The sequence below is a fragment of the Daphnia pulex genome, chromosome 9 (assembly GCF_021134715.1).
Source record: "Daphnia pulex isolate KAP4 chromosome 9, ASM2113471v1".
In the NCBI taxonomy this organism is placed as follows: Eukaryota; Metazoa; Arthropoda; class Branchiopoda; order Diplostraca; family Daphniidae; genus Daphnia; species Daphnia pulex.
Genome location: NC_060025.1, coordinates 4310835 through 4582939, shown reverse-complemented (window position 1 = coordinate 4582939; position 272105 = coordinate 4310835). Strand labels below are relative to the sequence as shown.

General features: G+C 39.6%; 21 protein-coding genes, 7 long non-coding RNA genes and 23 other non-coding genes across 70 annotated transcripts in view; 30 read left to right on the top strand and 21 right to left on the bottom strand.

Moving 5' to 3' along the window:
- Positions 1–872: 872 nt before the first annotated feature.
- Positions 873–3150, bottom strand: LOC124203294 (lithostathine-1-like). 3 transcript variants are annotated; one of them, XM_046600012.1, is made up of 6 exons: positions 2768–2934; positions 2596–2685; positions 2447–2532; positions 2247–2364; positions 1955–2168; positions 873–1055 (listed from the first exon to the last, which is right to left on the bottom strand). In XM_046600012.1, the coding sequence occupies exons 1-6, from the start codon at positions 2775–2777 to the stop codon at positions 1025–1027; spliced, it is 549 nt and encodes a 182-aa protein (XP_046455968.1). In that variant the 5' UTR covers positions 2778–2934; the 3' UTR covers positions 873–1024. The 3 variants fall into 3 exon arrangements, 2 of the variants coding, with proteins under 2 accessions (XP_046455968.1, XP_046455967.1); XM_046600011.1 differs by having other exon boundaries at positions 2596–2934; XR_006878496.1 differs by lacking the exons at positions 873–1055; positions 2768–2934 and adding an exon at positions 3023–3150 and having other exon boundaries at positions 1957–2168.
- Positions 3151–3395: 245 nt separating this feature from the next.
- LOC124203293 lies at positions 3396–7201 on the top strand. Of its 2 annotated transcripts, none has more exons than XM_046600009.1 (9): positions 3396–3621; positions 3691–3926; positions 3992–4387; positions 4445–4585; positions 4657–4794; positions 4864–5448; positions 5546–5623; positions 5697–5944; positions 6009–7201. In XM_046600009.1, the coding sequence occupies exons 2-9, from the start codon at positions 3695–3697 to the stop codon at positions 6726–6728; spliced, it is 2538 nt and encodes an 845-aa protein (XP_046455965.1). In that variant the 5' UTR covers positions 3396–3621; positions 3691–3694; the 3' UTR covers positions 6729–7201. The 2 variants fall into 2 exon arrangements, with proteins under 2 accessions (XP_046455965.1, XP_046455966.1); XM_046600010.1 differs by having other exon boundaries at positions 3458–3586.
- Positions 7202–57611: 50410 nt separating this feature from the next.
- LOC124202488 lies at positions 57612–58619 on the top strand. The gene is made up of 3 exons (XR_006878184.1): positions 57612–57874; positions 57945–58345; positions 58405–58619. It is a non-coding gene; the product is annotated as an uncharacterized LOC124202488 (long non-coding RNA).
- A 206-nt stretch (positions 58620–58825) lies between these two features.
- On the top strand, positions 58826–59666 carry LOC124202606. The gene is made up of 2 exons (XR_006878253.1): positions 58826–59059; positions 59130–59666. It is a non-coding gene; the product is annotated as an uncharacterized LOC124202606 (long non-coding RNA).
- A 4258-nt stretch (positions 59667–63924) lies between these two features.
- Positions 63925–63997, top strand: Trnak-uuu. The gene has a single exon. It is a non-coding gene; the product is annotated as a tRNA-Lys (tRNA).
- A 129-nt stretch (positions 63998–64126) lies between these two features.
- Trnas-gcu lies at positions 64127–64208 on the top strand. The gene has a single exon. It is a non-coding gene; the product is annotated as a tRNA-Ser (tRNA).
- Positions 64209–79953: 15745 nt separating this feature from the next.
- Trnat-cgu lies at positions 79954–80026 on the bottom strand. The gene has a single exon. It is a non-coding gene; the product is annotated as a tRNA-Thr (tRNA).
- A 510-nt stretch (positions 80027–80536) lies between these two features.
- Trnas-gcu lies at positions 80537–80618 on the top strand. Its single transcript has one exon. It is a non-coding gene; the product is annotated as a tRNA-Ser (tRNA).
- A 119-nt stretch (positions 80619–80737) lies between these two features.
- Trnaq-cug lies at positions 80738–80809 on the top strand. Its single transcript has one exon. It is a non-coding gene; the product is annotated as a tRNA-Gln (tRNA).
- Positions 80810–81269: 460 nt separating this feature from the next.
- On the bottom strand, positions 81270–81342 carry Trnam-cau. The gene has a single exon. It is a non-coding gene; the product is annotated as a tRNA-Met (tRNA).
- Positions 81343–81860: 518 nt separating this feature from the next.
- Trnas-gcu lies at positions 81861–81942 on the top strand. The gene has a single exon. It is a non-coding gene; the product is annotated as a tRNA-Ser (tRNA).
- Positions 81943–82061: 119 nt separating this feature from the next.
- On the top strand, positions 82062–82133 carry Trnaq-cug. Its single transcript has one exon. It is a non-coding gene; the product is annotated as a tRNA-Gln (tRNA).
- Positions 82134–82593: 460 nt separating this feature from the next.
- On the bottom strand, positions 82594–82666 carry Trnam-cau. Its single transcript has one exon. It is a non-coding gene; the product is annotated as a tRNA-Met (tRNA).
- A 518-nt stretch (positions 82667–83184) lies between these two features.
- Positions 83185–83266, top strand: Trnas-gcu. Its single transcript has one exon. It is a non-coding gene; the product is annotated as a tRNA-Ser (tRNA).
- A 119-nt stretch (positions 83267–83385) lies between these two features.
- On the top strand, positions 83386–83457 carry Trnaq-cug. The gene has a single exon. It is a non-coding gene; the product is annotated as a tRNA-Gln (tRNA).
- Positions 83458–83917: 460 nt separating this feature from the next.
- Trnam-cau lies at positions 83918–83990 on the bottom strand. The gene has a single exon. It is a non-coding gene; the product is annotated as a tRNA-Met (tRNA).
- Positions 83991–84508: 518 nt separating this feature from the next.
- On the top strand, positions 84509–84590 carry Trnas-gcu. The gene has a single exon. It is a non-coding gene; the product is annotated as a tRNA-Ser (tRNA).
- Positions 84591–84709: 119 nt separating this feature from the next.
- On the top strand, positions 84710–84781 carry Trnaq-cug. Its single transcript has one exon. It is a non-coding gene; the product is annotated as a tRNA-Gln (tRNA).
- A 460-nt stretch (positions 84782–85241) lies between these two features.
- On the bottom strand, positions 85242–85314 carry Trnam-cau. Its single transcript has one exon. It is a non-coding gene; the product is annotated as a tRNA-Met (tRNA).
- A 317-nt stretch (positions 85315–85631) lies between these two features.
- Positions 85632–85704, top strand: Trnak-uuu. Its single transcript has one exon. It is a non-coding gene; the product is annotated as a tRNA-Lys (tRNA).
- Positions 85705–85832: 128 nt separating this feature from the next.
- Trnas-gcu lies at positions 85833–85914 on the top strand. Its single transcript has one exon. It is a non-coding gene; the product is annotated as a tRNA-Ser (tRNA).
- Positions 85915–86032: 118 nt separating this feature from the next.
- Positions 86033–86104, top strand: Trnaq-cug. The gene has a single exon. It is a non-coding gene; the product is annotated as a tRNA-Gln (tRNA).
- A 460-nt stretch (positions 86105–86564) lies between these two features.
- Trnam-cau lies at positions 86565–86637 on the bottom strand. Its single transcript has one exon. It is a non-coding gene; the product is annotated as a tRNA-Met (tRNA).
- A 64-nt stretch (positions 86638–86701) lies between these two features.
- Positions 86702–86774, bottom strand: Trnah-aug. The gene has a single exon. It is a non-coding gene; the product is annotated as a tRNA-His (tRNA).
- A 671-nt stretch (positions 86775–87445) lies between these two features.
- Trnam-cau lies at positions 87446–87518 on the bottom strand. The gene has a single exon. It is a non-coding gene; the product is annotated as a tRNA-Met (tRNA).
- Positions 87519–87684: 166 nt separating this feature from the next.
- On the top strand, positions 87685–87757 carry Trnak-uuu. Its single transcript has one exon. It is a non-coding gene; the product is annotated as a tRNA-Lys (tRNA).
- A 129-nt stretch (positions 87758–87886) lies between these two features.
- Positions 87887–87968, top strand: Trnas-gcu. The gene has a single exon. It is a non-coding gene; the product is annotated as a tRNA-Ser (tRNA).
- Positions 87969–110852: 22884 nt separating this feature from the next.
- On the bottom strand, positions 110853–113778 carry LOC124203306 (orcokinin peptides type A-like). Of its 2 annotated transcripts, XR_006878507.1 has the most exons (5): positions 113503–113755; positions 112592–112709; positions 111350–111440; positions 111053–111269; positions 110853–110957 (listed from the first exon to the last, which is right to left on the bottom strand). XR_006878507.1 is itself a non-coding variant. In XM_046600043.1 (4 exons), the coding sequence occupies exons 1-4, from the start codon at positions 113575–113577 to the stop codon at positions 111104–111106; spliced, it is 450 nt and encodes a 149-aa protein (XP_046455999.1). In that variant the 5' UTR covers positions 113578–113778; the 3' UTR covers positions 110853–111103. The 2 variants fall into 2 exon arrangements, 1 of the variants encoding a protein (XP_046455999.1); XM_046600043.1 differs by having other exon boundaries at positions 110853–111269; positions 113503–113778.
- Positions 113779–116521: 2743 nt separating this feature from the next.
- Positions 116522–129133, bottom strand: LOC124201619 (low-density lipoprotein receptor-related protein 4-like). Of its 5 annotated transcripts, none has more exons than XM_046597789.1 (18): positions 128578–129133; positions 126543–126838; positions 125297–125401; positions 125032–125215; positions 124056–124428; positions 123869–123967; positions 123278–123431; positions 122955–123186; positions 121945–122848; positions 121525–121856; positions 121221–121328; positions 119701–120975; positions 119420–119604; positions 118797–119350; positions 118227–118729; positions 117878–118129; positions 117636–117811; positions 116522–117556 (listed from the first exon to the last, which is right to left on the bottom strand). In XM_046597789.1, exons 1-18 carry the CDS (start codon positions 128687–128689, stop codon positions 117383–117385), a joined length of 6018 nt encoding a protein of 2005 aa, XP_046453745.1. In that variant the 5' UTR covers positions 128690–129133; the 3' UTR covers positions 116522–117382. The 5 variants fall into 5 exon arrangements, with proteins under 5 accessions (XP_046453745.1, XP_046453748.1, XP_046453746.1 ...); XM_046597792.1 differs by having other exon boundaries at positions 117636–117793; XM_046597790.1 differs by having other exon boundaries at positions 125297–125398.
- Positions 129134–131703: 2570 nt separating this feature from the next.
- On the top strand, positions 131704–136468 carry LOC124201630 (kinesin-like protein KIF2A). 2 transcript variants are annotated; one of them, XM_046597798.1, is made up of 17 exons: positions 131704–132032; positions 132252–132346; positions 132448–132543; positions 132610–132748; positions 132815–132937; positions 133006–133145; positions 133211–133239; positions 133422–133602; positions 133672–133869; positions 133952–134089; positions 134161–134337; positions 134407–134539; positions 134619–134773; positions 134842–135045; positions 135110–135284; positions 135353–135548; positions 135932–136468. In XM_046597798.1, exons 1-16 carry the CDS (start codon positions 131972–131974, stop codon positions 135511–135513), a joined length of 2205 nt encoding a protein of 734 aa, XP_046453754.1. In that variant the 5' UTR covers positions 131704–131971; the 3' UTR covers positions 135514–135548; positions 135932–136468. The 2 variants fall into 2 exon arrangements, with proteins under 2 accessions (XP_046453754.1, XP_046453755.1); XM_046597799.1 differs by having other exon boundaries at positions 131716–132032; positions 133955–134089.
- Positions 136469–136603: 135 nt separating this feature from the next.
- LOC124201631 (fibroblast growth factor receptor 1-like) lies at positions 136604–140130 on the top strand. Its single transcript, XM_046597800.1, has 8 exons — positions 136604–137745; positions 137849–138017; positions 138104–138474; positions 138549–138743; positions 138838–139037; positions 139369–139501; positions 139594–139723; positions 139785–140130. The coding sequence occupies exons 1-8, from the start codon at positions 137637–137639 to the stop codon at positions 139798–139800; spliced, it is 1323 nt and encodes a 440-aa protein (XP_046453756.1). The 5' UTR covers positions 136604–137636; the 3' UTR covers positions 139801–140130.
- Positions 140131–140911: 781 nt separating this feature from the next.
- On the bottom strand, positions 140912–142792 carry LOC124201633 (immunoglobulin domain-containing protein oig-4-like). The gene is made up of 4 exons (XM_046597801.1): positions 142551–142792; positions 141975–142108; positions 141739–141888; positions 140912–141594 (listed from the first exon to the last, which is right to left on the bottom strand). The coding sequence occupies exons 1-4, from the start codon at positions 142663–142665 to the stop codon at positions 141436–141438; spliced, it is 558 nt and encodes a 185-aa protein (XP_046453757.1). The 5' UTR covers positions 142666–142792; the 3' UTR covers positions 140912–141435.
- Positions 142793–143648: 856 nt separating this feature from the next.
- On the bottom strand, positions 143649–148648 carry LOC124201862. Its single transcript, XM_046598113.1, has 11 exons — positions 147619–148648; positions 147376–147532; positions 146968–147302; positions 146399–146909; positions 146208–146336; positions 146012–146139; positions 145744–145947; positions 145574–145680; positions 145344–145511; positions 145165–145272; positions 143649–145083 (listed from the first exon to the last, which is right to left on the bottom strand). The coding sequence occupies exons 1-11, from the start codon at positions 148515–148517 to the stop codon at positions 143744–143746; spliced, it is 4086 nt and encodes a 1361-aa protein (XP_046454069.1). The 5' UTR covers positions 148518–148648; the 3' UTR covers positions 143649–143743.
- Positions 148649–149191: 543 nt separating this feature from the next.
- On the top strand, positions 149192–152369 carry LOC124202630 (ATP synthase subunit alpha, mitochondrial-like). Its single transcript, XM_046598976.1, has 9 exons — positions 149192–149366; positions 149834–149956; positions 150008–150121; positions 150183–150379; positions 150436–150579; positions 150752–150990; positions 151056–151285; positions 151448–151757; positions 151933–152369. The coding sequence occupies exons 1-9, from the start codon at positions 149307–149309 to the stop codon at positions 152163–152165; spliced, it is 1650 nt and encodes a 549-aa protein (XP_046454932.1). The 5' UTR covers positions 149192–149306; the 3' UTR covers positions 152166–152369.
- A 3123-nt stretch (positions 152370–155492) lies between these two features.
- On the top strand, positions 155493–159612 carry LOC124202629 (integrin beta-PS-like). The gene is made up of 20 exons (XM_046598975.1): positions 155493–155695; positions 155754–155943; positions 156023–156163; positions 156235–156291; positions 156357–156375; positions 156482–156578; positions 156670–156840; positions 156936–157202; positions 157282–157434; positions 157509–157640; positions 157755–157850; positions 157931–158019; positions 158096–158141; positions 158216–158318; positions 158383–158448; positions 158519–158613; positions 158694–158832; positions 158898–159053; positions 159121–159248; positions 159306–159612. The coding sequence occupies exons 1-20, from the start codon at positions 155543–155545 to the stop codon at positions 159366–159368; spliced, it is 2361 nt and encodes a 786-aa protein (XP_046454931.1). The 5' UTR covers positions 155493–155542; the 3' UTR covers positions 159369–159612.
- LOC124202631 (troponin C, isoallergen Bla g 6.0101-like) lies at positions 159501–161172 on the bottom strand. Its single transcript, XM_046598978.1, has 6 exons — positions 160784–161172; positions 160668–160695; positions 160455–160598; positions 160158–160277; positions 159938–160069; positions 159501–159861 (listed from the first exon to the last, which is right to left on the bottom strand). Exons 1-6 carry the CDS (start codon positions 160784–160786, stop codon positions 159833–159835), a joined length of 456 nt encoding a protein of 151 aa, XP_046454934.1. The 5' UTR covers positions 160787–161172; the 3' UTR covers positions 159501–159832.
- A 1765-nt stretch (positions 161173–162937) lies between these two features.
- LOC124202353 (serine/threonine-protein phosphatase PGAM5, mitochondrial-like) lies at positions 162938–164404 on the bottom strand. 2 transcript variants are annotated; one of them, XM_046598694.1, is made up of 5 exons: positions 164101–164404; positions 163876–164039; positions 163607–163821; positions 163405–163538; positions 162938–163332 (listed from the first exon to the last, which is right to left on the bottom strand). In XM_046598694.1, the coding sequence occupies exons 1-5, from the start codon at positions 164274–164276 to the stop codon at positions 163182–163184; spliced, it is 840 nt and encodes a 279-aa protein (XP_046454650.1). In that variant the 5' UTR covers positions 164277–164404; the 3' UTR covers positions 162938–163181. The 2 variants fall into 2 exon arrangements, with proteins under 2 accessions (XP_046454650.1, XP_046454651.1); XM_046598695.1 differs by having other exon boundaries at positions 163405–163535.
- Positions 164405–167487: 3083 nt separating this feature from the next.
- Positions 167488–171438, bottom strand: LOC124202352 (protein ABHD15-like). Its single transcript, XM_046598693.1, has 2 exons — positions 170946–171438; positions 167488–169155 (listed from the first exon to the last, which is right to left on the bottom strand). Exon 2 carries the CDS (start codon positions 169070–169072, stop codon positions 167828–167830), a length of 1245 nt encoding a protein of 414 aa, XP_046454649.1. The 5' UTR covers positions 169073–169155; positions 170946–171438; the 3' UTR covers positions 167488–167827.
- Positions 171439–186528: 15090 nt separating this feature from the next.
- LOC124202772 lies at positions 186529–189506 on the top strand. Its single transcript, XM_046599193.1, has 5 exons — positions 186529–186913; positions 187100–187395; positions 187489–187637; positions 187732–187879; positions 188356–189506. The coding sequence occupies exons 2-5, from the start codon at positions 187133–187135 to the stop codon at positions 188474–188476; spliced, it is 681 nt and encodes a 226-aa protein (XP_046455149.1). The 5' UTR covers positions 186529–186913; positions 187100–187132; the 3' UTR covers positions 188477–189506.
- A 2223-nt stretch (positions 189507–191729) lies between these two features.
- Positions 191730–198745, bottom strand: LOC124202770 (protein tramtrack, beta isoform-like). Of its 6 annotated transcripts, none has more exons than XM_046599190.1 (7): positions 198621–198720; positions 198504–198538; positions 198095–198298; positions 197392–198013; positions 197225–197317; positions 192917–193083; positions 191730–192729 (listed from the first exon to the last, which is right to left on the bottom strand). In XM_046599190.1, exons 3-7 carry the CDS (start codon positions 198275–198277, stop codon positions 192550–192552), a joined length of 1245 nt encoding a protein of 414 aa, XP_046455146.1. In that variant the 5' UTR covers positions 198278–198298; positions 198504–198538; positions 198621–198720; the 3' UTR covers positions 191730–192549. The 6 variants fall into 6 exon arrangements, with proteins under 6 accessions (XP_046455146.1, XP_046455145.1, XP_046455144.1 ...); XM_046599188.1 differs by lacking the exons at positions 191730–192729; positions 192917–193083 and adding exons at positions 193260–194532; positions 195115–195274 and having other exon boundaries at positions 198621–198713; XM_046599189.1 differs by having other exon boundaries at positions 198504–198745.
- A 711-nt stretch (positions 198746–199456) lies between these two features.
- On the top strand, positions 199457–201372 carry LOC124202336 (flavin-containing monooxygenase FMO GS-OX1-like). 3 transcript variants are annotated; one of them, XM_046598671.1, is made up of 4 exons: positions 199458–199657; positions 199729–199744; positions 199811–200026; positions 200100–201372. In XM_046598671.1, the coding sequence occupies exons 3-4, from the start codon at positions 199830–199832 to the stop codon at positions 201253–201255; spliced, it is 1353 nt and encodes a 450-aa protein (XP_046454627.1). In that variant the 5' UTR covers positions 199458–199657; positions 199729–199744; positions 199811–199829; the 3' UTR covers positions 201256–201372. The 3 variants fall into 3 exon arrangements, with proteins under 3 accessions (XP_046454628.1, XP_046454627.1, XP_046454629.1); XM_046598672.1 differs by having other exon boundaries at positions 199457–199657; positions 199729–200026; XM_046598673.1 differs by lacking the exon at positions 199458–199657 and having other exon boundaries at positions 199712–200026.
- Positions 201373–201381: 9 nt separating this feature from the next.
- LOC124202337 (oocyte zinc finger protein XlCOF6.1-like) lies at positions 201382–203697 on the bottom strand. The gene is made up of 9 exons (XM_046598674.1): positions 203475–203697; positions 203291–203361; positions 202686–203214; positions 202558–202626; positions 202349–202463; positions 202064–202272; positions 201926–201968; positions 201753–201862; positions 201382–201677 (listed from the first exon to the last, which is right to left on the bottom strand). The coding sequence occupies exons 2-9, from the start codon at positions 203348–203350 to the stop codon at positions 201586–201588; spliced, it is 1227 nt and encodes a 408-aa protein (XP_046454630.1). The 5' UTR covers positions 203351–203361; positions 203475–203697; the 3' UTR covers positions 201382–201585.
- A 112-nt stretch (positions 203698–203809) lies between these two features.
- Positions 203810–204402, top strand: LOC124202611. The gene is made up of 2 exons (XR_006878257.1): positions 203810–203987; positions 204070–204402. It is a non-coding gene; the product is annotated as an uncharacterized LOC124202611 (long non-coding RNA).
- LOC124202610 lies at positions 204342–205346 on the bottom strand. The gene is made up of 4 exons (XR_006878256.1): positions 205169–205346; positions 204888–205100; positions 204689–204790; positions 204342–204609 (listed from the first exon to the last, which is right to left on the bottom strand). It is a non-coding gene; the product is annotated as an uncharacterized LOC124202610 (long non-coding RNA).
- Positions 205347–213250: 7904 nt separating this feature from the next.
- LOC124202947 (H/ACA ribonucleoprotein complex subunit 1-like) lies at positions 213251–219757 on the top strand. Its single transcript, XM_046599469.1, has 4 exons — positions 213251–213697; positions 218939–218992; positions 219183–219398; positions 219461–219757. Exons 1-4 carry the CDS (start codon positions 213251–213253, stop codon positions 219755–219757), a joined length of 1014 nt encoding a protein of 337 aa, XP_046455425.1.
- Positions 219751–221849, bottom strand: LOC124202400 (methyltransferase-like protein 17, mitochondrial). Its single transcript, XM_046598747.1, has 8 exons — positions 221352–221849; positions 221026–221287; positions 220732–220945; positions 220533–220676; positions 220386–220469; positions 220197–220326; positions 219998–220136; positions 219751–219927 (listed from the first exon to the last, which is right to left on the bottom strand). Exons 1-8 carry the CDS (start codon positions 221731–221733, stop codon positions 219813–219815), a joined length of 1470 nt encoding a protein of 489 aa, XP_046454703.1. The 5' UTR covers positions 221734–221849; the 3' UTR covers positions 219751–219812.
- Positions 221850–223055: 1206 nt separating this feature from the next.
- Positions 223056–224074, top strand: LOC124202370. Its single transcript, XR_006878060.1, has 2 exons — positions 223056–223410; positions 223498–224074. It is a non-coding gene; the product is annotated as an uncharacterized LOC124202370 (long non-coding RNA).
- An 882-nt stretch (positions 224075–224956) lies between these two features.
- Positions 224957–227023, top strand: LOC124202368. Of its 3 annotated transcripts, XR_006878058.1 has the most exons (7): positions 224973–225012; positions 225063–225124; positions 225204–225367; positions 225469–225578; positions 225648–225904; positions 225964–226330; positions 226393–226883. It is a non-coding gene; the product is annotated as an uncharacterized LOC124202368 (long non-coding RNA). The 3 variants fall into 3 exon arrangements; XR_006878057.1 differs by having other exon boundaries at positions 224957–225124; positions 226393–227023; XR_006878056.1 differs by having other exon boundaries at positions 224981–225124; positions 225448–225578.
- A 38-nt stretch (positions 227024–227061) lies between these two features.
- On the bottom strand, positions 227062–227977 carry LOC124202369. The gene is made up of 3 exons (XR_006878059.1): positions 227702–227977; positions 227437–227633; positions 227062–227375 (listed from the first exon to the last, which is right to left on the bottom strand). It is a non-coding gene; the product is annotated as an uncharacterized LOC124202369 (long non-coding RNA).
- A 1782-nt stretch (positions 227978–229759) lies between these two features.
- On the top strand, positions 229760–234706 carry LOC124202946. Its single transcript, XM_046599468.1, has 3 exons — positions 229760–230009; positions 230070–232096; positions 232166–234706. Exons 1-3 carry the CDS (start codon positions 229760–229762, stop codon positions 234371–234373), a joined length of 4485 nt encoding a protein of 1494 aa, XP_046455424.1. The 3' UTR covers positions 234374–234706.
- Positions 234707–271723: 37017 nt separating this feature from the next.
- The window catches only part of LOC124202944, a 2157-nt gene continuing 1775 nt past the window's right edge, over positions 271724–272105 (top strand). The window contains exon 1 of the mRNA XM_046599467.1: positions 271724–272105. This exon is cut by the window's right edge and continues 1775 nt beyond it. Within this exon, the coding sequence (XP_046455423.1) occupies positions 271724–272105 (382 nt within the window).

Below are 272105 nucleotides of genomic sequence, written 5' to 3'. Positions count from 1 at the left end.
CCCCCCCATTTTGGTACCGTTAAAAAGCAATGAGCGGATGAAAAATTTTAAATATTCTTAAACCTGCGATACCATATGTGGTGGCTTTAAGCGATTGTTTACATGATTCACTGCGTAGGAACGAGATGCTGACAAATTTGAATGATAAGTCTGCATTTTAAATGGGTTCGGCCTGATTTTCTTCTGCTGATCCTATAATATAAACATTGATGAAATGACATGAATTTTTGCGAGATGGGTAATAGTGGCTGCAAAATCCAGCACGAAATCTCTACCGGATCAAGTACGAAGTTCATTAAAACGTTGTTATTGTCTGGAAAAAAAAGAGAAAACATGACCTGAAGGCACAGACAATATCAGTTTCGTACTTGTTGCACTCCGTGGACAAAGAGATTATTCAATATCGAAAAATGAAAACCCCCACAAATTTTCAGCCATCGACATCTTTGCAAAAAAAAAGCCATAGATAATAAACGCGCGCTTGAAATGCCTGGAGAAGGGGATTTTGTATCTAGAATAAATTAGCTTGAATTTTAATTCAATAAGCGAAAAATCGTGTGATATTCGGGTGTCATCATATGTTTATTACTAAAATCTAAAAAAAGGATTTGCAGACGGCATCATCGATTTTTCGCTAAACTCTACAAATCGGTGTATGCATTTTGCTTCTCTTTATCACACACACACTCCGCAAAAAAACAAAATCATCCTAATCTGCTGACTGAGTTGTGAACTCGTTAAATAGAATAATCTTTAAAGTGCAAATAAACAATAATAAAAAAAAACATCAACTGCGCATTCGTCATGTAGACGAAATAAGGTCAGTGCAGTGTAAAATTGGGCATCAAATGAAATTTTTTAAATAATCACAATTTCTGGTTCAAAAATATATTTGAACTATTTATTTTACAACGCAAATGCGCCCATCAACCTTGAATCCGAAATTAATGAACTATCGCTACACTATTTATGTATGGTCACACATTGCATTGCTTGACTGCGCTTTTCATTTTTCAAAGATCAATTAAATAAAAGTTGAATTTCCTTCGCATATACAGTACCCACCAAACTATTAGGTACACCCCCCTATTTTCAATGCATTCTTATGGCACTACGTGTCCTAGAAAAAATGCAATAACTCTTGAACCGCTTGGGCTAGATTTTTTTCCTTTTGGCCCTGAGTAGATCTAATGATGATCTACATTTTTTCTACACATGAAGTTGTCGTAGGATTAACCCCCACGGCGCTACGGTATCGTTCAGTTTATTAGGTACACCCGTTTTCCCCCCATATGCGCCGTGTTAAATACGGCGTTTTCCAAAATTTACAAAAAATACTAAAAATCAAGCTAAAATCTTTTTCTTTGTGCCAAAAGATGCAGAATTCTTCACTCTATACGAATATAAAGAATAATTTACAATCAAACCAACTCAGAGAACCCTTCCCTATACCTCAAAGTTTTCCACTTCAAAATTTGTACTTTTTTCAACAAACTTGCACTTTCGCCAGCAGAGGGCGCCCAATTTCGCCAAATTTTGAAGTGGAAAACTTTGAGGTATAGGGAAGGGTTCTCTGAGTTGGTTTGATTGTAAATTATTCTTTATATTCGCATAGAGTGAAGAATTCTGCATCTTTTGGCACAAAGAAAAAGATTTTAGCTTGATTTTTTGTATTTTTTGTAAATTTTGGAAAACGCCGTATTTAACACGGCGCATATGGGGGGAAAACGGGTGTACCTAATAAACTGAACGATACCGTAGCGCCGTGGGGGTTAATCCTACGACAACTTCATGTGTAGAAAAAATGTAGATCATCATTAGATCTACTCAGGGCCAAAAGGAAAAAAATCTAGCCCAAGCGGTTCAAGAGTTATTGCATTTTTCTAGGACACGTAGTGCCATAAGAATGCATTGAAAATAGGGGGGTGTACCTAATAGTTTGGTGGGTACTGTAAAATAATTTGTAAAATCGCAAGGAAAGTCCACCCATGCACCTTGAAAAGTGCTGTAATTGATTTCAGTGCAGTAACCATTCATGTTGTAAATTGGCCTTGTTGAGGCCCAATTTGAATAACTAAAAGGTTCACCAGGAAGGGGGCTTGTAGACCATTTCCACTGATCCTCACTGTATGTTCCTGAAGTCCAAAACCATGGCAGCTCGGAAAGTACTATAATATGTCATTTTTCAAACAAGCGGGTAATTATAATCACGAAAATCATTAGAAAAAATTTAAATCACAAAATACATTCGGTGGTTTCGATATGTTGATGTATCAGATCATCTTCCGCTTTTGTCTCCAGACTTATCAAAGTATAATTGTTAAGTCGACAATAATATTTAGCGTCATTCCACGCCATCAGAAACTATAACAGCAAATAAATGATATGATTTTTTTATTTTATGGCGGTGAGTTATTGAAGAAAATTTTTTGATTTTTTGTCCTACCATTTGTGTTGAGAAACAATAGCATTTTTCACCCAAGAAAAAGCAAGGAACACGGACGTCATTGCGATAATATTCCGGGCAGCTTTCTAATAAAATTTTAGTTATAAAGAAGAATCTTCGTCAGTTTACAAAATATCTTTATAAGTTACTTGTTGACCCGGAAAAAAATCCATCAGCGTTGTCTCCTGTTGACAGGGCGGTTGTTGTCAAAACGAAAAAGAGGGATAGCAAAAAACAATCTGAAAATAAAATGTTTTTTAATATTGGCATTTTTCTACCAAACCAAGTCTCGTTTTTATTATAAATATTCAAACAGATTACACAAATTCATGACTGAGCTAGTTACAGTCTGTGCCAGAAACCCGTCAATATTCTTATCTTATTATCAGATAAAGAAATTTAATATCACATGATCAATGACATGAACTATAAACAAGTGTTTGTTTCAAATACAGTCTGTGTATTACATTCAAGCATAGTTTTAAATGCCCTATACTTGCCAAAATACAGATCTGCCAGTTCAAACAGGACACAGAAAACTATCCTAATTAAAAATACTATACGCTAGATTTTTACATAAATAAGTTAACGCTTTGGAAACCAAAGTAAGAAACGCAAAACTATCTGATGTCAACTATATTTTTCGTGCGCCTAAGGTATGCGAATGCGTGAAGAAATAAAAAAAGCACTGTTATTCTACTTTCGGACACCTTGAACGGCTTCTATGAATATGAGGACACGTGACGACGACGAAACGAAGTAAACAAAGGAACGCAACCTACTCTATACGAGTCGTACTCAGTCTACTAAAAGAGGTTAGTCATCGATTGGATAGTTTCTGCTCATGCCAAATAAAAGACAGCAGTTGAATAGCAGATAGTAAATTTCCCTAGAGAAGGGACAATAGCCGTTGCGTTTTCTGCGTGTTTCAGAGTCTAGGCCGCAGAGGTCACCCTCGCCCATCCACTACAAAATCCTTGCGTCATTTCTCGCGCGTTCCCTCAGATGTTTAAATGAGTATGACCAGGGTACGACTGTTTTGGTTTGCTGCGTAAATATTAGAAAGTAAACGTGATCAGACGTTGTTGGGGATACCAGTGGGATTGTTTTGTTTGCAGCACTCCTCTCAGCTGATTGCTGGTAACACATAGAATTCTTTTGAATTAGGATTAAAGGTGATATACTGTAGTATAGTTGCAGTTTTAATGTAATCCATATTATCTAACATTTATAATATTCTTTAGAACAATGGAAGAAGACATCAGTAAGTCTCTGAAAAGTGCATTAGAAGATGTGCTAACTGAAGATGAAGCAATAGAGAATAACTGGACATTTGTCCTCACTGAAAATGTTTCTCTTACGAAGAATAATGGTGCAGACATGTCTGACAACTACAGTGAACAAGGGAGTGATTCAGGCAGCTCAATTGTAGTTATTGATTCCCCAGTCCTGCCTTCCTGCGATTTACATCCAGTTTTGGGTACAGTTTATATATGTTGCTATGCATCTAATAACTGTTGTTACTATAGTACAACATTTTTTCAGGTGACACAGTCAATCAACAGTTATTAAAAAATGTTGAGGGGCAATCAGAAGGTTTTGATTTGTCTGATAACATCTCCTGCTCTTCCCATCAATCAAGTAACAATGGATTTTTAAAAGAATGCAGCCCCTATGAAGAAATGGAACAGCCAGATACTTGGGACTGTGACCATGAAGCTGATCAGCCTGATGGTGAAGAATCTAAAACATCAAACAATTCATTAGCAAATAGTCAGTTGCTTGTTGAAGACATAGAAGCCCTTGTGGTCCCAACTGAAAATGATGTGGAAACAAACACAAATCTTGAATTTGTTCAAAATGAGAAAACCATATTAAAAGAATTTCTTGTTGCTGAGAATTCACCATTAACAAATGATGTCACCTGTCAAGAAGATCAAAGTATTTTTGCACAATATTTAGTATTTATTACAAATCATTATATTTTACATTTTATAGGCGTTTCTGAGATTGAATCCGGCGATAGTTTCGTATGTGGCATCGTCCTTGAAATAATTCAAACAGAAGAAATTAGAGTGAAAGATTTTGCTGATCACCAACAGATAGACAATTTAATCGCATGTGTAGAAAAACAGCAAAGTATATTTTTCTCTATAAAAAATATTTATTTTCAGTTTTGTTTTAATAATTAATATTAATTTTGAATTTAGTTCTTTCTGAACCGGAAGTTAGTGGTTTAGAAAATGACGCCAATCCTGAAGTATCTCGAAATGAAGATGCTGTAATATTGAGTGACTCCTCTAAGAGCGAAAGAGATGATGAAATCGCTTGCGTCGGTGAGCAACAAGGTAAATTTATTTACACTGCCGTAAAATTTCAAAATTTACATTTAACTTTATTTACTTGGGTTTTTTAAGTGGAAGTTAGTTTTAATACCGATCTAACTGATTCGGTCGCCTATATTGAAGACAATATAAACTCCACTGAAACGCCAGAAGATACCAAAGCAGCTCAATCTATTGATGCGCCTGTTTCTGAAAGAAAAGTCGATTTCGACGAGGATACCGAATCTTCCAATCATGATCCTACTCAACCTGATGATCAGTCCAGCTATTCTGTGGACGATGAATCAGAGGATGAAACTTGGGATTTAAGTTTAGAAGCGGTAGTGAACGCTAATTCACTGGCTTCGTCCGTTTCGAGTCTTGTACAGCCTCCATTTTCTCCATCGCCCATGGTGATTCCAGCAGACGGGTATCAACGAAGTCATACGATGTTGAAACCTGATCTCTTGGAAGAAGCAAATCGAATTGAAGAACTAGACCTAATGGACTATTCTGCTGTGACTAATCCAGACCTTCCAGCTGATATAGTTGTAGCTAACATCGTTCCAGATCGACACTATGTGCACCGTCCCAATCAGCGTCTCAACGAAAAGCTAAGTTTCGTTATGGCTTTCGCATTGGCTGCAGTTTTCGGATTCGCCATAGGCCATTTAATAGGTATGCGAGGGTTTATAAAACTATGTAATCGATAAGATTTACCAAAACCAGCCAAATGCTATAATCGTTGCTTTATTTTATTTTATTTTTCTTTCAGGACTATCGGATAACTTTCCCTCTCGTTGCAGCCTACGAGAGGAGCAGATGAAGCACGACGGCTCTCGTTCATATGAAGGTTTGCATGCAATATATATTTATAAATATAAACGAAATACAAAGTAAACTAAAAATATCTACATTAAATTAAGGATGGACTGAAGAAGATTGGCTAGTTGAAGTCAAGCGTCTGGCATCTTATAATGAAGAGTTAAGCCGGACACTGAAGGAACTCTCTGGCCAGGACTCGACAAGTTGTCGCTTTGATTTTCAAGTTAACGAACTAATGACAGAAAACTGGGACCTAAAGCAGTCTATTGGACGAATTCGCTATGGCAAACCTACTCGATCAGTAGAAGACCGTGACACTATCAACCGTCTTCAAACAGAAAATCAAGATGTAATCCACTTAACAAGTTTTATTGTAGTAAAACAAAATTTTAAATAATGTGAAAACTTTATAGCTCCGCGCTATCGTCGGTAAATTACGCTATCGCTGTGGTGTGCAACCCATTTCGAGTCCAGAGCCACAGGATCAAGCGATCTCAACTCCATCAGAGACCTTCGTTCCGCGGCCGTCTGCAGCCGAACCACTCTGGAATACGTTTGGAGTCAATCTGACAAGCAATTGGAATCGTTTGATCAACAATGGCCACAATCGTTCTATAGAGGATCAGCTAAATGCAGTGAAGGAATCTGCTATAGATTTTATTCGTTTAATTGGGCTGCGACAAGATGAGTTGATTAATCTAACTAGAGAGAACAACAATAAGGTCACAGAAAAAATGGAAGCCAGATTTAAAAAATCTGTAAAGAAAACGGCCGATTTGTTAGAACGCGTGAATAAAGAACACGAATCTTTCACCTCCTTATTGGAAGAAGTCGAAAATCGTTTGGAGAAACTTCGCTCCAAGTTGGAATTCCATTGGTCAAATCTATTACAATCCTATTCCGGTGCTGGCAATAGATTTGTGACTTCAGAAAATACCAAGCCTTTGAATTCCGACTGGTTCCTTTCGATGGGGAAACAACGTGACAAAATGCGACGCAGCGAGAAGCAAAGCGAGTGGATGTTCGATCGAGCCAAAAACCGCGAACTAGAACGCAGATCCCGAAAATTCCAAACAAAACAAAAGAAGCAGAAAACCTTCCAGGGAAATTCCTGGAACCATTATTCGTCTTGAGCCCTTATTTTTAATTTTATTCTTCAATTGGAAGTGTGTTAATTGTAAATGTAATGTGAGCCTTTCGAATTAGGCAATTTTATTTTTATTTGATAACGTTCAAAATTAACTATCTTTCCTTATTCGAAATAATCGTTCAATATTATTTTTCTGTCTTTCCCTACCCGCTGTTAGTTCAAGTTTCTTCTACCAGTGCTCGATCAGTTTTCAGTGACTGCAATATAAAGCTTTAGTTGGGGATAATTCGCCATTCTGGTTTGAAAACTTCGCAATCGAAGAGTTCCCGTAAATCATAGAAGTGGCGGACGGGTCCATCTTCCGTTGCTGGGACCTTTGATGTCTGATTCTGATCCAAATTCTATATTTTTTTTCTTTGCATTAGAACTCTCAATTGTGAATGTAATAACGATATTTAGGGAAATAAATAAAGTGTGTACGCGGATTGAAAAAAAAAATATAAACGTAGTTTATAAGCTTTTTTTTTTTTAATTTTGCGTATCGGGTTACACTTCAGTTTAATGATGTCCTACTGACGATAGTGCCATTAGTATGATTAAAATAGCAAATTTTGGACTAAATTTCTAGTAAGTAATGTTCACCAGAAATGCAACTAAGAGGGGAAAAGACGACGCAACCTGCTATTTTCACTCGATCCGGGCCCACTCCCACTCAAAACGTTCCTCCCTGCCACCCTCTGCTCTACGGTGTCGCCCCTACCGACCACTGCCCGCAACATTTTCGGCCACGGCGACTGCCGTTGAATTGCAGCGCCTATAGAGTCTTTCACAATTTTTATCGAATGAGTAGAATTGGGACAGAAGTGCAACATGGTCTCACCACTTACCGTACGGTCGTACCACTTAGTCCATAATCACGGCTCAACATGGTCTCACTCCATATGTACCACCAGGGGAATGGAGAGGTGGTTCTCAATGACAGTGTTAAATTTCCCATAACGGGAAGCTACTTTTTCCTAGTGAGTTTGTATGGAGCTGATAGGGAGTTTGTAGTGAGTAAGATCTAGGCTGTTGCGACATATAGACATTCCACTACAACCTTATAGTAAAATGAGCAGATGACCCCTTACGGGAAATTTAACATGGAGACTGGCAACCACCTCTACAGAGCCATTTACTATGGTTACGCGTCTCTTATGGCGGAAGATTCTCTCGGAGATGGCGACGTCTTGATTGGTCCTCTACGGGCATACCTCCTTCAAACTCAGTTCCGCCCCCTCGAATTCCTATCAACTGGTCCCGCCACTAGCGGCGATAGTCTCCACTTATTTCAGAAAACGGCAAAATCATCAAAATCTTACGAACCATTGTAGCAAAATGCTTTCAATTTCAATAGGAAGTAGCACAGTGGTAAGAGCCACAAGGAACGGAGTCAAAGATCATAGGTTCGGTTCTAGCGAAGGCCAAAACGTTTTTTTTTGTAATTTTACCTAAATTCAATTAGCTTGCAAAATATTGAGAGGAAACCAATTAAGACAATAAGCCAAACCTATAAAGACTAAGTAGTAAAGCAATAGTTTCCCAAAACGTATTGTTAGAACTTAGAAATTTCAAATGGTAGTAACGTGGCACCTGGCACTATTCTAATTACATCAATCGGTTGTCACAGTGGTTAGAGTCTCGAGCTACGATATTAAGATATGAACTTTCAAAATCCAGTTTCGGCAATTCCTTTTTTTTTTAAATTTTTTTGGTCTATTAATTTTTAAAATAATTAAAGCTGGAAAAATAATACTTAATTACTGTCATTGACTAATTTTTTACGCTTTTATAGCTTTATAAGTACACAAGCAATGTGCAATCGGACTTAGAAAATTTTCAAACCGTTGAGAACTCTTAGTTCACCCAATTGTCCACCAGGCAGCGCTGATCATAGACCACCACTGGCTTCGGCCGAGAAAGCCGATTCCAACAATAAGTTCCCCCACCATACTAATACACCATGCCACGCTGCATAGGCAACTTTACCAAGTGCGAACATATTTTTTTACGTTTATTTATATGTTTTTGGCAACACTGTAATATTAGAGAGTCAATCAGAATGCTGGGAACACTGGTGAAAGTGTAGCCGCGATTATGGTACATTATTGAGATTTCCCTCCAGTTGGGACATTCTTGACACCATCAGAAACCTTGTTGTGTCCAAAATTAAATTTTACTTTTTCCGTGTCTCACGAAAAAAATGAACCCTTCTGAGTATTTAAGAACGGGGAAAGGGAAAAGAGAAATGATCTAAAACAAGGAATTGCGTTAATAAAAAACAAACAGAGTTAAGTTGCTTCAAGTTTTACCCGAGAACTTCTTCTATTTCCTTGGAGGTTGCAGAATCGTCTAGACGAATGTCAAGTGATCCTAACCCCATCTCATCTAACAACACCATCTCTCGTTCATCTTGAAGTTCGATATCTTTTTGAACTTCCTTTCTGAGACAAACAAATTCTCTGGTGAGGCTTTATCGTTTCTTGATCTTAGTTTTCCAATCTAAAAAGAAATTCATGTCACTTAAAGTTAAAATTAATTTAAAAACTATTTATAAAAAAACTATCTAGCTGAATAAGGCTTGAAACACGATTTAACTTCTGTTTTTGATGAGGTTAGTTTCCTCCGCATTTTACTCAGTAAAAATACAATTAGATTTAGATGAGGAGCTTCTACGGTGTCTTTTATCGCGAGATTGGAATTCTTTGATTCGCCCGAATACTATCTCTCTTATTGTGGAACTGGACGATCGTCTACCAATTTTTGTCTTGAAGGGCGATAGCACTTTTTGTTCCATCTTCCATTTGACGTTGAACGACTACGATCTCTTTCTTGAGAGCTGGAATATTTCTAATAAGTCTCTGATCTTTTTTCGAGAGATGGTCGGTTTCTCCTTCCAGACTTCTCTGTTTCTTGTGTCACAACTGTATTGCCTTGAAATAGGTCTTTCCGTCTTAGGAACTGGTGATCGAGATCCACGGTTTCTCCTTCCACCAGACTTTGAGCGACTCCTTCTGTCTCTTTTGTCACAACTGGAGGGCTGTGTACTAATAGTTCTTGCTCTTTTACAAATTAGTGATTCAGATTCTATGTAGATAATAGAATTATAGATTGTAGATATCAATAATCCAAATTGTACATGCAAAACTACCTTTGTTGCATGAGGAGTGATCTTGGTGTTGGTAGAGCGACTCAGACCCATCAAGTCTTTCATGGTATCAAAACATGACTATGAATTTGGCTGTACCATAGGATACATTGAGGACTTTGCAGATAAAGCATATCGTAAAGCCTGCAACGAAAAAAGTGATATAGTTTGTCAAATATTGAAATCAAGAAATTTACCTCAGCATTTACCTTTGCAAATGCTTGTAAAAATCATTAATATGTCTCTCCATGTGGATGAAAACTTCGTCAAGTTTCTAAATAAATAAATATTTGAACATACTAATAGAGCACAATGAGTTAAATGGTTATAAAGTTACTTCTCGTAAACCGCCATCACAAAACGAACTCAACACGAGCTATGAAATAAATGTTCTACTGATCAGGTGGTGATAAGCAGGAATGGCCAAAAGTCTAATAGCCTACACCAATAACAATAAATAAATACGCAGACAAATATAATAATTACAGCTACATAAATTAGTAAAAAACTCTAACAATTATTCCAGTTATTAAAAGTGATATTTTAAGTCATCGAAAATAGGCGGGGCCCGACATACGCCCCCTTTTTTTATGCGACACAAGGACCTAAAAAAAGACGACACACGGGCCTAAAGGAGCTTTGCCGTCATTGGTATTTTCTCAGCCTCGTCTTCTATCTTGAGGATGAAAGTGACGAGACTGATAGATGAAGGCCCTAGAATAAAAATTATAATGAGAAAAAAGATAATGGGATATAAATGCCAGCCCTATTAATTTGATGTGCCGATAAAAGGACTAGGTCAAATGGAAGGAGCAGCCCACTTGCTTGACCACAGGAAATACTTCCTTGCATGCCTATACAAGAATAGTTTAAAGAATAATAGTTACAAGATGCAAGAAAAATAAACGAAATAATTTGCATACTTCTTCATCGCTTTCTCCTTGATGTGCCAGACAGGCTCATCATAATCGGATGACTCGAGATCATCATCTCTATTATCGACATTCTGGATGATTAACTCTCTTGTTTCCAGAATGAAAAAAGTGTACTTGGACGCAATTCACTGTTATCTAAACAGTCCTGGTTGCGAAAGGAGTCGAACTCAAGACAACCGAGTGAGAATAAACTACCGACTGACCCAAGTGATGTTTAAACAATATTTGTATTTATGTTCGATATTGAAAAATACACATAAATATGAATAAAAAAAACTTGTGCCCGTATTCGAAGGGTGAGAGACAACTAATGAAACTTTGGTTTGATTTCGGCGAGTTTTGCTATTCGCACTTCTTGCCCTCAACTGCTCTGAAAATGAAAACACTGCAGTTTAATTGAAAAACATTTCACTGGTTTAACCGTTGCTGCTCAATGCAAAAGAACCGCTTGCGTCAGAATGTACAGTATCTTTAATAAAATTCCGAATGCTTCCGTCACTATTTTTATTTTTAAAAAATATTTTGGCATTTTATGCTTAATTTTAAAACATGAACTTTGTAAAGTAATCCATTCTACACATTATGTAAAATTTTGGAAGTTAAAAAAAATAATTAACATTAAATTAAGCTATTTGAAAAAAATCGTTTTCGGATTTTTTTTAAAGATACTGTACGTAGTTTGTGGCTGGTAACAACAGTCCGTTCACCCCTTTTGGTGGCGTCTCCAACCATGATTTTACCCTAAAAATGTGAAGGGGGCAAACTTTGGTGTACAAGGAAGGGTTATTCCACTGTAGGTTTGATTGAATAAGCCAAAACGTCGGAGCATTTAACCGTAATATTAGCTCGTCAACAAGTTAAGCTAAAGTGACGTCTTTATCATTTCAGAGCGGGGGGGGGGATCAAAGGGGAGCGATGTGGCCAAGTTTGAATAGAGGAGGTGGTGGCGTTACTAAATCACAACAGCTACTATCTTCTAATATTGGTATTATAATTAGATTTTTGTTTTATAACTATGGCCCAACAGTTCATGACCATGCACTTTCACCAAGTTTGCCTATCAGAGACGAAATTTCAACGGCAGTATAGAGATACGTAGGGGAAACTGGAGTATGCCGGGACACCGGGTCAAGAGGGACAGTGAGGGTAAAAATCGAAAATATCAATTAATTTGAAATTTGTTTTAGTGTAACATGTAAAAACATGTTATCTAATCGGGGTTGAAGTTTGGTGTGATTTTGTCAATAACTGTGGGAGTTATTGACAAAATAAAAAAAACGGCTTTTTGATGGAAACATTTTTCGCCGCCATAAAAGGTATTACGGAAAAAATACAAAAAAAAATTCAGAATATATTTATATGGGAAGAAACTTTGTTCATTTCTTTATCGTTTAAGAAAAAAATTGGAATTTTAGGCCCATTATTTTAGGAAATATGGACATTTTAAAAAAAGAGAGATTACCGGGAATTTGGGACAGCAAATTTTACTGCAGTTGAGATAGGCAGGGAGCTTCGCCCTCAAATCGGGCGTAGCTAACCTTTTTTTTTTCATAAAATGTAAATCTCAATTTACACGATAATTCATCAATTTTTTTACAGAGATATAGAATTGATATAGGGAAACACGATTTCATTTTTTTTTTATTTTTAACAAATTTTAAGGCTTATAAATCAAATGTCCCACCCCGCCCACCCTAGTGTCCTCATTTACCCCCCAAAATAGGCACCTCCCACAAATTTTTGAAAACTTTAGTCGTTTCCTACCGGTAAACGGTTTACTCTAAAATTAAATAAAAAATATGGGGGGTACCTCTACATGTTAAATATATAAAAATGTAAAAAAAAATAAAATAGGGTGATTATATTGGGAGATATGGGGGGAAAACGAAAACCGTCCCGGATTACTCCAGTCTCCCCTACAGAAAACCAGATTGGGCTTTCTTCATTAAAGATTTGTATTTTGAAATGGCCCTTGCGTTGAATTACAATTTCAGAAATTGTTCAAAACGTTGTGTTATCTTTAACGTAGATTCAACAGCCCATGCTCATGCAGCTTCATCAAGTATACGTCATAGACCAACTTTCAACAGCAGGTTCGAGTTGTGTGAAAAAACTTGAATGTGAAAATCAGATAACTTCTATTACATTAAGGGGCAATCCAAGGATTGCATTGCCAGAAGAAATAGTCCACAATGGGTCCCAATTCATGCAAAGACACAATTAACTGTTCAAACTTTTTCGATTAAGGTACCGTTCAATTCGAATGAAAAAAAAACAATGAATATATTGAAGAAAAACTACCCAAACTTCCATTTCTATCAATGGAAAACATCATGTCTTTGGAAAAAGAATACAAAAAAACTTCTAAGCTAATTTTATAAGATTAAGTATATTTTTTTTATTAATTGATTTATCTTATTATTTGATTTTTATAAGGTTCGCTACCTTAGTTCGTTAGGCGGTGTTGCAGACGGTCCGTCTCCTCACCCCCATCTATGTATGAGTATTTGTGTTCTCTGATGGCCTGTGTAGTTGCGGCCGAGTGAGGGCGTGACGGCCGTAAGCTGGCCAGCTAACGAACATGCGTGTCAGTTGTCTCACGGTTGTCTTCTTGTCGTGTCCTGTCTTGTCTACTGTGTGAGACGTACGTATTTGTGTGTGTAACACACTGTAAGACTCTTACGTTCATTTGAGTAGTCTAAGAAAGGGTTGTGGCGTTTGCCTGGCCACTTCCGCGTAGTTTTAATATATGTGAGTAAACCCCTATGTGTTATTTTCGTTTAATTATTTATTTGTTAAGTTCAAGTGTTCAGCCGAATCCGCTCGCCGGTTGAACACATTGTAACATTTGGTGTCAGAAGTCGGACACGGGCCATCCCCCACCAGTAGCGCCACCAGGAGCTCCACCAGTAGCTCCGCCAGTAGCTCCGCCAGCAGTTACACCCGGAACAAAGACTTCACCTCCTGTTCCTGATTTAAACGCCACTCTTGCAGCATTCGGCAACCAGCTGGTTAATCAACTGACTGCACAGTTCAACAAGATGGCGATTGGAAGTCGTGGTGCCGGAAGCGGAGGAGGCGGAGGTGATCGTGGTGGAGGAGGCGGAGGTGATCGTGGTGGAAGAAGCGGAGGTGATCGCGGCGGAGGAGGATGGATCGACCCTAGAAAACGAAAATGCTACAACTGTGGAGTGATTGGCCACATCTCCCGTCATTGTCCAACGAAAACGGAAAAAGGTCCAACCGGAAGTTAGGAGCAAGGCCTATGCTCACCGGTCATGCATATCTCCCTTGCCGTATCCCGCTCCCGTTTTTTAAGGTATTTATAGAGAATGTAGGTGAAGTGGTCGGACTGGTTGACACAGGTGCTAGTGTGTCGGCCATAATACTTAGTGTTGTAAGAAAAATTCTCAATCCTAGTTTTGTAAAATCTTTGTTAAAATTAACGGGTGTAGATGGTAACAAAGTAATAGTAGACTCTTTTTGTTCATTAAACGTAAAGTAGGAAAATCAAATAGTGGAATTAGAAAATGTAGCCGTAGTAAAATCTTGTCCGTTTGGATTGATTCTTGGAGCAGATTGGATTGTAAAAAGTAATACAAATTTGATTGTTGAGGATGATAAAATTATTGTAAAATTAAAAGAACCGAGCAAGCCAAAAGTAAAGAAAGTCCGGTTTGCTGGTATTGATGATGAAATTGTTAGTGGTGAGGTGTGTAATGAGTGTCCTTTGATAGTGAAAGATGAATTGATTGAGGCACTCGAGAAAGATGGAGCAAAGAGACGCAATTCTACTTGCGGTATGGAAGTGAAAATAGTAGAGTCAACCGTTATACCAGCCGAATCTCTGTGTTTTATTAAAGCTAAAATATCTAAAAATTTTCTGGTAATGTAGTGGTGAGACCAAACATGTGTTCTCATCTGGGTTTAGAGTGGATTATTCCATCCTGTATAGTTAAGGTGACAGCAGGAAAACTTAAAATTCCTGTTTTGAATATGAAGGAATCGGTGCTTAATTTACGTCGTAAAGATTTATTAGCTTTTGTAGACCCTGATTTTGATCACAGCGTGGTTATCGTTGGCCACGAAGACCAGCCAGATAATCCAGCCTGCCCGCTCATCAGTGAAAGTGAACAACCGAGCTAGAACGCTTTAGAAGACGCTCGGATTGGTGAAAATTTATCTACGGAAGAGAGGAGCGCAGTGCTGGCCCTGTTAAGAAGGCGTTTTTGATGTTTCCCGACAGCAGACGGAAATTTGTGACACACGAACATGGCTGAACATGCCATCGGCACGGAAAGCGCACATCCAATCAGCTGCGTCCCCTATCGAGTATCTGCTCCCGAAAGAAGAATTATCATGGAGAAAATTGCTGAAATGTTGCGGCAAGGCATCATCCGTCCGTCAGTTAGCCCCTGAGCTTCACCGGTAGTTTTAGTTAAGAAAAAATCTGGTGATTATCGTTTTTGCATTGATTACAGGCGGCTGAATGCCGTAACGAAAAGAGATGTGTATCCGTTGCCGCGTATGGATGATGTTTTTGATCGAATTTCTGGCGCAAAATTCTTTTCAAGCCTGGATTTAATGAGTGGATACTGGCAGGTACCCGCTGCTGAAGCTGATAGGAGCAAGACAGCTTTTATCACGCCCGACGGTTTGTACGAGTTTCTGAGATTGCCTTTTGGTTTAACAAGCGATCCACGAATCAAGTAGACCAAAATCCCGGAGCGGCTTTCCAGATCTAAATCCGGAAACGCCCTTAAAAATATATAAAAAATATAGTCATGTTCGTCTCTGCACGCCGGATTTACCTGCGTTTGCAGAAAGACGAAATTCCCGTCCGTTCACGAGATATTAAGCGTTAAAGTGTGGGTTTTTTGAATTTTGTCAGAAATGGGGGGTGCTTTTACATCGCTTTTCGGAAAAGCGGGGGAGCTAGAGTAAAAACTAATTTTATAGAAAGGTTTATTGCTATGTCAACCACCAAAATCCAAAAGGAATTTTCTTTCCGGATTTTATTGGTTGAGTTATGACTAATTTCCTGAGAGGCTCATTTTTCCCTTTTCCCTCTCTGTCTGGCAGCCATTTTTTTGTACTCTCCGCCGCGCTCCTCGCGGAAGCAAGCAGAAGGTTTTATCTGTTGGCCTTCATTTTAGACCCATAGAAGTCATATCGGCCTTCATATTTAGTGGAACCAAGCTGGCTTCCGCAAGGGGCGCGGAGGAGAGTACAATAAAAATGGCTGCCAGACAGAGAGGGAAAAGGGAAAAATGAGCCTCTCAGGAAATTAGTCATAACTCAACCAATAAAATCCGGAAAGAAAATTCCTTTTGGATTTTGGTGGTTGACATAGCAATAAACCTTTCTATAAAATTAGTTTTTACTCTAGCTCCCCCGCTTTTCCGAAAAGCGATGTAAAAGCACCCCCCATTTCTGACAAAATTCAAAAAACCCACACTTAAACGCTTAATACCTCGTAAACGGGCGGGAATTTCGTCTTTCTGCAAACGCAGGTAAATCCGGCGTGCAGAGACGAACATGACTATATTTTTTATATATTTTTAAGGGCGTTTCCGGATTTAGATCTGGAAAGCCGCTCCGGGATTTCGGTCTACTTGAATCGTGGATCGCTTGTTAAATAACACGCCGTCTACGTTTCAAAGATTGATGGATATAGTACTGACCCGTCTCAAGTGGCAAATGTGTCTAGTTTATCTGGATGACGTGCTAGTCTTTGGAAAGACATTTGAAGAGCATCAAAAGAAACTTAAATGTGTGTTGATTGCTTTGGAGAAGGCCGGTTTGACGCTGAATGTATCTAAATGTATTTTTGCGACCAATAGAATCTTTCATCTAGGTCACATCATCGATGAGAATGGAATTCGGCCCGACCCAGAAAAGATCAGCGCCCTTGTTAATTTTAAGATTAATAACAATTGGTTAAGTCTCTGAGAGGCTTCCTTGGCCTCGCTTCTTTCTATCGTCGTTTCGTCCCAGATTTTGCCGCAGTAGCTCATCCATTACATGCCTTGTTAAAGAAGAATTCCGCATGGAGTTGGAAGGAAGATCAAGATTTAGCCAAAACTTAACTTGTCAACCGCTTGGTGTCGGCTCCCGTGCTGGCTCACTTTGATGAAAATATTGATGTATGTGTACAAACAGACGCTGGCCAAGTAGGCATTGGAGCCGTTTTAAATCAAGATTCCGGCGAATGACCTCGTCCAATTGCGTACATCAGCCGAAGGTTAACTGAAACAGAGAGTAAGTACCAGGCAAATGAGTTAGAGTGTTTAGCGATCGTGTGGGCCTTGAGAAAATTACGAAATTATGTGGGTGGTCGACGTTTTCCAATTTGTACCGACAGTTCTGCTGTTCGGTGGCTATGGTCAAAGAAAGAAGTAACTGGCAAATTTGCCAGGTGGATTTTGTCTCTTCAAGAATTTGATTTTTAAATTCGCCACGTTAAAGGTGTAAATAATTGTGTGGCTGATGCCCTATCGCGTAACCCTGATACATCCTGTATTGGACCCAGTGGCTCCGCGATCGGTCATGTAGTTTGTGTTTTTGATAGTAGAAGGCCAGTAGGCATGAGTAACGCAGAGTTGGCATTTCAACAGCAAATGGCATTTCAACAGCAGTTGGATGGCCAATTGCGACCAATCATCATTACCTCTTTGAATTCCGTAGTGCCGGGAAAATTTTCTGAAGAATTTAAAATTCATGGGAAAGTTTTATATAGAAGGAATCCCTCCCAGGGTCGTAAATTTTTGTTGTGTGCCCCATCAATTTTAAGAAGAAAAATAATTGCGTTTTGTCATGATGATCCCTCCTCTAGCTATATGGGAATAGATAAAATGGTTGCACGGGCCTCTGAACGATATTAGTGGCCAAAGTTTCGGGCCAGCGTTCGAAAATATGTATCTTCTTGTAGTTATTGCCAATTCATAAATGTATTCCTGGTTTCCCCGCTAGCTAACTTCAACCAATTCCACCCCCTGATCGTCCGTTTCACACCATTGGTATGGATCATCTTGGCCCATTCAAAGTAACATCCGACGTTCCGTCGGATGATAATCAAGCACATCTTGATGGCGATCGATTATTTGACAAAGTATGTCGAAGCAGTGGCGGTGAAAGACACTTCAAGCGCGTTAGTAGCTGAATTCGTCAAAGATCAAATCAACTTTCGTCATGGTGGCACGACTAGAATCATCAGTGACCAAGGTACGGCGTTCTCATCCCATCTGATGGGAGCTGCGGTAAAATGAGAGAAATTCGAATAGGTACGAATATTAGGGTTTGTGACTGTCAGTTTATTTAAAAAAAAAAAAAAAAAACATAAACAAAAACGAATAGAAGTCTAAAAAAATCTTCAAAATCACATTTAAATTCAGGTTTGATTGCTGTATATGATCTGTGGAATGCACATAAATCAGCTATTAATATTATTACGCCATCTGTTCCTTTAGCCAACTTATAGTTTACAGTGTTTGGATCAGTTTTGACAGGAATAGGTAGAGAGATCTCTATAGGGCCCTGAGGTTTTCTATCTATGTGTTGTGTATTTTTCTCTAGTTCCAATTTAAGGGCTATGATCATGGGATGTTCGACTGTCATAGTTTTTTTGGAAATAGCAGATGCAAATAAACCTTGTATGTCAAACATAACTTGAGGCCAGGTGTACGTAATGGTAGCAAACGTCGTTGCGGGCCCAGTGGCATCAAGAGTGAAGCGGATATCAGTGACAACACTAGGAAGCGTGACACAGATAGAGATTATCTCGGCTAAAGACTGATCCTTATAAACTGCTATCAGGACCGACTGGTTCTGGTGAATTAACCTGCTATCCAAATCTTCTATTTCCTCGTTTAAGTCAGACTCTTGATATTCACGGAGGGGTTTGCGAGAAACGACAAGAGAGCTGGTACTACTAGAGTTGGCCGAGTCCTCCAAACGTTTCAGAGCAGACGATGAGTTTTTTTCGGAAATTTTTACTTTTACAAAATATCTGAAAATATAATAATTGCTAAACGAATAGAGAATTATAAAATGTACATACATTCGAGGCAATGCAATTGCTTAAGCTGCTTGAAGTTGTTGTAAAAGACAGGCTTGTTAAACTTGGAAAATTCTGGGTGAAACGAGAAAGCGGCTTTTGCAGTGGTTGCTGGATCAATTTTTCCGTTTTCGAACATTTGACTACGAATAGTGTGGGCTTTACACGGAGGATTGTGTGTCCACTTCGGCATTTTTTGCTCATATTAAGCTTGAAATTTGCTTTTGAAGAAATGAACACTGAGTGTGGAAAATGACGTGACTTTCTTAAGCAAAAATTATCGTCTGCTTTGTCGTGACAAGGTTGAACGATTTGTATTATTGAGAAATTTTTTAAAGTTTTAAAACGGTTTAATTAATAAATAATGGTTGTCGAAATTTTTTTTTATTCAATATGTAATTGACTTCGTGAAATTAGCTTTAAATTAAGTGTTCATATGGAATAACTTTGAAAAAAGGAAGTTGAGCGGGACATTTGAAAAGTTTAAAAGATTAAAAAAGTTGAGATTTTCGGGATCTTTAAGATGCTAATTTGTCTTCAATACTGTTAAATGAGTAGACATTTCTTCTTAAAGCTGTTTTTAGACCTGAATCTGCGGCTATGTGCCGTGAAAAAAACTAATAAACCTTCTTTGGGGTGAAAAAATGAGTGGATTGAATGTTCGCAGATTTGAAGAAAAGCTCAAATATTTGAACCCGCTAAACTGTACCTGTCTCTTTGTGCCCTTTCCCCCCAGTTTTGACTATGGTTATCTGTCAGACACAAAACGTAATTAACTGTAAATTGAGAAACATATAAGCATCATCGACACGCTACTTGCACTGTGGCCGTGATTGTTTACTTTAGAAAGGAGAAAGGAAAAACAACAGTCATAAAAGAAATGAGAGAGAACGAGACACATTGACTCGAGTCAACCAAATTCTGCCCTACGAGCTACGACAAGTATTTAGACGAATTTATTAAGGTTTTTTTCTTTGCCCTTTCCCCGTTTTTCCCGCCCAACCAGACTTTTGGAAAAGGACAGACTACAGAAAATAGGAAAAGACAAAAGACTACAAGGTAAAGGCGTACTGGCTCGCTTGTATCTTCCGCAGACCATCTTGTCTCTACGCGTAGCTTGTCTCTTCCAAAATTCTAGTTCCAATTCCCGAATATGGTCGGTTTCTGTGTTGAAAAAACCAACACAAGCCGGTTGTGACAATTGTTAATTTGTTACGTATCAAATTTTAATTAGCTTCATTTCTATATTCTTGTGATTCATTTTTAATAATTGAAATTATTCATTTATAAATCTTGGTCTGTCATATAGATGGACTTTGCGTTATAAAAGATCGAATTAACCGATTAACCTGTGTCAGTGTCACGTTTATAAAATAAAATCTGGTTATATCTGCTGCACTTGTTTAACAAATATATAAACTACGCTTACGATTAGTGATGGAAGATTTAGTGACTTATTATCAGAAAATTGCAGTGCTTTAATTTGTTGGAATTTGAAAGATAAATATTGGTGGTTGCACAACCCCAGCGTTGGCGTTCCCAACAGTTGTCTGCTAGGAGAACATATTCTCCCGCCGAATAGGAGTGGCTGCGTGTTGATGATGGCTCCATAGAGGGGACGTCTGATTTTATGCGCCAGTACGATGGTAGACATAGACCTTATTGTGGTGGGAGACTGGTTACTTTAACACTTTGGACATCACACTGGACAGGGCTGGATATTATATTTATTGGGGATGTCTGGTTTGGGTACAAGCTTTCTACACCTACTCAAGTTACTACCTGTTATACAGATTTTTCGGAAAATCAAATCGAAAAATTCTTGGCTTCCGTTCGGCGTCCACCATCCCTCCTTCTCCATTTTGCACATATACACAACAGCCCCGGCTCCTAGTCGTCATTCTCTCTCTTGACGTCACACGCGCACATAAATACACGACGGCCTCATTAGTTTGTTGAGACAGCGAGATATTCTTCTTGTACACAAACTGGGAGGGGGGGGAGGTGCGAGAGGGATCAAGTGGGGTTTTTCTTTCGTTTGAGTATGCATATAAGAAGATGAGGATTTTTGGACCTTTCTCGTTTTTCTCTCGGGCTGGTGGCAGATATGGCAAGCAGGTTTTTTAATTTATCTTTTTTCGTTTTTTTTTCGGGAAGGATTCTTCCGCTTCAAACTTCCGGAAGTAGCTTTCATCTTCCGGTCTGTCTCCCAATTTATCCCAATATTTCAACAATATCAAGTGAGGGGTGGCTGAGTAAGGAGAAAAGGACCAATAGTTAAAAAAAGGAAGAAGAAACAGACTGTGCCACTTTTGCTTTAAGCCCCGGAATAAAAATGGTTCACCCCCCCCCCCCCCTCCGGCTGGACCAGACTTATCCGTATTACATATGAAAGTAGCCTAGTCTACTACTATGTAGAACTAAGTAAGCTACTACTGTTGCAACTTCTTTACCGGTTGGTGTAAAAATTGAGATTTATTGCATTTTAAACCGATAATTTTCAATGCGCTGTGCATTCACTAACGTATGATGTAACTAATAAAACATGGATATAGACGTGATGGAAGATTAATTCGACAGTAGCGTTGACCTGGGGAAACGCGATGTCGCCCGACCAATAGAGATGACCACACTTTGAAATTACGAATTATTATTACGATCAATCTGTTGCGGTAATAAAACATCAAAAATAAATAAATAATCCAACCCGGAATTGTTTGTCTATGCATGTAACTTTACGGCTTGCTAAGTCTAGTCAACCTCTAGTTTCTCTAATTCTTCTCTATTTATGAAGTGCACACAATCTGTTGGTCACTTAAAACAATTTTTATTCACTTTTTTTTCAACTTCACAGTGTCGCATAGCCTTGGCAACAAATATGTCATTAGCCTATAACTTAAAAATAATTGTTATGCTTGTTTGAACCAATGGAGTTTTTCGCTGCATTGCTAATCGGCGCGTTAGTAGTGGAGCATTTTTTAGTTGGTTTCGCTGGTTGAAGTGTGCTGCTACAAGCTGGACGAGAAATATGATCTCAACGATAAGACCAATCATCATCATTTTTTTCGACTTCCATCCTTTCTCGTTGTGTTCTTGGTTGCAACGCAATTCCAATTTTTAAAATTCTACCTGTAATTTTGCCTAAAAATCAATCCAAATTATTAGAATGAATTAAAATTTTTTTTTAAATTTTACCTTCATTATGAGATTTAGCATTCCTTGAAATTTCTCTAGCCCAATCATGTCATGTGAAACATTATTCGAAGCTTTTCGGAAGTTTCGGTCGTTCATCTCGGTTGCCATATATCATGTGGAAATTCTAAATAATATTATTCATAAAATTATATTCATTAGTTCTTATATTCTTATATTCTTCTAGTCGCAGAATTCCCCATGTGACCCCTGAAAAAGAATGATGCATCTATGTTCAAGGGCACTCGCTGTCCGGATTACTAGTGCGCGACAATCAATCAGTAGTTGATAAGCTGAGCGTTTCCTTTTTCTACTATTACCATTCTTTTCGCAATGTCAAATCGTTCCCATTTCTCTGCCCAAGGTGACTTCGTCATTAGATTATTAGGTAATTTATTATTTTTTCATCTGACACCGTCTCTCAGAGCAGGGATATTTCCGGAGCATCGGCTGGTCTGAGCTTGTGTGATTGCCGGTCCGGTTGGGGAAGAGTGCTGCCTCGGCGGACTGAGTCCACATGATATCCTGTGGTGACGTCGAGGAGTGACGTCAGGCGGTGCCGTGGGTGTGACGTCAGGGAGTGACGTCCACGGCGGCGGCCATTCTCAGAGGGCGGGGCTACCACGGGGCATTACATTGGGCCGTTGGGTAACTGCCCCTTTGTCTTCGAGCGAAACGAATGCCACCATGATGTCTTGGCCTCAGTGCTAGTTCAAGCTTGAAGGGACTTAGATGATTCTGGGCGATTGGAATCAATCCGATCAGCAGATTTTCTGGAAATTTTCTGTGCTTTTGCTTCGTCTCGTTGATGGATCTTTTGCAAGTCTTCACTATCAGGCTGGCGGCGATAACGGCTGGACAAATTTCACATTCACATATACTTAACGAATTTGATTCAAGAGATAAATTGAGGCAATAGTGTGGGGAGATAGGATAGCGCGTATTGTGATAAAAGACCCCGGCCAATACTATAATTTTGCCTGGCTTTTAGTTTTAGTTTGGGTTTACGGGCCAAAATTATTTTATAAGTTCAAATTTAAAGTTCGAAGGACCATGTTTGGAATAGTTATCGTGTCAAGATTAACGTACATAATTTGATGTAGAATGATGAAGATGACACAAGTTTAAGATGATTGTGGCTCGATTGTATTATACGTCTGGAGAGTATAAATCAGTTCAACGTACATGTAAAGATTAACGGCTCGCCAACCCCCAAAGATCTTAGGTTAACATAGGGGAAGGGGGAAACAAAGAGATAGAAAAAATCAATCGGTTATTACAAGGGGCTACCTATCGGGGCCCCGGAGTCATATTCCTGAGCAGGGAGGCTGGTGATACGGCCAGATCTCGTCGTCGGCCGTTAGGAACGGGTTTCGTTTCTAACAAGGTATGCGATGCAAGGCAAGATATGAAGAAGAATAAATTCTTAAAGTGAGAAACAAATGAAGACTAATATCAAGCTAGCAAAAAAGAAATCTCTCAAATGACCTCCTTATAATTCAAAAAGATCTCAAGATGGAATACAGTATTTCCAAATACGTCAGTGACATCAAAACTGTTAGGTATCCTTTAATTTATCTGAAAAGACAAATACGTTGAAAAAAATGTCAAACGAGGAGTAAGCCTAAACTGAAGAACGGAATATTAATTTCTGATAACGCTGTTTTTGGTAAAAATCAGAAAATAAGTTGTATTGTTAACCTCCCCTAAGATTACTATTTTAGAACTAGCTCGAAGTAATAAGATAGACTTCCTGTTACTAAAGAAACACTCCACAACCGATTGTCAGCGCTATCAAAAAATATTTAGTAACAAAAGTGGTCGCCCAACAAAACACCCCAAAACGTCAGAGGTATATTAAGTTCAACGATTTTAAATACGATCATTTAGTTTCAATTGGAAATTTTCACTGGAATTTTACTTGCCATAAGTACAGAAAGCAAGAAATTTAACTCGGCCTTCTATAAAGTACTATTCCTGATTTTTATTAGTTGCAATCGATTTATACAAGCAATAAGTTGATGACTTTTTTATGTGTGTCACTGTCTCTAGATGGCTGTGAACTGAAATTCACCATACTGACTTTTTTTCAGAATAATTGTCACTGAATAAATGTGAATAAAGTTTTTTATAGTGTGGTTATTTAAGAATATAAAATATTGTAATATGGTTATGTAACTAAATAGTATAGTGCACTTAAAGTGACCGGCCTTTACCTTTCTGATATGTATTATTATGTTCGATTATGTATTACGCTCGACTGCAGCTGACATCTTTTTGGGAGTCAATGTCACAGGATGATTAAGCACAGTAGTACATTATAGTTGTGAAACATAAAATAAAGTAATATGATTACCCTGAGCCTGTACATGTTTCGGTACAGTTTTTTGGTTTTCCAGTACCAAAAAAGGGTTTTTAAATCGGGATTTTACCGCGGCATTATTTTTTGGTGGATAGGAAACGGTGGTAAGAGTATAATTTATGTTTTCCGGCAGATAAATAACCGGAATACCTGAGATCAGATGGCCCGTCTGCATCGTAGAAGGTTCCGTCGGCCGACCTGAAGCTCAAAATGTTCTGCCAGCTGTTGTCCTCCTAGCGGTTTTTTTGTGAGATTGGGGCATTGGGAGATGCCATGGAGTCATAATAACTGGTGGACTCGTAAAGATCTTGGCTCTCAGTTATTGATTACATTGATTGCCACTTACGTTTGGGCACAGGAATGCGCAAAGGGTAAGGAGATACACGCGATGTTTCTGTAGATGTTGATGGGCTTGTGTCAATGATGACAGTTGGAGCAACCATTCGTGTTGACATATCTGATGAGAGGGGAGTGTGTGATGTTTTAAGTTGGACAGTTACATCGAATTCCACTTCAGCCTGAGGCATTACACCTCTTTCTTCGTGGTTGTTAGAGAACTGGCTTTTTCTTCATGGTCGAAATAAAATTCCCAAAGGACTAGCTTTTTCATGATTGGATAGGATAGTTGGAACGTGGTGAAGCTGTTCCTCAAAGATGACGTCTTGGTTTATCTTGATCCTTCTGCTAACAGGATCACAAAATCTGTATTCCTTTTGGGTGAGAGAATACCCAACGAAAAAAGATTTAAGGTTTTTTAAGTCCAACTTCCTCCTCTCAGATTTCGAAACATGAATGAAATATATGGCCCCAAAGAACCGCAGGTGCGAAACTTTGGCTTTTCATGATGAGTCATAGATGAAATTCTGTTTTCGAGACGGATTAACCTGTAAACTGCATTGGCTACTGCTTCTCCCCAAAGCTCAAGGGGGAGATGTTTTGCATCTAAGAGACACCTACCTGCTTCGACGACAGTCCGATTGGCCTTTTTAGACAGACAAATTTGTTTCAGCGTGTGTGGGGCAGAAGACTCAAGACGAATTTCTTTGCTGAAGAGCCAATTCTTGAATGAGTGGCTGGTGAACTCTCCCTCATTGTCGGACCTCAGAGTGTGGATCAGGTGGCCAGTTTCACTGCGGAGCATGCCCATGTATTCCTTGAAGATCTCTGCTACCCCAGACTTTTGCTTAAGAAAGTAGACGCAGCGCCATCCGCTGTAGTCGTCGGTGAAGAGTACGAAGAATCGCGATCCCCTTGGTATTAATACGTGCATCGGGCCACATCCGAATGAATCAGCTGTTTGATTTCATTGGCCCTTGTCCGACCGACTTGAAAAGGAGATCGCTGTATCTTTCTGCTCACACATCCGAGGCATGGTTGTATTGTTGTGGTTTCGTCTTTGGGAAGAGTGAGGCCACCTACCACGCGTTTCCTGAACATTTTGGAGATGGTCTTGTGGCTGGTGTGTGCCAAACGCTGATGCCGGCCAGCAATTGATGGAGCTGATGGTATCACCAGGCATGCCAAATCCTTAATTGAGTTGACAGCAGAAAGCCTTGGGTGAATTGCCAGATGATATAGGCTCTATCCTATACGCTCACCAACCATGATGACAGCTTGACCCTTTGCAAAGGTAGCTCGCGTTTCTATAAAATGAACTGATAGGCCAACATTAGTAACAGCCGCGATCAATATTAAGTTTTTTCCTAAACCAGGTACGTATAGGACTCTTTCCTATACAGTCCCCTCACAAAGTTTGGAAACACGGCGAGTGTTTCCGCGCTTCTAACACGGCGGCTTACGGGCCAAAGTGTCTCCCTTTTTTTGCGATAACTCACGTTTGAGTTATTGCAAAGCAAATTAAAAAAAATCATCTTGGTGAGGAAAGAATTTCCTTTCACCATGATTTTTTTCAGATTTTAGTAAATTGAAGTTTATCCCCAAAGTGCTAGACATAAAGTTTTGAAACATCGGCGCGCTCGCCATATGTTTCCACGCTAAAGTATGTGCTAGTTAAAAAATTATAAAAAATTTAAATTAATCAATTTTTACTTGAAACTTGCACCAACGGTAGACGACAGGTTCGTCTACATTTGGACAAAGTTTCAAATTTTTTAAATGAAAAGCTGATTTTTGCCGATTTTTTTATTAAATGTTGATTTTTCTTCTCACGTCGCGTGGTGCGTATCCTGCCCCGAGGGAAGAATAGAAGAGGGAAAACCACCGGACCCCTTTGTTCTCTCAAAATTAATCGGCATTTTTTCAGGCCCACTTTTATTGGGCCTGAACTTCGCAATAATTGGGCTTGAAAGACGGACTTGAATGTCATTTAGGCCCAATATAATTTTTTATATTTTTCACAGTTGAATGACACACAGTTAAATATGGAAATACTTTTCATACCTCTTTCTCAAGCAGACAGGTAAAAGCTGTTTTACACTAAGAAGGAGGAGGGAGTTGACAATTTTTTGAAAGGGAAAGGAAAAAAAGTGAAAAGGCTGTTAGCACGAATTGTTTCGTTTTCTTTTGTGTTCAGGGGGTGCCACCTTCCAATAAGTTTTATCTTCGAGTTTTGAAAGATCATTATAAATAATTTTTTTTTAATTATTCTAGCTTTTAAATATTATTTTTAGATTTAATGCTTCAGTTACGGCCACGGAGCACAGATTCCTTCTGTGTCTGTGCAGAACATGGAATTGAAATCCGCAATCCACAATGCTTTTCACCTAGTTAGGATTGCCGCTGGCAGCTTAGAGTGTGTGGGTGGTTCGACTCATTTTAGGACACAGAGGGAATCTGTGCTCCTTGGCCGTAACTGAAGAAGGCGTTTTTTTTAAAAACTTACATGATGGAATACGATGAAACATTCATCGAAAGAAATGTCCATCTCAAAGGCCACTCCACTGTTGGTTACTTCAGGGTTGTTTAAGGTTACATTTCTTCCCCTAAAGCAAGAAGTGACATCCATCCTCTCTCTAAATTCTGCTTTCAGCTTAGGGTCAGCCAACCTTTCACGATAAATTTTCCAGAGTGAAGGGCGGGTGGGGCCGTGATCTTCTTCCCAACCAGGATCCGTCAACACCAGAGTTAGAACCTAATATTATGGGGAGGTTAGGTTGGAATGGATGGAATGGACGAAAACGTAGAAACTTACCTATTTGTATTTCTCCAGATTATGAATCACATCGCAGCAGAAAGCATACTGGGGCGATTCTCTCATGCCCAACTCTCTGAGAAGATCTCTGTCAACATCACATTGTTGCACTAGTCCAGATGAATTGCGTATTGGAAAGAGTTCCCAAACCCTTGGGCTTGATTTTTTTCAACATACTCCACGATAACTTTCCATTGTTTTTGTGTTAACGCCATGTTTCATTGGACTAAAGCTAGATAATAAAGATCACTGTATAAGGTTACTGTAAATTTCCTAGCTGAAAGCAAGATAAGGGGACTTTCAAAATAACATTCAAATACTTGTTTTCCCAGTTCATTTCGATCATCCTTACCCAAATATTTTTGCTTATTTTTGTTTAAAACAATATTTGTGGATATTACTTATCAATTTGACGTTAATTTAACTTCTTTCAAAAGAAATATCGATCTACAAGCTCACTACATTAATTTCTCTGTTTTTACTGCTTCATCCAACTCAAACTGGACCAATCTTGTACGTTAAGAAAACACTGGGTCTATTTGGATTTTGTACTCCTGGTTTAGCTTAGTCCAGTAATCTTAATCAATATATATATATATATCAACACAGAGTCAGTTGGGCCATAGTGTTAATCCTAACCGTGATCCTTTCAAACTAGATGTAAAGCCTAAAAAGATAGGTTAGGTTTGACCAGGTAATTCATTTTACTAAAGAAACATACCTGCGTATACTTCTCCAGGTTGTGATTGTTGGACGCCGAGAAAGAAAATCAACGGAAAGTCAAGTCAAAGTATATGGAAAATATTAAAATAATTTAAACCTGATTTATTTGGAACATTTCACTATCCAACATTCAACAAATTTCTAGTTGAAATAGTTCTATCGGTTGGAGATTTGCACTCTTCACTAGAACACGGACGTCACATTCCGTGTAATATACATTTACTTCGTGCCATTTGGAATTAAAATCAACTAACCTAAATTTTCGATGACAAGATTCTAACGGGACAATAGGATTGAACGAATCTTGTTCACAGAAGATAGCAGTACCTTTATTCCGTGGGTGCATCCCATCCAACAACTACAATCAACTTTGGTACTTGGTAAACAATCAAACAAATGAACAGGCGAAATAATATTTTTTTAAAATGAAATTTATTGAAATCAACTGAATACGCCAGCATGATAGAATCCGTGATCTGATGTATCCGGTCTGAAATCACCGCGATATGACGAGTGTTTTGATTGATTGCCGAATTTCTCTTTCACGCTTCTCACGATTCATTTTCTTTTCTCGTTCTTCAAAATTTTTTGACATTTCGGAATCAAAATATTCGCCAACCTTTCTTCGTGCAAGCTTGTTTGCCGTTTGCTGGCCAAATTTGCGCCACACTTGCAATACGAAAGGGCGATGGCGCATGGACTCCTCAGATTTCCGTAACTCGGCTAAAATACCTCCGGCTTCTCCTGTTATGGGATCAGAAGGGAGTTTGGAAATAAGAGCCGCAGATGCCAGAATTCATTTTTTGAGGGGCAATAGAGCCTTTTGTGTAGCTTCCAATTGTTAGAAAGAAACAATCGATACAATTTACTGTAATCTTTCGTTTAAGCGATTAAACAACTAGATTATACTGAAAACTATGCTCATGACTGGAAACATTCAGCAAAAAATAAGGAATGATGTAATGGTCATAGTCATAGCCTATGACTGTTTATACATGCGGTCGAACCCTGACTCATGTATGGTTACATGCAGCAGAACTTTCTAAGAAGAATCTGATGGAAAAATACACCATCTGAGAGATTGTTTTCTAAAACCATGGTTGTGCACATGCGGTCGGATCCTTACTCGTGTCTGGTTACATGCAGTCCAGTTTTGTGAACTAAGTTGGTGTAAACACAATTTTGGTTGTTAATTTCCACAAATACAAGTAAACGATTAACAACTAGATTATACTGAAAACCATGCTCATGTCTGGTTACATGCAGCTTAGTTCGGATGTAATTTAAATTAATGCATGTTCAAAAGTTATTTCACTAGATTTTCGTGAAATGTAGTTAAATGGCTGGCTGTAGCTCATGGCTGGTTACATTTTTTTTTAAATGAGGTGTGTATTCGACGAAGGCGAATGTTACCAACTGGATGGTTACATGTAGCTAAAAATAAGGGGTGAAGTGGATGAGAAAAAACACCGTAAAAAGTTTTTTGCTACTTTCCTAACTCATTACTGTTTATACATGCGGTTGGATCCTGACTCATGTCTGGTTACATGCAGTTCAGGTTTGTGAACGAAATTGGTGTAAACACAATCAATTTTGGTTGTAGATTTCCACAAGTTTACGTATTTGCATTTATGACGGTTATCACTATCTTAATAACAGATGGGAGGAGTTCACAAGATTTTGTGATTTTGCCTTAAATTCGTATGCATCCGCGCGTGGTGATAAAATATGCCCGATCCTGTTCATCAACCTCGACTTGCCAATATCCTACCAGCAAATCCAATATGGAAAAGTAACGCCATCCATCGATTCCACTAATACCGTCGTCAATTCCTGGAAAAGGTAAACGTCTTTTGATGTTATTGTTTTTAATCAGCTGTAGTCGACGCAATATCGCCATTTCCCATCCTTTTTTCTTGAATAATACAACCGGCGAAGACCACGAGCTGTTGGAGGGAACAATAAAGTTTTCTCTCAGCATAGTTTTAGTTTGATGATGATAGATTATGTTGATTATTGATGATATGATAATTTTAGCTTGATTTGATGATTCGCCTACTCGTTTGCCACGCACTCTCGGGGGACTGATGGAAAGGAGACTGATGGAGAGGTAAATAGTCCCGGAATCGTTTTTGTGTCAACCGAATTCGAGAGACCCAACTCATGAGATGATGTAGCGATAGCGTAATGGTTCTTTCTTGGTACTCATCCACTATATCTTTCTTGATCCAACTCCCAAATGACAACGGGGTATCGGTGGTGAAGGCTGGATCACCGTCAGGGATATCGTCTAACACCTGTCAAACAAGGAGAATCTTTCCAAAGAACGTTGGAAAAAATTGAGCTGACGAAATGAAATTAGTCAGGAGAAGACGGTGCGTTTCACTAGCTACAGTCGGTGGTAATAGAAGCTACCCCATCAAATACCCCTTTATTCCCGCCTTTATCGATGACGGCTCTACAATGTGATACGTTGTTAACAATGTGTCCCAATTTTCCTCGTGGAATCTCCTCGTTGGTCATGGTCACATTTGAGAACGATTCTACTGCAACTTCATTATAATGGACTGAAAAACACCTCAACTGAGACAATGCATAATTTTCAAACCAAAGAGCAAACCCATTTATTTCACTAATCGCCTCACAACCCAAACCAAACGCCTTTTTAGGGGAGAGTGCGGTAAATTGAGACAAGTTTTGTTTTTCTTCTTTAGGTTTCTCCCAAACAAATGAACAAATTGAATTTTGTTTGTGATTTTATTATTTCTGTGTCCTTCATTATTCAATATTATCAAAATGGTCAAGCTGTTAATGCCAATATTTATCAGCTCACATAAATTACCCTAAATGAAGGTAGGCTTTGTGTTTTAAATTGTGTATAAATTAATTGCAAACCTTTGCGCTTTGGCTACCTGACTTCACTTTATTTTTCCAACTTTACTCTTCAAAATTAAAGATGAGGTTTTCATTAAATATTTTAAAGACTAATGCTTAAGAATATATATATTAATACATATTTATAGGTGGCCCGTTGTCATGTGACGAAAAGAAGTTTACCACAAACATGTGAAGAAATCTTTGAAAAGGCACTAAGTGATGTTCTTCCTGGTGTTCATTTAATAAAAAAGGCTGCACAGAGGATTACAGGCTCAGTACGGATTGGGCATATCTACTGTTGGAAGATACATCATGGATGTGGACGTTTAGTTCCACCAACAGTGAAATCAGTAAAGTAGGCTACTTAAGGACAATATTACCCGCCAATGCGGAACTAGAGTTGGTTAGTTATATGAGAAGCTGCGCATTACTTAACCATGGTCCTACAACCAATGAAACTCACCAGCTTGCTTTCTCATTCGTGACTACGAATGGTATCAATTCCATCAAATTGGAAGCAGGGAAAAAAAGCTTCAATAAAATGGTTGCATTCTTTTATGAAACGACACAAAACCCTTTCAATTCGAAAAGTTGAGCCCACTAGCCTGGCCTGAGAAGTTGCATTCAACAAGCCAGTTTTTGTTTTAAGTCGTAAGTTAAGATAATAATTTAAGCCCAATCAAGTCTACAAATTTAGGTGAAACAAGCAATCCCACAGTTGTGCTACTATCCAAAATGTTATTGCACAAAAAGGGACGAAGCAGATAATAAATTGTTTGTGTCCTCTTTAAAAATATGCCATACATAAGTTTATTAACTTAATTATTTCAGGTCCAGCAGACGGTTTCAGGTGAAATACGGGATAATGTTTCAATGTTCGCCTTCATATGTGCCGACGGATAATCACTTCCGCCTATATTCATCTACCCTCGAAAAAGGAAGAAGCCCGAATTTTATGATAAGGGACCAATTGGATGCTTAGGATTCGGCAATAACACAGGTAACACTTTGTAAAGTTTGAATCTTCTTTCTATTGACTGCAATATTTAATTATTCATTTCTGGATAACTAGGGGGAATTTTTTGAGTCCTAACAACACTTTCATGGTGATGTCAAATCTACAGTTAATAATCCTTAACAATGGATAATCTCGCAACTCACCTCTTTTGTCCAGCCTTTAAGTTTGCAAAGAAAAAAAGGAATAATTTTGTTATCATTTTTTCCACATTGTTCTTCTGAATTTTTCCCTTTTCCATAATATGGATAGTGTACATTGATCGGAAGCTTCGCAGGGAAATGTTTCTCATCGATCAAATTACGAACCCTTTTTGTGATTGATGGTTCTATCAAATCACCGCTCAGTTTTCGTTGATCGATCAGGTGATTGGAGCAGATATTGAGCGTGTCCTGTTCAACCTTGCGCTGAACCAGCGGTGGAGCCACAGAATCCACGATCGGAAAGCGCCGAACCTAGTGACCTAGCAAGGAGTCATTTTTTGGTTTGTCATATTACAGCTGACCTAACTACGAATGTGACCTTCGCAGTGCACAATGGGAAAGCAATAACACAACGCGCGAAATTTAGTAAGAAAACACAAAAAAATATAGGCCTAGGAGAAACAAAAGTGCAAATTGCCAGTTTGAAGTATGAGGTACATTCTATCAGGGGGAGGGGGGTAGCCAAACGACATCAGAGTAATCAATGGACTTCGAAGATTAAAAAATTTCAGCAAGGAGTGAAAGTGAAGCTTACCCTTAAATTGTGTGGCAGGTATACGAGCTGGAAAAAAGGGGATGCGGGGTAGAATGGGGCGAATCATTCAATAACCAAATACGTTCTAGACAAGTAACGGTATAGAGCAAACCAACAACTTGTACCCAAGCTACGGCATCAACCCTCTCGTCGGGCATATTTGGGATCGCGTCATTTTTGTACTGTGTTTATTTCATTGGGGTTTTCGAGGGTTTCTTTTAGATCATAGCCTGTAGTTTTATTCCAGTTCGTAATAGAAAAAACTGTTAAGGTAATAAAAAAGTATTTGAACGGGTGTTTTTATAAATATAAATTATGTGTTAAAATAAAATAATACGAAGTTTCTCTGTTTTATTTGCGTATAACAAACGGTTACTTTTTTTCTAAATCAATTTTTATTGTATGATTTTTGGTTTATTTGTCTTTTGTAGTAATCTATATTTTTTATTTTTATTATTTTTTATATTATTTTTTTTTTATTTAGGGGGAATTCCTTTTAAGAATGTTACTCCACACGGGTTTTAACATAGGACACCCATATAGCCCCTCTGCTCCATATAGCCCCACAAATATTACCAACCTACATCTTTACTGCATTTATTTTTTTAAAAGCTAAACTTCTGTTATCGTCCCAACCGATTATAATCAATTCAGGAAAGGTAACAATGCTTCTTTACAAAAAATGTTTCCTTTAAGCCCTAGTTGCCAAGTTTTCAAAATTATGAGACTCGAGACTTTTCAAGTCAGCCAATGACACATGCCACAGTTGTAACTTGAAAACTAGTAGCTAGCTGATTCGGCTGTTTTATAGTACACAAAAGCTAGTTACCCTAACTTTCTTCTGCTAAGGCCGTGACCGAGTGCAACACATTTTGAAAATTAGACATAGGAAGGGTAAATTGAGGAGGCGCGACTTACCGTCCGTTTTCCCTATCACTGACGATGGATTTTTTTCTCTCGAAACGTTCCGTCTGGTGGTTGGTTGGAACTAGTGATTTTGATTTAAGCCATGTTCACGCCCGCTCAGTAGACCCTTTTCAAAGTTTCTACTGTTTCACAGATTTTTATGTGCTTTTTATACTAGCCTGTTGATCTGCTGAGCTAGTTGGAGCCACTTGTAGTGCGTGGTAAGCAACGCAAGCAGGGCACTTGGTGTCTACGTTGAACCAAATTCTCGCTTACAATCCCAGTTACCATGCCGCTACAATGCGCATTAGTTGAGAAGCCGCACGACTTTTGGCTCTGCGGAGCCGTAGAAACTTCAAAGGGACTAAAATGAAAAAAGGCGACGTTGCCGAATGAGAATATAAGTGGCAAGTTTTGAAATTTATAATTGGCGATGGCATTGCTGTATTTCCTGCTGCATTTCAGTTAATGGGACGACACTGTCGTCATTAGATAGAGCTAACTGTTAATAAAATAATATGAAAAATTATAAAGAATTCAAAAATATCGGGTAACTTTAGTAGTAGAACCTAAATATAGGGAAGAATTTTGTATATTTCTCAAATGTCTCCAAATGTTACTGAATGAGAAATGTTTATACAGTATTACATATTTGAAAATGTTACACATTTTCGATCATCTACAAGTGATTTCTTATTCTTTGTGAATAAAAAATTTGTTTTTACACTTTCTTTTTATCTTCAATCATTTATCTCGCCTAGTCCGTGGGCTCTTAAAGAAATTATCCGAAAGATATGTCTTCATTGCCCAAAGAAGAATTCTGCCCAAGCCTACTCGCAAGACTAAGCTGCGCATTAAGTTGAAGTGTCCCTTCTGGTGTGTTTCAGTTGTGTTCTCCAATATAATTCTTGATTCTAAATATCATTTTTTCCAACTGTACTTTGACAACTGTGCATGATTCAATCCTTTAAGATTTGGTCAACCCTGCTGAGATTGTTGACAAGAGAACTCGCATCAGGTTGGATGCTACACGCTTGATCAAGGTCCATACGGACAAGAATCAGCAGACCAACATTGAACACAAAGATGAGACATTTGCTGCTATCGAAAATAAGGTGAGAAATTTTGAATTTTCTGAAGCCTATCTGTTAAAATTTATTGGCTTCTTCCGTAGCTATGAATATTTTCGTCTCATTCCAAATCTTAATCATCTCAATTTTTAAATTGAATTGTCCGCGAAGTACTAAAAGTGAAGGCCACTGATTTGTCTCTGCCTGCGTTGTGTTGGCCAGCATTCCCGTAGCTTTTATCAACATGTACATACACTTCTGTTACTAAACCTAACCTGGTAATGAGTTTTTGAATGCTGATCTGAATATAGTAGATGTTTAATTCTTGTTTAATGCGAAGAGTGCTTAAGAAACAAGGAAAATGACAATTCAAACAAAACATGAAAGAAAAGAACAAAGAGAGAAAGAGAAAAGAAAAAAAGGAGACGAGAAAAAAAGACATTCATTTTGATTTTGAGGGGAAGAAAGTTGGGCAACTTAGTTCCGAGGAGCAAAACAGATTTTTTCCCTGATCATGGACCCGGTCACCCCAGAAAAAAATTTATCAATTGACGTAAAGAGAATTAAAATTGTGGCAAGGGGTAGACATTTCTTTTGGTGTTTCTGCACATCAATGTCAATCAAGGTGCTGTAGGCACAGATCCCCATCTGAAACAGCAAGAAAGAGCAATGAAAGATGCTGATGCCCAGCCCCCAGCCAGTCAGTCCCCGGATTATGTTGAGAATAGCATAAGTCAAAGCCTCGCATGACTTGCCAAAGGCAGCTACAGCCATCATGCTTTAGGCTGTATTGTAGCTCCGTGGAGATTCAGGATTGTTCTATTGATAAAAATAAAAGTAACTCACCACTCTCTCGAGGTCAGTTCTGGCAGGGGGAGATGGTCCAGTATTAGAAGAATCAGAAGCCTAAATAAAAAAAAATTAAGAATTATCCTTTCTAATTTTGTACAGATTGTCTTTAACTTACAAATAGCTTGTCTTCCTTGGTTTCAGTACCACCTGCCATGATGAAAACGGATACGAAAGTATAAGTGTCATGTAAGACTACGAAATCGTGCCGCTCGTGCGAGACTCGTGCACAGCAAAATGCTCGAGCGCGTAGTAGCAGATGCTCCACACACGTGCTGAAAAACAAAAGACTGCTGTGAGGTGTACCCTTATCCCCGGCCGAGCCCTATGATTGGCTAGTTGTCTGTTAATAGCAGATTGGCTTTGACTGGCTAGTTGTCTGCACGGGAATATTTATTAAACAAAATTTTTCTTTGTAAGGTTACGGAAATCGTGATGGTATCGAAGCTTACCAAACGGGTTTCATGTTAGCCCAAACAACAATCCGGCGCGAATCGAGGTGCTTTGCTGCCAAAGTGTTTTTGCGTCCCGCGCAAATGCGAGAAAACCTTCACATCGTAATGCATTCACACGTCACGCAAATTCTTATCGATTCTCGGACTCGTAAGCCTACGCTGTCAAATTCAAAAGCAAACGAAAAATCTACATAATCCAGGCTACAAAAGAAATTGTTTTATCTGCTGGTTTCACACCCCGCAACTTCTCATGTTAAGTGGAATTGGCCAGGCTGAACACTTGAAAGGGTTAAATTTTCCCGTCATCGCGGACTTGCGTATCGGAGACAATCTACAAGATTACATTGTCGCTGCCGGCATGGTCTTCACCTTGGAACAGCCCGTTCTATGGTTCAGATTCACTTCAAAAACCTGACCAGCATTTTACGCTGCGGCTTGTTCTATTCGGGTCCGTTGACGGTTTCGGGTGGTGTCGAGGGACTTGCTTGGGCCAACACTAAATACGCCCCCGTTCCCGCGTTCACAGACGTTTTCTCCGATAAAAAGAAAAGATTATAAAAACCCATGCATTGTTGTACGACGACTTTTTAAAAATAAATTTCCCTTGCGCGTGATTTAGTTTTCGTCCGAAAAGGTTAAAAATAACAGAGCGTATAGATATTATAGTTACCTAGCAGATGTGAAGAGAGCAATAAAAAATATCCCAGGGAAGTGGCTCTATGAATTAAAATCACGAAAAATTCACGATTTTTCATGTTTTTTTTCGATGCGCGTTATCTAAATATTTTTTAAACTAATTCTAAATTTCAGGATATTTTTTAAATACGAAATCGCATCCAAAAAAAAGTCGAAAAATTAAACAGACTAGGCTACCTACATTCAGTCATGCATTCCCGTTTTGCTGCGTACCAGAAACATTCCACTATAAAAATGAAGCAGGACAAGTTTTGAGTCAGCCTACAGTAACCTGGAGCCCATGTAATATCCAGCAACCTTAAATTCAAGTCCAAACAGGTATTAACACATCTGACCAGTGGAAAACAGGAATAGAGGATATTTCTCCAGGAACAGAGGGAGAAATATAGTCATGTTGTGTGAAGCTGAAGAAGGGGATGGCATGTCTGAAATTTTCCATTATAATTTCCACACAACTTACAATAAAAAACTTCCACATTCAAAATTAATTTTATGACGTTTATTTCCAGATCCAAAACAGCATCAAGCTACTTATTGTCTAATAGAACACTCGTCAGATGCATCATATGGCTTAAAGCTTTGAATCAGAAGCTGTATGTAGATAATTTAGCTTATCTACTTTGGGACATTTATGGCATTGAAAACAAAATTGTACAACACAGGGTAACAAATGTTTTTATTCACGTTTCAGGCAATTTCTTTACTTAAAGTTTACATAGGAATTGGAAGAGCCAGAAGCTAAGGCTGATGTAGATGATACTGGGTCAGTATTGGAAGACTGTGATCCAGAAGACGACGATGAATGTGGTGGGGAATGCGTTATTTGCATGTCCGAACCGCGAGATACCCTCATTCTTCCTTATCGACACTTGTGCCTTTGTCAACTATGCGCCGACAGTCTGCGGTATCAATCCAAAAACTATTTGTCGTGCCCCATTTCGTGCACTCTTGCAAATTAGAGCCTTGCGCAAGGTTCAGGGACCACCTAAGGAAGTGGTAGGGCTTGCACAGAGCCTGGTCTGGCTTGAATGGCAGCCAGTCCAGCCTAGAAGAGCGCTGACCCAGCAATCCCAACAATATATAAACCATCGTTCCCTCTCCCTTATGTCTTTCTCGCCCGGCACTCCCTATCTTGTACTCCTCTCTAACTGTCATTGCAGTAGTTAAGACACCCACTGCATTTGGTGAACGTGCCTACCGACACCTGGTGTGGGCAGTACCTAGGATCTCCCGGTAAGACGGATTATTCCAATTTAAAAGAATTTGTAAATTGGTACATATGTAAGATGGATCGATTTTTACAATCGAACATGCGCCTCAACTTAATATTGGTAAAAAATATACAGTAATGTAGTACCGTTAAAGTTATCAACAAGTAATACATATTTTTTGTCAATTTTTGCTATTTTTCTTTTTGATCAATTCGATTATATATGTTGCTCATGCGTTTCAAAGAAGACTTTCCATTAGTGCTACGCAGGATTATTTCTGTATTAGATTGAAATTAGAGGTAAACCTGCAATAAAATGGACTAGCAAGATAATTGGATTATAATAGGATAGTAACGATATTCTTCGTAGTAAATGCGGCGTCAATATGATGTATTGGATTTAATTATGAGATTAATAAGGAATGTCAGAATTTGTTAATATATATACATAGATTTGAAATACCAGTAGGTCTATTGGCTTAACAAAACAATTTTTTTTCCTTTCTAAAACTTAACTCATTTAGCACATTAGGCATCGATTTCAGTACTAAAAAGGTGCTTGTCCTGAATAAAAACCCGTCGAACATCTTATACAATTTAAGTTAACAATGTTTAATTAAAGAAAATGTTCGGAGACAGTGACTACCTTGTAAAAGAATAACGACGTCATATCGTAGACAATGTACGTCATATTTTTTTTTATTATTTTTCATGTAGATTAAAAATCCATAGTGGTAGACCAGGAATTCTCGTTACACCTTGTCCAAGTTATTATTTTTACTAACACAAATTCACTAGTTTTTCATCCCCCACGCCGTGTTTTCAAACACCGACAAAAATTAAAACTGTTTTCAATTTACAATTGACAACATTTCAAAAATCTGAAAACGAATATTTTTGATCAGCTTATGAAGATTAATCATTTCAGAGTTTCCCACGTTGTCCTACCTTAACTTTTTCTGTAGTTATCTCCCTTCAAAGTACCCTAATTTGCATATAGCTCTACGGAGTGTTCCCAAACTTAGAGCTTGATGAAAAACTTACATTTCAACTGATCAGAAAAATTTAAAAAACAATTAACTTGTCCTAACCATGATGGCTACGGCCAAAAAAAACGTCTCTTTTCGACGAAAATTGGATTTCGGGAACTCCGAGAAAAACGCCTTTCTCTCGCGCGTTTCTAAACTTTAGGTAGCTACTGTATCCGAAAGAAAGATCATAGCACTTAATTTAGTGACGAATGGAGCGTAAAAAGATTAGATGGCTACAAGTCTTTGGCAGATAAATAATCCTAGTAATCTTCAATTTAATTGAAAAAGGAATAAGAAAAACATGATCAAATTTTAAGAGCTATCTCAACGTTTCAGAAATTCAGAAAGCAGTCTCGGTGACTCAAGAGTTGTAAAAGTGCAACCTGAAAGACAAAGAGAAATCAGAAAATAGAACGGAATAGAATAAAAGATAAAAAGTAATACCTGGGAAGGCACGACTAAAACATGGGTTGCCGGCCACCACCACCCAGACCGATGATTACACAAAAGACAACAGAAAATGACGAGTATAATATGTTTCACAATAAACAGAATAAATAATTACCAAGTGAGATGGACAGTCTACAGCAGTGAATACACCGGATCCGACAAGAAAGATATCAGTAAAACTCGGAGTCAAAGTAAAAAAGGAGTCCTCTTGATGAGAGCTCAAATCAATCTTGATCAAGCTCAAGTACAGTCCCTTCTGTCCCAATCGCTAGCGGATCAACAGGTGGTTCGGCAAAGATATCCGCAGGCCGAAGAATTGAAAATCTATTCAATGAATCAGGCAAAGACGACGTCTCAGGCCTACGACAGTTGATTACAGTGAAACCGGAGCTACGTCAGGACTCAGGAAATTGAAGCGTTACTTTATTCAAAGAAGTTCAAGGAAGTAGTCGAAGAAGCAATTGGACTTGTAAGTGAAGATTTCAGATTATCTAATTGGAAAACATTATTAAATAGTACCAAAAAAATTGTAATTATGACGATAGTTATTACGATGTTGATACCAGTAATTTGGCTAAACAAAATATTAATTTTTAATAGTATTGATAAAATTAAATTTTTTCAAGATGTAAAATCAATAATGGATAAAAATCTGTTATTAACAATCTTTGGTGTTATGGGACATCAAATGCTGGAAAATGTTTGGTCACCAATAGCATTGTGTAAACAGCTAGATTCTATTGTAATATTGTGGACTTCGACGAACGAACCTCTTTCCCATAAAATGATGCTCCGGGTAAACGGGTTATTGTAATAATTAACGAGCCAGATATTAGAGATAGACGAATTGAACTAGTTGAAAACATAATGGAAGGGCAAGATGCAGCTATAAATGTTCAAAATCAACGAGGAGTAACTTTACCGCGTACTCCATTAATCTTTTGTTCGAATAAATTATCGCATCATTTTTGAATGCAAGAAGCTGCTACAATCTAAATACTTTGCTATTACAAATTTAGACTTAACTAGTAAACCCTTTGATACTGTGCATTTGTCTGTTAAACCATCTTGTGAATTGTGTGAACTTTCAGAGAAAATTATTCAACTGTATGATCCAGTCGGTGATGCAAGTAAATGTATATCTTGTGGTTTTCCAACACAATATGTATTTTGTACACAATGCATAGATCAAATACACAATTAAGCATCACTATGAGAAACAGTACTAAGAATAATGTGGTCTTTGTCACCGTATACTTTAAAAATTGCAGGTATCCAAGTAGTAGTGGTAACATTTTCTTCGGTAGTAGTTGACTTTTCAGCTTTATCCAATAAATCAGCTTTAATGTATTGTCCTACACCAGCAATCCATTGTACTCTATTCTGAGAAAAATTTTTTAGACCATATCCATCAAAGAGACAAGCTCGAGCATCAACACAATCATCCCAAATTTCACCGAGTGCTCCTGATGCCGTTTGTTTTTGAACGTCCTTAGGGCATGTAAAATTCATTTCAAATGTACCTCTAACAACTACATCACAAGCAATTGCAGAACAATTAGATTTTCCATCATATAAGGGTAATGGAGGAACGTGAATCATAGCACAATGAGAAGAAGTATTGGGGTCTGCTTTAGAATATGCTGCAACACTGTGCTTATATGGAGCAGAATGCATAAGCCAAAATTTTGATGCTGATGTCCAATTTTCTCCACTTAATTTCGATTCTCTTAATTCATGATTTAATACCCATACTTCTTTCATGGTAGGGTAGTTGAGTCCTAAAAAATATATATCTGCAACTTCTTCTGCGGCATAATTTGCTGTTTTTGGTGTACATAAATCATTAAATGCAATGTCTCTTGTAGAATTTCTTACATAATACGGCCATCCCATCATAGGAAATTCAAGGGGACCCGAACTCAATGCATGATGACTCATAGATTCATACCATCCTTCTCCGTTTATTGATCCTATTCCATTTTCTCCTATATCTGTAGTCAATTTGCAGAATTGAGGAAAGAATTTTTTCAAGCCATTCTTATTCCAAGCTGTAATAACTTATCCCAAACGAATTTTACGTCTGTCTTCTGTTTTCTCAGTTAAAAGGTCAGCATTATAGTCATCTCAATTAAATCGCTACCAGCTTGTAAATCAGTAATTGGAGTAGTGGTAGCTATGGATGTTATGGAGTTGCTTCGTAAATCCAATTATAGTCTCTTTATCTATCATGGCTAAATTTTACACGTAATTTTTCTGTCAACATTATTCATACGAGGATCACCATCAGTATATGCAAGTCGTGATTGATTAACTAATTGATTCTCTTTGTGTCTCATAGCATGAACTGCTAAATTTCCTCCTAAGAACTTATTTTTTCCCAAGGCATATTTGCTAAATCATATCTAGCTCTATGATTCAAACACATAAAAGGAATATCAAGTGGGATACATTGTGCAGCTACTCTTTTCCCTTTCGTAAATCCATGCAATACAATTTTCCCAGCTCCACTTGTCGCATTATAAGTAATTGGAGTTCGATCCACCCAACCTCCTTCAAAAACTGATGAACCGCATGCATAATCCAATAAATGAAAGTCTCGTATATAATAACATCGCAAGTGAATGTTTGTCTCTTAAGACTAATCAATGATCGTGGTGGTCATAAATTCATGGAAACTCCACCAACGAGTTGCCCAGACTCTGTTGTATTTTTATTTGGCATTTCTTCTGTTAAATTCAATTCAGTACCATCTGGTAGTACAACTATTTCTTTTTTAACTTCAGTTACAGTTTCCTGTTTAACTTCAAATGTTTCAGGCTTTGTTTCAACAAACTCTTCTTTGTCTATTATAATTTTTTTTTATTCAGCCTCGTCCAATTCTTCTATTAATGAAACTTCTGCAAGATGTTTTATACTTTCTGTATTGTCTTCTGGAACAACAACTGGTGACTGACCCAATTCCTTGGCTAAATAAGCTTGATATTCTGTATTCTCCTTAAATATCTCAAATATGTACATTTTGACCGGTGAAATCATCATGTATAGCCCAAAATTTATGAATAGGTTTTAAATTTACATTTGCTAATATTCCAGTTCCTGGTTTTTGAAAGAGCCGTCAGGTTGTAATCCACGATCTTCTTCTTGATATTTAATAGATTCTATATTTCATTTAATATAATTTGGAATAAAAACCTGTTCTCTTCCAATATTTACATATGTTATAATTTGTGAATTTGCTGATGACAATAGGAAAACGAGCTGATGTGTCACTAGAGTGATCTTCTGTTAAAATAATTGGATATATTCTATCTTCTTCTCCAACGTATCCCCAAACGAAATAACCAAACCCTTCTAACTTCGGATCTGGTATATATTGGAATCTTGACAAACCAAACTCCTAGTTTTGTGTTTTGTTAATTGATAGTGGACTATTAAACCATTGAGATCTAGATTCTGGATGTCTTCCATTTTGAGCTCTAAACTCTCTTTCTAATTCAGTCAAATCTTTACTTGATTGTTTTGATGCATTATGTTCTGCAAATTGACTACTCAGAACTTATTCTCGAACATATTTCTGAATAGCTTCGATTTGTTTAGCTGCTTCGTATCTTGAATAACGCATCAATTTATGATGAATTTCGTCGTTTGTAAATAAAGGATTCTTATATCCTGATACTATTTTTTTACTATTCATGGAGTCAACATTCTGTTCCAAAGGTTTTTTTTCAGTGAAATGATGAGTCCTGTCTTTAGTTGTCATTAGTCCTTATAGTGTAGGTATTAAGAAATATTTTTCATAATGAGTTGGACCACTCCATCCATCACCAGCTGATGCTTTTCCCCATTCTGTCCACATTGTTAACAATTGTCTAACATCGTAATGTTCTGAAGTTAAAGTTCGTAGACCATATGAATAGTCATGCATTTGTGAAACGGCATCAACAAATGATACTGGTATAATATCCAAAGTAAGTTCGTTTCCGAGACCTACAAAGTTATATCCCGGCCATAACACTCACCCAGTAACGTCGGATAAACCTCGTTTTTTATGTCTGTGTTTATATTTTCTTTCCAATTGTATTTTTAATTCATTCCACTTAGTATCTCCTGGATTAATATTCGACGAAAAAGAATTAAACTAATTTAATATATAATAAATTGCCCAATCGACATCTGCCGCTTCATATTCCTTCCGGTAAGTAATAAATTTCCATTCAGAATTTCCACTCGGCAATTTTGCTGAAATCATACGTATTTCATCTCGTTCTCCAAATACAAATTTGGTTAATTAAATTTTTTTTTATATGTCAGAGTCATGAGGTATCTTTCAAATGTAATTCCAGGAGGTAAAACTGTTAAGTGTTTTAAATTTTTATGAATTAATGGTGATGCTTCTTGAGGTTTTGCCCCAAAAATTGCACAAATGAATTTGATTTGAGCATTTTTTGGGTCGAACTAATCTGGCCTTTCGTAATAAGGTTAAGGTAATTTGTCCTCGGGTTTCGATTTTACTGCAGGTACAATTTGCAATTCTGGACCATATGACATCTCAAGGGTGAATTCTGAAGGTCAACGTGACGGTTGAAAAGGGATATAGCTCTTTCTTTGTGTTGGTTTTTAAAGTAAGGAAATATTAGTTAGATCAATTACGGATACAATTGTCACATTAACGAACCTGATAGTAACAGAGGACAGAATTACGGTGTTCGTTTCGTGAGAGCACAATTTCAACTAGCGTGGTTTGCACAAAAAACAGAAGAAGAGTAGAAGACGAAATGATGCATTCATTCATTACATAATTCGGTGTTCCTTTGCGGAAAAAATTTTACAGGTAATTGCTCTTTCCCGTATGTTTACCAGATTGTTTTAATAAAATCTTTATTTCCAAACAACTCACACCTTCCCATTTCTAAATCTTGTTTTGATGAAACTAAAAACGAATTAAAAAAATCACATTGCATTTTTTAAAATGGACAAATTCGACAACTTCCAATCGAACTATGTCGTCGTACCCTGCAAACTAATAATCTACGACAATCCAATCTGTTTGTAATGGGACAGAAAGACCAGACAAAGTGATTGAAGTTGTACCACCCAACATCACAATGACTGTGAGTGAGCACCATTTGATGATTTCTCAGAATTCCCCTCGCTGCGTAAAAATACTCACATTCACACTGATGCCTAAATGTTTAAAATTGTACTTATACTGGAACACAACATTCAATGTGTTTGTGTTTTAAATCATTGCGATTGTGATGCCATTCTATAATATCTGGCAATAAGGAATTATTGCCTCGTCGCAGCAGTAAGGAATGACAGAGGAAACACAATGATACACAACATTCACAATGATAATTGTAAGTGTTGAAGAAAAACCACAAATACTGCCCAAATGTATGCCCTACAAAATTTGAAATCTTGCTGGAGAACTTTCCTATAATACTTTTACCTTAATATTAATGTTAAACTCTTGACTTTGCTTTAAAGATATTCATTTTCATCAACAATATTTTTATCACTATCTCACGAACTCGCTCTCTCATCCTCTGTCATTCCTTATTGCAGTGACGTGTCATTCCGCATTGCTCCTACCCTAGGTTCATTTATGGAGATCTAACCAAATCTCTTTTTGCACTTGCAATGCTGAGAAATTTGGATTTTAATATAAAAATCTGATTTTCTATTGAAATCGTTTGCTTTGTGTTTTTGTTCTCGTTAATCAGCGTCGCATCAACACTTAACGTGGAAGACATCATTAAAGTTTATGATGCATTTTTCATTTTGTCAAATGTATCAGTTTAAAAAGTAATTTAGCATATCAACCAAAAGAACCGAAGGCCATTTAAATGAACGAAAAACAGGAATTAATGGTACAACTTGTGTTGTAATCACGTATTATTATAATAAACTAATTATAATAAAAAATATTTAATGTCAATGAGGAATGAATGCTTATTTGCAGTTTCTAAACTTTGGCTGAATTTTTCAGATATAACAAATTTAAATTAAGTAGAAGTTTTTTGCTGTTGTCATTCATGCATTATTCATACTTTAAGTTTTTTCTTTAAGATGTACGCAGCTTATATGAATCTTGAAGTTTCCCGTACGAAAATTTTAGCTTAAATTTCGAACTGTTAGCTAATAACCGCTGATAACAGCTCACGCGGTGCTAGGCTAAAAAATCCAACCTTGTATCATGCTGCAATTACCTAAAATTTTTTCACCTCAACATAATTCCACTATTTTGCAGCGGGTATCAGCTTTTATTTTCCAAGCTAGGGTTTTTCTTATCTTGCTTGAAAAACTTAACCTTAAAACCAGCTTGAATTTTTACCCCTAAATATATTTCCTAACTGTAAGCTAATTCCAGTATGGAAGTTTCAATCTAGGGTTTCGCTCCACTTTTTTTAGCATGATATCAGCTTTTATTTTCCAAGCTACGAAGCATCAGAAAACGCCCTAGTTTTCTGATCTAGATTGAAATAGTTAAGCTTAAAATCAGCTCGAATTCTTCCCCCTTTTTATATTTCCTAACTGTTTCAGCTAATTCTAGTATGGAATTTTTAATCTAGGGTTTCGCTTTAATTTGATCGCGAAATAAATCGTGATATACAAATAGGTTTAAAAAAAATCGGCATATGGGGTGATCCTAGACACAAAATAGGCCTACAGATTTTTCTATGTATAACCACCATATTATAACCTACAAATAGTATAATAGGTATGGGCAATAGGTAAAATTTAGAAAATATATTTTTTAAAATTGTTTATTTTAATTATTTTATATAAGTTTTCAATAGTTTTATAATTAGAACTAGTTTTTGTGAAGAATTTCCTCACAAGTATAATAGGATCAAATATTTATTAAAAATATATAAAACAGAAGATGCCAGAGCCGGAGAACAAGCGACCATAACTAAGTAAGTGCAGCAAATATGTCTTGAGAAGTTGTGGATGGGTGACCCTGCAAACTATGGGAGAGCGCGCGTAGAAAATCTTTTCCTGCTCCATCCATCCTGCTGTAGCGAGAAAATTTCAAGCTACCTTCAATCTAAGATTTCTAGCTAGAAAAATAAAGCTAAAACTAACCCTAAATTCCCAATATGGAATTTAAAAATTTTAGACTGAAAATTACTAGCTATATACCCCTAACTTCGTAGCTATTTCTAGTAAAGAACTAGCTAAAAGTTTCGTACGGGTTTTCAAAGTGATGATCGCCATTAATGAAAGTTCAGCATATTTTCTTATCAACTTCAAAGTCTGTAGAAGAAGAATTTTCAAACGAAACATACTTTGTACGTCTAGGTATTGTTCCATTAAAACAACAAAAATATTTAGACCATATCATTGAGTTTTTACTTATGAAAACTATTTCATTAGTTATACGTTTTATCTTATTTTTAAAACGACGTTTGACCCTACCGCAACGGGATTAATATGAAAAAAGCGCGAAAAAACACACTTAACCTAACTATTATATAATTTAATGTAGTAAACGTATTTTCCCCTTAACTAATTTGCCCTCGGAAAGAAAATGTTTTACTTACGAAATTTTTTAATCAATTTGTTACGTTACTTTTGTTGTTAACGAAATAATACTTTTGCTAAATATTAAATAAATAATTTTCTCAATAGCAAGTAAATCTTATTTCAGGCAAGCATTTTCCAAACCCTTTTCTTTTCCCTAAAACTCTTAAGCTTCCTAAAAGATAATAAGATTAAATATATAAGTAATTGGAATTCTACTGAGAATACATACAAATTAGACTGGAATAAAATATTTTCATCTGCAACTGGCAAGTGGGGAAAAAATTGGAACTGCCATTTCCATTCACGATTGTCATCATCTCCGTCGATTGCAGGTTATTGTGACATTTTTTAAGTACTCTGAAAATTTCTTGGATGAAAAAATCACCTGTACCAAAAAATAAACCCAAATACAGACTGCAAAGATGATGGGGATTCACAAGGGAGACAGAGGGAGACAACAGAGGGAGTAAAGAAAACTATAGGGAAAAGGGAATAACCGGCCCGCGTAACACAAAACGAGGATCGTGAGGATGGTGGGGGGGAAGATTTATTTTTCATTAGATCATCAACAATTTACCTTTTCTATCTTTCTGTATTTTAGATGCACTCACCGCTGCTTGGAAATCACTTTTCAACCTTTTTTATGTGACAGTTACTGTATTTTTACTCATTTCAAAGCTAAAACCTTTTTATGAAATTCCAGTTTCCGTGAACGCAGGAGAATCATGACTAATAACCCCAGAGTGAAGGCAGCAACCTGTACCCATAAACCTTATAATAATAGACTGATGTGTTGGTGAATATATTTTCAGACTCCATCTGCTAATTGTTTGGGACGTAGACCTCTGACATTCAAAAGTGATTGCTGAATAGACACGTAATTTTTCTCTCATCATATAATAATGTAAAAGGCAAGCGAAATGAACAAGTTTTCAATTCATAAAAGAAATGATTTCAGATTTTGTCTGAGTACGAGATAAACTTTGAAATCGGGAAAGAATTCAATGTTCTTTGTCATCCCATTTTGGGAGTCGACTGTGATACAAATCTAACGGTAAGTGTTTAGAGAGAAAAACGTGATTGATCACTTTATTCTGTACGAAAGGGACAACTGAGCCTGAAAAGTACGTAATTATACACAAAGTAACACCCCCACTGCTTTTTAAAAGAAATAAGACACTGCTGAAAGCTACAATAAGGGCAAAGTAATAGGCCTAAATGAATTCGTTAAGCGCTAAAAGAGCCCCAAGACTATCTAGAGAATGAATCTTAAGATGTGCTACAGGCAGAGAAGAGAATGACGTCACAAGTACACCTTGTCACGCTGTGCCGAATGTACTACCGTAGCGTTTCTCACACACGCATTGCACACTAAAATGGTGTAGTTGCTTCGTCAACTAAAATTGTCAAACGAAATATTTCCTTATTCATTTTTCAATGGAAATAAAAAGCTCTTTCAGACTTCCTCCGGTATCATGTGGATCTGTCTAGGAATGTTTTTAAAATAAAAAGTAAATTGAAACTAATTATCCGCGTTTCAACTGTTAATCTAGTACTAAAATTTGTACTAGAATGTGGAAACGTATATACTTGGAGAGAAGTGAATCAGAGACACTCAATCCGAAGTGATTTTGTCCAGACCGTCCTTAATTTGGTCGAACAGGAAATTGAGCTCAAAAACTGATATGAAGGATGGTAGAGCGACGCTGTATCCCCCGATATTACATTTCCTACGTGGGTCAACGTTATATCCTCCCCATTTACAACACGAGACATCATTCCATTCCATTCACACCAAACTAAAACAGGGTAGACACGACACGTCGAAAACGAAGATTTGTAAGCTACTATAAAATTTCCACAATTCTGGCTTCTTTCACTTTCCCTTCTTTATTTCCTTAAAGATGGGAATCCTATGTGGGTATTTTTATGGTATTGCCATTTGTTTCATATAATTACATACATCATTACATAGGGAAATATAATCGTGGAAAAAGAGTTGATGGTGTATGGGTTTTTGGTGGAGTGGAAAGAGGAACTGGAAGGTGTTTTCTATTGGTTGTTCAAAATCGCACTGCAACCACTTTGCTAGCTTTCATTAAAGAATGGATTAAGCCTGGAACCACCATAATTTCAGACTGTTGGAAGTCATATGACATGACAACATCAAGTAATTTTTATTTATTTTATAATTGATCTTAATCATGTTTTGAACTATATTAATTTATACTATGCTAAATTATACTATAATAATACTTTACTTTACTTACTAGGGATCATAATGACTACAAACACCTCACAGTAAATCATAGCATTAATTTTAAGGACCCAATTACTGGTACTCATACGAATCAAATAGAGGGTATTATCATTATTAATTTCGTAATAGAAAATAAATTAAGCCATTTTCCATTAGGACTATGGAATTTAGCAAAGAAAGGTTTTCTGGTTATCTGGCCTCATTCATGTTGCACAGTAAGTGGAAAAAGGGGATAGATATTCCTTGTTTATGAAATACGTAGCAAAACTATACTCCAAAGATGAAGAAGATGTTATTGAAGGTAGTAGGACAATGGCTTAACGTGCAAAAACACTGTAATATATTCTAATAACATGTATGCTTCGATAATATTGTTTGTTAATATTGTTAATATTACTTTACTTCACTTAACTTCAGTAATGTAAACTTCAGCAATGTTTCTTTTGATTGGCCGAGTCAAAAGTTGATTGTGTTGTGCTGCTTATATAAAGTGTTGTATGCTTATGTAAACTATTGGACTCGTAAACAGGCATAGAAGCTAGACACAGAGTTATGGCGTCTGGAGGGTTTTTACGGCTTACACCACTTCATGGACAACCAGAAGTAATCGCGGAAAAGCATATAATCAGGTGCAACCCATCCAATCGCAAGTTTTTCTATATTATTTCTTTTGCTGATTTGAAGATGTAGTTTCCAATACATTTATTATAAACTTTTGCAATTAAAACATTTTTATTATTTGTGAGTAATGAAATCAAAAGATTCTTGTCACCTTTCATACCCCGGAAATTCCATCACCAGAAAACCCGTTTCCTTCCATTAATTCCATCCCCCGTCCCGGAGGATGTGGGATGAAATTGCCATATAATTGAAAAGAAAAATTTGATTATTATTTTATAATTTTTCCCTTTGCAATTATCAAATGGGAATTTTATCTTTCCTAACCACGATCAAGTCAAGCTTTAAAAAAAACAGAGGGACGAAAAGCGTGACTGCTCGGTGGCGCAGAAAAAAAAAGATACCGAGAGAAAACCCCCAGAAAAGAGGGGTTTTCTGGGCTTGTTCGAGAACAAAGGATTAGAGTGGAAGCCAGTAACAAAACTTGCACCCTGTAGTGTGAGGGAGGGTTTGAGACATTGACAGGTCTAGAGGGCGTCAAAATTCAGCTTAAGCTTTGCTTATGCGGCGTTGCCTGGCACACGAAAACGTTACTTGCGCAGTTTCACCTAATTCTCAGTTTGACACCTAGCGAACTTCTAGTGTTGTTTACCAGTTGTCTAAATGTTAAAAAAGAAAGAAATAGCGGTTCTAATGAGGATTTTTATGCCAAAGCCTACATACAAGCACATTATTTAAACAGCAATTACAATAAACTCACAACAAACGCACGACAGAGAAAGCCGAATACAGACTTTCGTATGTTAGGCAACGTAAATTTTTACCGTTGACGGTAGCCATTCGGTCTTCACCCTTCTCCTCACTAAAGGCTAAGTACGATAAATGGGACAACATTATAGAAAGGAATATATTATATTGGTGATAAATATATATATTTCCCAACTCTTATGACTGTCGTTTACATTTACAAACATGAAGTATACATGAGCCCGTCGAACTTCTAAACTAGTGATGAGCAATTTTCTTCTTCACACGTGAAATTATTCTGGCTTTACAATCATTTGAAAGAAGATCCCCCCCCCCTCCAGTTAAAAATTTTAGGCGTAGTTTATGTGGTGTTTTACATGTATTACTACATAATTAAAACAAATACATGTAATACATAAAGCTACATGTTCACGTGATATGCAGCACTGTATCTAACAAAAAATGATTGTTCACCCATCTGATTACTGATATTTGTGTGTGAAACTGCGCCATTTGACAATTACGCTTCAATTATTATGTAAATAACGCCACTGCAAGGCCTGCCTTCCGTATTTATGAGGGAGTTTGTAAATTCGTATTATTAGTGTCTTTTGGGTTGTATTTCCATTGAATTGTTAGCAAGCTATTCGTGTATGTCGTTGTCTGTTTTAGGTACCTTTTCTCTCGCGAGACATTTAATTATCTAACGAGTTCTTAATTTTTGGGTCACTGATATTTCCGTTGTTTTGTCGAGAGCAAATCTGACAAGCTCTTCTGTATCATTGTGTGTTATTTGAAGAATGATGATCTATTTTTTTAATGCTTTTTTCGGAAATCACTAAAGTTGAATAGGTTTGGTTGCTGTTTTTTGTTGGTTAGAGCTGGCAGTGTCCAGAATTCTAGACCCTTTCCCTGTTTTGTTGGGGTTTTCCTAGGGATTTCCCAAGTCCCACAACGCGAATTATTCCTACCGACTGCTAAATGTCACTCCCCCTTTCGCGACCGATCGTTTTCTTCACCCGCTTGATTAGTCTAATCCCTACTAGCACACTTACATAATTAGAATGTAACATGTGTGTACATGAATGGATGTGCGACATAGATTTCTTACGTTTTCTTAACATTACAGAAACATCCAATTTACCCCTCCGTTAGATGTGGGCTGCGTACGTTCTATGTATGTAGTAAGAAGAACTAAGATTATATGGATAAATTGGCCATAAACGTACGTCAATGTACATCGGATTCCTATATGAATGGGATGTACATTGAATCAAACGGAACATACCCTTTGGATCCAAAGGGTATGTACCGTTTTACATACCAGGTATATACAGATTGGGATTCAAAATAAATATTGGATTTTTAGGATATTCGGATGTAATTTTATGCTTCAATATTGGTGCACACGGTGCATCAAATGTGTATGTAATATTGATACCGAAATTGCTTTAGAAATAAAAAATCCAAACGCTGATTAAATCTGGTTAAAAAACTTTATTGTTTAAGAACCGACACACGTGAAACATATAAAGTTAAACTAGGGGTTTCGGGATGGCACGGCACGACACACCGGCGCGCAAACTTGACATGAGTTTGTTCTCTGGACATAGAAGTATGTCTAGACTCTTGGTTTGGATTTCAAATAATCCATGAGAAGGAGTAATTCTTGATTTAACAATGTTTAAATTTAATTGGAGCACGAGGCCAAAGGCATGATTGTCCTTCACACATCAACTACATCGACATTATTCAATCCAAAACACCAGTGGGACGTCCAGGGGTGCTTGCTGAGCGCTTTCTCTTAATGCGAACTTTTTCAGGAGCAGGAAGGAACAGTTTTTTAGTCTCAAATTCAAACACCGCATCTGTGAGATTTTTGTAGGTACGTTCATTTTGATTCCCTCTGTAACGATAAACAAAATGAATATAAAAAAGCGAAAAAGTGTATAACAACGCTTACTGAAAACGGCATCCGTGACTGATGATAGTTCGAGTCCATGTTTTTGGTGATTCCCTCTTTTTACACCCTTTCAGTTACAGGCTGTGATTGGCAAAAAGGACTTTTGGGTTACGACAAACCTACTGAAACAAACATGTAGAAAACATAACAAAAATGAATCTGTACAAGGTTTTACCAGTATTGGAAAAGATGCTATATCGCTTTAATATTTCCACACTGCCTGCTGTACTGATTGGCCAAAAGCACAAACTTTTTTGTTATAACAAACCTACTGAAACACAAATTTAGAAAACATAACAAGAAATGAATCTGCACAAGGGTTTACCAGTAATGGAAAAGATGCTGTGTCGCTTTAATATTTCCACACTGCCTGCTGTACTGATTGGCCAAAAGCACTAACTTTTTGGTTACGACAAACCTACTGAAACAAACATTTAATAAACTTTACAAAAACTATCAAAACTACATACTGATGTGTATGTACACTAAATATTCGATCCCTGTCCTAAACAGGATTAAGGCTTTCATGTTGCTGTTTCGGCACTGGTCGTTCGATCAAACTCCCTTCTTGATTGTGGACAGAAGAAAGGACAATTAATATTTCGTGAAAAGGTTATTAAATTCTGTAGGTAGAATTTTGAGAAATCAACTTCAATCGGAAGGATTTTCACTGATTTCTAATCTCGCGTGTCTGTGGGCCTGCTCTCGCTAGACCCAGATGAAAAACTGTCGAAATAAATTGACTAGACAGTCGAGGGTTAGGAGAAACGGAACAAGAGAAGGTGGCATGTGCTTTCGAGCATTTACGACAGACAACAGTTGTTGGCCTACAGAAGTGATGTATGTGACCATACTTTTGACACCTCGAGCAATTTCGACCTGTTTGAGTCTGATTCAACAATCCTGTGAGTTTAGGTGCCGACTAAAAGGATTCTTCCTTCTTTCATCAGTTTGTCAGAGTTGATCAGAAATGCATTTTTGGCTTTGTTCTTGTCAAAAAGGTCTTGTGCTTATCACGTGAGGCAATAACATCTAAAAAGGACAGAAAAACTTTCTCATAAAGTTTTTGACACTTTGCACAACGGGTCCTTCTCCATCAAGGTCGAAAATTTTGACGAATTTTCATTCGTGATTTAATTCATAGGTATATATGTTTCCCCCTACGTGTTCTATCAGTACTTGTCTCATTTGTGCATCAGATCACAACTTCGGGGATAGAGGGGCAGAAAAAAATTTGAAGAGGGAGGAACCAAGAACGATTTGTTAGCAGACTTTGTGGAATTTTGCAGCTAAAAAAGCCGAATGTCATTGCCTACTAGTGAATAGTGAAAGTTTGGCGATTACGAGATATGTTTTGGCAAACTACAGATCAATAGGGAGAATGATTCTATTTGCAATGTCTTTTTCTATCTTGTAAATTTTCTCAGTAATGAGTGCCTTTTCAACTTTGAAGGAGATTGCATTTTCCTCGAATTTAGCAAAGAACGTCTTCAATTTACTAATTAGGGATGGGTGATCATTTCGAAGTGTTCATCGATCGCTATCCGCAACAGTTCACCATTTTGGTAGAGAGCAATCAACAAATTCTTGAACCTGTTGTGTTGGCTTGGATTGTTGAGTTCATTACACAATTTTTCAGGTGTGAAAACCAAGAATTTTACACCTATAAAAAGTACTGCAATCAGAAATCTTTATTGCAATAAACATTTATAACTTGACTGGAGAATTACCAATATCGCGACGAGTGTTGTTCATAAAGGATTCCATCACTAAACCTTCATTTTAAAAAGGTTCACAAGTTGCTTTAATCTTAAAAATAATAAGCAATATTGGAAACTACATTAATTGAATTAGATACACTATTTAAATTACTCCAAGTGAAACCAAAGAATTGATTTGATCGGCAATCAATGCATTCAAAGGATAAAACACGATTGTAACTCCGCTTTGTAGTAGACCCAGAATGAAATAACTCGCGGATTTTCCGCCGCCGGTACGCATGACTGCAAGGCAATCTTTGCCAAGTAATACAGCATCAATCACTTTCGCCAGTGTGGCTTCACATTTCTAAATCACCAATAACCAAGGCTAGGAAGTTAATGTGATCACATATTTTTTTGAAATATTTTTTTTATCCAATCGAGCTGAAACTTTGGTTCTCAACGTTTCGTCGATGGTGGAAGCAAAATCCGTTGAGTTTTTTTTAGATAAACACATATATGACTTTAAAATGGGTTTTTTGAAAAATAAACACATCAACCCGATTTTTCGCGGTTTTCGAAAAAATTTCGGACAAAATTCGACACCAACAAAGAAAATCTTCACCACACTCCCAAATTTTTGAGTTCCAAAGTCAACCTTGACTTTGAAAAAAACTCAGTTGTCTGGACTTGCCTCGACCAAATTCACTTTTTATTTCATTCTTGTTACCCGGTTGTTAGTTGTTTTGCTCCAGTTCATATTTTTAGCTTAAAAATGCCAAAAGTAACTAAAACTAAGGCAAAACTAAATCAGGAATACATTTCTGAGTTTGGAAGTGAAATGTTTCAGACTGATGGTCCGGTGCTACGCTGTATTCCGTGTGATTCACCCGCACAAACTAATCAGCCTTCACAAGTGACTTAACATCTTGCCACGAAGATGCACGCTAAAAACATTGAAGTACAACAGAAACGCGTCCAACAGCTTTTCATCACGGCGTCGTTTGAAAATCAAGGAAAACTGAGTCAACGTTCACTCGAAATGTGTGCAGCTTTTAACGCTGCAGACATTCCTTTGTCTAAGCTTGCAAATCCTGTTTTTCGCGCTTGGCTAGAGAGAGAAACAAATCATTCCGCCCCGCACAAATCTACTCTGCGCAAACAGTATCTCAATATTGTCTAAGAAAACACCATGTCAGTCATTCGTGAAACTGTTAAGAATTGCAAAATCTGGATCAGCATTGACGAGACCATTGATGCAACTGGAATAAAAGTCGCCAACGTTATCGTCGGAATTCTCCTGCTTGATAGACCTGGAGAGAAATTTTTGCTAACCAGTGAAGAACTCTTAAAGTGTGCCACAGAATCAATAGCTCGTTTTTTCCACGATTCATTTAAACTGCTTGGCGAAGACTTCAACTCGGATTCCGTCCTTTTGTTGGTGACTGACGGAGTTGCCTACATGGTGAAAGCTGGTAACTTAACTACATGGTTCACTGCAATAGTTATACAAATTAATACTGTTCGCTTTTAATTTTAATTTTAGGAATGGCATTGAAATTGATCTTTCGGGAAATGATTCACATCACTTGTACTGCTCATGGAGAGCATCGTGTGGCAGAAACTGTGCGGTCATTTTATCCAAACATTGACGGACTTATTGCCAATGGAAAGAAAAGTCAACGGCGTCTTTGAAGACGCCGCAGACTCTTGCGGTCGTGAAATAGCACTGCCTCCAAAACCATGCACTACTCGTTGGGGTACTCGGTTAGAAGCTGTTCGCTACTACACTATCAATCTGCCATTCTTTGATGAAGTAATCACCTTGACGACACCGACGCTGCTTCTATTAAAGCCTTTCAAAAGGTACTGGAAGAGTACGATGATCTGGAGGCCGATCTTATATATTTGGATTCTAATTTCGTGGGTTTGAAGTTCGCAATCAAATCTTTAGAAAAAGATGGTCTTCCTCCGATTGATGCTTTGAAATGCATTGACGAAGCCAAAGACAATCTTCCATTTGGAACTCCTGGATATGCTGCAATGAAAATCTACTCTAGAAGTCGTATGAACTGGAGAAAAACGAGGGTCTCTAGACTCTCCGTGCTGTTTCAATCGTTTTGACTACTGACAACACAGAAGATCGTGTCGCAGCTTGAGCTCTAAACAAAGAACCCCTTTCAAGCGAAGAATTGACTTATTTTAAATTTGCTCCTCCAACCTCTTGTTCGGTGGAACGTTTTTTTTCCGTCTACAAAACGTTGTTGAACCCCAATAGGCAGAGTTTTGAGTTTCACAACATGAGGAAAGTATTTGTTGCACGGTGCAACGCTAAATTAATTTTCTTTTTGAGGCAGGCAGTTTAATACAATATATGATTTGAGCATATTTTTAACCACTTTTTGTCCCATATTTAAAATTTTAGACCACATAAAATACATTTTTTAGCACATATTTAGGGTTTTTAAGCATATATTTTCATTATTTATGTGTCATATTCTAGTGGTTTCAACCACATAAACTTCCTAGCCTTGCCAATAACATATGTAAATCTCAATTCACAAATCATAATTAAGATTAATTGATGTGTCAAACAATTACCTGTACCCAAAAAGTTCAAGTAGTGTTGCCAAAGTATAATGTGGCTCGGGTTACTTCTCGTTGAAATACAAGAGACATTCCTCTACTGAAAGCAACTCTTCTTCGAAACACCATTATAAAAACATCTAGCATTTAAAATGAAGTTACTATTCAGTACATGTTTTGTATGAGCAATGAAATTAGGCAGCAAATTCACCCACTGTCGTCGTTTTAATTTTAATGGTTGCATCTCTTACGTTCATTCGCTTCTGCATCAACTGGTTCAGCAAAATAGCAGCTGGTTCGTGTTTATCCAATTTCGAAGGACAAAGTGGATAAATTGAAATCATCACTGCATCATCCAACATGGTCTCCACGTTCGTACGGGCATGTCCGTACCAAAAAACAGTCGCATTTCTAGCCTTCTCATTGGCTCACAGGCTTCAGAGGGACGGGCAATTGTTTTTTTTTTGTTTTGTTTTTCTTTCTCGGTTTTTAATGGCCGCCTGCTTTCATTAAAAATGGATGGAAACGTCATTTTTTAAAAGGGGCCTACTGCTCGCGAGTTAAGAAGAAATGCACGCAGAAGAGAAACAACTAAAAAAAGAAAGGAAGATAAAGACAAAGACAAAGCCGTGAAAGCCCAGGGTGAACCCTCGTCAAGACCTCGTTGTTTGGGTGCTTTGCGTTCACCAGAAAAAAGTGAATCTACAAAAAGAAAGAAAACAGCTTAATCATTAGCTACAAAGAAACCTTGCATGGGTAATCCTAATAATAGTGTTAGTTCTCCTTCTGCAAATGTGTTTTCAACTGCATTGGAAAGTGATATTACCCAACTTGATGATAGGTTTGATGTTTCCCGTCAAGAAAAGCTTGCACAAAGTGAGTTTTAAGTTATCTGATTTGTTATCCCTCGTATTCTTTTTAAATTTGTTTTTATTCTTGTGCACAGGTGGTGAACAGTTGTTGAAAATGATTGTTGATGTAGCAACTATTTTTAATGATATTCCTCAAGCTGCTACCCAGAAAATGAAAACGCAAAGGGTGCTTCTTGGGCAGAAAGAATGGAAAACATGGATTCTTTGTGGGAGGGAGTCAGAGAATCTGTTCACATCAATTTTCTTTCAAAGCAGGCTTATCCATTGGTCATTCAGTGTGATAACTGCTCGCAGTCACTTTCTGGAGGGAGAGCTATCAGGTGTTTGACATTCAAAAAACATTATTGTGGGGACTGTGATTTTTCCTTTCATGCCCAGAAACCATTTCATAATCGATGGTTAGTTTCCAGCAATAGTTGGTACTCCTTGAAAACAATGGAATTTGTGGATTACACTGGGAAACTCGTAGAGAAAGGTACAACAGTATTTTCTCATCTTATTGCTTTTAAATTATTATTTATTATTTTGTTTCAGATGTTCCAGTCCCCTGTTTTGACTATGCAAGATTTTGAACGAGGTTATTTTCCTTGGCTTCTTGTAGAAGGTAAACTTGACATGTATATACATTGCGCAATATTGTATTAATGTGTAAATGTATTTCTTGTACGTTAAAGGTTCGTGGCGGGAAGAGATTTCTTTCTATGAAAGTAGGTTACAAGACAGTATTTTTGAATAAGTTTTCTTTTTAATGTCACCATCGTAAATCCATCTAGGCTTTAGAGTTTCCGATGATTTACCACTCTTTTTGGCTCAAGAGCATTTGAACAAAGTCTCTCTGGTTTGTCGTTGATTGACTGAGAAAATCGAAAGATCTACAAGTAACTATTTTTAAACTTAAATTTCGGTTGTTTCCTCTCAAATAACGCTCTTTAAACATCTATTAATGTAGGGAGAACAATTGCAGCCGATGGCGACTCATTTGAAAAGGTCAGGGAATCGATAAGTGTAGATGTTGACACTGTGGTGCGCAATAATGAGAATAACGAGAAACAAGATGAATATCAGGAGAGTTTGAAGACCATGAACAAAGCAAGTGAAATATTACTTGGCTTTATTAACAACCGCTCAGCATTAACTCTCACCCATGCTGACGTGTTAGTAGGAATCTTCCCTTGGAATAAGCCAGAAAGTATAACAAACACAAATCCTGACATTCGTGCATTTATTTTGACTTCATCAATTTTATTTTCAATCTCAAGTTAGTTTCATGGAGAAATTCAATATTGTTGACACATGGAAGCTCTGGCAGCGGTCCCAGGAGGAAAAAGTGCAGTCGGAAAAAGAAATGACGCAATTTATGAAATCGTTGTACGACATGCGAATCAAATAGCAAGAGGATCGACAGATGTATCTTCAAGCTTTGTCTGGATCATCATTGCAACAACTTGAATTACAGTCAAAAGCCAATATTGTCTTATTGAAGATTAATCGTCTTGCTAATACTTTGGAGAATGCCATTTCCTCTTTCAGAAGAGAGTCTAGCTTATCTGTAATAATCGATGCCTGTGCGGATCTTGAAAATGACAAAGAATCAGTAATTCAATACAATGAGTTAGAAGAAGAAGACGACGAATCTGATTATGAGTCTTCATCAGTAGATGAGGACGATTAATTTTGTATGTTGTCATTGTAAACCCAATAAATTACTTGAAGAGTCATTTTTTTGTTATTTCTATATATTTGGATAATTTGTAAAATACAAATCTTCATGAGGTGCACAATACACTAAATATCAAACTATTGCTGATGATTATTCACTACGAAGTTTAATGACTTCGGTTTATAATAATTTAAATTCTCGCGCTGGTGAAGGTGTTGGTATTTAAGGAGACAAGACTTATCCGGGCGAATGGATGGAAAATTCATTTTCGCATAAGGCACCTATAGTTTTAAGCGATATAGACTAGTTTTCAGCCGAAAGAAATGTGTTTTATTTTATGACAGTAATTTACTCCCTTGTACGGAACTGTCTATTTTTGTAAATGATTTATTTGAAGCTATAATACATCTAAAAATGCGTAAAACATCGCGAAATTTGATAGTTCTTAAGGAGATCTATCTAAATATATAATATTTATTTAAAAAATGTAAAAAGTATAAGTTTCTCACACAAAAGTTCCTCCTCTTCTGTCTACAGAGTCGCCTACAGAACTGGGTCGCTATAAAAGTATTAGTAAAAAATCAGTTTTAAGGGGATTTCGATATTATTGACATTTTTAAATAAATTTTATATGAATAGATAGATCTCATCAAGAGCTATCGAATTATGTAAAGTTTTAGGCTTTTTGAGATATATTTAAGCTGTAAATAAATTTTTGAAAAAGACAGTTCCGTACTAGTGAGTAATTTACTACCATAACTTAAAATTTTAATTTACAACTTATGAAATTGATTTACCCATTATATATTCACAGAAAAATACGTATCCGATTAAGAGCTTTCATAGGATATAAATTTCAATTGAATCAAAGCTGTTAAAACTTTGAACCCAACTGATTTGATGCCAGAAGTTGAAGCCGGTTTCTTGAACGCAAATATATTAATTTCTGGTGTATCAGGCTGATCGGAACCTTCGCTTTCATTCATTTTTAAATAAATTAAAACAATAACCTAATCTCGCCTAATCTCTTTTTGCAGTGCAGGAAATTAATATCCGATGCAGACGAATGTAAAACAAATCTGTGTTAAGTAGACCAAGACACGTGTTATAAACGTGAATAAACAAATATTTCACAGTTGATTCTGGAAAAATTATTATATGTTTGCGATGCAATGAAATAAAGTTAATGTAAGCTGGCTACAATCGTAAAAATGAAAATTAAACTGTGTAAGAGTTTACGCCGCTACTGCCTAGTGCCTAGTGCCTACAGCACAATAACCTTTACAACAATACGTCAATACCTAAGTTGAAATACCCTAAAATGGATGGTGGATGTTTATGCTTTGCCAAAAGGACATCAATAACAGCACTTGGATGCATTAAATAGTTGACACCGAGTATGAAATAGTGACATAATAGTACACTTGCACGCAAAAAAGCTTTTCCGAAGACATTTTATTTAATGGCAATCAGCACATCGAAAGAAGCGGCTCAAAACTCCGACAAAAATGTAATGGTACTTAAATGTGGATATTAACAGACAAGACGATATGAAATGAAGCACCCTGCAGTTTCACTAGGTCGAATTATTTCCACAACCTGTAAGGTAACTTTTTCTGTAATGGTAGAATTCATTAAATTTGTCGTTTCTTTGTACAAACCTCACTTGTACGTGTTTTTCAAGGCACGATATTCAGTGCTTAGCTTAACCTTAATTGCATTTCTAACGGGACAGTTTTTTTTCTGGAAGAACGTCGCCGTAAATCTCTTCCCAAGTATTCTTAACAAACCTTGGAACAAATTTGAACCATATTTAATAAGACACGCCATTGAACAAGTAGATTAAAAGATTAAAGTCAATGCTTACGAATAATATCATCCAGGTCATTTTTGGGAAGACCTGGCTTGACCGTCTGATTTGGATGGGTAGACATTTTTTTCTTGGCAGCAACAACCAACACTTCTTCCAGCTCCGATTTCTCGATTTCCACAGTCGATGCGTGTAGTAAAGGAACCTTGAAATTTACATGAATGAAAATAGGAAAATAAATGTTTGACAACTATCTTACCAATAAATGACTTGTTCTTGGTCTCTTAGCATTCACTTTATTGTAATCTGCAATCTTCTTTTCCATATCGTAAATTTTTCTGTAAAGGGACCTGTTTTCAATCTCCAACACTTGAATTCTTCTTCAAAGAAATGCAACCTGAAAAATCAAACAAACATATATAATCAAATCATGTCACTGTTTGTAATAGGTTACTTCATTGTCTTCGAAATCTTCACTCGTCTAATTTGAAGAACATGAGTTGGCAAAACCATCGGCCAATGATGAGCCTTCTTCATCCGAGACTTTATATCAAGAGGGAGAGGGTAGATTATTAATCACTATTAAAAAACATAACACGCGGACATAACAATCTATTACCTGTTGCATTAAACATATCAGGGGACATTGGGAAATACTCTTTGCATAATTTCAGACGGGATTTTGAAGCACTTTGTTGTGGAGTACATTCCATGAGAGGAGATTAAATTTGAGGTGAGAATTGCAATTTGAGAATTGCAATTTGAGAATTGTAATGTGAGAATTGAAATTTGAGAATTGAAATGTGAGAATTTGAATTTGAATTTAAATTGTAATTATCATAAATTTCTAGTATTTTGACACCTGACAGTTGCTCTTGAATAAACAGGAATGATACTAAAAAGCAACTGTGTGTGCCAGAGCGAAGCGGCCATTAAAAACCGAGAAAGAAAACAAAACAAAAAAACAATTGCCCGTCACTCTGAAGCCTGTGAGCCAATGAGAAGGCTAGAAATGCGACGGTTTTTTGGTACGGACATGCCCGTACGTACGTGGAGACCATGTTGGCATCATCGGTATGTATGGGCATACATGGCATCCATCCGTATCTGCCGACCTAGAGATCTACGATGGAAAGGCCCTCAACTGGTTTTCATGGATCGACGTGTTTAAGGTGCTCGTTCATGACACAACAAAATCTCCCTGTGAGAAGCTCGCGCTTTTGACGCGGTATTTACATGGTGACTTGTCTTGATGTCATCTACAGCCTAGGAGGAGGAGAATCCGCCTACGTGGAAGCACTGGTCCGACTCAAGCAAACTTTTCGACGCCAGGACGTCATGCGTGCTGCACACATTACTGTCATCGTTCAAGAGATTTGCAGAATGAATCCGTACACAATTCTTCCATCTCAACAAAATAGGCGAGTATTCGGCAGCAGACTTAATCGAAAGAGTTTTTCAAAGGTAGTCACTACATGATTGGATCACCTGGAATGAAGGCAATTGGGGTCAATTGGAACATCGCAGACTTAATGACTTCGACAGCTGGCTTTGTCAACGCGCCTCAGCCTATCAAAACGCGCACAGTATTGCAGCAGAACTGACAGAGGCAACCACGAAGACAGTTAGCTTCAATCAGCGACGTTCCGCCCGAACTAATCAAGACGAACACTTGGGATTCCAGTACGCAACACCTAACGTTCTGCTTCAAATGTGAAGGAGACCACCGTTTGACGGACTGCTACCAGTTTAAGGAGCTGTCCATTGGGGAGAGAGTGACCTTTTGTGTTCGTCACCGTTCATTCTGCTTCTTCTGTTTCAGCTCGAGACAATCGGTCCAGAATTGTGCAAGTAAGAAGTCGTGCAAGCAGAAGGACTACCATTATTCCCATAATGAACTTCTTCAAGACTTCGCAAAGCTTCCAATGACGAAGGTGAAGCTGGTCGACAACGATTATGATGCGTCTTGAAATTAAATCCGCCAACGGCAGATCGTCTGTTCAAGTTAATCTGTTTATTGATGAAGGGAGTGATTCTACTCTCATATCCAGCTCTTGTGCGTAAAGATTGAAGCTGTGCGGAGATTAAAAATAGACGGCGTCGGTGGGGAAATTCGGCGACAAGCGTCGAAGAGAGTTAAGTTCATGCTGCGTTCAGAGTTTGAAGAGCTGCTTCCAATTGAGGCGTCAACGATGAAGAAAGTGGCTAATCGGGCTGCCGTCGTCGACTGCGTTGCTTCGACTGCCTTACAGTTGTAGGATATTTAACAAGATTCTATGACGTTATGATTAGCATTTCCGAACCAACTGTCTTCCTTGAAACGCAAGTAAATCCAGCTTGCCAGGAGTCGAACCTGGAATCTCCTGATCCGTAGTCAGGCGCGTTATCCATTGCGCCACAAACCCACGTTAAACGACGAACATTACTAAATTTAATAAATAACTATTTGTTTTGGACAGAAAGTGATCAGGTTTGAATCGTGTCTTTACTAGTGAAGTCATGTTTTTGAGCCTTTAATATGAATTGGATTTATTATTACTGTTCATACGATTTTCAGTGAATTGTTGATAAGGAGAATAAAACAGCCCGGTTAGCTCAGATGGTAGAGCGCGGGACTTTTAATCCTGAGGTCGAGGGTTCAAGTCCCTCATCGGGCGTGAAACGTAGGTTGTGTACTAGATATGTGGTTATGTTCGATACGGTATAATTATCCTGTAATTAGATGGAGCAGATAAACTGAGATAATCTGACTTTACATGATAAACGTTAACAGGGAAAAAATTTCCGAAGAGTTGACCGAGCGGTTAAGGTGATGGACTGCTAATCCATTGTTCATTGCACGCATGGGTTCGAATCCCATCCTCTTCGAAAGGAGTAGTTAGGGATATTGGCAACGGTAACGCACTCCAATTGCTATGCATAATCAGGGGTTTCGGCATATCAATGTAGAAACTTAGTGTTCAAGCCACGGTAGGATATTTATCAAGGTTCTATGGTGTAATGGTTAGCACTTCAGACTCTGACTCTGACAATCTGAGTTCAAATCTCAGGAGCACCTCTTTTAACAGATAGCGAGATCGTTGCAACAAAGGCCACTCAAGACTTTTTCCCACAGTGCAACCCTTTCTTTTAGAGTTTATGCATTGCGTTGCTGATGGATTAGGGTACTTGGTTATGATGAGTTTTTCTACAACAGTACATTATTACGCCAGGCTGTCGGAAGGTGCTGTACATGTTCGTGGCAAATCGTTATTTCTTCAAGTCATCGCCATTGCCACTTCAAAGTATGTCTGTTTGCATCCATCCCCAAATACATCCGAAGGACACTATATCTTGCAAACAGCCTACAATTAGATAACAACAATTTCGTAGTGGCGAGCACAACCCCATCGAAGTAAAAACCATAATCGACGTAAACACAGCAACCCTTTCTATCGTTTTCAAAACGAAGCACAGTTTAGTAGTTTGCTCCGTCTAAAGTCTGACTTGAATTTTTACAAGAGGTAAAATGACATAAATGCCCCGAGTGAGGTTCGAACTCACGAACTCGAGATTATGAGACTCGCGCGCTGCCTACGAATAGAGAAGAAAGGGAAGAGAATAGGGGAGAACAAAGGGGTCCGGCGGTTTTCCCTCTTCTATTCTTCCCCCGGGCTAGGATTTCGTCCCTGCGCCACCAAAATTAATCGGAATTGTTTTTTAAAAAATCGGGAAAAATCAGAGTTTCATTAGAAAAATTTGAAACTTTGTCCAAATGTAGACGACTATGTCGTCTACCGTTGGTAAAAGTTTCAAGTAAAAATTGATTAATTTTAATTTTTTATGATTTTTTAACTAGCATACACTTTAGCTTGGAAACATATGGCGAGCGCGCCGATGTTTCCAAACTTTATGTCTAGCTTTTTGGGGATAAAGTTCAATTTACTAAAATCTGAAAAAAATCATGGTGAAAGAAAATTCTTTCCTCACCAAGAAGATTTTTTAAAATTTGCTTTGCGATAACTCAAACGTGAGTTAAAGCGAAAAAAGGGAGACACATTGGCCCGTAAGCCGCCATGTTAGAAGCGCGGAAACACTCGCCGTGTTTCCAAACTTTGTGAGGGTACTGTATATAGTGTCATAAAAGATAAAAGTACGCCTAAAGTTAATATAGCGAAAAGGGAAAGGGAATAGTAAAAAGGGAAAGGGATTGGGCGAGTTGGCGGCAGAGATGGGGCGAGTTGGCGGCAGATTCAAATGGTAGCAGCCTCCTCTGGTATGAGATGGAGAATAGCGGAAGCGACATCTAGTAGTCGACGTTAGAAATTGTCTTGTAGAAAGGGAAAGTAACAAGGGAAAGGGTTGGGGCAAGTTGGCGGCAAAGATGGGGCGAGTTGGCGGCAGATTCAAATGGTAGCAGCCTCCTCTGGTATGAGATGAAGTATAGCGAAAGCGACATCTAGTAGTCGAAGTTAGAGATTGTCTTGTAGAAAGGGAAAGTAACAGAAAACGGGAGTCGACCGAGCGTTCTGTTACATCGCTCCCGGCCCTATGAGATTACGTCACGGAATCTAAACAGCAGACGGATCGTATTTGGAATGATTCTGATCATCATCCAAATAGTAAGATCCTTTGAAGTGGTCAAATTTTTCTCTTAAATATTGCAGCAGTCTCGAGGCTCCACAACAATTTGTAGCGATGCAAATGGCCACGCCGAAAATAAGGGCACAAATTAGAGTGACGAATCGTCACTCTAATTTGTGCCCTTATTATCGTCACTCTAATTATTGTGCCTTCTTATCGTCAGACGATAAGAAGGAAGAGACGGAAATTCCCAAAAGCTGTGTTGGTTTTTTCAATCGCCGTAACAATGATGTTGGATGCACCAATGGTAGTATCTTGTGTTGTGGTAGTATCTGTTTGTGTATCTTGTTTTGCAGAATGTTCGTTAATTGAGACCGTCAGGTCGGCTATGATATCCATTGGGCTGGTCTGTGAGTCAGCATACGCAGGATTTGAACGTTGATGATATTCGAAGAAAGTAACATCAGTATAGCGAAAAGCGTCTGCCAAATCACGTTGAGGAACGACGAGAGAAGTCTCAACCGGCTCCCAAGTATTATTGCGGAAGACGTGGAGACGATCATTAAAATTCACGGTCCCGCTAGTCCAATAGCAGGGAGTGAAATTTGTCAGTTCCCATCCGGTCCGGCTGACAGTGAAATTTTTGTAGCGAGGCTGTGCGCCACAAATAGTGATTTCAGAAGTAAAGTTGACAGGAATGGGTGTGCACTGAATAGCCGAGACACTATTTCCAGCAGCTGTTAATTTAATGCATTCACGTAGGCCGAGTTGTGATGCGGCCAACCATCCATTATATTGTGCTGTTGATACAGCTTGCGCATGTTTTATGCGGCGTTGCTCACATTGTACACTTTGGATGATACGAATTAATTCGTTTTCGTGACGAACAGCTGAGTCGGTTAAGAATTGAATTGCAAAATTTTGATGGTCGTTCATGAGTTCTGCGTTTATCCAATAGTTCTTTGAAGAATAATATGTCGGCTTTGGTGGTGCGGTTGGGGCTGGGCCAATCAACGATTTAATGATAAACAGATGAGCGTTGCTTACTACCGTCCAAGTGGGAATTGTCTTGTCGCATTTCACATTCTGACACCGGGGGAGTAGTTGCACATGAAAGTCTAATTGGTTTTCATTGTCTTGAAGGATCCAGGTGCCCTTGGTAGATGATTCATACCAGCTTCCAACACCTTTCTCCAGTTCACGTAAAACAATATCTGTTGGTTTAGCGTACGTGTCAATCCAAAATAAGGTCATATGGTTGTGTGAAATAAATCGTTGAGTAATGTTGGCTTTGCCAAGTGGGGTGATAATAAAATCGCTTTCGTCTTCGTGAGCGATACTTATTTCTTCGAACAGACAATTCACTTTTTCGACTGTCACTGTCCGGAGCCAATATCCAACAGCTTCGGGCTCCTCGATGTAAGTCCATTTGTTGTCGGATTTGATCATTGGGTCATCTCCGCATCGCAGAGATTGTCTCATGATGTCGCATTGAATCTGGGAAGTGTCCAATGCAATGCGTTCAAGAACAACAATTATTTGTCCGAAAAAATCTTTTGTGACGTGTTTAGTATTTCGCCAACGCGAACATAAAAATCCAGGAAAATTGTAGGCTGCTTTCCGGTCAGTCATGACCTGGTAGTTCACCCGTGTTTTTCCTATTTTTGTGGCCGGCTCGCAAATGCCGTCGGAAAAGGTCAGTAGGCCTATTCCTGTCGGTTTGGAGCAGTCACAAATAGTTGTCTCGAAACTATGAGCTGTCGAGACGACCAGGCTGATGAAGATGAAGAGCAGCATTATCTGGAAGTATTTGTATACATGTACATGAAATATATGGTACAAGATTCCTTCTGTAACGTCCTTCGGTAATTTTTTTAAACGTTAAAGAGACAGAAAATCAAGGTTATAGTAGATTAATATATACTATAACGTTTGGAAAATTCTGTTTCCCTTTTTTATCTTCCATAATTGATTCTTTATAACTAATTGAAAAATAATCTGTAATATTATGAGTGGTGCGAATTATGAATGGCGGAGGATTCGCCCCGCCACCCCACGTCGCACTTCATGTTTAGATTAAGTTATAGCAATATTTATTACTATAGTAACATGGAATTAGAAAAATTATTAGTTACATATTAACTACAAAGAAATGGATGTGCTCTTATAGCAGTTAGATTAAACCACCGCTGAAAAAATCTTTATAATTAAGGCATATAACCTAAGTGTTTTACGACCGGTTCCGAAATCGATACCGATGGTAGCGTCGCTAGCGATATTACCATTGCTTTACTTCGACTTTTGTTACATTATTTGGTGTACTCACCAACCGGGCCAAGCATTCCCTTATATAAAAATGTCAATGTTGGTCTAATGGTTAGCAACTCGGGCTGCCACTCGTATTGTTTAGGGTTAGAATCTCGATCTCGAAAAATAAATTTGTAATTTTTGAAAAATTACACTTAAAAAGCTTTCGGAGGTAAATGGAAGTGGAAGATCGGTGGTAACTCTTCACGACCACCAGAAGATCTGGATGACTGTGAAGAGGACAAGGGAAGAAGTGAGAGATGACCCAGAGCTTCAAAATGAGTATAATCAAACATTTTTAAATGTTCCTCAACTTCTTGGTTGATGACTAACTGTTAAAAAAAGGAGGAATAGAAATTTTACTTGATCAAAAAATTTATTAAAATCAAGACAAAAAACAGTAAAGAAAAAGAGGTGATAATAAAACAAAATATTTAAAAAAGTAATAATGGGAAAATACAAAGTAAAAAGAAGAATAAAGACGAAATCGAAATCGAACATAAAAACAAAATCAAATAATAAATACTCTCCACTCCCGTAGCAGAAAACTTGTCTTGCTAGGGAAGATCCAAACTTTTTTTTGTTTTTGTTTACACTGCTGAGCATGCACTGACAGTTGGAAGGTTACGCAAAAAAAGCGAATTCACTGCCTAGGATTCGGCAACCAGCTAGGTAACAAGTACGCAAATTAAATTTTTAAAACAGTAATGAAAACAAATGAAAACCCCGTTACGCCATGTATCAAATTTTGACAGAATTATGTACAAATTTGGTGACGATTGGTCATTCAGGGAAGAAACGTATAAAGGAACACTAAATAGACATTAAACCCTCTGAATTTCACTACTAGCTACTACTACCCTACCCCCTATACCCCACACCCTATATTGTTAAGGACCTTCGTATATAAATATACCTCAGGGATTAAATATAATAAATCTATGCTTAACATATGTAGCATAAACAAATGTATTTTAAGTATAGAAATAAGTAAAAAAGTAAGTTAATAATAAATAAGAGGAAGGGGAAAAAGAGAGAGACGGCGAAAAAGAGAGAGGCGGCGAAACGAACAAGGCGACAAGAAACGGACATATTTCATCATAGGGAAAAAGTGAGAGGTATAATTAACACTATGTGGAGGGCATCTGGCTGTTTCCTTTCCCCTAAAAATTTTTTCACCAAAATACGGAGGAGAAAAATAGAGAAGGTAGAAAGGCGAAGTGTCTGGGGAGTTGAACATTTTTTACCGCGAACTTATCGGTGGAAGGGAGGGTGAAGGAAGTAAACAATAGAACGATGGGACATATCGAATTCAGTAGCTTTTCAGCTTTCGACGAGCGGAGGAGTGTGCCGAGAGATGTGGAAAAAGGTGCATATGCATATATATATATCCGCCCAAAAGATTACAAAGGGGAAAATGTTTCCAAGTTCATTGACGGGATTTGTGTGAAATAGATATGTGAATATATGTGATTGCATGGATAGTAGGGTTTTTTTGTGACAGGTATCGTTATGCATTTGTTTGTAAATGTCAAGAATGCATTTATATTTTTTTGTTGCTATACTTATTTTTTTTTCTTTTCTCCTTTTTTGTTATGATCAATACCATTTTGTTTTGTTTTGTTTTGTTTGTTTTTTTGTTTTTTCTTTAATAATTTTTTTTTTCTACTGTTTCCTTTTTTGTTTGTTTGTTTGTTTTGTTTTCTTTTTTTTATAATTGAAGGTTTAAAACATGTATGCATATAAAGAACAGTTTTTTTTTCATTTATTTCATACTAGTATTTTTTTTCAATAAACAGTACAAAATGTAGTGATTTCTTTAGTAGTGCTCCTCTCCATAACGAGCATTGACGTCCCACACCTTTTGGAAGTATCGTACGCGCAGATCCTCCTGGTCGATCACGTATCGTTGCAGCAGTTCGAGCTGCTCCAGTGCGAGGGCTGGGCAGTCCAATACTGATGGCCGCAATCGGTTTTGATTGGCCGTCAGGACGGGACGCGGAGCCGGGGCAGCGGCGGCCAATTGCTCCAAGGGTGTTTGTCCGGCGGTTGCAGCGGGTCTTGGTACCAGCGGCCGGACGGAAGGGGATACCGCCATCACTCTGCCGTTAGATTGAACGACAGAGGTGCGGGAAGGACGCGGGGTCGGCAGATTTTCTGTGTCCAATGGGTAGACGGCGTTTTGTTGTCGGGGTAGAGGCCATAAGACAACACGGCCAACCACTGGTGGGGGGTTGGGGTCGAATTCCTCGTTGGTGGAGTCGGTTGTAAGGAGAAGTCTGCCTCGACCAGCCATGATGACAGAAATGGGATGAATGGGAAGGTAAAGGAGCAATTGGGAGTAAATGTTTTTTTTTTTTTGTTGAAATGTTCTTTATTTTTTATTTTCGAATGATTTTTTTTTTTTTTTGTGGGTGGAGCCCAGTTAACACTTTTTTTTCTAGTGGCTGTGAATACCCGAAACTACAGGAGCAAACATTTTTTTTTTCTAGGGTTTGTTTTTTTTTGCTCAGATTTTTTTTTAAATTTAACGTTTGTGGGCAACCCAGTTGTCCATTGTGTTTAGACATTTTATGCTTAGGTAAGCGAGAAAACATAATAAAAAGATGACGGTAAACATTAGAAAATATTCGCCCTTGTCGCGAACTGGAGCCCGAACTGAGTCAACTTCCACCATGTCGGCTGTAGGAACCGGTGTGTTCCATTGGCGCCGGGAGTAGCGAGGATGAGCTGGTGGTTGAGGAGAGTATATGCGCCCGTCGACTCCTCCTGGCAGCTGCAGATCACGAATGTATTGAGAAACGCTTACTACATTTCTCCAGTTGACGTCGTCCATGCTGCTGTGGGTCAGTTCCGGGTGGCTGCCTGCGTCAATAAAAAGTTCGTCTAAGGTATCGTCCGATATAAGTTGGAGATCCAATGTCGATGCTCGGGATGCTATGCGGGACGGACTGTCTAACAGGAGTGTTTCGTCGTCCGTTTGGTCATCCATCACGATCGGTTCGGGAGTCGGTTGGTTTGTGAAAAGGATGTCGTTAGTAAATACGTCCTCCATCCTACCCCAGTCAGTGGCAGAGAAATAGATGCGGTGGTTTGGAAGTGTCATGTTACTGTTTTGACGGATGAAGTGGGAATGGTAGAGAAGTATATTTTTTCTGATGCTTATATACTTCTTTTTAAGTTTTTGCATGTGCAATTTATTAATTTTGCACCATTTCCGGGTCACTTGTCGATTGGGAAAAAAAATGTTGAACTGGCACAATGCTCACGGTGGCCGTTTCAGAATACACCGTTTTTCTTATCGCTCAAAGTTAACGGCGGGAGTATATAGTCACAGCTGGCACAATTGTCTTCGAGAAAAACACATTTTTTTTTCTGCACTTTGATTTCCGTCGGCTAGGATTTGCGCGCAATATACGATTTCGACATTTGATTCCGCCTTTCATGCGTGCCTGTAGAATTTTTCTTATCGTTACCGAAATTTTTGTTTTGTTTTGTGCACGTATATATTTTTCAAAATTTTAGTTTCACTTTTATTTATTATTTTTATTGTTGGTGTAGGCTAAAGACATCTGGTCTCGCGCTGAATGTAAATTGCTTGATTGTGTTTTTTTTTCACTTCATACTTTCAAAGTATGCATATTGATTTAAATTTTTTGTGGAGGAAATATACTGAACACATCTTTCTAATAAACTTTTTTTTCTAAACTTCCGCAATTAAACGCGATTTCGGCTTGATAGCCGACCTCGGTCGTAAACGCGGACGTTCAATAGGGTTTGGAATATTTTCGTTATTCTTAATAATTGTGACGATGGGAGATAAGGGACGGGGGTGAGGTATGTTTACGGGTGGGTTATCAAATTCTATTTCGTCCTGATTGAAAAGAGGAATATCTACGTCGTCGTTTAGCTCGACTGAAATATCATTACTAGGTATATTAATTACAGGGGGATTGAAATCAAGAGCAGGTTCAGTCTCTACTGGATCAACAGAATTATTTTCCTCAATACTTTCAATATCAGATTCATCATGGGAATCCCAATCAGTCTGAGTTGCTATTTGTTTACGAAAACGTTCTCTCGGTTCGACTGTTGACTCCATGTCAGGCATGGGTTCATCAGTCCATAACATCGTTTCGAACAAAGGTTTAAGTCTATTGCTATGCGCAAGTATAATTTGAAATGAACTATCAGCTATTTCGACTGTATGATTATTATTTACTTTGATAACTCTATACGGGCCCTTAAACTTGGAAGTAAATTTTTTATTATCGCCTTTTTTTACTTCCCTTATATCTAGTAAAACTCTATCGCCCGGTTTGTAATTATGAAGTAAAGCCCGTTTATTGTACTGCTCTCTTTGTCGTTCCCGCGCTTTTAAATTATATTCATGCGCCCTTTGAAAACTGTAGCGGAGTCTTTCCAAAAGGGAATCGACGTAATTAGAGGAGGGGACTGGTTCTGGGACCGCCCCTAAAATTTTATTAATGGGGAAGTTGACATCGCGACCAAAACACATGTAATACGGGCTCTCATTTGTAGAAGAATGTATTGATGAACGGTATGCAAAGCATACTTCACCCAACACATCCTCCCAATTTTCATGCTGCCCGTCAACTAATTCTTTTCGTAACATTGTCGTCATAGTACGATTAAAACGCTCGGTTTCCCCATTACTAGCTGGGTTATAAGATGTAGTAAAACGTTGTTCAATATTTAACTTTTGACAAAAATATTTCATTAATTTAGAAGTGAAATTTGGGCCTCGATCGGATACAAGCGCCAGAGGCGGTCCGTGCATTAAAACAATATTTTTATATATACATTCCGCAGTTGTGCGAGCCGTTTGATCAGGCAAAGCGACTGCCGTCACGAATTTAGTAAAATAATCAGTCATTACACATATACAGTTATTGCCGTTTGGCGAGATGGGGGAAATTGGGCCTAAAAAGTCTATACCAATTATCTGAAATGGAGCTTTAGCTAGCTCGTGAGGAAAAAGATAAGCTCGCAGCTTAGATTTTGAGTTGGCTATACACGTTTCGCAAGTTCTACAATATTCTTTTACATCAGGCAAAATTGTCGGCCAATAATAACTAGTTTTAATTTTTAAATAAGTGCGTAAAAATGCTAGATGACCTCCTGAAAGTGGGCTATCATGCATTTCTTTTAAAATAGTAGGCCTAAGAATGAGGGGAAGAACGACCTGTTGGCAAGGAATATTTCGCCTACTTTTTTCCGTCGGCTCATCGATCCGATAGAGTATGCGATTTTTTACAAAATATAGCTCAATTTCTTTCGCCCATATAGGCCGTTTCTTGTCGTCTTTTTCCGAGAGAAATCCATTCTCAAGATAATTATTTATTGCTTGACAAAGAGGGTCAGCTGCTTGGCTAGCCCAAATATCAATTTCTGAATTTTCTTTTCGAACATGAGAAACGCGAAGGCGTGAAAGGCAATCCGCATTTTGGTGAATACGGCCAGGCCTATACTTTATTTTGTAATTAGTGCCCGCAAGCAAAATAGCCCATCTTCCCAATCTCCCATTATTTTCTTTTTGATTTTCTAGCCACTGCAAGGGTCGATGGTCACTAATGACGGTAAAAGGTTTGTCAAGCAGGTAGTGACGAAAATGTTTAATAGAAAATACGACGGCTAAAGCTTCTTTTTCTACTGTAGCATATTTTTTATCCGACGGCTTTAGCTGTCTACTAGCATAAGCGATCGGTTTCTCAACGCCATCTTGTATTTGTGAAAGAACTGAGCCGATTCCATAATCGCATACATCAGTAAATAATAGAAATTCAAGGTTGAAATCAGGATATGCCAAAACGGGAGGCGTGACGAGACAAGTACGCAGCGTGTCAAACGCCTTTTGGTCAATATCCTCCCAAATAAAAGAATTTTTTAACGCATCTTTATGGGTTTTTGCCGTTAAAGGTTGTGCTATTGTGCCAAAATTTGGAATAAAGCGCCTATAATAACCAGCAAGCCCTAAAAACGATCGTACTTCGTCGGCTGATACCGGCGTTTTATAATTAGCTATCTTTTCTATTTTTTCTGGATCTGGGCCTATTCCATCTCGTGAAATAATGTGACCCAAATATTTAACAGATTTTTTTATAAATTGACATTTCTTTAATTTTAATTTTAATCCCGCATTTTGTATTAATGTAAAAACTTCTCTAATATCTTCAATATGGCTTTCGAACGTATCCGAGTAAATAATGCCGTCATCCAAATAGACTAAAGCTTTAACTCCCGAGACGTCTCTCAGAATATAATTCATTACTCTTTGAAAGGTTGCTGGCGCATTACAAAGCCCGAAAGGCATTCTAATAAATTCATAACGGTTGTTTTCTACGATAAAAGCAGTTTTTTCTTTCGACGGGTCATCTAACTCAATCTGCCAATACCCTGAGGCAAGGTCAAGTGTAGTGAAAAAATTTTTCCCATAAAGTCTATCCAACGTACTGTCGATGCGCGGAAGAGGAAAAGAATCTTTTTTGGTTAAGCTATTTAATTTACGATAATCCATGCAAAATCTAAGTTCTCCACTTTTATTTTCAACTAAAATAACTGGCGCCGCCCACGGAGAGGTGGAGTGTTGAATAACATTCGTAGCCATCATTTCTTTAATTTGTCTCTCTAGCTCCTCCTTCTGTTTCCTCCCCGTCCGATAGGGACGAAGTCGAATAGGCCCTTTCCCTTGGGTGTCAATTGAATGTTTTATCAACCCAGTACTACCAAGTTCAGAATTTTCAGTCGCAAAAAGTTTCGGAAAATCGCGCAATAATTCAGCAATAGGTTCTTTAAATTCAGCATCTACATCTGGATCAGTCTTTGATTCTTTAATTTTAAGATCATTCTCTTGCTCGGCATCAGCTGATTGCCAGCTGGTGGAGACTTTCCCCACCATTAGACAAGAGAACTCGATAGTTCCAAGAATAAATTTCCTTGGCAATAGAATCGATCGATTATTTTTATTTTCCAGCTCTATGAGGTATTTCCCGTCTATACTAACATTATTAACGAAATTTTTGATACAAATTCCCTCCGGCAACTGTGCATTCGGAGAGAATAAAAAGATTGAGAGGGGAGCTATCACATCGGATTGCCCTTGAATCTCAGCCTCCACCACCTAAGAGGTGAGGGGGGCTATCCTAACATTTCCGACCGAGGTCATTAATGTCTCGAATATTTCTTTTTCAACAGATACACAAGCCCCTTGATTAACAATCAAATGATCCTCTGATTTATCGCGGGCTAAAAATATTGTCTTTGAGCGGCCATCGAACACAAATTCGTGATTAATGGCGGCATCCGACCGATTACACATAACTCAGAAATACCGTTCGTGACGATAAATTCCTGATTTAATACATGATTATCATATACGATTGGTAAAGTAATAACCCCTTTTGTTAATAAGGGCTTATTATTGATATCGAACAAATCGACATCTGATTCGGAGCAAATTAATTGTTGGGGCGACATCGCACCTGATTCAGAGCAATTAATTTGGTCCGAAACAATTTTATTGAATACATTTATGTGGAGCAGACTTCTTTCTGCGCCCATGTCAAACAAGGCTTTAAACGGATAATTAAAAATTTTCATAGAAATACGGGGTGCTGAATTTTTGCTGAAAGCGGTAACTTGTGCCATTAGTCTAGGTTTTTGGGGAAATTGTGGCCTAATTTCGACTGCCCTATTACAGTCGGCCCTTACGCGTTTCCCTTTGTCTGTAAAAACCCAGGCGGCGCCGGTCGAATAATATTTGGTCTATTCGGACATCCATTAGCCCTGTGGCCAGTATTCTTACAATAAAAGCAAACGTTTGCATCCAAGGCCTGCCGTTGATTACGGTAGCATGTTTCTATGTTATGATTTGTCAACCCGCAGTTTGTACATTTCATTCCACTTTGCTGTGGGCGAATTGGTTGCTGAAACGTTGGTTGGGGGGCTGAAAAGGACGGGGCAGTTGCTGAAACCGTTGATTCGTTTGCTGGGTTGGCTGCTGAATAGCCTGAGGGAAAGTGCGGAGAGGCTGCGGAAATTGCGGAACAGGGGGTTGGAGGGAAAAGTCTAACGGTGGAAAATTTGGATTTGGATAATGGGAAGGCTGACTGTCAAAAAGATATGTTTCCCTCCCGACGGGTTGTTGAAATCTAGTGTTTGGCCGTTGCTTATTAAAATTATTTCTGGGAGCGGAGGTTTGATGATTTTGCTGATTAGATTGCCCAACGCTATTCTGATTAAGAGAATTATTTGTTTCCATGATTGCTTGCATTAGGCCTCGAAGGTCAATGATCGATTCAGTTAATCGGTCCAATCGATTATCAACATTTGAATTTTGGGCCGAATTATTATATACATTTGCCTCAGCAGGCTTATTTCCCATTTTAAGACTGGTTGCAATGGCACAAATTGTTTCGTTTTGTTTTTCTATTGCCTGAACTATGAGAGAATCTTTCTGATCGTTAGCTGCTACTGCGTTGACAAATACTTTTTGGTCTTTGCTGTGCTGGTCTAACTGTACTCTTTTCGCATATTTCTGAATTACTGCTACAAGTTCCTCAAAAGAAAAGACTTTTTTGTAGCGTACAATATGTTGTAGCTCATGCTCTAGGCCTAAAAAACGTAGCTGAATCGCTTTTTCTTCCGCTGACTCAAGTTTGTTTGAAGGATAAGCGCGCTGATATATTGTTTTTAAATGAAACGCGTAGTTTAAAATATTTTCTTTAGGCTTTATTTGTATTTCATCGAATTTAGTCTGATATGTAATAAAATGATGTAATAGAATGATATGATATAGTCGGAATCTTCGTCGCCATGAAAGTTTTCTTGGAAATAGGATTTTATAATACTATATTCTTGGGTGCCACTTTCCATTATATTCTGTAATAGGTCGTATGCTTCTCCTGACATTTTAGTCGATAGCATATTGACTATATCTGCGTCATTCCAATTTGACATTGCGACTACGTTGTCAAATAATTTAATCCAACGATCAAAACAAACAGCTGGACTTCCAGTATAATTTTGAATCTGATTCAACATGGTCATAGCTCCTCTTCCTTTATGAGTATCCGAAAAATTTTGGCTTGGTCTATTGGGACTACTAGCTTTTTTGGGAGAAGGGCTTCTTATTGAAGAAGAATTATTATTGCCTTTTGGTTTGAGGCTTTTAATAGTGTCACGAGATGGCTGATATTCAACGAAGAAGGTTGATTCGTCGGTATCTGATGATTGTGTGTCAGACTCTCTTGGTCTATAATCATTACTTCCTCTACCTGCCCATCCGCTGGGATTTCTTTCGTCGCTTCTTCTTTCATAGTCTCCTTCCTTTCTAGCCCTACGGGGAGGTTCATCGACTGTTCGATGTTGCTCGAAAAAGCTGGGTTTTGGGCGAGTGGAATCGGCAGCCATTTTCTCCTGGTTATATTTCCCTTTATCGATTCTTTCTTTCCCCCCGTAACTTGTATTTTTGATACTAGTTTTACTGGGCTCTGTTGGTCTATTTGATTGCTATTTCGGCCGTCTTCGTTTCCATGGGAAATGGTTTTTTTAATGGGAAATTCGATAATATCCTCAACTGATTCTTCCTCTCCCCCTACAGCGATACTATGCTTTCCCAGTTCACTTATAACGTTATCGAAATTAATATACGGTGTGTAAGTTATCGGGTTATGAATGGCCTCGATAGTCGAATTATTAAACGCTACTGGCGTAGGCAAAACTGTGGGGGGAAGATTGCGTATTAATCCACCAATACGATTAAGAATGTCAAAAAGAGTATCTTCTTCTTCAACAGCTGATTGACAATCGATGCCGTTGGCAGTCGTGATTAAATTGTGATTAGTTACTGAAATCTCCGCGTTATTTTGAATAAAAATTGTCTTATTTTCAGTATTTTTAACAGGCAAACTTGAAATTTCGTTTACAGTTAGATCTTCTGGTATTTCAATAATAGTATCGGTTGTGCCAGAAGATTTTTTAATTATACTAATTTGCCCCACACTAGTATGGTTAGACTGAACGGTCCCTGGTGATTCAATTACTGAAGGAACAGAAATAATCGGCTCAATTTCTTTTGGAGAAATGGAACGGTCAAACGCAAGCTTTTTAATCGGAGAAATAGTCGCTTCAACTTTAGATTTTTTCGGTGACGGGGAAAAAAACTAACGAATTTTTCCGCAAAAGATTTTGAAGTTCCCTTATTTACGTTTCGTTTAAACAAATATTCAGGATCGGGAATACTTTTTAGTTGGACATAATTCTTATTTGATCGAGTAGGTCTATTAATAACACGAGTGTCTATTGTTTGGCGCTTCTGAACGGTAGATGCGAGCGGAGTGGAAGTAATTGGGACAGAAAGAGGAAGTTTAGTTGGGAGAATCGGTACAGTTTTATCAGTAGAAATATCGTTTGAATCTTCCAAGTTTTTACGAAAAATACTTTTAGTCTTAGGCCTAGCACCGTACGATGACATTGTAAGTGAGTTCGAAAATCGCTGCCACCAGATGTAAAGGTCGACACAACGGAATCATTGTGTCACCAATACGAAGAACTTAAATACTATGAGGCGACTTTACTCACAATGTCAAAGTGAAGTGTCTAAGAACGACGGGAATAATTAAGGCTAAACAATGTATTGATAACGGACAGATCATACAATAAGGTGAACTAATAATATTAAATAGTGAGACGATAAATAAGTGAGACAATACTACTTGCATGGAGAAAATGTGGTAGCGGGCTGAGCGGTTAGGCTTGTCGAGAAACGGCAAGTTTCGAGGTACAGTTGGAAATGGCACTTAGCTTAAATAACAGGCACAAAGCACAAGGGAAAAATATAACTAATACAATACCAAAAGGAGAGTGCGACTGGAACACAATGGTAGTGTGAATGCCGTGGGAGAATGCAGTACAGAATAACATTTACATACAGTTTTTATACTAATTCTGGCTGCACGGTTAGCATAGGCCTAGAGAGGAAGTATAGGGAGCAGACTTGTTTAGGCCTATAGAGGATAGTATAGGGAAACGTGAGCAGACACGTTAAGACATGGCAAGAGCGGAGACGGACGAAAAGGGAGTTTGTTATTGAAAAGCGTTGAAGGAAAAAGGAAAATATATTTATATAGGGTCATAAAAGATAAAAGTACGCCTAAAGTTAATATAGCGAAAAGGGAAAGGGAATAGTAAAAAGGGAAAGGGATGGGGCGAGTTGGCGGCAGAGATGGGGCGAGTTGGCGGCAGATTCAAATGGTAGCAGCCTCCTCTGGTATGAGATGGAGAATAGCGGAAGCGACATCTAGTAGTCGACGTTAGAGTTTGTCTTGTAGAAAGGGAAAGTAACAAGGGAAAGGGGTGGGGCAAGTTGGCGGCAAAGATGGGGCGAGTTGGTGGCAGATTCAAATGGTAGCAGCCTCCTCTGGTATGAGATGAAGTATAGCGAAAGCGACATCTAGTAGTCGACGTTAGAGATTGTCTTGTAGAAAGGGAAAGTAACAGAAAACGGGAGTCGACCGAGCGTTCTGTTACACTATATCTTGCAAACAGCCTACAATTAGATAACAACACTTTCGTAGTGTCGAGCACAACCCCATCGAAGTAAAAACCATAATCGACGTAAACACCACAACCCTTTCTATCCTTTTCAAAACGAAGCACAGTTTAGTATTTTGCTCCGTCTAAAGTTGAACTTGAATTTTTACAAGAGATAAAATGACATAAATGCCCCGAGTGAGGTTCGAACTCACGACCTCGAGATTACGATACTCGCGCGCTGCCTACTGCGCTATCGAGCCATTAAACGCTATAACAAAATGCAACCGACTGTCTTCCTTGAAACGCAAGTAAATCGAGCTTGCCAGGAGTCGAACCTGGAATCTCCTGATCCGTAGTCAGGCGCGTTATCCATTGCGCCAAAAAACCCACGTTAAACTACGAACATTACTAAATTTAAGAAATAACTATTTTTTTTGGACAGAAAGTGATCAGGTTTGAATCATGTCTTTACTAGTGAAGTCATGTTTTTAAGCCTTTAACATGAATTGGATTTATTATTACTGTTCATACGATTTTCAGTGAATTGTTGATAAGGAGAATAAAACAGCGCGGTTAGCTGAGACGGTAGAGCGCGGGACTTTTAATCCTGAGGTCGAGGGTTCAAGTCCCTCATCGGGCGTGAAACGTAGGTTGTGTACTAGATATGTGGTGATGTTCGATACGGTATAAATATCCTGTAATTGGATCGTGCAGATAAACTGAGATAATCTGACTTTACATGAAAAACGTTAACAAGGAAAAAAAATGCCGACGAGGTGACCGAGCGGTTAAGGTGATGGACTGCTAATCCATTGTGCATTGCACGCATGGGTTCGAATCCCATCCTCGTCGAAAGGAGTAGTTAGGGATATTGGCAACTATAACCCATTCCAATTGCTATGCAGTAATCAGGGGTTTCGGCATATCAATGTAGAAACTTAGTGTTCAAGCCACGGTAGGACATTTATCATGGTTCTATGGTGTAATGGTTAGCACTTCAGACTCTGACTCTGACAATCTGAGTTCAAATCTCAGTAGGACCTATTTTAACAGATGGCGAGATCGTTGCAAGAAAGGCCAGTTAAGACTTTTTCCCACAGTGCAACCCTTTCTTTTAGAGTTTATGCATTGCGTTGCTGATGGATTAGGGTACTTGGTTATGATGAGTTTTTCTACAACAGTACATTATTACGCCAGGCTGTTGGAGGGTGCTGTACATGTTCGTTGCAAATCGTTATTTCTTCAAGTCATCGCCATTGCCACTTCAAAGTATGTCTGTTTGCATCCATCCCCAAATACATCCGAAGGACACTATATCTTGCAAACAGCCTACAATTAGATAACAACACTTTCGTAGTGGCGAGCACAACCCCATCGAAGTAAAAACCATAATCGACGTAAACTCCACAACCCTTTCTATCCTTTTCAAAACCAAGCACAGTTTAGTATTTTGCTCCGTCTAAATTTGGACTTGAATTTTTACAAGAGGTAAAATGACATAAATGCCCCGATTGAGGTTCGAACTCACGACCTCGAGATTATGAGACTCGCGCGCTGTCTACTGCGCTATCGAGGCAACCACTGTCATTGAACGCTATAACAAAATGGAACCAAGTGTCTTCCTTGAAACGCAAGTAAATCGAGCTTTCCAGGAGTCGAACCTGGAATCTCCTGATCCGTAGTCAGGCGCGTTATCCATTGTGCCAAAAAACCCACGTTAAACTACGAACATTACTAAATTTAAGAAATAACTATTTGTTTTGGACAGAAAGTGATCAGGTTTGAATCATGTCTTTACTAGTGAAGTCATGTTTTTAAGCCTTCAACATGAATTGGATTTATTATTACTGTTCATACGATTTTCAATGAATTGTTGATAAGGAGATTAAAACAGCCCGGTTAGCTCAGACGGTAGAGCGCGGGACTTTTAATCCTGAGGTCGAGGGTTCAAGTACCTCATCGGGCGTGAAACGTAGGTTGTGTACTAGATATGTGGTGATGTTCGATACGGTATAATTATCCTGTAATTGGATGGTGCAAATAAACTGAGATAATCTGACTTTACATGAAAAACGTTAACAAGGAAACAATGCCGACGAGGTGACCGAGCGGTTAAGGTGATGGACTGCTAATCCATTGTGCATTGCACGCATGGGTTCGAATCCCATCCTCGTCGAAAGGAGTAGTTAGGGATATTGGCAACTGTAACGCACTCCAATTGCTATGCAGTAATCAGGGGTTTCGGCATATCAATGTAGAAACTTAGTGTTCAAGCCACGGTATGATATCCACCAAGGTTTTATGGTGTAATGGTTAGCACTTCAGACTCTGACTCTGACAATCTGAGTTAAAATCTCAGTAGGACCTATTTTAACAGATGGCGAGATCGTTGCAAGAAAGGCCAGTCAAGACTTTTTCCCACAGTGCAACCCTTTCATTTAGAGTTTATGCATTGCGTTGCTGATGGATTAGGGTACTTGGTTATGATGAGTTTTTCTACAACAGTACATTATTACGCCAGGCTGTCGGAGGGTGCTGTACATGTTCGTTGCAAATCGTTATTTCTTCAAGTCATCGCCATTGCCACTTCAAAGTATGTCTGTTTGCATCCATCCCCAAATACATCCGAAGGACACTATATCTTGCAAACAGCCTACAATTAGATAACAACACTTTCGTACTGGCGAGCACAACCCCATCGAAGTAAAAACCATAATCGACGTAAACACCACAACCCTTTCTATCCTTTTCAAAACGAAGCACAGTTTAGTATTTTGCTCTGTCTAAATTTGGACTTGAATTTTTACAAGAGGTAAAATGACATAAATGCCCCGAGTGAGGTTCGAACTCACGACCTCGAGATTATGAGACTCGCGCGCTGCCTACTGCGCTATCGAGGCGACCACTGTCATTGAACGCTATAACAAAATGGAACCAAGTGTCTTTCTTGAAACGCAAGTAAATCGAGCTTGCCAGGAGTCGAACCTGGAATCTCCTGATCCGTAGTAAGGCGCGTTATCCATTGCGCCAAAAAACCCACGTTAAACTACGAACATTACTAAATTTTAGAAATAACTATTTGTTTTGGACAGAAAGTGATCAGGTTTGAATCATGTCTTTACTAGTGAAGTCATGTTTTTAAGCCTTTAACATGAATTGGATTTATTATTACTGTTCATACGATTTTCAGTGAATTGTTGATAAGGAGAATAAAACAGCCCGGTTAGCTCAGACGTTAGAGCGCGGGACTTTTAATCCTGAGGTCGAGGGTTCAAGTCCCTCATCGGGCGTGAAACGTAGGTTGTGTACTAGATATGTGGTGATGTTCAGTACGGTATAATTATCCTGTAATTGTATGGTGCAAATAAACTGAGATAATCTGACTTTACATGAAAAACGTTAACATGGAAACAATGCCGACGAGGTGACCGAGCGGTTAAGGTGATGGACTGCTAATCCATTGTGCATTGCACGCATGGGTTCGAATCCCATCCTCGTCGAAAGGAGTAGTTAGGGATATTGGCAACTGTAACGCACTCCAATTGCTATGCAGTAATCAGAGGTTTTGGCATATCAATGAAGAAACTTAGTTTTCAAGCCACGGTAGGACATTTATCATGGTTCTATGGTGTAATGGTTAGCACTTCAGACTCTGACTCTGACGCTCTGAGTTCAAATCTCAGTAGGACTTATTTTAACAGATGGCGAGATCGTTGCAAGAAAGGCCAGTCAAGACTTTTTCCCACAGTGCAACCCTTTCTTTTAGAGTTTATGCATTGCGTTGCTGATGGATTAGGGTACTTGGTTATGATGAGTTTTTCTACAACAGTACATTATTACGCCAGGCTGTCGGAGGGTGCTGTACATGTTCGTTGCAAATCGTTATTTCTTCAAGTCATCGCCATTGCCACTTCAAAGTATGTCTGTTTGCATCCATCCCCAAATACATCCGAAGGACACTATATCTTGCAAACAGCCTACAATTAGATAACAACACTTTCGTACTGGCGAGCACAACCCCATCGAAGTAAAAACCATAATCGACGTAAACACCACAACCCTTTCTATCCTTTTCAAAACGAAGCACAGTTTAGTATTTTGCTCTGTCTAAATTTGGACTTGAATTTTTACAAGAGGTAAAATGACATAAATGCCCCGAGTGAGGTTCGAACTCACGACCTCGAGATTATGAGACTCGCGCGCTGCCTACTGCGCTATCGAGGCGACCACTGTCATTGAACGCTATAACAAAATGGAACCAAGTGTCTTTCTTGAAACGCAAGTAAATCGAGCTTGCCAGGAGTCGAACCTGGAATCTCTTGATCCGTAGTGAGGCGCGTTATCCATTGCGCCAAAAAACCCACGTTAAACTACGAACATTACTAAATTTTAGAAATAACTATTTGTTTTGGACAGAAAGTGATCAGGTTTGAATCATGTCTTTACTAGTGAAGTCATGTTTTTAAGCCTTTAACATGAATTGGATTTATTATTACTGTTCATACGATTTTCAGTGAATTGTTGATAAGGAGAATAAAACAGCCCGGTTAGCTCAGACGTTAGAGCGCGGGACTTTTAATCCTGAGGTCGAGGGTTCAAGTCCCTCATCGGGCGTGAAACGTAGGTTGTGTACTAGATATGTGGTGATGTTCAGTACGGTATAATTATCCTGTAATTGGTTGGTGCAAATAAACTGAGATAATCTGACTTTACATGAAAAACGTTAACATGGAAACAATGCCGACGAGGTGACCGAGCGGTTAAGGTGATGGACTGCTAATCCATTGTGCATTGCACGCATGGGTTCGAATCCCATCCTCGTCGAAAGGAGTAGTTAGGGATATTGGCAACTGTAACGCACTCCAATTGCTATGCAGTAATCAGAGGTTTTGGCATATCAATGAAGAAACTTAGTTTTCAAGCCACGGTAGGACATTTATCATGGTTCTATGGTGTAATGGTTAGCACTTCAGACTCTGACTCTGACGCTCTGAGTTCAAATCTCAGTAGGACTTATTTTAACAGATGGCGAGATCGTTGCAAGAAAGGCCAGTCAAGACTTTTTCCCACAGTGCAACCCTTTCTTTTAGAGTTTATGCATTGCGTTGCTGATGGATTAGGGTACTTGGTTATGATGAGTTTTTCTACAACAGTACATTATTACGCCAGGCTGTCGGAGGGTGCTGTACATGTTCGTTGCAAATCGTTATTTCTTCAAGTCATCGCCATTGCCACTTCAAAGTATGTCTGTTTGCATCCATCCCCAAATACATCCGAAGGACACTATATCTTGCAAACAGCCTACAATTAGATAACAACACTTTCGTACTGGCGAGCACAACCCCATCGAAGTAAAAACCATAATCGACGTAAACACCACAACCCTTTCTATCCTTTTCAAAACGAAGCACAGTTTAGTATTTTGCTCCGTCTAAATTTGGACTTGAATTTTTACAAGAGGTAAAATGACATAAATGCCCCGAGTGAGGTTCGAACTCACGACCTCGAGATTATGAGACTCGCGCGCTGCCTACTGCGCTATCGAGGCCACCAATGTTATGGAACGCTATAACAAAATGGAACCAAGTGTCTTCCTTGAAACGCAAGTAAATCGAGCTTGCCAGGAGTCGAACCTGGAATCTCCTGATCCGTAGTCAGGCGCGTTATCCATTGCGCCAAAAAACCCACGTTAAACTACGAACATTACTAAATTTAAGAAATAACTATTTGTTTTGGACAGAAAGTGATCAGGTTTGAATCATGTCTTTACTAGTGAAGTCATGTTTTTAAGCCTTCAACATGAATTGGATTTATTATTACTGTTCATACGATTTTCAGTGAATTGTTGATAAGGAGATTACAATAGCCCGGTTAGCTCAGACGGTAGAGCGCGGGACTTTTAATCCTGAGGTCGAGGGTTCAAGTCCCTCATCGGGCGTGAAACGTAGGTTGTGTACTAGATATGTGGTGATGTTCGATACGGTATAATTATCCTGTAATTCGATGGTGCAAATAAACTGACATAATCTGACTTTACATGAAAAACGTTAACAAGGAAACAATGCCGACGAGGTGACCGAGCGGTTAAGGTGATGGACTGCTAATCCATTGTGCATTGCACGCATGGGTTCGAATCCCATCCTCGTCGAAAGGAGTAGTTAGGGATATTGGCAACTGTAACGCACTCCAATTGCTATGCAGTAATCAGGGTTTCGGCATATCAATGTAGAAACTTAGTGTTCAAGCCACGGTAGGACATTTATCATGGTTCTATGGTGTAATGGTTAGCACTTCAGACTCTGACTCTGACAATCTGAGTTCAAATCTCAGTAGGACCTATTTTAACAGATGGCGAGATCGTTGCAAGAAAGGCCAGTCAAGACTTTTTCCCACAGTGCAACCCTTTCATTTAGAGTTTATGCATTGCGTTGCTGATGGATTAGGGTACTTGGTTATGATGAGTTTTTCTACAACAGTACATTATTACGCCAGGCTGTCGGAGGGTGCTGTACATGTTCGTTGCAAATCGTTATTTCTTCAAGTCATCGCCATTGCCACTTCAAAGTATGTCTGTTTGCATCCATCCCCAAATACATCCGAAGGACACTATATCTTGCAAACAGCCTACAATTAGATAACAACACTTTCGTACTGGCGAGCACAACCCCATCGAAGTAAAAACCATAATCGACGTAAACACCACAACCCTTTCTATCCTTTTCAAAACGAAACACAGTTTAGTATTTTGCTCCGTCTAAATTTGGACTTGAAATTTTACAAGAGGTAAAATGACATAAATGCCCCGAGTGAGGTTCGAACTCACGACCTCGAGATTATGAGACTCGCGCGCTGCATACTGCGTTATCGAGGCGACCGCTGTCATTGAACGCTATAACAAAATGGAACCAAGTGTCTTCCTTGAAACGCAAGTAAATCGAGCTTGCCAGGAGTCGAACCTGGAATCTCTTGATCCATAGTCAGGCGCGTTATCCATTGCGCCACAAACCCACGTTAAACTACGAACATTACTAAATTTAAGAAATAACTATTTGTTTTGGACAGAAAGTGATCAGGTTTGAATCATATCTTTACTAGTGAAGTCATGTTTTTAAGCCTTCAACATGAATTGGATTTATTATTACTGTTCATACGATTTTCAGTGAATTGTTGATAAAAGTTCGAATTACATAATTAATATAAACCGCAAGTAAAATGTACCATATATGAAAATGTTACCCATTAATCGGGGAACACGATCGATGAAAAATAAATTGGCTGTAAGACACCAATAATTAAAAAATTAATTTAAACTAAAGGTACCCCGATTCCTTATGGGAATTTACACAGGGAAAAATTAATGAAATCTAAAATGGCCGATTACGGCGTTGCCAGATTGGAAAATCCCGACTTTCCGCATTGTGAAAAAGGTCTATTGCCACTTCAAAGTATGTCTGTTTGCATCCATCCCCAAATACATCCGAAGGACACTATATCTTGCAAACAGCCTACAATTAGATAACAACACTTTCGTAGTGGCGAGCACAACCCCATCGACGTAAAAACCATAATCGACGTAAACACCACAACCCTTTCTATCCTTTTCAAAACGAAGCACAGTTTAGTATTTTGCTCCGTCTAAAGTTGGACTTGAATTTTTACAAGAGGTAAAATGACATGAATGCCCCGAGTGAGGTTCGAACTCACGACCTCGAGATTATGAGACTCGCGCGCTGCCTACTGCGCTATCGAGGCGACCACTGTTATTCAACGCTATAACCAAATGGAACCAAGTGTCTTCCTTGAAACGCAAGTAAGTCGAGCTTGCCAGGAGTCGAACCTGGAATCTCCTGATCCGTAGTCAGGCGCGTTATCCATTGCGCCACAAACCCACGTGAATAACACCCAGGAGAATAAAACAGCCCGGTTAGCTCAGACGGTAGAGCGCAGGACTTTTAATCCTGAGGTCGAGGGTTCAAGTCCCTCATCGGGCGTGAAACGTAGGTTGTGTACTAGATATGTGGTGATGTTCGATACGGTATAATTATCCTGTAATTGGATGGTGCAGATAAACTGAGATAATCTGACTTTACATGAAAAACGTTAACAAGGAAAAAAATGCCGACGAGGTGACCGAGCGGTTAAGGTGATGGACTGCTAATCCATTGTGCATTGCACGCATGGGTTCGAATCCCATCCTCGTCGAAAGGAGTATTTAGGCTATCGAAGGAAGCAAGAAGAAACTCCTGTGGCCACATATCGCAGATCTTCCGGTTGAAGAAGTCGGAAGAGAAATCAATTTATTAATCGGTATGGACTATGCCCATCTACTGGTAATTCAAGAATACCGATGCGGAAAAGACGGGGAGCCCATTTCTTCATGCACCCGACTCGGATGGAATATTTGAGGTGTAACAAACACACAAGTCAGGCAGAGTTCCGTCCGGAATTATCAAATCGTCAGTCATGTCACTCCAGCCACCAATCCGAACGAGTTCAGCGGATCCCGATAAAGACTAAACGCTGGAACAAGTGAAAGAAAATTTCAGCAAGTTGGAGTCGAACTGTATTCCCGATTTCCCGTAAGGTAAGACAAATTACATTTCTTACTTCGCATGCTTAATTAGGCAAGTGACGTGACAAAGTGGAGGATAACTGGGAGAAGTTACCCGAAGGGTTACTGGTCAAAGTTTCGTTTGCAGTATGGTTTACATGGGCACCCTCAGTTCTCGTAACACTACACAGATGGCTTTTTGCAGTTATCGTAACACTACATAGATGGATGCACTAGTTTTTGGCAATTATTGATTGTAATCAACAATTTTATTGCATTTCAATGGCAGTAATCGGTAGCTTACAATTTTTTACATCTATTCTGAAAATTTGGCTGCAATCGATTCAGGCATTTGATCAAACGGAGTTCTGGTTACTTTTTGACAGAATTTCAATAGCTGTTACAGCAGACGATAATACAGAGACATGTGACAGGGATATAAACGTAACGTGACAATCGACTACTATTGTATGATAGAATAGAAGTCACTGTATGTTATCACCGAACGCTATCAATCTCCAGTAACAGAAGTGCTGATAGGTAGTTACTTAAATTTAATTTTAACAAGATCCGGTGTGACGTGGGGTGGCGGGGCGAAGCCTCCGCCGCACCAAAGTCACGCCTTACCCTTACGCCGCGCCATATCATATTAGGTTTTTTTGGAATTTAATTTTTATTTAATGTTTGGATATAAACATGCGGAAATATTCTTTTAATCTCTTTCTCGATTTATGCTTATTACAATCTTCCGGAAACTAAGGGCATACATTTTTTTTAAATGTTATTAATTCATCTTAATAATAGGCCTACCTTTATAACAGAATATTTTTATTATTCTATAACTATTCTATAGCTCTGTCTTTATAAAACTATACCAATACTACTATACCAACTAGAATACCCTTAACATTCCCTTCGGGTACCTTACGGCGTACGTACGCTGCCTACAGTTTTTATGTATAGTCGAGTAGTCTTGCCGTTCGCACAAACAATTGAGCTGTGCGGGCGCACCCCTGGGAGGTGTGGCGCTCAACGTTTTACACTCACACACGCACGCCACTCCATTTTTGGTGGACGACGTGACCTTCATTCAAATCACCCTTTTCGTGTTCCTCCTTTAGACCCTTAGGGCAAAAGAGGGTTGTAGGCAGCACGGTTGAGAGGGGGAGAGGCTTGGTTGCACTGATTGGCTGATACGTTTAAGCGGAAGATTGAGCGTTCACGGCTCAAACTGTAGCGTTTTTTTCGGATTTTTGACATCAGTTTTTGGGCAAACCAGACCTTTAAAAAAAACTAATTGTTCAGCATGAAAGATTTTGCCCCCCTCTACAGAGATCTCGCCCCGTTTTTTTTAACCCTTATTAGCAGAGATATTGGCAATTGAAAATCTTGAAAATTTTTCGTCATTTTCTGAAGATTTTCGCCATTGACGGACGTCATTTCGCCACTCCATCTAAGGGCCGATTTAGAAAAAAGCAAGGGAGATCTATTCTTCTGGCAATTAATTTTTTTAAGAACTCCAACTTCCCTTGCTTTTTTCAAAATAAGCTTTTTTGATTATTATTATCATGACTTAAGTCATGATTTTGACGTAAGTCAGTCGGTGACGTTCCTAACACTGAGATTATACACGATAGAAATTATTATACCATACTTGCGCGGACATTTCTGCACATGTCTTCATCTGTCTTTCTAAAATCTACCATAGGAAAATATATTCTAATTTGATAACTATTGTCAATAGCATCAAATTCGAGCGATTACGCAAAACAGGTGTTGCTTCTCATAGAGTTTGAGCTAAGTGGTGCACATATACTACTAACGCCACTGGCATGGAATAAGTTAGATAGTGTCTTCTAGAGATGAAAAAGAGATCCATAATAAGCTATTTGCTTTTTTAACCAAATATGGAGAGACTAATGCTATCCGGGCAAATAAAATTGGTGGAAAGCAATCATGTAATCTTATCGTACACGGAAAGTAGTTTTTAAATGTTACATTAAAATTTATTTTTTCTGTTCTTTCGGTGATAACGTTTTCACAAGGGTAAAACATCGAAATCAAGATACACACTAGCGCAATTGGGCTCGCTAACATCTTGAATACCTTATTAAAAACCAAACATTCTTCCGGCTTGTACACTGGGAATGGAATTTCAAGCCTTCTGGCCAATGAATAATGATTCTTGATAATCTTGCGTTTCCACCCACATATTGCGCAACTATTTTTCAAGAAAAAGTACAAAACTTTGCGCAACAAGAACACTCAAATGTTGTCCATTCCACAGATTTTGATCGCAACAGTCATACGTTTTATTATGTATTTCGCGTTTTTTTTTCAACTTGTTTTTTGTTGTTGTAGGGTATTACTGCTCGTCGTTCGGATTCAGAAAAAAAATGTTGAATCCTCATTTTCCATAAATTAACTGCTGGTCATCCCTTGGACTTCTAAACGAAGGAATTTTTCCTATGTTGGACTTATATGTACTAGTGTTTAAAAAAAAACTTTTGCCAGCTTGCTACTACATCACCAACTAGTAAGAAAACAAGATTGTTTCATGACTCACGATTAATCTAATCATCAATTTTAAAAACTTTTTACCAGTGATTCCATTGATGGCAGCAGTGAAAACAATAGATGCAAGATAAACCAGGTGACGCTCTTATTAGCGAACTTAGTTATCAAGGAACTAGAAAATACATAAATCGTTCTTTTAATACTGCAAGCCACAAACTGTTACGAGACATGCTTGTTCATTGGAATATTTCTAATGATATAATGACGGACCATTTTTTTCGAACACAAGTCTTTTATACGTTATACGAATATTGAATAATTTTCTGTTTCATTCTTAATGAAATTAGTATTACTTGTTATTGGTATCATTGATTTTAAAGCTGGCCGTTCAAAAATTGTATGCTTGATTTCCAAACAAATAATAGTATGATTTGAATTTCCCAACAAATGCAAAATTGAGAGGTAGCATTTGAGATTTGGTGAAAGTTTTCTTTCAGATTAGAACTAAGCTGCATTCCCCCAAAAATGACTTTGCTTCTAAGGTTATTACCCAGATAGGAATTGTTGTCCCAAGGTGGGACCAAAGCCGTGCGGCTGGTGCGGTGGGCACAGGGGAATCTTGCAGGGCACAGGTCCCATTGCGAGCCCTTATTTGAATACGTTACTCATTTTTCATCTTGTCGGATACGTCATTTTTTACTCCCTCTCGTATAAGTCTCTGATGCGTTCCGTTTTTATTTTTTGGCTCCTTCTCGACACTTAGAAAATTTCGGAGAAACTGTCTTTATCTTTTCGCGGCAAAGTTTGATTCTAAAATCTTATTATTACCTTTATCTTCAAAATTGTAGACATGAATTCGTGGCTCATTTGTATAGTGCTGGCTTCTTACCACGACGATCTAGGTTCGATCCCCGGTTCAGGTTCCATATTTCTTCAACAATGCTGTTAGCGTGCAGTTGATTTAAGTAGTGTGCCCGATAACCCTTTGTATACTTTGGCAAATAAACTTTTCGTCCGGATATCCGGATCAGCGTTCGTGAAAAAATGTCGGGAAGGCAAACACTCATAAGAAAAAGAAGAGGAAAGAAAAAAGGAACGAAATTCAGAGTCCAGAAAAAGATTTATCCCTGAGGTATATTTATATACGAAGGTCCTTAACAATATAGGGTGTGGGGTATAGGGGGTAGGGTAGTAGTAGCTAATAGTGAAATTCAGAGGGTTTAATGTCCATTTAGTTATCCTTAATGCGTTTCTTCCCTGAATGACCAATCGTCACCAAATTTTGTACATAATTCTCTCAAAATTTGATACATTGCGTAACGGGGTTTTCATTTGTTTTTATTACTGTTTTAGAAATTTAATTTGCGTATTTGTTACCTAGCTGGTTGCCGAATCCTTACATCCTTCCTTACATTCCAGTTAGTGAATTCGCTTTTTTTGCGTAACCTTCCAACTGTCAGTGCATGCTCAGCAGTGTAAACAAAAAGAAAAAAAAAGTTTGGATCTTCCCTAGCAAGACAAGTTCTCTGCTATGGGAGTGGAGAGTATTATTATTTGATTTGGTTTTTATGTTCGATTTCGATTTCATCTTTATTCTTCTTTTTACTTTGTATTTTCCCACTCTTATTTTTTTAACCCTTTTTGTTTTATTATTACCTCTTTTTGTTTACTATTTTTTATCTTGATTTTAATAAATTTGGTTGTCCAAGTAAAATTTCTATGCCTCCTTTTTTAACAGTTAGTCATCAACCAAGAAGTTGAGGAACATTTTAAAAATGTTAGATTATCTTCATTTTGAAGCTCTGGGTCATCTCTCCCTTCTTCCTCTGTCCTCTCCTCGGTCATCAAGATCTTCTTGCGGTCGTGAAGAGTTACCACCGATCTTCCACTTCAACTTCCACCTCCGTAAGCTTATTAAGAGGAATTTTTCAAAAATTACAAACTTAGTTTTCCTTTCCGACTTGATCGAGATTTGAACCGAACCGGAAGGGAAAAAATGGGTATCATGGTAGCTCGCTATCTATTAGCCAAGACTCATGTAATGCAACATGTGACCGCATGATATAATTGTATTGTTACTATAGTAATAAGTGTTACTTTAACTTAATCTAAACATGAAGTGCGACGTGGGGTTGCGGGGCGAAGCCTCCGCCACACCTAAGTCGCACCACTCATAATATTGACAGAATATTAGTCAATTAGTTAATAAGAATCAAATCGTTTAAGAGAATAAAGGGAAACAGAATTTTCCAAACATAATAGTATGTATACTATTTACTTTCTACTATTTAACATTGATTTTCTGGCTCTTTAACGTTTAAAAAAATTCCCGAAGGACATTACCGAAGGAATCTTGTTATTAATGACTTCTTGAGATCCTTTTTCTGTCCCAAGTACGTCTAAAGTCCATCCAATGGGACGGGATAAGGACCAATATGAGATCTCGGCGAAGCGGACATTGGCCATACGTAAAAGACGTCCTAGGAATGTAAACTTGGGAATCTGCTATATGCCAAGTACATCTCAGACGTCCCAAAGTGACGTATTTTGGACGTATATGGGACTGCACTGTGCTATCTGGGTAAGCAGATTTTTTATTTTCACTTTATTCCTGCAATTGCAAACATTTCAGGTTATCATGAGGGTTTTAGTGGTAGTGAAATAGTCTAATTTTTTTCTATAATTTTTTAAATACTTTGAAAGAATTGAAGCATGCCATTTTGAAGCTTTTGGAAGTGCAGAATGTAATTCCAACCTCAACATGATCAAACAAGCTGCAGCCACTCATTTAACAAAGCAGCATAACATATTAGAGATATCCGAAACAAAATTCTTTTATCGTCTCATTTACAAGATTTGTTATGCAGTTTAAAAAAATAGTGGAAAAAACTGCTTAGATGAGATTCAGCCTAGGTCCAAGGTCTTTCTATAGGTATATCACTCCACGAAACAACGCTGGGGCTCTTTTAATTATAGCTTCTGGAATTTTGTCAAAAAGCCAGACAAAATTTCCACATTTTTCCAAAAATAAAAAATAAATCAGACATTCTATAATTTTTTCTATTTTAAAATTTAAGTGTTATTCAAATATAATACTAAAGAAAACTTAGAAACAAGAAAATTTACCAGGGTTGGACACGATCACGCTTTTTTGTTGTTGCGCTCCAATCCCAGGGATTCTCTCCCTAAATTAATACCACTGCGATACCCGATCAAATCTCTGGGTATGTTTTACGATGGAATCCCAAGAAACGCTCCGATCAAAATTTACGCTTAATATTTTGAAGAAAATCAACTTTTTTGCTAAATGCTAATGTTCAACGCATAGAAAAAAATGGAAATCAGAATCTTACATGCTTAATACTTTAACACATTTTTTTAGAAAAATTACTATAGTGTAACAGAACGCTCGGTCGACTCCCGTTTTCTGTTACTTTCCCTTTCTACAAGACAATCTCTAACGTCGACTACTAGATGTCGCTTCCGCTATACTTCATCTCATACCAGAGGAGGCTGCTACCATTTGAATCTGCCGCCAACTCGCCCCATCCTTGCCGCCAACTTGCCCCACCCCTTTCCCTTGTTACTTTCCCTTTCTACAAGACAATCTCTAACGTCGACTACTAGATGTCGCTTCCGCTATTCTCCATCTCATACCAGAGGAGGCTGCTGCCATTTGAATCTGCCGCCAACTCGCCCCATCTCTGCCGCCAACTCGCCCCATCCCTTTCCCTTTTTACTATCCCCTTTCCCTTTTCGCTATATTAACTTTAGGCGTACTTTTATCTTTTATGACACTATATAAATATATTTTCCTTTTTCCTTCAACGCTTTTCAATAACAAACTCCCTTTTCGTCCGTCTCCGCTCTTGCCATGTCTTAACGTGTCTGCTCACGTTTCCCTATACTATCCTCTCTAGGCCTAAACATGTCTGCTCCCTATACTTCCTCTCTAGGCCTATGCTAACCGTGCAGCCAGAATTAGTATAAAAACTGTATGTAAATGTTATTCTGGACTGCATTCTCCCACGGCATTCACACTACCATTGTGTTCCAGTCGCACTCTCCTTTTTGGTATTGTATTTAGCTATATTTTTCCCTTGTGCTCAGTGCCTGTTATTTAAGCTAAGTGCCATTTCCAACTGTACCTCGAAACTTGCCGTTTCTCGACAAGCCTAACCGCTCAGCCCGCTACCACATTTTCTCCATACAAGTAGTATTGTCTCACCTATTTATCGTCTCACTATTTAATATTATTAGTTCACCTTATTGTATGATCTGTCCGTTATCAATACATCGTTTAGCCTTAATTATTCCCGTTGGTCTTAGACACTTCACTTTGACATTGTGAGTAAAGTCGCCTCATAGTATTTAAGTTCTTCGTATTGGTGACACAATGATTCCGTTGTGTCGACCTTTACATCTGGTGGCAGCGATTTTCGAACTCACTTACAATGTCATCGTACGGTGCTAGGCCTAAGACTAAAAGTATTTTTCGTAAAAACTTGGAAGATTTAAATGATATTTCTACTGATAAAACTGTACCGATTCTTCCAACTAAACTTCCTCTTTCTGTCCCAATTACGTCCACTCCGCTCGCATCTACCGCTCAGAAGCGCCAAACAATAGACACTCGTGTTATTAATAGACCTACTCGATCAAATAAGAATTATGTCCAACTAAAAAGTATTCCCGATCCTGAATATTTGTTTAAACGAAACGTAAATAAGGGAATTTCAAAATCTTTTGCGGAAAAATTCGTTAGTTTTTTTTCCCCGTCGCCGAAAAAATCTAAAGTTGAACCGACTATTTCTCCGATTAAAAAGCTTGCGTTTGACCGTTCCATTTCTCCAAAAGAAATTGAGCCGATTATTTCTGTTCCTTCGGTAATTGAATCACCAGGGACCGTTCAGTCTAACCGTACTAGTGTGGGGCAAACTAGTATAATTAAAAAATCTTCTGGCACAACCGATACTATTATTGAAATACCAGAAGATCTAACTGTAAACGAAATTTCAAATTTGCCTGTTAAAAATACTGAAAATAAGACAATTTTTATTCAAAATAACGCGGAGATTTCAGTAACTAATCACAATTTAATCACGACTGCCAACGGCATCGATTGTCAATCAGCTGTTGAAGAAGAAGATACTCTTTTTGACATTCTTAATCGTATTGGTGGATTAATACGCAATCTTCCCCCCACAGTTTTGCCTACGCCGGTAGCGTTTAATAATTCGACTATCGAGGCCATTCATAACCCGATAACTTACACACCGTATATTCATTTCGATAACGTTATAAGTGAACTGGGAAAGCATAGTATCGCTGTAGGGGGAGAGGAAGAATCAGTTGAGGATATTATCGAATTTCCCATTAAACAAACCATTTCCCATGGAAACGAAGACGGTCGAAATACAATCAATTCGCAGCAAATACGAGTATTTGGTGACCAACGAACTGAAAAAGCCCCGCCCAAATTACAAGACGAGCTCAGAGATAATAAAGTCAATTACGGTTATCTTGAAGAAGGGGCCAGTAGTAACAGATATTTCCCCACTTCGGGAATTTTTCAAAACAGCTATCAGGAATCCGTTCGACCGATTTTCCCATTTCCCTCTTCCTCTTCCGGTTTTCCAAATCCTTCCGAGATTAATCCGTTTAAACGACAAGCCGACGGGGACTTGGACTCAAGCGTTAGAAACGACAGCCCTTTTAGCTGTATATGCGAATTGTGCAGTGAACGAGCTAATAACGATAATAGAATTCATCAACGCGACTTGGGAATTCCTACAGGAAGTGAGAATATTCAAAACCAAATTAGAAACGATCAGTCTTGTTTGGGTCCCGAATCAGCAGGGAATTTTCTCTCTTTACCACCCACTCAAACGCCTATCGTCGATATTGAGTTGTCAACACCACGCAGCGAAAAGAAAGTTAATTTTTCGTTACAACCTGACAATCAGCACAATAAATCTGAGCGATTGCCGTATTTTCCCGTCGTTTCTGGGAGCGAATTTATTGCGCCTTTTCAGCCTAATTATCCAAGATCAGGAGTGCATTCTTCCGACATCGACACTCCCAATTATCTATCAGGCACTTGCGCGACAAACGAAGTTAATCAAAAATCCCCAGACGAAGATACAGTATCAGAGAAAGTATTTAATTTCTGCAGCAATATCGGCAGATTTGACTCGTTCGCTGCACGAACAGAAAGCAGAAATCCAAATACAGATAGAGACTTTGTTGAGCGAAATTCCAACGCCGAGCAATCAAATAGACCAACAGAGCCCAGTAAAACTAGTATCACAAATACAAGTTACGGGGGGAAAGAAAGAATCGATAAAGGGAAATATAATAAGGAGAAAATGGCTGCCGATTCCACTCGCCCAAAACCCAGCTTTTTCGAGCAACATCGAACAGTCGATGAACCTCCCCGTAGGGCTAGAAAGGAAGGAGACTATGAAAGAAGAAGCGACGAAAGAAATCCCAGCGGATGGGCAGGTAGAGGAAGTAACGATTATAGACCAAGAGAGTCTGACACACAATCATCAGATACCGACGAATCAACCTTCTTCGTTGAATATCAGCCATCTCGTGACACTCTTAAAAGCCTCAAACCAAAAGGCAATAATAATTCTTCTTCAATAAGAAGCCCTTCTCCCAAAAAAGCTAGTAGTCCCAATAGACCAAGCCAAAATTTTTCGGATACTCATAAAGGAAGAGGAGCTATGACCATGTTGAACCAGATTCAAAATTATACTGGAAGTCCAGCTGTTCGTTTTGATCGCTGGATTAAATTATTTGAAAACGTAGTCGCAATGTCAAATTGGAATAACGCAGATATAGTCAATATGCTATCGACTAAAATGTCAGGAGAAGCATACGACCTATTACAGAATATAATGGAAAGTGGCAACACAGAATATAGTAGTATCAAATCCCTTTTCCAAGAAAACTTTCATGGCGACGAAGATTCCGACTATTATCAGACTAAATTCGATGAAATACAAAGAAAGCCTAAAGAAAATATTTTAAACTACGCGTTTCGTTTAAAAACAATATATCAGCGCGCTTATCCTTCAAACAAACTTGAGTCAGCGGAAGAAAAAGCGACTCAGCTACGTTTTCTCCGTCAGAAATTTTTGCAAGGCCTAGAGCATGAGCTACAACATATTGTACGCTACAAAAAAGTCTCTTCTTTTGAGGAACTTGTAGCAGTAACTCAGAAATATGCGAAAAGAGTACAGTTAGACCAGCACAGCAAAGACCAAAAAGTATTTGTCAATGCAGTAGCAGCTAACGATCAGAAAGATTCTCTCATAGTTCAGGCAATAGAAAAACAAAACGAAACAATTTGTGCCATTGCAACCAGTCTTAAAATGGGAAATAAGCCTGCTGAGGCGAATGTATATAATAATTCGGCCCAAAATTCAAATTTTGATAATCGATTGGACCGATTAACGGAATCGATCATTGACCTTCGAGGCCTAATGCAAGCAAACATGGAAACAAATATTTCTCTTAATCGGAATAGCGTTGGGCAATCTAATCAGCAAAATCATCAAAGCTCCGCCCCCAGAAATAATTTTAATAAGCAACGGCCAAACACTAGATTTCAACAACCCGTCGGGAGGGAAACATATCTTTTTGACAGTCAGCCTTCCCATTATCCAAATCCAAATTTTCCACCGTTAGACTTTTCCCTCCAACCCCCCGTTCCGCAATTTCCGCAGCCTCTCCGCACTTTCCCTCAGGCTATTCAGCAGCCAACCCAGCAAACGAATCAACGGTTTCAGCAACCGCCCCGTCCTTTTCAGTCCCCCCAACCAACGTTTCAGCAACCAATTCGCCCACAGCAAAGTGGAATGAAATGTACAAACTGCGGGTTGACAAATCATAACATAGAAACATGCTACCGTAATCAACGGCAGGCCTTGGATGCAAACGTTTGCTTTTATTGTAAGAATACTGGCCACAGGGCTAATGGATGTCCGAATAGACCAAATATTATTCGACCGGCGCCGCCTGGGTTTTTACAGACTCAGGGAAACGCGTAAGGGCCGACTGTAATAGGGCAGTCGAAATTAGGCCACAATTTCCCTCAAAACCTAGACTAATGGCACAAGTTACCGCTTTCAGCAAAAATTCAGCACCCCGTATTTCTATGAAAATTTTTAATTATCCGTTTAAAGCCTTGTTTGACACGGGCGCAGCAAGAAGTCTGCTCCACATAAATGTATTCAATAAAATTGTTTCGGACCAAATTAATTGCTCTGAATCAGGTGCGATGTCGCCCCAACAATTAATTTGCTCCGAATCTGATGTCGATTTGTTCGATATCAATAATAAGCCCTTATTAACAAAAGGGGTTATTACTTTACCAATCGTATATGGTAATCATGTATTAAATCAGGAATTTATCGTCACGAACGGTATTTCTGAGTTATGTGTAATCGGTCAAGATGCCGCCATTAATCACGAATTTGTGTTCGATGGCCGCTCAAAGACAATATTTTTAGCCCGCGATAAATCAGAGGATCATTTGATTGTTAATCAAGGGGCGTGTGTATCTGTTGAAAAAGAAATATCCGAGACATTAATGACCTCGGTCGGAAATGTTAGGATAGCCCCCCTCACCTCTCAGGTGGTGGAGGCTGAGATTCAAGGGCAATCCGATGTGATAGCCCCCCTCTCAATCTTTTTATTCTCTCCGAATGCACAGTTGCCGGAGGGAATTTGTATCCAAAGTTTCGTTAATAATGTTAGTATAGACGGGAAATACCTCATAGAGCTGGAAAATAAAAATAATCAATCGATTCTATTGCCAAGGAAATTTATTCTTGGAACTATTGAGTTTTCTTGTCTAATGGTGGGGAAAGTCTCCACCAGCTGGCAATCAGCTGATGCCGAGCAAGAGAATGATATGAAAATTAAAGAATCAAAGACTGATCCAGATGTAGATGCTGAATTTAAAGAACCTATTGCTGAATTATTGCGCGATTTTCCGAAACTTTTTGCGACGGAAAATTCTGAACTTGGTAGTACTGGGTTGATAAAACATTCAATTGACACCCAAGGGAAAGGGCCTATTCGACTTCGTCCCTATCGGACGGGGAGGAAACAGAAGGAGGAGCTAGAGAGACAAATTAAAGAAATGATGGCTACGAATGTTATTCAACACTCCACCTCTCCGTGGGCGGCGCCAGTTATTTTAGTTGAAAAGAAAAGTGGAGAACTTAGATTTTGCATAGATTATCGTAAATTAAATAGCTTAACAAAAAAAGATTCTTTTCCTCTTCCGCGCATCGACAGTACGTTGGATAGACTTTATGGGAAAAAATTTTTCACTACACTTGACCTTGCCTCAGGGTATTGGCAGATTGAGTTAGATGACCCGTCGAAAGAAAAAACTGCTTTTATCGTAGAAAACAACCTATATGAATTTATTAGAATGCCTTTCGGGCTTTGTAATGCGCCAGCCACCTTTCAAAGAGTAATGAATTATATTCTGAGAGACGTCTCGGGAATTAAAGCTTTAGTCTATTTGGATGACGTCATTATTTATTCCGATACGTTCGAAAGCCATATTGAAGATATTAGAGAAGTTTTTACATTAATACAAAATGCGAGATTAAAATTAAAATTAAAGAAATGTCAATTTATAAAAAAATCTGTTAAATATTTGGGTCACATTATTTCACGAGATGGAATAGGCCCAGATCCAGAAAAAATAGAAAAGATAGCTAATTATAAAACGCCGGTATCAGCTGACGAAGTACGATCGTTTTTAGGGCTTGCTGGTTATTATAGGCGCTTTATTCCAAATTTTGGCACAATAGCGCAACCTTTAACGGCAAAAACACATAAAGATGCGTTAAAAAATCCTTTTATTTGGGAGGATATTGACCAAAAGGCGTTTGACACGCTGCGTACCTGTCTCGTCACGCCTCCCGTTTTGGCATATCCTGATTTCAACCTTGAATTTTTATTATTTACTGATGCATGCGATTATGGAATCGGCTCAGTTCTTTCACAAATACAAGATGGTGTTGAGAAACCGATCGCTTACGCTAGTAGACAGCTAAAGCCGTCGGAGAAAAAATATGCTACAGTAGAAAAAGAAGCTTTAGCCGTCGTATTTTCCATTAAACATTTTCGTCACTACCTGCTCGACAAACCTTTTACCGTCATTAGTGACCATCGACCCTTGCAGTGGCTAGAAAATCAAAAAGACAATAATGGGAGATTGGGAAGATGGGCTATTTTGCTTGCGGGCACTAACTACAAAATAAAGTATAGGCCTGGCCGTATTCACCAAAATGCGGATTGCCTTTCACGCCTTCGCGTTTCTCATGTTCGAATAGAAAATTCAGAAATTGATATTTGGGCTGGCCAAGCAGCTGACCCTCTTTGTCAAGCAATAAATAATTATCTTGAGAATGGATTTCTCTCAGAAAAAGACGACAAGAAACGGCCTATATGGGCAAAAGAAATTGAGCTATATTTTGTAAAGAATCGCATACTCTATCGGATCGATGAGCCGACGGAAAAAAGTAGGCGAAACATTCCTTGCCAACAGGTCGTTCTTCCCCTCATTCTTAGGCCTACTATTTTAAAAGAAATGCATGATAGCCCACTTTCAGGAGGTCATCTAGCATTTTTACGCACTTATTTAAAAATTAAAACTAGTTATTATTGGCCGACAATTTTGCCTGATATAAAAGAATATTGTAGAACTTGCGAAACGTGTATAGCCAACTCTAAATCTAAGCTGCGAGCTTATCTTTTTCCTCATGAGCTAGCTAAAGCTCCATTTCAGATAATTGGTATAGACTTTTTAGGCCCAATTTCCCCCATCTCGCCAAACGACAATAACTGTATATGTGTAATGACTGATTATTTTACTAAATTCGTGACGGCAGTCGCCTTGCCTGATCAAACGGCTCGCACAACTGCGGAATGTATATATAAAAATATTGTTTTAATGCACGGACCGCCTCTGGCGCTTGTATCCGATCGAGGCCCAAATTTCACTTCTAAATTAATGAAATATTTTTGTCAAAAGTTAAATATTGAACAACGTTTTACTACATCTTATAACCCAGCTAGTAATGGGGAAACCGAGCGTTTTAATCGTACTATGACGACAATGTTACGAAAAGAATTAGTTGACGGGCAGCATGAAAATTGGGAGGATGTGTTGGGTGAAGTATGCTTTGCATATCGTTCATCAATACATTCTTCTACAAATGAGAGCCCGTATTACATGTGTTTCGGTCGCGATGTCAACTTTCCCATTAATAAAATTTTAGGGGCGGTCCCAGACCCAGTCCCCTCGTCTAATTACGTCGATTCCCTTTTGGAAAGACTCCGCTATAGTTTTCAAAGGGCGCATGAATATAATGTAAAAGCGCGGGAACGACAAAGAGAGCAGTACAATAAGCGGGCTTTACTTCATAATTACAAACCGGGCGATAGAGTTTTACTAGATATAAGGGAAGTAAAAAAAGGCGATAATAAAAAATTTACTTCCAAGTTTAAGGGCCCTTACAGAGTTATCAAAGTAAATAATAATCATACAGTCGAAATAGCTGATAGTTCATTTCAAATTAAACTTGTGCATAGCAATAGACTTAAACCTTTGTTCGAAACGATGTTATGGACTGATGAACCCATGCCTGACATGGAGTCAACAGTCGAACCGAGAGAACGTTTTCGTAAACAAATAGCCACTCAGACTGATTGGGATTCCCATGATGAATCTGATATTGAAAGTATTGAGGAAAATAACTCTGTTGATCCAGTAGAGACTGAACCTGCTCTTGATTTCAATCCCCCTGTAATTAATATACCTAGTAATGATATTTCAGTCGAGCTAAACGACGACGTAGATATTCCTCTTTTTAATCAGGACGAAATAGAATTTGATAACCCACCCGTATACATACCACACCCCCGTCCCTTATCTCCCATCGTCACAATTATTAACAATAACGAAAATATTCCAAACCCTATTGAACGTCCGCGTTTACGACCGAGGTCGGCTATCAAGCCGAAATCGCGTTTAATTGCGGAAGTTTAGAAAAAAAAAAAAAAAAGTTTATTAGAGAGATGTGTTCAGTATATTTCCTCCACAAAAAAAAAATTTTTTAATCAATATGCATACTTTGAAAGTATGAAGCGAAAAAAAACACAATCAAGCAATTTATATTCAGCGCGAGACCAGATGTCTTTAGCCTACACCAACAATAAAAATAATAAATAAAAGTGAAACGAAAAATTTTGAAAAATATATACGTGCACAAAACAAAACAAAAATTTCGGAAACGATAAGAAAAATTCTACAGGCACGCATGAAAGGAGGAATCAAATGTCGAAATCGTATAGTGCGCGCAAATACTAGCCGACGGAAATCAATGTGCAGAAAAAAAATGTGTTTTTCTCGAAGACAATTGTGCCAGCTGTGACTATATACTCCCGCCGTTAACTTTGAGCGATAAGAAAAAAACGGTGTATTCTGAAACGGCCACCGTGAGTATTGTGCCAGTTCAACATTTTTTTCCCAATCGACAAGTGACCCGGAAATGGTGCAAAATTAATAAATTGCACATGCAAAACCTTAAAAAGAAGTATATAAGCATCAGAAAAAATATACTTCTCTACCATTCCCACTTCATCCGTCAAAACAGTAACATGGCACTTCCAAACCACCGCATCTATTTCTCTGCCTCTGACTGGGGTAGGATGGAGGACGTCTTTACTAACGACATCCTTTTCACAAACCAACCGACTCCCGAACCGATCGCGATGGATGACCAAACGGACGACGAAACACTCCTGTTAGACAGTCCGTCCCGCACGGCATCCCGAGCATCGACATTGGATCTCCAACTTATAGCGGACGATACGTTGGACGAACTTTTTATCGACGCAGGCAGCCACCCGGAACTGACCCACAACAGCATGGACGACGTCAACTGGAGAAATGTAGTAAGCGTTTCTCAATACATTCGTGATCTGCAGCTGCCAGGAGGAGTCGACGGGCGCATATACTCTCCTCAACCACCAGCTCATCCTCGCTACTCCCGGCGCCAATGGAACACACCGGTTCCTACAGCCGACATGGTGGAAGTTGACTCAGTTCGGGCTCCAGTTCGCGACAAGAGCGAATATTTTCTAATGTTTACCGTCATCTTTTTATTATGTTTTCTCGCTTACCTAAGCATAAAATGTCTAAACACAATGGACAACTGGGTTGCCCACAAACGTTAAATTTAAAAAAAAAATCTGAGCAAAAACAAACCCTAGAAAAATAAAATGTTTGCTCCTGTAGTTTCGGGTATTCACAGCCACTAGAAAAAAAAAAGAGTTAACTGGGCTCCGCCCACAAAAAAAATCATTCAAAAAACAAAACAAAAAAAACCATTTAAAAAAAAAAATCATTTACTCCCTATTGCCCCTTTACCTTCTCATTCATTCAATTTCTGTCATCATGGCTGGTCGAGGCAGACTTCTCCTTACAACCGACTCCACCAACGACGAATTCGACCCCAACCCCCCACCAGTGGTTGGCCGTGTTGTCTTATGGCCTCTACCCCGACAACAAAACGCCGTCTACCCATTGGAAACAGAAAATCTGCCGGCCCCACGTCCTTCACGCACCTCTGTCGTCCATTCTAACGGCAGAGTGATGGCGGTATCCCCTTCCGTCCGGCCGCGGGTACCAAGACCCGCTGCAACCGCCGGACAAACACCCTTGGAGCAATTGGCAACCGCTGTCCCGGCTCCTCGTCCCGTCCTGACTGCCAATCAAAACCGATTGCGGCCATCAGTATTGGACTGCCCAGCCCTCGCACTAGAGCAGCTCGAACTGCTGCAACGGTACGTGATCGACCAGGAGGATCTGCGCGTGCGATACTTCCAAAAGGTGCGGGACGTCAATGCTCGTTATGGAGAGGAGCACTACTAAGGAAATCACTACATTTTGTACTGTTTATTGAAAAAAATACTAGTATGAAATAAATGAAAAAAAAAAAAAACAAACTGTTCTTTATATGCATACATGTTTTAAACCTTCAATTATAAAAAAAAAAAGAAAACAAAACAAACAAACAAACAAAACAAAACAAAACAAAAAAAAATAGTAGAAAAAAAAAATGATTTAAGTAAAAAGAATGATCAAAATACTGAAAAAAAAATATCAAACAACATACTTGCCAATCAAATCAATCAAATCAAATCAAAATTTTACAATCAAATGTATAACTATGTATGTCAACAACAAACGAAACAAATCAAAACAAAACAAAAAAACCCTCCAACTATCCACTCAATCACATACATTCGAATAACACTTTCACACAAATCACGTCAATGAACTTATACATATTTTATTTTCTCTCTTCTTTCGGGTCGATATCTATATACATCTCTTCTTCTCCACATCTCTCGGCACACTCCTCCGCTCGTCGAAAGCTGAAAAGCTACTGAATTCGATATGTCCCATCGTTCTATTGGTTACTTCCTTCACCCTCCCTTCCACCGATAAGTTCGCGGTAAAATATGTTCAACTCCCCAGACACTTCGCCTTTCTACCTTCTCTATTTTTCTCCCCCATATTTTGGTGAAAACATTTTTGGGGGAAAGGAAACAGCCAGGTGCCCCCAATATAGTGTTAATTATACCTCTCACTTTTTCCCTATGATAAAATATGTCCCTTTCTTGTCGCCTTGTTCGTTTCGCCGCCTCTCTCTTTTTCGCCGTCTCTCTCTTTTTCCCCTTCCTCTTATTTATTATTAACTTACTTTTTTCATTATTACTTATTTCTATACTTAAAATGCATTTGTTTATGCTACATATGTTAAGCATAGATTTATTATATTTAATACCATATATTTCACGTACATGTATACAAATACTTCCAGATAATGCTGCTCTTCATCTTCATCAGCCTGGTCGTCTCGACAGCTCATAGTTTCGAGACAACTATTTGTGACTGCTCCAAACCGACAGGAATAGGCCTACTGACCTTTTCCGACGGCATTTGCGAGCCGGCCACAAAAATAGGAAAAACACGGGTGAACTACCAGGTCATGACTGACCGGAAAGCAGCCTACAACTTTCCTGGATTTATATGTTCACGTTGGCGAAATACTAAACACGTCACGAAAGATTTTTTCGGACAAACCATTGTTGTTCCGGAACGCATTGCATTGGACACTTCCCAGATTCAATGCGACATCATGAGACAATCTCTGCGATGCGGAGATGACCCAATGATCAAATCTGACAACAAATGGACTTACATCGAAGAGCCCGAAGCTGTTGGATATTGGCTCCGGACAGTGACAGTCGAAAAAGTGAATTGTCTGTTCGAAGAAATAAGTATCGCTCACGAAGACGAAAGCGATTTTATTATCACCCCACTTGGCAAAGCCAACATTACTCAACGATTTATTTCACACAACCATATGACCTTATTTTGGATTGACACGTACGCTAAACCAACAGATATTGTTTTACGTGAACTGGAGAAAGGTGTTGGAAGCTGGTATGAATCATCTACCAAGGACACCTGGATCCTTCAAGACAATGAAAACCAATTAGACTTTCATGTGCAACTGCTTCCCCGGTGTCAGAATGTGAAATGCGACAAGACAATTCCCACTTGGACGGTAGTAAGCAACGCTCATCTGTTTATCATTAAATCGTTGATTGGCCCAGCCCCAACCGCACCACCAAAGCCGACATATTATTCTTCAAAGAACTATTGGATAAACGCAGAACTCATGAACGACCATCAAAATTTTGCAATCCAATTCTTAACCGACTCAGCTGTTCGTCACGAAAACGAATTAATTCGTATCATCCAAAGTGTACAATGTGAGCAACGCCGCATAAAACATGCACAAGCAGTATCAACAGCACAATATAATGGATGGTTGGCCGCATCACAACTCGGCCTACGTGAATGCATTAAATTAACAGCTGCTGGAAATACTGTCTCGGCTATTCAGTGCGCACCCATTCCTGTCAACTTTACTACTGAAATCACTATTTGTGGTGCACAGCCTCGCTACAAAAATTTCACTGTCAGCCGGACCGGATGGGAACTGACAAATTTCACTCCCTGCTATTGGACTAGCGGGACCGTGAATTTTAATGATCGTCTCCACGCCTTCCGCAATAATACTTGGGAGCCGGTTGAGACTTCTCTCGTCGTTCCTCAACGTGATTTGGCAGACGCTTTTCGCTATACTGATGTTACTTTCTTCGAATATCATCAACGTTCAAATCCTGCGTATGCTGACTCACAGACCAGCCCAATGGATATCATAGCCGACCTGACGGCCTCAATTAACGAACATTCTGCAAAAGGATCTTCACAAGATACTACCATTGGTGCATCCAACATCATTGTTACGGCAATTGAAAAAACCAACACAGCTTTCGGGAATTTCCGTCTCTTCCTTCTTATCGTCGCTCTAATTTGTGCCATTATTTTTGGCGTGGCCATTTGCATCGCTACAAATTGTTGCGGAGCCTCGAGACTGCTGCAATATTTAAGTGAAAAATTTGACCACTTCAAAGGATCTTACTATTTGGATGATGATCAGAATCATTCCGAATACGATCCGTCTGCTGTTTAGATTCCGTGACGTAATCTCATAGGGCCGGGAGCGATGTAACAGAACGCTCGGTCGACTCCCGTTTTCTGTTACTTTCCCTTTCTACAAGACAATCTCTAACGTCGACTACTAGATGTCGCTTCCGCTATACTTCATCTCATACCAGAGGAGGCTGCTACCATTTGAATCTGCCGCCAACTCGCCCCATCCTTGCCGCCAACTTGCCCCACCCCTTTCCCTTGTTACTTTCCCTTTCTACAAGACAATCTCTAACGTCGACTACTAGATGTCGCTTCCGCTATTCTCCATCTCATACCAGAGGAGGCTGCTGCCATTTGAATCTGCCGCCAACTCGCCCCATCTCTGCCGCCAACTCGCCCCATCCCTTTCCCTTTTTACTATCCCCTTTCCCTTTTCGCTATATTAACTTTAGGCGTACTTTTATCTTTTATGACACTATATAAATATATTTTCCTTTTTCCTTCAACGCTTTTCAATAACAAACTCCCTTTTCGTCCGTCTCCGCTCTTGCCATGTCTTAACGTGTCTGCTCACGTTTCCCTATACTATCCTCTCTAGGCCTAAACATGTCTGCTCCCTATACTTCCTCTCTAGGCCTATGCTAACCGTGCAGCCAGAATTAGTATAAAAACTGTATGTAAATGTTATTCTGGACTGCATTCTCCCACGGCATTCACACTACCATTGTGTTCCAGTCGCACTCTCCTTTTTGGTATTGTATTTAGCTATATTTTTCCCTTGTGCTCAGTGCCTGTTATTTAAGCTAAGTGCCATTTCCAACTGTACCTCGAAACTTGCCGTTTCTCGACAAGCCTAACCGCTCAGCCCGCTACCACATTTTCTCCATACAAGTAGTATTGTCTCACCTATTTATCGTCTCACTATTTAATATTATTAGTTCACCTTATTGTATGATCTGTCCGTTATCAATACATCGTTTAGCCTTAATTATTCCCGTTGGTCTTAGACACTTCACTTTGACATTGTGAGTAAAGTCGCCTCATAGTATTTAAGTTCTTCGTATTGGTGACACAATGATTCCGTTGTGTCGACCTTTACAATAGAGTAGTCATTGTAGTTTATTTATTATGAATTTTTAAGTAAAAGGCATTTTGTTTTCAAAGACTATATACTGCTCCGAAGAAAGAGAACCCCGCGCCACCCCTTTGTCCCCTCTTAGTTTCTTCCTTCGTCTCTTCTTTCCATTTTTCCCTTGGGGCAGGAAATGGCGATATTTTTTCGTAAACACGGTAAGGACGGTTACAAAAAAATTCATAATAAATAAACTACAATGACTATCGAGGGGATATTTAATCTTAAAAGATTACCTGATAACTAAGGAATGTAGTTATCTAATTAAGAAGAGCAACTGAAAACGACTTAAATGGGAAAATTAAAAACTAAAACGGGCGAAACTCCATAAGCCGCCATGCCGCACTGGTTCGTGTCAAATCAATTTTTCCCAATTTCAGCGAACTGGCAACTTCGGACGTTAGACTACTCTATTTCAAATACTACCGATCAGAAAACCATTTTTCCTTTTTCGAAATAAAAATTTTTCTTATATTAAACAATAAAAATTTCCCTTCCCACAGTAGATGGTGTAAATAATTCGCATCGATTCGATCATGATCCCTTTTGGGGGTTGATGGTTCGATCAAATCACCTCTCATTGATCGCTGATTGAAAGGGTTATCGGAGCGGAAATTGAGCGCGATCTGTCCAACTCGGGAAAAGGGTGTATGAAAAAAAGAGTCCCATACTTTCCTCTTCTCCCTGTTCTTCCCTCGGGTCAATTGCTCTTTGAATTCTTGCAAAAAAACGTAAAAAACACTTCAACAATTTTTAAAAATAAACGGGAATTTAAAAAAAAAAAGGATAAATGCCTACATTTAAAAAATCCCCGTTCAAATTCTTAATTTATTACCATAACAGATTTTTTTAGTACGGACATAAATCTACAGGCCGCAATCTTAGATACATTTTAAAAAAACCATAAGAATGCACCGAGTACAAAAAAGACGTGATCCCAAATATGGCCGCCCCAAAGTTACCATGATTAGGGTACGCGTTCTTGGTTTGCTCTATTGGGGCAAGAAGGGGATTAGGAAAAAGGAGTAGGATAGGATACAATGGCGCTCTAAGCGGATTATAGGGAATCTTCAAGGTCCAACCATTATATTCTGGCTGACGACTGCAACATGGTTTCCACGGTTGACTCCAACCCTTCGGTGGGAGTGCTGCGTGCCAGTTTTCCCCCTATCTTCTAGCGTGGAAACGCCGGACCTATGGTGCCACCGATTTTCGGAAGAACAATTACAAATTTAACTTAAATCAAAATCAATCCATCACTTATTTTTTTTTATTTAAATAAAAATTAATCAATCACCGAAAAAAATGAAAAATCAATCAATCAATCATGATTTCGATTTTTGATTAAATTCGCGGGCTTTAAATCACACACAAAATTAGTTTTCATAAAATACATTTTCATACTTCGTCTGAATCTGATTCAATTATAAAATACTGAATAAAAGTAATAAAGCCCTTTGGGCGCCTTCGGAATTTAGAGTTAGTTAAATTTTAGATGTCAGTTTGTAATTTAAGATGTTGGTGGGATTGACCTAACGTTAAAAGGCCACTCTTTTTTAACCGATTCTTACAATGGCTTTTTGAGGGGTTTGATATTTACTTAATGTAGCGCCATCTGTTATCACATCTTGGAAAATCACAGCCGTCAAAAAGTAAATGGCCGCTACTCACCTTTTAAATGCATCGAAAAGGTTAAAAGAATCACATAGTTTCTTTTTTTAGGCTCAGAAACATCTAATAAGCTCTATACCTAACTTTGTCATATGGGTTATAATTAAAAACTTTACCTTAAAAATACCCTAAATCATGTTTTTCGGATTTCCTCGATTCTGATTGGTCGAATTTCGACTGCTGGACTTTACATAGAGTAACCCATTTCCTTATCTCTGGTAATTTTGAATTTTGATTTGTAAACAAGTAATTTAAAATCGAAAAATCACAGAAAACTCATCGAAAGAAAAATTATATAGATCAAAATCAAAATCAGCAAAAAAAGCCAATAAGTTGATTTAAATTGTGATTTACTGATTTAAATCATTTCTTTTTTTTTAAATCACCTATTGATCTTCCGAACACTGGGTGCCGCTGACCCTGTGGTGCCACCAAACGGCCAGAGTAGTGAAACCTGTATTGGTTTTCTAAACTAAGCAGGGAAATGAAAGATTGAGGCGCAATAACAATGGAATTCTGAAATCAAGTAGTTGAAACATCCATAGTTCTAGTTCTCAACAATAAAGATCCAGAAAAATCTGGCAACAGAGAATGTCAGAAAGATTTGATTGAAATATGTTTGTTTATTGAAAGGAGTCACCATAGATACACATGATGAGAAAAGAGCCGTGGTGAAAAACTGTGTAATGCCGCGTGTAGTCCTAAGTGCTGTGGGCATTGTGATTTTGTCATCAGAAATACGATGAAATGCAATTATGTACTTTTCGTTTGAAGACGGTGAGGTCTATGTTAAAGCGGCTTACATCTATTTATCTATCCATATTGGACTTCACCCAAATTATGAATTATTCTGTTTAGTGCTGCTGTTGAGAACTTTCCGCTTCCATGGTTTCTCTCTTCTTGACAAAGCGACCAAAATCACTGCGATCGATTTCGTCGAGGTTCCTCTTGGCGAATGTTCCAAAATTCGACCTATCAATTTCATCCAGGTTTCTCTTCTGACTGCCAAATCCTAGACCACTGAAAATTGTTATCAAATGAGTATTTATATTTTATAATAATTCTTACGTTGAATAATAATGAAAATTGTAAAATATTACGTCAAAGAGTCTAAGCGCTTTTCGATACCGAAAGAAGCACCACTAAGCGAGTCCAGTCCTCGATTTATCCGCAAAAAGTCGCGGGGTTTTTCTTGGTAATTAAAAAATTCGAAAAGAATAGTGTTAACACATATAAAAAAGACGAGATAAATTCATTAAAGAAAAATTATGCTCTATTTTAGAATCCTATTTTTGCTACTTTAACATCGCCCAAAAAATTCTGAAACATAAATGGACATATTTTGCCAAAACTACAATAATTATTGTTATGATCGCGTATGCGCGTTACAAGCTCAGATTCTCCTTCAGTTATTCCTTTTTCGAGACGCTTTTTGGTTTATTTTTCTTTTGTAGTTAAATGTTTAATTGTTTTTTCTTTAAATGGCTTTTTTTTTAATTATGTTACCCCACACAGTCTTTGACATAGAACACCCTCTGCCTCATATAGCGGTTATAGCCCCACAAATGTTACCCACCCAATACCTTTTTGCATTTTTAAAAAGCTATAGCGGGAAACTATTGAAGCTTCAATGAAATAAAAAAATGGGGATAGCAGAGAATGGGAAATCACTTATTTTTTAATTCGGGAAAACAGAAAACAGTTAAGCGTAAAAAACAAAAACTGGTTCAAATAACCCCACTCTCCTCTACAGGACCTATTATAGGAGGGACTTAAGCTTTATTCTGAATTCAGAAAGTACAGGAAACCAAAATGTTGTTAAACAACCAATATCTTTTTAAAAAACGATAGTTGTAGGTAAAAAAAGGCCGAATTGAATAAGCATTCGATAAAAACTGTGATTTACCACCCGCGAGTATATCTAGCTAGTTTATTATTTAAGTGGCAACTTTTCTTCCTTTTTCAGCATAGGTTAGGCACTACTATTTCAGGCACAATACCGCCTGGAAATTATTCCAAGTTATTAACTAACAAGTGCCACATTGAACTACGGTGAGCAAGGATAAGTTTCTCTTACAGCGAAATATAACTTGTACTCTATAATAGTATACAGTATGCTACAGTTGTAATAGGATGAAAGTGTGTATATGTTAAATTAGTGAGGGAAGAATGTGTATATCAATGTAGAAATATCGCGGCATGTGACATATCGTATACTTGTTCTCAATGCTATTCAAGACGAAACGGAAAAAAAAATTAGACCCCCCCCCCTCTCAATATAGTACTTTACCTTTGAAGGTCATTGAAGGTACTATGTCAATTAATTTTAACCAGCAACGTACCTCGGTAAATTGCCCGCAGTAGATTGCTCTCTCCTATTGAATCCAGACCGCGAAGAATGTGGCCACCTCCAAGGCTATCCCGATCTCGTTCATGCTCCACTCCCACCGCCTCCTCACTCTACAAATGAGATTGAATGAGGTGAAAAGAGAGGAAACGGCTAATACAGTCAAGTATGCACGCCTTGACACGTTTTTTTTATAATATGAGGTAGTGCCGGTACAGTATAAAGTATTTGCTATTTAGTCTATCCTTAATATCAACATAAGATCTACTCACAACCTCACACCCTGAACCTGGAGAGTCTAATTTGGAAAAGGAAAGCAAATGAAGTCAAGAAAAGGAATACGGGAAGGATAAGCCTGACATGCTGCTGTTAGCCCGAATTTCCTCATTTTTCCCTGTTCCTAAATGTTATGCGATAAATTTATCAATGCACTTAAATTGCTTGTCGTACTTTTTTCATCAACTTCATCGTTTTATACTGTAGGCATTAGACCTAAATATGTATAATATGATAAACATAAATGAACATAACTAACATGCTGTACCCTACTGTCCATGCGCACAAAAATATCAAAAATAGAATTCCTGCAATATATATTGGAGGCTACTTGCTTGTTCAACAAAAGCAATATTCTTATAAAAGCTTTTTTTAAAAGCCTTAACCAGACAGTAAAAAGAATGTAAAAGAACAAATTTTAGAATTATTGTTTAGCAGAATTGTAGTAGGAATAGTGAAGAAATGTAGACTGGACTGCTACAGATTTGTTGGATTAAATAGCAGTCTTAATTCAATTAGAATAAAGTAGAAAAATCCAAACGTAAATTGTCATTCATTAGGCTTCATTAGCATTACTGCTAACGTATGATATAGTGTACATTTTATCAAAAACGGTTTTAATATTTTTACCTGGTAATTCAGAGCGGTGACCACATTGAAGATGAGAATCGCGACAGCGACAAGCCGAAATTTGAGACAATTCATTTCGAAAAAGGTAAGAAGAGAAAAACTGCTCGAAATTTATGCTATGCTTAGCAGAAGCAAGCAAACTTTACAAATGAATAATTTTGTTGACTGCTCTTCAATATCGGGAGGAGTACAACAGAGGAGGGGAGATTCTCTTTTGCGTCTCTTTACTTGCTCGCTTCTGTGCCCTACTACAGCAGCGGCCAGCCGTTTTATACTGTCGTCTCCGACTCTCCGGAAAGAGTAGGTCCAGATCTATCCAAGATGAAGCCCACACATTGACGTTTCTGGTATGCGACCGCGCCTTATCAGTCTACCAGCCTAGTGTTCAATTGGAATACACGCTATATAACGTACGTTCTTTATCAGACTTGATCAAGGTAAAGTAAGCCACTTTGTAGGTGGCTCCAATAAATAGTACTTGAATTTAAAATGTTTAAGGGGGCATACAACTGAAGTTAAATTTCTTTATGAATTTCGAATTTTCGAAGATTTGGGTTTTGAAGTTCAATTTCCGTAAATTTTAAACTTTTGTGTTTTCTTTTTTATTAAAAACATTCTGGACTAAAATGGACCACTAACTTTGAGCACCCGAAAAATAATGTAAAAAGCTATGTTTTTAAAACAATTTGCATTACGAGTTGATCATTGATTCATTGAACGAGATAGATATAGACTGGAAATAATTGAATAAACCAATTATCGGTGGTCTGGTTACTGTTGCTTAAGAGTAATAATCATGTCAGATAACAATTTAATTCTAGTGAAGCTGCTTTTAGGGTAATTTCTACCTCTGCAAAGAAAAAAACTGAAAAAATAAATTAATTAATTATTGCAACCAAACAACCTAGAAATTTCAATTCCATTGGACCCACTTAAGCAAAAAATAGTAGAAAAATAGAAGTAAAAAAATGATCGTTCTCAACCATTTATTTATTATTCAATTTACCAATCGAACAATATCGTAAGGTCTACCGGCGTATGCCTTATTAATAGGAGCGCGCTGCATTCGTTGATTTACGCAGTTCGCCAATACTTTCCTGGAACCAAGCGCTTAAAAGTGATTTGTTATTACTCGGCGACGTGTTTTCGTCGCATCCCAGGCGTATAAGGTTCTCATTGATATTAATTCATTGCATGTGGCTATTTTCAACGAACAGTCCTAGTGACATTTACAAATGCCAACCTGTTTAGTGATTCTTAAGAATCCAATCGTTTTGATCAAATCATTTCCTGCTGCTTTCTATCTAGAACATGTGGTTACTATACACATTCCGAACAGTTGACAGGACACCAATAAACCCTAGATCGGTAGTGAAGGCATGAGGGCAGGAGTTCCCTTCCCCCGCTTTTCCAGAAGCGCACTCTTTCTACAAGGGCATTGCACTATGGCAAACCGTTCGTGCTGCAAAGATTTCACAGTTTTTTAATGGGTAATAGTCATCCTAACTTTAATAGCAAACAGCTGTATAATGGTTAAAGTGTAATAATTCTAATGGCAGTAAGAGCTGAGTAATGCGCAGCCGTGCGCAACTTATAACGGGTTTATAAAATAAAATAGGACCATATAATGAAACATAAAAAAGAAACGCTGCGTTAAATGGGTATCATTAAAATTGTATTTACAAATGATTTCAATCCAAGATTTAATCATCATTTAGACTAAGTGCAATGCCACAATGAGATAGCTCATTCAATTGTTGTTTTGTAGGCTAATTGCCCTACAAACCCCCCCCCCCCTTGTATAATTAAACCAATAATAACTCGACGGCATATCGAAGAATCTATTGTAAAAGTAAATACTGTATAGTCTCAATCTACATTTTAGCCGATACAACATTTAAAAAAATTAAATAATAATGAAATCTTTGAATTTCTTAAAAAATATTAAACTAGTTGAACTGTGATTTCTAGTAAAAAAAGAACGTGTATTTTTTCTAAAAAATAAAAGTGCTATGCAATTATTTTAGTCGAAAATTGGTTACTTTCCAGCTCTATCAACAATCATATGATATCTCGGTAAGCCCTTGGACGTAGCCCTCTTAATACATTGGTGTACTTATTGATTAAAGGTTATTATTGATCCTATTAACCTTTGTCTTTTTAGAGCTATACTCAGCTGACGGATACCTCGTCAACTTGTGTTACAACGAATGGTCGCGCACTATCCCTCTGGCAAGTTGCGTCTTTACGGATGGTTATTATTGTAAGATGATTCTGACACCGGAAAATAACAATGCCGCACATCGGCAATCGGATACGTACATACCACATTTTCTTGGTTGAGTCATACACCGATCATTCAGGTTTATAAAAGAAGTACGGTAAACAAAACTGATGTATACATACATTTCCGAGTGTGTTCCAGTAAAGCATGTTGTGGTTCTCTTAGCTGATTAAGAAACTGGAGAAACAAGAACACATTTCCCAGGCTTCGCTTTATTAAATGTCTTTGACTAAATCAAAAAGTTTTCTCAAAGTTTGCCTTCTAAATTGAATTATTTCGAATATTCGACTCGAAAGTCAAATGTGACACGACTTCCCGCTTTTGACTTGATGCTGCGTCGCCAGGCTAAGACAAAGAAAATTGCACGTTTAACATCAGTGATGCTGGTGAATCATCAGACTGTTAAAAGATTCAGAGTCATAATGTCGGCAGATGTATTATAATTATCTATTACTATGGATTAGTCGTGGAGTTGAAGTATAGAAAAGGAGCTAGGAGGACGATGTTCACGTTCAAAGATGGCGGAGAAAAGTGTCCCTAGCGATAATAAGCTAACGATAATAGACTTTGTTCTAAAAGAAAAATTTGTTCGTTAAAATAAACAAAAGGAAATACAAATCAGCAAAAGAAGAAAAAGCGATTGCGAATCGTTAAAATCGCAAGTTATGCGTGAAAGAATAGATTTTATCGTAATTTAAACAACAAGGAGAAAACAGCATAAATAAATTAAGATTCTTGATTTTTCTTTTATTGTATTACATCATTTTCCTTGGAATTTGGGCATGATAGTCTTTTTTTCCGCAGAGTCCGCATGAATCCTAATTAATATAAAACATGTTAATCTAATTAAAAGTAACGACAGCGTTGCAGAACGTGATGAAACAAACTTTTAGGTGGAGATATCGAAATGTTAATTCAGCAGTTGAATATGACTTGGCTGAGTATTGATCGAATTTACACACACCTGCCAAAGACGGGCCGCTTATAGACTAGACACTGCCATTGATTATTTGTTTTTTTTTTGTTTGAAATATTTTCATGTTTCATCAATTACTTCGTATTGGCACGATTCGTCATTAACCAAAAAGAAATTAGTCGCGCAAATATTACACAGATGACAAAACGGTTATGTTTACAGCAGGATAACATCGAGATCAATCGTGTCAGAACACCAAATTCAAATAAGCCGACGTAGGCAACCATGCCGACTGTTCAAATAGAATATATTTATATGTTTAAGTGTGTTTGTGAAGATTATTAGTATGGCACACGTCGAGAGTTCAAATGAAATTTCCACATTTTCAAGCTACTCATCGGAAGGAATCGGTCACATCGAGAAAGAGAATGTTGAGTAAGACAATGTTGTGCAATCGAAATTTTTGCGTGTTGAGCCATCGTCCGCCTCCAGCATCTCAAACAATTTGTTTTGTTGGTTTTTTTGTTTTTTGTTTTTCTATGTTCCATAATCACAGCAATCTTTCTTTTCTCTCCGAATCGAGATCGTCGTGACAATCGAGATCGTCGTGACGTTTGAGACGGACGTCATTTTGCAAGATCTCGGCAGACCAAAATAAATGTCATCAAGTCGCCCAACATTTATTGCAGGCAAATCGAGTCCATTCGCTGAGGTGGAGTCGGTGGCGGGGTAGAAGATGGGCCAGACGACGACTCAATCACATCCGTTTCGGCTTCCAAATCCGTTTCCACTTCTGGCGGAGGCTGGCTGTGCGGAATCAACGAAGCTGCTTCCGTCTGACTCTGCTTCTCGTCCTGTTGTCAACGACGAATGTCACCAAATTAATTTCATGTTACGCATTTCCCTCGCAACGAAATGAGCCCGAACATTTACCTGCATGTCGTAGACGCGTTCCTGAGTTCGATCATATTTCCAGCGTTGCCAAGAGAAGCCTTTCTTTTCTGCCACGACGACGTCAGGAGCCGACGGCGAGTAATTCGGATTGGTGAATGTCAGGACGGACACTTGCTGCGGCTGGCGAGGCCCACGACCTAAGAATTCAAAGCATCCTATTTTTTATTAACAACGTGACTCGTATTACAGCCGATAATTCCTTGCGACGCTTGCGACCATACTTGAATTCCAGGGACAGTCTCGGTAGCGGCGACGCTGCCACTTGATCAATAAAACAGCCATTGCAGCTAGGAGTGCGGCCATGCCCACAACCAATAGGACAATCATGGACGGGTGGAGGACACCGGCACCAGCACTCGGGTCAAGTCGGTACGGGTTGTGAGGGTAAACGTCGCTGGTGGGTTCTAGATCGTTCTCGAATGGATCCAACGCCGGGCTCCAGTAGTCATCACTGGCCGAAATGTTGACGACAGCTAAGCAAACGAGATAATAAGGGGGAAAAATAAAAATAAAACACATTGAAATTCACGTTGCGTGACATGCAATAGGGGCAAAATATCGACAGCTTACAAGAAGTGCATGGAATATCGTCGGGAATATCTGGGCAAGCGCAGACGTAAGAAATGGCACGGAAGAGACAGAGGTGAGTACAGCCTCCATTGGCAGTGGAACAAGGATTTTTGCCCAGTTGCTTCTCCCTGGCAACGGCCCTTATCTCCATCAATCCCTCCAAGCCGTGACGCAAAACGGATCGTTGCTTGCCAGTGGCTTTGTCCACGCGTTCGATAGACTTGCTCCTCCAGTCGGTCCAGTACAGAAATCCGCCCAGCTGAGTCAAGCCAAAGGGGTGAGTGGCACCTTGTACCAGCTGAACTCTAAAACGGCCACTTAAATCGGACGTTTCGATCCGATCGAGCTGCGCGTCTGCCCAGTACAGTCGCTGACCCTCGTAGTCGATAGCCAATCCGTTTGGCCATCCCAGCTCCGAAGTAACTATGGCCACTCGATGTGATCCGTCCAAAAAGGAACGCTCGATTTTGTGACTCTGTCCCCAGTCCGTCCAGTAGAGTAACCTGCCAAAAAATAAGTGACGAATGCTAATCACGAATAATGATATCATAATCTAGAGTTTGAGATTACCCTCGCTGAGGAAAGACGGCTACAGCACGCGGTTCGTCCAAACCACTTCCGATGATAATTTTTCTGTTGGTTCCATCCAAACGAGAGGCTTCCAGCACGTTTCGACCAGCGTCCGTCCAATAGAGATTATCAGCCAGCCAGTCGACGGCCAGTCCGTCCGGTGTAGTCAAATTGCTCGAGACGAGCGTTTCGACATTTGAAACATTCCGGGCGTCGACGCTGCGGATAACATCCAAATAGACGTCGGTGTAATAGAATCGTTGCCGTCCCCAATGGAAATCCACCCCGATGGCGTTGTGGACGCCGGGCACATTGAGGGCCACGTCCCACTGATCGGCCGTGTCCAACGAAATGCTGGATAGTGTGTTGCGCGTAGCGTAGAGCAAAAATGAGTTGGGTGACGGCTGGCAAGTCGATCCGTCGGCGCTCATCAGGATTCCCGTTGGGCAGCTGCAAGAATAGCCGCGGCCCCAAGGACTCCGCAGACACAAATGGGAGCATCCGCCGTTGTTGGTTCCGCAAGGATTCTCACGGTGCGAGGAAGCGTCCATTTCCTTTTTTCAAATGCCAAATTGATCGATTAGTTTTAGTGATTTAGAAAATCAATTGACTTTTGCATTTACCTTCCAAGCTTTGATATCCATGAGGTTATCCAGACCAACTCGAATAGTGGATCGATCCAGCGCCGTGTTTTTATCAGCCCTTTGCAGAGATTTCGTCTCCCAGTCGGTCCAGTAGAGATAGGAATCAAGGACCGTTATACCGTACGGATGCGATAGTCCGGTCAAAACTTCTCGCCGATGAAGACCTATCACGGCGAAAGATATAATTCAATTAAAAGAAAGTGATGAGATGAATAACGGGGATCTCGAAAAGAAAAAAAGGAAAAAGATTTAAAAATTACCCGATAGATCACAGGATTCAATGGTTTTTTTCCGGGCGTCCGTCCAGTAGAGCATGTTGGCCGCGTAATCAATAGTCAAGGAATTGGGCCAACCGAGATCAGTGGATACCATCACTTTGCGGTTACGTCCGTCCATGTCAGCCTGCTCAATCCTCGGCTGTTTGCCCCAGTCGGCCCAGAAGAGGGTTCCGGTGGAATGACTTAGGACCAGGCCTCTGGGCTTATCCATCAACGTCCAGATTAAAACTTTTCGGTGGCCACCGTCCTCCAGTTCGGCCACTTCGAGACTAGAACGACCGGCATCAGTCCAATAAAGTTTGCGGTTGATCTCATCGACGGCCAATCCTTCCACCGTGTCCAGATTGAAAGCGATGACCTCGACGGCCGGCGCAGACAATAGGCCGCCGGGCAGAGCGCGGAATATTTTGTCTTGGGTGGTGTCCGACCAAAGCAAGTGGCCCGTCACACGGTCAACGTCCAAAGCCACGACGTTCTTCTGCGGCGGAAGGTCGAGGACGACGTCAATCAAATAGGGCATGTCCAGCGACATGCGGCGGAGGTTGGATCGCTGCGAGAAAATGAGCGAAGTCGACGGAGATTGTCGGCACGTTCGCCGGTCGGCAGACAGTTTGATCCCGGTGGGACAGGCGCACGAGTGGCCGGCTGGAAGCGGAGCCAGGAGACACAGATGGGAGCATCCGCCGTTGTGCGACTGACAGAGAGACGGGACAGAGTAGCGATTGGAATGGTAGACTCGAACGTCCATCAAGTCATCGAGACCGGAACGGATCATCGTCCGTCGCTTGGCGTTGAGTTTGTCCGTGCTGTGGATGGCCGCCGTGTCCCAATCGGACCAGAAAATTTGATTCTCGTACAGGGCCAATCCAAAGGGATGCGGCAGTTCAGCACCAATCAGCACCGTCCGGTTCTTTCCGTCCAGCGAGGCGTATTCAATGGCTTTGGTGCCTCCGTCGGCCCAGTAAAGCCGCTCGCCTTCGTGGTCGATGGCCAATCCGTTTGGCCACGTCAGGTTGCTGATGACGATGACCGACCGCTGTGAGCCGTCCATGCCGGCCCGTTCGATTTTCGGAGTCTGACCCCAATCCGTCCAGTACATGTAGCCACCAATGGGGTCGACAACGATGTCTCTGGGCCGATCCAATCCGTCCCAGATCAGCAAACTCCGCAGAGTCCCATCCAAGTTGCTCACCTCGATGCGGTTGGTTCCGGCATCCGTCCAGTAGAGTTTTTTCGTCACCCAGTCAACAGCCAAACCTTGAAAAGGCAAAATGAAGAAGTTGGGCATGGTAAATCATCAACTCGATGGCGTATTATTATTAGAAGAGAATATCTAAATTTATGGCAGTGACGACTAGTCTGACCGGAAGTGAAGAAAAGAGCATTCACACAGGAAACGTGTGAAAGGGAGGGCGGGGTGGAGAAGAAACCAGAAGAAACAGAAGCAAAAAAAAAGATCCTTCTAAAACGGAAGCATAAATATAGAAAAAGGCAAGTAATACCAGCAGGCGATTCCAGATCGTTGGCGACAAGCGTCTGCTGGTTGGAACCGTTCCAGAAGGCCCGGTTGATGACATCCGACTCGACGTCGGTCCAAAAAATGGTCTGACCTGCCAAAGACGAATAAAAGATGAGTGAGAGTAGAATAAAAGAAAAGAAAAGGGAAAAAAATATATTATTCTGGAAAGCAGAAAATCGATTTCAACACGAAACACAATGTTGGATCGCTATATTGACTATAAAATAGTAGCCGACGATATACTATCTGTGTGGGGGGTTTAACTTGGGATGATAAGAGACACTTACTGGCGCCGTCCCAGTCGAGAGCGACGGCTGAACGCACTCCCGTCAACGGAAGAACATGATCGACTTCGCCGCTGACGTTGAGCGGAAAGAGTCTCAATTCCGATTTCTGGGCGAAAATCAGCAATTCACCCGGCTGGCTTGTGCAAGTGCGGCCGTTGGGCGTCATCAGCTGCAGCCCGGGAGGGCAGGCGCACGTGTAACTCGAACGATTGGGCAAACAAAGATGGGAGCAGCCGCCGCGATTACTGCCGCACCGATTCACGTATTCCGGCTGTCTCAGCGGGTGGATGCTGTGAATGTCCATGGGGAAATGCAAATTGGTCCGCACCGTTCTACGCGTTCCAAATAGATCAAAAAGAGTCAATCCCATTCGTCTCTTCCGGCCTTTGCCCAATTATGATATTATGCACCGTCCCTTACCGGATATCATGTCCAGTGAGTTTATTGGCCTGGTGGATGCTCTTCGTGTGCCAGTCGGTCCAAAAGAGCGAATCCTCGAAGATGGTAATGGCGAACGGATGCGGCAGTCCGCGTTCCATCACTCTCCTCCGTCCGGTTCCGTCCAGCCTGACGCTTTCAATGACGTGGTGCTTCGCGTCGGCCCAGTAAATGTGGTCGACCGTGTAATCAATGGTGAGTCCATTGGGCCAAACGAGATTCTCAGTCACCAGGATCTGGCGGTTGGAGCCGTCCATGTCGGAGCGCTCGATCCGTGGCTGATGGCCCCAATCTGTCCAAATGACAGCCGCTGCTCCGGGGTGGACGGCAATGGCCCGAGGCTTCTCGACGTTTTCCCAGACGAGCGTCCGCCGCATCGTCCCGTCCAGTAGACTCACTTCAATCCTTCGAACTCCCGAGTCGGTCCAGTACAAATTGTCGTGGATCCAGTCGACGGCCACTCCGCCAGGACTTTTGAGACCCCACCAAACGGCGTCCGGCATGGCCGTGCCATTGAGATGGGCCCGTTTGATGGCGTCCAGGGTGACGTCGGACCAAATGACGAGTCCCTTTCGGTAATGGAAATCGAGGGCGATGGCATTCTGAAGTCCGTCAATGACCGAAGTGTATTCCTCCTCGAATAGGGACACCTGTCGAATGTCGACCCGATTGGCAAAGATGAGACGGACCGGCTGGCCCAGGGCTTTGCACGACGACTTGTCGGGACGCAAGACGTAGCCGTCGACACAGCTGCAGCTGAATCCGCCCACCGTATTGGTGCACAGTTGACTGCAATACGTTTCCGTGGCGCATTCATCGACGTCAACGCAGTTGACTCCGTCGCTGGTCAGCCGGAAGCCACTGCGGCATCCACAAGCCCCCGTTCCTGGAAAAAATACAACAAAATATTCAAGATAAAACAAACATGGAATTTGCATTTTAAATGCTTTTTTTTTATATTATTTTTTTTTGTTTTGTTTTTTAAAAGTTACCGTTGGACAAGACGAGGCAAGTGTGTTGACATCGGCTTCCGGCGTCGCACTCCTTCTGGATGGTACAGTCAAATTCATCCTCGCCCCCGGGACAATCGCGTTCGCCGTTGCAGACGCGACTGAATCCCACGCACGTATCGTTGGAGCAGGAGAACTGATCTTTCCCGCAGTGATTAGCCGGGCAGTTTTGCTCATCTTGGCCGTCGGGGCAGTCGGTTTCTCCATCACAGACCTTTTGTTTTGGTTTTTGTGTCATTGCAATAGGTGAAACTAGGGTATCAAAATGTATATATCTAGTTAGTTTGAGATGGAATGTGACTGACCCAAGACGTGGAGATGCAAGGTCCGTTTTTGCCGGTCGAAGATGAGCAGGCCATCTGGTTGGGTCCGCAAGTGTGGGCAGCCCCGCCGGCCACAGTGCTGCTGTCACAGTTTTCCTCATCAACTCCGGGCTCGCAGTCTTGTTCGCCATCGCATCTGCAACAATCAAATGAGAAAAAAGATAAAAAAAACATGATTCTTTGTCGTGGTCGCGTGCAGTCGCTGTAAACGACATTGTCCGCCGAGCTGAGGCAATGATAGGAGAGAAATGAACAAAGGAATCTTTTCTGTGATTGTGCGGAACGAGTGTACAGAAAGAAACTGCTACTCTCTCTACTGAACCCGCATCACATCTGGTACAAAGAATCAGTTGACAAACCGCCAACAGAGCCCAGCCGAGCACCAGAGTTGTATGAGCTACTACGTATATTGTCGGCCATTGCGACGGTGATTTATATGTACAGTATGTATACGATCCGGGTCGGAAGGATAAGACACAGAAAAGAAGAGGACAAAGAAACCAAACAAAAGATTGAGGGGGGAGGGAGAGAGAATAATAAATAATCAGAGTGTATTAATGTTATATAATGTACCTCCAAGCTTGGGCGATGCACTGGCCGTCTGGACAGCGGAAATCTCCCTCGACGCAACGCGGAAGTAACGAGCCGCAATCCAATTCATCACTCACGTCCCTTCATCATCGAGTCGGTTGTGTCATTAGATGAACAGAAATGAGCAGCCAACCAAATCAAAGGTATATATAAGCTACAATATATATACCTGCAATGGATTTCTCCGTCGCAACGGTAGGCGCCTTTGATGCAATGGCCGGAAGCGCATTGGAACTCGTCGGCCCCGCAGTCGCGATCGACGGCCCCATCGGCCCCGGCGTCGCCGGACTGTTGGCATCCCGTTTCGTCTGACATGTCGGAGCAGTCCGGGTCGCCGTCGCATCGCCACTCGGCCGGCAAACAGGCGCCGTTGCCGCATCGGTGCTGCGATGGAGGGCACGTCCGTGTCATCAAAACCGAGCAGTCTCGCTCGTCGGCTCCTCCGTCGCAATCCGGATCGCCGTCGCACACCCAGACTTGAGGAATGCAATTGCCGTTGTTGGGGCACCGGAACGAGCTGGCCGTGCAATTCCGGCTGGCTTCTACAACGTCAAAACAAAAAGGGGCAACACCATCAGCAAGAAATTATGCCATTTCCAGCTGCATTGGTCACCATGTCTGGACTGTGCACGGTCCAGACGGGATGACTATTGTTTGGCGTGCCCAGCTCATCGTTTATGCAGCAGCCCAGTCTCACTGGTAGTCGAACACAATGCGACTGATCTAATACGGTACTAGATGGAGACCATTGTCGAACGGCACGACGATGTGGTTCAGAGGCGACAATGGCAATACAAGAGATCAATACCCCAACACGTGGGTGGGTGGCCCTACACCCCCACCCCACCCCCTTTGACTACACCGAAAGCCCAGCGCATCGAATCCACGGCCGATGATGCAACCGAGAAATTGGAACAGAAAATGATGGGAGCCATGATCAGACCTCCTCAAAGCGTCATTGCCACTCCCCCACACTTTTTGAGTGTGGGGCGCATCTCACTCACACACACTTTGATTCATCTGACTAAGCTTAAAACTAATTTAGTTTTCATGATATCGTCAGTAGATCCTTCCAAGAAGAAGAAATCTGATTCAAAAGATGAATCGAGGATGAGATGAGATTGTTGATGGTGGTTTCAAATTACCGCAATGAATCTCATCGGAATTGTCGCCACAATCGTCGTCGCCATCGCAGAGCCAGTCGGGTTGAATGCATCGAGGCGTCGGGTGTCCAGCCGAGCCGCTCCGGCAACGGATGCCATGACAAACCGTTTCGCCGCAGTCGCTTTCGTCTTGGCCGCGATCGCAGTCTTGATTCCCATCGCACACCTTTCATTACGACAGGGGGAAATGTTGAACAATTTGATTTAGAAATTCAACGTCGTCTCGGAATTTCATATGTATACGAACCCAGGAAAGCGGAATGCAAACACAGCCTTGTTGTTGCTGGATGGCCAAGACGTTGGTGCTCTTCTGGCCGTTGGCTGTGCCGTTCAGAGTCTTTTGCTGCTGCTGGAAAGAAAAGGAAAAAGAAAAGGAAAAAGAAAGAAAATTGTAAATCAAATACAGTCGAGTTAAATATGGACAGAGTCGAGTTCGACAAGTGGAGAGAGGCTTCATCTCTGCCATCTCTCTCTCTCGATCGTCTCTCTTTTCAGTCTCTTTTCTCTCGTCTTCTTCCATTCCAAGTCAACAGAGTTATCGATCGGAAGAAGCGGAGAAGATGGCCTGGATGAAACGGAAGAGAGAGAGAGGAAGGAAAATTCTGGATGATATCCAAGCCAATCTTTACATCTTTTCCTTCTCGCCCTTTTCCTTCATCGTCTGCGCTGTGTTATTGCATGTTCGGAAATTCCGTCGCTCCATTTCTCTCTCTTACTCACATTCTCTTTCTTTTTATTTTATTTTATTTTGTTTTGTTTTACATGGGTGACGGAGAAGGAGGACGAGGGACTTTTTTTTCTAGTTCTTTTGGGAGTTTTTGGCTTTTAGCTTTCCGTGGTACTAATGAGGTTATACAGGCTATCAGTAGCTGTTGCGATTCCGGTCAGCTGACCTTGCCCGTCCCACTCAATCAAACACGGAACAATTCCTTTTCTATCGACTCTATTAACAGGGAGCAGCAGCCGCTCCTGTGCACACTAGACACACGTTGAAAAGAACAAGTAGGCCTGACTACATCTATTCTTCTCTCTCACGAGAAGAAAAAAAAAATAATAATAATTCTTCTTTCTTCTTCTTCTTCTTCCGCTTTTTATGACATGGAAGAAAAAGTCAATAAACGGGAAAAAGGGAATAGTCAGCGATTTGCGCCCAGCCAAAAGCTGGAAAAATCCACTCCCAGTCGATAAGCGACTGGCAGACGGGAAAAAGGTAAGTTAGTAAGAAAGAAGAAGAAGAAGATGACACACGAAGAAAAATGTGAGATAAAAAGAGAAAGGATTCCAGTGCGTGGAAGAGATGGGAGGAGTGAGGGCCGGTCTTTTGTGAACCGAGTCACGTTCACAGTTGCGGTCGCGGAAATTCGAGTCATTAAGCAGAGCCGGGAAGAAGCCTCATTGAAAGTCGAAAGAAAAAAACACAAAAGAAGAAAAAAGAAGAATAGAAGAAAAAAGGAAAACATTTAGGGCTAATGGAGGTCTAATAGTGCAACTACCTTGACAGTGAAGGACAGTTGTCCCTTACGGCGACTGTTATTAGTACCGGCTGCGCTACTAATGCCGCCGCTGCTACCGGTAGACGAAGAAGAACAGGTAAACTCTTCGGGTCGACACTTGCAGTCGGGTTTAGACGCTATTTTCAAGCCGCCGCCGCCACTGTTAAGCGTCTGGGTCGTTTTGGCTCCGGTGGGAGATAACGTTGTCGTTGTCGTCGTCGTAGTAGTAGCCAGTCGTGTTTGATTCACATTTAAACGGGCCGTTTTCAAAACAGGTCGGGACGGTTCAGACGGATCTACATCAAAATAAGATTTTTAAAAATAAATAAATGAACGTTCATTTAAATTTTCATACGAAAGAACAAAAATTGGTCCCGTTTTCTTCGTTATTTTCTCTCCTTCGAACGAGGAAGAAATGAGAACAAAGAAAAACGTGGGAGAGAGAGAGAGAGAGTATTTGTTCAAAGAGACAAATGAGCATAAACAAGTAGGTAGGCTGAGGGAATAACAGCCCAGTTCTCTCGTCTGTTTTTCTTTTCTTTTTAATAGTTCTTCTGAGCCCTCGGGTAAGTCGAACAAGAGGGAAACACACACACACACACAACAGGGGCGGGGTTGATTGTTTGAAGAGCAAAGCCGGCGCCGACCTTGGGGGATAAAAGGAGGACTGCTAGCTGCATGCTGCTGCCTCCTCCTATTACTTACTACTACTACAATAGTAGGTATTTTATAGTTGTGTTTGGTTGATGTCTATAAATAAGGAGCCGAGCAGCAAGAAAACGTTGCAACAATGTGAAGTTGTTTTTAACAAACACGTTCCAAACTGGTACAAAGGTGTTGAAAACTTCTTCGCGGCTGGCATGGCAAAAACCCACCATCCAACCCCCTGCTGAATTTATTTTTAATGGGCAAAATCAATGACCTCACGAAAGACAAGGAAATCTGGCATTTAAACCCCAAAACAAAAAAGGAAAAGGAAAAGAAATATCAATGACGGGGGCCTCGTTGGGGCTTCTTTCTTGGACAGGCCCTTCATCGTTACACACACGCACTGACCCCTACTTTGGAGACTAAAAGCTTTCCCTCGTCGAAGGAGATTCTCTTCTAGCCTCTTGTCTCTAATCTCTGACGACCACTGTCTTCTTCCTCTTCTTCTTCTTCTTTCCCTCTTCTCTCCTTTTTGAAGGTTGGCAAAAATATAATACTAATAAAACAAGGAAGATGAGGGCGCCATCCGGTCGCCTCCGCCCTGCCGCCGAAACCACTTAGGTTCCAACGGGCCATCACTTTTTGCTTCGGTGGTGCAGTCGTGTCGCCATTTGGTCTAGTCTCTAATAAGACAACAAGAAGGAAAAGAGAAAATAAAAAGTAAGGCTAAAAATGGAATCATGAAATGAACAAAAATGTGGGGGGGTCATCAACAGCTGGACACGGCTGCGTCCAGGTGCTCTGGTCAATTACACAACACGTCGGGACTGTTGTTGTGTTGACGAAACAACTGGGGGGTTCGAAAAATGGCACCAGAGTAGCACACGATCGTGCACACGCTGTAAATGTCTGCTGAAAAATGAAAGAATAAAAGTGTAAAGACGGAGGCAGGAAGCTTGGTGAGACGTAGGGGGGTTATGGGCGAAACGAAGCCCTTGGTGCATCAGACGGTCGATCAATAAAGCCGCTCGTTCGTAGCAGTCGAGGCTCGAGCCATATCATCTATTTCAACGCGTCTCTCCATCTTCAATTCTTTTCGTTCGTCGACGAGAGGGGGTCAACTCTTCGTGGGAGAGAGGTCGACTGTTGGCAATCGATTAGAGCACACACACAACGGGCCTCGCACAACACTATTGGCACCCATTCAAGGGTGTTGTATTTATACATTCCGAATGCTCTAACACACAGAGAGAAAAACTGAGCAACGAGAATTGAGCCCCAGCAAATTGCCAAAGCAGCATTCTGTCGTCGTCGTCGAGGCAAAAACACAGTTGAGTAGTGGGGCAAAGTGATTAGATCGAGGCCCAGAAAGTGAATTATCATTTACCTGGCGTCAGATTGGCGCATCCGGTAGAGTGACACAAGAGCAGCAGCAGCAACATCAAGCCGCCCGCCATGGGAATCACGCGAGAGACGCTGACTGATGACCAGACGGACATGATGATGGATTTTTTGACGATTTTCTATCAAAATTCTTCACTTGGCTACCGCAGAAGAAGACATGGGAACAACAAGATGATGATGACGGAAGAAAACTGGGTTCACGAGAAATTCTTGTCAGTTCTATTATTCAAAAAAAGTGAACAGTCAGCCAAACACACACAGCGGGATCGATAATCTAATGAGGCACTTTCAGCAACCACGACGTATTACAACCAACATTCGTTAGACGTTCACATGGTATCTGTCTTTTTTTAATATTTTTTCTCTTTACCCCCCCAAAAACACGTTAAACTGGATGGAGGGGAGAAACTGCCAAAGCTGACTTGTCTCTAGTCGGCCACACAAAAACAAACAAAAACTTGTGAGCGGGAGCGTTTCAACTTGTGATGGCAGAAACTTGGGATTCGGCCTGTTACCCGACTGATGTTACAGTGGCGACTGTCGAAGGCGCAGAACGGCCAACGAGATGATTCCTCCCTCCCTTCTGCAGAGCCCCGGATTTTTCGACTGCTGCCCCCTAGCGACGGATTCTATTGGCGCCAACCGTCTCCATGGCGACGTCAACTGCAAAAAGGAGAATTTTTTTTTTTTTTTTTGAATTCGGCTGGGCGACTAGCGTCGCCAGGGCCAGGTTCACTGCGGACCTCTGGCGACCTAGCGCTTTCTCTCTACAACTTTTAGTATACTACAATATGTAACAACGTACGGTACAAGTAATATTCACTTTCGTTGTTTACATTGAAGCATAGACAAATCGCATCAGTCTTAGTCCGTAATGCGTCTGTCGTATGAATATTTTTAGATCAGCCTAAACCCCCCCCCCCCACATAAAGATGGTATAGGGAAGGTGTAGGTTGTAGAAAATAAGTAAAATAGTTATCTTTTGACTTGATTGTGAATTGCACCTGGTGAACGCGCTGAAGAGGGAAAAAAAAGAGGCTTTTTAGGTAATCAAATTTGAACTTGGTGTATTATTAAACCAAGGAAGAACTTTTAATCGATCACTTCCTGGCCTGTACGTGGTCACTTAGCTCTGCCTAGTTACACCTCCAGTTCGTAGGTGCGTACCTATCATACCATTGATTTCTAATCGGAAAACGAGAACAGTCTCAAGATGTTTGTAAATTCGATCCTTGTTGAAAAGTTGCCTCGTATGCGGAACGTAAAGAACTTGGGATGATACCGGTGGAAGAGAACGACAAACGTGACAAGACCAGTATACCGTTCGATCAGAAGAAATTGTTTCTGTACAGAAATCGCAGTCAACTTTTCACTACGAACTATATTGTTAAAAGAACCTACGCAAATAGTTTTGTGTGTGAACTATCTCATTGAATTTCATTGATAAAACAGATTTCAATTACAGGCCCTAAATCAGGAGAAGGATCATACTTGAAAAAAATTGCTTAGGAAAAATGAATTACTATAATATCTATTTGGGGCAGCATACAGTTCCGTTTTATAACTCACCGAGGATATAGTTCAAGTGATAACAAATGGCTTGTGCCAAACAGGTACGCCGGATTAATTGTCTCGTTCGAATCGCTTTTTTTCCAGTCATGTGTTACAGTCATCATCGTCTGCATGGTACGCCCAACGCAACTATCGGTGGCAAGTGGCAAAACATGCATCATCAATACTGAAATCGCTGTGGAAAATAACCAATGAACTATTCGTAATTTTGTCATCAAATTAGGTTAGTTTTGAAGTTATTTTAGTGGATAACCTATCTGAAACAAAAGCGAACGAGCGAACGCGATTTGCGCCGAGTGTCGAGCGTGAAGTGGCTGTTTGTGCGTTTGAATTTGTAGCCGTGCCGACGGGAAATTATGGGTCCGTTTCTATGGCGACTATTTCGTATATGCCTTTTACAAGAGTAGGCCTAACAGAAAAAAAAATATCCCTGAATTGTGAAATTTTCGCTTAAGTTTAAGAACAACTAATGCTTAAAGCGGGATAAATGTTCGGGATATTGTTAATTTCCATGTTATCCCAATGTTAGCGCTTTTGGAGAGAAGGCATCTTTTCTCACCACTGGCGTAAAAGTAACAGAAGAATTCATTGTCATTGGTCTCGCCTCTCGGGCTCTAGTTACGCCATCTAGTCTCTTTTACCAAAAGGCTACAGAGAAATAGAAGATTGAATTTGTCTTGTTTCTTTGAGAGTCTTAAAAGTCTATAGCAGACCAAAAGACATTATTTATGCGCATTTCGAACTACAGTATCCGATATAGAAAATATTGCAATTTATTTATTTTGCACAATTATTAGTTCAGCCATTATCAAATTCTCTAGACATACAGTTCAAACATTTTTCTTGTATAGTTTGGCTGTCTGCTAGTGAACTAAAGGGCTACTGAAGTAGCTGAACAAGAAAATCCAGATTATCCAGTGTTCATGACGAATTTCCGAAGGGAAATTGAACTAGTATTTCCGGAACTAACTGAAAATTAGATAGTTAACGGTTTAAAAACAATTGATTTTCTTGTTTCAAGTAAATTGATAAAGCAGGCTATTTGTATATTACACAGGCAAGTTTTCCCAAAAGTTAAAGAGAATGAGAACATAACAAGAGCCTTAAAAAATAAAACATTTTCCTTCAAAATTTGTTGTTCGTCCTACCTAAATACTTAATATCTTAACCACGATCTACTTTGAAATAACTGAAATAAGCTAGCGGCATGCACAGTTAATGCGCGCGAGAAAAGTCAATGCACCATATTGATTTTCTACTGGAAAAAAAGAGGGTTTTGTCGGTTTTGTATATTTATTTTTTTTGGAACACTAGCGCCATTCACAGACAAATCTAGACTGGTCATGCAGCGAAACTTACTGAAGATTTTCCCTTGTGGTGGGTGGAGGAAGCTTGTTTTCTTTTGAAAAAATGGGGCACTTAAAATTAGGAATATGTTGGCGAGCGAGTATCATTCAAACAGAGATGGGCGTGGACTGGATAGTCTCCACTAGACGGCGCGGTTTTAAAAGTTGCCGCCGTAGACCGCCAGTGGCCAACCTATTGTTATCTATAGAGCCAACACGAGTGGCAGTTGCTATTTGCCCCGGTTGACAGGAGGGACTACATTAATACAGTTCTTGGGGTTTTGCGCCTTTATCACGATTTTTTTTTTTGAATTTCACAAAGCTGTAACAACTAACCCTAACCGCCCAATCTTTGAGATCCTTGATTTGTGATCATCTTCATTCGGAAGTGATTCAGTATTTACCATTTGACAGGTTTTGTTAATTTGTCTGTGTTCGTGCTCGTTTTTCATCCCCACAATGGACGAGCTTTTCGATTTGATCAAAGTGGGTGGTTCGGTGGATATCCAGAGAACTGACGGTGGGTTATTAGAGTAAAATGTATTTATTCTCAAAACACTAAAAACTTTTGACATGAAAGATACACTGTTAACAGTTGTTCTCACTTGGTCTAAATTTCCAAGGCCATATTACTTCCTGTTTTGGTCTTTTTCATAGGTTTATGTGACTCATTACAATTAGTTACAAATTTATGTATCAAGTAGAATTTAATCATATTTTTTTCTTTTGTCTTTTACAGGACGAATTCACTCAGCTGTTGTATCAGGAATCAATACGACAACTCGGAGTGTTACTGTTGAATGGTTTGAAAGAGGAGAAACCAAAGGAAAAGAGGTAACTGTACACCTGGATCTTTTATCACTTATAACTGTCATGATTTCCAGTTTTTGAAAATAATGCAAATATTCTTTGTTGTGTGAACTTGTCAATCCCAGATTGAACTAGATGCCATTTTGGCATTGAATCCTGATTTGATACCAGCTCAACCCACTGAAAATGTCCGAACTCTTCCTTCAAAATTACCAGCACCTGTAAGATTTTACAATTGAAATTATGATTTCTATATTAAAAGCATGTTTTAATCTATTTTATTCTAGTCCCGTCCATCAGTTGCTATTGTACCCAATAACAAGGGTGGTTCCATTTCTACGCGTTCCACGCGGCAGTCTCAAGCTGCTCACGTCCTTTTAGCTAACCAAAACAATTTGGCCTTCTCACAAAATGGACCACAGACAGGCATGACTCAATGTCAAGATTATTTCAAACTGCTGCTTGAATTTTGATTTAATCCTTTTGCTGTAGCTGTAGCCCCTCGCCCAGTCGAAAGTATGATGCCTCCTCCTGCTCCCGTTGCAGCTCAACCAGCTCCTGTAGTAGCTCCTCCTGGCGGCACAGTCACTCGCCAGTCTGCTATGAATCCTCAAGGTCTAATCGAAATCTCACCTTTATATTTCTTCATTATTTGAGCATCTCCATCCGTATAATTCCTATAGGGGGTGGAGCAGCTGCTCGTCGGCGATCAAATGTTGTCAAAGAAGTGGAACGGCTAGAAAAAAATCGGGAGGAACGACGAGCACGTCAAGCTGAAATCAAAGAGGAGAAAAAAGCGCTCATGAACATGGATCCTGGCAACGTAATTCTGAATATTTAACTGATATAACGATTTCTTTTTAACCGTTTTTTTCTGAAAATGTTTAGGTAAACTGGGAGTTCCTTTCGATGATCAGGTAAAGCTGAAAAAGATAAATTATTTGCGTGTGCAATTGACCTTGATGATTCATTTGGGTGTTGGCGGGATTTTCATTCAAGGGCGGTGGTGGGCTATTTGAAAACATTGCTTGGGCGTCATCTTTATGCACGCATCAGTTATCTTGAATATCAAAAACTCTTGTTTGCTTACTTTTCTCAGGGAATTTCAAGCAACGCTAGAGTTCCGACCAATTCGAGATACGGATGGAGTTGAGGATCATCAAATTACTGTGTGCGTACGTAAAAGGCCACTCAATAAGAAAGAGCTGGCGCGTAAGGAGGTGGATGTAATAACCGTACCCTCCAAGGATCGGATCATAGTCCACGAACCTAAAACCAAGGTAAACATCAGCAATTAATTTTGTTGTTGTTGTCTGAGAATAACTGATTCAATGTTTTTCGCGGAACAGGTCGATTTAACCAAGTACTTGGAAAATCAAAATTTCCGTTTTGATTATGCTTTTGATGATTCGTGCGATAACGAGAAAGTATACAAGTACTCTGCCAAGCCGTTGGTTCAGACCATTTTTGAAGGTGGCATGGCAACATGCTTTGCATACGGACAGACAGGCAGTGGCAAAACGCACACGATGGGCGGTGACTTCCAGGTAATTCAGTGGTGACATCTATCGTGACTGGATGAACAGTTCTAATTTTTTTATTTATTTCGCGCATCATACAATTTCGAAGCAGGGTAAAACTCAGGATTGTAGTACGGGCATTTATGCGAAAACAGCTCGAGATGTCTTCAAACTGCTCAAAAGTCCAAAATACCGTTCACTTGACCTGGTTGTCTCGGCTAGTTTCTTCGAAATTTACTCTGGAAAGGTTTGCTGAAATTTTTCAAATTCTCTTACCACCAGTCAAAGATTAGAAAATAATGAGTAACTGCTATTCAGGTTTTTGATCTGTTGAACGGAAAAGCTAAGCTGCGAGTACTCGAAGATGGCAAACAGCAAGTTCAATTGGTAGGCCTTTGCGAGCGCTCCGTTGATAGTGTGGAGGAGGTTCTCAAACTGATTCAGCATGGTAATGGAGTGAGAACTTCCGGTTCGACGTCTGCAAACGCACACTCCGTAATATCATTACAAAAATACCACACGTCATTTTCAAGGAATTAATTTGATTTATTTTTGCCCTAAAAGTCTCGTTCGCACGCTGTGTTTCAAGTCATTCTCCGACCACGTGCTAGCACTCGTCTTCACGGAAAATTTTCTCTAGTGGATTTGGCTGGTAACGAGCGTGGTGCAGACACTTCGTCTGCTAATCGCCAAACTAGTAAGTAATTTATTGAACATCTCAATTTACCTCCCATTCGCTCTATATTGTTAACTGAATTTTTCGTTTTGCATTACAGGAATGGAAGGAGCCGAGATCAATAAATCGCTTTTGGCTTTAAAGGAATGTATTCGAGCTCTTGGTCGCAAAGGTGCGCATCTGCCATTCAGGGCGTCGAAGCTGACGCAGGTCTTGCGCGATTCTTTCATTGGCGAAAAATCGAAAACTTGCATGGTATAGTTATTGCTTTCAAATTTGAAATGTTCGTCGATAAAAGTTTTATTTATTTGATTTTGTTTTAGATCGCCATGATTAGTCCTGGGCTAATGTCTTGCGAGCACTCGTTGAATACGCTGCGATACGCAGATCGTGTCAAGGAACTTGCTGCTGATCCACTGGATGCTGGAAGCAAGGGGTCTCAAAACGCCGTTGATGTTGGCACCATTTCACCTTTAATCGAAGAAGATGGACAAGAAGATGATCTAGCACAACTTCGATCCTTGAACGTAAATGAGAAAAGCAGTATTAACCTATCAACCTCGACCTTACTATTTATTTGTAATTTGGCAGGAAGGAGAATTATCGGCTGATTTATACACATTCCACGAAGCCGTTTCACATCTTCAAGAAATGGAAGAGGACGTTTTAGATAGTCATAAACTAGTGTTAGATCAAATACCGAAGTGGCATCAGGCTTGCGCCACTCTTTTGGCAATGACCAATGAAGTCGACTACGACGTAGATGGTATGATACCATTTACTCTTGTATCTTTAATATTCGTTAATTTGTTTTGTTTTTTTCGTTTTCACTAGCTTACGTTCAACAAATGGAAGACATACTAGCTGAGGCTGGTGAAGGATTCCTGCGGCTGAAATCCAAAGTATCGGTGTTTAGAGCTGAATTACAAGCAGAGGAGGAAATGTCACGTAACATCAAAGAAGCTAATCCTACTCGCAACGGACGGTTGCAGTAGTGATTTTCACAGAACTACCAGTCCAAGACAGATGAGTAAGTAACTATCACTCGTATCCCGTTTGCTGTGACCTGTGATCCATTTTTATTCAGTGGTTAATTATGGGGGGGAAAGCGATTCCTATTGTTAAAAATGTTCTTTTACTAGCATGAATTATAAAATTCTAACGGATGGGATGAAAACGCACCTTTGAAACAGTATTTAAAAAAATAACGGTTCTTGAACGTTACGCACATAATTGTAGTGTAGTCATATTGCAGTGGAGGGTGAATTTTGAAAGCGAGTTAAGTGAACGTTGTTGGGAAGGGGGAGAAGGGGGTTCCACTTAACCGCACCTGCTCCATTTTTCACAATACTAGTTATCTTTACAAATTACGCTTGATAAATTAGCCAGTTTAATTCTGTATTTGTTGAAAAGGTGAATAGCTGATGAAGAATTTCAGCGCAAGGCATTCCATCAACGGTCGATATTATTTGCCCTACGCCCGGTCGTGGTTTTTTTTCCCCCTCCTTTCTCTGAAAAATTGGTTTCCCCTTTTTTAGTTGAATTTAATTTCTACATCGGAACTTTCATATGTGTATGCTTCAATTGAAAAACAATGTCAAGTGCATCAGCATACTACTGTGAAACCACTACCATCTCTGCCTTGTGATAAGCTATTGACCCTCACTATCTATTTCTCCTTCGTCCCCTTAACCTTATAAACAAATGCTTGGCTGCTGAGACCAATTATGAAAAATAGTCTCTTCATATTTGTCAGTGCTTATTAACCACCGGATATGCCTTTGCTTAGCTGAATGTTCCACTCATGCACATCATGGAATAGGAAAAGGTTTTTTGTTCTTCATTAAAGAAGAATTCAACTTGTCAAGAATTTAACCAGACTGTACGGACCGATCAAACTATGCGTGAAAGACAGTAACTCCGATGATAATACACGACGCATTTCATGAAGCTATAGGAGTTCACGTATGTCCCTTGAATTTATTTCCCACTTTATTCACTTAAATTATAATAATTTTTTTTTTTTCTTGGTCTCGACTTAAGAATTTGCCAATTCTTCTTTTCTCGGTTAAATAGTGTGAGCCTCAGAATTTGTAGGCACTTTTGATGTGTTATTTTTATTAGTGGCCATAAAAAAGAACAAAGAACAGTTTGAACTCAAATGTCAACTATACAAGATAGACCTATTTTGTACCCCAATTGACCCGAGCGTGTAACAATGGGTCGTTAGTGACAACATATATTTTGTAAATAGTCTCAATAGTAGCTAACGCGCGTGTTGCGCTCCAAGTGCTGGGTGGCATTATTCCTGAAATTTCACACCAGACAGTTGACACCTGATGTGAGTGCTTTTTCTGACGAAATGGCCTACGCCAGAAGCTCTAACGTAAATAAATAACAAGCCAAATTGTATGAGCAGAATGGCGAAACAGGATAGGAATATAAGCTATGGCATTATACAGTACATGGTAACAGCGGACTCAACCAGCAAGGGAAGTGTTTAAAAAGTTTGCATGCTTTTTACTTGTTGTGCAGCATTTGTTACACATCTGGACCTGTTTTTAGGAGTGGAAAATGTCGACCGCTAAAAATTCGTCTTGCAATCTCTTTCTGGCGCTTGACAGCATTTACACGCCACTCGTCCAATGATTGCCCACTCAAAAGTGGACGAGGATCAGAGGAAAGCTTCAGTCTTCAATCAGAAGTCGAGTTCATCGCTTGCTAATGGGAGCTCTCAACGATCCCTCGGCAACTGTTAAACATCGTTTCCCTTCCAATTAACTCCCCCCCCCCCGCTTAGCAGTGTTAGATTTCGAATTGATAAGTGATACAATTTGGTAACCGTGAGAGATGACCCGTCTCACATATGGCAGCATTCAATTTTTAATTGGTCGAACCTGATTAGGCTTTCCTCTATACACGCACGTTTACAATTTGCTGACTTAATAATTAAATAGCTCTTGGTGGTCGTGACGTGAAATCTAATTGAATCTTGAACGTGGACGAAGTAAATTATCGGAAGGACCTTTATTAGTTTTTGGATTGTGGTGATTTATTGGGTAATATAATCTTCGCTGCCAACTGACTACAACCTGGTGTTCGAAACCGAAATAGAAACATGGAAAGACTACCTAGAACCACACAGTTCGTGTCTCTTCTTCTCGTTTTGATAACCCTGGCTGCTTGGGTTTCATCGACATTAGCCCATACTGCTCATCATCGCACAGGCAAGTTCTTTAAATGTTGTGTATTAAAATAGTCTTATTAGACTTACACTAAATACACGTAATAAAGTGGAACAAATATTAAAATTCTTGATAAATCTTATAGGCAAACCGAGACGAATCCAGGTGTATCAGGGAGACGACGCCATGTTTCATTGTCCAAGAAAATTAAAATTCAAAAAATCTGGCTTTAACCACTCTAGCGTTGAGTGGTATCAGAATGGCAGCCTTGTAGATAGGACCATACACGGGCGATTGCGCTTCTCTATCCGTCGGTTTGTTTCGATAAAACATTTTAATAGGCTTAATATTATTCACTAATCATTATAATTTCCAATTTTAACTGGTTTTTAATTTAAAGAAATACGATCTGCATAGACAACGTTCACTCCGAAGACGATGGAGTTTGGGCAGTAAGGCCTCGAATTCGCTCTCTAGGACGGAACCGCAATATTAGTGCCGTTGAATCTGTTTCCAAATTCAAATCAAGAACTTGGTGCAATTTCACCCTCGAGGTATTAGAAGATCCTGAAGTTGGAGAATTACTCCCTGTGAGCGATGGACTTCAATCAGAGGAAAAACAACCACAGCAAGAATTTGTTGGCCGCTCTTCTTCTCAAGCTAGACCCGTTCATTCTTTTCCGAAGTTTAGACGACTTGAACGTAGAAAGGAGCCACAGATAATAGTGAAACGTACTGGGGAAACTGTAGCGCTGAAATGCCCGACTCGCGGTAGTAAAATTTACTATTGGCTAATTATAATTTCGATTTCGAAATAATAATCAGTATGATTGTTGAAAAATCAGATCATAGGTTATATTCGACGTCGGTGATCGACTGGAGGAAAAATGGAGAAGAAATTGTACAGCCAAAATTAGAAAAGAGCGGGCGGTCATTAAAACTAGAAGCCATAACAAAACAAGATTCCGGAGAATACATGTGTGTTATCACTGATCTCAACGACCAAAGTTTGAATTTCACCTTCCAGCTAAATGTTCTGGGTAAATATATATCTTAGCTACATAGTCAGTCAAACTTGATACCAAGCCCGCAGATTCTTCATAATGTGTCTCTTTTCTGTCATTAATAATAAAGACGTCCCTCTGAAGCCAAAGTTACTAGGAATGCAGAACATAACAGTTCGCATCGGGGACACTGCCCGCCTCAACTGCAGCATGGCGTCCCAGGATCATCGCCTGTCTACCGTAGAATGGTTACGTCAGGCGACTGCCAATAATAGATCTAACGGTGACTCGATGCCACTTCACAGTAGTCCATACTTTGAAGTATTAGACGTAAGCCCCTACTTAATGTTTCATTGTAATAGTTTGATTTAGTATTAGGTAATCGAGTAAATTGAATGGTCTTCTGGACTACTGTTGACTAGTGAACAAAAAAGAGCTAAGGCAGTTTAAAATAGCGTATCCATGTTTAACAATTGAGTGACCATTTTAATAAAGAACGAACTAAAATTAGAATGAGTACCGCAAATTATTACATCCACCGGTAAATTAATTAAGGGACTGGTCAGATCTTTTTGTCCACGAATGTGACACGGTTAAATGTAAAAAGGTAATAATTAGCTATTTTGGTTTTATTTTTTGAAAAAAACGTCACACAAAATAGGTTGATTATTCCGGTGGCAAAGATAGGCGAATTCTTTCGATTGAAAACGTCACGCATGAAGACGACGGTAAATACCTTTGCTTAGTAACAAACAAATACGGGACATCCGTTCAAAGTTCCTGGCTCATTATAGGTAGGCTCCTATTTACGTAAAATTATGAATTTTGACTTAAGTTACCTTTTTTTTAATTCGGTGTTTTACTCATTATAAACAACCATACATAGATGATGGAAACCAAATGGAATCTCATCATGATTGGTTAACGGCTCAAGCTTCTACGGCGGTGGCCGTAAGTGGAGCAATCGTTATAACATGTATTGCTTCTCTATTCATTTTAATTCGGATTAATTGCAGGTATTTTGCCTTTTTTTCATAATGTAACATCTTGCAATTTGATTAATTATGTTTTCAAAAGGACACACGCAAGATAGAAGAGGTGCGGATCCCGGCCCTGCTCGCAAAAAAAGGTGTTTTGCCTTTTGCATTTTGCCTTAGTTACCAAATATCAAGCACAACACATTTCAAAAGGTTCTCAGTCGTCTCTCGTTAAAACCTGTCAAAACAATAGTTTTATAGAGCCCTCTCTGCTTTAATAATAAATGACGAACCAACAAAACATCCGTGGATTCGGTCGCTGCGTTACCAACGAAGAACGAGCCGTCGTTGGGTTCTTTATTCTTTCTTCTCCCGTCTGATTCCTCATGACGTCCTTGCGTATTTAAAAAGCAAACTAAAGTAAATAAAATACAAATTAATAATTTTTCTTTTTGCTGTCTTTGAGCTGACATTTATTATTATTTCAAGAAATTGGTTTTATTTAAAACAAATTTAAGGCATACATGTGTACGTTTCAATTAATTGACAGTTTTATAGTTATTGAATAAAATCGATTTTCTGTGGTGACTTTATTAGCAACGGGGAAGATGGCTATCTCTCTTTTCCTTACTCCTAGTAGGCTTTATATACTGTGATGTGATAACAATCAAGTTTAAATTTATTCTTGTATCTCGTCTTTTGCGGGATACATAGATTCATGCGCCAGATTATAATTTTTTTTTATTTGCGAAAATGTTTAAATTGATTGTAAGCATTGTAAGTTACAATTAGGCCTATTTCACTTAACAACATGTTTTATAAATTTGTCTGAATCTTACCAAACTGCCTACGTACCCGTATGCCGTGTTACATCGTTTCTAGGTAGAAGTTCTCGGGGCGATCGAATGCGGACCGTCATCGACTTAACCTAGATTTCTAGTATACGTATGTACATTCAATATGTTTATTCAGTTTTTACGGTATATTTTATATATTTCTTGTCGTTATTGTTCAACGCGATCACAATAATTATTCGCTGTTAGGACCCCATCGTTGCAAACCTCGCTGGATAATCCTGAACCCCCAGAAGATTTTATCGGATTTTATTAATACCCTACTGCACATTTGGTATGGGGTTTGTATTGATTCGATTCTCCGTTCTTGGCGGCCAACTTTTTGCATGCGAAAAAGTTCTCTTTTTTATGTTGCGTGTCAGCGTGAGTGATGTACATGTATAGAACCGTGTGTATAATTCCAAGGACAACGTATAAAAGAGTTCAAAAGTTTCTGGTGCACATAAACTGTGTAACAACGATGAAAACAAATGGCTACGACACGAATGGTGAAAGTAAGGTTGACTCGGACGACAAATTAAACGAGTTCAGTTAGATATTGAATGACTGCCCAATTCCCGAGTGTACTTTTACTGTGGTCATCAGCAGTCAGACGGATCCACTACTGCATCCCTTGGGCTTTGATAAAAGCTATAGACGTATAGTATAGGCATAACAGTTAGCAAAAGAAGACAGATTGGATGGCGACTTTATGTGGCTCTCGAGGGTAAAATATGTAAAAAGACAGATATTTTATAACCAGCAATAACTAGAAAATTTATAAGGTTTATCTGGAAATGAGGTGCCAATATGATGAATAAATAGTATTCGTTTTAGAAATTATGACAAGTGTTGCAGTTGATGGTGTTGCAGGTAACTTGCAAAAATGCCGAATTTCAATCAAACAGCACGAGTTGTTTAATAGACGTCTAGCGTGTAGTCGGTGCGAAATCCGCGTTTGTCGACGGCGTATTTATTATCAGCCTGACATTCGTAATAACCAGAGTCTCGCTGAGTAGTTGGATCGATCTCCATTTTGGACGTAATTTGGTCTTTACCCACATTGAACTCGTGAACCTGTGGAACAAAAAGAATCAACGAATGAGACAAACTCTTCCGGCTGTGGCTTTTTTAGAGTAAAAATGTGCCACAATTTTAATCTCCTTGACAAAGAAATGAACAGTTCTCTTTAAATACGCAGATTGAAGAGAAAGAACCCACCTGGAAGAATGGATGCTCGTACAATTCGATTCCGTCTTTTAGCCAAGTGATGCGTGGGCGAGGTAATCCCTGCGCTTTACAATAGAATGACAATTTTCGACCCAAGATGTATTCAGACTCGAAATGGGAAGCGTATTTAATCGAAGCTCCCTATATAACGCACGAATCAACAATTTCATTTCGATTCGGAAAAATCAGTCATTATTAACAGTGGGTTGGAAAAAGATTCAACTCACGTTGGGATTATTGTAATAGGCATCTCCGGCTGATGATTCTAAAAGAGATTCTTTTCCTCCCGGCCTGTTGTCTTTGCTTATTAAAATAGGCAACCCCCCGCTTTTCCTACCGCCGCCCGATTTTTGTTTCATTCCTGCCGTGAGCGTTCAAATATTTGTGACATTAATATTTCGTGCGAGATATACGAGATACCGTCGGATACCGTTCGGCGTGCCGTGCAATGCAATAAATCCGGTAAGCTATCTCTATTACTATATTCAGTATTAATGAAAATCGATCTAACAAAGCGCGATCCATATATTGACTAACAAACCAATTCGAGATAGCATCAACTTATTAAGTGATGGAGAAGTTGCAGAGCAATGCTTAATTAGATATTTCCAGCAATGCTGTTGCCACTCACACGGTACTAATTAAGCAACATAATTTATTTCTATTTAAAAAAAAAACGTGTTCCGCACTAGAAATAAAGCATTTAGTTCTAATGTAACTTAAAAATATGTAGGCTACTCAACTGATTATTGATTACTTCATTCATTTTTTTTATCATTTGAAATGGCATTAAACGAACTTACCTCCGCGACCACGACCTCCCGATCCAACGGCACCTTTGCCCACAGCGGCTGCATCGTATTTGCTAAAGAAGAGATTAAACAAGAGTAGACCCAAGATGAAAGAAAAAGTCTTCATTGGATGCGATATGACTTGGAGATTTGATTGGCAATCAAGATCAAAGAATGATTGATAAGTCAAAAAGTGGAAATTTCTTCTTGCGCCGAGAGGATGTCTTGGCTTGACGAGCACGACAGAGAGACTGTTGTCGTGTCTCTAGAAAGAGCCGAGTTTGTCGCTCACGGTCACTTTGATCAAACCGAGTCGTAAACCTATGCGTCCGCGCTTCGACCTTCCCAGCACGAAATCGATTTTTTTCTTAAATATCGCATAACCCGTCAACCGCAACTCATATTTATTATTACTGACTTTCCGACGATGTGCTTTTATATTCATGGATGACGATGCGCTTACTTCGATCCAGCTGCGTTCGCCTTTTCCTTAAATTAAACCACAATTGCCTTCCAGGTTCGACTTAGGGTAAAACAAAGCGAACGTTCTAGCAAAATGTAACGTTAAGTCCAGCAACAAGTTCATTTTTCAAAGTGTACTTTCATATCAGTTTCGTACTGGATTCCTTGTCAGTTTTGTGGGATCAATTCCGCATTGGCAAATACTTGTTGACCTTTCTCTTCCACTCACGACTACACTACGAGGTATAAAAATAGATGTATGTCTATCCAAGCCAGTAACTTCCAGCCGACTTGAGTGGTATTAACCAGAATCAAATTAAATTTAAGTACCACAGTATTTCTCCAAACCAATTAGTAGCTACAAATAGCCTCATAATTTATATTGCACTCGCTTCGAGTTGTACATTCAAGTCAAGTTCGAAGTAAGATCCATAAACCATAAAATCGGTGAAACACTGTAACTAGAGAAGAAGAGAAACTTTTGATCCCGGGCTAATAGCATGCTGCCTAATAAACGCACTGTATAGCACAACTGAATTTGGCGCTCAGTTACACCTTTGGATAATTCAGCATATAGTTATATTAAATAGCTTTGTTATGTTGCTAGACATACACCAACCAATAGTTTTAAATAAAAAACTACTAAACTGAATAAGCAATTTTTCTTGTTTAATATTGTAATGAACACTTTTCGCACATACACATTCATTCTTCGAGTTCAAATTTGAAAGAAAAAAACACAACTAAGCTAAAAATTTGGCATCAATAGAATTCAAAAGTGGAGAATTTTCTAAGTGGAATAAGCTGCCATCTTTTGGTGCTTGGAACTTACAAGTCGGTGGTGTTTTTGATTCTTCGATAGGAGAAGCATTGGGGATGATCCGCCGCCTCTTGGGAATGGGCGTTTTCTCTGCAGAGGATTGGAAAAGCTTCCTCTTGTGTGTGCTCGAATCGGCAAGGGACAAACGCTTGGGTTTGATTTCGGCCTCATCGTCAAACTGATAAGGGTCTTCAGTTACGCCGTTGTTACTCGTTCTTGAATGGTTTGGTCGAGGTTGAGCAGTACTAGTGCCATCGACGATTGGTCTTCTATAGTCAACCACCGACCAATTGGGGTTATGTTGATAAAAATTGGTGGCTTGGTTATTTTGATAAGAAAGTGGGTAGCGAGCTGAGCGACGGAGTATCAAAGGCGAAACAATCGATTTTTCTTTTTCGGTTTTCGAAGGGGATTGAAGTTCAACCTCTTCATCAGGTCGTAACGTGTTTTCATCCAGCCTATGGACTTGACTCTCTTCATTATTAGGCACATGGTTAGACTCGTTTGACCATTTGGTTTCTTCCGCTGAAATGTCTTCCGATTTATCTTCTCTCTTTGCCAGGACTTCTTCTGGTTTGGCAGGACTGTGAAGCTCCAACTGGTGTCGACCGGTAAAATTAGTATCATCTAAAATATGAATCACTTGGTGGGCTAGCCGATCTTGGGGACCAGATTTGCACGGCGTTCGGCTCTGCTGGGATTGAAATGACATGGGCGACTTCAGGATACTTCTGGGATCGGGGGCTACTTTCGAGGAAGGCGTAGCCGGTTGAAAGCTGAAATTAAACTGCACTTGTTTGGGCGTCTTCATTGGAGTCTTTTGAGGTGTGCCTTGCACCAAAACGGAAGCACCAGTTTCAGGAAACGTTAGACGTTGACGTGACGGTGTAGAAGGGGGTAAAAGCATCGTTGAACTACCCTTTCGGGGTGTGCCGAGTGATGGCATTGGCATTAAAATGTCGGGCTCGACAATGTTCACCCTAGGACTAAAGCCTAGCTCACTGGTGTTCATTGAATCATTACGCGACAGAATTTTGGAAAAGAGAAAGCGCGCCGATTGCCCAGTTTGCTGACTGTTATCTTCCATAGGCTGGATGCTAGTATTAGCCTTGGCCTTCTCTGACCAGACTTGGCTCTCCCCCCTGGTCCAGTTCCGTGACGCCCCCTTTTCTGGGTTCACATCAGAGGTTAGCGTTGAATAAAAAGACGCTCGCCGTCGTAAAGCGATGGCAGCTTCCAATCTTCGAGGACTCCTTCGCAAAACTAGAGCAAAAAAAAAAAAGGAAACAAAAATGACTTAGAGCCATGGCAAAAGGTCGCGAAGCGAAAATACACGAATTTTACCCTCTTGTTTAATTTCTGGGGATTCACCGACGACGTGAATTCCATCAGTTTTCTTGTTTTTGTTATCGCTGCGAAGTCGTGATGGGGTCTCTGGCGCCAAAATTTGATCTGGAAAACATAAAACAAACAGTAAAAACTGCGTGCCCGTGTAAGGTGAACACGAATACTGAAAAACATACCCGTTGCTTTGCTAGGTGTAGTGAATTCCGCTAATGGTTCGAACGAAATGTTCAGTTTTTTGGGTGTAAAAGATACTTTAGACGGAGATTTGATTCGAGTTTTCTGAAGAGGTGCATCAATTCCTCCAAACTGCAAACTGCGTCGTACCCGTACGACTTCGTTGGGCTCTAACCGGAAAAAAGCACACGAATCAAACTCAATTGTTACAAAGATTGTAAAATGGTATTACCTTCTTTCTTGGTAACAACAGGAATCCTCTCGACTTTATTTGGAAGGGTAATCTGCTTTTTGTGCTGAAGAACAGTTAGACTTGGTTGCCTAGACAGTGTCCTCGACCTGCAATTAAGAAAATATTTATAATCACTGAAAACAAGGCGATTTTAAGCACATCACTCTCACCTTAAATCGCGTGTGACTGATCTTTGGCTGTCCAATGTTTCGTTCTGAGAAACGGAATGAACGGACAACGTTCTGGAGCTTAATGTGGGACTCGGAGTTCGCGTTGAATTTTTCGATCGCACAATATCACTCAAACTGGCCGGAATAGGCTGATTTAATTCTTCTCCCAAGTTAACAAGAAACTCGGGTAACATGTTTTCAAAGCTGAACAGGAAGATGACCATAAATATTGAAATGCCGCCTAAATTTTAAATTTCGATTTTCATACCTGACTACCAAACCGTCCTGGAAAAAACTTGATATAAGTTGAGGATTAGAATGGATTGCCAGCATTTGGAACAAACTAACTGTGTCTTGCAGCACTTCTTCTTCTTCTCCAACCAGCGAAGGAACAACCTTTTTATGCGCATGAGTTTCTGTTAGTTTCTGAGTTTCACAAAAGTCTTTCACAAACTGAAACTTACCCAAGATAATTCAAGTCGAAGCATAATTTGAAACTTGAATTCGTGGACTTTGTTGTCTTTTGGGGTTGAGCGATTAACTGTTCCTGGTTTTTTAAGAAAGTTTTGCCGAATTGTTTCAAATCCTTTCACCTATTAAAAAATGTTTTTCTTTAACAAGCCATGGATTTAAACCATTTTGAGCTGTTACTTACCATTGATTGATTTTCTTCCCACACATAGAGAATTGTACTAGCGATCACTTGGACTAGACAGAATAGTTGCCAGTCTTCAAGCTGTGAGTTACTTTCTTGATTTTTAAGTTTTAAACAGCGATCCAGTATCTCTTGATGAACGAATTCTACTCTGCTTGGAACTATTTTAACCTTATCTCCGCCAAATTCGATCGATGAACGCAGAGTTAACAAATACATTTCAAGTTCTTTCCAGATCTTTTCCTTTCTTTCTTCGGCTATTTGTTTCTCCCGATTAATTTTTTCACGTTCTATTTCATCGTTCTTTGCTCGAACTTCCTGGCTTTTTTGCAGAAGAGTAGATGCGCGAAGGTTTTGAATCCTATTAGAACCAATTTTTTTAAGTGCACCTCCTTCACTGGCCAAAAGACCTGAAAGCGTGTCGTTTTGAGGAATTGAGTTGGACAATTGATCAAAGGAATTGTTGCTGAATTCTTTTAAACATTTTTCCTGTGTTTCTTCACTCTGAAAGCTGAAAAGCAGGAAATTTAGCATAGATAATTTGTATAGATAAAATAGATCCGACTTACCAATGTTTTAAATTTTGCCAATGCGTTCCTAAATGAACCCCTTTCTTTTCAACATAATTTCCTTTGAGGTGACTGAGTAGAGACCAGTTGAGGCACTGGTTAGGAATTGAGGGTGAAAGATCTCCCGTAAATGGCGAACTTCTGCGCTGATCTTCAAGAATTCTTTCGACAAAATTCCGAGTCCTTGATACCATGGAGCTTTCTTGGTTTATTGAACCAAAAAGAATAGTGGCCCAGGATTGAAAGGAAATGCAATCGGCGGATGGGAATAGCATAAAAGCTGTACGGGAAGTAAGTGGGGAAATGCAGCAAAATCTGTCGTTCAACTGACCAATCTAATGGGGAAAATCATATTCAAAGGATTAGTTTAAATATAAATTTTTCAAACAGTAGGTTTTAACTCAATACCCATGATATTTTCTGTGAAAAAAGCTTCGGTATCGACGCACTTTTGCTGGAGAGTAGACTTAGTGATTCATACCTCAACCAGTTTAAGATTGGGACTGATGTTTTCTGTACAGTCTTGCAATTGATTACAGATTTGTTAACATTTCCGTCTTCCGAACTGTTCGGCCATGAATATGTGTAAACAAAGAAAGACAAGAATTTAATTAATTGCCTCTTATTTTAGAAAAAATAGAAAATTCATACCAAAGACTAGATTTGATGCAACTAGGGTTCCAGCACTGCAACTGAAACTCAATCTCTTGTTCATTGAGAACTAAGACAACTGTTTTGGAATCAAGTGAAAGAGACTGGCAAGAAGAACACATTTCTTTAGAGTAACCTTCTGCCAAGCATGAAGCTTGCAAAATTTGACTAAAACTAAAGGGTGAGGTAAATGACAAGGCATTAATTACTGCCCCACGTAGATTACCAGCAATTTTGCTAAATATTGCCTTTTTATCATTTGACAAATCAATGAAATTCAGACTTAGTTGAAACTCTTGGAAGCGTTTTGCCAACTCTTTAGGCAAAATGGCATCAGTAACTGATTTGACTGACAGTTCATCTTGAACTCTGAATCTGCAGAATGAGCTTATTGCTTCATCACTTGGTACTTCAGTAAATATGAAAACAAGATTTTGCAAGCTCTGATCAAGTTGTTTTCCAGCTTTTTTGCCTTTTCTGGTAGGAGTTAGGGCATCAGAAGGAGTTTTCCAATCATAATCTGAAAATATATCTTGAAGAGTTCGACTGAGAACACTAGCTCCAGTCATTTGATTCAAAGTGGCTCCTTCAACGAAGACATTGTTCTGTTCAAAACTAACATTCAATGCTTCCTCAAACTCCTCCACAGTCTGAGTAGTAAGTTCCACAAAGTGAGCTTTGTTAGTTAATTGATATTTTGATGAAGAGTAGAAGCGGTAGCCCCACTGAATGTTAATTTGTTTCTCACTGAAATAGTTCAAAATGTTAAGAACGACGTGTCTTAAGAGACGGATACACTGCGAGGGGAAATCATCATCACTGTTCACTAAACTTTTACCAGACCTGACAGAAGGCAAGTCTAGATCGAAGAGAAACACTATGCTTGGTCTCGAAGCCATAATTCTGATAATAAAAAGATTTATATTACATTTATTAGTTATTACAAACTGCTCAAAAACGAAAACATTCAAACGACTTTCATTGTGAAAATTAGATGACTATGAGGCGCCTTTAGAGCAACGTTGCCAGTAGTAAATGGTAACAATAGTCAAAAGCACGTTTTATTTTTATTTTTTACTTATAGAAAATAGGAATATCTGCTCCTAAACCGTGGACAATCACACATACTCAAATAATATATCATAAATACTCAAACGTTAAGTTCCTTTACTAATCCACTAATCATTTACTTACGTTAACAATCTGAAAATCAGCAGTTTTTAAATAGCCCGCTGAATGAATGCCAACGATACAAAAAGCATTGCACGATATAAGATAATTGAACAAAATTTTAAATAGATTTCAAAACGACATATTTTATTGTGATATATTCTTACTACATTTTAATTTATCAATAAGTTTTCATAAAACAAGATTTTTCTGAGCATTACGTTCAATCAACGAATTTTAATGAATCAAAATGTTGTATATTTTAATCTAAGAAGATTTGTACTACTATCATTCATTAGTTACTGAAAATTTATTGATGAAAATACAATATTATTATCGATTAGAAATATATTTTCCGCGTTGGAAATATACTTTTGCATTATGGCCAATTTTCACGTAGCAGGGAATCAGTAATACGTGACAACATTCGACTTCATCCGGCTCTCACCCTCCATTTTCTTAGTCGTTCTCTACACTTCTGTTGCTCTCCAAGTGCAGATATTCCTTGAGTCGAGAAAATGCTGTCAGCACGTTTGGTCTCGTCAGTTGCGCGCCAGCTGCCTAAAAATGTCCCAAAGGTAAGTTACTAATGCATAGCCTGAACGACGATTATTAATTTGAACGTAATAGCAGATTTGTTACCTGTGGAAATTATTTTAACCTTCGGCTATTAAAAATGGTCTTACCGGCCGGCCCGGCTCGTGATAGCCGCCATCTTGTAGAAATATTTCGCTATCGAATAACTCATTTACAACTATTATAGGCTCTTGATTTAGAACTGGAAAACACTTTTAAATTTTGTGATGGAAATTACAACTATTTTATAAATTTAAACAATCATTGTACTAGTGAATAATCACTGCTTTTGAAAAATTTGAAGCTGTTCTATGGTAATTGTAGCTTATATGATGACACCAGGAGTTACCATTTGAACCTCTTGAAAAATGCTCCATGGCTGCATATATTGTCTGATATTCATAAAGAAATGCATATTGGACAAGTATTTAACTTTTCTTCCTTTGTTAATAAATTCTTTCTTGTTTAGGTGGCACGCAGGTCTTTGCCAGCCATCCAGACTGCTGTTCGTCAATTGCACGTAACACCAACTGCCAAGGCTGCTGAGATTTCTTCCATTTTGGAAGAGCGCATTTTGGGAGCGGCTCCCAAGGTAAATTTCTTGTTGTTGATTTATGAATTGAAATTAATCTTGTACTTGTAGGAGAACTTGGAAGAAACTGGTCGTGTACTCAGCATTGGTGATGGTATTGCTCGAGTCTATGGCCTTAAGAACATCCAGGCTGAGGAGATGGTGGAATTCTCCTCTGGGCTTAAGGTAAAGTTGTCTTTAAAAGTGTTTTGTATGCAGACTTTAATGTGTTATTTTCTAATTACAGGGAATGGCCCTTAACTTGGAGCCCGACAATGTCGGTGTCGTCGTGTTCGGTAACGACAAGCTCATCAAGGAAGGAGACATTGTAAAACGAACAGGAGCTATCGTCGATGTACCCATTGGCGCTGAGCTGCTTGGCCGAGTCGTTGATGCTTTGGGTAACCCTATTGATGGCAAAGGATCCCTGGCTGGAGCCAAACGGTATGAATCGTCCAACCAAGTTGATGGCTTTCCATATTAATTGTTATTATCAACAGTGCTCGTGTCGGTGTTAAAGCCCCCGGTATTATTCCTCGTATCTCCGTACGCGAACCCATGCAGACCGGTATCAAGGCCGTCGATTCTCTTGTCCCCATTGGTCGTGGACAGCGAGAGCTCATCATTGGTGATCGACAGACTGGGTAAATCAAACTCAGTGTAGTTCTGCTTTTATCTTATTATGATGAAAATATTCTATATGAGACTTTGTCTTTGATCATAATTAAAGAAAGGGATTTCTGGTACTGAAAAGAATTTGTTTAATTAAAATTTAGTTGTATTATTTATTATATTAACCAGTTAAATTATTGACAGTAAAACCGCTATTGCCATCGATGCTATCATCAACCAAAAGCGTTTCAACGACGGTGCCGACGAGAAGAAGAAACTTTACTGCATTTACGTTGCTATTGGTCAGAAGCGTTCAACTGTTGCTCAGATCGTTAAACGTTTGACCGATTCTGATGCCATGAAGTACACCATTGTCGTGGCTGCTACTGCTTCCGATGCTGCTCCCCTTCAGTTCTTGGCACCATATTCCGGATGCGCCATGGGTAATTTATCATTCCTATTGCTTACTCTCAACATTTTGTCTTAATGGTTATGAATGTAATTGCAGGTGAATATTTCCGTGACAACGGCAAACACGCTTTGATCATCTATGACGATTTGTCGAAGCAAGCCGTTGCTTACCGTCAGATGTCCCTGTTGTTGCGTCGTCCCCCTGGTCGTGAGGCCTACCCTGGTGATGTCTTCTACTTGCATTCTCGTCTGCTCGAGCGTGCCGCTAAAATGAACGAAGTGCATGGAGGTGGTTCCCTGACTGCTTTGCCAGTTATTGAGACTCAGGTATACACCATTCTATGGTTAAGGGCATAATGGTTTAATTGATGAAATACTTAAGCTGCATTATCCATGAGCAGTCTTACCTCTAAGAAGACCTGATTAATATTCTTATGGTCTTCATACACAGCTTTTTGTTGCATAAGTTAATTTCGCGTTTCATGTTAGGCTGGTGACGTATCTGCCTACATCCCGACCAACGTCATTTCCATTACTGACGGCCAAATCTTCTTGGAAACTGAGCTCTTCTACAAGGGTATCCGACCAGCCATTAACGTCGGTCTCTCCGTGTCCCGTGTCGGATCGGCTGCTCAGACTCGCGCCATGAAGCAGGTGGCTGGCTCAATGAAACTTGAGCTTGCCCAGTACCGTGAGGTTGCTGCTTTTGCCCAGTTCGGCTCTGATTTGGATGCTTCCACTCAGCAGCTTTTGAGCCGTGGTGTTCGTCTCACTGAATTGTTGAAACAAGGCCAATACGGTAAATCCATTTTTAAACCTAATGTCGGTGTTCAAAACAATGATGAAAACGAGTTACCGTTTGATACATATGAAACTAATATCTTTGGCTGTATATTATCTGAGAATTTAAAAATTAAGGTTAATTTTATCTCTTAAAATCTGAGTAGGTTATAACTTCTTATTTTTGTTAACAGTTCCAATGGCCATTGAAGAGCAGGTTCCCGTCATCTACTGTGGTGTTCGCGGTTATTTGGACAAACTTGACCCATCCAAGATCACCGCCTTCGAGAAGGAATTCTTGCAACACATCAAGACCACTCACGCAGATGTCCTGACGGCTATTGCCAAAGACGGAAAGATCACCGATGAGACAGACGCCAAGCTGAAGAAGATCGTTACCGAATTCTTAGCAACTTTCCAGGCCTAAAAAGGGAGGAACATTGACCCATAAACAAACTATTGGGTTTAGTAAAAAAAAAATCGAGGTTATCGTCATCAACACCCAATTACGTGTACATTTTTTTTCCCTCATTTTTGTAGTGCACTGATAGAACTCGACCCGAGTCGAGGGAAACGTGTATGTAAAAGAGAAAATAATTAAAGTCATCAAAAGATTGGTGATAAATGGTCATTCATAGTTCTATCAGCTGATTGATTATTAATACAGAACAAATGTCCAGTGTCCGGGGTTAAAGAGAATTAATATGATAGGACACGTTGTTCCAAATAGAAAGCGTATTTACTCGGAATATTTCGTCATTCATTTTATTGGAATTCCTGTAATAACAAAACCCTAATCTATTCTTCTAGTTTCAATCTTGGGCGAGTTGTTATTGGTGTAGTAGGACAATCCCAAATAATGCTTCATTACTTTTTTATCGGAAGGTGTAGTTGTGTTGGTTCAGCGAAAAGCAGATTTTTATTTCCCTGCGATTTTAGTTAGCCAGAACCTTCTAAAGATTCAGTTGTGCACATTACTCTACGTTTTGAGTACTAAACGTTAAAACACAATATAGTAGCGAACTTCTGTCTCGTCGTGAAGTCGCAATTGCAAAGAAATAAGGCAAGATTATGATTTTCTAAAAAGAGAAGTCTAAAAATTATTTCAAGTTCCGTGGTTAATATAATACCACTCCCTAAAATATGAACAACAATGATCAAAGATAACTTCTACTACGGAAAGAAGTGCTTAAAAATCGAGTTTTGAATTAGATATGGATAGGATATGAGACAACTTTGCACGATGGCGAATCGTTAAGAGTCGGTCGAGTCAACAACCTACGAACTACGACAGTAGGCCTACGACCAAATACAAAGAATTTTGAAGTTACAAAGCGCTTAATGATTCTTCGAGCAAAATTTAACAGGATTATATTTATATGTAACTCATCTTTAATGTTTTTCCGCTACCACTTCCAAAACCCTCCGTTTTTCCTCGCCAGCTTGGGCTTCTTGCCTTCTTTTATCCGACTATCCCGCATAGGTTGTTTACTAAAGTTCTATCTAGTATACAATTTCAATTAAAAATGGATAACCTAAGCACTTATATTACCCATATAGTATAGGTAACTAAGGTCGAAGGGAGTGAATTTAGATCAGAACAAAATTTAAAAAAATTAGAATTGAACTCGAAAAATCGAAATCCAACATGCGATCAGTTTGATGACGTTGCAATTGTTTTTTAATTTCAAACATACAAATAGACAAATATATATAACTATGAACTAGTAATTAAATTCTAAATTTTTTAGTTGTCTTTTAACTGTCATTAACTCACAAATAGTTATTTGTTCGTAAAAGAAATAATAACTGAAACAAGAAAAATGACAACTCTTCTTTACCCGGTCTCCCTCTTTTCCACTCCCCATGTGTTCTACCGGCAGCGGAAGCAAACCAAGCTCCGCGTGGTTTGCTTATTGCTTTCTTCAATGGGCGACATTGCTCTACAGGATCACTTGACGCAGCTCAGCCGAGATGACAAGGTGTCAACATCCTGTTGCAAGTAGCCCTCAAATGTCTAGTAGGGTGCAGAAAATATGTAAGTTGGAAGATTCTCAAGTTTTTCTTAATTTTAATGCAAACCATGCATTTGTAGGTTGATGCATGGTTTTTATTTTAGTAAATTTAAAGTTTAAATTTATTATGATGACAACAGGAGTTACCATTTGATTCTCTTGAAACATGCTCCTTGGCTGCATTTCTTGTCTGAATTACATTAGTTGATGCATTAAAAATGTTTTTGGAAGCTTCAATTTTACTCATGTGTATGTTGACATTCTAGGAGGAAGTTTGTCCTATATACTTGTAAGGGTGCTTTTCACAAGAATGGTCTTCAACTTCGTCGTAAGGATTTACAAAGCTGAAATTCAAAACTCGGGTAAGCTTGGTTTTGTCCTAATGAACTTGTGCATTATAAATATGATGAGAAATGTTGCTTATGAGTCAGAATTGTCTTTGATTATATACCAGCAATGGATTCCTGGTACTGAATTTTAATTTTTGTAAAATATTTTGAAAAAAATGGCTTGTATTTAAAAGTAATGTTTCTTAGCAGGAGCGGCCAGGTGGCGGCAATGATTCCAGTTTTTGGCTGGATTTGCTTCAGTGGTTGGGTTTCTGGTTGACAGGTAAATCTATAGCAAATTGTTACTTTGTTACATTTTATGATGACAAAACTTGTGCTGCATTTACCATGAGCAGTCTACCTCTAAGAAGACCTGATTCATTGAATTTATTATTTTAAAATGTGTTGACTAGCTTGAATTAAGCTAGATTTGTTTTCTACCTCGGCAGGTCTACCCAAGTGGGAATGATGGAATCTTTGCTGCTGGAGTTATTGGTGAGTAGTTTCCCTTTATATATTTAAAGTATTTATCATGATGAGAAATTTTGCTTATGAGGTTAAATGTCTTTGATTAAATTTAAGCAATGGATTCCTGGTACTGAAAATCTACTCATAAAAGTTGTTTTCACAAACTGGAGATTTCCTCTAATTAGCAATTGTGTTTCTGCAGGAAAAACATTTGACATCTACACTTTCTTGGGGATTTGTACTTCTGCAAGTAAACCAAGGTAATTAGCAGGCTAATTTTCATCCTTTTATTGTATGATGACAAAACTTGTGCTGCATTAACCATGAGCAGTCTACCTCTAAGAAGATCTGATAAAAACAAAGTAGATTCTTACATTCTTACATAGTATCTTTACTGAAAGGTTTATTTTCTGTAGGATTCGCTTCAGCTGAGGTGAAAACGAGTTACCGTTTGATTTCTTATGAAACTCATACTTTGGCTGTAAATAACTGATAAAGCCAATACTGTCAGTCGTAACGTTTTTTCATTACTAGTAGATTGAAAACCTTTTTTATTGCAGACCCAGTTCGCTACGATGTTCGTGTCCGCTGCAGCGATGGAAAATTGTGCAAGACTTTATAGATTCAAGTTGCGTTTACATTTTACAGTAGAATGTCTATTATTATGGATAAAATAAACATCACCTCAGTTTAAACTCACTATCGTGTATGTTGATTTGTTGGACTAAAAAGAGGCAAGGACAATGTAAGTGGAAAACGATGTTAGCTGTTGCTTAACCGTTAAAATGTTTCTTGTGCAGTTGAAGGCGGAAATTGGTTAATGGATCAATTACAGCCTTGTTCATTATCAGTATTGAAATATATAAGATTAAGGGTCGCAAATTTGTTATCAACATTGATTGTTATCAGCGGTAGTACGCCAACGCTCGACTCCATAGTCTACATATTCTTTGTTCTAGTGTAGTGTTCAACGCATTCTTACATCTCATTGAATGATGTATTCTGGAAACGGCATATTCTGGTTTGTCTGTGTTTTCCTATGTGTTTTCATAATTTCTTCAGGAAATGCGAGCGATCCATGTCTCCCGCTAACCACCTGTGGAGAGTGCATTCGCGTGCTAAATTGTGTTTGGTGTTCAAAAGTGGTATTAGCCTATCTATTGTCCAATAAATGATCGCACCTGAAATATTGAGCTGGTTTAGAGCACTTCGAAAAATGGAACTAATCGATGCCAACTGAGAGACCGAATGGAGTCCTGTCCTTCCGAATCGCTCATTGATCCTGTTCCAATATACAAAGTTATTGAAGATAACCCTTTGACCAGATCGAACCGTAAAAGTGAACCTATTCAACTTCACCCGCAAAGAGCTTCTCTCACTAATCTGCGTCACGGTACGCTTCTTTTACCATTTGTTATACGTCAGTCACTTAATAGTTTATTGTTACTTATGCTTTATTGGGAAATGAACAGGATTGGTCTATAATATTTCCCTGCAGTACAAGGTTGTGAAAGATTACCCAGCTGATTTGTACTATTTGATGGATGTGTCACAATCGATGTTTTACGACAAGGAGAATCTCGTACGATTGACAGAATCGCTAGTGGAATCTAGTAAATCTATCAACAAACAAAATTTTAATCAATTTTCTTAAATGGTTAACATTTTTTAAACTTCCTTCCAGTGCGAAATTTAACAAAGGAGTTCAAAATAGGATTCGGCTCCTTCGTTGATAAAAACGGTATTACTTCTAAAGATTACATTTTGACCAATAATGCTTGATGATTGAATTTTCTTTTATTGCAGTTCTCCCGTTCGTTGAAAGGTGAAAATTTACAGTATCTATTATATTGATTTCTCTCACGTATTACAATTTAAGTGTATGATATGATTCATCTTTAAATATTATAAATTATTTCCTTGCATTTAAGAATTACTGAATCTTGCGGCGGTCCTCCGATAGGCTGCGCTATAACTTATTCGTTTCAACACAAATTGTCAATGACCGACGATGTCACTAAATTTGCTGTAATAACTAAATGACACATAGTTTAATTTGTAGCACAGCTTAAATATTTTTTTTCTTTTTGCCTTGATTGCTCATGTTTGCGGACGAAAGGAAACCGCAAATTCTACAAAAATCGTGTGGACTTACGACGAACCAGAAGGTGGGTTTGATGCTCTTCTTCAGGCTATGGTGTGCCACGACCAAATTGGATGGAGTCCAAGATCCCGTCGTTTGATTGTTTTTGTAACCGATGCTCATGCTCATCTCGCTGGAAATGGAAGAGTAAGTAATTTATAACATGCTTAATTCTTATTTAGGGGGTGGATACAGTACCAATGTACCATAGATGAAATCGTTTGGTTTTATTTTATTTGCAGTTAGGTGGCATTGTCAAACCTAACGATGGCTTTTGCCATCTTGATCCAAATGACAACACGTACCGAGAACCTTTAAATCAGGATTATCCGTCTCTTGGTCAAATTAGTCATTTGGCAAAGAAAAATGACATCAATCTTATCTTCGCGGTTACAGATAAAGTTGCGCCTAGCTATCGGGAATTTCAAAAGGTCATTTCCGGTTCCTCGGTTGGTATCCTCAGCTCAGACTCGGAAAATATTGTCAACCTGATTAGAGACAGTTACAAAGTACAGTCCTACACACATTTATTCAGTTTTGAGTGCACCAGACGAGTCAATTTTAATTATTTGTTTTGCAATTCAATAGAATATCTCCACTTCCGTTGAGATGACCGATACAGCAGGCGCTTCGGTGAGGGTGCGCTACTACACAGCTTGCAAGGGGACTTTGGTGCAAGAAAATAGGAAATGCGATCATTTAGAAATCGGAGATGTAGTCAACTTCAATGTCAGCATTGAGGTAGCATTGGAATATGTCAATTATCTTATGTGCTTGGATTTCATTGTCCTGATTTTGATATTTTTTGTGTATAGGCGATAGAATGCCCAACAAATATTTCTGCCCGTAATCAAATCATCCAGTTCCAACCAGTCGGCGTGAACGAAGTTTTCACGTTACATCTTGAAATCGTTTGTGATTGTCCTTGTGAGAAGCCTGGAAATCCGGTAAGTACAAATTTGTAATCGGATTTTTTTTTCAGTGGTTTATTTTATTTTAATCATCGTACACCAAATTAATATGATGATATTTATTAACTCACTATTTTCCCCATTTTACAGGGTTTCATAGCAAACGCTCCCGAGTGCAATTCCGTAGGGAATTTGAAGTGCGGCGTATGTGAATGTGATAGCTCACACATTGGCAATAATTGTGAAGTAATGCTATCAATGTTTTTTTTTGTCTAGTAAGATTGATAAATTATTCTCAATATAACCAATTGTTATCATTTCAATAGTGTTCAGCAAATGTCAATATGGCTGATATGGACTCACAGTGTAAGCAGGATAACACGACAGATGTTTTGTGCAACAATCGTGGCGAGTGGTATGCATTTCGAGATAACTTGATCACCTAAATTAGGGTTAAACAAAATTGAAAATGTTCTTCCTGTCACTTACAGTTTGTGTGGTACGTGCAATTGTCAGGAACGTCCCAACCCGTTAGAGGTATGTAAACGTACACTTGAACGGTTGAACTGTGTTATTGCTAGGGCAATTGTTGATTTTTTTACAAAACATAGGTCATCAGCGGAAAATATTGCGAGTGTGACAATTTTTCATGCGATCGGACTGATGGAATTCTTTGTTCGGGTCAAGGCGAATGCAAATGCGGGCAGTGTTTATGTACGAAGAACCCCATTCTTTAAATCGCCATTAAATCTAATTTCTCTTCAACTTTTTCAATTAGGTAACGACGGATGGATGGGAAATGCTTGCGACTGTATGACAACGGATGACTCTTGCATGCCCATTGGTAAATCAATCAAAGAAAAATATAGAACGTTCGTCGAATTATTTTTGTTATTTTTCCCGTGGAACAACAGGTGGGGGAGATGTATGCTCGGGTAATGGTGTCTGCAAGTGCGGCAGCTGCGTTTGTTCGGGTAATTCGCAAGGGCAATACTGTCAAGACTGTCCGGTAAATAGCCCTGCACTAATTTAGTTTGGTTTTTACACAATGTTTTAAACGTCAGAATTTTGTTGCGTGTTCTGATTTAGACATGCCCCAGCAGATGTGACGATTTTACACCTTGCGTCCAATGTACCGTCTTCAAGACGGGACCTTATATGGCGAATAACGAGGAAGCTTGCAAAAGAGAATGCACTTACCGCATTACAGTTGAAGAGACTGTCAAAGGTATTTATCAAATATGTTTGTGGAAGCACTTCTGAATGAATGAATTGATTGAATTGTTTATAAAGTGGAGGAATCGTCCGAAAGAGACTGCTCCTACGAGAACGAACAAAAGTGCACAGTGAAATTTGTTTACGGTTACGATTCCAATGGCGCTAGACAAGTCCGCGTTCAACAAGATCCCGTCTGCCCTGATCCTGTCCCAGTTTTGGCTATTGGACTAGGTAAAAACACACATATTTTACAAAACTAAACGATGATGCGTAGCCTTCTGTAAACGTGATTGAATAGGATTACTTGGCGCCATTGTTCTGGTCGGCTTGGCTCTCTTGCTTTTGTATCGCATCTTCACCTATGTATACGACAAAAGAGAGTACGCCCGATTTCTTAATGAGAAAGAAAACGCCAAATGGAGCAGAGTAAGTCATCAAGTGAGTTACCGTTACGGTCAATTAACCAGATTTTGTTATCAACAGGAAAACAACCCTCTCTACGTCGACCCTACGAGAACTTTTAAAAATCCAGCCTATAACTCATAACGCGAGAGTGGATGCTAATCTGCTAATTTCAGGCATCATCATCTTTAATTCACAAAATCAAATACCATGGAGCAAACTAGGGAACATTTAATCAGAAATTTAAAAAAAAAATGAATAAATTGTTGGTTTCACTCCGTTTAATCAAATTAGTGTATTGGAACTCAACAGAAAACACGCATATGGTAGTTCTCGTTAAGTGGAAATTTTTGTATTTTTAGCGAAATAAATCAAAAGAGAAGTCCAATTTTTTGGTGAACAATACATATATCAGTGTTTGTTGACAACTTTGCACTGTATACATAAATATTGAAGAAATTCGGTGGAAATCAATCAATGTTAAAAAGCGTAGAGAGGTATTGGCTCAACATCCTGGACCAAATAAGAATTGAGTGGTTGCAAACGAAATAAAACCAATGGAGGTGCACATGGGGGTGCTGAGTTAATAATGATGTAAGATTTTCGATCTATTCGCCAGTCATCATTTCCATGAACTCTGAATTTCCAATTAAAAATCAGAATTAAAAATTAATCAACCACCTCAAAAAAAATTTCTTGTAATTCTGTTTTACCATCAAAATCGATGGTTCCTGAGCCGTCCTCGTCAATTTCGGCGATGATTCCGTCCAAATCGTCGGGTGTTAGCTTGTCATCAAGTTCGTGAAGAATTTCCCGCAAAACAGATGTGGTGATGTATCCGTTGCCTGTTATTATTATTTGTTTTTCCATAAAAAGATGATGAATGAAGTATTAAAGCAAATAAAACACTCGATGAAACTTTTCTATACATACCTTCTTTGTCGTAAAGACGGAAAGCTTCCTTCAGTTCGTTTTGCATTTCTTCGGCATCTTCTTCGACAAGAAATTGCGCAGCAAGCGTCACAAACTCGGAGAATTCCAATTCGCCAGAGCCTAACATTAACACATAGAAAAATTATTGTTGAAATACTTCAATGTCCACGCGCAGCCTTTTTTCTAGTCGCCGCATATATATAACGCCAGTTATATTGTTTGTTATGTCTGGTTCTTATTAGGACGAATAAACTAAAGGTTGCGTTTTCTAAAAGTCTTGATCGGTTCATATTATACCGTCAGCGTCGACTTCAGCGATGATGGCCCTGAGCATCCGATCGTCGACACGGTGTCCCATGACGATGAAAATCGTTCGCACCATGGAGGAAGGAATGCTACCCTTCTTGTTGTGATCGAAGCTGTCGAACACCTTCCGCAGCACTTTAAATAAATATTCAACAGAATGATTTTTTTTTCAACTTTGTGATTTAAATTTTTTAAATAACTTACTGGCTAGTTGCTCCTTGTCAAGATCATCCTGCGGTAGCGGAAATAAGAAAAATGTATTTACAAATCCATGTCAAAGTGAATAAAAAGAGGTTTTGCACAGTTTCACAATTCGTTACCATGGCGAAAAATGAGTTTGAAGGTCTGATTGACACAAAAAGTGTGAAGAGCAAGTCAGAGGAGTCGACGCCGGGCCAACGGAAACTAGACGACTGACCGGAGAAGAGGAGGAACCTCTGGAAGGACGTCTACGATTCCGCTTCAACCTGGAAGAAGCTATAGAAGAGCACGTCCATTCATCCAATAGGGGGGCTGATGAAGCATCTAAAATTAGCAACAGCTCCTCTAGCCCGCGTATATTGCCGTTTTCACACGGAAGAAGAAAGAGGCCGCTCGCTGTCCGTCGGGCTTCTCTATCACCGAGAACGGCAACAGCAGCACGGCGAAAGCCGTACTGATTCCGGGAGGAGCACGTTGAAAAGGCCCTTATTCCACCAGCAGCAGCTCGCGAGTGCCATTGGAAACAACTGTAAAAGCGCGCCAGCATCCCGCCGCCGACCCTTTCACAACACGACCCACTTCCTAATTAATTCTTGACAACCAACTGCAACAACCAACACGTTCATTTTTCAAAAAAAGGTCGACCTGATGGTAGACGTTCGAGACATGTTTACTCTCGCCCTCGGCATCACCTGTCAGAATCTTGTCAAGATTTCCATATCTATCCAAACGACTTACATCTTCACAGATTGACACCTTTTTTCTCCGAAAACAGTTGTTGTTTTCAGTTGCTGATTAGAAGCGGATTGGTTTAACTTTTTGATCGATTTTGATTTAAGCGATAGCCTTTCATTTGATTTGGTCCAATCAGACGAATTATTTTTGAAAAGAGGCAACACAATTCTTTTTCTATATGCTCAGGCGGTTCATTTGTATTACGTGTCAGACGTGCCTTGAGACTTCAAAATTCAGCACGTCAAGCGCTTCAAGGCGAGCCATTAAAGTACCTATGGTATATGGTTTCGACGCATGGAAGATATTTCCTACCGTGGGAGACCAAGGGCGACGAACGAGTTGCAGCTGTTTGCTCCTAACTCTCCGGAGTTGTTCCTTTTTTTTCTTCCCCTTTTTGTTTGTTTTCGTTATTTTTCGGTAGGCGATAGAGACGAGGGAGGCCAGCGTGAATAGCACGGCGGGAAAACACAATCTATATACAAAGAGGGCGTAAGCCCAGCAGAGACAGCAACTGGTGCTACCAACAGGAATACTGAAACGGTCCAAAGCTTTTACGGTCAAAAGACAAGAAAAAGAATTTTGTATTTTTTTTTTTTTTTTTTTTACTTTTTTCCACCGACAGTTTACACAAGTGACGGAAATAGAATCGAGAGTATAGACTACATACTGTTTCGCTCTAGATTCACACTCGCGCGTACAAGCAGATGATGATGAGCCGGAGGTGGAAAGCATAATACCCACGCACGTCCAACCCTTCTAAGTTGAGTCGACAATTACATGGTCGTTAACTCGTCATTTCTTGACGACGTCCATCGATTGAAAAGTCTATATCCCCAAGTGCAATATCCGGCCTTGTGAATTGCTACATTTCAACGAGTTATCGTCCAGATGAGAATGTGCAATCGAGGATGTGCAGCGGAATCTACCACAACGTGACTAATCGCGTGAATTCCATTTCAGCAAAAGTCGGAAGAGAAAAGAGCAAAGTGAAGAGATTTAATTGCATCGAATGGTTGGGGGAACTCGTCGTCATGTTTGCTTGATTGCGGAACTTTCTCATTTCGAACGTTCATCAAATCGTTTGGAAGGGAAAAGATTCCCGCCTTTTCACGTCGGAGGGAGAAAACAAAAGGCACATCAAAGTGATAAAAATAGTTGGGGCTTTCTTCTTTCGGTTGGCCTTCCGCTAGACTTATTGTGAACAGCAGCTAACCAAGCAATTTCTCATTTCCCGTCTCTATTGCGGCCGTCACTTTGAGCGCAACGGCGCTCGTTTACAGCACCCGATAATATTCATTGAAACAATTCAACTGTTTTAATGCACGGGCTGAACTTATTATATACTACTACGTACGTCGAACCAAAGATTTGGGCCAGTTTTCTTCCACATTAGTGGTCTCAAGCATGGCACGTATGAGAACCAGGTTTTCTGAAAGACGAAGGCGTGACTGGAAAGAGATTTATGGGCTACGGTCGAAGATAAATTTGGATCCCGACTGTGACTAGCTGGTGCACGAAAACTGCCACACGGCCAAGCCTTTTGTGTTTATGAAGAATCACGTACTTTGTATTGATTCCGAACAAACAATAACGACACATGCATCGCGATTGCTAAAGGAAAAAATAAAAATCGGGAGAAAAAAAAAGAGGAAGACGGACAGAAATTTCTTATGACGTCACAGGAATAAATGGCAGCAAGCTGTTTGCAAATGTTGCGCGCTACCCCATCCTACTCCAAAGCACTGTCCTTGGTTACATCATCAATCTTATTGAACGCCGCCGTCACGTGGTGGTTAGTTTAGCTGGTGGGAGATGGCCGCAATCGCCGAGTGCCCGTAACACGACGCGTCCCGATGGCCGGATGGCGATCCACGTAACGCTCGCGTTGTGAAGACTCATCCGCAGCCACGCCTCAGGGGGGAACTGCAAAGCTCTAAAAATCACAAATATTCTCAGAATGAAAACATCAACATCTCAAAAGCCTATTTTGAGTGACTCTTCTGACCTGCAAACAAAGAAGCGGATAACATTGGCATGGCAAACCAAAATTTCGTAGCTGTCTTCTTTTTGAGAAGCTTCGGCTCTGTGGAAGTACTTCCGGAAAGCAGCTTCTATACGCGCTCCATCTCGATAAAACTGCTAATAGTGGGTGGATCAGTTTGAATTACGGAGCAAACATTTGACAGAATAAATGATGTATAATTTACATGCATCTCAGGCTTCCAGTGTCCCACTGGTGGCTCTGGAGGGAAAGGAGCTCCTTCTTGAAGCAAGTCACAAGTGTGAAGAGGGACATTAGGCAAGTGACCAGATATGACATTGGCTGTCTCTCTGGCCCTGCACATTGACGATTGCACTATAGATGAGTAGGGCATAGCCAACTCCTTTAAACGTTTCCCAGTATAATCTGCTTGCTCAATACCTAGAAGTACAAGACATTAGGATTGGGGTTTTACAAAAACAAAGGGACTCTTACCCAATGAGGTGAGGTAGCGTTCCACATCACATGTTCCCTTAAGGTTGTACTGGCCATGACGAATCAAGATAAGATTTCTTGTAGCAGTTGGCTTTACCTTCTCTACTTTTTCACTATCGACTGTGCCAGACTTGGAAGGTTTCACCAAATTATGTGGTTCCTGCCTAGAATGCTTTAAGTAAGGATCATTTTGGAAAATATGACTGATTTCAAAAGATGAATTACTTGTCCCAGTTAAAATCCCATTTTGATCTAGAATTGTTCTGGGAAAACAAAGAAGGATCTTCCCTGTACTTTTCTTCATGGACAACCTCTGCTGCACTCACAGTGAGATAGCTTGCCAAAACTCCACCAGCTGCTCCCGCTGCAATAATGTATTTAATCTTACGCAAAAGTCGCATTTTCCTCTTAAAGTAATATCAAATGTAAATATAATCAGTGTTGCAAACTACAGCTATTTTGAAGAATAAACTTTACAGAACAACTTTTAACTTGACACATTGGGCAGACAGAGACGACCACACGATGCCAGATCGGAATTTGAAAATAGTTCGCACTTTTGGAGTCCTATATTTAGAATTTAGTAATAGTAAATTACTAAATTTGTATAGGATCGGTAGGATTAGGAAACTGATAAAATAATTATGTTATTATTTCTTGTCATGTTGTAACTTCCGCTGCGATAAAATTTGTATTTTTTAAATAAAACAATTTCCACATTTGTTTGATATGACAGAGTATGGGGTGCCGTTGTACCTTTTTACCAACAAACCTATAATCTAACATGAATCTTCAATCAAACCTATAATCTAACATGAATCTTCAATCAAACCTGTCATCTAAAATGAATCTTCCATCTAATAAACAGTAATAGATGAAACACAAATCCAAAAAAATGATCAAGAGTGCTGTAACGGTGTAACCGGGTGTAACTTAGCATCTAACACCGATATTAGATCAATGACGATTTTAATCTACAATAAAATGTGACCGAATGTGACATTAAATGAAATGTTAAATTTAAAGTGTGTTCGTTGTTAAACTTTTCATCTATCTGTCATTCATTATTTGAATTTTAAAAAAAATTGCAACCATAAGTTCTATTTTTTTTTGCCCCCTCCCCCATTTGTTAAGATCCATCTGGCGGCCAGAAATATCCAGCCATATATAGCCAGTTTGTATCCAGTAGCCTACTACAAACGGGAGATTCTTACACGATAAGCGCATGTTTGAGCGTTTTATTCCGTTTTATTTATAATCACATAATTAAAAAACTAACAAGCGCTTAAATAATGTTACTGAATGCGCGTCGCTCAAAAATAATTTTTTTAAATTTAATGCGAAGGGAAACGACTGCGGCTGACTGCGGCGACTGGGTCAGACGAGTAACATGATGAGCCCGCCCGTTTTTTCAGCGCTTATCGCTGGCCCGTCCGCTATTTTAGAGCTGTCGCCCGTCCGCTGTTTTCGGCGGCTCATTATACGCGAAATATAATTCATTCAAATGTTTTGCGCTAGATCTAGCGCTATCTAAGCTCGCGTGGCGCTAGCGATGTGTTTGCGATAAACTTGCGCGCGATGCGCTATATTTAGCACATTTCTTTATTCTTCGCATTATTTAAGAAACGCGCAAGCGCTCCGTTAATTTAAATAAACGGTTGTGACAGGGAAAACGATTGTGGCGACTGGACGAGTAGCGCTCATCCGTTCATAATATTAACGCTTGTCGCGAGTCCGTGCGCTATGTAAGCGCTAATCGTCGCGCCCCTCCACTGTTTACATTAAATAATTTACAAACGCAAATAACTTGCTAAAATAAATATTTTGCGCTATATATCTAGCGCTTTGCAAGCGCGTATGGCGCTAGTGATTTACCTGTGATAAACTACCTGCGCTAAATTTAGCGCAATTCCTTTTATAACATAATTTACGAAACGCGCAAGCGCTAAAATATTTAATGTTTAGCGCTACTTAATGCGCATTACATAAAATTTAAATTAAGGCGTAAGAGTTCATGTTCGCGTTCTTCTCATAATATATAATAAATAAGAATAGATTTTAGAATAATCGGTGTTGCACTCGAATTTGGCAAGTTTATATTGAGACGATGAGCATCTTGAACGACGTCGAGCTAGACGCCTAAATTCGTGATCCGTTTGGATGAAGTCCGTCCGTGTTTGCGTGCAACACCGCGTATTATAAATTCATATTCTAAATCACTAGCGCCATACGCGATTACAAAGCGCTAGATCTAGCGCTAAATATTTATTTTAGCAAGCATCAGTGCGCGTTTGTAAATTAATATGTGATGAATTTAATTGGGCTAAATTTAGCGCATTGCGCGAAAGTTATCTTAAATTAATTATTAGCGCAATGCGCGCTTAGATAGCGCTAGATCCAGCGCGAACAATTTGACATTTTTGGCTCAGCCGGGCTCAGCGAGCCGTCTAAACAGTGGACGGGCGACGATTAGCGCTAAGATAGCGAACGGACCCGTGACAAGCGCTAATATCATGTACGGGCGCGCGCTACTCGTCCAATCGCCGAAATCGTTTTCCCTTTCGCAACATTTTATTTAAATTAACGAAGCGCTTGCGCGTTTCGTAAATAATGCAATGAAGTAAATTGCGCTACGATCACTTAAACTAGATCGCTTCGATAGCGTTATAGATCTAGCGCAAAGCATTTGAAAATATTATTTTTCGCGTCGCCAGCGCTGTAAAGCTGAATTTCTGTGAGTACGTTTGTCTTCGGAACACTCCGGGCTGGGTGACAGCGTCCGCTGACTTTTCCAGTCGCTGGTGTTGGTCCGGCTGGACGAGGCGGAATGAAATGGATCGGTCATAGCGAAAGGTAGCGACCACTGCCGCCTCTCTCGTCTTTCCACAGCAATACTTTCCACTATTTCTCGTGGAAAAGATCATGAATCGATATCAACGCATTGCAAATGCAAACAATCGATATATAGCCATTCGTTCTGCCGTGATTTCAAAAATAAATAGCACTAGTCGAGTGCTACAATTTTAGGGGGTCATTTGGCGTTCCATAGTTTATAGGATTATAGTGATGGACATCATTGGGTTTTGCCGTATTGGTTCTTTTAATACGGCATATATCTTGAATTCATTATACATTTTATACGTATATGTTTACTATAGCCGTTTTCTTTACATTTTTCTTTAAATAAAATGTTTGATAACATGATTTATTATTTTTCACGATTAATTAATGTGTTAGATAGCGAATGATGTTAGATATAATGTTCAGTTTGCCAAGACATGGTTTATTTAATAATAGCTTACCCGAAAGATTGATTGTTTTTTCGAATGTTAGTCGATAGACCGTTTGATTAGTTTTACATTTAATTTTTTATGTTTTATTTGAATTACCAAAGTGTTACTTTGGCGTTTTAAGTGTTTAATGTATGTTAAATGAATGTTAAATGAATGTTAAAATTTAATGAATGTTAAATGAATGTTTAAATTATTTAATGAATGTTAGATTTTTTGTTATAATAAAATGTCACGATTGATTTAAGTTATTATAATGTTTCATTTATTGTTTAATATTTCTTTGTTGGTAAAAAGGTACAACGGCACCCCATAACAGAGTGATAGCAAACATTTACAAAGCGACCAGAAAGCCACACATCTTCACATCATAATTGGAGCTAAAAATTCAAAATATTTAAATTTAGAACCGACTTGAAGCCACTGAATTTAAATAACACTTCCGGCTAATATTATGATTATTCTACTCATCCGCGATAACGACAAGAGATCTGAAAAATGAAATGAAATGGAGAATTGAAGTTAAATTCGGTAACGTGAACTTTGTGAGGAAACAATAAGGGCTGCTGGAATTGTTTTTGGCACAGACTTATGGAGACTATATACTTGAAACATGATAATGCCAAAATGTTCAACTTGCGCGTGATAAAGAGATCAACACTTTAGCAGGAACTGCAGCTGGGACGGCCGTTCTTGAAATTATTTCTCTTGGTTCTTCGAGAGACGGACGAACGTGTAAGAGATCCGAGTCGATTGCGCCTTGCCGGCTGCTGCTGCTGCTGCTGCTGTGGGACGGACAAAGGCCAGCTGGTAAAAGCCAGTACCTCTTGAATAAAGTCGCCTATTATGACATCGACGAGGCGAGGCGTCGGTTGGAGTTGTCCACAGTGACCGCCCAGCGGGCACGTCACCAGAATCAATTGCGGATACAAAGTGAAGAGGTCCTTGGGCAGAGTGTCGGCCGGCACCAACGGGTCGTCGTCGTAGTGAATCACCAGCAAAGGAACGGCGATGTCGTCGGAATCGCGAAGTGGATCGGCCGATCCCGAATGGTCGATGGGTTGGCCCTTGCAAGTGGATAAAATCCATTCGATGCCGGCCGGCGGGTGCTGCCACAACGGGCTAACGGCGATGGCCGAATGAATCAACGAGCTGCTCCCGAATTCGCCCAAATAGGAAACGAGGAGGGAGGCGGCGTGACTGAATCCAACCAAGGCCAGCGGCGAGTTGGGATGTTGGGCGCTCAGGTACTGGATCACCTGGCGTAGATCACCGCAACCAGAAACCGATGACGACGAACTGAGTTGGGCCAGCGGCGTTCCGGCTTGCCCGCGTCGATTCCAGATCACCGGCTGGTGTCCCTGATCGACCAGCGAGCGACAAACGGCCTGCAGATTCCGTTTGGAATCGCAGACCCACTGTCCGGGCATGAGGAGGACGATCCAGCCAAAGTTGCTGGGCGATTTGCAGACGCTCTTGTTATCGCTGTCGAATGGGAACGCCAATCGGAGTTCCTGGACCCAGTCGAGCGAAACCAGTCCTTCGTCGTCCATCAGCAGGTATTCACGTATGAAGCGAACTTGACCTGTCCATCGTGTACAGGCTTGAGTGGCCGCCGTGGCCACCAAAATGAGAAATGCCCCCAAGCCGCTGTTGACGAGAGACCAGCAGCCGGGAACGGTGTAAGATGCCCGGAGAGCAGGTAACGTGCTGATGAGTCTCTCGGACAGAGAAGAAGGGCGATAGTGCAAGGACGGGCGAACTGGTTCGCCCACGGGTTCTAAAACGACCAGCACGAGGAGTCGCAGTAGGGCAATAGACAGGAGACAGGCCAGGAGCGTCGTCAGGATGGGCCGCAAAATTCTGTCGCTGATGTAAGGCACGACGACTTCCATCCATGCGTCCATTTTGGGGTGGCCCAGCAGTTAAAACTGGATTTTGACGGGCCAATCAGATATGGAAGACCAGGAATCCCAATAACCTAAATGCCCTATCAATAGAAATGCCCGTTAGACTTGATGCCAAGATGAATATTAACATATGTTTAGTAGCTATACACAGAAACAAGTTTTAGACAAAAATAAAATTTCAGTGAAACGTCAAGAGTAGCTCTATAGACACGGCCATCTTCTATTTTGTATAAATCATCTCAACGTTGAATTTCAATTCTAAATTATTCGAATTCGCTCGGATGTTAACTGTAATAAGACTTATTTAACTTTAAAAAAAAAAAACGTTTAGGTTTGAGGAAACCAGAGGATAAACATGGAGCGCAAAACTACCTGGAAATCGAGCGTTAAAAATGCGCCGGAAATGAAGCTATATACAGTCAACCAATGACATAAGTTATGTAACATTAGAGTGGACGGGAAAATAAGTGTACATCTTACACATGGCGGAAAAAAGGAGAAAAGACTCGGATTCGGTTGGATATACTTCTTTGAAACGTGCAGCCAACTTGGTATGAAATAAAAGTTTTCTCGCGAACACTTTCAGGTCGTCGCAATTGAATTGCAGCCATTTCGCACAGGCCTTTAGGGAGCTTATAGAACTGCCACACTTTGGCAGCAAACTGACGCCTAAGCGTCTACTTGGCGCCTTTAATGCTCTTCTTGTTCTTGATGTGATTGCATTACATCAATCCCAACTCATGGGCTTCATTCTAGTGACATGGGGATTTCTGCAGTGCTGCGTATTATTATTTACGGAATCCACTGCAAAAGACCCGGAGGATATCATAGCCTCTTATTATAACATCTAGAATCTTTATGTAGCCTCGTTCAAATATTTATACTTGAATCCAAGTATTAAACTGTAATAATAATAAGCTCCGCTACTGCGTACTTCTCTAATAGCTTTGCTTATACAAGCAGTTATCATTAAATGTTTTTAGGTTGACATTTTATGAGGTGGATTTATTTTTTTTTCAACAAATTTCACAAGCTATCAAAGTTAAAAAAAAATTTCTCGTTCAAACTTTCGTGAAAAGTAAAAGTCGAGATCAGAGAGCATCTCACGGCCGGATGTGACAAATGACTTTATATTGGACGACGGTCTGTACGAAAAGTTATCCGATACTGTTGATAAAGTCTTTCACTGGCGTATTGTTTTCGTTGTATTCCGGTGACAGTATTGTAATATTTTGCAATTCAAATTCTCTTTGGAAGTGATAATCTCCTTTTCAGGACTGCAGCATCGGAGAGAGTATCGCACTAAAAGCCTTTCTCCTTTTCCTGTCTTGCCGACTAACTTCGAATGCATAATTCAAACTATCAACTCGAAGCTAATTAACGGATTCTGACGTATTCGACCTGTGCTGCTGTAGAGTAGACACGCATTCGTATTTACATTCTTGTGCAGTTGGCAAATGCTTTTTCTTCCCGTCTATTCTGGCTCTGTTTATTAATAAAGTGACGGTGATCGATGGTCACTTTCGTTCAACCCAACACCAGCAAACTGACAATATCAAATTCCAACTTGTATTGTATATTTATCTCTGGCAATGCGTTCAACAGAACAGAGCGGCCATTCGGACGACGTTGAGAACGCTATATAGGCATCGTGTCCTAATCGAATTTCACAGATGCACTAGTACACAGTAGACATGGTGGATGCTGATGCGTATAACTTATTACTTAATAACGTCGCGTGTTCATTCCTCGGAGAAAGAAATAATTCACGGCCCTGTCTCCATGATGCACAATATGATAATAGTCTCTCAGTGCCAAATTAACGAATATCGGTACTTATTTGCTATATATGCGCTACGATATCACCTACCTGTGGTCGAATGTCATGCCGGAAATCATTTCAGTCTAACGAACTCTACAGGAAATCACAGCAGGGTCCAGCCTAGTCGAACAGCCGAGAAACAAGCGGTTGGAGCGCACTTTTTTCTTCTTTTTTTTCCCCACGTATCAAAATGATATCAGACACACACACACACACACGGCAAACCGCAAAATCAATTGAAGACTTGTACCGCTCTGAACCCAAAGTCGCTGATGCGGCTTATCTCCAATGACGGTGATGTAACACTGCGGTGAGTACTATACTGTTGGATAATAATAATAATGCATGGACGGCGCGCAGCAGGAAATCAGCCAGCAGCTCAAAACAATCAAACAGCTAGAGCCCGAAAAATTCCCCGCAAATAATATTATCCGAAAAGGGAATAGAAAGTTTGGCAGGCCCCAATAACATGGACAATGTTGAACGGCTGCGGAGCTGCTCCTATACTGTGGAGCATCGATCTAGCAGCAGCCGGCTGAGAAAGTGAGCGATTCTCCCGAGTATAAATGCTTGGAGAAGAAAAAAAAAGATATTTTCTTTTCTGTTCGAGACGACCAACAAAAGCCGAGTCTGCGCCATGGAAATCATCCAGCAGCACCGACCGACAGCAGCGCTGCTTTTACAGTTATAGACGTCATCGCGCAACCGATCAAGAATTTTTTCGGGGCTGTTGTTCCAATTTCTCACACACTCCTATTACCACATATATCTGACATCAATTCGCATTCAAAGTAGATAGCCAATCATTCCAGTAGACATTGCTGAGGCTTTCTTTTCTTTTTTCTCTCGCTAGGATATTGGCACAACAATGGTCCGTTGTTATATAGACTTATAGCAACTGCTGGCGCAGTAGATCACGCAAGGCTATACACGTGTGCTCCCAAAAACTTATAGACAGTCTATGTAGCTGTATAGGCTAAACGAGCGATGAATAATCGGTGAATAGACTTTTGTTATTTTGTTTTCCCCATGAACACACCTATAAGTAGTGCGGCTGTAAACTGTCTGGCGTCTATATGGCTCCTGCATGGCTCCTGTATATTTTTATGCGCATCTGCAGGATTTTATATCGCCATCTAAAAGATGTCTTATTCTTTTATATTCATCTGATCCTCTTGCGTTTTATTCATCGAGCCATAACTTATAATAGATGTATACTATATATATCGCTCCTTTTTCTTTCTGCCGGGATCACGTCGTCGGTCTGCGTTGCTAAGGTTTCCATTTTCTCTCCTCCTCGGTTTTTTTTCTCTTCTTCTTCTTTCTTTGTGATGAATTACCTCGAATTGTCAGCCAGCTCGAGATGGCTCCAGATATAGTCGGGCGGCTTTATATCATCGTTTCCTTTGTCCCGCGTATTATTCCCTCCCATTTTCCGCGAATTTGAACATCTCGAGTTGTATATTGCGGCCATGAAAAAAGGAGGGGGGACTATAGATTAGTTGATTGCAAGTTGCAACATGAAAAGTGAGTAACGAGTCCGAGTATGGCTATTCTCTTTTTCTCTGTTAGATACATTCGCTTCCTTCCTTTTTCAATCCGATACAGAAAAGGAACACAACAACAACAACAGCAGAAAGATAAAACAAAATAGACATTCGCTTTTGTCTGTCCTTCGTTCTTTCTCCCTTCAATGTATAGTATAGGAAATATAAAAAGGGAAAGGAGGAAATAAATATAAATAAATGATGGCACGTAGCCGCTGCTGTCGCGTGGCTACAGACGAACAACAGTGTAGTACATGGATGTTTTATCTGATGGGCTTTTACATGTAATCGTCTATCTCTTTTCTCTTTTTTCGCGACTGCTATACAGTAGTTGTCACTGCCGAGTGGAGCGGTCATGACAGTATACGAGGCCAGCGCAGCAATCAACGTGTAGGAAAATAACCTTAACGCACACAAGTTTGCAGAATGAACCCGTGTGTACGGAGAGCAAGGGCATAGTCGTAACGTTCTATTTCGATATGCGGAAAAAAAGTGTCCGAGACGACACTTTGCGGTTTATTTTCCCGTCCAACCGGAAAACCAACGCAAAACACAACGCCGGAATTAAAGTCAAAAAGAGAAAAACTGAAATGAGAGTTTGCCGATAATAACAATGTCACAGACACACGATCACGTGTGGTTTGGTCGTCTTTTATTTTATTATCGTATATTTTTTATGTTTATAGGGTGAGAAATTGGATGGCAAATGGACTGCTGACGTCATTGTACATGTCTGATGATATGTCCAATCCAGAGACTAGTGACCGTTTCGGCCCAGTTGCATAAGGTTTTTTCTTTGTGTTTGTTGGCTATGTATAAGAGAACTTTGCCTTGCAGCTGATGGACGATGGAGTAATCGCTTGTCGACGGACGGACGGACGGTCGTCGCCGCTTCTATTCACCGCAATTGCAATCGGCTTTTGCTGGCCACAGCATCGAAAAGCCATTCGAACCAAATTAGAAAGACGGCAGCAGCGGTCGAACTCGATGAACTGCTGTAGATATCAAAACTCTCAAGTACAGCGCCTTTTTTTGTTATTTTTGGACGGATGCCAGCTCAGCAGAGTCCTCAATCAACGAACTTTGTCCAACACACGTCACACAACATGTTATCGTGCTCTGCGGTTTTTATTTGGCCATCATTAGACATTGTCTTCCTTTTTTCACTGTTAGACTTGACGATTGCGACAATTATCCGAGGGGCAAAACAGCTCGCGGTCGGAGGAATTCTACGGTCTGTACTACCGTATCATGCAATGGCGAAAGCAAAACTGACTATTTAAAATACGGTACATTTGATTCAATTCATTATGCACAAAAAAAGGTTAAAAAATAAAACCCTGCTTTGCCTTTGATAGGCACGTAAGCCTTCAGCAATTTGTAACGGGATTAACAGCGCATCGAAACATAATTATTAAGACTATACATACGGTAACTAAAAGGGCATTGCAATATAATCCCCGCCATTCTTTGATTATAGAATGGCAACGAATCTAACGATCGAACGATATGGCGAGTTGGGCTAATATATATTCCTTTGATGTTTGCACGAATCCGAATCGCTCAAGCATCGGGGGCTGTTGAGAAGTATATAACCGAAGAACGTATCTATACGGCGAATACATTGAACTATAAGAAAAGCCGGCGAGCCATGTATGATGCAGCACATCACTTGATGGCGGGAGAGGAGGGCTGGATGGGTTACATAGACGAGAGATGAGTGCAGAGTTTGCTGCGACGCATATAGGAGTGTACGGTCTACTATATATACAAGAGCTTTGAGGAAATAAGAAGTTGGCATCAGCATCGATGACGTCTGTGCAGCACTCGTCTCGATTTGGCTTGGCTCCACATGAGAGAGAATAGAAGCGAACCCATCAGTACAGCAGGGGAAGGAGAAAAACGAATATTATCTACGAATACACAAATCCGGCGCCCACATGGGCCGACAGCAACCGAGACTCGAGATGTTCCTTGGACCGTGAAATATATAAAAGACGCGTATAATATCGTTCAGAGAACTCTTTCCCCTTTTTTCCTCGTCAACTTGTTGACGCTGGCTGAACACTGTTGCTGCTGTGTTGCTGCTCGATTTTATAAATATAGGCGCGCGCCAGTGTCTATATGCTGCTGCAGCTATACAGGATGCAGCGCAGCTCTGTCTATATACAACGCGAACTTATCTATGCTTTCTTATTGATTGCTTTTCTTTCTGCTCGTCTCTGGATACTCGTTAACCACCACCATATACTCCCACGTTAACTATAGATATTACCGGCTGCTGTCATCAAATTTTGATTAGAGATGTAAAGAGTCTCTCATCAGCGTCGTTATGACTCTGCGTCGCAGCGTGAATCGATAAACGTGTTAGCTGTTAACCGTATTTGGAAATGTCATCAGCTCGGGGAAACATGCACACGAAACGGGTTTGGGTTTGGTACATAATGAAGGAAGGTTAAGGAATATACACGAAGGAGGGTGACTATAGTGAGAGATTGAATGTCATATCGTACAATTTCTGAGGACCCAATCACCCAACCAAAATTATTTCCTGAATCTTCTGCAATTATTTGCCGACCTTTTAGCAATTAATTTAGGCATCAACAATCGCCAAATGCCGATGTGTACAATATTGCGTTTTCTCCGACATCAATTTAAAAAAGAAAGAAAGAAATCCCAGAAATTTGGTTATTTATTTCTACTCTGTTTGTCTTGTAGAACTGATGAAGCGAAATGACAATCAACAATATGTCGAGGGGCGCATTCTTTTTGCGCACTTGAGAATTTGATTCACAACATTGACCTAATAAACAAGCACTCTATAGTCACAAGACCTGATTCCCATCAGCATCTGTGCATTATTATTATTAGCTAAATAGACTATACGGGGAGGGCGTCGCATGTATTAGTCGTTACATCTCGTTAGCTTTTGTTCTGCCCCCCCCCCCTGTGCGTCATTGTGCGTAGTGTTTCCTAGGCTGAGTTCTACTCGCTCGACGGGAAATTCAATTAGGAACCAAAGTAAAAAAAAAAGCTACAAAGGTGGAACGGGGCCGATCAATCGACTTGAGACGGGCATTAAATAAGGCATTTCGTTTACACTAGGCTGTAACCCATCAGTAACCGCTGGATGTGTTCTATTTATTCAAACAACCGATGGAAATCTTACAAAAAAACAAAATTAAATTAAAAGGAAAGAAAATAAATCATCACGTGAATTGAATTATTTATAGATAATATGCCAGCCGAACTAAATTTGATCGTGATGCTCACACTGTACGTCTATAAGAAGGATGAGGATATAGGGTTATAAATAGATTGTTGTTACTTGCATCGACAGATGGCGGATCGCTGGAACGAGAGCGTGCCCAGATTTTATTGATCACGATTCACGAAGCGGCGCAGCGAAATTATTCACCGACTTGACTATATCCGTGGATTCAATTGACGTCAACACATCAACTATTTAAATTTAAAAACAAAAATTCATTTTGTTTTCTCAAATCGGGTGGTCGGACCGTTTTGGATGGGAAAACGGACGTTATAAATGCATCTTCTATTTAACTTCTTTTTTTTAAACCGTACGGTAAATATTAAAAAAATAAAATAGTTTAATGGGGATCAGCAAGTCGTCAAGGGAACGGTATTTCCAGCCGAGAAAGCGCGTTGTGCGCAACATATGACCGTAATATTATTACTGGTTAAAAAGAAAAAAAATTATTTTGATTATTGGGTAAGTGTATATCCATATTATAGACACAACAGTGGTGCTGTTGGGTGCGCTGCTTGCAAAGTGTTGCACTGCAACAGCGCGTCTTTTGTTGCCTTGTTATTATAGACGAGTTTGAATTTGCCGTGGACGATGATGTGTCTGTGGTGGTGCACAGCTACTAGTGCATAGATACAGTATTAGAGACGTGTGTGTTAAGGTAATGTATAGGCCACGTAATGGCGGTGCAACGAACCGACGGAGAGAATCGTTCGACGGGTGGCGTTCTGTTCTGGCGGCAGTAGCAGGTGCTGGAGGAGCGTCGGCAGGCTCGGCAGGTGCATTTTTTTTCTGTTTCGGGTAATTTTGATACCGTACAGGAAGCACGATTAGAGCGTTTGGCCTGGCCATAAGTGCTGGGCAGCAGTTCATTCATTGGCTCATCATATACGTAGATGTGAATAGACATTAAGAAACGTAATAGGCCACGCATATTAGACGTCGGTTGTGTGGAACATTTGACGAATGGAGAGAGAGCAGCCCAAAAGTCTCTTGGAGACTTTCAAGCGAAAAACCAACAAGTTGTACAGCAATAAAGAAATGCAAAACAAACGAACCTGCTGCTGCTATTGACGTTGTTTTCTCTCCGTCATGGGCATTGGGGTCACCAATTCAATTGGAAAAGCCAAAAATATACGTACAAAAACGACACATATGTGTGTGGAAATGGAAAGAAAAAAGGAGAAAAAGAAAAATGGGTTTTTCGGTATCCTATCCAGCGCACGTCGACGTGATCTTGTAACCTGAATCTCAAGGTCCGTCCAGGCCATCTGTTCCTGCATATATACATACCTACTGGACGTTCATTGACATGACATCTTTATTTCAACAGCGCTGAATCTAATGTATTATAGATTGAATGAAGGAAATTGATGTGGCGATCCGAATAAATCATTGACATTGAATAGATTGGCCGTGACAGTTAAATCACCTGCTTAATAAGAGCGCATATATAATATATAAAGAATGGTTTCAAAAATAATATCGGCCGGATGTTCTCATATAATTTATAAAAGGAAGCGGCAGACAATGGCCCATATTTCTCCTCACGTAATTCCATTGAGTTTGGCGCGATGAAAGAAAACGAAGGAAATTCTTCCCCGTCTATAGATACTTTCTCCGGCGAGAGATTCACTTATTAAGTATAGTCGACGGAGAAACTGTGATGTGTTCGTTTCCCTCCTAATGATGTATCTGCGCGCGTCTATATGCTATTATATTTATGTATCTTTGCACGCACATTGTAATCAGATAATGATTGCCGATTTCCCGTTTTCCTTTTTCCCTCCAGACATTTTTCTTTCTTAGTTGCATTGTTCAAATGTTCTCGTCTTCTTTGCCCAAAAATACTCCCCTTAAAAAAATGAAAAAAAGTATATCTCTCTGGTCGTCGGGAGAGAAAGGGAATAAACAAACAATAGACAAAAGAGGAGAAAATCCGCGTCGTGTGATGATGGGGAAGCTCACGGCGCACACCGACACACGACCGCAGGGGCGAAGGAGAAAGGCGATGAAACGCTCGTTTCTTTCTCTCTTATAGTTCGGCGACTGCAAATAATGACAAGGTGATGGCGGTGGACGCGGAACTCGACGTCGAAACAAGGTAAAGAGAAAATGCGTCGGGGAGAAAGAGAAAAGCATCAAAAGGATTTTTGAAAAATGTTAACAATACGTCGACTTTCATCCTATACAACAGCCTCATTGTCTTGAGTTTTCTCACACATTTGATCTCCGTCATGAGATTTCCACGTTGATATGCAGATGAGAGAGAAGGAGGTTTTCCATAAATAAAATTAAAAAAAAAAGATATAGCTGTTGAGTCTAGTCGGACAATTAAGAGAAAGGGTGCCCTCCATTTGAAGGTGGTGGGTGGCATCATCTAAAGTGAAACTTTTGACGGCCGGAGAGCCTTAGCGGAAATCCGCCTCTCTCTTTCACCGCTCACGGCTAAATATACGTGTCACCTATTTTTATATTGTATACACGGCACACATCCTTGTATAGAATTCTTCTTCTTCTTTGAAAAATAATGCGTCGCCTTCGTTTTCTATACCCAGTGACGCGATTTACTATATAGATACTACAATGGCGGATTCAGGTTTTTGGTTGTATTATTATTTCATTGTTGTCTTTCCTTATTGTCCCTGGCGGATTAGAGACTCGAATTAGAGTTAATCGCCATTGATTCGCCGATGTTGCAACATAACAAACTGTATATAAAAGTATAGGCGCCGGCTTATGTGTACAGACTGGGCAGTTTGACTTTGTCCGTTACGTTTTGAGACGCCACAACAAGAATCGAAATCCGGGGCCTTACTGACCCACGTTACACTTGGCCATGGGGCCGTATCGACCGCCTTTGTTTATATCATGGCTCACGTCCAAGAGATGTGACGGGCTTTATTTGCACGTCCATACATATATTGCGTAGATTATATACATGTACAAGAGAGATTCGCGGTATGGATACACAGTTTCATTGGGCCAACGAAAATAACTGGGATAAACACGGATAATATAATCAAAGAAGTGGAAACTGGAGACGCGACAAACTCTATATTTTCAGATGATTCTCTTCAGACCGCTAGGAGCTAACTAGCCTTTGGTGGGAAGTAGGTCAACTGCCTCCATCAGTTGTTCGCTTTTTTTGTCTACATATCGCCAAAACAAAAAATTCTATTGACGTCTCAACATCCTGGTGAAATTCGACCATCGATAGTCGAAAACTTATTGCGAGAATGAGAGAAAAAAGAAATATTGAAATGTTGTTGGGTCAAACCAAAATCGAAAGCGAAATCAAATTATAGTCGAATTCATTCATTATTTTTTTAAAGTTAACTATATAGAATTCTTTAACAGGTAATAATAATAACGATTGGTGGTGCATAAAGTTCCCGGAACAAGTCCGAGTTCATGAACCATCCACAAGAAAGGCCATCGTCCCAACAACATCATGAATATAGTAGGAAGAGTCGAAAGGATATGGAGAGTTCTTTATCAGCCGCTGTTGTTGCGTTGAGGCTGATGGAAAGTTTAAAAGGCAAAAGAAGACGATGACGTTGTTGGTCTTCAACTTATTATACACACGCATACACACACGGAGCTGTGGAGACTTGGCTCTAACGGTACTTTTTAAAAGTTATTCGTTGTTGTGTGTTTTTTCCCCCTTTTGTGGGCGCCCCTTTTTCTTTGGCCGTGGGCTGCTGTTGAAACGAGAAAGCCGCCCACAAGAAGCACGGACCCATATCAGGTTATCATGAAGAAGAAGAAGGAGAGGAAGGAGAAGAAGGAGAAGAAGGACTTTGAGGAGTCTTTGGTGGCGTTGTAGGTCATTGGGTCATGGTGCAATCACCTTCCTCTTTTCTATTTATCCCATTCTTCCTCTTTTTGCCTTTCATCTTTTGATTCTTTTGGGGATGGAAGAAAATAAAATGGCCGCTGGCCCAGGTAAAGGCCTCCCATCTTTTTTCTTCTTCTTCTTCTTCTTCTTCTTATTTTCTTGATGATTACTTTTCCTCATCTCAAAAATGGGAGGTGGAGCCTTGAGTCGTCGCAAGACACATTCCATCCAGCGGCGATATTATTCCGCCTGCGTTATCATCTCCCCTCCGTTGCCTTCTTCTTCTTCTTCAGTTTCCCCCAAACTCGTGCTGGTCCTTCTTTGGGTGGTGACCTCCTGAAGGTCACAACCGTTAAAGGCAGCCGGAAACCCAAGATCCTTCTGTTTCCTTCTGTGAATGTATAGTAGTTAACTGTCTTCTTCTACTTCTACTTGGATTCTCCCCCATAATAACCCGAACGGCCTAAACCTTTTATTTTTTTTTCGAATTGAATTCTTCCTGGAACACATCTCTTATATATACGGACGGAGCGTCAACACGTTGAATGCGACTTGTTTTTATATTTCTTTGGATTCTTTCCAGATTTTTTTGTTGTGGACTCTTGTCCCCTATTTGTTCACCTGGAGACAACCAGGTAATAACTCTCCTTTATACACACCCGCTTTTTTTCCACCAGAAAGAAAATTCATTCAAACTGAAAATTGATTTGACCCTAGAATGTATAAGACTGTATATACTTTTGATTTTCTGTTATTAAAATTAGACGGAAGTCGGGGCTTGGGAACAATGGATTTTTATAGCGGATTTGTGTGTGACCTTTTTTTAAATTCTAGACATGTCGGTTGACCTTTCACACTGTGCTCACCGTCGTGCATCTAGTAGAAGAAGAGGACAATTGTGCAATGTAATTTTAATGAATAAAAAAAGAAAAAGAAGAAGAAGAAGAAGAGAGTGGAAGAAAAACGGAGAGAAAACCCAAGAGGGGGGCCGGCGATGAGGTAATCACCCGTTACCGTATGATGGAGATAAACTGTATGCCTTAGTCTAGAATGTCATTGCCGTGTTTGGGGTTTGAGAATCTGACCTTGACCCTGACTCCGCAGCAACGGTTTCTTCTTCTTCTTCTTCTTCTTCTTCTTGGCTCTTCCTAGTGGCCCTCACCGTGTTATGTACAGGTGAGCAGAACCGGAGGTTCAGACGAGAGCTGAGCCCCTTCTCAGCACTGCTGAGCTCAGTAGAGAGAGAGGGAACTCTCATTCGATTCTTTTGTTTTGTGTTCGACCTGTTTTCTTCTTCTTTCTTCTTCTTTTTTCATCTTTTTACCATTTTATATCTCATTAGTATTCAGCGCCGCTTTCCACGCAACGGTACTGTTGAAGTTCATTTCTCTTTGCTGCGCTAGAGATAGAGGAACGTAGAAACCACCTTCCAGAGAGGAATTCAGTTGGCTTACCTGACAAAATGTTAACAGACTCCTTTTTCTTTTTTTTTTTAACTCGAAATCCAAAAACGATCAACGTTTTCAATCGCACAAGGAAAAAAAAATCAGATGAAAAAAAAAATTGACTATTTATGCGGTACGTACTGTAATATGCACGTTACAACGAATAAAATCTTCGCCAGAACCAACGGTATAAAATCTGTTTCCGTGGAAAATTGAAAAAAAAACACGTTAAAAAAAAGCAACGGAACACGATGAGATCGGAGAAAAAAAAATCTGGCGTTTACAGCAGCGAGAAACGGCTGGTGTACCGGGATATTTTTGGTCGATCACCCGACTGCTGCTGCTGTGTATATATGTACATAAAAAAAAAAATTCCTCAAATCAATGAGGTTTTTCTCTCAAGTAATAATTGATAACCGTACTTCTTTTGGCTGGACACGTCTGTATCATAGGTAACACATAGCATATAGGCTAGACATATCTGCAGGGCAATTTTTTGGGCTTATTCTTTGATATAGATAGTAGGCCTAGATACGTGTGTATAACTTGGTGGACCACATCAATCCGCCAAAGGGTTTTTCTGCGTGCGGTTCGGCAATCTGTTGCAAATGATAGAGTGTCCAAAACATCAATGTCAAAACGGGCTAGCGCTAGCCGGGCGCTTTATTGGGCCACGTTGTTGTGTATGATGCATTATAGACGGATTTCGGAAGTGAAAGACCGCACTGTATTTATAACACTATGCACAGCTAGGCTAAACCCTCCCCAAGAAACAGGTAGAGATATACAGTACCATCTGGTCAAGAATTATTAATCAATCAAAAGAATGACACGTCGACGTCCAATAATTTACCCGCAAGTCCCTTTTTTTTAAATACGGTGCGATTCTGTTATTATGTGGCCGTTAAACAAAACTGAATGAATAAATTCCAAAATCCCGGGCGGAAATTCCACACAGACGGAAAAAGAAGCCAACCATATATTACACTGTCAATAATAAAATAATTATACACAAAAATGAAACACACCGGAATAAATTCAAGCGTGTCGCGGGTGCGCGCGTGATTGTTTTCAACACAATTTCGGCTGTGATATTCGATTATATTTGGGAACGAATTTTGATTATTATTAATGGCGTCAAAATCGGTGGAAATTTTTTTTTGGTTTCTCCAATATTTTTGGAAAAATGTTCGAGCCTGAGGAAATCAGGCCGTTATGATAACCGTATTTCATTCATTCTGTGTTTTGACATTGGCCAGCAGTCGGTTGAATAATCAGCAAAACGTGAATGCCGGCCAAAAAAACACGTCTCGTAATTCGGACAGCGGGAAAGGATGGCGACATTCCATGGCTTCCTTTCATATGTCCTTTGAATAATATTTTTAGCTAAAGTAGGAAGAAGTTAAACAAATGTCGAATAAGAATGCGACCCATTCTGTGCTAGTGCTGGACCGTTGCCAGACTTTGCTGCTGGGTGATTTGCGATGATTTGTGTCTCAACTGTTTGTTTGACAAATATCAACGTCAGTCGTTCACACGAAAAAATACATTGCCAATGTAACAGCAACTGTAATCTTTCCCGGAAGAAAGAAAAAATGTGGTCGCCGGTGACTGTACATAACGTCACCGACTGAGCCGAGAGTCTCTAACGCTGATGGATCCTTGTATGAACCATCGTCTGTATTACGGTGGAAGGAGGAAGTGACCGAATGTTGAAGCCACAGTATTTCGCAAAAAATGTTTTCGGGGGTATAGTCTAAAAATCTGTGGGTAGAACCCCCCCCCCCAAGTCAGTATACCCCGCATTTGTGTAAAACAATTTCTTGACTGTCGACGTCATTCAATTTGATCAGTTCCTGGAATCGCTGTTGTTGTTGTGTAAGATGACGGGAGGAACAACAAAAATACAAAACCTTTTTTGATATAGAAATCAGTAGGTCATTGACCATTTGCGTGAAATAATACGTTTGGCAACTTTCTTTTCGTCTCAGTGTAGGTTCACCTTCTTCGTATTGCCGACTTGCATTATTGAAACTGTTGGGCTCATACGTAAAGTCTGCGCAATAAAAATTTCCGGAAAATTCCTCCAATTTTTTGGGGGCTTGTTTCCTATTGGATTCGCCAGCTCGGTAGGCAAATAAGCCAGAACGTTCACACATGCTGCCGCGTCTAAACGTATATTTCACGCGTCTTTTATTCCTTCTTGTTTGTGTTTTTCTTTTTTGGGAGGAACTAACAAAAATGTTCATCTGCTGTTAATGCCCCTGTTTCTCCGCCGACGGGCAATTCGGCCAAAGTCAAGTGACGTCAAACGAAACTGCTGCCGGCCTGGCTTGGCCTGGCCATCTGGGGACTTTGGCATCACTCACAAAACCGGGCAGCCACTTCTTTTTTTCCTTTGATGTCTTTGCTGTGTGTTTCTCGTTATACTTTCAGAGTGATCCACAACCCCCAAAAAAACATTCCGACCAAGCGAAAGAAGAAATCTTTGGAATCGGTTAACAGTTTCAAATAAAAGCAGCGCCTATATATATATTCTTTTGACGTATATCTCTACCATCACGTAATAATAATAATGGCCTCCATATAATCACCAGCAGGTCGTTCTTCCAATACAACCAGAGTGATTTAGTATATTTATTTAAAATTTCTTTCTCCTAGAGCTGATGAATGTCTGACGTACGCCGGGCTCAGACTGGGGACTGAACCTGCTGCTGGCTATATACACAGTGTTGTTGAAAGGCATGTGAAAGATAGGAGCTACATATGCAGAGAGAAGTGGTGCTGATCATTAATGGGGCTTTGTATGCGCGCGGTTGACCTACAAAAACAAAAAAAAAACCAAAAACAAAGGTAATTGAAGTCGCCGAGAAAATACAAAAAAATAAAGAAAAAAAAAGGGCGCAAAATAAAATTTGGAATGAGAACCAAAAAGCGGAATCGAAAACAAGGCATCCGCAAACGGACCGCCATATGTTGTCTCAAGTCAATGTGACACGTTTAGAAACACATGTGGGATAATATTTAATAATAAGAATAAGAAGAAGAATTACGGTAGATATTTATATACAGTATACGAAAAAGAAAATCTCAACTTGGGAACTGAACTGAACTGCTGCGCAGGGCTATGTAACAATTATAGAGGCGTTTTATTTCCAGACACTTTGATGACATATTGTTTCGGCCATCCAGCTGTTTTTTTCTATTTTTATTTTTCTTTCCAGTCGTTCTCGTACAACCATGTTATAGGCTCATTCTATATATTTCCAGGGTTGATGAATGACTCGGTTGAACGCTCTCATCTTTTCTCCAGTTGCGGCCGAGTGAAATCGGGATTTTGAGGTCCCCCGTCCGGTCTTTTGCCATGTGTTCTGTATAATCATACTGTACGTCATTTTCTCTCTCTCTCTCTCTCTCTCTCTCTCCCAGCACACTCACATCAAAAATGGGTGGAGAGAGTGCCGGGCATTTGACTTGTAGCTATGTATAACATCAAAAAAGTTAGAAAGGGAAGAATATTATGATAATGGCTCGGTAAATATCCAGCAGACGAATAAGCGCCGCTGTTTATTTGCCGATTGTTATGGTGGGGGATTTGGTGAAAACAAGGTCATTGCCCGTAGAATCCCTCCCGGTGCAATGGAATAATACTACCGAACAAACACACCGCGAAATGTTGGCCTCTGGGCGGGGCTCCAGAAAATAAAAAATTTCGCTCGTAATTTTCTTGTAATTTTGCTAACTATTAGCTGGCGTGCTACGCAAAACAAAGACGAAGAAATTGCTGGAATAAAACAATTTTGATTGTCCAGCTTTTTTTGGGATATTTATACTGTTAGCTGTGCGCCTACCGATCGATCTGTAACGAAAAAAAAATGAAGGATGTACGAGAAATCGTGCTAGGTGGTCATTCCGGATGTTTAGAAAGAAAAAGAATAAGAACAAGAGGATGTGAAAATTGAAAAGAATCAAAAACATTTTTCTCGGAATTTTGTTCAACTTTCTCCTGAACGCTCAAAACCCCTTTCAATGGGGCCACATTTCCGTAGTTTCGACACCGGCGTAAAATAAAAAAACGTAAAAGATATTAGACAGACGCAAACGTGTTCTCGGTAACACTTTTTATTATTTTTTTTTACGCAATCTTTTCCAAGTTCCATTAGCCGTTGAAATAATAAACGAGGAACTCAAATAAGTGTCACTCGACGCTCTTTCTCTTTTTCTCTGCCTCTTAACAGATGATCAACTCTCAATCACGCCGAGAGGGTCTATTGTTTGAGCATTTCACGCGCGACTATTAACAGTGAGAGGCTCCTCTATACAACAAACCAAGTCATCGACGTCACGATAAATCTCTTCCCTTTACTTAAAAATATAGGACGAGAATTTTATATTCAAGCGTTTCGAATTCACATCAAAACGACGTGAAAAGAAACGAGTTGAAATTAAAAATTATAACATCCGCTATGTTGACTCGGCGGGCGGAGTCTTTTTTTTTTGTGCTGTGACGCGGCAGCTGCTTATATGATGTCGCCATATGAAGTTTCTGCTGACTTGTGGCGTTCCTTAAAGAAGAAAAAAAAGGGTCCATAGGCGATGGCGAAACAAACAACAGCAGCCGCGTACGCCACGCTGATGGTCCGAAAAAATGAAGAACGCGGAAGAAGAAGTAGAAGAAGAAGAAGATGGAGAAGAAGATGGAGAGGGTCGCTGTGGTCGGTCTCTGGGTGGACCGCAACTATGTTTCTTTTCAAACCGATTTAATTACAATATTCTCGACCAAAACTGTCTAGTTTTCTCTATGAAAGATGATCAGCTGCTCTCACATGTTCCAATTGCGACCGAAATATAATATAACACACTTGATTATTCGGATGTATAAATCGCAATAATTTATTTTTGCATTGTGTTATGGGTCCGAGATTAATGACTGTATTACATCTCTTTTGGTACGGACAATAAGTCACGGTAGAAATAAATCATACCTGCTGTATATAAATAAATCGAGATATTTATTACGAGAGACGCGGTATTAATATTTCTCTAATATTAATATTATACCGTTTCTGTCTCTTTTTTTAAAATTTATTTTCTGTGTTATCGAATGCACATTCTACGACTACCTGGTCGGCTCGTCCAACTGCTGACTTGACCTACTTATCGGGGACGAAAGAACTCCTAAAGGGGACGGACATTGGTAGAAAAAGTCGAAGAAGAATAAGGGGAAGAAGAAGAAGAAGAAAGAAGGAGAAAATATACAAGGAGGAGGTGGATGGACGCGCCGAGTCTCTACATGGAGGGTGGCAAACTCGAAGCCGGACTCGCTTGATTTGGGCGGTGAGTGGCCCGATGTTGGTGGCATTCCGGGTACATTTTGGTTTTTCTTCTTCTTCTTCTTCTTTTTGAAGCCTCTTCCCGCCTCACCGTCTTATTCCCACCTTCCTGTGCTCACCGCAGGACCTCCTTTTTCTCCTCCTACCCACCTCCTTTTTCTTTTTTTCTTAACCATTTCTCGTCTTCTCTTTAGATTTTCGGCCCAATGTCCAGCAATGGGTGGGTTTGTTGTAGCTGGATGGGGAAATAAGTCCAAAAGAATCAGACGGGAGGGCCGCCGCCGCCACCGCCGCAAGGGAGAAAGAGAAAAGGTAATAGACGCGTACACACACACGTATGTTACACGGACAATATACACACACCCGCTTGCTGGCAGTGTGTGTGTGTGTACCTGTGGCTTTTCTTGAGTGGGACCTGGCCGGGTAGAAAAGCAGCCGCACTTCTCATTCAGTTCATCAGTCGACGACGATCTACTCGTGAAGACACAGTGTGCTCTCTCAAGTCCCTCAGCTCTTTTCTCAACTCAAGCCAACCCGACTCTTGTGGATTTACTCCTCTCCGTTCTTATTTTTGACAATCAGGTAGAGTATTTAAATGTAGCCATCAACCATTCACTCTATTGATTGACCATTGCCTATAATATCCCTCGCATTCCCCCGGAGTGCTCCGCTCCTCAGTCCCTCCCAATACGGGAAAAAACAAAAACAAAACAAAAAGTTTGATTGATTGTTAATTTGGTTCTTGTTCTTCTACGGGGAAAATTGAAGCGTAAAACCCCAATCTCCAAGCAATCCGACAAGATGGCCATCTCTCGCAGTGCAGCACTCGTCGTTCTAGTGGTGATGATCGGAGCCGCGTGCGGCGCCTCGCTCAGCAGCAACACCAAGCCTTTGGGCGGCAAGCCGTCGCTGATGGCCATCGCCAAGCAGGTCTTCGCCGACCGGGAAGGAGCCGCCGTTGAGCGACAGGCCGTCGAGCAGGACAGCTACTTGGAGGCCCTCGAATACTCCCAGAACTCGGCTGCTCTCCAAGGAGAAGGTGGCGGCATTGGTGGATTCTTCCGGTAATTTTCTTTTTTTCCTTTTCTGCACAGCTCAATTTGACTTTTTGATTTGATTGGCAATAACTTATACAAATAATTCTGATTAATCAACAGCTCCATCCAGTCTGCCGTGTCTGACGCTGGTCTGAGCCGCGCTGGAATCGCCGCCGCCGCCGTCGCCGTCCCCCTCGTCGCCATCGGTGGTTTGGCCCTTTTGAGCCCATTGGCTCTCGGCCGCAAGAAGCGTGATCTCGAAGGCGAAGGTATAATCAATCAAACACACCCCATCAGCTCTATTACATCAGATTATTTTGACGACGCCATTTCATTCATTTCTCTCCGATTCAATCTTAACAGACAGCAAACCAGATGCCGTTGATCGTCTCCGCGCCCGCGTTTCCGACATCTACACCGACGTCGTCACCTCTGACGAGTGCATCGAGCGATTGGTCTGCGAATTGGGCGGTGCTGCCAAGAACATCTACTACAAGGACTCTGTCATCCGGTAAATTTCATCTTCTTCTTCTTTATTTTCCCGATCATTTTTTTTCGGCTAATTTCGAAAGAACAGCCGCAGTTTTCTTGGGGGGCTCTTTTTTACTTCTTTTATGGCCTGATGGTAGCTCCGAGCGAGTAACAGTAAAAAAAGGGGGATGTGTGTGTGTGTGAAGAGAGTACCGTAGTCCAAGCCAGGAATTTAAACAAGTGACGCATACCTTCCGGGTTGACCTCCTTTATCCGAACAGGGTCAAAGTAACGGTGCGAGAGCAACCTGTCTCGAACCGGGGCTCCTTCCTGGCACCCCTCCAAACAAATTCTTTTTTTGGACTATACAGCCCCTTCAGGGTCTCTTAGGGTCTCTCTATTAGCTTCTTTTGTTTGAGATTTTGTAGGCTGGCCTATGCTCTTTGGGTCTCTATCTTTTAGATTTGCATTTCAATTTTGACTAATAAGTTTGATCATTTGTCTCTTTTCTTTTAGCGTGATGAACTATTTCGCTCCCGCTTCCTACAAGAAGTACTTGACCACATTGAAGAGCGCCGCCTACACCGGTGATGTCTCCAAGTGCAGGCTCATCAAGTGCCACCCAATCGGCTTGTAAACATTCCAAAAAAAAACACGCTCAGCCGAGAAAGTCGAGATCCGTCAAAAGATCCGACTCGCGGAAAAAAGGCCCCAGATGAGGGGTTGGTGCAGCGCAAGTCTTTTTAAAAATACCGCCCTTTTTTTCCTCCCCCAAATTCTTCTTTTTTCTCATTTCGGATTTTTGCAATTATTTCTACTCAAACAATAATGGACTGACGATAACGACGATGACAGATGACAACGACGAAGCGTTTTTAAATTATTACGTCATGGTGGCTTGCGTTGATCATCACCCACTTGTTTAAATATCTTTTTTTTTTCCCCAATTTTTTTTTTTCATGGCCGGTTTTGTTTTCCATCTTCCGATAGTTAACAGTTCCAGTCTCTTATATATATAGACATATTGGAGAGCTCGGCTAATTCATTCAAATGACAATTTGCTTCAAAAAACCGACTCGCGGACGTCGAATTATTATTTCGCCCCCCTTTTTTTTGTTTCTTCCTCCCAATTTTTGTCAATGGTTTTTCCCTCCACCCCACAGGTCATCTTTAGTCTTCACCATGACGGACAATTGTTTTTTTTTTCTTCTTAGTTTTTGTTGCAATTTTTTTTGGTCCCTCCTTTTTTGACAAGGAGCGAATGGGGATGATGTGGATGATCACGACGACTTTGTAACTTTTCATTTTTTATTTATCCAATTTATATTCCTCATTATTTTCCTCTGCTCTCCGTTGACGCGACGAATTCGACGACCCGACAAGCTCATGTTATCCAATCTCCAATTCCCCATTTATTCCTCGACTCACCTCTGCTCTCTCTCTCTCTCTCTGCTCTCTCTTTCCACCTTTTTTATATGTTCGGGATCCTGTTGTCCCGACCTACTTTGATGAGAACACGATGACCGGAGATTTATCACGTTCATCACGTGTAAGCTGCAGGCAGCACTTTTTTTTTTAAATCCTCCTTTTCCCCCAAACCCTCCTCGAATACTTCTCATCACATTCCATTACTTGAGAATTAATATAATCTGTTTATTTAGTACAAACAAAACTCTTGGTCTTTTATTATTCTCTCCGGACAACGACAAATCGTGCAGTGAAATAACCGTGTAAAGTTATTCGGATTTTTGCCAAAATGGCTGCCATTTCGCCGATTATATTGCAGCCATAAATGCAAAGCTCATAGAAACAAAAAAAAAGAAAAGAAAAAAAAACTTCTATAGTAACGGTTTTTGTTGGGATTCCTCAGCTATCACTATCCCGCATCACCATATCGGGATATAGGATATTATGGACGAGAGGTCGATGCGTGGCCGTCACCTTTGTCCGAAGACGACAGCATTTCCTGCCTTTTATTTTTCCCTTGGTCGCCCTCTGTGTGTCAGTTGTTACTTGCTGGACATGTGCGCAATCTGCTGCTGGGGGGAAATATAAGAATTGAATGCGCACAGCCTCATCCTTTTGCAGCGAATGAGGTCTTCCCAACGTGCCGAGCCAAGTGTTTCAGTTGGTCGATTTCTCCGACCAACAACAGCTGCTGCTGTGTATTACTCCAAATAATAATAGCCTTCCTATATACCGGCAGACGCACCCGCGTATGCATTCAATGCACGCCATGACATTTTTGTCTCTCGTCTTCTTCGGACCTTATTTCGTTTCTTTTTGGATGCAGTCATACAGCTAATGCTAGAGGCGCTGCTATGATCTCGATGATTCTGGAACAAGACCAACAAAGCATCGAAACTATAGAAAGCCCAGGCCACAGAATCAAATCATCTCTATAAGAAAAATATCTCTAAAATAAAAGAAGACACGCCAGACGTGGCACACACACACACTCACACACCGGTTGTTTCTTTCGCGGAATCTAACGGTGCCTTCCTTCACATGTCGCAGGCAAAAAGTGTTGGCCTCGCCAGCAGCAGACTCGCCCAACACAAGAAACTATCATGGCAGCATATTTCGCTGTGTGTCCTATACACACGGCGTGTATTATATAGGCTACAGGTTGTATGTTTCTGTATGTATATACAGACGCCAGGGCGACGAATTCGAGAAGAAGCCAAGGCGCAGCTGGAACCGAATAGACGCAAAAAGCCCAGCGAAAGATCATCGGCATCAACAGCAGGGGACGAGTTGCGCTATTATAGCGGTAGATCGTTTCCCTCTTCGGACATTTTCACGCACGCACGTCCATGCAAGGAGGAAAAAAGAGACAGACGACGCGGACCGAATCTGTTCATAGACCTTTCCATTCCTGCCATTGCGTCTAGTTATTTTTTCTTTTTCGTTTTTTCTTTTTTCTTTTGTTCCTTTTTTTTTCTTCTTCTTCTTTGCTATTGAACTGTTTGACGCGCTTAACATCTGGACATTGGTTTACACGAAATGCCGGCCCATGTGCGCGTGTAATGTCTGATGAATGGGAACTCTCGGCGGTTGGCGGCGGCTCGATCGCCGACCAAGCGGAAGAAAAACCGACAAAATTCGCATAGAATTTTGTTTGTGTCTTTTTTATTTATTTGTCACGGAACAAAAGATTCCGGAGAGAGAAACGGAGAGGGAAAGACAATTTCATAATTAGCCAGACTATTACAGCTCGAGGGAGTTTTTTTCTTTTCTTTTTTGAATAGAAACAAAATTGTAACGGTTGTTTCCTGTTTCTATTTTTCCCCCTTACCAGTCCGCCATTGTTTCTCTTCATTCCATGTTCGCTCTTCCCTGCCATGTACCCAGCATTCGCAACGTTTAACTGCTGCGTTATCATCAAGCCAAATGCCTATTTTTTCGTTATTTGGTTTCAACAGCAGCCATCAAATGTGTAACAAATAACAGCTGCATAACAAATTATTAAAGAATTGACGAAAGACCCGGTGTCGCCTATCTATTCCAATTATTGCGACGTTTTAATCGGAGCAGCACAAAAGATTTATTTTTCTAGACTAATTAGAATGTCCTAATTACTGACGAACGGATCAAGTAGGGGAATAAAAACGGGAAACAAACTAAACCGGTTATCTTCCGATTGATGACCAATTCAGAAATAATTTCGCAATTAAAACGGCTAATAAAGAATAGCCACGACTTGAATCCTCAAGGCAACCAGGTGATGAGGAACCACAGTTAATTCATCAATCAAGAAAAATGAATAGAGGGAAATACGCACGCACTCAAATGAACAACTGGCTGATGAAAAGTAATCCAATAACATGCAATCATGCCAGCTCGTTAATTAAACACACGCCCAAATAATGTGGACAATCGACAACAAGAAAAATATACCGAGTGTTGTATTTGGTCTTCAACGGGCGAGGGAATAACTTTACAACCATTAATTAATTATTTGCGTTTGATGTATCTCCCGTAATCGTTTTTATTCTTTGTTTATTTTTATTGGAAATGTAACTGTGTTTTTTTTACTGCATCTATCACGGATTATTTATAATGAAAAAACAAAAAAAAACAAGACAAAAAAAAAGGAAATAAATTGGAAATCGTCTTTTTTCCTGAGAAAATAACGATCGGAGGTGGTGGCGGAGTAGGCAAAAAGGGGGTTGGAGGATCAAAAGAGGCAATCTATAAAACAAGCGTGAAACCCCGGCATAGAAAGAAAAAAAAACTTTTTGTTTTAATAATATTTATCTACAGTTGTAACAAGGTCGAACTCGTCACGACAAAAATGGCAACGAGTCGTGCAACAGTAATCAGTTCACGTCATCGGTTGGAATCGATTACATGAAAAACCAAGGGAGTTGGGAGGAAGCAGGGGTGGGTTGGAATTGGACAACAGAGGCAAGATGTAACCGTAAATCCAACAGTAGCCGAACGCACACACAATGTTACAAATATTTGGGACTCCAAAATTTTAAAGGGTTATTGTCTTTGAATTTGATTTACCATTTAGAAAAAAAAAAATCATGAAAAAAAAATTGAGGCGGAAACGAAAGAAATTTTTGCAAGCACTGGGGGGTCAGTGCAAACGACGGCACAAGAGGTTTTCTTTTTTTTCCAAATTAGCATTTGTTTTCTTTTTTGTTAATTTATTGATTGATTTGTCTATGTAATTTGCATAGTTTTTTTTTCTGTTTGAAATCATTCATCCTGTTTCATTCCGTCGCTAGCTAGAAGCATGGCGGCTGCTCCGTCCAGGATGCCGTGAATCCGTGCGATATGGCGTTGCAAATCGTCTTTGCGGCGAAAGAAACGGCCGCAGACGTGGCACGGAAATCGAGGAGGAAGTCCGCATTCGTAGCGCATGTGTCGCATCAGATTCTTCGTTTCAAATTCATTTTTCGATTTTCAAACATAAAAATAAAAAATAAATCCAAATAAATCAAAACGAAATCATTTAAAAAAAACGATAAAGAAAAGCAAGTCGGAAAGATTGAAAAATCAAACGACAAAATTAAAGTTAACAAAAGAAAAAGAGAAAATCAAATCAAAAACAAAAGATTTTTACATGATAGGCGGCGTAGGAGCGCCCGCATTGCGTGCAGACGTAACGGCCCTGCTCATTTGGTGCGTATTTCTTCTTCCGGGCCGTGCTGTTGCCAGTGCCGCTACTCCCTCCTCCGGCTCCTCTATCTCCAGAACGAACAACCGGCGACGACGATGACTCCTCCGACCCTATAATTCCCAGAAAACAACAGTACCAAAAAATGAGATGAGGAACCAAAGACACGAACATCCATCCGGTTTTTCCTTCCGGTTTTTAGCAAACAGGGAGTGGGGATTGTGGGTCTCGTAACGGATTGGCGGATTCCAATCGTTACGGAAATAAAACAAGACTGGAAAAGTATTGGTTATCAAAGAATCACAAAGAAAGGCATCGATGTATTCGTAATTAGTTCCCTTTAGGTGGATAGCAGTCGAGTGACTGGCGTCGCCATACAAGGACGAATTATTATAACACAAAAAAACGAAAAAATGATTTAAAAAAAAATACTACACCGTGTTTGTTTCTGTGTGTGTGTGCTGTAGAGTGCAAAAACAAGGCCCTAATCACCAGCAAATATCATTTTGAAAGCACAGTATCATCGAAGGAGAGGGAGCGGGGAATTTGGGGGCATGTCAAATGATCGATGATTAAACATATGAGATAGAAAAAGAAAAAATCTTTCATCACATTCTCCTCTTTTCCTATCTCCGAAATAACAGATTCAAAAAAAGGAGGGAAGAAGGGGGTATTTAAAAAGACAAAAATTGCAATCATCGAAAAAGAAAAAAAAAAGGAATCAAAAGACAATTTAAAATATTGGGGCTCAACCCTCGAGTCTCACACAGAAATATCCTTTGAGGACCGATCAACAGACAACTTGGATTCGGGATTAATATATAATATTGCATCGATTAAAACCGATACCGAAAAAAATGGGTTAGATTGCAGCCACCACGATGGCCGTTTTCTTTTATACATTTCTTATATGCGCGCGCGTGTGTGTGGAGGGGTGAGAAGGGGGGCTTCAATTCCTTCACGATAATATTACAAATATATAAAGAGAGAAAAGACACGTTATATATGTTTATAGGAGGGCACGAAATATCATCATAATCGTCATCACCGTCGTTTTTCGGTAAAGCTTTCTGTCGATCAGTAGAATCACGCCACAAAAACATTCGGTCGAAGCCGATATAGAAACACAGGGAGGAAAATCGGATACGTCTATCTTAAAAAAAGGAGAAGAAAAAAAAAAAAAACTGGAAACGAAACGGAAAAGCTGCAAAGAAAACGAGAACGTGATTATGAACTTGTAGAGTGGAACTGCTTCATCTTAAAAAACGAAAGAGTGAGGAGGGGGGGAAGATTAAGTGGTTATCTGGTGAAGAGAAAAATCGTTGAATTGGACGGTTGTTTTTCTCAAATGGATTGTCTCTCGCATCTTTCAAATGTTGACGGGAGTGAGGGGCTGGCAGTTGCTGCGGACGGCGTGAGCTCGCAGATTGGAACGGCGTCGAAATAGGCGGCCGCAAAGCGTGCAGGCAAACTGGGGCGGCTGATCGCCGCAGTCGTAGCGCCAATGGCGTCGAAGGTTGCCGTACAGGTTGTAAGAGCGGCCGCATCGATGGCACTCGTACCTTTGATATCATTAGATTTCGGAGGTGTTTCAAAATCAGATCGAGAGAGTGACAAGTGGTCTATCCAACAACCCATCCGGTGACATCAACAATCCTCTTTGCCGCCCAGCACATAATGTTTCGTAAACCGGTTTCTCAATTCTTTCGACCAATCACGGAATACGCCATCTTTTACCCAGTCACGAATCTACAGGAAGCACAAACACGCTTTCCCGAGTTCACAAAAATCTTCCATGATCAGCTCAAGGTGACTTGGCAAATATTCTACAAATGTAATTAAATAATCTAGAAAAAAAAAGTTGCTAATCTAGATAGGGCGAATATCAATCAATAATTATGTTTAGGTGTTGTGTTTGGCCATTACGTTAATCAATCAATTTCCCAGATTTCATGTGCATAGATTTACTAGATTCAACCCCGAGTGATATTCCGTTGATCACTCGACCCGACAACAAACCCACCCTGAAAATCCTGCGCTCGGAGCGACGAAACGGCGGCTGGTAGCGGCGGTAAGAGGAATTGTCAATCGACGGCGGATGGTACACCGGATAGTTTGTTTTTTTAAGGACTAATGGGTTGTACCTGCCCAGCTGGTTCGGCAAAACCTTCTTTCGCGACTTGGATCGATTGGTGTTGGTGGTGGTGTTGACGTCGGCAGTGGTGGCCTCGTGCTGGTGGAGGTGGTGGGTCATGTTCGGTGGCGCGCGAACGTGCGATTGCTTCGTCCACCTGCCGACTAATCCTGCAACGAGAGAGCCAACCAGCGTCACTAAGATTTTGTTTGCCGTTTGATTTTTTTTTTTGCATCGATTTTCTGTCTCTATTCTTTTTTTTTTAAATGATTACAATTCGAGCAGTTCTCGATGTGACAGCTCTTGTTTAAAAGCTTAAATTACATTTTGACTTTTTTTGTTTTTAGAAATGTTTGAATTGGACTAACTTTTCATCTAGCTCTTTTTGCCCACCCACCCTCGGCCAGCTCTTCGTCGGCTGGATAGCAAGATGCAAAAGAGGGAGAGCGAGATAAGAGAGAATGAGAATGAGAGAGGAGAAAATATAAACTGTAAAAAAAAAAAAAAAAATTCCAGTTCCACCACCACCACCTTCGCGCAAATGTCCGTTTCGTGCTTTGTGTGTCTTGTAAGGCAGTTGATAAAACGCCCAGTATGATAGCAAGAATGAGAAACCTTTCCACAGCGATCCAGGGATCGCGATTCGAGAAAATATAGAAAAGAGTTCGGAAACGGGTGCAAAAAAAGCCAATGCCACCGTCTTCTTTATGTATACAAATTTGTCTTTTGTCCGCCATCCAATTGGGGAGAGGGATCATCAAAAGTGTCAACTTAACCCTCAACCTACGACGACGATCTCGCAACAAAAAGCAAGTCTTGTAAGAGAGAGAGAGAGAGAGATTGAAAGAGAGCAAGAGTTGGGAGTTTGTTTGGGCGTTTTTTTCTTTCTCCGGCTGGCGGATCAAAAACAAAAACGAATCTATGTAATCCAATGCAGTTTGGCATCGATTCCAGTCTCGACAACAACAACAAGAGGTAGTAGCTCCAGGAGAATTTCGGTATACAGTAGCAGCAAGTAAGCGGGTAACGAGGAAGTATTTTCCGGATCACACAGATATCACACATACAACCTCACTCACTTACTAACAAGAGAAACAATCATAGTCGAAACGTAAAGGTAAGTGTTACGGCCAAAAAATCAGGAGAGAGATGCCATAGAAAAGAGAGAGAGAGGCTTTTGGAGAGCCAAACAGAGTGAACCGATGTTAGTGTGACAAAGAGGAAGGATATGGAGATTCGAGAAAAAATAAGAGGGTTCCTAGGGTTTTTGGTGTTTCCTCGCCAAATGGCGAGTCACGTTGTTCTTGCGCGTAAAGGACATCGAGCAGATCGGGCAGAGGAAGCGCCCTGGCTGTCCGCACTCGATCTGGTAGTGGCGATCGCGGTTGTGGCGCCGACTATAGCCGCGGCCGCATTTGGCACAACGGTAAGGCGATTTTTCCTTGGTTTCCACCACCTCCACCTCCTCCACTTCAGAATCTTCTTCCTTTGATTCTTCTTCTTCCACCTGCTCTGCAACAAGAAACCCAGAGAGAAAGAGAAAACAACAACGTGTCAGCCTCTTTCATCTCTTGCTCTACGCTTCGTCTCTCTTCTCGTCATTCTAACTCATTACTTGCATTACTTTTCTCTTGTCAAAATAATAATTAAAAAAAAAAGGAAAAATGCGCTTCTGTTCAGGAAAAAAAATATATGTTTGGACGATAGTGTGCCCTATTGCAATTATGGGTCAACCAATGTTCAATCAGTAGAGTATTTAAACTTGTAGTGTTAAGGAGACGGATCGAAATAAGGCGAAGGAGAAATTGGAAACAAAAATGTAGCAAAGATATCCAAAGAGGCCGGCGGGAGGAAGGATGTTGAGGAAAATTTGAGAAAAACAAAAGCCAAGAAAGCAACTGGGAATCAACCAATGTGTCGAAATGTCCGAGCACGACGGGAGAGAAAAAAAAATTTTTTAATCCAACCCCAACAGCACACACGCAAACACGAGAAAAATGCCCCAAGTGTTGTTGGTATTCTTTTCTCTTTTGTGGGTAAGTGAAAGAAAAAAAAATAACAAAACAAAACTAAACTATCAAACGAAAACAAATAATGTAAATTAACCAAAATCTGCCTACCTCTTGCTGAATTGTTTAGGTCTCCATGGTCCAAATGCGATTGTCCTTCACCACTCATGTGTCCGTCAGCATCGTCATTCCAGCCTTGTTCTCCTGCATGACATACATCACATAGGTGCATATTAATTAATAAATGAGATCTTTAAGGTAACTCGACATTTTCATACCACGAGACGCATCGATCCTGGATGGATACTCGGAATCACTCCAATCTTCTTCATCGCCGCTGCCTCCACTGTAGTCAGCTTCGAGTTCCGTTTCAATTTTGGGTTCCACAATCGAATATTCCTCGCCGTCGTCAATTTCAATATTAAGGTTGTCGGCCGCTGAATTCGAGTGCATGTCATCGTCAGGGCGACTGTCTGTTGGGGAAGGGACTGGACTGTCATTCCTATCGTTAGAGGCAGCAGTGGAAGTTGTGACAGTAGGTGGGATACGGACAAGAGAAGGCAAATTGTGTTGAGGTAGCTGAGTCTTATCAATTGGCGGGGAATCTTCTTTGGATTGCTTGCGAACGCGCTTGGGGGGCCTAGTAATCGACGACGATGATGGAGAAGAGGAGCGCATGGCTTTCTCGAGAATTCTTTTTTCATTCTTTCGATCCCTATCACCATCAGCTAACCCTTTGATTTTTAAGGCCTCTGCGGTGTTCAGAAATGCAGCTAGCTGATCCTGGGATACATTCACTTCTCCCCTGTACATGTAGTCCACCAGCGCTTGCAAGTGGTCAAACTTAACATCTTTTAGAAATACCACAGCTTGCTTGTCCCAATGTAATGAGAGTAATTCCTGTTAATCAAAGAAATTGTTAAGATGGTAAAGGCAAATAAAAACATCAGTTAACAGGTTGTTAACAGGTTTAATGATTACCTGAAAGTAGTTTGAACAGGCACATAAAACCAGACGATGCACTTGAATGGACTTTCCTTCGGCAGCCAAAGTGACATCAACCAGGCTGCCCTTTTGAAGTAGAGCATCCATCACAGAGACCAATGTACTATGATGGTTGTTCCACCTTAGGCAATACTCTTGCACCCCACTGCTCGGTCCCATCTTGAAAAAATAATCCTGTATCTAAAAATTAGAACAATGTAATTAAACAACTACATTTGAATCAGTGGTATGAAAACAAACAAAATGGTCAAGATGAACAGGGCGGTACTTTGACGTGAACAAAACAACAAGGTGTTCTACTACGCAATCGCCATTCTGCCAACTTTGACTACTAACACAGTAACACGAGTGTTCAATAATAAACGTGGGCAAATTTTTTCATTACCACTTCTTTTGAGAGGCACAGTGTTTAGCAACAAGCTGCAAACAGAAAACGAGTAGATAATCAAACTTGAAGTTTTGAGACGTGGAATGAATATTTGCTGTTGAAAGTGGAAACCACCTGCTATCAATCCGGATTATTCCGCTCAAGAAAATGGCGTCCTGTCCTGTCGACGCTCTTAACTGCTTCCGGTCTTATGGAGCAGCGCCAATCCGCCGAGCGGCTGATACCGTAACTTCAATCAGTAAACAAACCAGACAACTGGAAACACGTAGACAACAAAAATGTAAATCGATTAAAGGGGAAAATGCAATTAAATGACACAAAATTGTATTGATACATTTTTAAAAATTCCAGTCTAAGTTGCTAAGTATTATGAAAACCCCAAAAACTTTGTTAGAAAATTGGCTGCCGCTTCACTGCGAGTCTGCGACCTTAATTATATGCAGTTGGACTGTTGGGTCATAATTTCGTCATCACTCCTTTGTCCGCGTCCGCGTTTACCTTTTTTTTTTTAAATTGCATTTTCCTATACTTTATATTCAATGAAAAGAATAAGAAAATCGTTCTAAAAATATGCAATAATCTATCCCATTGAAATAAGGTCGACTTTTCTTTACAGCTCGCTATCAAAAGAGACAAAGAAAAATTTATCGCTAGCGAGATAATATTTTTCAAAATGATTTTGGAATATCTGTTTCAATGTTGTCAATTGGTTTAGCAAACTGCTGCAATGTTTTGTTATTAAACGACGCAACGTAAAAAAATTATTTCCTGTTTTTTTCCTATTTTATTCTCGCTTATATTTAAAAATGCTCCATACTAATGTTTTTCCACATACTGTTTCTTTGCCCAGTGATAGTAAGATTTTACAGCGGTTTCTAAGAAATGCAATACTGAAGAACAACTTTAAAAATTGACAAGTACTACTCCTATGTTTGATCCAAACGTTTGATTTCCAGCATGTGATGATTTAGAATGTTTTTACTTTCATTTTTAAAGTTTTTGTAGATCTTGTGCCATCTCTTGGGATTCAGCTTAACTCAGGGAAAAACAAATATACTCGAGTCTAGATAAAAATCAGAGAATCACTAACCTAGCGAGGAGCATTAGTCTTCTTTGTGAAGCTTCGATCCTGAGCTGTTTCAGTTGCTAAGGTATTAAACGTATATCTTATACGCCCCTTTGTACATATTTTAATTCAATCACGTCTTATGACGATTTCCAGGATTGAAGAACACACAGTTGAGTTATTAAATCCATCCCATTTAAAAACAGTGATTACCTTTGCTTAAAAACTATGAGAATAGGTTCAAACGCCTTGAAATCATGGATCATCCTGCGACCGCGAGAATCGCTATCATTGGAGCTGGTCCAAGTGGATTGTCTCAAATGAGAGCGTTCGCCTTGTTAGAGTCAAGTGGCCAGAAAATTCCGGAGATTGTTTGTTTTGAAAAGCAAAACGATTGGGGTGGGATGTGGAATTACACGTGGAGAACGGGATTCGATGAATACGGAGAACCTGTGTAAACAAATTAAATTAATATTTATCACAAATTCAAAAGTTAACTAGGCAAGACCAATTGATTTTTTTTCTAGACACGGAAGTATGTATCGCCATTTATGGTCGAACGCACCTAAAGAATGTCACGAATTTGCCGACTATAGTTTCGATCATCATTTTTCAAAATCAATCCCGTCTTTCATACCGCGGGAAGCATTCCGTGACTACATTCTTGGGAGAGCTGAAGAATCAAATATGCGACGGTGTATTCAATTCAATACCGTGGTAAGTTATGTGGAGTTTGACCGCGAGAAAGAAATTTTTTGTGTCCGAAAGAAGAATCTAACTACGGGGAAAAGCAGCATCGAGGACTTTGATTATGTTATTGTTGCCGTTGGCCATTTTTCGATGCCAAATGTCCCTTACGTAGAGGGGATAGAAACGTTCCCCGGCCAAGTCATTCATAGTCACGACTTTCGCGATGCTAGACAATTTGCTGAGCAGAGCATCCTTGTTATTGGTGGAAGTCTTTCCGCCGAAGATATCGCATTGCAAACATTTAAATTTGGTGCCAAATCCATAACCATCAGTTACCGAACGAAGCCCATTGGATGCAAATGGCCGAGTAAAATCGAAGAAAAGCCACTCCTTACCAGAATGGAAGGAAGATCAGCTCATTTTCCTGATGGGAGTGAACGCAACTTTGACTCCATCATCCTTTGTACCGGCTATAAACATCATTTTCCTTTTTTGAATGACGACCTAAGGCTTGTCACTACGAATTGTTTCTACCCTAGCCAGCTCTATAAAGGTATTTTCTTCCAAGAACAGCCACGTCTGATATACCTTGGAATGCAAAATTTATACTTCAGCTTATCGCTATTCGATGCTCAGACATGGTATGTTCGGGATGTCATACTTGGCCGGATACCATTTCCAAATAAATTACAGCGCGCAGAAGACATGTTGTCGTGGAAAACTCGTGAGGAAAAAATTAAAGATAAACTAGACGCGTTAGATTTTCAAACAGCCTACTTGAAAGAACTGACTAGTGCTACTGATTATCCCCTCGATGATTTGCGTTTAAGTGGAACAGCAGCTACATTTAAAAACTTCCTGGACGATAAAGAGTCGAACATTATTAATTATCGCGACAAGCAATATACTTCATCGATTACAGGCACTAAAGCGGTAATGCACCCAACTCCATGGATGGAAGTAAACAATTACTCAAGCGTTGATTTTCTATAAACGTACTGTACATATTATTATAATACTTTACCGTTGTCAAATTTACTTCAAACTTGGTTTACTGTTAGTCAAGAAAATGTTCAAATCTTGAAAAATATACTAAACATTCCAGTTTAACGTACCGTGTGCGATCAAAAAAATTTTAATGGAAAACACTTTACTAGTAGACAATATGACATGGCTTTATAAATATTATTACAGCATTAAAATGTAGCAATTTCTAGATCACAATGATCACAATTGATTTCTCTCTTACTAATGCGTGATATTCGCAGTGGACATAATATACAAGTTTAGGAATTGTCAGAAGTAAAGTGATATCAATTCATGTTATGTGTCATTCACTTCTAAGGTTTCTGACTCGGTTGTTTTAGCGGTGTGTTTTTTCATGTGTTTTCCATAACCCGAGGCTTCTGAAAACGCTATAATAAATGAAACATTGAACAAACACATATACTTCCGTACAAAAATAGCCATTTCATGGCAATATTCAATACCTTTGTCACATATTGAGCAAACAAATGGTTTGATACCGTTGTGTCGATTTTTATGTTCGTTTAAGGTCTCCATCCGCGTAAATTTTTTCCCACATAGGTCACAGATGAAACTGCATTTACAATGAATTAAAAGCATGAAAAACTGATTAGAGTTTAAGATAAATTTATCGTACGGTCTTTCCCCGGTGTGGACGCGAGTGTGACGCCGGAAGTCACCTTATAAAAGTAAAATTTAAAATATTCACATTTTAAGTACTTGATACATGATACCTAAGAAATAATAATAGGCTTAAAATAATAATAGCGCTTACTGCTTGTTAGGAAAGACATGGAGCATTCTTGACATGGATATTTTTTTACTTCGTCTCCTTTATGTCTGAGCAAATGTGTTTTCATTTGTGATTTTTGCCGGAATGATTTTCCACATAATTCACATAAATGACATCTTTGATCAGCATGCGAAGCCATATGAGACTGTAAAATACTCAGTTGACTAAAACGCTTGTTGCACGTTAAGCACCTGTTTAATAATAAGTCGCTCACGATAAGATTGCTGGAATAAATTAAGTATTAAAAGATGAAAAATACTAAATTACTGATATGGTTTTTCCCCAGTGTGTCTTCTCATGTGAACCAGCAATGTTTTTTTTTCAAGGAATTTTGCTCCACATTCTAAACATGTCCAAGTTTTATCACCAATATGGGACTTAACTAGAAAAAGGGGATTTTGTATCAATTTTGAAGCAAACTTAAGCTAAACGTATATTGTGTAACATTCAATAATTTTAAAAAATATTAATTATACCATGTCTTTTGAGATTGCTTCCTGTGGTAAAGGTACTTCCACAATGGGTGCAATGAAATGGTCTTTCACCTGTCAACAAATTGCATTATTAAGACAAAACAAAATTTCTTCAAAAACTTGTTATTTACCTGTATGCTTTCTACCATGGTCTAACAGATGCCCTTTAGTTCTGAATGAAACTCCACATATTGTACACTCAAACTGTTTGATTTTTTCCTTATCAGCATCTGGTAGAATGTCAGAAGGAGTCAGCTCACTCCTTTCCTCAATGCTCAAAGGAAGTGTCAAAGGACACATCCCATCCATATGAATTGACTCATCATCAGCACATTGAATGTCAGAAAAGCTGGCCAGTGAATTATCAGTCTCCATACTCTCTCTAATGGGAAACTTGTTTGATAGTTGTACATGATTATTCTCGGAGCTAAAAGGTCCTGGGTTTTCTTCTTGAGTTTGTGACTGTTTTGACGATGGATAAAAGAAAAAATTTGGAGCTCCAACAGACGCAGGGGGCTCCTGAAATGAAAGTGCATTAATATCTGCAGCTGAACTATTCACTATTTCTTGAAGCTTCTCAGATAAAATATTCCAAAGCTGGACTGCTCTAAGTTTTTCTTCTGCAGTCATAGAAGGAACCATAGAAACAGCTGCTTCAATCTAAAAACAAACCAAGCTTTACATTAATCTCAACAACATTAACTGAACACACACTAACAATTAGACCTGAACTAACCTTTTCCTTGAAATCAATCAATGAACATTCAGTAGCCATGATTGTTTCGAATAGCCCCATAAATAATGTCACTGTAAAACAAATAATTCTTATTAATAATTTGTTGTGAATATTTCAAAGGTAAAAGAAGCAGAATATAAACTTATTCATTCTTTTTGAACCAAATCGTATAAAAAATACTTGCCTCTTATGAGAGTTTTCAGGGTTAATCAGTACTTCACGTCACAGATAAATTCTTTGTAAAATTCCAATAATAATTGGCTATTCAGGACGAAAAAGAACCACAATGGATTTTTGTCTTGCGTTGAGCCCGTTGATGTCAACAATGAAATTCGTCTGAATAACGATTGCAGATCAATTGTTAAGCTAACTATTGGATTTCAATCGATAGCTTAGAAGTTAGAACTCCTCCAAAGTCCAAAAGGAGGCAGAGAAACGAAAATTTTCGGACCGCCCGCTAGAAGGCGGAGGCGCAGCGCCTAGTTTCGGGGATATTTCCTATAGACCTTTTTCACAATGCGGAAAGTCGGGATTTTCCAATCTGGCAACGCCGTAATCGGCCATTTTAGATTTCATTAATTTTTCCCTGTGTAAATTCCCATAAGGAATCGGGGTACCTTTAGTTTAAATTAATTTGTTAATTATTGGTGTCTTACAGCCAATTTATTTTTCATCGATCGTGTTCCCCGATTAATGGGTAACATTTTCATGTATTTTTACATTTTAACATTAACTACTTATTATATTATCAGCACTTGAACTTGTTTGTTTTGATTCAGTTCCTGATGAGGGCATCAACAACAAAGGAAACTGGGTTTACTGATTCGAGTTTTTCAATTGATTTACGCATTAATGTTTGTCTATTGTTAAGTTTAATCGCAAAGAGGGACTGAAAAATTCCTTTAAAAGTATTTGGGGTAAATTAGTTTAAAATGTACTAATTCAACTTGATTTCTTCAACATTTTGTTCCATACTCTGACGTTTTCACCATATTACCTGATTCATTAGCGTTATTTCGTTAGTATTTTAAGAAAACTCACAGTTCTTTTTTCGAGTGAAACATTGTATTAAACATGAAATAAAGTTTTTAATAAAAATACTGAAGACGTGACGTGACACTGCTTCAACTAGTAATTATTTCTCATTTTTCAATATTTTTTATTCGAAGAACCAATGACTGTTTTGCAGGAAGATGAATTCTGATTGTTAGTTGATTCACCAATGTGTTGATGTGTTCATCAAACGTGTTCTGCATTGTACCCTCAGGTACAGTTGTATCTTTCATGAAATCAGTAACTGTGTCTTGTGGAATGTGTGTCTATGGAAGAAAATGATGAGATATGTTAAGTAATGTTATAAATGACATAATAAATATAAATAAAATACAATCCTCTTACATCGTTGAACATGTCCCAGCAATCTGCCTTCTTATAGAGAGCGACTAATTCTTTCAACAGTAGCAATCCCAATGGAATTTTGCTCATTATTAGATGTTGGTGCTGCAGTTAAAAACATGTTACTTAGTTACATATTTCAGAGACATATTTCAAACATGACTCAATCATAGAAATTACTTTAAAAAATTTACTATGTTACCAGAAGTAAAATCTTGACTGCATACTCTGCTGTATATTTTTATAAACCTTTTTCTCTCGAATTTGTTCTTTTCAGCAGCCATATACCTGTCTCCTACTTTTTGAAACCCCATATTCTAGATGTCCATTAACATTCACTTTTGAGAAGCAAAAGTTACAGCACCGTAGGCAAGCACATAACATGTCTGTTTTGACATTCCAGAATCAAAACAACCTAATAAAGTTCGAATTACATAATTAATATAAACCGCAAGTAAAATGTACCATATATGAAAATGTTACCCATTAATCGGGGAACACGATCGATGAAAAATAAATTGGCTGTAAGACACCAATAATTAAAAAATTAATTTAAACTAAAGGTACCCCGATTCCTTATGGGAATTTACACAGGGAAAAATTAATGAAATCTAAAATGGCCGATTACGGCGTTGCCAGATTGGAAAATCCCGACTTTCCGCATTGTGAAAAAGGTCTATTATAGAGTAGTCTAACGTCCGAATTGCCAGTTCGCTGAAATTGTGAAAAATCGATTTGACACGTAAAAGTAAAATGTCTTGCATGGCGGCTTATGGAGTTTCGCCCGTTTTAATTTTAGTTTTTAATTTTCCCATTTCAGTCGTCTTCAGTTGCTATTCTTAATTAGATAACTACATTCCTTAGTTATCAGGTAATCTTTTAAGATTTATTTCCCCTCGATAGTCATTGTAGTTTATTTATTATGAATTTTTTTGTAACCGTCCCTACCGTGTGCAGAGATAAGGAGATGGGACACATAGTAGGGAATGCCGCCATGACACTTTTCGGCGCGCCATCTAGCGGCTAATGCCCTCCCTTCATCATTAGCAGCCGAATTCCCAGTAATTCTGGCCCCGGTTGATTTGAAGTTTCAACTTTCAAGGGAAACCCAGTGGAGGACTCGTAGGATAATATAATGAAATTTGCCTGTATGGTACGTTGCCAATCCCCTCTAGCATAAAAAAATTATGGCATGTCACCATAACAAATATTTGCGAGTGTTTGCTGGGCTAATTCATAGATGTTGATTTTATTGTAAGGTAATAAGAATCGAGATGTCTGTTTTGTTGATCAATGGGAACGGTCCAACTCAAAATCTTTTTCATCAATCAGATTGAAAGTGACTCAAAAGAAGGGAACGGTCCAACTAAATTCTTCATTCACAGTCCATGACTTCATTACAAGTACTGTGAATAAGAAATTTATTTGGACCGTTCTCTTCTATTGAGTTACTTCAAACATATTCTTGATATAAAAGGGTTAAAGTTGGACCGTTCCCAATTATACAATCAATGTCTATTTCATCAAGAATATAAAGGTGTGTTGAAATATTATTAGGGAACGGTCCAACTAAAATCCTACTCCACAGCCTGACTTTTTCATGTAAAGAGACTGGAATAAGAAATTTAATTGGACCGTTCCCTTCTTTTGAGTCAATTCAAATCTTATTCTTGATGAAAAAGGGAGTTAGAACACTGCCATTGAGTTCACCAAAGTTACTTAACACATAGGCTAATCTTCTTGATTATTATTATCTTACAATAATATCCATATTTATTGAAAGAAGATAAACTCTCACTAACATTTGGTGCGATGCCATTTCATGTTAGGTGAGGGGCAATATACGAGCATCATACCCTCATGAGTGTCGTCCTGCTCTAGCTTCCTTTCCCAAAATTCAAACAACCCGCCAAGCCTACAGTGCCTTTGAGGGGGTATTGCTGGGAATTCGTCTGCTAATGATGAAGGGCGGGCATTAGCCGTTAGATGGTGTCGCGGAAACTGTCATGGCCGCTTTAACACGGCAGTGTCCCATCTCCTTATCTCTGACCGTGTGTACGAAAAAATGTCACCATTTTCTGCCCCAAGGGAAGAATGGAAAGAAGAGACTAAGGAAGAAACTAAAAGGTGAGAAAGGGGTGGCGCGGGGTTCTCTTTCTTCGGAGCAGTATAGACCTTATTCTGATCCAAAGGTATGGGTCAAGCCGACCCCTTTGCGTCGCGTTGCAGTGTGAAGGGGTGCCGTGAACAGGAGATTTTATTTTGGCTCCCCCCATGTGGCATGGGACTAGGCTTTTCGGGTTAATCGTGCCCGAGGGAAGAAAAGGGAGGAAAGGAAAGAATGAAGAAAAGAGGGGACCAGACTTTCCTTTCCTCCCTTTTCTTCCCTCGGGCACATTCGTCCCACGTTCGTCCCATGCCACATGGGGCGAGCCAAAATAAAATCTCCTGTTCACGGCATCCCTTCACACTGCAACGCGACGCAAAGGGGTCGGCTTGACCCATACCTTTGGATCAGAATAAGGTCTATATAGTCTTTGAAAACAAAATGCCTTTTACTTAAAAATTCATAATAAATAAACTACAGTGACTAATCAAGGGGAAATAAATCTTAAAAGATTACCTGATAAATAAGTAATGTAGTTATCCAATTAAGAATAGCAACTGAAGACGACTTAAATGGGAAAATTAAAAACTAAAATTAAAACGGGCGAAACTCCATAAGCCGCCATGCAAGACATTTTACTTTTACGTGTCAAATCAAATTTTCACAATTTCAGCGAACTGGCAACTTCGGACGTTAGACTACTCTATAGGGATATTTTGGGACTTTTTTCAAAATCTAGGGTGGAAAGTCTTTAATTTTTTAATCGTATTCTATTTCTAATTTTCTTCGGTGTTGGCAAATGTAGGGGGTTTTATAGGGATTTATTCGATTTTGGGTAAAAAGGAAAACAAATTGTGTTTAGGGATTTTTTTGGGGATTTTCCATTTGTTTATTAGGGTTTTTCCCCCTGATCTGGCAACCTCTGGGAGCTCATATTTTCCAAAAGTGGAAGCACTGCGGTCTGCGGAGGCGAGAGAGCACTAAATTTTTAGCAGTAAATTTTAGAGAGCACTTAATTTGGAGCAGTTAAACTTTTGTCGCTTTGGCGTTCCATACAGCTACAGCTAATGTATGTTCTGTTATCATTCCAGAACTAAAAGATGAAAGAGCGTTAGGCCGTTAGAGAATGTTTATTCAATATTCAATGAGTAACGATACAAATAACAGTAAAATACTACTTAAAATGAGATACATGCACTAATAATAGCAATAGAAAAAGGAAGGGTAGCGTTTTGATTAAAATTGGTTTCATAAACCATTATCGTCTGGAATTATTATCAAGCAATTGACTATTAGCTGGTGGGTTAACACTAACAGAAAAATACGTAGTTGATACTGATGTATTATACGGGAATAACACTGGAAAACAAACATTTCAATACATAAAATGTATGCGTGCAAAATGGAGGAAGAATACTGGTGTTGAACCCCCCATATCACGCGAACAAGGGGGTTGATACCAGTGTGTCAAACCAGTGTCACACTTCATACGGATGAGAAACACTGGTTCCACACCGGTTCCCACCCGATAAAACTTTTCTAGGGATACATGAAACCTTTGTTAATGAAATTCAATCGGTACCCGTAGACTGCATTGACTATCGCACAAACAAGCAATATTAGAAGAAATAAAATTGAAAGTTTCGACTTATTTTCGCTTTTATCTACATTAGTAAAGATTACTATTCCAAGTAGTGCGATGCACAATAAGGAGGAAGAAAGCACAGCACAATCAAAGGCAAACCCAAATACTGTAAGTGCCGTACAAAATATCGATGAACACGTCTTTTAATGAACGTAGGACGTCTGTTATTTGGGTTATGTTGACAGCAGTAATCGAAAGATTGATTTTTTTGCCTTGATGATTATTGCTTTGTAAGTGCGGTCAATTGCGATTCCGAATAGAGAATGTATTTTCGTTGAGACTCGCTGCTTGAACTGATGTTATCTGCCGTTAAAGTTGGTACTTCCAGACTCTGGATGAAATAAACATGTTTATGTTTGACATGTTTTGCTTTGAAAAAATCTACAGTGACATGCGCCTACACTACAACCGCGACTATTGAAACTTAATTTAAACTTCTAAACCTTAACCACGCAAAACCACCGGAGAAAACCACAAAATCAAAGCAAATTAAAATCCTTGACCAAGCAAAAGAGTGATACAGATAAGGATAGGACTGTGTTTGGGAAATGGGGTCGAGCCTAAGAAAAAAATCTGAAACAGTCAAGCTATTTTTGCTATTTAACCCTATATTCATTTAAATTTAACATTTCAATTGACACTATTGAAATGGTTTTAGTACAACTAATTTTCAGGAGAAGGTTCCTCAGTCATTTATTCGTCTTTATTCGCCGGTTCATCTTCATGTTTCCTATAAAATAAAACTAGATTAGTGTTTAAGTAGTGGTAGAATAAAAAAAAATATGCTTATTTGACGCCACTTTCTCGAAATGCGCGTTTGAAGACCTGTTGGAAGACTGTGGCTCAGATATATCGGAAATGTGATCATCTGACAAAATTGAAGCTGGCGTCAGTTTGGGTAAAGAGGATGGGCAAGGCAATGGGCAAGAGGATGAGCCACCACCGCTTGGCGAGCATTTGATTCGGAGTGTTGCGCTGAAAGAGGTGGCGACCCGCTTTCCAGCTTCCGGGCCAATAGAGGATGTTTCAGAGCGAGGTTTGACGCCTGAGGCGGAGATGACTATGATTTAGGTCCCATTGTAATCCACGATTTAAAGATAAAAAAGTTAATAAAGAAAAAATATGATCCATCGAAGGATTACTTTTTTGAAGGAATCAATTAAATAATTATGGCTGGATACTGTCTGAAACTTAGCTTCGAGGATAAAGGGTTTAGAAAAACAATTGATGTTCTATCGATAGACAGAGCTATCTTATATACAGACAGATTTCACCCTGATTAATATTGCATGCTATTGCATCCATGCATATTACGCTAATTATAATATTTATCTAAAAGTTAGAATTGGGCTTTACCTTTGATTGTGCTGTGCTTTCAGAGAGGTGGCGACCCGCTTTCCAGCTTCCGGACCAAAAGAGGATGTTTCAGAGCGAGGTTTGACGCCTGAGGCGGAGATGACTATGATTTAGGTCCCATTGTAATCCACGATTTAAAGATAAAAAAGTTAATAAAGAAAAAATATGATCCATCGAAGAAATTTTTTGAAGGAATCAATTAAATAATTATGGCTGGATACTGTCTGAAACTTAGCTTCGAGGATAAAGGGTTTAGAAAAACAATTGATGTTCTATCGATAGACAGAGCTATCTTATATACAGACAGATTTCACCCTGATTAATATTGCATGCTATTGCATCCATGCATATTACGCTAATTATAATATTTATCTAAAAGTTAGAATTGGGCTTTGCCTTTGATTGTGCTGTGCTTTCTTCCTCATCCTACATTTTTACTCCCTCCTACATTTCACCAATCAGGGCACTTAACATAGTAGTGGACTTCAACGGCACGACACACGAACACTTACCGTAAGCGTCGACTAAAAGTAAATAATTTACCCGGGAAAATTCAAACAGGTCAGCCGACACGAACTGGAACGCATATTATGGGATGCGAGTCGGAAATAAAGGGAACTTAGGATTTTTCGCCGGTGTTCTTGACAATTTCGGCAGCTGGCCACAGCGTTTCGTACTTGGTCCTCTCAGCCAGGCCAGTACACCGAGGACTTGGCTTACACACTTTTCGAACTTCACTTTTTAAACACTTTTCGACTAGCCGAAGTGGCCGTCATGCACTCCATCCAGCGCTTCATGGCGCAAAAACTGAGCAACCCCCAACCTGGTCCCAAAGAGAACAAAGTATTTCATTCTGCCTCCTTTGATGCGACCCATCGACAGGCCAACCATGCCAATCTTACTTCAAACCACATCGAGTAAATCGAAAGCCTTAAAAAGCTTTTGAAAGATAGGAGGTCCATGTAAAGGAGCTTGAGGATGCCAATCTTAAATATGCTTCACTTCAAACAAACTACGAGCAGGCCATGGACAATGTAAGATATATTCTTACTTTGTTTGATGACAACCGTCTCATGCTATTACTCCGTTTGTTGCTTTTTCTTTGGCCTTTCGTTTTTTTAGCAGGATGTTGGAGAAGAAGGCTTTGATGACATACAAATATAAGCCTATTTAATATAGCCATTATAAACGCCGGCATTTTCTTATTACGAATTTTGGTTTTCCTGAATCTGCATGATGAAATCAAATGAAGGCAAAAATAACCTATTTTTTCCTCTTTTGGTTTTCTTTTCCAAAAAGCAAAATTGTTTCCATGGGATTTCAGTGTCTCTTCAATCTTGACGACGAGAACTTTAACACATCATCAAAGATCGACACTCATCAGTTATTGGGTTTTGGATGTCATTGTTTGTTAAAATAATAAAGATACCCCCGATTGGTATATGGTAACATGTTATTTTTTCTTCTTTCTTAAAATTATTTGTTTCCCTTTTTCCCAAAATCAAAAAGTTAACCTTCTGTTTGTTTTGATTGCATTGGAGTTAATGTTTTTAAAAATATTCTCATAGGTACATTCAAGTTTTACAGCTTACAGCCAAACACACATTTGATTCATTTTTCTTTAAAGAAGTCAATATTCCATTGAAAATTCTTCGATCAAGTCTTCCAGGTTTCAACTCTTCCAATTCCTTCTCGATTCATAGACATTTATTTTCACAACATTTGTTTGATAATTTGTTAACTGGGTCAAATGCTTTATTAGCTTGGTTATATTTATATATGCCTGTGCTAATTTCATAAAATTGTTTTTTGTTCTTTCAAAGATCTCATAACAGCCAGGTGATGTTTTGAGCTGTTTGGTGTTACAAACTATGGGTCCACCAATTAAAAAATAATACTTAATAGCTTTGTGTAATACGGTGCATTTACAACTATTCTTGTTATTCCTGTTGTTACATCGGTAGATAGTCGCACCATCTTTGAGGCCAAACTTGTAACGGTGCTTGTGGTCTACAAGTATTGATGACAACCTATTAGTATAAAGGAAAAAAGCAAAGAATTCAACCATATCAAATCAATTGTTATTACCTATTTCCGGCTTGCTAGGCTAGGTTCCAACGCTTTAGCCATGCTTGCTTTCGTCGCTTAGATTTTTGTCTTCCTCCCCCTTTGGTGTCTCGTTAAAATGAAGACTATTTCAAGAGATTCATTTTCAAGAGATAAATCCCTTTTGGTTTTATCATCGTCACTTTCCGGGCTGTCTTACCCGCTTTGTCACGTGACAACGCCTGTCGGTCGGCCGATTGTCGATAACTGCTTCTGCAAGTGGAATCGGACGAAGTAGATGCTGACTTCCGATTAAGTTTGCTCCGCGCAGCTCGTTCGTCTTCTTCTTTTTTTTTTTTCTTGATCGTCTTCTTTTTGGTCAGAAAAACACCATTCGTCACTATGTCCAGTTTGGTTTAGAACTTCTTCTTCTGCGACCTCTTCTGCTTCAATGACACACCACAATTAATCGCTTTCGCTTACGTCTTCGTTGTTGAACATCGTTGAACGTGGTCCGTCATCCGGAGTAGGCAACAAACTGTTTTCTTCTACAACAACGGGGATGTTAAGTAGACCCGTTACTTACTATAATATTTTACAATCACACATTAATTTATTAAAGTGCCGAACCGGATGATTTTAGTGCCGAAACGGTTACTTTTGGTGTCGATACAGTTACTTTTGGTGCCGAATCAACAATATTTTTTTTGGGGGAGGGGGACGCTCTTAAGTGCCGAAATCACTGGATACCGTCTTACTCCTAACGTTACATGAGAGGATCATTGGTAATTTGCCAATCATCTTGGAGGAACATCTGATTAAACCAAAGGGTACCCTTTTTCAGCTGAAGTAAAATTAATTCGCGCATAAATGGGTTTTGCTGAATTTAATATGGGTAAAATACAAGTAACCTAAAATTCAGCTGAATTGAATTTAAATGACTACAATAGGGGCGTGTACGCGTACCCCCTGGTTTGTGAACGCACTCCTGGGGAATCCGCCATGTTTCCACCTTGTTCGTGTTTCTCTTGAGTGATTCGCATAGGGAACAAAAAAGGGTCCGAAAAAATATTCGTAAAACGTTTCCAGTTAACAGAAGACAACTTGGAATAATTTAATGGGAAAGATAATTGAACGAGCTTTATTTTAGTAAAAATTGCTGTTACGTATTTAAAAAAAAATCTGTTAAATTTAAATGTTTCCCCTGTTGTTTACTGTTTTCGCGACCGAATCCACAGAGAATCTGCCCGAGGGAAGAAAAAGAAGAAAATGAAAGTATGAAAAAAGGGGGCCCATACTTTCTTCTTTTCCCTTTTCTTCCCTCGGGCCAAATAAGATGATCAGCGAGCTTAACTAAAGAACGAAATTAATCGACAGAGCCCTCGAATCGTCTTTAGAGACTCCTAAGAATATGATTGGTCATAATGCAAACTCTACGCCGTCCGACAACCTTCTCGAGACCAGCCTTCGGAATCCACCACCACGATCAGTATATAATTCCGGCAGTGGAGAGTTCAACTGGTTGTCAGCTATGCTACCGAAGATCGAAATAACGCCCTATAACGGGGATCCGAGAGCGTGGCACTCCTTTTCAAGATCCTTTAAAGAGCTCGTTCACGAAGTTTTGCCATCTAATGCCCAGCGAATTGTAGCACTAAGGAATATGCTGACACCGGACGTTCGGCAAGGATTCGAGGCGATGCTGAGAAACGCAAACAGCTACGACAGAGTCTTCGAAGAGCTGCACAGGAGATACGGAGAATCGTACCTAATTGAGCGAGCCTACCTGCACAGACTACAACGCATTAGAAACTGCAGGGTCTTCGACGGCCAGGCACTGCGCGATTTAGCTGCCCAGGTACATGACGTCACATCTGGACTTCAAGACGTAGAAGGGTCTCACATCTGCTCTGGTCCAGCTCTAGAGTTAGTCATCGATAAGCTACCTAGCGATCTCAGGAGCAAATGGGGCATTCACATGCATAGAAGAAAGCCCGCCATTATTACACTCATGGATCTCGACCGAACGCACTGTTGAAATTTATCATAATTAATCTTGTTACATGCAGCAAAATAAATTGAAATTGTATAAAGAAATTCGCACGGTTCGGGTTCGTAAGCTTGTTAGGTGGCATTCCACGGTTGATTAAATATTGTACTAACAATTTTTGGGACAAATGCCCGTGGTAAAAATTTCATTTCAAACCCTGCCTTTTCATACCGATACAATGAAAAATAAAATGTGAAGGTGGTCACATCAGTTTAATTAGTGATTGACGTGGTAAAACAAAGTTAGTTTTGATTTTCACTCAGATAATTGAGCCAGAAAACTGTTTTTCTGATGTTTTGCGAGTTCGGTATGATATTGTATCAATTTGTTAGTCCTTTGAATATAGGGATTTTGCTTCAAAAATTTTTATAGTGAATACAACTATCAACACGTAGACACGTAGCGCCATAAGGAAGCACGCAAAACGAGGGGGGTGTTCTTAATAGCTTGGTGGGAACTGTAATTAAACTTACCCCGTCATCATTTCCTACTTGTTGTTTCCGATGCTGTGAGAAATTAATCAGTTTATGATCCTTCGTTGTTTCTTGACGTGAACTAAAACTGAAATTCATGAAAGGGAAAACACAAATAATAAAGATTTTGAAAGTTTTTATTTAATCAAGATTCAATAATTCATATTGATTGTTACTGCAGCTACTGTGTCGACCTGTGAATGCTGTTGCTCCACTTTAACACAAAACTAACCACTCTAATTTTTCTACTTTTGACGCGACCCAATGCAACCCTTTTTTAAAAAATTAGGCGCATGAAGAGAAAATTGAAGGGGTGAGTATGGTCCGTTTTCCAAATCGAGAGAAGAGAGACATCTATCAGACAGTGGATGGGTTTGCTTTTGGGTGAAAAAGTTTGAAGAAAAATTCTGCCAATCCTGCGAGAAGAACGCAAGCGGTTTCGTGTCGATCTTGCGAGAATGCAAACTTTTAATATTAAACTACTTTTGCCATTTTTTGCGCTTATTACTGAAAATTTATATTAAGAACACAAGTTCGCAAAAATTAAAGCAAAAGCTATGCACTAAGGAAAGATTTTAAAGAAGTCAATAACACCTGTTAAATTTGCTATATTGTTTATGAATAACAAAACTAGTGGCGTAAGAAGGTGCAGTCTGGGAAGTAAACTTGGTATTTTTCTTCTAAGTGAAGCAAGCAAGTAACATTCCCCTTTTAATGTGAACATTACAACAAAGGGATGTTTTTACCTTGCAAAAATAGTAGACGTTTTTTAGAATCCAAACCAACAAATTGGCTGTAAAGAAGCATTTTTGTCTAAATTTGATTTGTTCATGGATTCGTAAGATTCTTTGTTATTTACAAATTCTGTGTTATTTATATTATTTCTTTTATCTGGTAGATTCTTCCTCAAACTAAATGCAATCCTGAAATCAGAATACATTTTCTTAATTTCACCCCCTGTGAACATCACTTGGGATTCTTCAGCTTTGAGCTGTATTTATGATGAAGCGGATGCCAAATATTTGTCACGAGTTAAATGCTGTGGGAAAATTAATGTTGGATCAAAGATTACTTTTGATTTAGCATAAAATAATTGCTGTTCTATATAAAGTAGTTTGCGAAGAACTGAATTGCGATTGCACGTCTTTCGGATTTTTAGCGGAACCTTATCTCACAAATTGAAAAGCTACTGGAACCCTTCGCGCATGTCTTACTCACAGCTTGTCAGTGCGGATCTCACGCCGACTTTTTTCTCTTTAATTCCATTCGTTGAGGAGCTTAAACTTCATTTGATTGAAGTAAGATACTGATCTTTTGCATACTGCCTATTAGTAATGCCCTAAAGAAAATAACAGACTTTTACTTAGAAGATTTGTTAATTTAAATTGATTTTTTCTCTTCATTCTTTTTACACCTTTTCAAATTTTTTTAGTTACAGCGCTTGACCCAAATTTTAAATTTTTATTATCCCTGAAGGCCTGAACACCAACAAATTATTCAAAATAATTTAATTAGCATTATGGATTAATTAGTAAATTGCAATGCATTTCAATTTAAAAATTTTAGTCGTTCAAGAAAAAATCACGTCTGTTCTTAATTTAATGAAGTCTGGATCCCACCCTCTACAAACATAAGGGACAGTAGAAGGTTCACCAAATGACGACGACATGTTGAAAGAACCAAATTCTAGTTCTACTCGGGCTCAGGGTGATAGTATTACCAGTACGAAAACACTTGCAAATAACTGGATTCAAACATTTGTTCGCGAAACATTCAGCCGAAAAGACGGGATTTTTTAAGTCCCTTTCCAGATTACGATCCAAAAAGTACCTCGGGAAAAAAGGGGGTATTTTGAAAAGGTTGAGTCACGGATAGCTTGTTTAAAATGAAAAAAGGAAAAGGATTATTTTGAAAATCCAAAAATGAAACGAAAACGATATAGTACCACTTTCGCAACACTAATCCGATAAGTGTTGCCGCGAAAGTTTGAGTACGATTAGTCTAATCGTTCTTAAACTTTCTTTGTCTTCAATTTTTCTTCTGATAAATGTCCTCTACTGTATAGTCTTTCCCAGGGTATTGTTCTTGCCCCCACCCCTCTCTATATTTGCTACTCTAGACCAACCTACGGGATTGCAAAAAAAACTTGGTATTCCTATTTTTTTTTGTCGATGATTTTCACTTGTCAGTGGAGCTCTAAGTGTAATTTGAGCTAGATGGCGACCAAGTGTTTTAGTTAAGCCCCTTTCATTGAATTTTTAGACTGCATTGAGGAGTTCAGTGATTGGATGGCACACAATTGTTGTAAAATAAATAACCTAAAAACGGACTTCATGTATGTCGATCCGAAGGGCACACAAACTTTCTCCTCTGAAACTTCACGTAGGTGGAGCTGAATTTGGGCCAGTACTGAATGTTTATTCTCACCTCTTAATTGAGGAGCAGGTTAATATCATCTGTAAGGGAGCCTATTTTGAACTCTTTTTCATCTGCCTTATCCACAAGCACCTGTATCTTTGAACGCCGAATATTCTTATCCATACTTTCTTTGCATCCACTATTGACTATTGCAACTCTCTATCCTTCCTGCTAAATTATTAATAAGCTTCAACTTGAAAAAAAGCACTGCACGGCTGACCACACACTCAAACACTGAAGGACTTAATCACCCCACTGAAGGCCCAGAATCTCTATATTCGTCACACTTTTACAGGCGATCTTCTAATGTTCTTTTTACGCTTTCACTTCCCTGGTTAAAAATAGTAAAAATAATTGGTATTTTTAAATGCTTATCTAACTGCCCAAGATCAAAACCAACGCTCAATATAAAAAGTGTTTCATTGGTTATGTAGATTTGAACTAAAGAAAAGAGACTATTTATCGTAAGACTTTGATGGACCAGTGTACCAATCTTGGATTTTTATCCTTTAATAGGTGGTGTTACACGGAAGAAGACACGAACACAGAGTAAGGAGAACATCGTATATTATTTTAGGACACAAATGAAAAACATTTAATACAGTCCTGTGGAGTTTCAGCGCTTAAGTATTTAATAGGTGCTGACGTTGAGAGGGCACAGACTGGATGTAAGTTTCCAGACGATCCACATACGTGTTGATCACGTGCTAGTTGATCAAAGGTCTACTAACATCCCTCCCTTATTTAAAAAAGACGAATCCGTATCTTGAATGAGTTGAATAGATGAATTCCTTTTGGTAGCCAGATTCAAAATCCATTTTACTGTAGTAACCTTGAGGATTTGAGAAAGCTGTTCAAATGACCGGGTTTCACCTTTATATCAGCTAAACGACTTCTCAGTCTCTGTTAGAGATTTCAATCAAATGGATCGTTCGTTAACTTCCTTTCTTAATCAATATTATTTTTCATCATGTGGGATTACGTTTAAAATAGCGTTCCTTTGGTGGTCGAGATTTACGTGAATTGCGAAATTTTGTAGTCTTCGTCTTCGTCTACTTCAATAGGTTGATATAGGAAAATTTTCAAATAGCATGAGCGGTTGTCTCATGTTTATTTTCTGATTCCGATAAGGACAAGTTTAGTTTAAGCGTTAGGACAAGTTTAGTTGATGATGGCAACACCATAATAAGAGTTTCACAAACAAGTCAGTGGTCATCACTCGATTATTTTCAAATTCTCCAGCTCCAATATCGGTAAAAAAGGGAGAAATTAAAAAAGTGTTAAGATGATGATGATGATGATGATGAACGCTACAGGTGATGTTTTCTTTTTTACTAAAAAAAAATGTTCGATAGAAGAGGGAAAAAGACTTTTTATTAGACTTGAATTAGTGAATATAAGTGCAAATAAGGAGTATGAAAAAAGGGTGGATGCTTGAACTAAAAGATATACGTGTGATATTTTGAAAAGGTATCTGTTCAAGTTTATGCTATGCAATGAGAATTAAATATTTTAAATTTTAAATGAGAATTCTGGTGTATTTATTGGTGATATGAAAAATTCCTTTTTTGTTGCAATTATTCCATGATTTCTTTGGCTGTTCGAGTATTGTCATGATGGATGAAATGAAATGAGAGAGAGGATAAAGTAGGATACCTGATGAGATTTTTTTGGAAACTTCGCTGCAGTTATGTTGATGAGTTTCCTACTGCGAAATGGTTGATGAATTTCTTGAAGTCTGTAAGTTCAGTTAAGTTTGCTTGTTTTTGTGTTTGCGAATGATGAAGATTAGTTCATGGTTGAAATTGCGGGTACTTGAGACGCCATGAAAAAGGCGTCAGCGATGTCGAGCAAAAAAGGGTTCTGACCGGCAGGTCTTGAATCAGAGTTGTCTCGAAGATTACTCCTGAAAGATAGTGAAATTGTCTGCTTTGCGCAGGCGAGGACAGCAACTGTGACAGGTGGTGTTACACGGATAAGAATCAAACAAAGAGTGAGAACAGCTTGTATTGTATTTAGACACAGATTACAAACTAAACCTTAAGAAATCCTAAGATTAGCATCCACTTTTAATACTTGGCCGCCTCAGTTGTGGTTGTGTAGATCGGGACAGAGTAGTACTTACTAGTACTACCCCAAAATTAACAAACCAACATAGCGTGGAGGAAGTTTCGGTGGACGTGGTCCTCAAGACTTTGGCCCACCTGAATTTGTAATTATTATTTCATACTAACAGTTCTAACCGTGAGCAATGCTAAACCGAACAAATGTTTGAACCATTGTCATTTGTCATATACTAGAAAACTTCATACTTCTGTGATGTCAAACTGAGTAGTGATTGTTCATATTTCTCTTGTAGTCTGATATTATTAAATTGAATTTTCGTGTTTATCTACTTTCAGGTGAAAGAATTGGGTTATTTTACTCATCCCTGCCAGGACGATCTAATCTGCAGATGTACACTTGACGATATTCCATACTTCAATGCTCCAATTTATTTGGAAAACAAGCAGCAGATTGGCAAAGTTGATGAAATTTTTGGTTCCATTAAAGAGTATTCAGTTTCAGTGAAACTTAGTGAAGATGTTAAAGCTAAATCATTTACACCCAATCAAAAGGTAAGAATATGATACTGTTACTCTAGACTTGTTTTTATATTTATCTAAATTTTTTTGTTTAGATTTACATTGATCCTGCAAAGCTACTGCCATTGGGCCGATTTTTACCTCAACCAGGAGGAGCTGGTCGCGTAGCCAAACGCGGGGGAGGTCGAGGTGGTGCCGGTGGTAGAGGAGGTTTTGGCAGAGGAGGAGGTGGTGGATTTGGTCGTGGAGGTGGAGATCGCGGAGGAAGAGGAGGATTTGGTGGCAGGGGCGGAGGTGACCGTGGAAGAGGAGGATTTGGAGGACGAGGAGGTGGGGGAGGATTTGGAGGACGAGGTGGAAGTGGCGGATTTGGATATAAATTTCAGAAGTAGCAATCAATCTTTTCTTTGTTTCATGACTCACCAAGTCACCAATAAACCATTAATTTTAAAGGTTTTTTTCGTCTTCCAATGTACACTCTAATTCTGTTGTATCAGGACGAGACAGTTGAACAGGTAACAAATCACCCCATTTTGTTCGACGAGCCATTAGATTTTCTAACCTAAAAATAGAAATTTACGATTTTACTTACTGAAATTGAATTCAGTAGTGAGGTTTTTAAAGTTAGTTACTTGCTGTTTTTTGCTCGAGTAATAACGATTTCTTCAAGCTTTCCCTCTTGAGTGCATAGTCTGCATATTACATGACCAGATCGAACGAGAACAGGCCGGACTACTCTAGGCCATTGCAAGTCTTCATCAGGCCGCTGGCCTAAGAATGACGTAATTGTTAATTGAATGAATACGCCAGGGATGTTACACTACAGATTACCTTTCTTCAAGACTAAATAAGAATACCTCTCTTTTTGTATTCTTTGGTTTATTTGAAGGGGCTCATATTTAACTTCAAAGTTGCAAGGAGTTGTTTCAGCTAGCCGTGGACATCGTGTTTTGTTGGGGCACTATTGAACGATGGAAGATTTAAATAAACACAAATAGTTACAGTAACGTTACAATTTACCGGTGCAAAAACATAGCCTTGAAGATTTGATTCCTTATTTCCTTCTGATAAACTAAGTAAAAAATCGCGAACTTCCATTATCACCTATAATCAATTGTATTATTTTAATTTACACTTAAAATTACGAATAAATGAGCATTATCTTACCTCAAAAGCCGCTCGACTTCCATGCTCTACAAATACCAAATAACCTTGTGATTTACGCCATAACGACAATGCTATCTGTAAACGTAACTCTGCTGAAGGGAGTTCCAAAAGCGAATGGGCACAAACAACAAGATCATATTTCACCTAAAATTGAACAGAGATTAATTTTACAAAATCATCCCATGAAAGGAATACTTACAGCAGAGGATGCAGGCATGAACTGTCGGAAATAAAGGCCTTTAATGGTAGATGAAAATTCTTTCTCATCCAAATCTATTGGGTTAAAATCTGATGCTTTATTAGGCCAAACCCCTCCTTGAATGAGGGCAAGGGCTAGGTTATTCATGTCAACAGAAGAATCAACACAGAAGACTTCTTTAAATTTCTTATCACCCCAACATGACTTGGCTGACCTAAAATATAAAATAAAATAAAATAATAGTGCAACACACAGTGACGGGGACCATCAATGAACTAATAGCTTTATATCTACCATAGTGCTGAGCCAATTCCAGACCCAAAATCAAACAGAGTTTGTGGTTGGAAATTTTGGTCTCGGCTGCATATTTCCTGAAATATTTGGTATAATGTTGCATATTCTGGGGCTATTCGTGCCACCAGATAAGTCAAAGCAACTGCTTCGTTGTAAATCACTGGTTTCCATCTGTAGGTATTTTGGCTTACAACCTTTTGTATTTTACTTTTTAAAGTATTTTGTATTTTCTTTTCGTCTTCAGCACTTAAAAACGAGTTATCTAAATTTCAACATGGAATGGTGTTTACAATTCAATCAAATCAAGGGAAGTTTAGTGAATTTACCTGGGGATGGGTGAGCTGCAGACAACTTTTCAGTGAATCTAACTTTTATTTCTTGAAGTTTAGTCTCAGTTAATGGGGGTTTCTTGAAGATTAAATGATTTTTCAAAATTTCGGCATTCTGAGATAAGTTTGTATCTGTGCAACTACTAAGAATTTTATCAACTGCTTTTTTCAACTGTTCGGGCAATTTCACAGTACTATGACTGAAAACTCCAAGATGCTTTCCTTTCGGATTAAGTTCTGACGTTTGACTGTCTGAATCTTTGCCATTAGACACGTCAAATTTGGCGATAGGACGTGAAGACGTACTAAATGAACTGTTGAAATTCTTACTTGATACATATATACGACTTTGCATGTGTAAATATCTTGGAGAAAACATTTTGATTTTTAAAGAAAATACAGACAGACGACACACGTGTTATTTGGGGTGTTACTAAACAGCATGGACTACTTTAATTAAGGACGGGACTCTTCTGCCATAGATAAAGAAGACTGGTTTCGCATGTCCTATCCTTTTAGCCCTATCCCTACTTGTCCCTACTGACCCCGAGTTTCTGTTTTGCTTGTCCTGCCCCTAGCGGATAAACTGCTGTACTGCACCGTGGCTAGCAAGGGTGTTGCAGACGAAAGTTGTTTTCCTTCTGTCTTGGTAAAATTCTTTGCTGGCGTTTAAAAGTTCTAGGTAATTTTTTCATCCAAATTTTTACTTAAAAGTCATTTTGTATTAAATTTTGACGTTTGCCAATTGCAAAAGCAGAGAAATCAATTGAATGATTGCAATGGAATAGATGTAAGCAGAGTGTAGAGAATAAAACGTACACTAGAGGGCAGGACAAGCAAAACAAAATCGGGAAAATCGGAGGAAGGGTAGCAAGAATTCTGGCGACAGTTGGCCATGTTAATTTTCTTATGGACAGCATCAACCAGTGGTCTTTGTCTATGCTTCTGCATTTCCTACGGAGCAGGACGCAAGTCCCAGTCCCAGTGGCGTTAGGTTAAATGCGTCACTGGTTCCAAATTGTCATAAATAGACATAGGTCCCATTGTCGAATTATTCCAACGACATGCGTACCGAAAGTAAATGTACCCGATTGCTTTAAATTCCGGTAATTGTGGTTATAAGATCCAATGCTCTTATGTCCCGACGACTTAATTTCCAAACGACTTATGTCCCGACGACTTAATTTCCAAACGACGCAAGTACCAAATGTTAAAAATCGAATATCTGGCATCGTATGTAGTGACTTTTTTAAATACGTAGCCATCTAGCGTTCAGTTTTACATACATGATTTTGTAGTTAGCAGCATGGTTTTTTCGTTTTTATTTTACAAGGGAGCTTAGGATTAGGAGTTTAGTACTGTATGTCATGACAAAATTGTTTTTACGGTCTATCCGAATTTTTTTCACAATAAATGGATCCAGCTGCCGGATTCCTTACGCGATGGGCATTACGTATATGCGCGCGTGCTTGCGCGTTCCGGAAATCATAAGATAAAACGAATTGCGCTAAATGGAACCTAGCGCATCAAGCACAATTTAATTGTTTGTTTTAGGCGGTTTTAGGTGGCTCGCTTGTCGCGTTGAACAAAAAATCTAATAGGCTAATTATAAAAATCGATAAAAATCTAGCGCTATCCAAGCACGTATGGCACCGGTGATTGATTGATTTGTTGACTTACGCTCCAAAGTTCCAGGTGCTCTTTCAATAGCATGCAACCCCCAACCAGTGGATTAAGCTCCTGTGCCAGGCGTATTTTTGCCTGTCCTATTGGGCCAGTCAATGATTCCTCCAGCTTGACGAAATAAATATGACTCTTAATCTCTCTTTTGTCTTTGTCCATCGGCATAAAAACAACCAACCAGCTCTGCGTTTAACTGTCACACTTTCTTTGGTTAGTTGAGCGTGCCGCCGGTGTGGCCCTCATGCGGAGTAAATTGCCTACTTGGTGTCGGGTGGCCGAGAGAGGCGAGAATATGGAATACTTGGCTGCTAAACCCGGAATGGACGGTTGGCGAGCTATTTATCCGTATTTATCCGGCCCTGAAACGAGATAGGTAATGTAAACTTGTATTAAAAGGCCAAAATGAATGCCAATTGTGGATGAAATTCAAATGAATTATCGTTTTTTTGGCATTCTGAAGCATCATAGGCATTTTCCGGTTCCCGGTTCAACCGTGCTACAAGTCTTCCAGATGATCAAACTCCTTGGAGCTGCCGGGAGCTGCCACTAACAGCACGGAAGCGGCTAAGTCCTGAAACGGGATCCCACCTCTTTCGCCCTTTATTATTGCCTGCTGCTCTAAATGGAATTGAATCCGCCGCCGTGGAACACTGTCGACATTATCGTGCACAGTCAGGGCGTCATCGACGTTCTCCTGGACAAGCACGACTTCTCGATGAGTTTCTTTGACGGCAAAGATAAGATCACTGTCGATCAGATGCCCCTTTTCTCGCCCATACCTTACGACGTCAAGAAGCGGCTCATATGGATCAAGGTGCAGCTGACGTGGCTACTGAACGCAAGGCATCATTCATTCACTATATCTAATTACTAGTAATCTTGTGCCAGTTGTAAGCTAACGTAACGGAAACATAAGAATTTGGTGCATGAATCATTCCCCAAGGCCACGTGGATTCGTGTTTTTCGTAAGCAATTTGGACTTTTACTTTTCCCGTCGTTCCAAATTACTTCGAAAATAAACCTAAAACTTATCCTAGCCTAATCTTTTACCGATTATCACGGCTTCGCCGTGCTGATCCTGAATTTGAATTTCACGGCTCCGCCGTGATGATCCCGAACGTGAATTTAACGGCTTCGCCGAGATGATATCGAATGTGAATTTCACGGCTTCGCCGTGATGATACCGAATTTGCTTTTCACGACTTCGCCGTGTGGTTGTTCGGGAGCTACTACACGTCTACACTTGGTAACCTAAACTGAACTAACCTAAAAACCTAACCTAACCTAACCAAAGTTAGTGGCAGTTATTTGTTTTTATTTACAGTGTGGTCAATGTTGCAACTTTGGGCGCGGGCTCCGATATTTAGCCGGAGGTATCCTCTCTATATCCACTCAGCTGCCGATTGCATCGGCAAAGTCAGTGGCAGTTTCCCGATAGGGATTTATCGGCAAACGACCCTGTCCTCCCACCCCCCACCCACTCTACCCACCTCCCACTCAGGACGGGGGGACGACGTCTCTTTTCTTCTACGGCTCGATAGCTGTTTTCGGGGTTTTTTACTCGATTTCTCTCTGGGAGGTGGCGCTGTTCCTCTCGGAGAGATAGGGAAACGATTTTCGTTTGGGGGGTTCCATTGTTCTTTTATGCGATTTGCTGGGGTTTTCGTCACGGTATTCAAATTGCGACCGTCTTGTAGAGGGGATGCTTTTACATTGCAACGTCGTGATCCCGCTTTGATTGAGATAATTGGGTCGGTGTGATTTAAATGTAAAAAATAATCGCTTATTTTTAGTTAGTTTTTCTCCCGACAGGTGGTTCTGACGCCAATCCATAATTCAAGGCCGACGAACTTCAACTTCAACGCGGCCTTGGATTGGATTCAAAAACAAAACAAAAACAAAACAAGGCTGGCTGCTAATCAATCAACTGAATCAAGGCAAGTTTAAAGCAAAATGTAGTCAAATTTTAAATAATGTAGGTAGTATAATCCTTTGATTGTAAATTATTTTCCCTACTACGTAAAGCTGGTACAATAGCCGTACGGTTTTTTATATACCGAAAAGCATTCATTCATCATGGAGTCCAGGTATAATTAAATTCTGTTGGTCTCTTATTGAAATAAAATTGTCCTTACTTAACGAAATTCAACTTTGGATATATCAAAGGATGATTTACGATGTGATGGTAGAACAATGCTGGATTACCACCCTATAATTCTTGAAACTACATTAGTTTCCAATGCCAGTGGATCGGCAAGGCTGAGACTTGCAAACTCATCAACATCTGGAAAATGAAATTTGCAAATTCCTACAAAGATCCTATGCTTCAGGTGATACAATTAATTTATCTCAACTTTCTTTATTGACACGACAGCAATGTTGGGTCATGTATGTTGACATATTGCTATAGCTGATGTGATATTTCCACCAGTCCTGATGTATCAACACTGGTGCAGAGTCTACAACAAGCCATGGCCCTTGAAGCTGAATTCCAACCAAAGCTTCAACTTCTGTCAACACTCAACAGCCAGCAATACAGGAGTAAGTATTCTGTAATGCTTCTTCTATTGAGAATTCAAACTAATTTGTAATTTGTTGTTTGCGTTTAAGGAAAGCGGTGAAATTATGTGTGCAATGAGGGATGGAGCTGCTCATGTTCATCGCTGCATGAAAGTCTGGTATGATCTTCCTTATGCAGTTCTTCTGGATGCTCTCAACATGATGGACTGGTTCATGAGCCGCATCAAAGCACTCCTAAACACCTCTCATGCATAGCAATCAGCTCCTTCCATCTAGCAGCTTGCCAATGGGTGGAGAGGATTAAACAGAACAACATTGAGGTATCTTCCATTCAGAGTCCATTGTAGGTATGTTGACAGTTTTAATTGGCTAGTATTCAGGTTGTCTAATAAATTTTAATTAATAGATTGTTCCTGAACCTCAATATCTGGTAACGATATCTTAATGTAAATGTACCGCCGGAGACATCAACCGGATGGAAAAAATTGTCGAAGCCAAGTTAGCTTGTCTACCCCAAGAAGAACCGGTCACGACCTTAACATTCCTCAACCTGTATCACTCACTTCTCTCGACGACTTTACCTGCCGCTCTTCAGCAAGACCTTCTTATTCTTTCATGCAAGCAGGAGACCATTTGCTGTGACGCAAAATAATGCTGCCTTTCCCTCATCTCTTTTGGCTTACGTCCTACTGTTTGTCGAAATGAAGTGTCACCAGCCGGCCATCAAGGTTATTATCAGAGACGTTTTACTAGAAATTCAGCGACTTGTTAAGGTATTTAGTGGTTGTGCTTGTTTGTTGATTCCAATTTTGTAATGCTGATATTTTACCTCTAGGTCAAAGATGACTAGTTAAAGGAGTGTATAAGAATGGTCACTTCGGCAATGGCACCTTACGATGGCTATGCCCAAAGCAATCCGTCTCATCGTCAACGACTTACCTGGAAGTTGTCCTTTTTCTAATATTTCTTTGCCTTCTAAATCATTTATAATAAGTTTTGCCTTTAGAAAAGGAAAATGCCTAACTTTTTCTAGTCCTATACCACTTACTGGTTGAGCCTGTGTAAATTCGGGTCTCAATGATATATGATTACCACTCTTAACAAGAAAACTATATATTTCTTTACTCACTACATCAGAAGTTTCTCCAAGTGTGCGGTCGAAAATGTTAGTCAAAATTCCCTTCATAGATAAGAGAAATAGAGCCGTAATTTCATCCTATAAACGTTCAATTAATCTATCAAAAATCTTATCTTGTTTAGGGTGGTTATTAACCTTATATGTTATTTATATAAATTTAAATACTATAAATAATGGTTCGAAATTAACTGAAAAAAGCAACAAGACTTCTGTAATTTTACGTAATTTCGATGTTACGTCATGACGTCATACGTCGAGTATGACTTGATAACCACCCGAATCAGTAAGTATCGGCTTTGACCTATTCATGAACTTATGTAGCCCACAAAACAATTATAAAAGAAAAATCTCCTGTCCTATTTACAATAAATGCTTGAATTGCCGCTTTATTTGCCGTTTCTTTTTCATACCAAAAGCACTTTAATTCAGACAAGGGGCGATGGTAAAGAAATTATATAGTCAACCTAGGTTACGAAGAGATAAGTAAAGGTGAACTCTTGGAACTTGGAAGATTTATATCATCGCTTAAATGTTATTTCTCTAAAAGTTCCATCTTTAAGAATATCATAGCTTATATGTCTTACAACTGTCAATTTCCCTAACAGCAGTATAATCATTTTAATACCAGAAAAGCTGCAGCATTTTTCTTTTGGTGTTGGAACTACTAAATGGTTTCCAATCTGAAAGTGAAAACTTAGTATTAGACTATTTATTTCAAATTTAAAGTTTTAACCTACAAACCTGCATCAAAGTCAGTACACAAGGAATGTTCTCTGTGTTTAGTCTCTTGGTATCATAAAGATCATCTGAGAGCTCCACATCAGGTTGATATCCGTCCATGGTTGCTATTTTAATAGATGGAATTTGTGTTGCAAAAAAAGAGCCGATTTCTCAGCCAATGACACTGCATCATAAGGGTTCCCTCCACATTCAAGAATCTATTTTAATGCCATTAAAATGTTTCATGAGAAATTGTTGATTGGTGGAAATATCACATCAGTTATACCAATATGTCAACATACATGACCCAACATTGCTGTCGTGTCAATAAAGAAAGTTGTCACACCCCATACTTTCGAGTCAAACTCGCGCGTAGGTTTTAAATTTTTTGGGTGGATTCATTTCGGTTAGCAATTTTTTTTCCCGTTCCTAATGTTATGAGGCTTTTTTTTATCCCTACAAAACGATTAATCGAACAAAAACATCGAACCCAAAGCTAAAAAGACACAAACTCCGCAAAAAAAAAACCCTATCGGGAAACTCGCGCGCGAAGCAAGGGATCGGCATTATTTTTTACAGATTGGACGATGTTACAATTTAGGAGTTGCTTAATTTTATTCGTTTTAATTCAGAATGATCGAATTCCCCCCCCCTTCAGTTGAATTGCCAGTCAATATCATTGTCTCCTTGTCATTCTTCATTTGCCAGTTAATTTTCTTTTTGCTAAAGGGAGGACCCAACGAAAGCATATTATATAAATATATTCAAACGGCCCTATTCCTCCATCACAGAAACAGAGAAGAGCGGGTTAATAAAATAAAACACCGTCACCCTTCATATACTTTGCCTAGCTCAAACAAAGATGAGTGAAATTCACACATTGCCTGCTTGTTATTTATAAGTTAGTTGGCCGATTCCAGTTGTTATTATTTCTTGAACATATTCCTCTTGGTCTTAACCACAAAGTTCATTTTTTACAAATGTCGTTTTCACTTCAGAGCTGTCGTAAATTTGAAAAATAACAAATTTCCGTACTTGCTTCGCAAATTTTTCTCCCCTGTTGACATCTGGCCCGTCAATCTAATTGATGCCTTGTTAATGTTCTTCTTGCTAGACCTTTTTCGTTTTTTGGTCACTTTTTTCATTTATTCATTTTCATTTGCGAAGATTTTTTAATTTGCAGTTGATTTGATTGATAATTTATTTTGATTCAGAGTGATTTAAATCCCCCCCCCTGTTGACATCTTGCCTGTCAAACTCATTGTCGTCTTGTTGCCAGTTAATTTTCTTCTTGCTAGACAATTTTGGTTTTTTGATCACTTTTTTTCTTTTTAAGTTGTAAAGATTTTTTTATTTGCAATTTATTTGAATTGCGTGATATCTTGATTAGCCTGTTCATTTCTTATCCGTAGTTTATTTATTACCTAATATTCGTTGCCTGCCCGTCGATTCGTCGCCTGATATTCTGTCCCTCGTTTAATTTTGTTAGAACTATTCGTCTTTTCCCTGAAAGCTTGGTCTGTTTTGTCTCGCGGATGCGTATTCAAACAGTTTAATTTTGTTGTGTACTGGACATCCTAGACCTACCACGTCGACCGCCAGAGGTCTCCCACCCTTGCCACGGGCGATGCGAGAGGCTTCTCGTCTCGACCGGGAGTCTCCTTTCCCTTGTGCTCTCGCGCGTATGTGTGTGAATCGAGTCTCACGTTAATACAATCACGCCGACGTATGCCGGCGTCGACTTACTTAACATGGCGCAGTTGGACTAATCTACGATCCCTCAGTGTGTTCAACGAGTTTCATACTCGTCACCTGACATAATTCTTTTCGTGTGCGGTGGAGAAACGTTGCAGCGAGTTGGTGTCCATGCCCCACGCGGCGGCCATCTTGGCATCTCGTGTCTGTGCACCTCCACCGGCTCTGCCCGTACGGGCTGTGGTAACTATTTATCCTACAGTGTATATTCTACGTTAGGCCTGTATTTCATCACGTGTGCATGGCAGCGGGCCATTTCGATATACATTTTACTTTTCCTGGGGCGGTGACTTTCGCCTCTACGTACTCTACAGTTTATTGAGGCGGTGCGGCCGCCATTTTCGTTTTCTTGCCGTCCCCGTGTGTGTGTGGCCAAGTTTTTATTGCGCAGCGAGTGTCGGTATCACGTGATACGATCTAAACCTAGTGCCACGTCGATCGATCGACATCGATCTATAGTGACAATCCGTAGGCTGCAAGCGGGCTTATGTCCACATCCGGACACACCTATAATCTAAGGTCTTCATCCCGTGTACATCTGCCAACTTCAGACCTGCCCGGGTCGTCACGGCCAAGTACAGCCGGCACAATGGCGACGGTGGACGACGCATTGGACGCGGCAACAGCCGCCGCAGCAGCAGCGTCGGCGGCAGCCGGTCGGATCGCCTCGGTCGAACAGAATCAGCAGGCGATGACGCAACAATTGACTGCCATTACTCAACAATTACAGCTGCTGCTACAGGGCGGCGGTGGCGCTGGTGGCAGTGGTGGAGGTTCGGCTAGCGGTGGCGCTGGAGGCAGTAGCGGAGGGTTGCCCGGTGCTGGTGGCGGAGGCGCAGGTGGCGGTGGCGCTGGTGGCGGCGGCGTAGGCGGCGGTGGCGCTGGCGGCGGCGGCGTAGGCGGCGGCGGCGCAGGAGGAGCGCAACAACGACGTAGAATCGACCCATCTTGTTTAGACAAGCTTCACGGCGACGCGTCGCTCTCCCAACTACGTACGTGGAGGAATCGTTGGAACGATTTCTGCCAATTGAGTCAGCTGTCGACGTACCCGTCCAACGAACAGATGGCCGCCTTCCGGATGGTCCTCGACCCAGCCATGCAGCAGATTGTGGAGGTGGCGCTCGGAATTCCTTCAGCGACACCATTATCACCGACCGACGTTCTGGATCAAATCAACACGTACATCCGATCAAAGCGAAATATCGCACTTGATCGCGTCGTTTTCGAGGACTGTCGTCAGAGCACCTCAGAAACTTTCGACGATTTCTATATTCGTTTGCGTGGATTGGCAGAAGCAGCCGACTTATGTGTCACCTGTTCCGACACTCGGCTGACGACCCGCATCATGGCGGGTATACGCGATTCCGAGACCAGACGGAAGTTGCTCGCGCTGAGCCCGTTCCCGACGCTGCAACACACCGTCAACATATGTCGAAGCGAGGAGGCAGCCAAGGCCAACGAGAAGTCATTGAGCAACGCGCCGGTCATCTCTCACATGCAAACTAGGCACCAAGGGTCAGCACGGCAGACCGACACCAGCAGGTGCGGGTCGTGCGGACGCCTGTCACACCGGGCGGGTGAGACATGTCCAGCAATGGGCAAACAGTGCCATCTGTGCGGCGCCAACAACCATTTTTCTCCATGCTGCCCAAATTCCAAAAAACCGAAATCGGAGCCGGCGGACAGCGGCGGCGCTAGCAGTAGCGGTGGCGGTTCGGCTGGCGGTGGCGCTGGTAGCAGCGGCGGTCGGTACCACGACGGAAGCCGTTCACGAGCGCATATGAAGCGTATAGTGGTGGGCAATGTGCAAGCCAGCAGGCGACGACGCCCGGCGCCCACCATTTCCATACAGCTGGGCCATTCAACCGGACAGGCAGCCACCACTATTGAGAAGGTGACTCCGGACGGCGGGGCAGAGGCGACTGTTGGCGGAATGGACGTGTTGCACGCGCTAGGATTCTCTGAAGCAGACTTGTCGTCATCCACTTTCGACCTCGTCATGGCGGACAAATCCACCCCGTTGCTAGTAATAGGGGAAAAGGAGTTTACGGCCACGTACGAAGGGACGGCAGCAAGCATCACTATCACGTTCAGCCCCGATATCTCGGGACTTTTATTGTCGTGGTACGACTGCATCAGCCTGGGAATTCTCCACGACGGATACCCAAGGCCATGGAAGAATTCACGTCACGGTATGCAGATTAATTCCCTTCAGACAGCAAACCGCCGCAAGGCACCGTACGTTTATGACGGAATTGTTCCTCTAGATCCGTCACCAGACGACATTCAGCGTATTGGGAACGATATTGCCAGACAGTTCGACGACGTCTTTGACCAAACAGGTTCACTCAACTGCATGGAAGGACCGGAGATGATTATCGAGCTGACGGACGACGCCACCCCTTTCTACGTCAACGGATCCAGGCCCCTTCCTTTCGCCGACCGCCCGGCTGTAAAGAAATTGCTGGACGACTACGTCGGAAAGAAAATCATATGCCCTGTGACCGAACCATCGGATTGGGCGGCCCCACTTGTCGTAACACGCAAGTCTGACGGCTCCTTACGCATATGCGTCGATCATACGCGTCTCAACCGATTCGTGCGACGGCCAACTCATCCCACTCGAGCACCGCGGGACGCGGTGGCGGAAATCACGGGTGACGCAAAATTCTTCTCGACGTTTGATGCGGCCAACGGATATTACCAGATCCCCCTATCCCCCTCGTCGCAGCATCTCACCGTTTTCATGACACCATGGGGCAGGTTTAAATATTTGCGAGCGCCGATGGGGTTGTGCAGTTCCAGCGATGAATACAACCGGCGCGCCGACCTAGCCTTCGAGAACGTCAGCAACACCGTCCGGGTAGTGGACGACCTGCTCCGCTTTGACAATTCCTTCCCGGAACACGTAGCGGGAGTATGCACGGTACTGTCAGCGGCCAGGAAATCCGGTATCACCTTCAGCCTGAAAAAATTTCAATTTGCTCGCACGCAGGTCCAGTGGGTCGGTTTTCAAATCCAACCGGGAGGCGTATCCGTCGATCCAGAAAAGTTACGGGCCATCTCGGATTTTCCGAAACCAACCAACATCACGGAGCTGCGCTCCTTCATGGGGCTCGTCGAGCAACTAGCCGGATTTTCTACAGAGGTGGCAGCCGCAAAAACACCGCTGCGCCCCCTTCTGAGCTCCAGGACACCATTTTTATGGACAGCCGACCACGACCACGCCTTCGACGCGGTCAAGGCTGCCCTCGTGGCGCCACCTATCCTAGCGCCATTTGATCCGGAGCTGGAGACGTCGCTGCAGGTCGACGCTTCTCGGAAGAACGGCATGGGCTATGCGCTGCTTCAGCGTCACGAAGACATCTGGAAACTCGTCGACGCCAACTCTCGGTGGTGCACCGACACAGAATCGCGTTATGCCATTGTGGAGCTGGAACTGGCAGCCGTCGAATGGGCGATGCGTAAGTGCCGCCTCTATCTCCTTGGATTACCATCATTTCAGCTGGTCGTGGACCATCAGGCGTTGGTCACTATCCTGGACAAATACACCCTGGACGCGGTAGAAAATCCCAAACTCCAGCGTTTAAAGGAGTGGTTGTCCCCATTTGTTTTTTCGACCATATGGCGGAAAGGACGGAGCCACTCCATTCCGGACGCCCTTTCCAGGGCTCCTGTGAACGACCCGAGCCCCGACGACGAGATTGCCAACGACGACGTCCAGTCTTTTGCCAGACGTGTGGTAATCCGCCAGGTCAGCAGTATTCAACAGGCCACCGACGAGATGGAGGAGGACGGCATCGACGTGGAGTCTCACCTGTCCGACCCCATGCTGGACGAATTGAGAGCTGTTGCTGAATCGGATTCCGATTACGTCGAGCTCATGGCGGCGATTTCAACGGGATTCCGGACACCACGCAATCAAACAGCCCTGGGCGTTCGCCAATATTGGTCTGTCCGCGAAGAGCTATCGGTAGACGACGGCCTCGTCCTCTTCGGCCGCCGCATCGTCATTCCACGTCCGGCCCGCCGGGAGTTAATCAAAAAGCTCCACGCGGCCCATCAGGGCATCGTACGAATGAAGCGCCGGGCGCGTCAAACCGTCTTTTGGCCGGGCATGTCGAACGACATAACCTTGTGGGTGGAAAGCTGCCAGGCATGTCAAGAGCGACTCCCGCATCAACAGAAGGAGCCTCTAATGCGCGACCCCCTGCCAACACGGGTATTCGAAGATGTTTCAGCTGACCTTTTTCAGGTGGGCTCGCTACACGTCCTCGTCTACGCGGACCGCCTTTCCGGATGGCCCATCGTTCACCAATGGCGCCACGACCCGTCGGCGCGTGAAGTTACACAGGCCGTCATTGAAAATTTCGTCGACCTGGGCATTCCTGTGCGGCTGCGGTCCGACAACGGCCCACAGTTCGAAGCTCACAGCTTCCAGACCAAATTAAGCCAATGGGGCGTAGCGTGGGGCAGCTCTACGCCACACTACCCCCAAAGCAACGGCCACGCGGAAGCAGCAGTTGCAGCGATGAAGGACCTAGTGACAAAAATTTCATCCCACGGCGAAATCACATCGGACGAGTTCGCCCGCGGAATGTTGGAATTCCGAAACACCCCGAGAGAAAACGGCAAGTCACCGGCGGAAATGGTTTTTGGACATCCGTTACGGTCCATTATTCCAGCGCACCGGACGGCATACGCCCCTCATTGGCGGTCAGCCATGGAAGGCCGTGACCGGCAAACAGCGATCGACGCGGAGGTAAAGTTCCGCTACGACGAGCACGCTCGCCCACTCGCCCCGCTATCATTGGGCACCCACGTTCGGGTGCGAGAGCCAAAGACAAAGCTCTGGGACAAGGTCGGCGTCGTGGTCAGCATTGGTCGTTATCGATCCTACCGGATAAAATTCGCGAGTGGGAGCGTGTTGTGGCGTAACCGAAGATTCCTCCGCCCGATGGTAGCTGTTCCGGAGACAAACGAGCAGCCAGCATTTCACGAAGGCGATGGCGCGGGTGACAGCACGGACGTTCAGCACGCGGCAGCCGGGCAGACGGACGGCGAACAACAGGACAACTTCCCGGGCGCGTCTCTTCCCCTGGGCGCCGCCAGCAGTTCGGTTGATACATCAGCAGACGCTGGACGGCAGCCCGTACGTCGGAGCGAACGTGTACGAAAGAAGAGAGTGATATTTGATGTGTAATGTACTGGCTGAATTTCCATTCATGTGATGTGTAACGTACTGGCTGAAATTTCATTCATTTAGTTTTTTTTGGAAGGGGGGAGCATCATATTCTTGTGTTCAGCTGTTTATCTGCGCTTGTGCGCTATAACAGCTCGAGGAGGGTTGTTGTGTACTGGACATCCTAGACCTACCACGTTGACCGCCAGAGGTCTCCCACCCTTGCCACGGGCGATGCGAGAGGCTTCTCGTCTCGACCGGGAGTCTCCTTTCCCTTGTGCTCTCGCGCGTATGTGTGTGAATCGAGTCTCACGTTAATACAATCACGCCGACGTATGCCGGCGTCGACTTACTTAACAAATTTAAGACAGGTATTGTTGTCTTTTGATAAGTTACCCGTCACTCACGTTTTTCCGAGTAGCAATTTAGTCAATTGCATTGTGTTAGACCGTGAATCAAATTCCTTTTCTTCTGTTTTTTTTTCTTCTTATACGCTAATTCTCGTGTTTTTATTGCGAGCCCGAAGGGCGAAGCTAATAATCGCATACGCAGAAAAAAAGTAGCCATGTCACTTTGTATGTCTGTCTGTATGTATGTCCCGCTCCATAACTCGGGTGTTTCACGACAAATTTCGGACTTTTTGGTCTTAAAAATTAGACAAAAAATATGCGGTGCGACCAGAACAAAAATAATTTTATTTACTTAATTAGTTCTCCCGTAATTAATGAAAAACTGTTAAATTAATTGTTTAACGACTGGTGACATCTTGCGGTGGCGACTACAACTTTTTCAGTTAATGACTGGTGACATCTTGCGGTGGCGACTACAACTTTTTCACCTTAGGTTTAAATTCCACTTTCCGTACTTAACGTGCTTGTCATTTACTTAACGTGTTAAGTTTAAAATAACGTGTTAAGTTTAAAATAACGTGTTAAGTTTAAAATTAATTCTTTCTTGTCAAATATTTTTTATTGAAATATATTCTTTATGGATGGCAAACATGATTAAAAACCACCAAATGTCCATAGCATCTCCGTGATGACGCAATCTTTGATGTCCCAACCATGACGCAACAAGCAGATTTGCATTTATGTTTTGTAGTTATTTAACTAAAAGATGGTTATTTTTAAATTCAATGATTGAACTTTATGTGTGTTACGAAAAAATCCCGTTTTAAGACCAAAAAGTCTGTGAAGAAAAGTGTGAATTGTGAATAAGTCCGACTTAACAATAGGCCCTGAATTTGTCATTTAAGACAGTTTTCAACTGGCTTACGATTATCCCTTCGCGGCGAGCTGATAAGCTTGCTTTTCTATCTTAATTAATTTTAAGACTGGTATTGTTGTCTTTTGATTAGTTACCCGTCACTCACTGTCTTCTATTTTTTAATCCATTAATTCTCAGATATTTATTATTAAATTTAGGTAACAAAATGTTTCGCGATACAGTAGATATAGAAGCCGGAGTGTTAGACCCCGACGAAAAAGAAACTCTTTTAAACATATTTAAGCAACTTTCTTTCTCCCTGAAAGTGAAAACAGGCCTACTCTCACTTTTAATTCTAAGTTCTATAAGGTACTATAAATTAAACACTTTTTCAATCAAAAGATTTTTCATTGTGAGAATAAGCAATTTCACTTCAACTGTTTCTGCCACCTTTTAAATACTTTGCCGTAGCTCCAACCGTGGTGAGTGAAATTCACATACTGCCGTCTCGTTATTTATAAGTTAGTAAGCCGATTTTTGTCTTTAATTTTTGGTGAACACATTTTCCTTAGTGTTAAATATGAAGTTCATTTTTTACAAACGTAATTTTCGCTTAACAGCGGTAAAAAAAAACGAACGAATTTCCGTGTTCCTTTCGCCACATTTTCTCCCCTATCTAGATCCCCCCTTCAGCGACTCAGCCTCCCCTCTTGCAACTCAGGATTTTCCCTTGAGGGTGAAGAACCCAAAACAGGTAGAAACTCTAGGAGCCAATCACCGCGTGAGCACAAGTTTTTTTGCTCTGCCCAAGCGACGACTTGTATTATAGTATAGGACTAGTAATCTTGTGCCAGTTGTAAGCTAACGTTACGGAAACATAAGAATTTGGTGTGTTAATGATTTTCCAAGGCAACGTGGATTCGTGTTTTTCGTAAGCGATTTGAACTTTTAATTTTCCCGTCGTTAGAGATTACTTCTAAAATAAACCAATAACTTATCCTAACCTAACCTTTCACCGATTTTCACGGCTTCGACGTGCTGATCCCTAATGGGATTTTTACGGCATGACGGCTCCACTCATGACGGCTCTGCCGTGATGATCCCGAATTAACATTTCACGGCTTGCCGTGATGACACAGAATATGAATTTCACGGCTTCGCCGTGATGATCCTAAATTTTCTGTTCACGGCTTCGCCGTGATTGTTGTTCGGGAGCTACTACACTTGGTAACATAACCTTGTCTAACCTTACCTTACCTAACCTAACCTTTAACCTTACCTAACCTTAACTAACCTAACCAAAGTTAGTGGCAGTTATTGGATTTTATTTATGGAGTGGACGATGTTGCAACTTTTAGCGTGGGCTCCACTCTTTAGACGTTCCGCTTCCGCTTGTAAGTTGTAACTGAATTATTCCTTCACCTATTTTACATCTTGCCAGGGAATCTTATCGTCTCCTATCTTTGTCATTCTCCTTTTGCCAGTTAAATTTCTTTTTGCAATAGAAGGGGGACAGGCAAATAGAACCCAACGAAAAAGGTATACTTTTTATAAACATTCTAAGCGACCCTATTTCTCCATCAAAGGAAGCATAATTTAATAAAGAAACGCCGTGACCCTTTATATACTTAGCATAGCTCAAATCAACATGAGTGAAATTCACGCATTGCCGTTTGGTAATTATAAGTTAGTTGGCCGGTTCCCGTATTTACTATTTAATGAACATATTCCTCTTGGTTTTAACCATGAAGTTCATTTTTTACAAATGTCATTTTCACTTCACAGCTGTGGTAAATTTTAAAAATTTACAAATTTCCGTGCTTGCTTTGCCATTTTTTTTATTTTTTGCTTCCCTGTTGTCTGTTGACATCTTGCCCGTCAATCTCATCTGTTGCCTTGTTAATTTTCTTCTTGCCAGACCTTTTTCGTTTTTTGGTCACTTTTTTCATTAATTCATTTTAAGTTGCGGAGATTTTTTTATTAGCAATTGATTTGAATGATGTTTTATTTTGATTCAGAGTGATTAAAATTTTTCCCCCTGTTAACATCTTGCCTGTCAAACTTATTGTCGCCTTGTTGCCAGTTAATTTTCTTCTTGCTAGACCATTTTCGTTTATTGATTTTTATTTGCAATTTATTTGAATTGTGTGATATCTTGATTAGCCTGTTCATTTCTTGTCCGTAGCTTGAATATTACCTAATATTCTTTCTTGCCCGTCAATTCGTCGCCTGATATTCTGTCTGCCCCTCGCTTAATCGTGTTAGAATAGAGCTATTCGTTTTTCCCCCGAAAGCTTGGTCTGTTTTAGTCGTGGATGCGTAATCAAACAGTTTAATTTAAGACTGGTGTTGACTGGTGTTGTCTTTTGATAAGTTAACTGTCACTCACGTTTTTCCGAGTAGCAATTCAGTCAATTGCATTGTGTTTGACCGTGAATCAAATTCGTTTTCTTCTGTCTTTTTTTTCTTATACGTTAATTCTCGGGTTTTTATTAATAATTTTAGGTAACAAAATTTTTCGCGATATTAAGTTAACCGGAATATAAAATAGTTAATATAAAATAATTAAATAACCCGCGAATCTCAGCCGGCCTCTCCTCCCCCATCGGCTTTCGGAAATAAAAACGGTCCAATCAACTCATTAGCCATCGATTTCCCGTCCGTTCGTGCACGCAGAGCTCGGCGTTAATGATGCGATTCTCTGATGTGTGTTCACTGTTGACACACACGGGAGAGGAAGAAACCCCGACGAATAAGACTCTTATTTTTTATATTAATAAAGTGATTTTATTTCTCCTTGAAAGCAGGCCTAATTCCCTTTTTATTTCTAAGTACTGTGAGGAACTGGACATGATTCTCTCACCCTTTATATACTTTGCCGTAGCTCGAACCGTGGTGAATGAAATTCACATACTGACGTCTCGTTATTTATATGTTAGTAAGCCGATGTTAGTCTTTATTATTTCATGAACACATTTCCCTTAGTGTTAAATATGAAGTTCATTTTTTACAAACTTCATTTTCGCTTAACAACTATCGTAAGTAAAAAAAAAAAACGAACGAATTTCCGTATTCCTTTCGCCACATTTTCTCCCCTAGCTCGATCCCCCCTTCAGCGACTCAGCCTCCCCTGCTGCAACTCGAGGATTTTCCCTTGAGGGTAAAGAGCCCAAAACAGGTAGAAAGTCTAGGAACCAATCACCACGTGAGCACAAGTTTTTTTGCTCCGCCCAAGCTACGACTTGTATTATAGTATAGGATAGATATGACTTGAGTAGTACGTGTTATGCTTTGCGTGTTGAGCCATAAAATATAATTTAAGTTTTTGGGTTTAAAATAAGGTAATTAAGGCAATTCATCACATCTAACGACTTATCGGTAGCAGAATACGGCAACAACGAACTATAGTTTGATATCGACAAGGTGTCAGCTATTTACAAATAAAATCATGGGTGACGGACGGTAAGCCTATTTCTGATGTGATAAAGGAAAAGTCAACCTCAGCGACTCTCTATGATAACGTTGATTTAAGATATTCATCTCTTTTCGACAATTCAGTTTTCTGCCATCAGAATGCCGATCGATTTGTACTACATTTCTCGGAGTCCTCCTTGTAGGGCTGTTATGATGACGGCGTATTTGGCCGGGTTTGGACCTCAATCTGAAGCTGCTGAACCTGATGAACCACGAATTCATGACAATCAACCCGCAGCACAACGTCCCTACCATCGTCGACGACGGATTTTTTTTTAACGAGAGCCAGGCCATTTCGGCTTATCTCATTAACCGATACGGTGGCCAGAATTCTTTAAAACAATTTTTTTTTTAAGAATATCTAGTGCTTCTTTAAAAATTATACGTCAAATTATTAACAAAACGAAGGGAAAACAGAAATAAATGAGGTAAAACCGATTGATATTCACGCACAGTACTAGCTATTTGAAGAAAACCCATTTAAATTCTGCCGCTAAGCTGCAGGGATGTCAAATTTTAGAATAAATCGCTTGGGACAAATGACGAATGGACATTAATGCCATTTACCATTATGGGACATAATTGCATGGGTTCTTTTAAACACTGGGCCTTGTGTCTTTTGGATTTTATTACACCAGGACATAAATCTTTTGGGACAAATGGCAAAAAATAAAAACAATGGAATTTGTAACATTTGGGACATATGACGTGTGGGTCATAAATAACACGGGGAATTTTACGTTTGGGTCTTTTGACGTTTTTTAAATTTTTGGTGCTTATGTCGCAAGTTACCAATGACGACTGGGACTTGCGTACCGCACCCCATTGCTTGCAAGAGAGACCACTCTGTTATCTCTATTCCTCTGACATAGCTGCCTAACTCTCCTTTACCTTCTAGGTTATATTGGCAAGAGCTTAGGGTGCTTTGTTGCTAGAGGGCACCGGTGTTTCCCACTTTTACCCTTACTACTGAAAGTAAAATTACAATATCTTATTGATTACTTAATTTTACTTAGATTTATCTACATAGTTATAATCAGCGAAAAAAACTGAATATTTTTGATATTTTTTATTAATTTTTTCATGAAAATAGCTAGGGCTGTGGCCCGGGCGATGAAAACCCGGGCCATCGCCCGGGCTGAACGAAAAAAAAACCCAACCCGACTCGACCCACCGAGGCATTTTTTTCAACGGGGCGGGCGACGGGTTAAACCCCCGGGTCCGCGGGCCAACCCGAGCGGTGGCGCCATCTAGTAGTCACATAGAGAAGCTCGTTATTCTCTATGCCTGCGGCCTCAAAATATTGCCGCCAAATGCTCTACGATAATTTCGTAGCATGAAAAGTAGGATAAGTGGTAGAAAAGGGCGTTCAGGGGTGTTCAGAAGACAGAATTGATGTGTCACTGTTGGAAGAAGAAGATAATTAAGAAATTTAGGGAATTTTTTAAAGTTTCTAAAAAAAAAAGTGTGTTTGACCCGATTTTTTACCCGGGCCGTTACCCGGCCGGTAAACATTTTTTGACCCATGGGTTGGCCCGGGCCAAACCCGTTCACTCAGTTGGCCCAACCCGCTCCGACCCGCGGAAGAAGAAAAACCCGTCTAAAAAAACCATAAAAAAAATCCCCGCTAAAAACTTCCCGGGCCACAGCCCTAAAAATAGCCCACCCGACTAGCTTTAACACGGCGAGATAGGCGAAGAGTCCCGTCCTTATATAAAGTAGTCCATGCTAAACAGTCATTGATGGTTAATTATTTTCACCACCAGGTGAAGAGCTATAGAATATTGTAGCATCACTCATATGGCGAGCCCTTCCGTTCCTTTTTTTCTCTGGAAGCAGAGTGATAGAGAATATGGTGACGCGACCCTGTAGGAATTCTCCATAAAGCCAGGGCAGAGCCATTACGTATGGTTGTGCGACTCATATGGCGGAAGATTCTCTCGGAGATGGCGTCGTCTTGATTAGGGCTGTGGCCCGGACGTTTTTTTGCGGTTTTTTTAAAATGGGTTTTTTAGATGGGTTTTTCTTCTTCCGTGGGTTGGAGCGGGTTGGGCCAACAGAGCAAATGGGTTAGGCCCGGGCCGACCCATGGGTCAAAAAAATTTTACCGGCCGGGTAACGGCCCGGGTAAAAAATCGGGTCAAACACACTTTTTTTTTACAAACTTCAAAAAATTCCCTCAATTTCTTAATTATCTTCCAAAAGTGACACGTCAATTCTGTCTTCTGAACACCCCTGAACGCCCTTTTCAACCACTTATCCTACTTTTCATGCTACGAAATTATCGTAGAGCATTTGACGGCAATATTTTGAGGCCGCAGGCATAGAGAATAACGAGCTTCTCTATGTGACTACTAGATGGCGCCACCGCTCGGGTTGGCCCGCGGACCCGGGGGTTCAACCCGTCGCCCGCCCCGTTAAAAAAAAATGCCTCGGTGGGTCGAGTCGGGTTGGTTTTTTTTTGTTCAGCCCGGGCGGTGGCCCGGGTTTTCATCGCCCGGGCCACAGCCCTAGTCTTGATGGGTCCTCTACGGACATACCTCTTTCAAACTCAGTTCCGCCCCCTCGAATTCCTATCAAGTGGTCCCGCCACTAGCGGCGATAGTGTCCACTTATTACAGGAAACGGCGAAATCATCAAAATCTTACGAACCCATTGTAGCAAAATGCATTCGTCTCTAAGAGGAAGTAGCCCAGTGGTAAGAGCGATAAGAGACGGAGTCAAAGATCGGTTCGATCCTAGCCAAGGCCAATCTTTTTTTTTTGGGTAATTTTACCTAAATTCAATTAGCTTGCAAAATATTGAGAGGAAACCAATTAAGACAGTAAGCCAAACCTAGTAAAGCAATAGTTTCCCAAAACGTATTGTTAGAACTTAGAAATTTCAAATGGTAGTAAGGTGGCGCCTGGCACGTAGTGTTGTTACACACCCAACAGGTGGCAGTAAAACTTGATAGGAATTCAAGACGACGCCAAAAGCTTATGGATGCCATTAACGTTGAGAGCCGTAACCATAGTAAATGGCTCTGACCTCTCCATAGAGTGGTTCGCGGTTGTGCCCCTTTTAGTGCAGCCACAAATGGAAATCATTGACATTGCCCATAAGAAAAAAGTACGAATGGAAAGACAAAGGGAGAGTGAAAAAAAGAGTGACCGACTCTACTCCTTTCTTCCCCATTCTATTCTTCCCTTCCTTGACTGTCCTTCCATTCGTACACTTCGATTGGAAGAGAACACAAAATCTTGAACAGTTTCACAATCATTATCTAACAATATTTCTCGATGATGTTTATGAATAGTTTTGATCAAAATTATAGCCTGGACTGCAACATTGTGATTTTTGTCTAGTGTCATGGAAACGATACGTTCCTATATATGATATTTAAAGTATTTGTTGGTTTATTAGGCAAAATATAGGTAAATAAACTCACTTTAAATTTGCTGGTAAAAAGTTCTAATCCTCCTTTAAATTCTTTTGTAGCATAGAGCGGTTGGAGTGCCTTTAGACATTTCAAACGAACATCGCTAATTTTGTCAAACAAATTCAACCCTAGCTCGGAAATATACAGTCATCCGTGAAAGTTTCTATTTTACGCCCTTTTCGCTTTTTCTTTATATTCTTCTCTTCCTTTACCTACGAAAGAAAAAGAGAAAAAGGCGCAAAATACTGGGGGTACGGTAGGCACCGTAGTATCCCTTCCGTCAAATTAAACTTAAAACATAGAGAGCCATTTGCCTGTTCAAGAAACTTTCACGGATGACTGTACGTGAAGTATGAGTCATCGAGGAAATGTTTGGGGAATTGTTTGAACCATATGCAAATTTCAATACAAATGGCTCGAATTTGGGTATTATCATCTCGGTAACGATGAACAAAAGCCAACTTGAATAATTTATTGAAGTAGGTTTTGATTGCAACTAAATTGTCTTCAAGTTTTTCGTGTTCGGCAAGCAAACTATCAAGATGATCACTCAGTGTTTTTGTTTTTTCGAGATTTCTTCTTCTCTGTTTCACATTCACATGACGTTTTATCAAGATTAATCGATACAGTCAGAGCCACTTCAACCAACGCGGTCATGAATTTCATAGCTAAAACAAATATTTTGACATTAAGTGAAGATGAGAGTCCACATAATATCCGGTGGTGACGTCGAGGAGTGACGTCAGGCGGTGCCGTGGGTGTGACGTCAGGGAGTGACGTCCACGGCGGCGGCCATTCTCAGAGGGCGGGGCTACCACGGGGCATTACATTGGGCCGTTGGGTAACTGTCCCCTTTGTCTTCGAGCGAAACGAATGCCACCGTGATGTGTTGGCCTCAGTTCTAATTCAAGCTTGAAGGGACTTAGATGATTCTGGACGATTGGAATCAATCTGATCAGCAGATTTTCTGGAAATTTATTAAATGTATCCTTTAATTTATGTGAAAAAGACAAATACGTCGAAAAAAATGTCAAACGAGGAGTAAGCCTAAACTGAAGAACGAAATATTAATTTCTGATAACGCTGTTTTTGGTGAAAATCAGAAAATAAGTTGTATTGTTAACTTTCTCTAAGATTACTATTTTATAACTAGCTCTAAGTAATTAGATAGACTTCCTGTTACTAAAGAAACACTCCATAACCAATTGTCAGCGGTATCAAAAAGTATTTAGTAACAAAAGTGGTCGCCCAACAAAACACCCAAAAACGTCGGAGGCATATTAAGTTCAACGATTTCACAATTAAATAATCATTTTGTTTCAATCGGAAATGTTCACTGGAATTTTATTTGCCATAAGTACAGAAAACTAGAAATTTAACACGGTCTTCTATAAAGTACTATTCCTGATTTTTATTAGTTGCAATCGATTTATACGAGTAATCAGTTGATGACTTTCTTATGTGTCATCATAAATGTGAATAAAGTTTTATATAGTGTGGTTATTTAAGAATCTAAAATATTGTAATATGGTTATTAACTAAAAATGGCCATTTCGGCCAAAAAAATCTCCCTTTCGGCCAACGAAAAAAATCATATCGCTGAATGTATAATATACAGTACAAGTACAGATTAATACACAGACAAGATGCAGTAAAATTAATCTTCACAAATGGGATTGGTGATCCATTGTTTCTCAACGTAATCTAAAAACTTTTTAAGGAGATTGGCTTGCGTTAAATTAACATCTAGTGATAGGGATTGAGATTTTAGATCAGCGAACATTTTTGAGATCTTTTCAAATGGAAGAAGATGAAGAGAAAGAAGTTTTTTAAGAAGAATGTAGACCTCCCCCTTCTGATTGTATAAATTTACTAGTCCAATCTTTTTTAATCGTCTAAAGACGGCCTGCGTCCAATGAAAAGCGCACCCAAACATGGATGCCTTAGGGAAATCATCCTCAACCCCCCTCCAAATAGCTCGCTCATAATCTGATACAAATTCCTTTATTTTTTACTCTGACCCGCTAATAAATAAAAAATATTTTGGCCGAAATGGTAAAAATTGTGGCCGAAATGGTCAATAATTTTTTTGGAGGGGCCGAAATGACCATTAAAAAAAAGGCATTTAGGCCGGCCGAAATGGTAGGCTGAAATGGTTAGGCCGAAATGACTTGTAATCACTAAATAGTATAGTGCACTTAAAGTGACCGGCCTTTACCTTTCTGATATGCATTATTATGTTCGATTATGTATTACGCTCCACTGCTGCTGACATCTTTTTTTGGAGTCAATGTCACAGGATGAATAAGCACAGTAGTACAGTATAGTTGTGAAACATAAAATAAAGTAATATGGTTACCCTGAGCCTGTACATGTTTCGGTACGGTTTTTTGGTTTTCCAGTACCAAAAAGGGGTTTTTCAATCGGGATTTTACCGCGCCATTATTTTTTGGCAGATAGGAAACGGTGGTAAAAGTATAATTTATGTTTTCCGGCAGAAAAATAACCGGAATACCTCAGATCAGATGGCCCGTCTGCATCTTGGAAGGTTCCGTCGGCCGACCTGAAGCTCAAAATGTTCTGCCAGCTGTTGTCCTCATAGCGGTTTTTGTGATATTGGGGCATTGGGAGATGACATGGCTTCATAATAACTGGTGGAATCGTAAATATCTTGGCTCTCAGTTATTTATTGCATTGATTGCCACTTATGTTTGGGCACACGAATGCGCAAAGGGTAAATAGATACAGTACCCACCAAACTATTAGGTACACCCCCCTTTTTTCAGTGCATTCTTATGGCACTACGTGTTTTTAAAAAATGCAATAACTCTTGAACCGCTTAGGCTAGATTTTTTTCCTTTTTTCCCTGAGTAGATCTAATGATGATCTACATTTTTTATACACATGAAGTTGTCGTAGGATTAACCCCCACGGCGCTACGGTATCGTTCACTTTATTAGGTACACCCCGTTTTCCCCCATATACGCCGTGTTAAATACGGCGTTTTAAAAAATTTACAAAAAATACAAAAAATAAAGCTATAATCTTTTTCTTTGTACCAAAAGATGCAAAATTATTCACTCTATACTAATCCAAAGAATGATTTACATTTAAACCAACTAAAAGAACCCTTCCCTATACCCCAAAGTTTACCCCCCTCAACATTTTTACGGCAAAATCATAACTGGCGCTGTTGCCACCAGAGGCAGTGCAAGCTGTAGTCATTTCCTTGGGGTTTAGGCAAGATATTCTTCCATTAACAAAGAGAATTTTCCCATTTAGTGTAATTGATTCTTTCAATTTCTTCCCGCCGAGGAGGTGAGGTAACATATCAGATTCTACCCTAAATTACATTCTGTGAAAGTTGGCGTCTGGTAGCAACAGCCCGTAGCTTGCAGTGCCTCTGGTGGCGACAGCGCCAGTTATGATTTTGCCGTAAAAATGTTGAAGTGGAAAACTTTGAGGTATAGGGAAGGGTTCTCTGAGTTGATTTTATTGTAAATAATTCTTTAGATTCGTATAGAGTGAATAATTGTGCATCTTTTGGCACAAAGAAAAAGATTATAGCTTGATTTTTTGTATTTTTTGTAAATTTTTTAAAACGCCGTATTTAACACGGCGTATATGGGGGAAAACGGGGTGTACCTAATAAAGTGAACGATACCGTAGCGCCGTGGGGGTTAATCCTACGACGACTTCATGTGTATAAAAAATGTAGATCATCATTAGATCTACTCAGGTAAAAAAGGAAAAAAATCTAGCCCAAGCGGTTCAAGAGTTATTGCATTTTTTAAAAACACGTAGTGCCATAAGAATGCACTGAAAAAAGGGGGGTGTACCTAATAGTTTGGTGGGTACTGTATACGCGTAGTTTCTGTAGATGTTGATGGGCTGGTGTCAATGATGACAGTTGGAGCAACCATCCGTGTTGACATATCTGATGAGGGGGGAGTGTGTGATGTTTCAAGTTGGACAGTTACATCGAATTGCACTTCAGCCTGAGGCATTACAATTCTTTCTTCGTGGTTGTTAGAGAACTTGCTTTCTCTTCATGGTCGAAATAAAATTTCCAAAGGATTAGCTTTTTCATGATTGGATAGGATAGTTGGAACGTGGTGAAGCTGTTCATCAAAGATGACGTCTTGGCTTATCTTGATCCTTCTGCTAACAGGATCACAAAATCTGTATTCCTTTTGGGTGAGAGAATACCCAACGAAAAAAGATTTAAGGTTTTTTAAGTCCAACTTCTTTCTCTCAGATTTCGAAATATGAATGAAATATATGGTCCTAAAGATCCGCATGTGCGAAAATTTGGCTTTTCATGATGAGCCATAGATGAAATTCTGTTGTTGACACGGATTAACGTGTAAACTGCATTGGCTACTGCTTCTCCCCAAAGCTCAAGGGGCAGATGTTTTGCATCTAAGAGACACCGACATGCTTCGACGACAGTCAGATTGGCCCTTTTAGACACACAAATTTGTTTCGGCGTGTGTGGGGCGAAAGACTCAAGACGAATTACTTTGCTGAAGAGCCAATTCTTGAATGCGTGGCTGGTGAACTCTCCCTCATTGTCGGACCTCAGAGTGTGGATCAGGTAGCCAGTTTTGCTGCGGAACATGCCCATGTATTCCTTGAAGATCTCTGCTACCCCAGATTTTTGCTTAAGAAAGTAGACGCTGCGCCATCCGCTGTAGTCGTCGGTGAAGAGTACGAAGAATCGCGATCCCCTTGGTATTAATACGTGCATCGGGCCAAATCCGAATGAATCAGCTGTTTGATTTCATTGGCCCTTGTCCGACCGACTTGAAAAGGAGATCGCTGTATCTTTCTGCTCACACATCCGAGGCATGGTTGTATTGTTGTGGTGTCGTCTTTGGGAAGAGTGAGGCCATCTACCACGCGTTTCCTGAACATTTTGGAGATGGTGGGGAAAATTTAAAAACAAACATCTGAAATATTTTTATTACATATTTTTTTGAAAAGCAGAAAAATTCTATTAACAATATCCCTGGTTTTACAGCTGGGCTGTGGTATTTAAAAAAACCTGGATTGATGAATACACCACTGTAGTGCTCATCCATTCAGCTGTCACTTAATGCTGCTTAAAAGCAGTCCGCAGTTAAAAAAAAACTATCGCTATCGCGTCATCGGCGGGGGTAAAAATAAACAAGTTGGCAACCTCAAACCACTTTATAATTATATTCTACTTTTCCTTCAGCAGTTTCTGATAAAGACGCAGGTGAAATTTTTGGCTAGAAGTAAGGATGTGAGATCATTAAAAAAATTATCCTGGACTTCTCTGACAACTGCTGGGATGGTGCTGAATGTCATCTACTTCTTCACGATTGGCTCTTCTTGTAATCAGCTTTTACTTCAACAGTTGCCGTTTAATACGCAGTGGAATTCTTTGACTGGAGGTGTCTTCTTGGATGGATGTAACTAAAAAATACAAATAATGCTGGACTTTGTGAGATCTTTGACCACTGCTGGGATGTTGTTAAATGTATTCTACTCATTCACTAAACTTTTTCGACTCACCATTTCATTCTTGTGCATGGTGTAAAATTCCGAAAGACCAGGCAGCTGGAGAATATTCAAGGGACAGTCTGTCCTCACTACCCTTGCGGCAGCAATAGCATTCATTTTTTGAACTTGCATAAATTCTGTGACACACGAGAGTAAATTTTACACCAACTGACTCTAGTACCTCGAATGAAAATTGAGAATGATGTGAATAAATTTGAGATAATTAAATTTGAAATGAAAATTCACTTTTTAAATTGTAAAGGTATTCAACATTATTTTTTTAAATAGATAAATAATTAGGATAGCCAATAGATTTACTGTTAGTGGGATTAACGTTTTGAATTAATATTTTTATTTCAGGTTCGACAAAGCTTCAAAATCGACTTCTTTTTGCACAGCTTGCTCCAACTTTTTCTTCGGACTTGAGAACCATTTGCTGTTGATAGACACAAACCAACTCGTTTGATAAAAATGAACCCTATATGAGCGAACGATGTTAGTACCATATAGTACTTACAGTGTTTTAATATACCCTAATAATTTCCTTCTTGTAGTATCCCATGGACATTATTACAAGGGGAAAAAAACCAGCAGCCCTTAACACCAGAACAGCCCTAAACACCAGTAGTAACGATAAATTGTTCTTACTTGTTACCAATTCACTTCACGAGAAGTCTAAAAACTGTAGGTTTATTCTTTAATATCTTCCATTTCATCCTTACCATGATCCAACTTGCCTCTTCAATTTACTGTATGGCTATGAATGGGCTTTGAGAACTGAATTGACGAAATGTTGAAAGCGAAAATTTATCCAAACCGATCGTAACATTCCTATCCCAGCAGTTAAATTAAAAACACGGAACTTTACTTTAAAATAACAATTAAAAAACCAACAAAAAAACTTGAGTTTACAACGAACATAATATAACACAATAATAGATTTCAAAATTACTTTCGTTGCAAAATTAATTTGCTTTAATAAGTGATATTCCGTAATAAGCAGAATTCCCTTAACAAGGGTTTCCGGCATTAAACATTCGCAACTAATGCTTTCCTGTCTGGTCTGGTTTAAACCATTGAAAATTCAGAATTTCCACTTATGAGAGCCGTGCTCTTCAACCGGGTCTACGGCATTGTTTACTCTCCCCCCACATCCCTACTAACCCCTTTGTTTCAGAAAATCATGGGGGAGAGTAAACAATTCCGGATACTTTTGGTTCCTACTATATTAAGTATGGTTGACAGTATAATGCGCACCACTGTTGCCTATTGCCGAACAAATTTTTTGGCTATGCTTGATTCCTAGCGTATTCATTGTCCTGTGCCATAAAGCAGACGTATCTTCTTGTACAGTGTGATAATACGATGTGATCAATTGATTCTTGTTATACCCAATCCAAAGTGAGATCCAAAGTCACCCACTCAATTTCAAAGTTGGGTGGGTGACGAGGGTTAGGTGGGTTGGTTCGTCAACACTTAAATGGAAGAGCCGATTTTTAGATTGGGTATACAACGAGTCAAGGACGGTTGGCACCCTAGCGGTGTTGTACAAAAGCGCAACAGCCGCTTCTGTCCAAACCTTACTCAACCGATAAAGGAGTGAACAACATTTATAGTGTTACGAATCATCAATCTTTCCCATTGTGTATTCATTCTGGACTCCAGATGTCGTTGTGTTGTGTTTAAGTCTTTCACTGGTTTACCGACCGCTAGAGGGTTTGGAGGACGAGGAGGCAGAGGGGAAGGGCCACCAACCCAGGTGTGGACTATCACTTCATTTCTACATGCCAACATCATATATTCGGAGAAAATTGGAAGATTTGATAACACTAACTTATCAGATAAGAACAGATTAAATATATCCTAAAAAATCCTCCTAAATAAATTTTTTTTGCTTATTTTAGTTTAAATTCATCAGTTAAAAATATTAATTTTAGATTTAACTTACAATTTAAATGCATAGAAACAGTCTTTGACAGAAATGTCAATTTCGAAGGTTACTCCACTTTTGGTTTCTTTTGGTTGCTCAACTTCAGTTTGGTCGAGTCACAATCCTTTCCCTTGAGCAAGAAATTTTATTCATCCTTTCCTGAAATTCTTCCTTAAGCTTAGAATCTGCAATTCTTTTAAGAAAAATTTCCACAAAACTGGGTTGACCATATGTCCAACTTCCCAACTAGGACACAGGACAGGACAGGACACAGAGGGAGTTGAGAGAGATCTGAGAGTTTTGAAAGATCATTCTAAATAAAAATGTTTTAATTATTTTAGCTTTTAAATATTATATTTAGATTTAATGCTTCAGTTACGGCCACGGAGCACAGATTCTTTCTGTGTCTGTGCAGAACATGGAATTGAAATCCGCAATCCACAATGCTTTTCACCAAGTTACGATTGTCGCTGGCAGCTTAGGGTGGGTGGGTGGCTCGACTCACTTTAGGACACAGAGGGAATCTGTGCTCCTTGGCCATAACTGAAGTAGGCGTTTTTTTTAAACTTACATGATGGAATTCGAGGAAACATTCATCGAAAGAAATGTCCATTCCAAAGGCCACTCCATTGTTAGTTTCTTCGGGGTTGTTTAAAATTGCAGTTCTGCCACGAAAGCAAGAAATCACATCCATTTTGTCTCTGAATTCAGCTTTCAGATTGGGGTCAGCCAACCTTTGGCGATAAATTTTCCAGAGTGTAGGGTGGCTGGGACCGTGATCTTCTTCCCAACCAGGATCCGTCAACACCAGAGTAAGAACCTAATGTTATGGGCAGGTTAGGTTGGAATGAATGGAATGGAAGAAAGAATAACAACTTACCTCTTTGTATTTTTCCAAATTGTGAATCACGTCACAGTTAAAGCCATATTGGGGCGATTCCCTCATGCCAATCTCTCTCAGAAGCTCCCGATCCACGTCGCATTGTTGCAATAAAGCACTTCTCCCAGGTAGCCAGTGTCGCGGGTAGCAGGTGTCGTTTTCGAATTTCCGTTATGCACCTCATCTTCCCTATGCCAATTGTGTATAATTATTCCTTACAATTTTTAATAAATCATTACTAATAATCATTATCACCACATCATATTCAACCTCATTAACTATCTGCGATAAGTTGATCATATTAAGCATGGAAAATTTTTTTGGAATTTTGTATTGAGTGGCCAAACCAGTTAACGTCTAAATTACATTACTTCACTTCTGAAAATGTAGAAGCAGTTGGTAAGTATAGAAATGATGATCAAAGCTAAAGCCAATCGTCTAACCCACGGACGCGCATTATCCTCGTCATAATTAAGAAAGCGCAAAACAACAATGAAAATAATAGACAATGCAGATAAGCAGATAATCCATCCATTAATCACGTGACCAAGAAGAAGTAATTCATTCTTATAGTCTTTCATGACTGGAATCAGAGCCCTCAAGATGTCCAATATTTGGGCAGCATTAACACAGTTAATGGAAGTGTTGATGGAAGGGATCTTGTTGGTGAGGAGGTCTTGCTCCCTTTTTTCAGCTTCGCTCAGCATTTTTCTCAGACGTAGAATTTCATTTTGGGCATCCATGGTATCAGTCGAGATGAAGTTGTAAGTGCTTGTCCTACAAAAGAAGAAAAAAATTATTAAGATTTTGTAAATTATTTCATGTGAAGTTTCAATACTTCATCATGGTTCTTTCTACATACCCTTCAGTTTTGGACTTCCCGTAAAAAGTTTTCAGAAGAATTTTGGTCGAATCCAATTGGGCAACAACCTCATCATATTCATTGATCAAATCTTGCTCCTCTGCTGTCAGAGCTCTTTTTCCTTTCTCCTTTACTTTTTTTACAAGTTCGATGTCAGCCTGTAAACAAAGCATTCATTATGTAGAAATCACATGTAGACGCAAAACAAAATTACTGGTTATATTACCATCTTCTTAGCCAGCTCATGTGATTTCTGCTCCATAATGAAGTAGAAATTCGTTTCCTTAACTTTGGCCGATTCATTCATTGTCTTCATTTTCATCGAGTTTTCATTCACCATTTTGATTCACTTTGTGGTAATCTAATTCTAATGGTTAATTTTATAAATGGGTTTTTGCAACTATTAAATTTATAGTTGCCGGCGTGTTGTATAACTTACGTGGTGGAACTCAATGAAATATTCATCAAAGGAAATTTCCATGCTAAAGGCCACTCCATTTTCAATTGCCTCAGGGTTGTTAAGAATTGCATTTCTGCCACGGAAGCAAGAAATGACATCCATTTTGTCTCTTTACTCGGCTTTTAGCTTGGGGTCAGCCAACCTTTCACGATAGATTTTCCATAGTGTAGCCTGGCTGGGACCGTGATCTTCTTCCCAACCAGGCTCCGTCAACACCAGATTGAGGACCTAATGTTATGGGGAGGTTAGGTTGGAATGGATGAAATGGAAAAAAGAATAACAACTTACCTCTTTGTATTTTTCCAAGTTATGTATCACGTCGCAGTTAAAGGCACATTGGGGCGATTTCCTCATGCCACACTCTCTTAAAAGCTCCCGATCAACGTCACATTGTTGCAATAATGCACTTACATTACGTAGTGGCAAGAGATCCCAAGCTTTTGTCCCTGGATTTTCAGCAACATAAGCAATGATTGCTTCCCATTGTTTCCCATGTTTCCCATTGTTTCCCATGTTCGAATCAATAGAATGGATTTAAAGAATCAAGGAAACTGTGACTGGAAAAACTTTTGAGCTGATTAGCTATAGATTAGGGGGTTCACGAGAATGGAGGAAGAGATTCGAATCGAAAAAAAGACCGCCAGTACAACGTTGCTGAAATATTATTGGCAAATTATCAGAATTTCAATCTGTAATTTTTCTCTTAAACAAGTTGACGGAGTTTTTTTATGATATAGTAATCAAATAAATATTGAATTAAAGATTCATTTACAGGCTAAGGATACTGCAATGCTGCTAGGCTAGCTGTCTGTTAACTCTGTTTACATGTGGTCAGCGCGTGAAGTTGTGAAATTCCGGTCCAAAAATTTTGGATGTAGCTAATGAAGCTACTAAAATATCACTGATTTGCAATGTAGAAGAATTTCTAGCTATTTTTAAACGAGCGAAAGTGAATATGAAAGTAAGCCTGTTTATCCACCGATTTTGGATTTGAGTTATGAGGCTCGTAAAGAAAGAAAAATCAAAGCGATAGCTCAGAATATTACAAAATTAGGAAGGCCTACAGTCGAAGAAAAACTAAATGGAGCAGTTGGACATCCTGCGTTGTGCATTCTACGAAAATGCGAAAATCAAATTTGTGTCCAAGTTGGTCTGTGTCGCCTACAGCGTCTTATGGAAAACCAACATGATTCAGGGTTCGACCGCATGTATAAACAGTCATGGGCTATGACTATGACCATTACATCATTCCTTATTTTTTGCTGCATGTTTCCAGTCATGAGCATTGTTTTCAGTATAATCTAGTTTTTTTTTTAACTTTAGGTGTCACTGGCCATGGCTGGTTGCCACTGGTAACAGTTTACGGGCCGTCATTGTCGGGGCCCTTACACACCGTGTATAATCTAGTTTTTTAATCGTTTAAACGAAAGATTACAGTAAATTGTATCGTTTAATTCTTTCTAACAATTGGAAGCTACATAAAAGGCTCTATTGCCCCTCCAAAAAGGAATTCTGGCATCTGCGGCTCTTATTTCCAAACTCCCTCCTGATGCCATAACAAGAGAAGCCGGAGGTATTTTAGCCGAGTTACGGAAATCTGAGTAGTCCATGCGCGATCGCCTTTTATATTGCAATTGTGGCGCAAATATGGCCAGGAAACGGCCAACAAGCTTGCACGAAGAAAGGTTGGCGAATATTTTGATAGCGAACTGTCAAAAATTTTGGAAGAACGGGAAAAGAATATGAATCGTGAGAAGCGTGAAAGAGAAAGAGACAGGGAGAAATTCGGCAATCGATCAAAACACTCGTCATATCGCGGTGATTTCAGACCGGATACATCAGATCACGGATTCTATCAGGCTGGCGGATAGGGCGGTTTCCGACACAGCAGCCGAGGCGGAAGTTTCAGAGGTGGATAACGACCCGAACCCGAACCAAAATATCATCTCTATGGCGAACCGGTTCATTTTTTCAAACAATGTCCAACAAAAAAGTAACCCTTACGATGCCAATATTACTGAACCATACAAAGAATAAAATGTGTTTTATATGAGACTCATAAGGAATTTAAAAATTTTTATTTCAATCAACTACTATAGGGATCAGGTAAACCTTGATAATATTGGTACTGCACTAGAAGTTGCTGAGTTAGATAGACTGAGGACGGAAAAAGTGGTGTTCAACAGGAAAACGATATTATGACAAAATATTATCCTGTCTCGATTCATTCGGAAGCCGTCAGAGAATTTTGGCGAACGGAATAAAATGCTAGCTCATGAGTTATGGGCGTATAACATACATACGTCATTCCATTTTTCGAAAATCCTCCAGTTTACGAAGAGGGCAGCAACAAATCGGCTGCATTGGCGATGTCCAAAAAATTCGACATACCCGGTAAAATCAATAATAGACTTTGTAAGGATTGAACCAGAAGCGTAAATCTATTCATCAAACTCCAGAAAGTTGTGCTATTCTAGGTCAACCCCGTTGATGCTCTTTCAGGAATGGCAAAGAGAACACGCCAGTCAGGGCTATCCCGATCCTTACTTCCAATCCCTCATCAACAGCGCTCTGCCACTACCTCTACGCTGTTTGGCTTCTAAAGTCTTACGCCAAAGTGTAATTACATTCGACGATGCAGAAAAGGTTCCACCCACTCTATGAACATTCATTCAGCGACATTAATCACATTCCGATGGAAGTTATTGTGTTAGTGTTTGGTTTTTGTTTTACTTTTGATAGTATTCGTTACTGTTCTTTCAGTTGATTTCAATAAATTTCATTTAAAAAAAATATGATTTCACCTGTTCATTTGTTTGATTGTTTACCAAGTACCAAAGTTGATTTTAGTTGTTGGATGGGACGCATCCACGGAATAAAGGTACTGCTATTTTCTGTGAACAAGATTTGTTCAATCCCATAGGCCCGTGAGAATCCTGTCATCGACAATTTAGGTTAGTTGATTTTAATTCCAAATGGCACGAAGTAAATGTATATTACACGGAATGTGACGTCCGTGTTCTAGTGAAGAGTGCAAATCTCCCACCGATAGAACTATTTCAACTAGAAATTTGTTGAATGTTGGATAGTGAAATGTTCCAAATAAATCAGGTTCAAATTATTTTATTATTTTCCATATACTTTTACTTGACTTTCCGTTGGATTTCTTTCTCGGCGTCAAACAAAGTGGCCATGTCTTTCTTCTCATCTCGACAGGCATTCAGATTTTTTTCGAGAGCTGTTTTCGCAACGGCTGTCAAGTTCATCAGATCTGTTGGAGATTGTATATACCCTCGTAAAATAAAGACAGGCAGCATTAGACCATTTAGTGTTAGGCTTTGGAAGGCAAATGAGACATTGGGTTGACACGTACCTGTTGATAATTTAATGTATGTGTTTACTTGACGTGAAACGTTCTGATGACGACTAGTAACAGAAAAATCCCAATAATGATGAAGAATAGAAGGGGATTCTTATTGATGATTTTCAGTGAGCATTGGAGATTACAAGAAAATACGATTTTCAAGTAACCTACGATCTCAAGGCGGCTTACCATCATGTCTAAATCCAGCCGTCACATACCAAATATTTGGGTGCTGCTATACCAAAACCAGACGGTGGCACACAGTATTTTGTTTTCTTGTATCTTCCCTTTGAATTGTCTTCTGCGGTCCATTGTCTACCGAAATTTTTAACCGATGAATGTTTATATTCATGAAAAAGGAATAAGACATTCCATTTATCTAGACGACGGTAGAATCATTGCAGAAACGAAATCTGGAGCAGAGGATCAGCGTACATTTGTCTACAAAACTCTGAAGAATTCAGGATGTATTCTTGAAGTGGAGAAATCTTATAAAGAGATACTAATCATTCCAAGGAATACCTCGGTTTCATTATTGACACACACAGCATGACAGTTCGTCTCCAAGAAACCAAATAAATGACGTATAATACAACAAGTCTTGGAGACGATATCACACGGATCAAATTCGATTCCTGCAAACAATTGGCCGGAATTCCCGGGAAAATAATAGCCACAGAACCAGTGCTAGGGCCAATAGTGATCATGGTAGCAAGGGTCTCTTATGCAGTTGTGGAAAACACGACAGAAAGGATGGAATAAGACGTTTGTAATGAGTCAGGAAGCTCATGATGGTTTGAAGTTTTTCGTCGATAATTGTCCAAAATTTGAAAATTCATTCATTTGATCAGCTGCTACAGAAATTTATGTTCTATCCATAATTGGACCGCCAAGTTCATTCATGAAGTCTAGTTTTGTCACTAATCACGTGTGCATGGACGACGAGAAGACTTGGGCAAGTGATGCGTCAGGATATATGACATGTGCCTATTCCATCAAAGGAGATCATCTTTATTTTCGTGGGACTTTAAAGCAAAGATGAGAGAATGCTATCCGGACACCGAGAAATATTGACAGATTACAAGCAGAGCTACCGATATATATTGGCTCACTGATAGCCAAAACTTTGGTGACTTTTTTAACAAAAGGATCAGGATAAAGTCATATTCAGGAGGAGGTTTTCCAAAATATGATTCGATGCAAGAGGCTCAACATCAGAATAATTCCAATTCATTTGCTACGAAACGAACTCCGAATCAAGATAGCAGACTATGACCCGAAAACCGTTAACACGGACGACTTGCAGGTCGACGAAGAAACTTTACAAAGGAACAATGACAAATACAACTTCACAATCGATTTATTCGCTTCCAATCGTAATTCAAAATGCAAAAAATTCTACTCCAATTTCTATTGCCCTAATACATCAGGTATCGACGCTTTTACGCATTCTTGGGACGAAGAAGTCGCTTGGATCTGCCTACCCGCTCAAGAGATCACCAGGATTATTAGGAAATTTAAGATCTCGAGAATGACTGGGGTATTATTCGTACCTAAATGACAGATTATTGCTTAGAAATTTTTGACGACAGAAGCCGTCTTTCGTGGCCGTTTAATTTTGAATAAACCAGCAGTAGGCCTTTCATAATCCACGCTCTCCATTCTCTGGGCGATCGAAATTTGATTTCCTTCAGCTACATTTTGACTCACGTCTACAGTGTTAAATTCTGTTCGATGATCAAATATCAAAAAATGGGGAAACAGTTTTTGGGCAACGTTTGTTTAATTTTATTGCACAAACAAAAGGAGATCCAAATCAGACGATGTTTTTATCATTTGAATTTTTCTGCAACAACTCTGACATTGATAAACGACTTGAAATCGAAATATCCACATATTGTGCGGGAATCACATTGGATGGCCAGATACCAAGAGGTTTGAGTTGTTTTTCGGTTTTCCCATGAGCTGCTGCTGCTGTCACTCCATCTCTTTTTCAGGAATGTTCACCATAAAGTTTTCCATCATATCCCAAGGAGTCAATTAGTTTCTTTATATCAGAGGCTCCACTGAAAGGTACCGATCTGTCTGGATCAGATTCATTTTTAGGAGAAAATAATGAGACAAGATTGCCTATACAGGATGTTCCTAAGCATTTCAAGTAGTTCAATGTGAGTTGGACAGGACAACGCCTGGTAATTGGATTCAATACAACTACTTGTTCAGCCCCTTCGTTGTACTGGTCATTTCCCCACCCTTGAATAGAATCCTCAGATGAAGTGACGGATCCGTAACGTATTTTACGGCGCTTCTACGCAATTTGACGATATCACTAAATCTTTCAAGAGTGTGATATTCCATTGAAATTCTCCAAACTGTTCGCCACAAAACAACAGATGCACGCAATCCATCTCTTCCGTGCTTAGTTTGGTAAAGATAGGTATAAAACTTATCAAGAATCTCTTCAGTAATTGGTAACTTGGCAGTACTTGGTTGAGGATGCTCATTTCAGAATCCACGAATAAATGTGGATATCGTTTCGTGAGTCGTAGGCGATGGTAGAATACGATTAAGGTACTCATTGGCGACCGCGGCACTCAAAATCACGACTTTCGAATATGATTTGTCTCGCATCATCACGAGGGAGAGACAAACGGCCAGTTCTACATGGTCGGCTCCAAACTCTTGCAAATTGTTACTTTGGCAAAAGTCTTGCCAAACATCAGACACGGTGGTACTAAGTTCAAGAATATAGGTTTCATGGTCATTTTCTTCATGATTCGTAAAGTTTTTCATACCTGCTGTTTCGTCGAGTTTTTCACCGAATTTGAAAGATAATATCGAGCGGCATCGAGCCCCATGAGCAACTCAGAATTTTGGCCTCTTAACAATTCTAAAGCCTCTAAAGACTACCACTGAAATTCTACTCTCCATGTTTTCAATTTAAAATCCAATATTAGAATTTCAAGTTAAAGCAGACGACGGCAATCTCAGAGAAATGTTGACTAATGTGTTTTTTATTCAACATATGGACGATAAAATATTGACAGTCAAAAAATGGTTCCCTTTTGCTTGCCACTTTTATTTCAGGGTGCTACAGTACTCCAGATGTTAATCACCTGATACCTGAAATATAGTGTTGGGGTGTTACCCAATCGCTTGCTTGGAGCCTAATTATATGATAGAGAAATATATAGTGTACATAAGTGAACGTAAAAGAAAAGTGTACTTTTCATAAGTAAAACGATGAAAAGAGCATGTTCTTGTGTATCCTAGCCATCTAATGAGTCAGTCTAAAATTAATTATTCGGTAACCAAGAAAGAGGTCTCACTCTAGTTTGGTTCATCAGAAATTTAGAACCAATATATGGGGGATCAAAGTAGAGGTGGTGATGGATCATCATTTTCTATGCTGGTTGTTAAAGAAAAGAGATTTATCGGGGAGGATTTTGCGATGAAGCCTTCAGATCCAGGATCTTGACTTGACTTGACTTGACGACGAGATAGACCATTGTAGTGGGCGGCTTCATTCAGATGCGGATGGCCTGTTGCGAGCTCAAACGAATTGTTCTGAGGAGGAGGAGAAGATCAAATTCTTAAATAATTTTCCTGTGGATTCAGATTCAAAGATGGGGAACATTGGTTTGGCTCAACGGCAATCTGCGTGGTAAGGATACATTTTTAATTAAATGTAAGACAAAGCGCCCTCTCCCCAAATTTGAAAATTGATTCAACCGTATAAGCTTAGAGAAAGGTGTTCTCTACCGTCGTTGAATTTGACGTCGGGAATCAACTCTGCCTACCCAAAAAAATCGTCGACCAAGTTTTTTTTGGCGTGCCATATTGACTTTATACCACCAAGCACCTGGGAGTAATGCGCAGAGCGTACAACATTCAACAGCGGTACTACTGACAGGAAATGGACGTTACATTGTTCGTTTTGTGCTTTCTTGCGTGGATTGCCAAACAAAAAAAGCTCGAGAAGATGACCTCTTGCGTCCAATACAGGTTAGACTGCCATTTAAGAAAGTGGGGATCGATTTATTGTTCTTTTTTGTCCTTACCAGTGCCGGAAATAGGTATTCAATAGTAGTCATCGACTATTTGACAAATTGGCCATTTGCAATTGCCCTTTGCCCTCGATGAAATAAATTGCCCTTCGATGTCCTCAAAAGAAATCGTTGCAAAAATTCTTTATGCAAAATGTGGTCCTTTAACAGTGAGGGCCCGTTTACTTCATCTCCAATCGGGGAACGTGCTTGGCGGCATCCTTCGCTAAAGTGCTACAGTTGCTTATCATCCCCAGTGCAACGGGTTGATCAAGCGCTATTACAACACCTTTGCGCAGATGATGTCTATGTCGTTGATTTTTTTCTATAATGATAAGGATGGCTTTAGAAGATTTCGTTATTTTTGCGTGTTCTACGAGTCTTCAAGAGTCAACAAGGATCAGTTCATTCTTTCTTTTATACGGGATACCATTCGGCGTCGCGTTGGGAAACATCCAGAGAAGGATTTTGTCAGCCCATGCGAAGCACCTATTACCTTATTACCTGAAATTTTTGCAATTGCAGTTGATTACAATATCATAGTAAAAAATCGAAAACACCTAATTTTTCAACGACCATATGAAAAATCAATAAAATCAATAATCAGCAATACTAAGTTCCTTTAAAAACAAAAGAACAAATTATTCAATTCACTTATCGTATGACGCAAAAATTTTTTCGAAAAAAATGCTCCATCATAATTAGAAATATTCCATCGAACAGGCATATCTCGTAGCAGTTTGTGGCTTATTGCTAGATTATATTTGTGTATTTTATAGTTCTTGACGGGATTTATAACGTCTCCAATTGGTCTTCAATTCAAGTCTTCAATAAGTTCTTAGCAGAACGCATTTTCACAAGAATTGGAGCTATTTCATCTCAATCCATACCTCTCAAAACAACTAAGTTGATTCCACGAAGAGAACACCTATTAAGTTAAAGTACACCGTAGTTAGGGGATGTATGAGGATGTTGTCAGCAACAATGGTAACACTTATTCTTTTACATGAGAAAAGGCTGTTATAAATTCAGTAATATGTACCGTTTTCCCATGTTTCATCTCACCTGAATCAAGAGTAAAATAAACTGACGTCCATTGATTGCTGATGAGATTTGTTATACACTGATACTTTAGAAATTTTTTGAGGAACTGCTTGAGACGTCAAACCCTTCAAATGAAAGGGTTGTAAAAAAGAATTCCTGACGAACAGAAACAATGCCTGACTTTATTTTCTCAACCTTGTTGGTAACTTACAATGATGAAATGCGATGCCAATCGGTTACTTGATGGCCGGAATTTAAAGAAGAATTTTTGTGGATTCTTTCAATTCAAGAAATCTTACGGTTGACAAGGTTGAGGACCAAATAGTCCTTAACCATTAGATAAGTGAGCTGGTTATTGGCAAATAAGTCTTATTCTTCTTTATTAATCTTGGCACGACCAAAAAAATTGATACTTAGAGGTTACAGATAGGGGTTAAATTCATGATATATGTTTTGCTTTGCATCAGCTCTTTGTAACAGCTTTTGGAAATATGTGATGAAGTAGCCAAGTTTCAGTTTTCGGTGATGTACTCCAAGTACCGAATTCCTTCTATGAAGTTTTTGCTTCGCCATTCTTTATACATTTATTGTAAATTTTCCTAAACAAGAACTAAATGTTACCCACATTAGTTCTTGGTTTGTAAAGGGTACTTACCTCACCTAACCTAAGAAGGATGCCTTTATCTATAAAATGTATAAATAGGTCCGCTAAGAGCATAACCTGATTTACCTTACATCTATTGACTTCTCTGCAGTCGTCAATGGGATCACTGGTAAAAGTTGTTTTAAAATTGTTAATTAGATGAATCGTGACACAATCTTGTTTTCTTATTAGTTGGTGATTAAGTAGCAAGATTGCAAAATTCTTTGTTATTTAGGTACACTAGTATAAGTCCGACCTGGAAAAATGCCTTCGTTTAGAAGTCCATTATGTGGCGAGCAGTTAGTTTTATGGACAATACCAGGTTTGTCGTGCATAACTAGACCATGGTTACCTTTTTGTTGTGCCGTCACTTCCGTATACTTAGGACTATCCTAGTATTAGTAGGATACTTATCGTCTAGATAATATGCATAACTTAAACGACAGTTATCGTTTTAGGTTACGCCCTCAACTGGGGAAAAAAACTGAAAGTGACTGTTGATACTCGTTACCTAGTGTCCATGAAAAAGGCGTAAATATTGCAAAAAAGGATTCAAGTAACACTATTAAATTGCCAAATGACGAGACGAAAAAAAAATAAACAAAAAAGAATTTATAAGAAGAGGGTTCGTTTAAGCTAGAGAAAAGAAAATATGGTGGAGTGAGGTTTGGAAAAAAAAGTGCAATCTTCTAAAACTTTGATAAATGTCGACTGAAACGCCTGCTATTTTTTTAAGTATTTTAAGGTTAATTTTTGTATTTTTAACTAATTGTTTATATTCTTTTAACATTTCAGGCACATTAGCTATCAAGAGATGGAAAAGCACATCTACTCATCTTTGGCTACTTCCCAAATGAAGAAGTTGGCAGTACTTTCTGTTTTTTTTTTTTTTTTTTTTTTAAATCTTTACCGTAACTGGACCTAAACGATAAAACGTTTAGGGAATAAATCCGATTAAATCCTGTGAATAATTATATATTCATGATCCTTGAGTTATGAAGAACACTTCAGTGCAAAAGAAATTTTTTTAAACATGTTTTTGTAGGTTAATTCAAGAAAAAATTATTGAATAATCCCCGACGATAGCTGCCATTTGGTACGCGATATTTACAAAAAAAAAACGTACGGAAATAATGGCATTCTATTAACTTTACTACCCAATATTAAAATAAAACACGTCATGCAATTTAAAAAAATTATTTTCCAAGGAACTATAAGAGACCATACATGACAAATTTAATTCTCAGTAATCAATTTGTATGTTTTTCTGCTGGTTAAATACATGCCTCCTTCAAACTGTATTCCGCCCCCTCGAGCTTTTAGGGTCTGTTGAGCCACCCCTCCCGCTAGGTGTAGGCTGAGGTTATGAGGGAGACCACCACAAAAGACCCTAAAGGCAAAGAGGAAAAAATGTTGTTTTCGCGAGCGCTAGGTGGCTTATGGGATGAAGCCCGGCATGGCCAATAAACGAAGAAATTTTAACGAATTTTTTCCAAAATTTCAATCCTTAATATCTCGGCTTCTGAGCCGAGTATCGAAAAAACATGAAAACACTTTGAAGAGGTGGGCTATCTCATCATTTTGAAACAATTAGAATATTTTTAGGTGCAGCAATTGACGAGAAAACTGCTGCACAAAAACATGAAAAAGTCTTTTTCGACTACCCCTCTCATTTTTTTTCAAATATCTCACAAAATAAAAAAGCTAAGCGATTGCGATTTTCACCATTCAACTTAGCGAAAAATTTCACATATAACCCACATTTTGTTTTATTTTTAGAACCCCCAGCGATGACTTCCGCAAAATCGAAAACCCCCAAAACGATCTCTTTGAGAAGTAGACGGCTTGTTAAGTCAAGCGTCTCGGAAACAAATGGCAAATATTTCTTCCTTACGAAGACACTCGCGTCACCTGGCGGATGGGGGGACAATCTGCCGTTATGGCGACCGTAGAACTCCAAAGACAGAAAAACTCCACCGACAATAGAACCCCAATTAGTCCGGTCGGCCTAGGTTTTAACCCCAAACAAATTTTCATTTCTTGTTTTTTTTCAGGAGCTTTGTTTATATGACTTTTTTGTATGCCCTGTTAAAAAGCTCCCGAAAAATATTAATATTTAGTGTATTTATTTTAATTGTGAAAATATGCGTGTTTTTGTAATTTGATTTAAGGTTTTAAAATAAAATAAAATATTAATTTTGAAAAATGAACTTTGTTAGGTATTCCCTCATTTATATTCTGGATAAATTTGGTTCACTTAACTTAAAAATTTTAAAATTTACAGCAACTTTTAGCTGGTCACCTCCTTTTTTCCCCCTTAAAAACGCGTCCGTGTTTTACACGGCTCTTATGGGAAAATCATGAAAACAAAAATCGTTGCCGATAGTAAACTAGAGTTCGCTCCTCATCCGTTAAGGTCCCATTTTAATCGGTGGTTTATCCTTTACAACCCCAATAAATTATACCCGGGAGCTAGTTTTACTTTTCAAGTTATTTCAAGAAATATAAACCCAATTTTTGTCAAAATTTTCTTACTACACGTTCTTTTTTCCGCCACACCCGCAGTGAGCGCTGTGACTTATAGCAAAAGGCTTTTCCAAGAATGTAAACAAAACAGAACGCCACAGCGCTCACTGCGGGTGTCCCGACGGTAGAAAAAACGTTAGAGGATCTGATTGATATGGATTCTGATATTAATCGAGAAGCCGAAGATGATACCCTCGACATTCTATCAAGAGTATCTTCAGTGATGATTGAACTCGATTTATACTTGGTTTACCAAGACAAATCTCTTTTTTCTCTCAACAAATATCCCCGTATAAAGGAGCTATTTTTCTTTATAATACCATTCTTCCTTCAAGCGGGCAGGCAGAAAGACTTTTTAGTGTGGGGCCGCTTATATTGACAATTCGGAAAAACCACCTCGCTGACGCTTTATTCGAAACGCTACTTATTTTAAAAGTTTACGAGGGAACTTGAATCAAGTTTTGCAATAGAAGTTTTCCACTCCTCTGTTGAGAGATTAGAGTTGGGACTGAAGCGGCTGTTGCCCTTTGGGTATGGTGGGAGGGTATGGTTCAAAAGTGCAATAGCCTATCTATACCAAATGTGGTACTACTTGTTTAACTTTTAAACAGTTTTTAAACAATAGCAATCAATTCTTGCTACAATTTTTTTTTTGGGGGGGGAGAAGATGGGGAGAGAAAGTCAGTTCCCATTTACATGATTCCATGAAAAGAAGAATAGGAGGCTGACTTTACGGCTGTTTTGCAGTTTGTCAACATATTATTTTTTTTAACCTTCTGCTTGACGAGAATTATGTCTAATTGTCTATGTCTCGTTCATAGATGAACTAACAATATTTTTTTTTCTTACCTACAATTTTCTGGGAACAGTGAAATTTTCAAACAGTGTGAAAAGTGTAAAATCCATACTTTTTTGTATATTTTTAGAAACTTTGTTAAAGTCAAGAATAATAGCAGCACACACGAATACGCACGCATAGGAACTGATTTCTATTTGCAATGCTAAGTAAAATGTTTGTTTTTTGTGCATTTTGGCGAAAAAAAAAATTACTATTCCGTTCTATGGGTTTCTTTGCTTGTTATATTTTTTGGTGCCGTCTGCTATATTCAAAGACATCTGGTCTTCTAATCTAGATGACCTTTTGCACCGACGATAGTATGTTGCTATGGTTTGTTCGATGACGTGAGCAGTGTAAGTGTTGTATTGTGTGGAAGGAGCCAAAAGAAGGGTGATGGGAATGCCATCATTTTGTACGATTTTTTTTTCTGTTTTGGTTGGTCTTGGCAGAAGAGGTGTGAACTGTATGTGTAGTGGTAGTGCCCGGGTATGGGAGCAACTATGCTCACCAGGGGAGTCAAACTTGGGACTCAAGGTACCCCGGGATGGACGGGAAAAAGCGCAATTTAGTTATGTGTACTTATTCATTTTTTATTTGTACAAAGAAACAAAAATACAAATGGAAATTTAGAAATCTGCAAATGAAATGTCAAATACTATTTTCTTTTTAGAGAACACTGAATGGAAGGCTGGGATGGACGGGGAACAGCGCAATTTAGTTAAGTGTCCCTATTCATTTTTTATTTGTACAAAGAAACAAAAATACAAATGGAAATTTAGAAATCTGCAAATGAAATGTCAAATACTGTTTTATTTTTAGAGTGCACTGAATGGAAGGCTGACAATTTAACACGATAACTCCTTCGCTATTTTTTCCAATTTTGTACGATATTGTTTGAGGGTCAGTTTGGACTGCAATCGGGAGTGTTATTTCCATAGTTCCCATTGGAATACTTTCAACATTACTGCGATTTCTTTCTTTTAAGTTCGCCATTTAAGCACACGATCATTGAACTTGTTGTTTGCTTTCCAGTTTTAACTTTCATTTCAGAAGAGAAGAGGCCATCGACAGTGTAAAAAAGTTTTGGCCACGTGTAGGAAATGGAGGCTGTAGTTGAAGCCGGGCCACTGCCTAAAAGCGATAATTGAATAAGTTCAACCACGCCACTAGGCGAAACACAAACACACACTTTTTCTGCCATGGTTTCCGAATCTTCGTATATATCGATGAGCAGAGGATAATTATGGAAAGTAATCCTCGAATCCCTGTCTTCTAAATCATCTTCAACCACGTCTTCGTCTTCCTCAAAGCGAGACCGTTTAGTAGAGTTGCCAGCAGACGAGTTGGAAGAAGAGCAACCCGCAGCATCGTCTAGTGTCAATTTTTTCTTTGTGTCAATTACTGCAACAGGATAAAGTGAATGAGTGTGAAATAAAAAAGCAATAAATTAAAAAAATGTGACATACACTCAAGTCCATTCAGTAGCTTTAACTGACGAAAATTGTTGGAAAAGACGGCCATTGAAAATCTTGAAAATTCTGCATGAAAGGAAAAAGCTTCCTTGGGAGTAGTTTTTGCAGTGATCTTTCCATTTTCGAACATTTCGACTAATAATAAATGGGCTTTGCAAGGGGGAAATGAATTTTGCAAGTACCGAAATGAAAGAGAAACAAGGAATATTGCTACTTGCAAAGTGCATTTAGGGGAGACTGGAGTAAGACGGGACGGTTTTCGTTTGCCCCCTATACCTCCCAAAATAATCATTTAATTTCCTTAAATTTTTTTTTTATGTATTCCTTATTGTAATGTCCCCCCCATATTTTTTGTATAATTTAATAATGAACCATTTCCCCATAAAACACCTTTAAAGTTTACTCAGATTTATGGGAGGAGCCTATTTTTTGGGGTAAGTTAGGACACTGGGGTGGGTGGTGAGAGACGTCCTTAAAATTCATTGATAAAATTGAAAAAAATTGAAAAAGTGTTGCAATGCATAGACTCTTTTTAGTTTATAAATGTTTCAATTTGATTATTGTGTTAATGAACCTTTTTTCTTACACAAACAAAAACCCTTATGGAGCAGTAGGATATCCTGCGTTTCTAGGTCAGGAAATCAAGCCTCTTTAAAATACTTTACGCTGATTGGCCCGTAACTGTCCCAAAATAGTCAAAAACAGCTGTCCCGAGATCCCGGTTTAGACACTTTTTTAAAAAGTTAATACTGTCTAAAGTAATTGATCTAAAATTATAATTTTTGTTCCTAACGATCAAGAAATGATTTATCTTCATTTCCATATTAAATTAACATGCCATTAGCGTTTATTTGGTTCTATAAACATAAAATGGCGGAGACAAAAAATACAAAAAAAAACCGTGTTTTAGTTTTGTCAATAACTCATACAGTTATTGACAAAACTCAACCAAATTTAATGCTAAGTAGAATATACGTATTGAAATAACATACTAAAATTTTTCTTAATTTTATTAATATCTACTATTTTTCCCCCTACTGTCCCTTTTGACCCGGTGTCCCGGTATACTCCAGTCTCCCCTACTTGGGTGTTTTCATTCATTTCCATATATTTTATACTGTATATAGGTAAAGATTCATGTGTTGAACAACATGCAATATAAATTTTTGTGATAGCAGCAGTATTTAAACAGAATTCTTACTTTTAAAATCGCAAAAGTCAAAAGTTTCAAAACATTTCAAGTTTGCCACATTTTTTAAGTAACATATTTTTTTCGGTTTTTCTCATATTTCTCAATTTTATTCTATAAATTTTTCCAGATTTAATCGCAACTCATTAAGATGCAATTATTACATGCACAAAAACATTTTTTATGCTCATTTATAATTTACGCTATTTGTTATGATTGTGAAAATTTGGCAAAAATGTCAAGCAGACAACCCTTGGAAATACACTTTGCTCTCTTTTTCAGTTGTTTAGTTTTGATTTTATTTGAGCTAATGCGATGGCAACTCCTGAAACTTTTTGGCGGTTAGATGGTAAAATTACTGGCCATCCCGAGGAAGGTAGCTTGTCTACAGGTTATCGTAAATTTAAATCGTATTTTTGTACGACTCCAGTTGTTTGTGTTGCTGCTTGGGATAATTTTGATTCTGCACGACCACCAAAATCAGAACAAAAACATCTTTTGTGGGCATTGTTGCACTTAAAGCAATATTGCACTGAGCATGTAAATACTACCCTGGTAGGAGTGACGGAAAAAACATTTCGAAAATGGTGCAACATTTTTATTCGTCTTCTTGCAAAAATGCCAGTTGTAAGAAAAAGTATTTTTCTCATTTCAGTTTTTTTAAAGAACTGATAAATTTTTATTTATTTGCCCGTATTATTTGCCGGTATTCACACAAGTTCCATGGCCCTGGCTTAAGATACGAGCTAGGAATTTGTATACGAACTGGGTATATTGTTTGGGCTTGTGGAGGCCTTCCGTGTGGCGAGTGGTCAGACCTTAGGCTGGCCAGGCATGCTTTTGTTCTTGGCCTTCAAGAAGGAGAAAAAGCCATAGCTGACCGAGGGTACAGAGATTATCATTATTTTGAAATCCCAAATGGACATAATGATCCAAATAAAAAAGAAATGATGGCAAGACACGAGACTTTAAACCACCGATTGAAACTTTTTCGTTGCTTGAGTGAAAAATTTCGTCATGATTTGCACTTACACCCATTGTATTTTCATGCTGTTGTCGATTTGACGCAAATGATGTTTGAACATGGTGACCCATTATATACGATTGATTTTTAAAATAAAAAAAATTCCTAACGCATGCGCATTGGAAATATGTTTTACTGTGTAGTTTCGATAAACGATTAAGTGGATATTATTTTACTAATTTCACTTTTTCCCGTCCATCCCCGATCACCAAGCGACGCCTTATTTGACTCACCTACCCGCCCCCCGTTCTATGGGTAGTTTCGAACATTTATTATTGGTTGTTTTCACCTTCTTATTGACGAGAATTAAGTCTTTGCCTTGTTCATCGCTGAATCAACAATACAATATTTTTTTCTTACCTAAAATTTTACGAACAGGTATTGTTTCACCAGGTATGATTTCTAAATTTAAAAACTTGTTTTTGAGTTTTAGAAGTGTGCAATTCATCAATGTTTTCAAAAGGTTCGATTGAATACGAAAGAATGCTACGAGATTTATCCAACGGTTGGTTATCGACCGAATTTCGACCGAATTTCGACCAAAAAACTGTTTCGTCCACTCTTCGAAAAGAAAAAACAAAACTGTACTGACGGCCAATCCCACTGGTCAGTTGTTTCATAATTTAAAATAATAGTTATATATTTAGTTATTATAAAATTTATTTATTTATTTATAGTATTCCTTTATGCTGATTCGAGAAGCTTCGCGAAAAACTAACAAGAAGCTATGTGTTGACCACAACAGTGTTTTCGACTTTGAAATATCGTACTGAGAAACACTCAGATATTGCCAATATTTAATTGTTGTCTATTTCGTTTGCGTTCCAAGTATGTTGCAAATTTTTTTAGAAAAGTTAGTTTTTTCTGTTGCTTTTCTGTTTAAGGCTACTCTGGCCGTTGTTCCTTCAGGGGATAATCTCATCCTCCTTTTCTGGGGTTCTCCCCTCTGTCCTGGCTCGGCTAAGGTTGTTCCTTGTGGGGATCACCTCATCATCTCTTTTTTTACCTCCCTTTTTGCTGTTCTAAGGACGTCCATGCCCTTGGTCTTGGCATTGCAAAATTGCATTGCAAAGTTTTAAAAAAAGTTAAATTCTGTATAATTTCTCAATTTCTCAATGATGAAAGACAAAATTAAAGAATTTTTAGGTCGAAAGTTTGAGAATATTTTTGTGTTTTGCAGCTTTTTTACGTTATTAAGGAACTGTGATTTCCAATAATACTTGTTGGAAAGCGTGGTTAACACAATTAAACATGTACACAACTTGTACACAGACGTAGCATTCTTTAATAAAGTAATAATAATCTAGAAGTAGTTTCTGAATTTTTGAAAATACATGTAATAGAATATCGCAAATCACATAAGTTGGTGACTTGTACTCAAAACGCGCGTGACAAAATTTTCTCAAATTGTTCTTCATATTAACGCCCGTAAACAATGCGCTAATAACCAGTCAAAGTTTTTTTTCAAAAGCTTATTGAGCAACACAAACACTTGGGGGTAATATTTCTTCGCAAATATAGTTTCTAGAGAGCGGTGTTGCGTTGGTATCATGGAAATAGCGATATTCCATTATCTATAGAGCTCTTCGGGGTTTTCTTTTCGTTTACTGATTACTTGGAAATGCAGCCTGCTGAGAGAGCCAATTCGAGAGCCGAGAGGAGTAGGGGATATGAAACGAAGGGCGCGGACAAATTGAGAGAAAATGGCAATCGAATCACGACATTCCTCTTAACATCAGTACCCACTTGTGTCTTATGTTTTACTCACTTGTTTTGAAGTCATGAGTCTCAGTTATCGGTCCTCTCGTTTTTTTAAACAATGGTTAGTACCCTAAAATTAGTTAAATACTAATAATACAAAAATCAACTCGTAACTTTTTTTTCCTTTAGGCTGAACCAATTTTGGATAATTTACCAGTCACAGTTGCGGCAACTTCCACCATGGTGAAATTGTTGGTTACGCTCATAAAGTTCATTCAAGACTTTTTTTTACCTTTTCCCATTTTTACATCTTTCTTTTCCAGAATTACTACAAGTAAAATAAATGTAAGTACCATAGAATTAGTTATTTACTAGAAAAAATTCAACTTTAAACTTTTTCACTTTAGGCCGAAACCGAACAAGTGTTTATTATGTTAAATTTACAGTAAAGTTACGGCGACAGCCACAATGGCTAAAACTTGTTCTGCCCTTATCTAAAGTATTCATGACTTCGCAGCTTTTGATGTATCCAGTGAGGCCTACCAGTTGAACATTTCTTACGCCCCGTTCCTCGTGCTGGAAATTTTGTTGTGCACCTTGATCACATTCATCAATATTGAAGAAGAATATATTAATGTCAAATTGATAATGATGATTATGATAAATGTCACGATAATGTCCCCCGTTTCCACCATCTTACTTTTTTACTCGGATTCAGTGAAATGTTCTGTGCCACTGTAAAAGGGGTAATGGATATTCTGGATGATAATGGGCTATTTTATGGAACTCAAAATCGCAGAAAAACCATCATCGGATAGTCCCCTGGTTTGCCTCCCTTGTTTCCCCTGGCATGCCACATACAACTTTGAATAGAAAATACGAGTTTCGCGTTGAAGAAGAAACCGTCGTACATTCTATCAAAGGGTCGGAAAGGAAGATAGACTGGCCAAAGATGAAGTTTCGGTGGGAGCATCTGGCGGAGTTGGATTTGCCGGAAATAAATTCGAACTTAGTTGGCGTTCTCATTGGAATGGATGTAGACGAGGCTCACCTTCGGCTAGCCACCAGGACATCACAAGAATCGGGGGCCCCAAAGGGCATTTTGACCCCGTTCGGATGGGCAGTGATTGGACGCATGCCATCATCCATTTTAAAGGGTCCAACTAAGAAGACGGAGATGCGGTGCCTTGCAGTCGGAGTCGAAAGTGCAGAGAGTGTTAGCTTTGTCAACATGGTCGAGAGTTTCTACACCACGGAAGCGTTCGGGACAACGTTGACCGAGATGAAATTATCGGAAGACGAAGCCACAGCGCTCTACATTTTGAACTCGTCCATCAAGAATACTGGCAATCGGTTCGAGGTTGGCTTGTTATGGAAACCATCGGTTGTAAAATTACCGAACAATCGGAAAGGCGCGTTCCAGCGTCTGATGTCATTGGAGAAACGGCTATTGAATAACAAGGACCTAGCCGAGCGGTATACCAACGCTATAGAAAAATACGTACACGACTGCCACGCCTGGCTGCTAGCCAGCGCAGAGCTAGAAGGAATCTAAGGTAGCGTGTGGTACCTCCCACACCACTACGTAATCAACCCCAATAAACCGAAGAAAATAAGAGTGGTATTTGACGGAGCGGCCAAATTCCAAGGTATATCATTAAATGATTGTCTTCTTCGGGGAAAGGTGTTGCTGGCCAACTTAGTAGGAGTTCTGATACGATCCAGAGAAGCACCTATTGCAGTGTCAGGAGACATTGAGGCGATGTATAATCAAGTCCGCGTACGCCAGCCCGATCAAAGCTTCAAACGTTTCTTGTGGCGGAGACCCGGCAGCTCAGAAGCACCGAAAACCTACCAAATGATGGTTCAGAGATTTAAGTTAATTTCGTCTCCAACGTCATGTTTGTATGCGCTACAGCACGCTGCAAATAATCACGACAAATTCCGGTACGTAGGAGAAATCATAAATAAAAGTTTCTACGTTGACAACTATATTGACTCGTTCGAGACGGAGGAGCTCGCTATAGAGACGGTTGCTCAAGTAACAAAAGTGTTAGCGGATGGAGGATTTAGGCTCAACCAATGGGTCTCATCGTCACGGGCAGTCCTTTCTTCGATACCTGCAAGTGAAAGAGTACACCAAA

Excerpts from the sequence above, each read along its gene's own strand:
- LOC124203294 (XM_046600011.1), bottom strand. The coding sequence starts at position 2,716 with ATGCCAATATTAAAAAACATTTTATTTTCAGATTGTTTTTTGCTATCC. Across the intron at positions 2,169-2,246 it reads ACATATCGAAACCACCGAAT|TACTTTCCGAGCTGCCATGG; the intron begins GTATTTTGTGAT and ends GACATATTATAG. Across the intron at positions 1,056-1,954 it reads TGCGATTTTACAAATTATTT|TATATGCGAAGGAAATTCAA; the intron begins TACAGTACCCAC and ends TGGTGGGTACTG.
- LOC124203293 (XM_046600009.1), top strand. The coding sequence starts at position 3,695 with ATGGAAGAAGACATCAGTAAGTCTCTGAAAAGTGCATTAGAAGATGTG. Across the intron at positions 4,586-4,656 it reads ATGTGTAGAAAAACAGCAAA|TTCTTTCTGAACCGGAAGTT; the intron begins GTATATTTTTCT and ends TTTTGAATTTAG. Across the intron at positions 5,449-5,545 it reads CGCCATAGGCCATTTAATAG|GACTATCGGATAACTTTCCC; the intron begins GTATGCGAGGGT and ends TTTTTCTTTCAG.
- LOC124203306 (XM_046600043.1), bottom strand. The coding sequence starts at position 113,577 with ATGAATTGTCTCAAATTTCGGCTTGTCGCTGTCGCGATTCTCATCTTC. Across the intron at positions 112,710-113,502 it reads TCACCGCTCTGAATTACCAG|AGTGAGGAGGCGGTGGGAGT; the intron begins GTAAAAATATTA and ends TCTCATTTGTAG. Across the intron at positions 111,441-112,591 it reads ACTGCGGGCAATTTACCGAG|AAAAACCCCGCGACTTTTTG; the intron begins GTACGTTGCTGG and ends TTAATTACCAAG.
- LOC124201619 (XM_046597789.1), bottom strand. The coding sequence starts at position 128,689 with ATGTCCGTCTGGTCATCAGTCAGCGTCTCTCGCGTGATTCCCATGGCG. Across the intron at positions 126,839-128,577 it reads ATGCGCCAATCTGACGCCAG|ATCCGTCTGAACCGTCCCGA; the intron begins GTAAATGATAAT and ends ATTTTGATGTAG. Across the intron at positions 124,429-125,031 it reads TTCCGATGAGATTCATTGCG|AAGCCAGCCGGAATTGCACG; the intron begins GTAATTTGAAAC and ends TTGACGTTGTAG.
- LOC124201630 (XM_046597798.1), top strand. The coding sequence starts at position 131,972 with ATGGACGAGCTTTTCGATTTGATCAAAGTGGGTGGTTCGGTGGATATC. Across the intron at positions 132,544-132,609 it reads CTTCAAAATTACCAGCACCT|TCCCGTCCATCAGTTGCTAT; the intron begins GTAAGATTTTAC and ends ATTTTATTCTAG. Across the intron at positions 132,749-132,814 it reads ACAAAATGGACCACAGACAG|CTGTAGCCCCTCGCCCAGTC; the intron begins GCATGACTCAAT and ends CTTTTGCTGTAG.
- LOC124201631 (XM_046597800.1), top strand. The coding sequence starts at position 137,637 with ATGGAAAGACTACCTAGAACCACACAGTTCGTGTCTCTTCTTCTCGTT. Across the intron at positions 138,744-138,837 it reads CTTCCAGCTAAATGTTCTGG|ACGTCCCTCTGAAGCCAAAG; the intron begins GTAAATATATAT and ends TTAATAATAAAG. Across the intron at positions 139,038-139,368 it reads CATACTTTGAAGTATTAGAC|GTTGATTATTCCGGTGGCAA; the intron begins GTAAGCCCCTAC and ends CACACAAAATAG.
- LOC124201633 (XM_046597801.1), bottom strand. The coding sequence starts at position 142,665 with ATGAAGACTTTTTCTTTCATCTTGGGTCTACTCTTGTTTAATCTCTTC. Across the intron at positions 142,109-142,550 it reads GGGAGGTCGTGGTCGCGGAG|GAATGAAACAAAAATCGGGC; the intron begins GTAAGTTCGTTT and ends CGCTCACGGCAG. Across the intron at positions 141,889-141,974 it reads CCTATTACAATAATCCCAAC|GGAGCTTCGATTAAATACGC; the intron begins GTGAGTTGAATC and ends TGCGTTATATAG.
- LOC124201862 (XM_046598113.1), bottom strand. The coding sequence starts at position 148,517 with ATGGCTTCGAGACCAAGCATAGTGTTTCTCTTCGATCTAGACTTGCCT. Across the intron at positions 146,140-146,207 it reads TTCGACTTGAATTATCTTGG|GTTGTTCCTTCGCTGGTTGG; the intron begins GTAAGTTTCAGT and ends GCGCATAAAAAG. Across the intron at positions 145,273-145,343 it reads TACACCTAGCAAAGCAACGG|ATCAAATTTTGGCGCCAGAG; the intron begins GTATGTTTTTCA and ends TATGTTTTCCAG.
- LOC124202630 (XM_046598976.1), top strand. The coding sequence starts at position 149,307 with ATGCTGTCAGCACGTTTGGTCTCGTCAGTTGCGCGCCAGCTGCCTAAA. Across the intron at positions 150,122-150,182 it reads AATTCTCCTCTGGGCTTAAG|GGAATGGCCCTTAACTTGGA; the intron begins GTAAAGTTGTCT and ends TTCTAATTACAG. Across the intron at positions 151,758-151,932 it reads GTTGAAACAAGGCCAATACG|TTCCAATGGCCATTGAAGAG; the intron begins GTAAATCCATTT and ends TTTTGTTAACAG.
- LOC124202629 (XM_046598975.1), top strand. The coding sequence starts at position 155,543 with ATGATGTATTCTGGAAACGGCATATTCTGGTTTGTCTGTGTTTTCCTA. Across the intron at positions 157,203-157,281 it reads TGATTAGAGACAGTTACAAA|AATATCTCCACTTCCGTTGA; the intron begins GTACAGTCCTAC and ends GCAATTCAATAG. Across the intron at positions 157,851-157,930 it reads ACATTGGCAATAATTGTGAA|TGTTCAGCAAATGTCAATAT; the intron begins GTAATGCTATCA and ends TCATTTCAATAG.
- LOC124202631 (XM_046598978.1), bottom strand. Across the intron at positions 160,278-160,454 it reads CGCTGAAGTCGACGCTGACG|GCTCTGGCGAATTGGAATTC; the intron begins GTATAATATGAA and ends TGTTAATGTTAG. Across the intron at positions 160,070-160,157 it reads CCGTCTTTACGACAAAGAAG|GCAACGGATACATCACCACA; the intron begins GTATGTATAGAA and ends TAATAATAACAG.
- LOC124202353 (XM_046598694.1), bottom strand. The coding sequence starts at position 164,276 with ATGCGACTTTTGCGTAAGATTAAATACATTATTGCAGCGGGAGCAGCT. Across the intron at positions 164,040-164,100 it reads TGGGATTTTAACTGGGACAA|GCAGGAACCACATAATTTGG; the intron begins GTAATTCATCTT and ends AAAGCATTCTAG. Across the intron at positions 163,539-163,606 it reads ACTGGAAGCCTGAGATGCAT|CAGTTTTATCGAGATGGAGC; the intron begins GTAAATTATACA and ends ACCCACTATTAG.
- LOC124202352 (XM_046598693.1), bottom strand. The coding sequence starts at position 169,072 with ATGGACGCATGGATGGAAGTCGTCGTGCCTTACATCAGCGACAGAATT.
- LOC124202772 (XM_046599193.1), top strand. The coding sequence starts at position 187,133 with ATGGCCATCTCTCGCAGTGCAGCACTCGTCGTTCTAGTGGTGATGATC. Across the intron at positions 187,638-187,731 it reads GCGTGATCTCGAAGGCGAAG|ACAGCAAACCAGATGCCGTT; the intron begins GTATAATCAATC and ends CAATCTTAACAG. Across the intron at positions 187,880-188,355 it reads TACAAGGACTCTGTCATCCG|CGTGATGAACTATTTCGCTC; the intron begins GTAAATTTCATC and ends CTTTTCTTTTAG.
- LOC124202770 (XM_046599188.1), bottom strand. The coding sequence starts at position 198,277 with ATGGGACCGAGCAGTGGGGTGCAAGAGTATTGCCTAAGGTGGAACAAC. Across the intron at positions 195,275-197,224 it reads CCTAAACAATTCAGCAAGAG|GATTAGTCGGCAGGTGGACG; the intron begins GTAGGCAGATTT and ends CTCTCGTTGCAG. Across the intron at positions 194,533-195,114 it reads TTGCCGAACCAGCTGGGCAG|GTACGAGTGCCATCGATGCG; the intron begins GTACAACCCATT and ends ATGATATCAAAG.
- LOC124202336 (XM_046598672.1), top strand. The coding sequence starts at position 199,830 with ATGGATCATCCTGCGACCGCGAGAATCGCTATCATTGGAGCTGGTCCA. Across the intron at positions 200,027-200,099 it reads GATGAATACGGAGAACCTGT|ACACGGAAGTATGTATCGCC; the intron begins GTAAACAAATTA and ends TTTTTTTTCTAG.
- LOC124202337 (XM_046598674.1), bottom strand. The coding sequence starts at position 203,350 with ATGGGGCTATTCGAAACAATCATGGCTACTGAATGTTCATTGATTGAT. Across the intron at positions 203,215-203,290 it reads TGATTGATTTCAAGGAAAAG|ATTGAAGCAGCTGTTTCTAT; the intron begins GTTAGTTCAGGT and ends GTTTGTTTTTAG. Across the intron at positions 202,464-202,557 it reads AAGCAATCTCAAAAGACATG|TTAAGTCCCATATTGGTGAT; the intron begins GTATAATTAATA and ends CCCTTTTTCTAG.
- LOC124202947 (XM_046599469.1), top strand. The coding sequence starts at position 213,251 with ATGATTGGTCATAATGCAAACTCTACGCCGTCCGACAACCTTCTCGAG. Across the intron at positions 213,698-218,938 it reads TGCGCGATTTAGCTGCCCAG|CGTGGAGGAAGTTTCGGTGG; the intron begins GTACATGACGTC and ends AAACCAACATAG. Across the intron at positions 218,993-219,182 it reads ACTTTGGCCCACCTGAATTT|GTGAAAGAATTGGGTTATTT; the intron begins GTAATTATTATT and ends ATCTACTTTCAG.
- LOC124202400 (XM_046598747.1), bottom strand. The coding sequence starts at position 221,733 with ATGTTTTCTCCAAGATATTTACACATGCAAAGTCGTATATATGTATCA. Across the intron at positions 220,677-220,731 it reads TCATGCCTGCATCCTCTGCT|GTGAAATATGATCTTGTTGT; the intron begins GTAAGTATTCCT and ends GTTCAATTTTAG. Across the intron at positions 219,928-219,997 it reads ACTCGAGCAAAAAACAGCAA|GTTAGAAAATCTAATGGCTC; the intron begins GTAACTAACTTT and ends TTCTATTTTTAG.
- LOC124202946 (XM_046599468.1), top strand. The coding sequence starts at position 229,760 with ATGGCGACGGTGGACGACGCATTGGACGCGGCAACAGCCGCCGCAGCA. Across the intron at positions 230,010-230,069 it reads TGCTGGTGGCGGAGGCGCAG|GCGGCGGCGGCGCAGGAGGA; the intron begins GTGGCGGTGGCG and ends GCGGCGGCGTAG. Across the intron at positions 232,097-232,165 it reads ACGTAGCGGGAGTATGCACG|GTCCAGTGGGTCGGTTTTCA; the intron begins GTACTGTCAGCG and ends GCTCGCACGCAG.